Consider the following 257,065-nt stretch of genomic DNA (forward strand, 5'->3'; position numbering starts at 1 on the left):
TGCCCTACGCATCCACATGCCTCTCAAGCTGGGTGGGTACAACCAAGCCTTGCAAACACACAGCCTGTTCTCTGTGCCCCAAAGGGGCTGGGGTTCCAGAGGGTACACACACGCACGCTCGCGCACGCATGCCAGTCTCCCCCAGGGGCTTCTTGGCCAACATTATTCATCTGCAAATCATCTGCACAACTTCTGCTGGATCTGAGATGGAAACGAAGAACGACTGGTCGTGCCAAAACCCTGCCTCTGCCCATGCGCTAGATATCTGCTGCAGATCTGGAATTTTTCCATCGGTGGCTGTAGAGGGCTTTCTATTTAGAAAAGAATTTGCCATAATTGGGTGATTCAGTGCAGGCTCAGTGGGTTGTCTAAAGACAAGAATTCTCGCCCACGGGGTACAGCTAAGGGGCAATCCTCCAGATCCGCTGCAAAGCCTATTTTTTAAGTTTGGGAAAATTATAGACTTCAAGTCCTTTCTTGTTGAAATAGATCATGACTCAAGAACGTGTTAAACTGGGCCCTGGGGCTACAGCTACCTCCCCCAGGGACAGGCCGTGACTCCAAGTAAACGAATTCATCTTGACTTGTCCAGTTATTAAAATAGGGGTGATGAGGATAATCTCTTCAAAGGCACCCAAGGATTAGTTGATTAAACCACCAAGAGGGGCCACAACCCACCCCTCTATTGGGAAATGCCTGTGCACACCCAGCTGGATGCTTACGGCTGCTGGGTATCTGTGCTGTCAGAGCAGAGCTCCGGCAGGGGCAGGGCTGGTTGTGGGCAGGGCTACGTGCAGGGTGAGTGGGTGGGTGGACCTGGGGAACCGCGTGGGCCACAGGAAATGGGAGGGAGCGTAAGTGTGTGAGAGCAGCCAGGTTTAAGAAACTTCCCTGCTACAGAGTTGGCCACTCTCCTTACCTGGGCAGGCCAGGCGCAGGGGGACCGAGGCTGTGGGCCCTGGGTAGGCTGGGCACCAGCCTGAGCGCAGGGGAAGCAAGCTGGGCGGGAGATGCAGCTCACTGGTAAACAGCTTCAGGGAGGGACTGTCAGAAAGCGCACCCTGCCCTGGGCTGGGGTTGAGGGGCAGGCTTCCAGGGGGCTGAAGAAACACAGCAGAAACCGAAACGAAGGGAGACTGGACAGGGACCCCATCGATGAAATTGTGATACAATGTAGGAGTGTAATCACAGAGACGATAAAAAGTCTAGTTCCTGGAACCAGGACAGGAAGTGGGAGTCACATGCACAGGAGGAGGAAGTGAGGCCAAGCTCTCTCTTAAAGGGCCGCCTCTTAGAGGTTTGGGTTCGTTTGAGTCTGTAGGTGGGGGCCAAGTGCACCCAGCTGCAGCAATGAAAGCTAGGTGTGGGTGGCTGGTAGAAAGGTCTGGAATGAACCTCCATGAGTGTGCCTGGCAGGAGGCTCTCTGAGAGAGGCTGCCCCCTCCCCCAAGCAGCAGCTGACACTCACCCTTCCTATGTGGAGGCAGCAATGGAGGAGTACTGGGCTTCTAGGATTCCTGCTGTCAGGCCTGGAGAAGTTCAGGACTCCTCTTCATCCCTCCACATTTACCGAGCACCTGCTTGTACCAGGACAATGCCAGGCTCCTGTCACATATCCCCATACGTGATGTAGTGAGAGGCCTCCAGGCCCAGGTAGCATAGACAATTAGTTGGCATAGACCATTGTGTTGGCCCAGGACCCAAAGGCTTCAAGAATCCCAAGTCAGCTTTCCCTGTGGTAAGGGGAGGGGTTGTCAATGCCAAGCGGCTGGGAGGCAATAAAGGTCAAAGGTGAAGCAGTGCCGAGCCGGCACAGGAGCAGATGGGTCACAGAGGTGGTTTTTTGGCTACCATCCCAACCACCAGACTTCGCCCAAATTATAGGTGAATTAGACATTGTACAAAAGAAATTAAATCTACCACAACAGGCAACTTATGTGGCTTCAGCTCAGTTTCAACCCTCCTCGAGACCGGGCCTTTCCTCAAACCGACATCTACGGTTCTGCCTTAGAAAGCACACTGCTGGGGGCCATGAGGGACAAGCCCAATCCCACAACTTCTCAGATGGGTCACTCTCACCTCCACCCAAGAACCTCGTCCTTGCTGAGCCCAATCCACTTCTTGTCCTCAAAGGAGAAGGGAGAGCAGGGTCTGTTTTGTTTTGTCTCTTTAAAATAATTAAGCCAATAGGGCCACCTGGGTGGCTCAGTCGGTTGAACGTCCAACTTCGGCTCAGGTCGTGATCTCACAGTTCGTGAGTTCGAGCCCCGCGTCGGGCTCTGTGCTGCCAGCTCAGAGCCTGGAGCCTGCTTCGGATTCTGTGTCTCCTTCTCTCTCTGCCCCTCTCCCACTCGCACTCTGTCTGTCTCTACCTCTCAAAAATAAAGAAACGTAATAAAAAAATATATTTTTTAATTAAGCCAATAGACCCAACCATTAAGGACTCATGAGTCTGCACTTTTTCTTCCCAAAGTTAGAAACAAAGAAGAAATTTTGGATATAAAGACAAGAGAGGCTGCCACCAAAGAAGATAACAGTTTAAGAGGCACATATTATACCCGTGTTCTTATTTGGACCAAGTCTTTTCCAGGGGTGTCCAGCCATCCTCAACACTCATGGAGACCCCAGAGCTGCAGAGAGGGAGATGCTTCAGCTCTGTATCTAACATGGTAGTAACATAGCATATGGTTCTGCCCCAGGGAAGAAACACAATTTTCCAGTTCCATCAAAAGGATTCATTGAGAAAAAAAAAAAAAAGGAGATATATACTCTGGCAGAACAGTGATAGCTTCTTGCAAGTATAAATACAATCTTCAAGAGGAAATAGAACTTTTTCTCCACAGCCTCGATCTGTGCAGTTGTTTAAGCAGCATCTATCTCTTTCCTCACATCATACACCCAGTTCAGAACCTGAAATAATCCATGTGGATAGAAAATGCAGGGCAGACAGACCAAAGAGACTTCTCTTGCATTGTGAAAAGCTTCTGTTTGACAAGACTTGTCTCATCAACCCTACACCACAAATGAAAGGATTTTGAGAAATGCATGCTTTCTTCTACAATAAACCAGTGTTTTGCATGTATCAGGAGAGCTGGTGCAGTGACTTATAAGTGTGAACATGTTTGTCAATTGATCATTTGGTTGACAGCTTATAGGCTGCCAAGACCCACTGTATCTTCCAAAGGAAAGCCTTGCAAAGGTAATATATTTTTAAGTAGCCCCACATCAAAGCCTCTGTTGAACTGCCATAAAGTAAATGTGTTCTGGGCCTATATTAACAGAACAAGTTATACTGCACTGTGGTTTACTCCCAGTGCCTACCTGAAGTTTAAAGAAAGTTCCATCAATCCATCCCGACATTTTTATGAAATGTAATTAAAGATGCATTGCACACGCAGTGGAGCAAACGGTTAATTCGCTCAGCCATCTAATTCAATTTTATGGGGGACCCTGGACACTGCTGGCTGGATGACTCTCGTGGGCTTCAGAAAGTAACTTCCCGGATAATCTGTGGGCCCTGTGACCACAGAATTCGAGCCATCTAGGAGCCAGGGTTCTGAATGCTGAATCCCAGATACCCTTGAAGTTTTGCACACAAGCCACCAATCTGTTTTGGCTGGAATGGCAGCACCAGGGAGAGTCAGGTAATGCCCAAGGCAAACCTGGTGGGTCTGAGACCTGAGATGGGATGAATCAAAGAAACAGGTGACCAGAGGAGAAAGGAGGGGTGTGGTGAATGCGACAGTCACCCTGGGGAGCCAGAGTTGGTCCTACTCCTGATGGTTGGAATTGGGACACAGGAGCCTGAGACTCAATGCCTCTATCCCACAGCCCTGGGACCGGGCTTCTAGGGATCCGTTTCTTCATCTGCAAAGCCACCATGACATTGCCAGCCTCCTTACCCTGCCATCGACAAGACTTCTAAACCATCTTTCTGAGCCATCTGGAAGAACTGAGCTGACAGTCCCTCCACCCCAGGTGCTGGTAATGTTCACCTCTGCCACCCCCACACCGGGAGATTCTGATTAAGAAAAGAAAGTACACGCCCGCCCCTTCCAGATCTGCGCTTTGATTCTCGGAGAAAGTTAAAACCGGCCAAGTTAAATGCAGCTAGAACGGACGTTCTTCTCTGTAGCGTTCCATGTCTCTCAAAGTGAAAAGTCTTTAAAACATTTTGCTGGCAAACATGGCTACAAATATAAAATATTCCAAATGGAAAAAAAAAAAAGTTGAGCTTCAGAATCTCCCATTTATTCCCATGCTGAGTGGTGGGTGAGCTGGCAGTGGTGGGTGAGGCTTCCGTGCCTCCTGAACAGCAGGTTTTACTGGGCTGAGGCTACAGTTGATAATAATTATACCTTTTCTTTGTCCGTAACACTCTACATTTTCAAAACACAATTATCTACATTGTTTTACTAGATTTTTCAAAAATCCTGTGAGATGAACAAAGCCAGTCTTTTTTTTCAACACCTTTTACAAATGAAAAAAAAAAAAAAAAAAAGAAAAGGCTGAGGGTTATCAAATATTTGTTCCTAAGACACCCTGCCAGCTAGTGACACATTCCTCAGCCCCTGCTCAGCCTTGGTTCTAATACCTACTGCCAGCAGTATTTAGAATATTCTAAAAGATGCCACAACCTTCTTTGGCAGAAATTCTGTTTTCTCCAGCATTTACAAAGAGGAAATTATTTTTCATATCCAGCCAAAGGCCAGCTGTAATTTTAGCCATACCTCTTAAACTAGCTTGGATAGAAATTCAAAACAAAATTTCCAAGAGAATTTTAGAAAATAATAGTCCCCTCTACGTACCTCAACAGGAACCTGTCCCTCCCCACCACTGCCCCGGCATTAAGAAAAAAAAAAGAGAAGTCATTTTCAAAAAAAAATTTTTTTTAAATCTTCATTCCCTGTTGCTGTGAACCCCCACCCCGCCCCCGTTAGTGGGCTTCCAGGTGAAACCCCCCGAAGGGAACAGAAGGCACTTTAACAGACAGCACTTGTATTTTATTGCCAGTGCCCCAAAGTAGTAAAAACCAATGGATGAGACAGAAAGGAAATACAGACCCTGGGAAACAAATTTCCTCCATGAAAATTATTTATCTAGCTTTTTTTGTTTTCCCTCCTTTGGAAGGGGGACAGGATTGGCTGTGTTTACAAAACCTGGAGACTTTTTTAAGCTATTGTTTAGTTAATGGCTTCTGACACCAGCCTCAGAGGTGTGGATCACTTTCTGGATGTCAAGATTCTCAAGGAGAGCCCAAGGTGACGCTAATAACAGCTGTCAACCCACGGAGAGGTAATTATAAAGCCGTGATTAAAACAACACAAAACCTTCAAATGTTACAGCCTTCTTCACTGAAACACCAGGTGACGAGACACGGAGGAGACATAACACATCCCTGAATAAGCCCCAGTAATGGTAAGGACCAAACTGGAACCCCTACTGGTCCCAGACTCAGAAACACCCACCTGGTGAGCAATGCTGTCCTCACTGGAGGGACTGAGCCAGGCTGGGAGCAGGCACTTAGGCACTGCTTCTCCAGCCCAGCTGCTCTACAGGAGGACGTGGTTGCGGCCTGCGGGGGGGCGGTAATCAAAGCATACAAACTTCTAGTTGTAAGATTAACAAATTCTCCGGACCTAATGAACAGCATGGTGATTATAGCTACTTATTCTGTATCATATACTTGAATGCTGCTAAGAGAACACATCTCAACACAAAAAAGAAACAGTAGTTATGCCATGGGATGGAAGTGTTAGGTAAGGCTATGGTGGTAATCACTTTGCAATGTATAAATGTATCGAATCAACACATTGTACACCTTAAACTCACACAATGTTATATGTCCATTAAATCCTAATAAAGCCGAGGGGGAGAAAAAGAAAGAAAAGACTGTGCCCTGGGCTCCACCCCCATACCAAGTGAATCGAAATCCCTAGTGGTGGGATCCCGACATCAATCAGGGAAGAGAAAACAAGATGAGAAGCAGGGCCTGTAGGCAGCTTTTCCTAAAGTCCCAGAAAGTCCTAAGCAGATACAAGTCAAGTCTAGTCCTTAATTCTTACACTGGAGGGAGACCAGGGGCCCTTGCATAACTAGAAGCTATATTCCCACCCCAAGCACATCTTCCGGAGGTAGGGCTCCTGGCTGCACACACAGCCAAGCAAAGAATGGGGTGGCTCTCAATCTTCATTTCCCACCACTGACCATCCATTAGGGCCTCCTTCCCGCATGCACTCCCGACAGACCGAGGCTAATATGCTGTCTTCCCTGTTTTAAAAGTAATGATGTGGGAGGGGTGCCTGGGTGGCTCAGTTGGTTGAGCATCCAACTTCAGCTCAGGTCATGATCCTGTGGCTGGTGAGTTCAAGCCCCAAGTCAGGCTCTGTGCTGACAGCTCAGAGCCTGGAGCCTGCTTCAGATTCTGTGTCTCCCTCTCTCTCTGCCCCTCCCCACTGCCCCTCTCTCTCTCTCAAAGATAAATAGACATTAAAAAAATTATTTTTTAAATGAAATTTAAAAAATTTTAAGGAGTACTGATGTGGGAAACCTTTGGAGGCTGAAATTTCCTAAGGCCCTGAGAGAACCACCCAGGCCGTCCTCAGTGGGGTTGGGTCAAGGGGCATTGCCCACAGAGCCCAGCTGCCCAGAGACTCGATCTAAAGTTAAAATTGAGTGGAGGAAAGTAGAACCTTGCAGTTATTTGTTGCTTTTCAGCGGTTCTCAGTTATTTTAAACTCTCCACCCAGGAGGGTGGATACAGAGCACAGGGAATGGGAGGCTTCCATTTTGAAGACGTCCTTGGAAAACAGGACCTCGAAGCGGGAAGAGAGGACGATGCCTTTGAGCTTAATTTCCGCCTTCAAAGTCCCTGCCAGACTCTACATCCTTGGGCTCCTACAGGTTCTAGGATCTTGGCAAGCAGAAAATGTCAGTCTCCCGACCAAACCCAAAGAGTCTGCTCAGACTCCAAGCAAACACAATTAATTAAATTGTGTAAAACTTTAAAATGTTTAAAAATCAGCCTCTTGGGCATCTTTCATGACTCCCTGTCCAGCAAGCCTTTAACCTGCTTCAGTCAGAATCAGCCAGGGAAGTGGCTGCTGGGAAGCCCCTGCTGGGGTCACAATTAGCGAGAAGCAGCTCCTGCTGGGGCTAGAATTACTTAAAGTCACACTTAAGCCACATATTAAAAGCGAGTCCCGGGATGATTGTACCATACCCAACCTCACCCTAGAGCATTGGGGGGGGGGGGTAGGAGCTGGCCTTGCTGTATCTGGCCACACAGGCAAGATGAAAAAGGGGCTTTCTCAGGGATACCCATGAACACGGAAATATAAAAGTGAGTTGATTCAGGGCTGCCCAGCCAGCTCTGGGCCATTCCCCTCGGGAGAGGCTTGGAACCGTGATGTAGAACCGATATTATGCCTTGAGGTGGGTGACACTGGACGGGGTCCACCTCTGGGGCCTGCCAGAAAACTTGCAGGCAGGAGGCTGGGGCCTCAGGGCCTCAGCCATCTGGATCTGCCCAGAGTGTTGCTGTGGGTCTGGCTGGGTTCCTTGGCTGGGACGGGACGCTGCCCCTTCAGCTCACACCTTATACGTGTGTTTGAGGTAATGACCTGAGCTCTAATTCCTCCTGGTCACAGTATTGCCAACCTGCCAGTGGCCCCAGGCAAGGCAAAGCCACTCTCACTGCATCCAGGGCCCCAGCCCCAGACGTCCCTCTCTCCCTGCAGGACCCCACTTCCCTGGCTGCTCCCTCAGTGGGCAACACTTTCTCTCAGCTTGTGTTCTGGCGCATCCTGTACCCAACACACCCCTCCAGCTTCCCGATCCAGCCCCCGGTGGAGGAACCCATGTAATTTCAGAGCTCCCACACGACATCTGCACATCATGTAGCTTTATGCTTGGCCAAGTGCTTTCATTTATGGTATTTTGAGTGTGAAACATCATCTGACCCTCTGCAGAACTAGTCAGAATGCCATCTTGCTGAGAAGGCTTTTAGTAATGCAAATGTCAACCTCCCCCTGCCTTTTGAGAAGCTGGACAGATCTATTAGAAGATTCCCACAGAGGGGCACCTGGGTGGCTCAGTCGGTTAAGTGTCCCACTCTTGACGGTATCGGCTCAGGTCATGATCTCACGGTTCATGGGTTCGAGCCCCACATCAGGCTCTGTGCTGACAATGCAGGGCCTGCTTGGGATTCTCTCTTTCCCTCTCTCTCTGCCCCTCCCCTACTTATACCCTTTCTCTCTCTCTCTCTCAAAATAAATAAACTTAAAAAAAGAAAAAAAAAAAAAAAAGGAAGCCTCCCACAGGATCAGGATGACCCTGGAGATGTTTGCCCTACTCACCTCAAATCAGGCTTATAACAAACGGACTGGGTTTAAATGGCCAACTCAGGGTCTCTGGGTTCAGGAGGGCTTGTCCAGTCTGTCACAGATAGGGGGCCGTGGCCAAAAGGGTCTGCAGCACAGGGGTCTGTGCTACCCTTTTTCTCCCCATCTCTTCGTTTCGATGTCATCTGCAGCTGATTTTGCTGTTGTCTTGTTTTCTTTGTCACAAGCCTAGTTATTGAAAAATTCCCTGAGGTTAAAAAAGCACACGATAATAAAGCCTTAGAAAAATATATAATTCCTTTATTCCTACTTCAAAATATACTATGTGCATCTGGAACTCTAAGAGAAAGTCGGCCAGGAGACTGTTCCATCATAAAAATCAAGTAAGATAAAAAATAATGACTGCCCATTTCAGATCCGTCTGTAACCCAGGCGAAAGGGGCACGAGCTGCCAGTTGTCTTGCTGTCAGATGCCACCCCTCTGTCGGTGACGTTGGCTGGGGCTGCCTCACCGGGATTCCGTGTCTAAGAGTTCCTGGAGCATTTTGAGGACTTGCTTTGGCTGGCCAGCAGCCAGGTGCCGCAGCCGGGAGCCCATCTGTTCCTGGAGGCCCCTGGACAGCCGGCACACCGCCACGCGGACGTTCCCGCCATGCCCAGGCAGGACACCGTTCCCCGTCATGTTGTTCAGGAAATACCAGAGGACCGGAAGGACCTGACGCTCCACGGCCTGGGGCTTCTGGGGGTAAACAGAGGCCACCAGCACTGTTGGGCAGAAAAGAGGGAGAGTTACTCAAGGCAGGCTTGCTCTCTCTCTCTCTCTGTTTCCCTGCCCTCTCTTGGGACACCAGTTCTATCCCCCAAAGGGCAGGCAGCCCAGAAGGGCCAACTAGTCCATCAGACACACGACCTAGGGCTCGGGACACGTGGAGGGGCCCTGGAAATGTTCTGATTTCTTTAAAATCCAGAGAAAAAAAAAATGAAGATATCCAGCCTGATTTATATTCATGTTTATACCAATCAGTTGTAATATAAAATTTTTAACTTTTTTTTTTTAATGGAGGAATGAGTACGTAAAAACAAAAGTGCTCAGAGCCCATGACGGTCGTCACTGGTCCCTGCAGCCCAGGGGAGAGGAAAGAGGCAGACAGGACCGGACTGCAAAACTGCCTCTGCTATTTACTAGCTGTATGACTTGAGAAAGCCACCTAACCGTTCTGAGGCTGTTCCCTAATCTAAGGATAATAATCCTGAACCAAACTCTTAGGACTGTTAGAGCTTAGATAATACATGTACGTGAGGTGCCCAGGTAGGTAGGCAGGTGACAAAGAGTAGCTAGGACTAGTGTTACTTTAATCAACATTCCCACCTATGTGACTTCACACGAACAAAAACTTGTACCAGGGAGGAAAACCAACACTCTCTCAAATGAAGCATTCTGAAAAATGAAACAGGCAGCAAGAGATAAGCCCAGTGTGGCCTCCCCAGTGTCTGGACACCAAACCTCACAATAAGACCAGCAGTAATCCGGGAGGCCTGAACGTGCTTTTCAACCATCAAGCTCTGCACAGACCCATGATTCAGTGACGAACCCCTGAAATCGGGTTATCCCAGCCTCTCTACCCTTTTTGATCCCCAGAAATCCAAGAAGCAGGCTACCCCTGCCAGCAAGCCCTCTGTCAGAGTAAATGCCGGGGTCGAGACCACCTCAAGAGCTACCCCAAGTCACTTCAGAGCCACTGCTCCAGCCGTCAGCCACGGCCACCATTACCCTGAGTGCATCGGTGCTAACAATGCTTGCTCTACACAGTGCGGTCCGCCTGTCATCCTGCCGAGGAGAAGGGCTGGTGAGGGCAAACAACGCCGAGAGAAGCACTTTACTTATTTATGGAGCAAAGCAACTGGAAGGTTCCCTGGGCCAACACACACCCAGGAACCTAACACTGCCTGAGTCCTGAGTCTGGGGGTCAGAGCTTTGCAGCATGACTCCATTGTTCTCACAGCACCTCAAGAGGCAGGGCACCAGCCCATCCTGCAGAGGAGGAAGCCAACACTCAGGGGTCAAGGAACCTGCCCAAGGCCACGTGGCTAACAAGGGCGGAGGGCAAAGGCCAAGCCCGCCTCAACTCCACGGCTCATGCTCTTCACCCCCCACTGTCCCCACCCTCCTGGAGTTCTTCAGTTCAGAGGCTGGTGTGTTTTGTTTCATTTTTAGTGAAACCTCAGTTTGTCCTTCCTTCACCAGCTTAACATCATCCGACCCCCCAGGATATTTCCCACGGGGCCCCCTCTGACTCCGGAGCAAGCCTCGAACAACAGGGGACCAGAGAGGATGAGGTGGCCCCCTCAGCTCGGCCTGGCACTTGAGCCATGCCATTTCCCATGGAGCGTGTACGTTGGCTTTCAGGCCACACCCCCAGGACTCCTGCACCCCACACTGTGGGACCTCTCAGGGGCTCCCCAAGGTCACAGAGCCCTCAGAAAGAAAGGCAGTCCTCGTTCCCAGGCAAGGCAGGACGGCACCCAGTGAGTCAAGCCAGCCACGTTGGGGGTGAGCAGCCTCATAAAGTGGGGCAGAGAGGGGGAGCTGGAGACAGCCCTCGAAGCCAGAGACAGACTGAGAAGGAGGCCACAGTTAACAGGAAAGCCACGGGGGCAGCCCTAAGGTAGGGGGAGGCAAGTTATACTGAACAAGTATAACTCAGAGTCTTTTTTAGACCTCCACGGGATCTCACCTGCAAACCGAGGAGACAGCTATCCCCAGAACCAGGTGCAGGTAGGGCTCCCCTGTGCCCACCCAAGGGTGAGGGGCTCACCTGCCCCTAACCTGCCCCGCGTCACTCGGCCGCGGCCCCCGGCAGGCTGCACTCACACCTGACCTCTCTCCCTCCCAGCAGCGAGGCCTTCACAGCTGGGCCCAGGAAGCTCACTTCTGCAGTCAAGCCCACGTTCCCCGGGCACAGAAGGTGGAGGTCACCTGGCTGATGGTGGTGGGCCTCTCAAGCGGGCAGAGGCAGCGATGGCCCTTCTGGGAGTCATCACGGGGAAGAAAACCCCACTAAATTTTGAGCTTAAAAGGCAGCTGAAGTAATTAGCAAAAGATTTACTCCTGTTAAGCTGTGCTATTATTAGTCCACACCTTGTGCCAATTGAAATTTTCTTCTCTGTTCCTGGCTGGGCCCGACTTAATGGGAGAGCTACGTAGAAACTCTTGCTTTTGAGGTCTCTTGGAGACAGATGGAAAATATTTACAGTTAAATGGAGGATCTAAAGTGAGGTAGCCATCCACCTCTGGGGCCCATATATCACTCATACAAGGACAGGTAAGGGTTTCACCCAGAGAATGTTGATGTTGAGCAACAGAAAAGGGTTCCTTGTCTGGCACCCAGGTGGTCTCAGTTAGGGGGCTCCTGGGCACCAGCAACATGACACCGTGGCTGCATTTAGCCCCCGGCCCTACTTTGCTTGGAGAAGGCCTATCACCTGGGTGGAAGCCAAGGGTCCACTCCAGGGACACTAAAAGGGCTGAACCAGGGCACAGAGGCAAGGCCAAGAGCAGGACAGGGCTGTGGAGGAGTTGAATAACATCCTCAGCCAGGCAATGTGTGCTGAGCACCCCCAGTGCAGACTGAGGCTGGCACGGGGGGGGGGGGGGGGGGACATGCTCCTGAGAGGCTCACGAAACTCAAGCAGGGGGGTAGGGAGGAAGGGGACACAGAAGTTGATGTCAGAACCAGGCCAGAACCACCCAGGTGGAGGAAGAAGGGTGGAGAAGGGCTCTCTCTGCAGGACGGGAGCCGCATGTGGGCAGGACAGGGCAGAGGATGGGAGATCAGCCCCAGCAAGGCCGGTGGCATGCTGGTGCCACTCAGGGAGGGCACTCAGGGAGAGACAGCACAGCACGGAGGCTCTGTGGTCAGGCTCCTGGGGACAAAGCCCAGATTGCTCACCAAGGGACCTTGGGCACTTAACCTTTCCGAGCTCCACTTTCCTTACTTCTACAAAAGGGATAATCATGGCACCCACAGCCTCTTTATGAGGTTGTCAGGAGGATTCGATGATCCAGTGCGTGTAACTGGGGGAGGGGGAGGGGAGAGCCTGGAAGGCCACTCCAGGGAGCCTCGACACTGTCCTGAAGACAACCCACACAACGACTCAAGCACGGGGGTAGCACAGCCTGTTTGCATTGTAGAGGTTGGGCGCTCAGAGGTCTGGAGAACAGAGCCCTTCCGCCTCCTTCCCAAGAAGGTAGGGGAGGCTTTTGGTAAGCACGGAAGATTATAAAACCAAGTTAAATAACCTGCCCAAGAGCAGAATCGGCACGTGGCAAACAGGTCGGTACAACCACAAAGGCCTAGGTCCTCCCCGTGCTGACTCCTCCCGCGTCACCGGAGGTTTCAGAACTGGAACGGAATCACTGGAGACGGCAGACTCAAAGAAGACACCGCCTGGGAGCAAAGCTCTCCTCGGCCAAAGCTTGAACACAGCAGAGCAGACGCCCGCCAAGGCCCCAAATCCCACGTAGTGCAGCCCCCGGGCACCTGGCGCAGGCATCAAGGAGGGTTGAAATCCAGCCTGTGCTCTGCTTTCCAGCCTGTGCGTGCCCAAAAAGAGACAATGCTAATTCTCACAACAGTGTTGCCGCTGACCAAGCCATGTAGCTGGGAGGCAAGATCTACCCAGAAGAGGTGGTTTTTTTTGTTTTTTGTTTTTTTCTGATTCACACAAAGGTACCCTATGGCTTAGTGGACGTCCTGTTTGCAAAGAAGAAATGCATAATATTTTCTTTTCTTTTTTAATTTTTTAACGTTTATTTTTGAGAGAGCCACAGTGAGAGTGGGGGAGGGGCAGAGGGAGAGGGAGACAGAATCTGAAGCAGGCTCCAGGCTCCGAGCTGTCAGCACAGACCCCGATGCAGGGCTTGAACCCACAAGCTGTGGGATCATGACCTGAGCCGAAGTCAGATGCTTAACCAACCGAGCCACCCAGGTGCCCCCATAATAGTTTCTTAAAAGCTATTTTGTTTATGTACAAACCTGCCCCATTGTGGTCAAAAATGAAGATTACCTTTGGATAAGGTGGGAATTATTTATAAAAAGCAGATTATCAAGTTTTTTTTAAAGATCTGCGAGGATTATTTGATTATTTGGGGGTCTAAGATAGTGGGTGGTTCTACATGCCGGGAGAGAAGAACAGAGATGGACTGGAAGGCTAGGGTGAGGAGCTTTGGGGACGCTCACCGGACAGACGTTCTGTGACATCAAGCACTGCACGGCCACTCAGGAAGCGCACCTGCCCAGCAAACGCTTGTAGGAGGCAAAGCTTGTCTGAAAGAGAAGGAGAGGGTCAGTGGCCGTGAAGCTGTGGCTGGTTCAGTGCTGTTCAGTTCCAGGTCCCTGCAACACCTACCTAGGGAAAGAGGCCCGTTGGGGAACTGAGTTAAATGTCCAAGTCGCAACGGAGTGTCCGGGGAAGAGTGAACGACCTGGCATAGTTAGTTACGCTGGCTCCCAAAGAGGCTTCATGGACTCCCACAGATACGGTTCCTATTATCTGTGCTTCCTTAAAATTGAGTTTGGGGGCAAAAGAGGGTTGCCCCAGTCCCGGGCAAACCAGGATGTTGGTCACCCCATCAGCAGCAGAAGCATCTGGCTTACTCTGGTTGGGTCAGAGGAGGGAATGTGCGAGGACCGGCAGGGGGCGGGGCATGTATTAGCTCTCAATAGTTTATCTATAACGTCCCTGTGTGAGACCAGGCCCAGATGGCATCCTTGTACAGACAGCAGAGTTTATCCTCCACATGCCCCAACCCACTTTTCAGGAGGTTTAGGGGAAAGAGGGACTTTTTTAACCTTTTTTTTCTTTTTTTTTGAATCATCCCAGCACCCCACACCCAGCCCCCGGAACCAGCTCTCGCTGCTACCCAGCCACACTCATGGTGGGGACTGAGGACTGGGTACTTCCCCGTCTGGCTGTTGAAAGAGTGTTTATTAAAATGAACCACTGCTGGTGAAAGCATAGGCAGCTGCAGGGGGGGCTGCTTTGGGATAAAGAAGCCCTCTGGCATTCTTTGAACGTATTTCTAAAGATCCCACAGGTGCTGAATGTAGACACTGCTCATTCTTCCCCATTCTGGCTGACGTCTCCTGGTTTCTCACACTATTAAAACTTGAAGTCCTGCACTCCTCACAAAGACGCACAGGGTGAGGAAAGTAGCCCTTCAACTGAGAAAGGCGTGCTAACATCGCTCCCATATGCCCAGCTCCCAACAGTGCACAACCACGGCAGTCCCAGGATAACCCCATGGGAGGGAGTGCAAACAACAAAACACGCTCTTCGGGGGTGTGGCTGCAGGGCCTGCCTACACCTGTCACAGAGGTCTGTGTGGGTGTCACCACAGGTGCCCCCAGAAAGTAGGTCCTGGGATCCTAGGGGCTGACCCACTCAAGGTGCCAGATTTCTCTTAGCAGGGGACAGAAATTAGAGACCCACCGCAGGAAGTCTTTCCAGACAAGCTCCACCTTCCCTGAGTTCCTTAAATACCTCAGCATCCCCCTGGATGTGCACAGCTTCGCTTTTCCCATCAGGCGACAATTCTAGCTAAGAGCTCATTCCCATTTCCCAGCTCCCCTCCTGAGAGCTGGAAGGGGTACAGAGGAGGAGATGTACACATGAACATCACGCATATCCCTGCTGCTTGCAAAAGCTCCATCCATAAGGCAAGAGTCTTTAAAATCATTTGTTCTGGGAAATAAAAGAGATGCCAACCTCTAGAACATTGCAGTTAGCGAGAAGCAGTCTCAGGGCCACTTGGTCAATCTGTAGTCGTGTAAGCATAGGTTTTTATATCAATGTCGTCTGCATTGTTTTTTCCAGGTGCTTCTATTTGTCCCACCCCCACCTTTAACCATGAGCTCACCTCCACGGACAAGGACTTCTGCCTCCTTGCTCTCCCCCAACAAAACTCAGTTCAGGACATTTTCTGGACACAGCCAGACCTCCCCGCTCCTGGTGGCTGACATGGCCTCCCAGAGCCAGAGACAGGTAAAGAACTCCGGGGATACTAGAAAATGCACATCCGACAGACATCTGTGACAGATAATGCTCCCATGTGCCTGGCACACAACAGGTGCTCAATAAATGCTCTAGGACCACAGAAAGTGTTCAAGCAGAGACATTAAGCATGCCCGAACTGGTTTATAAACCCCAGAGCACCACACCCCGAGGAGATGGCCTCTCTTCCTCTGTCTGCTTTTGTAGTGATGGCTCACCACCCAGGTTTATTGAGAGGCAGGAAAATATACGGTGAAGGGTGTGAGCTCTGGGTTCAGGTCGCCTGGACCGAATCCTGGCTCTTCCACGTTTCTCTATATTAACACTGACAAAACCTCCTACACTTCAGTTTATTCATCTATAAAAGGAGGATAACATCTTCCTCTTAGAGCCGCTGTCGTGTTATGATACTTAGGATATTGCCCTGGGCAAATGATTACTATGTAAGTATCAGCTATTACTGCTAGTGTTACTCTTATTACCTGAGAATGTTCCAAAAGCCCAGCAATCTGAATGGTGGAGAGACCATTAAGAGGCTGGAATCTAACTTCCAAACCCTTAAAAAAAAAAAATCCATGTTCCATTAGCCGGAGCTCATCACAGGCTCCTGTGCTGCACCACAAGGGAGCCACAGCTGCCACAGCTGGCCTTGGCACTGCCTGGACGAAGAGCAAACAGAGCCATGCAGCGTAGGGAAAACAGCTACAGGCTGGCAGGCCACGTCCCCGTCCTCCCTGGGCCTCGCCTTCCCTCCCTGCAAGGGGGCGGAGGTCTCCGGGGCCACACACCTGTCCCATGCAGCTAAGCCCTAAGCGCACCAGGCCACATCCTCCTCAGGCTACTGGGGAGCCAGAGAACTTTTTTTTAAGCACCAAAAGTATGGTAGCATAGACAGTGACAGCAAAGAAACTGGAGTCAAACTGGACTCCCAACAATAAGCACAGGACTCCATGAATCATGACATGCGACACAGCCACCCAAGCTAGGTGCGTTCATTGCAGCAAAAGTGGGAATGGTCCATTTAAACAGAAAAACACAAGATGTGGTCCAGCATGTGACAGACCTGTTAAAAGTGACTCCAGTGTGTAATCATATGCAAATGCTCACGCTCTGCTTCTTTTTTTTTTTTTTTTAAGCTGGATGCAAATTTAAATGTGTAATATGATCGTGACTCTGCACAAGAGTCATGCACGTGACTCTGCATAGGAAAAAAATCTAAAATGAAAAAAGCCAAATGTTAATAATGGTCTCTTCCAGGGGTGCCTAGGACGGTTCAGTCAATTAAGCATCCGACTCTTGATTTCAGCTCAGGTTAGGATGTCACAAACCATGAGCTTGAGCCCTGCGTCAGGCCCCGTGTCAGGCCTTGTGCTGACAGTGTGGAGCCTGCTTGGGATTCTCTCTCCCTCTCTCTCTGCCCTCCGCCCCCAAAATAAAATTTAAACATTTTTTTTTTTTTAAATAACTGTCTCTTCTGAGAAATTGAGACTAAAGGTGAAGGGTTTTTTCCTTTCAAATGCTTTATATTTTCCATTTTCTCAATAATTAATAAGCATGACTTCTACGTGATGGAAAGTAAACTTCTTATTTTTAAGTAGGAACACTGCATGATAGCATGGAATACTGGATAGTTAAAGAAGCAAAGTCTAAATCGTGTTTACCTTACAATCTCTAACAAGGGAAATCTGTACACAGGCAGACAGGAAATAGAACAGATTTTTAAGCAGTTGGTATATTAGAGGGGCACCATGGATGAGTTTCTAAATTCCTTTAACAATACCATGTTGGTCATATGATTATATAAGGTAAAGAATTCGGAGTCAGAGCAAAATCAAAAAAGTAGATCTGAAGCTGCCCATTCCCAGCTTATCTGCACTCTCCAGCACTGGCCTGGGGCCACGCTAATCAACAGAACTCCTTTTGATGCTCAGTCTGACTGGGAGGGGGGTGGCTGTCAGCAGCCTGATGTTTTAATTAGTGAAGTTTCTTCTGTAGCTAGCCCAGTCACAGGGCCCAGAGACAGAACCAGCCAGCCAGCTCAGGAACTGCCCTGATCCCCAGAATAACTCCCCTGAAATCAGAAGGTCCTGGCACAGAGTAGAAAGGATGCCACCCCAAGCTCCTTCCAGCAGTAACAAAGGGCAGAGGTCAGAAAGCAAGGTGCCCACATGTCTCTTTCCTCACCCCCCCCCCCAAAAAAAAGGGGACATGGGCAGAAATCCCCACCTGCTCTGTGGACCACCACACCACCTGCCCCATACACCCATGGGAAAACCAAGGAACCGGAAGAGATGTGGTGACTGTTGAGTCAACTTATCACTGAATTCCAGAATCAAGAGGGACCTTAAAAGGTTGCCTAAGAAGGCCAACCTCCCAGTTTGGCTGTGTCATCTGGACTTTGTGCCAGAAGGCAGACTACCCGACTGTGTTCTTGTTCTCCTGGCCCCCTGTTGATCGGGGAAACAAACCACAACCTGCTGAGTCATTTCTTTGTGATTCTACACATTGAAGTACTCCACAGCATTTGGCTGTTCCTCTCCAGCCTGGAGCCAAGAATCCCTTGTGGGGGGTGACACCAGTCTTGGGAAAAAAGCTCCCTCTGCTCAAAGGGCTCCAAGCTACTTCCAGAAGGGACCCTGAGATGCTAAGAGTCTATCGGAGCCACCAGGCTCCACCTGGGTGACATGGGAAGAGAAGATTTACACCCCTTCTTTTCTGCCACTCCTGCCCCAGTCTCTATGGCTACCACCCAATCCCCTGGGACAGTGGGAAGTTTAATTATTTGCATCCATTTTTCCCTCTGCAGGCCAGACTCAGCCCATTCTAGACAGATGAGAACCATTCCCAGAGAGAGCTTGATTCTACCCTAGGTACTCCCTGGCAGGGGTGAATTCTTACTGGCAATCTAAACCCATCCACTTCTGCCCTTTCTGGATATAGAAATCAGCTAGTTAAAAACACCTCCAAAACCAAGACTCCTCATTGGGCTGTGAGTATGGCTCACAGCAAAGCCACATGGCCCCGAGAGCCGCTGCTGCACCTGCTCAAACTGACCGGGAGCCAAGACCCTGTGCTTCCCCCTTTGGGCCCCACAGAAGCTTTTTGCCAGGGATTTACTGGACTCCATCCAACTCCCTGAGGCCAACGACATTCCATTCCAGCCTAACACTGACCTAAGGATTAGAGAGGAAAATAGTGCCCTTCATGCCTGCCTCTGTTCTCCTCCCATCAGATCCTTTCACTGATGGGACGGGGCAGGGGTGGGGGGGGGGGCGGTTATCATCAGCCATTTCCAAGGAGACCCTGTCCCAGGAGGAAAGGACAACTATAGGCATCTTTCCTGGAAGCTGCAGCCTGCCTCAGGGTGTGGTCAGATCACAAAAGCAGCCGTCTCCCAGCCCCTTTCCAGGGTGTCCCACCCAAGTGGGTAGAGGAGGGCCTCAGGTAGAGAAGGCCTGAGCCTTGTGACAATGTGAGACACCACATCCTGCAGCCCAGAGTTCCAAAGCTCTAGCGTGCTCCAGGAGGATGGCCCAAGGACAGAAAGTGGAGACAGTAACACCTGGAGAGGAAAGTGTTAAAGCTCCTCTCCGCAGACAAGGGTGCTTAGCCTCTTCAAATAGCTAAAGCCTATTTTGCTTGGTGCAGGTTTTCCCAATAAATCCAGGGCCCGCAGTGATTTACCAAGAGCCGTGGTTATTGGCAACAGCAATCTCACTTACCCAGAGCAGCGCTGTGAACTAGCCGTAATTTAAAGCTGGATTTATATTGTTTGTTCTACAGCAACAAACTCAGCAAATCATAAATTCCCTTTGAGATGAAGAGAGGAAATTGACAGTATTTATGAACTGAAGAGGCAGAGAAGGGCCTGACCAGGCCTTTGATTTGTAACTGAAACTGCTTCTGGAAGCTCCAGCCAAGGACACAGCTGCTGGCCAGCCCCAGGGAGCTGGGCTCCCATAGGGTGTGGGCACCAGGAGGGGAGGGGTGCCTTTCGGTGTTTCCAGCCTCACCACGGGGATGCTCTGCGGGTTCTCAAGGCAGGACATTGCTCTGTGCTCATCGGGACATACAGCAACAAGGCCAAAAAGGTGGTTCTCCGAGCATAAGCTTGGTCACATAGAGTCAAGAGTGGTTTGAAAACCCTTGGTTCCTCTGGTCTGGACATGACTGTACTCATGTGCTACATCACACACACATCTGCACTTCAGTCTGCGTCTTAGATACACCAAATATCACCTTCTAATCATCTACAAAAGGCATGGAGAACAGAAGCGGATGTGCCCCAAATTCCACCCGATGTTGGAGAACCAAGATGTGTTAGTGCGAAGCACATAGGACTTAAGGAGCTCTTGCCTTCCCTGATGTCTCTCCCATTGCCCCCCCCTTTTCCTTTTCATCCCACCCCCCACCTCCACTCCCCCTTCACCCTCCACCCCTCATCCCAAATTCCTCCTTCCCTGAGCCCTGGCCCCGAACAGTCTTTCTCAAAGGCAATGCTTGTCCATCCCATGCTCAAAAGCCAGTGGGATCCCAGCCTGACTCCTGTATCAGACAATCAAGGTGACCTACCTGGGTCCACTCACCCATCTACTTTGTCCTCCCCAGCAGACTTGCTCTGCTCTCTCACCACCATCCGGCCTGGTCCTCGTACAAGCCACACCCACTGTTACCATCTCTACACTGTTTCCAGCTTCTTCCTGGTAACCCTGACCTATTTTTCCTTCCATGCCCTGTTGGCTCAATCACTTCAGTACTGTGTGACCCTGGCTGGTTCATTTCTGTCACATGTACTATGAGGAGGCAAGACTAGATCATCTCCACATCTCTTCCACTCCTACCATCGAGGACCCTCAGGTGGCTGTGACATGGAAAAGCCTGCCAACCATGTCCTGGGCTGTCCACCCCCGTCCTCTATAGCCTCCGGGGAAACATTTGGCCTGAAAGCCCCAGTGTCTGTTAGCACTCTGCTGATTCCCAGCAGGAAGGGTGAGCCCACCCCAGGGAGGGCTCAGGGAGTGAGCCCACTGCATAATGGAGCCAAGCAGGGCTGTGGCAGGAGGCTTACCCAGGTTCTCAATCATGGCGTCCAGCGCAGCCGTGGCGGCGGTATAAATCCCCGAGTTCTTGGAGTTGAGGTTGTCTGCAACAGCGATGATGATGGAGAGCAGCATAGGGTGTAAGCTTGCTTTGAGGAGGGGGATCATCTTGGCAAGGGACTCCAGGGCCCACTGGTTCACTTTCTTGTTGGAGTCCTGAAGCCTTGGGGTGAAAGCATCAAAGACCTATTGAGGAAACAGAAACCAAGAGCCCATGGAACCCAGGCTGGGCAGGAGGCCCACAACCCAACCAACCACCCTTGGCAGGGATTCCTCCTGCTTTCCTGGTCATCCAAACTACACCAGAACATTCTCAGTGACGAGGAGCTTACTTCCTCAAAAGGGAAAGAGGGGAAGAGGGGAAGAACAACTGTATATTGAGCACTCATTGCGTCAAAGCATCTAGAGCATCCCGTTAGGTACCCTGCACTCTCACGGAACGATCCAAACCGATGAGGCATGCGTTCCCATCCTCAGTTTACTATTAAAAACAAAACAAAAACTGAGGCAGAAAAAGGTTCACTGACTTTCCCCAGATCACACAGCGAGGCTGCTGACTTCAAGCCTGTGCCCTAAGTACTCTGCTACATAGCTTGACCATCAGCAGCCTCAGTCCTGGAAGAAGCAAACATCTGCCCCTGTTTCCAGCCTGTGAAAGGCCTGTGCTTGCTCCTAACCCACCTGTCCAGCCATCATGGCCAGTCCCCTGGCCAACACATACTCTGCCCCCAAACATCATGTGCCTGGCTAGACCAGGAGCAGCCTTCAGCCGTGGCATCCTCTACCTCTAGCTTCCCCCCCCCCCCCCCCCCCCCCCCCCCCCCCCCCTCCACCACCCCGCTATAAACCTGCTAGAGGGATGAGAGATGCCAGGACATCTCTGGGTGGTCCCAAGGGGCCTGGCAAGAGGTGATGCCCTTGCCCCCTTGGCTACTTCCAGGCAGTCCCACAGTGTTACCAAGGCAACTGGATAGCAGGTACTTTTCGGGCTCCCTTTACCCTAAGGGGTCTGGCACAATGTCAAACCCTGTCCTGAGTTTTCCAAGTTGAATTTGCACCCACAGGGGACAGCCAGGTGAGACAGCAGGGAAGGGGCAGCGCTCACCTGGACCAGGTTGGCGGTGATAAGCTCTGGCTCAGCCTTGCAGCGCTCCAGGAGCCGCCCCACGCCCTCCATCCGAGACTGGTATTCTCTGGCCTCCAGCAGTCGCGTCAGCTCCCGAAGCCATTCCACCACCTCCGGGCCACTGTGCATGGAGGGCCGTAGCCCTGCCAGCCGAGGGCCATTGGAACTGAGCCTACGCAGAAGGAACTTCTGACCTGGGCAAGCCCCAGAAGACGGATGCACCTCTTGTCCCATGCCCCTTCCAGACAGGTGGAACTGAGACAGGAGTGTCACCTGCAGCTTAGTCCACCCCCAGCTTTCCACCCGCTGCTTGAGGACACTGGCCCCAGAACTCTGGAAATGCCTTTTCCTCAGGGGACAACAATCGGGTTGCCTAGAGCCCCATCCTTTCATCAGGGGACAGGGCTCTCTCTTCCTGCCTTTTTTTCTCTTTTCAGAAAACATGTGAAGAATGGGGGGTGGGTATCAGAGCGAGAAGTGGGAGTCCACGAAAGAATGACTGCACATTTAATGTAGGAGTGAGGAAAGGTCTTGTCAGCTGACTGTTGCCTGGTTGCCAGCCCTGGTTGCCTAGGCCCTGCCCTTCTCCAGGGACCAAGGAAATGTTAAGACTCCCTGTTCTATCATTGTGGGGGCACATAGCTATAGTATCCCCTGATCCAGTGCAGCCAGTATGAGAGCAGTTCCAAACAGGACTCCTATCCCCCACCCCAGCTCAGAACCCGGCTCTCTGAGCTCATGCCCTGCACCCAAGTCCCCTCTGAAAGAGCCCAACACCATCCATTCTGTCATTCAGTCCTACACTCCACACTGTTTGCCCACTGAGTGCCAGGAGCTGTACTGGCCACCGAGAAGAGGGACGTGAAAGACACGCCCTTTGCCTTAAGGAGCTCACAGACCAATGGGAGACAGGTGGGTCAACCGGCTGACAGAGTACTGAAGAACAGAGGGCACAGAGAGAGCCTCGGGGAGACGGTGACAGTGATCCGAATCTTGTGGAGTCTTGCAGAATAAGCGGGCATGTTCTAGATGCAGGTGGATCAGCATAAGCAAAGAAAGGCTCAGTAGGAGATAGGATGGTGGGGAAGGGGGATGGGCAGGGAACATGAGCTGCTCTGGGCTGGCTGAGAGACTGTGTGTGGGAGAGAGCAGGAAGCTAGTCTTAAAGAGGTGACAGAGACTTTCCTGGGCGCCTGCTAAGGAGTTCAGACATGATCCCTCCCCGACACCACAGAAGAAGTTTGAGTTTCAGGCACATCAGCGATCAGGAGGTTTCTGCTTGGTTTCAGCTCCTCCCAGCACCTACCCACACTCCAGCCTCTCCGCCCATACCCTCTCATCTACCTTCCTCCCAGCTCTGCCTCTAAATTTGTCCCAGGCTGGGCACCCTGATGGCAAAAGGGTGTGCTGCTCTAAGCAGGTGGAGAAACGCCGAGTGCCCACAGAGGGCCTGGCCAGCAACATGCCCCGCCTGTACGAGCGGAACTGCACCCCACTCGGCAAGACTGCAGTGGCCAACTTCTACTGGCAAGTGCTTCTGGCCCCATGATGTGGTCTCCCTGAGATTTGGGTGGGGGAACACCTCCTATAAATTCACCCATGAGTGCTGCAGACCCAACTAGGATCCACACAGACTCCCAGAGCCACCCCTGGCCCAGGGCAAGCAGGACGTCTGTGTCGTCAGCCTTCGATGAAAGCTGCAGGGAGACAGGCGCAGCCATACCCATCCTCGCCGGGCAGCCCGTTCTCACACAGCACCAGACTCCTTGACACCTTCCGGCCCTTGGCAGATGGAAGTCCATCACTGTCTTCTATTCCCTTGAAAAATGCACACAGAACATGAACCAAAGGGGTGGCCCTCTGGGGAACTGTCGGCCACTCCAGGCTACACCATAAGGAAAGGAATAACCCCTTCCACCTGGCAGAGCTTCGGAGGGAACAGCTGAGCCTTCCGGAGCGCTGGTAGTCAGGGCAGGGGTCAAGATCCTCACTTAACAGGAGACAGTGTGGACGCCCAGCAACTCAAGGGACACGGGCAGAGAGGAGCACAACCAGGTCCGAGCACAGAGCAAGGAAATCACATTTATCCCACCAAGCAGGGGTTGTGAGTGAAATGGAAGCCTCTGGAGTGCACACTCCCCTGACCGGCCCAGCTCTGATCTCCACCCTGACCTGCTCATGCCCCCGACTCACCCGCTGCTTAATGGCAGCCATGACCTTCCGCAGGTCATGGGACGGGAGGCTCTGCTTTAGAAATGCATCAAACTTCGTGTTCGACATCAAGACATTCACCATCTTCCGGCCATAAAACCTGCCACAGGAGAAAGAAAGGGATGAAAAAATTAGCCATAGAAATGCAGCGTAAATCTGCTTTACAGATTTACGTAAGTTTTCTAATTGTAGTAACAGAGTTTTTAATACTTTTTCTCATGAAGACAGGAATCGCTAATTGAGCAGTTAAAAACTAGATTCATAAAAGAATAAACATCACCCAAAGCCCCATTACCAAGAGAAAACTACTATTAAATTTTTACATATTTCCATGTAGTCTTTTTGACGCGTATACATTTTCTTTGCTATCAGAATGTATATACAACTTGCCTCTGGTTTTTTTCACTTTATCATTAATCATCTTCCCATGTCATCCTTTTTAGTGCATTCATAATATTCCTTTGGATGACTATACTGAAACGTACTTAACTTTTTCTAGTATGGGGCATCTAGAAATCTGAGGAAGGGTGCAGTGGGGCAGTATGGGAGGAAGTGGTCAGCTCTACCTGGTGAACAGTGCTGGGTGGAGGGGGCAGGGAATCAAGGAAGACTTCATAGAAGAGGTGACCCTTAGATTGGGACACAAAAGATGAATAGGAGTTCAAGAGTGAGACGGATTAGGGGGTAAGAGGGTGGTGGAGGGGCGTCATTCTAGGATCCATTATACGGTCTGACATGTCAGCAGGCTTGTGGTTGGAAAACAGCAGGCAAGACCTAGATGCGGGATAGAATACAGAGAAGGTACGACCCAATTTCTCAAAACATGAAGGAGTTGGGCTTTAACCTGCGTGCAGTGGGAAGCTGAAGAATGATCAGAATTGCACTGAAGTCGATATGTCTCTGGCAGCAGTGTGGAGGATGCGTCTCTGTGGACAAGGCAGGGGGGAGGGGGGCAGGGGACCTGCTAAGAGGCCACCATAATAGTCCGGGCGAGAGATGATGAAGTCCTGAAATAAGGCGGTAGAGTGGGAGTAAGGAGGGGTGGTCAGATTCAGGGCGTGCCGAGAAAGTTGAAACTTCAGGGTGTGGGAGCTGATTGGAGGTGGAGCTCAAAGCATCTTCCGTTCTCGTATTTCACTCAACCTAAGACTCCACTGATCATAAAATGCACCATTGACTTATTTTCCACTAAGGAAAAACAGAAACAGAAAACACTGGCAATTTCCACTGCCTTCTATGACACTGCCCCATGTCGGAAGGCAACCCTTCTCTGTATTATCTCAGAAACGGAGTTAATGTTACTTTTAGGTAGTGCCCTTCCCTCCTTAGGTTGGGTAAACTACTTGGTTTGTGGTGGCCTTGTAAGAAAATGTGGAATTTGGTTATTCCTTCCATGACGACTGTTTGCATTAATATCTAATTTATGTCCCATCTCTCTATTTCCATACCTTTTCTCATACACTATAACTTTTCATTTCAATGCCAAATAAGAGTGTAATATTTCCAAGACACTTTAGAGAGCAATTAAACTCAACAAGTCCCCACAGAGCATCCACAGTGACTTCTTAAAATAAATATAAAAGGCTAACAAGCAGAGAAAGCCTCATAGTTTACTTCCTACAATGCAAACTGTAATTCAAGGGTTTATGCTATGAGCAATAACGACCCAAGTTTGCAAATGTGCAGATAGTAAAACCCAAATCAAAATTGCTGCCTGGCCAACAGCAACGGTGAGACGCCTCTGATTGTAAGATACTAAAATGCAGGGGAAACTGTGTGTTTTAGAATCAATAAAGTAGGAAGATCTCCATTTTGCATCTTCAGTGACTCAGTAAATAATAGTGACTTTTAACAATAGAATAGTTACAAACAGAGAGGGAGGGAGGCAAACCATAAGAGATTCTTAAATACAGAGAACCAACTAAGGGTTGATGGGGGGAGGGTGGGGAAGAGGGGAAAATGGGTGGTGGGCATTGAGGAGGGCACTTGTTGGGATGAGCACTGGGTGTCGTATGTAAGTAATGAATCACGGGAATTTACCCCCAAAACCAGGAGCACACTGTATATACTGTATGTTAGCCAATTTGGCAATAAATTATATTTTAAAAAAAAAACAATAGAGGGAACACAGCCAGAGAAAGGCTTGGGGAGAAGGCAATGGGTTCATTGAGGGACATTCTGCCCCAAGGATAACAGTGGGACATCTGGTGACAGGCCCTCTGGAGGTAGAGGTAAAGCACTGATGCTCAGGGAAGGGAGACCCTAGGAAGCATCAGAGTTGCTCGGGCTGGAGCCACGGAAGTGGTGACAGTGGTCGGGGAGAGTTGTAAGTGGGGGACAAGAATGAAGACACTGCTGCGGCAGGCAGGCAGAGAGGGGGCCACAGAGGGAGAGCGGAACCAGGGAGTGCAGGGCCACAGACACCGGGAGGCATAGGAGCCAAGAAGGAAAATGGAGTGTGGTCGATTCCTGCAATGGAAGAGAGGTCAGAAAGGAGAGGGACATTCGAGCTGGAGAGATATTAGATCTTGATTTCCATCCCCCCACCAACAACCAAAAACAAATCTACAAAACCTTCTGGCTCCCCACCAATAATCCTCATTTCAGTGACTGGCACTAACACTTACCCAGCTGTTCAGCTGAAAAACCCAAGCATCATCTTTGATTTCTCTTTGAAAGCCTCACCACCCACATCCTGTTGGCCCTGCCTTCAAAAGACACCCCAATCCAGCTCTCCCCACCCTCTGCTAGCCTCCAGCACCCCTGTCAGGGACTGGGGAGCAGCCCTCTGTCCAGTGCCCCTCGTCCATCCTGCTCCCTCTCTCCTAGCAATCCTCCAATGAGCCGCCAGAAAGACTATTTTTAAAAATCAAAAGGGCAGTGAGCCTATAAAGAAACATAAACCCTAGTAATCGGGGTGGGGCAGGAGCACTCTGACACAATAATGAGCTGTTATTTTTACCCATCAGATCAGTGAAAATTAGAAATCCAGATAATGCAAGGTCGCGAGGACGTGGGCACTGGCACCACGGGTGGGGGGCGGAGGGGCACAGCGTGCTCCCGGGCGCCCTGTAGTGCTCGGGCTGCGCCAGGGGACACATGCCCCTGACCACAGTCCTGCCCCCAGGGCACATTCCCAGCGGCTCTCTGCCCCATCAGGGAGCCATGTGCGCATGTGATGCGGGGCACTGTTGCAGGGGGGAGGGCCCACCCGTGGACTGTTGGTGTGAAGGCACTGGCTGGTGCACACCACAGAACGCGGCTGTGGAGCAGTCCCCAAGCTGGTGTGGTCTCCAGATCTGGTGACCAGACCCAGGAACCAAGGAGTGTGATTAACTGGACCCTAACCCTAGCTCTCCAAGACAGTGAATCAGGTTCTGTCACTCTCCTGTTTAACACCGTCGAATTATCTCCTCACACTCCTACTAAAAATCCTCCGGTGGCTTCCGGTCACACACCAGCCCAAATCCCAGCTCCTGGCCGTGGCGCGTGGGGCGCTGCCAGGCCTGGCCCTGTCGTGTCCGCCTCATCTCCCGCCCACTGCCCCCCCCCCCCACCAGGCACCCTGCAGCCCAGCCTTCTTCTTCCTCCAACACGGGGCCTCTGTACCATTTCCTTTGCCTGGGACACTCGCACCCCAGACCCCCAAAGAGCTAGCTCCTGCTGGCCCATCCGTTCTCAACTCAAATGTCACCCTTCAGAAAGATCTCCCCAGACTTGTAATCAAAGTAGCTGCCACCCCATTCTCCGTTACATCTTGGCGTTTTTCCTCTGTATCCTTTATCCATATCTAGAAGAATCATAATAATTTCTTTATTTTCTGCCTACCCAGACTAGGGGTGAGATCCAGGACAGCAGAGGCCTAATTTTTCTTATTCACTGCCCTATTCCTAATAATGAAAAATGATCTGTTCACTATCCTTGGAAGGAATGAACAGTGGTCTTCGAGAATGGAACTGGGGTGGGTCAGGATGGGGAGGGAGGGCAGCAGGAGAGAGGGAGAACCGGAGGCAGGGAGTGTGGACCCTCCTACAGGCCTGGCTATGCCTGTGCACAGAGACAGACAGCAGCCCTGAGGAAAGCAAACAGCTTCAGTCTATCCGACCCCAGGGAAGCTGAGCTATGGGGGGCTAGGGCCTTCAGGGCTGGCTGGTTGTCTTATCTGCCCTGGGCTGGCCAGGTAAGCAGCCCCCAGGCCCCCGGCCCTGCATCACCTGGTGTCCTGGTTGGAGTCCTGGGCCAGCCTCACCAAGTTGCGCACCAGCATATCTGTGCTGTCCCTGGTGCCTGAGAGAAGCTTCTCGGCGCCTATCTGCTCCAGGACGGCTGAGAGGTGCTCGGCAGTGCATTTCCGGACTAAGGGGTTTCGGTGGCTGAAAGGAAATAAAATCACAGTCAAGGGCTCACACAGGAATGGGGTGTGGGGTCCCTAGAGTGCCACACATGGACCTACACCTGTGCACCCATGCTTCATGCTGTGATGGGCTCTGAAATCTGTCTCCTACGGGCTACAGGGAATCTTCAAGGAAAGAGCAGCCACATCCTGACAATAGAACCCAGGATGACAATGGCAACAACAGAAGGAAGAAGGAGCACCTGAAGCCACCTGATGCTGTTCCACAGTCCCTGCCAAAGGTGCTGGAGGCTGGCAGAGGGGAGGGGAGAGCTGGACTGGTGTGTCTTTTGAAGGCTCACCACCCCTGTGCCTTCCTGAGCCCATGTTTGCCTTCCCCATCTTTTCTTCACCTAGAAAGATCCTACCCAATCAACGTCTCCATCTCTGCCCTCTCCAGCCCCCTAGGCAGAATATCCCCTTGTCCCCTGGGAAGTACAGGTACACCCCTGTGGCTCTCCCACCAGGCTAGGAGCTCCCCGGGAGCTGGCACCAAGCTTCCTCTCAGTGGAATCCTGTGCCCTGCTGGTGCCCGGCACATGCCCACACATGGTGGGAGCTTACTGCACGTTTGTTGAAATGAATTGAGACAGGAGGGAGGGACAGGGGATCAATGGGTGACTTGGTAACCACAACAGGAGGAACCTGAAATCTTACAAGAGAAGCCCATCAGGGTGCCACTTGTTTCTTTCCCACCTTTTCCAACGGGGCCTGTGTGTCCACAGTTCATTAGGCAGCACTGACCCCTATTTCCCCCAGGGTCCCATCCCAGTGTAACACAAAGGGGTCTTCTGGATTCTCCCTACTCATTATGGCCCAAGGACCAGCTCCATTAGCATCTGAATCAGAATCTGCATTTTAGCCAGATCCCTGGGAATTCAAGTGTGCAGCCCCGAGGACACCTGACCCTGGTTCCTGCGACAATGATAGGGTGGTTCAATTTGTAGTTAGTGCATGCACTGAGCCAGGCACCCTGCTGAACACCTTCCATCTATTATCGGTTCAACTCCATAAGCCACTGTTACCATCATTTTGCCTGTGAGGAAGCTGTGGCTAAGGGAAGAATCCAGAAAAAAGTACAATTAATTTCTCCCAAGTTAATAACAGCCCCAGTGGGCACTCAATAAATGTTCTAGTAAAGGCAGGCACTGTTCTAAGTGCTCCTTCATGAATCAATTCATCTACTCCTCCCTGTTTTATGAGGAATATACCATTATTATCCCCAATTTACAGATGAGGAAACCAAGGCACAGAGAAGTTAAGTAACAATCTGGGATGTGAACGCAGGCGACACGGCTCTGGAGCCCCTTACTCTCTGTACTGGGCTTTGGTGCCATTACCAAAGGCAATGACTGCTACAACACAGCCTGGGGTCTATCTGAGAAGTCTCCTGCAGGAGCGTCGCAACCGGCTCTGGGGTTGAGAGAAAGGCTTTGGAAAATGGTTTGGTTTTGCTTTAGTTTTGGTTCCACAAGTGAAAGCAAATCTGACTGCAGAAAGCCTCCGATGGTAGAAAGCACCTTCCTCCGCCCAGGAAAATGCCAAGAGGTGTGAGCCGAAGTAACATTTTGTGTCTTGCTCTCCTCACAGCCCGGATTTCATCAGAAAGAACGCCCCTCCCCTGGGAGAGGTACAGGCTGCAGGCTGCCTCTCAGCCCTGTCTCCAGGATATTACCACGGACACTATGATCTCCCCAGAACACAGCAGCTCTCCCCTTCCAGCTGAGGCCCAGGGCTGTCCTGAGCTGACCTTATTATCCCCAGCCTGGCCCAGGAAGGGCGGGAGAGAAGCCCCCCAGGAAGCAGGGTCTTCCTCCCCCAGCTAAATGTGTGAGGCACCTGCCCCATCTGCCTGCTCCCCTCCCATCCCCAGGCCTCTCCCCTCGCCTTACCTTCCCAACCCACCCCTCCCACAACGAGCCAGCACGTACTAGATGCCCACTGAGGTGAGGGCCCCCAGGGAGCGGGCAGGGGTCACATGCTCCACCATGGCCCCCAGGGACCGGTTGGCCGCTCTCTGGATGAACTCGCTGGTATTCCCCATCTTCTGGAGCAGGCAGCGGGTGATCTCCTCGGCCTCCTGGTCCATGTTCTTCTTCAAGGCCCGGAAGAGGTCTCCCAGGGTGCTGATGGCCAGGCGTGACACTTTGGAGCGGAGGTTGGTGACCTAGGAGAAAGATGGGAGAGGGACCCTCCAGGACCGCTGGACTCTGCCAAGGGCTCCAGAACATACGAAGAACAGGGCACGGCACCACCCTCTCCCACCACCTCCACCCTCATTGCAGGCCTAGGCCTTGCCAGGCTGGAAACGAAAACCTTGCAGCAGCTCTGGACAAAACAGCCCTATTTTCTTAAAAAACACTGTTATTGTTATCACCATAATTATTAATTCCACCTGTAATTTGAAATTTGAACATCTGAAATTTGGGCAACACTTAGCAAAGTACCTTTACAAATAATACTCAATTTGGTCTTCACAAGCTGCCCCGCCCTCACCACTGGAATAGTCTATTCCCAAGAAGGAGCCCCACTGTTCCTCCAGGCCCAGCCTAGGCCCAGGACCAGTACCAGGGGAGAAAGTCCTTGGGAAATGTTACAACTTCCCTGAAGATGGAGATTTAGCCCAGAACACTCCAACCCTGCTCAGGCATCTGAGTACAGAGAACAACACAGGGCTGTGGCAAATGGGCATACAGGATTCCGATTATTACAATACCCAGCGATGAGAACAAAGGAAACCCCAGGCCCCAGTTTTCCATTCTGAGAAATGGGCGGGTACCTCCCGCCTCCATGGCTGAGGGCTAAGAAATAAGCAGGGAGGGAGCCACGGCCCCTCCGTGGCTGCCATGTGACCCTCACTGAACAGGGGCACCGGGGAAGGGGGAGTGGCTGCAGGGTGGGGACAGTGCCCAGCTGTCTAGGTGGCCTCACCTCCCCCGTCACAGCCAAGGACACGTCGTGCAGCCTCCCAGCAAGGACATCTGAATGACAGGCCGCCAGGCGCTGAATGCTCACCAGGCCCTTCTCCTTCATCTGCCTGAGAAGCGAGTTCCAGACCTCGTCACAGGCAGGTAGGGAGGAGCCCTGCAGACCAGGGGCACCCCTGCCACCACCCCTCCCCTTGCAGTAGGGGGAGAAGGCGTCTCCTCACCAGTCGCTGCTCTCGAGGCACTGGAGGGCATCCATCAGCCCCAGCTCAGGGTTCGAGAAAGGCCTCAGCTCCTTAGAGGCTCTGAGAGCCATCTCCTCCTCCTCTTCTTCCCATTCGGGAGACCCCAAGGCAAGCACCGCAGGGAGTGAGTTGGCTGCACTCACAGAAAAGGGAAGGAACAGGGAGCATTTCAGCAGGAGGACCCAGGCCTGGCTGCATCCCAAGCCCCCCTCGCACGAGATGTGCTCAGAGAAGGGACTGGTGGGGGCCGAGAGGGCAGGGCCTGTGCTTCACCGCCGGGGGGCCCACGGACACCACCCAGCACTCTACCTTTTGTCGGCCTTTTCCGTCCCGGCCCTGCCAACCTGATGGTTCTGAACAAGCTGGCCTGTGATATGCTGTTGATGTCATGTGACAAAGCACACCATGCCAGTGACTCACCCCCAATCCTACCCTATCTGTGGTTGGGTGAGGCTCATACATCTGTCAAGGAGGGAGCCCCTACTCACACTGGTCGTGTTCTAACCTCATCCCCACCCAGGAACCTGTGTTATCAGTCTGTCCTCCTCCCCCCCACTCTCCATCCTCTGCGAACTTGCCCACAGGCAGGGAAGTGGTCCAAAGGAGGAAGCAGGGAGACGAGACAACGCAGCTAACTGGGGCCCGCGTGGTCAAGATGTGGCCACACTGGCAGGGACTGCCGAAAAGCAGGGATGTTGTTTAAAAATCGGGTCATGTTTTCTAGGCTCTCCTTCCTTGGGGACGGGGCCAGAATCACACAATCCTAGTGGAACAGGAAGGCAGTTTAGTCATCTATCTGGTCCAATGCCTGAATCACAGCACTGAGGCCTCAGAGGTTGGGCCCCTTCCCCCACAGTCCCCCCACGGAGCCATGACAAGAGGGTCTGCTCTGAACCCAGAGCTGTCACTGCCACACCTCACTTCCTTGCTACTTCTTTTCAGAGACTTTTCAGAGACTGGATTCTCCTCTCAGCTTTGGTGTTGGATAAGAGTCATTAGCCAAAATCTTAGTCCCTATGGGCCACCATCACCTAAAGTCAACTTAGGGGACTTTGGGTCTCTGGGTCTCAGTCCTGTTGTCTGTAAAATGAATGGAGTGGATTATCTAGATCAATATCTCCTGAGTGTCAACCATTCAATTACCACTTTCACGATTATTTGTCATATCTCTTAATTACCTTAATTTTATTCATATGGCATGTTTCTTCAAGCTGACCCACTTTTTGAATCTTAAATAAGTTTATTCTAAAGGGAGATTTATGTCACTGCTGTAATTGGTAAACAAATATTATTTTGTCATAGAATAGGATATTTGCAAGAAAAGTAAAAGGATGATATAAACTCCAGCTATCAAATTATAGCCAGTTTCTGATGCCTCCAGCTGGAAGGAAGATCTCTTTGTTTAAAAAGGAGATTCCAAGTCTGCGAGGCATACTAAAGACCAGCCCCGAATTTAGACTTTCTGCTTGACAGAATCAGAGGGATAGAAAGAGAATGGAAAAGAAGGGTGAGTCAATATTATTTCTGGCACCAAAAAGGTGTTCTATTCTACCACCATGGTCCCACCACACCCCCCACTTAAAGAAACTGTGAACCAGGTTGGTTGTTTTCCAATGTTCTTTAGTAGAAAATCTTTCAAACTTGAACTCTCAAGTGGTTATGCAATAAACAAAAAAGTGAGGCAAAATAGGTATTGCTCGGGTAGAATGGGGTCAGAGCCTCCTTTGTCCCTTGGCACCTTCCTGAGCATCCCACAGAACCTTTGGATCCTGAGATTGCAGGCTTTAACCAGCCCTATCTAACACTGACACTTTATGAGGCAAAGTGTAGGAACCCAAGGTCTTTACAGACCGCTCTCTTCCTCTTCCTGAGGTTTCCAGCTACTCTCATGGGTGCTTTCCACAGGATCTGTGGTCCTGGTGCACTGGTGAGCCCTCCAGGACAAGTCATGTGGGCTGGACACACCTGCCCTTCTCCCAGTAATTCAGCTGCAATTCCCTGGGTCTCCAGGCTGGCTCCCATGCTATTCCTCTCTCTCTGGCAAGGTGATTGCACCTCAGGCCACCCTCTACTCTAACATGGGTAATGAGGAGAAGCAGAGCAGTCCCGGTCACGTTTGTCGTGCCCCCAGAGCATCCCGAGGCAGCACAGTGAGCGGGACGTGTGCCCCCCAGCCAGTCGGTCTGGCCCCTACCTGAAGCATGGCGGGCAAAGCTGGGCTCCTGCTTGCTGACAGGGATGCTGGGTAGTGAGGCCCGGTTGGCCCGCTTCCTGAGGGTGACACCCATGTTTCTGCGTGGGATGCTCAGCCCAGTGGACACAGACAAGGTTCCACTGCCCCGGAGGGGAAGGAGGCCTGTGGAGGCAAAGAAAGTCCTAGGATGGAGCTGGTCCCACCTGTCCTCGGCCCCAGTGTCCTCCTCTGGACACGGGCCCATCCATGGCCCCCTGTCTGGTGTGAGGTTGGGGGACATGGGGAGCTGTGGGTAGTCCCTCTCTTGCCCAGGGCTTGGCCAAGAGGTCTCCCCAGCCTGAGGGAATCCTGCCCTAGGCACCCAGTACCTTCCTTCACCAGGGCTCTCCGGGAGCCCAGGCTTTGGGAAGCAAGCTCCCTCTCCCTCTCCGGCTCCTGTGCCCTCTGGAACTCCAACTCCTTCATCTGCCTCAGCCGCATCTTCTCCTGGGCAGACTTGGAGATGGTGACCTGGATCTGGCACAAGGTCAAGGCAAACTCCATTACCCTGAGGACCCAACTGTGTTTTCTGTACCTTCATTTATTCAATCATTGGGAATGTGAGTGGCTTCTGTGTGCCATCACTGTACCAGGAATGAACACAACCACCAAGACCTTGCTCCCTAAGGGCTGCCATGGAGTGGGGAGACAGCAAACAGACCAATCTCGAACATCAGGCAATATGTACCGGGAGGAGAATAAGGGACAGAGGGTGATAGGGCTTCCATTTTAAGTAGGAAGACCCAGAGGGACTCCCTGAGGAGGTGAAATTTAAGCAGAGACAGGAATGAGATAAGGGAACAGGGGCCATGCAGATTTCTAGGGGAGAAGTATGCTAAGTAGAGGGAATAGAGTGCAAAGGCCCCGAGGCTGGAGTGTGCTGGGTGTGGTTGGGGTGAGGGTACTGGCTGGACCACACCAATCAAAGGATGGTAGGACACAGGGTGGAAGGTGGCAGGCGTGCACCAGTCACCGTGGTCCTTGGTGGGGAGTTGAGCTTGTCCTCTGAAGGACACAGCAAACCGCTGAGGTTCTGAGCACAAAAAATGACATGATCTGACTTCCACTGGGGGGTGAGGGGGTTCCCCTAAGTGTTACTATTTTTTTTTTAACTTTATATTTAGGAACAACTTAAGACTCACAAGAAGTTGCAAAATAGAACCAAGAGTTTACATGTGGTGGGGTTTGCACTACCACAGCAAGAATGAAGATGACAAAGTGGCCTGATTCTGGACATGTCCCAAAAGTAGGGCCCACCACTTTGGCTGATATATGAGGTGTGGGGTGACAGAGAAAGAGCAGAGGCAAGGATGGGCCCAAGATTTTCAGCCATTGTAGCTGGAAGGCTGCCATTCGCTGAGAGGGGACCCTGGGAGAAGAGGAGATTTTGGGAGGGGGGTGGTAAAGATTCAACAGTTGAGTTTTGGATAAGGTAAGTTTGAAATATAATTAGATATCTAAATGGAAATCAGAGTATCAGTGAATACACACTTAGTAATATAATTTAACTGCTACTGGAGGTCAGGGGAAAGTCTGGGCCAGACAGAGAAATTTGGGAGTCCTCAGCATATAGATGCCACTTAATGCCTGGCCTAGATCAGGTCACAGGGGGTCAATATAAATAGACCAGAGGCCAGAGGTCAGGGCTCTGGGGCCTCCAGTGTATAGAGGGCAGGAGGATGAGAAGGAGTCAGCCAAGAAGAACCAGGAAGGAATGAAATCTAATGGAGGCAGAGAATCAAGAAGGAAACCACCCCCTTGCTTCCCCTCCAAGGTGAAGACTTCAAGAAGGACAAGCCATTAAAGCCACTGGTGGGTCAGGTTAGAGGAGGACTGGACTGTGCTGCACGTGGGAGGTGGAGGTCACTGGTGGCCTGGGCATGAGCAGTGTCAGTGGGGCCCAAACCCAACTGCAGTGGACTCAGGAAAGAATGGGTGCAGGCAAGGGAGTAGTCTGGTTTTCCGAAGAATACAGAAATAACAGAGAGCTAAGATGCTGATGGGAGTGGTCCCATTTCAAGGAGGATGTTGTTGACGCAAGAGCAGGGAGCAATGCTGGGGCTGGGTTGTGGATGGACGAAGCCAGAACAACAGGAGATGGGGACACTGGAAAGCGAGGTGCCCATGGGGATGAAGTTATCATGAGACCCAAGGTCTGACCATGGGTGTGAGTGGCCAAGGGTGGGTCGGTGGTGAGGTCATCTCATGGCCCTGAATCATTTTGCCTTCATTTCATTCCTGGCGCCCTGGCTGGTGTGGGAGAGGTGTGGCACCTGGACCTTATCATCATCATCATCACGGGATCCTAACATAGCTCATGCACACAGCAGTCCTTTTGTATTTTATATCTCTGTTTCAAAGACTGAGCACGGATCTCCCATAACAGTGACTCTTCAAGTTTTAGTAAATTCATCCAGACCAGGGAAGAGAATCATCTGGACCAAGGTCACCTTAGAAGTGCAAGGTATTTGTCAGCCTGTCAAGCACAGCCTTTGGCTGATCTGCCTCTGAGTCAGCGGCCTCTCAGTTGCTATATTGGGTGTTGGTTCAAATTACTCAACTTGGTTCACCTAAGCCCCTCTGTACTCTCCACATCCTGCTTCCTTCCGAACCATGTGTGACCTCCTTCTGCCCTCCCTTCCTCCCCCATCTCACCCCTCAGATCCCCACTGTACTCTGCCTTTCACTTAGCCACCCCCCACCCACCCTTCTCTTCCTCTCTCCTGTTTCTCTCCCTTTCTTCGGTCCTGATCCCCAAACCATCTATAGGTTCCAGCCTTAAGTACCAGGGTAGCTGCCTCAGTGCTCTTCCTTGCCCTCCTCAAGCTGGCCCCACTTTTATGTACTTCAGAAGCATGCTTGTGTTCATCCAGTGGTCCACTCTGACCCCAACTTTCTCCTCCCCTCACTTTCCAGATACCTTGGTACTGCTCTCCCTCTGGTCCTCTTCTTTGAGCAAGAGGCGGGCTTCTTTGGCATGGCCGAAGGAGAAGGTTGTCAGAGTAGAAGCAGACTGAGATGAAGGCAGGGCAGCCTTCTCGGGGGCATCAGACCTGTCTCTGGCAGGTGGAGCCGAAGGTTTTGGCTCTGAGGAGTCAAGAACAAGAGTGCAGCTGAGGACACCCAGCACCTTGAGGCAGTATTCATCCCTTTGGGCTGTCCTGGGGCCCTATGACACTGTGGTTGGTGTAACATTTTACTGCCTAAGACTGCCTCTCTCCATTGTTTTGCCCAGTACTTCCTTGTGGCTAAATTTACTCTACAGAACAGCACTGGCAGGCATAGAATGTTCTCCTCCTTTCATTCATCCATCCACCCATCCACCCATCCATCCATCCATCCATCCATCCATCCATCCAATAGTTACTGTATACCTTATTATAAGACAGGGAAGGGAGGGAGGAAGTGTGGGCAGAAAACAGGGGGCAGGTCTGTTGTCTAAGAAGTTTAAGATATTTCCTGAGAATGCACGTCTGTCTTACCTGGGAGGTGTGCAGCTCAGGAAGACAGAAAATAAAATGAGCGCCCTCATCACAAAACGTGAAGAGACCAGAGAACCAACAATACTAGTCCAGTCCTCTCATTTTACAGACAGAAAAGCTGAGACCCAGCAACCTTCAGATGCTCTTGTGATTGATACAATACAAACTGATTTCCAAATGACATCAAATCACTAGTATCTCTTTGTTAATCTAGATTTTCCTAATCAATGAATTTCAAAAGTATGTTGTCTTGTGATGGAGGCAAGACAGGGGTGGATTAGTTTTCTTTTAATGAAAGAAATGTTAACTGGGTTCTCCTGTTCACAAAGGTTGGAGCTCACTGTCCTTGGGTGAACCTGCAAATAAGGGGACCACTATCTGGGGCCACCTGAGGCTGGAAGGGGTGTCTTGAATCTGGGGCCTCCAGGAGGGCTCCCAGGTTACCCTGGACCTCTGCCCAGCCCATGCCTCCTACCAAGGATCCCTCTGCCTGCGTCCCAGGAGAAGGATCAAGGGCCAAGATGGAGGAGGGATGAAGCCTCCATTTGCCCAAAAGTAAAGGGCAGGGCAGAGGACACAGATGTCCAGGTACCAGCTAACCAGGGCAAGGACTGCAGGAATGCCACAAAATTTGGGAAGCCCTCAGCTTCAGACAATACCATGCGAGCTCCTTCTACGTGGTAGACGTGTTACACATATTGGGCAATGTTATCCCCAGCTGACAACTGGAGGGTCAGAGGGCCCTTTAAGGACTTTACTACTTGGCATCCCCTCTCCTCACCTCCACCTCCAAGAGAGGCCTTAAAAAGCCTTGTCTGAGCAGCCTGGACCCTGCCACCAAGCCCCCGGGGACCTGGTTCTCAAGCAGCAAGCTTGTGATGCAGACAAAGGAGTGGTTACAAACTGGGGTCTCCTGGCCCAACCCCCTGACAGCACCCTCAGGGGTAGTTGTTGAGGGACACTGTGGGTGCCAGTGGCTGTCACACCAGACTGCCCAAGGTCACCCCACTTCAGCCCAGCCAGAGAGCAGAAAGGGAAAGAGCCACCACAGAAGTTTCTATGCCAGGACCGCCTCTCGGGCTCAGCTCGAGTCCTGACCCTGGGGTTTCTTGGGCAACAGCCTCCCCCTAGCCAGTGGACCCATCTGCTAAGCTATACAGAGTAGCCTGCCAGAAAGCTGGACCAGGAGTCTGCCCCCTCCTGCCGGTCAGCACAGCAGTGGCCTCCAGCTCTCATCCCCGGGCTTGGGGATCCCCTCCCCCAACCTGCCCAGGGCTCATTCTCCCTCCTCTCCACAGAGTGAGGTCACAGAGTGAGGTCACAGAGTGAGGCTAGAGAGCTTCCTGCTCCCTCTTCTGAAGCCTCTCTGCGCCTTGGCCTCTCACTGGCCACCCAGTTGGCCGTATTCCCCTGATGCTGAAACCTTCTGGGGCCAGCTGACTAAGGGGTTCACGGGATGTGGTTTAATTTCTCAGTCGGTCTGGTGAGGAGTATTCTCCTCCACTTGCTCAAAACCGTGCAGAGGCAGCCCCTCGTGTCAGAAGCTCCGTCTTTGGAGCCATGTAGACCCGCTTGCAGATAAGCCGGGACTGAGACCTCCGTGCTGAGACTGAGGACAAAACCCAGCTTGCAGTCTCGGAGCATGCACTCCTCTGTCACACAGGGTCTGCACCTTCCCTCTCAGCTGGCCCATGAGCTGGCGTGGGTCCACATGCCGGGCATAGCACAGGGCCACTGGTCCCCAAAGCGGCACCACCGGTGACTTCAGCTTCTCCATCCGTGAAATGAGGGGTTCGGGTCCGAGGGTGCTCAGGCCTACTCGAACCCCAGTTCTGCCCCCACACCCGGTCCAGGAGGCAGGGAGTTGAATAGATAGCAAGTGGGAGTGCGCGGGGGGGGGGGGTACATACCCAGAGATTTAGGGGTCTTCTCCCGAGGCCCACTCTCCCGAACCAATCTTAAAAGAACGGGGAAGAAAAAACACTATGAGAGATGGCGAGAAGGAGCCCCTGCTGTGAGGGGTCCGGTAGCCCCGGGATGGGGCAGTGGGCGGGACGGGCCACACAGTGGAGGGGCTGTGGGCGGCTCTGTAAAGAGGCTCTTGGCTAGGAGCTCAAAGCTGCAGGAGACGTAACTCCATCTGCAAAGTCAAGGGCAGGCTGACCGGGAGAACACATCAGGCCAGGCTGGGTCCAGACACCGCAGACCACTGCCTCTGCCCTGCCAGGCGCCCACGGCTTCTCCCCGCACTGCCCGTAGCAGCCTCTGCCTCAGTGTGCACCGCCCTCTGTGGTCGTCAAAGTGGCCTTTCTAACTCAGATCTCATGGCACTTCCACACCGAAAGAGGCACAGCAGCACCTCATTCTCCAGGCTAAAGCTCACCGTCCTCACTTGCGCACACAGGGCCCCGCCACCCTGCTAACCTCACCCACTCGTGTCATACAAACACCGGTGCTGCTGTGCACACCCCTGACAGTTCCGTGAACATCTCCATCTCTCCCTCTTCATCTCCCAAACTCTCCTTCAGCCCTCAAAGCTCAGCTCAGGCCTCACCTCCTCCAAGAAGCCTTCCTAGCCTAATTGAGATCAATTTCCACTGGGCTCCCCAGAACCAAGGGCAGCCTTCTACCTTAGTTCTTACCTCACTAGACCTCGATTCAGTAGGTTACTAGTAAATCTCTCTCGTGAGCTCCTAGAGCACAGAGACTGTCTTGTTTGGCTTTGTTTCCACAGCACATGGCACATAGTAGGTGCTTACTAGCTCTTAGCTAAGTAAACGAATGCATGGATGGATGGATGAAAAAGCAAATGAATGAAAGAAATGGTAATGGAGGCTCCTTCCCACCTATTTGCTAACCTCACAGAGTTAATGGAGAAAAATCCATGCTATAACTGGACAGCAAATGAGCAGATATTTATCGTGTGTGTGTATAATCCATGCCAGGGACCAAGCTGGGCACCATGGAAGCTGCAGAGGTTTCTGGATATGGCCTCTGCCCTGTAGTGCTCCCAGTTAAAGAATAGGTATGAGGTTTAAATAAAAGTTGAACAAATCAGTGGAGGGGATGTGGTCAGGCAGTCCGTGGGCTGGTTGCTGTGTGGACAGAGCAGAGGACGCCCTTCCCCCATCGCCTCCTGGAGGAGGGCAGGGAAGACTAGCACAAGGAGAGGCATGGAACCGGGCATTAAAGGACAGTAGGCTCTGAAAGCAGAGTGAAAGGCTGGTGTTAGGGTTGGGGAGGCGCCGCCCGGGACTCTGGAGGGTCTGGGGGTGGGAAGGTTCCTGCAGAGCAGCACAGGGGGCCTGCTTGAATGTCAGACCAAGGAGAGTCGACTTTAGGCTGCTGGCACCGGAAGTCAAAAAATGTGGATCGTGTGGAAGAAAGGTACAGGGGGCGGTGGATGAGAATAGTTTAGGATGCAGAGCCCAGGGGGCCCAGGAGCCAGGCTAAGAGCTGTCAGGGAGCTCAAGAGGGAGCCAGTGAGTGAAAACTGAGAAGAAAGGCAGAAGCAAGAGAAGGCCTGCACCTCAGTGGACATTGGGAGGTCATGGGAGGGAGGCAGTTTGGGGAAACATGAGGTGCCCCATCTGTGTGGTTGGGACGGAGGCACAGCCTCCCTCTCTCTGACATGACAAGACTGGAGTTGCCCAACAGGAGGATGGAAATCCAGAGCTCGGCTCGAGGGAGACCTCAAGGCCGAGCAGGGCATGAGGAAGACACCCATCCCTGGAAGCTGCCGGCACAGACAGGACTCCCCCAGGGGAGAACGAGGAGATGGGTACAAAGGGCTGGGAACAAGCTTCAGGAATGGCCATGTTTAAGAGACGGACAAAGGAGAGCACAGGGGAGACTGTCTGGAAGGTCTTGTCACAGAAGGTCAAGAAGCGGGTTTCAAAGTCGGGAAGGCAAGGAAGGAGAAGACTCCAAGGACATCAACGCCCCACGTGATGTGAAGTCAAGAGCAATGAGATGGGAGTAAAGGTCACTGGTCTGGGGCTAGAAAGTCCTTCCAGCCACCAGGAACGGCTTTGAGGGAAGGAAGGAGTAGATGTTTGAGCAGAAAGGAGGAGGGGCCTAATGTGAGGAAGTAGAGGTCGATGGAGCTCCAATCCAGGAGCAGGCCCACAATCCTCCAGGGTTGAGAAGGAGGCAGACATGTATACAGACAGAAGGGAAGGCAGCATGGGAGATGGAGAGGTGAGGAGGCATGAGACAAATGGGAAAATTCAGTACATCATGCCCCAAAGCTATGCAGGAAATGAGGCCTTTCTCCCTCTCACTCTTGTCTCTCTGTCTCTGCCACTGTCTCTGTCTCTCTCACGCATGTGCACATGCGCACGCGCGCGCACACACACACACACACACACACACACACATACTTGCTCTGACATTAGTCTGACCTGCCCATGGAGATGTTCTAGGCCATCTGAAGAGATCCGTCTGTCCCACTTATGAGCCATAAATGTGGACTCATTAACAACACAGCAACCCTCTACCCCATCAGTTCCCAAACATTTTCGAGTCTGAAGACCCCTTGTAAGATCTAAAATCTTGTGGACCTCTCCCTCCTGCTTCCATACACACACACATGATAAAGCTTGTAATTTTAGCATCCGTTAATGAAGAAAATATATGCTACCATGAATACAGCTTGTATTTTATTCATCATCGCAGCAGCCACAGATAAGAAACTGGTGGAAGACGGAGGCTGAGACATTGTCTCCTAAGCCCAGACCACCCAGCTCGCCTTGGCCTCCTCAGGTCTGTGGCTCATGGGAGAGCCAGGCCCTTCACACCCTGGGTGCCCCAGACCTGCGCTGGCGTGGAGGTTCAGCGGATCTTGGAGGGATCGGAGAGAGGACTACAAGGCAGTTGTGACTTAGGGCAGCTTACCCTGTGCGGGGGACCCTCAGGCCCGTGAGGACATCCTGGCCTGGAGGCAGGAGGCGGGGAAGGGAGCCAGGTGCACCGGAGGGGGTCCCAGCGGGCACCCCGGCCTTTGGGATGGGCGGGATCACAAGACCCCCCAGTGACTTGTGCATCTTCTCATCCTTGCAGTGCAGGTAGTGCCTGGAGATCTGCACCTGAGAATGGAGGTTGGGGGAAGGGTCTGGATGCTCACATCCCAGGCCCCTCATACAGGGCGGTCCCTTTTGTCAGGAGCCACGTGGGGTGGCAGGCAGTGCTGGGAAGTGTCCTCTGGTTTCTCTCTGCAGCCACACACCCCTAGAATTCCCCAGAAAGCTCAGCGCTTCCTTACCACTCCAAGACAGGAGACTGGCCAGGGGTCCCCCTCATCCCTACTTCCTTTTTGTTATTTATTTTTCTCTTCTTGTCATTTGAGGAAATCCTAGAACATCAATGCTGAAAGCAGTCTTCAAGAACATCTGGTCCAGTACCTCCTTTTTATAGATATGCAAAACAGACCCAGAGAGAAGGGTGACTGGCCCAAGGTCACACAGCCCGTGAGGGGCAGAGTGGAAACCAGAGCCCAAGTCTCCTGAGTTTTAGCCCAGCCTTCTTGCCCCTCAGCCTATAACAGGGAGGGTCAGAAGCATGAGGAATTCTGGAACATATAGACCAGAGAAGGCCTAGGGACCACCAACCGTAGGACTGGTGGTCACACAGCTCTGGGGCAGCCAGCCAAAGCTCACAGGCCGGCCATGAAGGTTTGGGATGCTGCCGGAAAGATGAAATGAGGACCCAGAGCCCCATCCTTGAGGGTAGCCCCTCAGACACTGTCTGAGAAGCTAGAGGCTCAGGGACCAGGGGTAGTAAAGAATGGAAAGAAAGGCAGAAGGACCGAGAGGTAAAACTCAGAGCAGTTGGATCACCTCACCTCCTGGGCTCCGGGTCTCAGCTCCTGGGGACCCTGGCTGCTCCCAGGCAGATCCAGGCCATTCTCCTTGGCTCCGCCAGCCTCAGGGGTGGTGGGGATGCTCTGGATGGGGGGCATCGGCTTGGGCACCCTCAGCAGCCTCTGAGAGGTGGCCCGGGGGATGAAGCTCCTCAGAGGAACTCCTCTGGGGCCTCCCAAAGGATCCAGAGAGACTGCGGGATAAGGATGAGGAATAAGTTAGTCCCGGGAGCACGGGCTGGGGGGCAGTTCAGATACTGGCAACAGGGATGGAAAGCCAGGCCGGGGACAGAAGGAGATCCACCCCGGCCCGCCCCGCCACCAGGCCGAGCAAGCCAACGGTGTGGAGGGCCTGCTCCCCCTCCTATGAAATTTGGTAGAAAGGGCCTAAGTCACCTATTTAAAATTCAGAGACAGGGGTGCCTGGGTGGCTCAGTCAGTTAAGTGTCCAACTCTTGATTTCAGCTCAGGTCATGATCTCACGGTTTGTGAGTTCAAGCCCAACTTTGGGCTCTGTGCTGACAGTGAGGAGCCTGCTTGGGATTCTCTCTCCCCCCCCCCTCTCTCTGCCCCTCCCCAGCTTGCATGTGTTCTCCCTCCCTCTCTCTCTCTCCCTCTCTCTCTCAAAATACATAAATAAACATTTTTTTTAAATAAAACAAAATTCAGAGGCAGGCTAGGCAGGAAGGGAAATCTACCAGTACTAGACTAGGGGTGAGGAGAGTGGGGTCCCGTCCTGGCTAGAAGCTGTGTGACCTTGGGTACATCTCTGACTCCCCATTTGCCCTTCTGTAAGATGAAAGTAGTCACATCACGGGGTTGTCCAAACATTCAGTGACGTAACTTACATAAAATGCCAAGAAAGTACCTGGCCCATAACTTACTTCTGTTTCCCCTTCCTTTTCAGCTAATGATGTGGAAGCGTAGCCTAGTCTACGCTGACCTAGTCTAAAAGCAGACCACCACACTTGCAGCTCTGTTATCAGTACCTCATGCATCCGGCAGACATCTTCACTGCGCTTTGCCCCACCCCCTGCCATCCCTACAGTAAGGAGCTCAAGATGGTCTTTGCAAATTTTCTGGCGGTGGTGAAAATACTTAGCACTGAACTTTCGAGGGCCATCTTGTTCCAGCTCCTTGTTCCAAAGTGGTTGCATCAAAACAACCAAGTCAAAATATCTTCTCCGCAACCCTGCCCAGCCCGGCTCCGCCCTGCCCTATCATCAGTTTGGTGCGGCGAGGGAGGTGAGGAGGGGTCACAACCCAGGTGGGGACGTCACCACCAGCATGCCCACCTTGGGCCCCACCTAGGCAGTGGTGCAGAGAGGCCAATGCAGCCCCAACTCAGAGTGGTGAGGCCAGCCCCAGCCCCACTCAGGGTACCAGAGATCCCTGTCCTGCCACACTTGCCGAGGGACCTGCTCAATCAAGATCACTTCCTATCTGCACATTGCACAGCTCCTGTTCTTTTTCTCCTCCACTAGACCTTTGTGAAAAGACATGACACTTCTAGAAAAAAGACTTCAGGGGCGCCTGGGTGGCGCAGTCGGTTAAGCGTCCGACTTCAGCCAGGTCACGATCTCGCGCTCAGTGAGTTCGAGCCCCGCGTCAGGCTCTGGGCTGATGGCTCGGAGCCTGGAGCCTGCTTCCGATTCTGTGTCTCCCTCTCTCTCTGCCCCTCCCCCATTCATGCTCTGTCTCTCTCTGTCCCAAAAATAAATAAACGTTGAAAAAAAATTTAAAAAAAAAAAGAAAAAAGACTTCAGACCTCTCAGGGAGAGAGTCACTGGTCTGGCAATTCCAGAAGCTGTATGACTTGGAAATTAGTTAATTAATTAATTAAAAGGATGCTTCTGGAGAGAAGACTAGAAGGAGGCAAGGGAGAGAATGGGGAAGTTAGTTGGGAGACCGCTGCAGGGCCCAGGCATTCCCTGGTAGATGGCTGACAGGGCTCTTGGTGGGTTCACCCTGAGCAGTTTGGAGAGAACCCGGCTGCCAGCTAGATACCTACTGATCCTCACGGCCAGGTAGCCTGGTGTCCCTGGCCTCAGGGTGGGTGGGTGGCAGGTGGGCAGGGCCCGGGGCTCACCTTGGGAAGATGATGCCAAGCCCTCTGAGAGCCTCCTTTTCTTGAGCTTGTCCTTGATCTGGGTGGTGTCCCGGGCCACACTGTTGGCCTCAGACTCCAAAAAGGGTGCCGGGTGGTTGGGCCCCAGAGATAAGGCAGCAATGTTCCTGGGGTGGCCATTCCTGGCCTGCCATCCCTTTGGAGGGGCATCCAGCTTGAGGCTGCCGGGGTCCACTTGTCCACTCAAGGGCTGCAACGGCTCCTCTTGCAGGACCCTCGGAGCTGGCTGGAGGGAGGCTGGGGGAGATAGAAGCAGGAGAGACTTGGCACACAGAGCCCAAGGCGGCACCAGGCACCAGCAAAACCTTTGGTGCTGCTTCCTTGGAACAGTCAGGACCTGTCCCGTGCTCCCGATCATTCAATGTTACTGTCACTCCTTGGGTCAGTTCATTCATCCAACAGTACCTGTGAAGACCTGGGTCATGAGCTACTCGAGACAAGAAAAGGGGACTCGCTACACAGCCCTTTCACAGCACAGATGTGAGGCCACAAATACTTAGGGTTGGCCTGCCCAGGGACCACCATCCGGCAATCTCCAGGATCCCAACCAATGCACTCGATATACCTGACGATACCAAATACAGATTGAAAAGAGAAGTTGAGGTGACTCAGGACAGATCGTGCTTCCGTGCAGACTCCAGGTTATCCAACGACTCACCCAACAAACACTCAGCGAGCATCTAGTATTTTGCCAAGCACTGTCCAGGCAGTGGAGGCACAGAGATGTGTGAGGCACAGCTTTATCACTGAAAGACTTGCAATCTATTACAGAAATAAGATTTGTCCCTAAATGGGTTCATTACAAGGTAAAATGTGATATGTACCATAAGGGTGGTATCAATAAAATGCTTTGTGCATGTAGAGGAGGAGGAGAGGGATCTGGAAAACCTTCACGAAGCAGTGATGTCTGAACTGGGCCCTGAAGGAGCTTAGACCGTGGAAGGGACAGGGAGAAAAAACAGAGACCAGCTTTTGGAATCTCTGCCCCACACAGAACAATTTTTTGGAGTGCCTTGACATAAGCCACGAGACCCACAGAAGAAGCCACAGATACTGGACAGCATCAGACCCAGCAAAAGCTGAAGTCGGTGCCAGCCACAGGCGTGCGAGGGGACTAGCCTGAAAGAGGGCAGGTAACCGGAACAAGCTAGCTTTCCATCTAGAACCCTGGGACTGGAGCTCTGCAGAGAAGGGGGGTCTGCAGCTGGAAGTTAGAGCAGAAAGTGGCCAGGAATCTGAATGAGTGTCCTGAAAATCACCGCTCCAGCTTCTGTCCCTCTAGAGGTGTCCACCTCCCCACCACCGCCCTGCATGCTGAATGCCCACCCAGGGGACAGCGGACCCGGTCTTTCCGGGGCACATGGATTCTCCTCGGGTCCTGAGGAGAGTGAGGGACATGCTGAGATCCCCACTTCCTTGTTCCTGTGGACCCCCCTCTGTGCACCTCATCCTCGGAAGCACAGAATTAAAGGATCCACCTAAAGCCAAGGGGCATCTGCAGCAGGGACCACAGTAAAGACAGCCTCTGCCAGTAGCTGGAGGGCACAGCCAGACATCCAAACAAACTCCTGTCCTCTCTCCAGGATGAGGCCCACGCCCTGCTCTCTGGTCACTGGTCCTCAACAGGCAGCTGCTGGTGGAACTCCAGTTCTCTGCCCCAAGTCCCCAGAGAGGCCACACAGGGCACTGGAAGGCCATCTGGTGTGACCGAGTCAGCAGGCCAAGTCCCCCAACCTCACCTTCTCCATAAGTCCGAAGCCTGGAGTCACTGCTTCCGCCCGGAAGTGCGCGGGGCCCGGCACTGGTCCGAGGGACACTCCCACGGTACACGGCCACCGGGGCTAGAACCTTGGCTGGGGACAGAAGCATGGGAAGAGCGTCACCTTAGCGTGCACCGAGTCCAGGACTGGGGAACAGACTGTCGGAGCACTCTGCCCCTGGGGGTCTCTGTGGCCCTTCCCCCAAACCAGAGCCTGGTCCACAAAGGGGGGGCCGCCACCCCACCCCCAGCCGGCCGCGGTACCACGATCCCCACCAAAGCCCACCACCCCACTCTTCCCAGCCCTGGATCCCCACTTCTCACACTCACCTGTCTTCTCCATTCAGCTTTGCTCCAGCTCCCCAGCCCCACCCAACCACTCCATACCTTCTTAACCTTCTTCAGGGCTCCCCTCCTCCACACCTCTGCCCTGCCTCTGTCCACTGCACATCTCACACTAGCTGCTTTCATGAGCCACTCCTCACCGCCACGCCTTTAATTGTCACCCTCATGTGGTAACCCCCTGACCTGTGGCTTTGGCCCTGACCTCTCCCCACAGTGGCAGGGCAGAGCATCCAATTACCTGCTCAACAACGCTCTCCTGGGAGTCCTCCAGCACCTCATCCTGCACTGACCCTGCATCTTCTCCTAAACCTCCCAACTCAGCAAATTGATTTGATTGATCCCTACTGCGGATATTCATCAAACGCTGTCTGTCAGGGACTCTGTCCCCCAGTCCCTGGTGATACAGTCCTGGGCAAGGCCCGAAGGCAGGTGGGGGAGACAATGAGTAACAAGCAGTGACAGTGTGGGATTGGGAGCCCAAGGAGAGGGGCCCTGAGCAGAGACGCAGGAAGCGAGGAGGGGGAGCCTCAACTGAGCACCCAGTACTTTGAGAAGCCTTGCCTCCCCTCTGTGCCCCCACAGTAGCCCAGGCATGCCCCATCTTACCTTCCCCTCTCTTTGCCTCTCCCCTCCCAGCCCTGCCGCACTCAGGCACAGGGATCATGTCCTGTTCATCTTTCGAGGACCTGCACTCAGGAGGAGCTTAAATGTCCGCAAGCTGAATCATTAGTCCTATGCCTCCATGACTCCTCCTAGGCACATCTCAGGACCATCCAGGGGGCCCTAACCCACCACAACCCAGCATACCCACCCCCAGGGTAGAAGGTCACAGGACCGGGAGTCGGGCATCTGTTCCCTTCCTGTTTCTGTCTGCTGTGTGACCTTGAGGAAATAAGTTAGCCTGAGTCTCAGTCCCCAGGTTGGTAAAACAAAGGAGTTGGAAAGGACTATGGGCTCACATAGTCACATCTTCATTCTACTTCTAGATTTCTAGGTTTTTCTTAAGTTTTCAGTACTTCCCACTTCCCCACGAGAATCTAATGTCCGACAGGATCTGAAAGTGGCACTAAATTACGCATTTGTTTTCTCATTAATATAGCAAAGTCCCAGGGTGCTCTGCCCCTAGGTCATGACCTATTTCCTGAACTACTCTGACATTCTGGGGTCCTCTACACTCCTCTCAAGTCATCACAGGGCCCCTGTTCCAACCCCCCCTCCCGAGGGAAAAGCAGCTCTCCACCTCACCAGCACCCCTTCCACCCATGGCAGGACCTATAGATCCCTTCACCCTCCAAAGGAAACTGAGGCTCATTCAGTAGGTCTGGAACCCCATCTCTTGAGGCTGAGCTGGGCACACTGTTCCCATTATCCTGCCCTGTCAGCTGAGGAGACAGAGACACCCTGAGGCCCAGCCACATGTCCTCTGGCCATCCATGTGCTCCCTCCACAAAACAGGTCAGCTCCTCAGGCAGCCCACCAGCACAGAGTGGAGGCAAAGCGCAGACAAGTTTCTAGAATACTCCGAGCCTTTCCCCAGGCTAGGGAGGCCTCAGACAAGAAGCTGAGTATGGAGAGCCAGCACAGCCAGCAGAGAGCCTTGGGCGAGGGCAGGAAGGCATGGCCACCGGCCTGGCTACATCTCCCAGGCAGAGTGCAGCCCCGTACCTGGGGGGACAGCATCACGGGTGCCCATGCCCCTGTCAGTGAAGGTGCCTGGGAGGTTGTCCAGAGGCAGCCACTACTTCCTGGGCCGTGAACGCAGTCCTTGGGGATCCAGAGGTCCACAGCTTGTAACATCGAGAGACCTATGGTAGGGAGCGGCTGAGTGAAGTGAGAACAAATAACAAACATTTTTACAAACATTTTTGTAAATGGTTATTTATTTATTTTGAAAGAGAGAGAGAGAGAGAGAGAGAGAGAGAGAGAGAATTCCAAGTACGCTCCATGGTGTCAGTGCAGAGCCTGATCTGGGGCTCGATCTCACAAACTGTAAGATCATGACCTGAGCTGAAGTCAAGAATCAGACACGTAACCGACTGAGCCACCCAGGTACCCCCAAATAGCACACTTTTTAAACCACTTTGCAGGAAGCCCATCAGGAATTGAAATATTCTTATACTGAAGAAATCTGCTGCTGAACGAAAGGACACCTCTTTTCTGACATTCTGACTCTCTTAGACGCTTGCAACATTCCAACTGCCAAGGCCACAAGACTGTGACCAAAGTTGGCTATGAAGAGTGTCACCAAAACCCACTAACCTGGATTCACTTGTGGCTTTGACAGGGACACCTTAGGGTCTCTGGGGAAGGTAGAATTTATCAAGGCAGAGTCTGATGCTCTCTTTCTCCATTAGTTTCTATTTTCTTCAAAAACTCATTTTCTCCGCCAGCTGCCCTCACGACAAATGTCGAGATTTATGACTCTGCCCGTCCCTCAGACGTCTGGCGGGGTCTCCCAGAACCAGCTCTCTAGTTTTCTCTCAGGATGTGCCAATCTCCATCTGCATGAAGTTCTTGGCCCTCAATCTCACCTCACTGACCAAGCCAAACTTCTGTCAGAGAGTCATTTCATTGTCCTGTGGCCAACTGCTTGACTACTTCAGGCCTCTTCCTGGTCTCCCTCAAACTCTGGGGTGTTGTCAGCTCTTGTCTTGACCAAACTTCATTCTCTTTCCATGGGACAAGGGTCTCACCAGAGACTCTGCCACTTTACACAAGTTTATAGTCTTTGCTGAGCGAAAGGTGACCGACCCATTTCTACCCTGACAGGCAGTGAGGTGGATGGCCAGGGCTGATCAGTGATAAAATCTGGGGTAAAGGCCACATGTCCCAATCTGCACTCTGGAGTAACTCCCTCGAGATATCATCTGGGAACAGGGCAAGATGCAGGGCCAGCTTCCTTTTGCTGAGCAGCAAATCCCAACTCAGGAAGTGAGAAAACCAGCCTCCGTCTGGAAGCCAGCCTGCCACCGTCCCCACTCAGGCCCCAGAGGGCACGGCAGCTCCTAGCAACGCTTCTGGCCCAAACAGAGGTTCCAGCCCAGCCTCTGCCTGGTCTCATTGCTTACGTCCTCAAGCTCTGAGGAGCATTTTCCTCGCAACTCCCTGACCTACTTCTGCTGACTACTAAGATAAGCATCTGGCCACAAGGTAGTGACACACAGCTGAGAATGTACGTGAGGTGCAGCATTTCTCCCAAGCAATGTGGTGGACATTGGTCTCAACACCCTGCCCCTTGCCCCAGTCAGCCGGCAAAGAGGCACACTCAAGAGATTGGCAAGGCGGCTGCTTCCAGCAAAGCCCGGCAGGAATGTTCCAGACGGGGACAGACCATCCACAACTGAATTAAAGCAAATAAGCTAGAGCCCAGGCTTTGGGGACAGTGAGAGCCGCAGGCCCCACAGACTCCTGCTGCCATATCTAACCAGAGCAGAGGCTTTCTTCATGAATTATAAGCAGAAAAGTGGTATTTAGCTGCAGCCCTTGTTCTCGACCTTGGCTGCAAATCAGAATCGCCTGGGAACTGATAAAATGACAGATTCCAAGGCCCCACCTCCGGCTCCTGCTGAATTAGTCTTCTAGGGAGCAGCCCACAGGGATCTGTTTGGTTTCTTTTTCTTAACTCCTGAGTGATTTTGATGTTCAAACAGGATTGAGAACCACTGGGCTGTAGTTCAGATTCACTTTCTTTTTTTTTTTTTTTAAGTTTATTGATTTTGAGAGAGGGAGAGGAGACCACATGCGAACAGGTGAAGGGCAGAGAGAGAGAGAGAGAGAGAGAGAGAAAATCCCAAGCAGGTTCCTCACTGTCAGTGCGTCCTCAAGCTGACTTGAACTCACAATGCAGGGCTTGAACTCACAAACCATGAGATCATGGCCTGAGATGAAATCAAGAGTCAGAAGCTCAACCTACTGAGCCACCCTGGTGCCCCCAGATTCACTGTCTAAGGGGATCTCAGCCCTGTTTCTCACCTTATGCTGTCATAGTGGTTATTGCTGCCTCAGTTTCCCCAAAGGGATCACTCACTAAGAAGCTAAAGAAAAGATTTGGAGCTGCCTGAGACTACAGATGAGAAAAGTTTCAGTGGCCAGCTCTACTGCAAAGGGCCTTCTGAACCAGACAGTCCCCTCCCCACTCGCCACAAGCTCCTCAGCGGGCAGAACGGCCATTGGCCAAGACAGCCGACATTACTCTGTGCCCGGAGGGACACCCGCAGTACAGAAAGGAAACCTGCATCCACGTCATAGCTTGCCAGGGCACCCCAGCAGGCAGACCCCCTCGTAGGCCTGCCCCTGCCTGTATCTACACATATGACCCCTTAGGCTCTCAGGGTCTACATGCAGGATCTCCTGCTCAAGGGGAGGTGGCCACAGCTGCATATGGACAAACAACCATGTCTTATGTCTTATGTGAGAACAATGGGTGGCCCCTCTCTGGGAAAATCATGTAGACCCATGACCTGGTGGGAACTTAAAAATCCATTTGCAAACTGTAAAAACCAAGATCTGAAATTCCAGCTCAAATGTAGACAAAGCTTTGGGGTTTAGCCTGGACCGTACTTAGCCCCTGACCAAGATACAATTCACTGAGCCCACATTTGCACCTTGCACTGTTCTGTTCTGGGCACCAAGGAGTGACTATTCCTTATTGGAACAGCCAACCCCTGACCTAAAGGGCTAATAGCCAATGGGTTCTGGGGACCAGGATTCTGTCCTCACTCCCTGAGGCTCTGGATTGCCCAAGATGGCTGACTCCTCCACCCTCAATCTCAGTTTTCCACCTCATGGAATGGAGTGGCCCAAGGTAACTGACCGTTGTCTGCTCTTTCCACTAAAGCTATGGCTACAGAGGTTCCATGGTGACTGGCACCACAGGAATGAAGAAAGGTGGCAGAAGGGACTCAGGTTTCAAGTGGAAAGGAAACAAAGCAAAGACTGGCCCAGTAAAGAATGTCAGCCCCAGGGACAAAATCCCAATCACCCCTGTGCTTTGCACAGCCTGCAGGGAGCCCGTGCCCCGTTCCACGTCCACTTTGCTCCCAAGGGAGCCAGGCAGAGCCCGGCTAAGTAAGAGCGCTTACTTAGACAGGAGGGCAAGGCAGAGGCTCTGAGGAGGGGTCAGAGCAGAGAGGCCCGGGAGGGGATGGGCCCCCGATCCTAGATGCAGCCCCTCCTGCCCCCTCTTCCAGGGGCTACTGCACGTGCAGCTTCCTTCGTGTGACTGTGACACTACCCATTCCACCTTTTAGAGACCTCTGAGAGACACGGGTTCTGATAAGTCAGAGTTCTCACCTCCTCAGACATGCTGGGTGGGAACAGTGGTGTCAAATGTCATGGTGGGTAGAGAAAGGGAGTAAGGGAAAGACGGCAGAGTGAACAAACCTAGGTTTGGAACCCCAAATTGTCCCCCACCGAAACATTCTCTCTCTGCAGAGAGGCCTCAGACAGGCACCCCTCCCAGCCCACACCCCTACCCAGTATGCTCCTGAAAGCCCACGTTGGGACACCTAGATCTTTGGCCTTGAGGCAAGACACAGCTGGGTTAACTTGGTAACTGACCCTTGCCCCTCTCATATTAACTTGGGAAAGTTCCTTAATTCCTCTGAGCTTTGATTTCTTCATCTGAAAAACCATCCTACCGAAAGGTTCTGTCAGGATTAAGGGAAGTCATGTACAAAAGTAATTCAGCACCATTGCTGGTAGATGGTCAGTAGCATCAGGTGTGACCTCTTCCTTTCCCTTCCCCTGCCCATAAGCTCTCTTTAAAGTTATGACGGGGGTGCCTGGGTGGCTCAGTAGGTTAAGCGTTCAACTTCGGCTCAGGTCATGATCTCACCATTCGTAAGTTCGAGCCCCGTGTCACACTCTGTGCTGACAGCTCAGAGCCTGGAGCGTGCTTCAGATTCTGTCTCCCTCTCTCTCTCTACCCACCCCCCAACTCACATTCTGTCTCTCTCAAAAAAAGAAATAAATATTAAAAAAAATGTTTTAATATATTTATGATGGGTCAGCCCTCTGTCCTTACAAGACAGACCCAGGTGACGCATGTGCCCCTCAGGTGGAGGAGACACACGTGTCTGTAGAGGCAGTGGCTCCAACTAGCCCGGCCGGGCCCTCCCGCCGTTCTCACCTGGGATGCTGTGCTGTGAATTCGCACCCACCACGACGCCAGGGGTGGGTCCCGGGCAGAGATGGGCACATGGGAGACCAGCAGTGCTGTCTGACTAGGCGCCTGGACACCCTCCACAGGAAAGCAGCATCCTTGTCGGGCCTGGAAGGAGGCAGGGTTCAGACGCGGAGGGAAAAGGACTCCCAGGCTGAGAAGACAGTCTGAGCCGAAACATGGAGGAACGGACTGTGAGTGTGGGATTTGGCAGGAGGGCCCGGGGCTGGAAGGCAGATGAGGGCCGATATGTGGGGACCTGCAGCATTCTGTCAGAGTCGGGGCATGCTCTGCCGGTAAAGGGAACTCTAAAGACTTTTAGGAGAGGGGCGCCTGGGTGGCTCAGTCGGTTAAGCGTCCGACTTTGGCTCAGGTCACGATCTCATAGTTCGTGAGTTCGAGCCCCATGTCGGGCTCTGTGCTGACCGCTCAGAGCCTGGAGCCTGCTTCACATTCTGTGTCTCCCTCTCTCTCTGCCCCTTCCCTGCTCATGCTGTGTCTCTCTCTGTCTCAAAAAATAAGATAAACATTTTTTTTTAAAAAAAGACTTTTTGAGGAGAGAAATGACAGTATCTGACTCCTGAGGTTCGTAGCCCCAGGAGCCATCTCCACCAAAACCAGGAGACTGATCCCTGCACCCACCAGACACACCAGGAGTGCCCAAGTGCTCCCACTCAGGCTCCTGCCTCCAGACGTGACTGGCACGTGGGCCAGCAGGAAGGCAGCTCACAGATGACGTGTCCCCCCCAGTCCGCCATAAGTGCCCCCTTCCCCGGGCCCCTTCACCAGCTTTGAAGCTAAACCCACTGATTACAGATGCCACCTCCCTGCCGTAATGGGATCAGGGGGGTCAGTACTCCTGTAACCCTCTGTCTCAAGACAGTAGCAGGTGCATCAGCTAGCAGGCCCACAGGAATGTAAAGAAATGCAGACAAAGTGCCAAACACAGCGCCTGGCACATAATAAGAGCTCCATAACCGTTTGCAGCATGCAAGAATGGAGAAATCAACATGAAAGCACATCTTCACAGACAGTCTCATTGAGAAGAAACAAGGGAAGGAGACTAACATTTCTCAGTTCCATGTTGTTATGCACCAGGCGCTGAGCTAGGTGCTGGCAAATATCACGCCATTTAACTTTTGAAATAGAGCAACAAGGCAGATATTATTGTCCTCGTTTTGTACATAAGAAGACGGAGGCTCAGAAAGGTTAAGTAGTTGCATCGAGGTAAGTGAAGGCCTCAGGGCTGACAATCTCTGCTCCTGGAGACAGAAGAACATGGTATTTCACAGCGCGCACTCAGGAGTCAACAGCCCTGTGTTAGATTCCTTCCCCTGCTAGTTACAAGACTTCACATACAACACATTACTAATCCCTCTGAGCTTCCGTTTCACTGCAAAAGGAAAAAAGTAACACCTGTCTCACAAGGTTACTGAGAGTATTCAATAAAATATGAAAAGCATTTCATGCTGTCCGGCCCCTAAGCAAGTATTCAACAAACAGTGGCTACTGATACTATTGTTTAATAACTATTTTAGTGTGCGTGTTAAGATGCGCAAGAAGAGGGGAAAATGCCCTGTTTGAAAGTTTCTGGGGCACGAAGCTACGGTGGCCTGGCTGAGGCTGGGTGGCAAAATGGAGGTGCCACCTGGTGGATGTCCTTCATCGCATAAGTTTTCTGGGGTAAGCAGGAGGCAGCAGACAGGCTGGGGCAGGACACTTAGAAAAGCAGCTCAAGTATCTATCACCTTGCTGGGAAATGCTCCAAGAGATCCCTTCTCACCAGAACAGAGTCTGTTAAGGAAGCAGCTACTTAGTGCCCGTGTCTTAATGACTTTCCGGGACAGTGTGGATTTCATGGTCAAGAGAACTTCTCAGCCATTTTTATTGCCAATGCAGCTAAGGAAGGTTGCCTTCCAATAGTTTACTGTGTGTGTTGGGGGTGACGGGAAACAGAGGGTGGAAGGGGAGAGCTGCATTTATATCTAGAGCTGTGACATTCAAAACAGCCCCCACCTCCCAGGAATTCTGATATGAATCATTGGTCTAGAAGACATGGGAAAGCCTATGGGTGAGAAAAAGTTTTATTTAAGCTGTGTTTGGAAGACAATGATAGTAGGGGACAAGCAGGGCTGCCCTGTGTGGTTGTTCAGGTTGGGCACTTCACAAGGCATCACAATTAAGGGGACCCCATTCACACTGCAGTCACCACAAACTTGCACATTTATTGCCCTTCTCTGACAAATAGAAGTAAAGTGTCTTGATAAAGAGATGTCTTTTTCTAACTCACACAAAGGCACTGTATGTGCAAGTGGTGGCCCTAGTGGAAAGGGTGTGTAATATATCCATAAATTTACAAAATTCAAAACCTTCTGAGCCTGCCCCACTTTTGTGTATCATCTTGATGCTAATATAAATTAGAGATCAGAATACATGCTAGTAATTCAATGAAGCTTCACCTTGTGTGGACAAGGGGTGCCTTCATCTGCTTCTCCTGTCACTAAACTGTGAGCTGTAAGTGACCTCGAAGGTAATCTAGTCTCCTGGCTGGCAAATAAGGGGTTAATGTGGGGTCTGGCTGTATGACACACCCAGGGCCGGCAAGAGCCTAAGCCTACCCAGGGGTCATATCCCTGCAGGCATCACACTGGCCACAGCTGACAAGGTCCTCAGCTTCCTCCTCCACCCTCCCACCGAGGCCTCCCCAAAATGGTTGGTGCGGTGCCTCGGACTGCGGTGCCTGGTCAGAGCCAGGACAAGGGGTTCCTGAGGAGGACTACGTTTCCTGGTGGGGCCGGGTGCCACCGTGTCAATCGTGCCTGAAGTTACACAGCCACTGGCTGAGACTCGGAACCTTCTGCCCTCCCACCCTGAAACCTCACCCATCAAGGTGTGAGTCGTCCAAGAGCTTGATCCTAGTGCTGAAGTCTTATGCAAAGTGGCCTGGTCCACTGCCCCAGGAAGGCTCTCTGCAAGGTTTCCCGGCTCAGGGACCCCCGCCCAGTAGTTGGAGCTCCAGTCATCAAACCACAGTCTGTGAGCACTTACAGGTACGAGAGGACCAGAAAGGGCTGAGAAGAAATAAACACCTCTTCCACTCAGCATCTCGGCAAGCTTGTGTTGGCCGTGCCCAGTGTCTAAATGTCTGTCACATTCCAGGAAGTGGCTCTTGACAAAGGTCTCCCCGTAAGAAGCTCAGCCGGCTTCAGACCACCAGCTCTGTCCTTTTCCAACGGCCCCGGGAGAAAGTGGACTCTGCTTGACCAAAAGCTCGAATCTTACAGGTGCCTCTCCAGAACGTGTGCCAGGTTTTGCCTGGGAAACTGAGATGGATTCTGTGGAGGGCCCTGTTCTTCTGTCCTTTTTATTGAAAGGAAAGCCAAGGCCCAAGAAGGGATGCAAGTTGGGCCCAAAACCAGAGGTTTTGAAGCACAGACACGGTGGAAATATCAGACTTCCAGATCGCTGCCCTGGAGCCCGGTCTAGTCTAGGGACAGATGGGCCTGGAGAGCAGAGAGAACAACGGAGGAGGCTGGGAAACAGCACGATGCTGAGCAAGGAGACCAGGGGAAAGGGGCCTCCCCCAGAGAGAGGAAAGTGGGGAGTAAGAAAGCGGCAAGGCAAGTCCCAAATCCTGACCAGAGAAGTGCTAGTCAGTCAGAACACTTGTGTCAGTCGGCCAAGATCGCCAACAACTAAGCCTCTGGATGGACGACACCAAGTGTTGGTGAGACCAAGAGTGGCCGGAGCTCCAACGCACAGCTGGCGAGGGGGACACGAGCACGGGCACGGAGAGAAGCAGCCTGGCTTAGGTACTAAAGATGTGCAAGCCCTATATATACCCCGCAAGTCTGCTCCTCGGCACCTGCCCTGGAGAAAACCTCACATGTGTGAACCAAGAAAGAAGTATGAGAACGTCCACAGCAGCTCTGATTTGGCAATGGCCAAAATGTGGAAACAATCCCAATGCCCAACAGGAAACTGGAGAAAAGAGTTATGGGTATTCATGCCGTGGAATATTCCACGGCAATGAAAATGAACAAATTACTACTCCCCTCAACGCCCTGGGTGGCCCCACGGTGTCATGTTTACTGAAAGAAGCCAGCCAGGCACAGAAGATTCCATAGGGTGCCATTCTGTTTCTATGAAGTTCAAAAGAAGACCAAATTAAACACCCTAGACATGCACACAAAGATGGTGAAACTTTATGGAAAAGCCAGGGGAAATGAGAATACAGTTAACCCTAGCAGAAGGGGAAGGGAGGTGGCTTCCATAAGGAAGGGGCCTGTGGGGGAGGCTTCGGGAGGCTGACTAAGGTGGGCATCTATTTCCTGACCTGGGCAGTAGTGGCTACACATTCACAAATTGTACTTAAAAAACATTTTTTTTTTTTTTTTGAGAGAGAGAGAGAGCACGAGTGGGGCAGGAGCAGAGAGCGACAGAGAGAATCCTAAGCAGGATCCACACTCAGCACAGAGCCCAACACGGGGCTCAATCCTACGACCATGAGATCATGACCTGAGTCGTAATCAAGAGTCAGACCCTCAACTGACTGAGCCACGCTGCCTCCCCTATAATTCTACCTTAAACAATTCATGAGTTTTATACATCTTTCTGTTGACAAGAGGTTGAGTATGCAACAAGCAATAAATTTCCAAGCATCCATGCAGGTGAGCAGAGTCAGGTGCCTGTGAGGTGGCCCTGAGGACAACAGGCGACCCTGAGGTAGGTCCTTTTTTATTTTTATTTTTCATTTTAAAGAGAGAGGCAGCACAAGCAGGGGAGAGGGGCAGAGGAAGAGAGAGATTCCCAAGCAGGCTCCACGCTCAGTGTGGAGCCCAAGGAAGGCTTGATCCCACAGTCCTGGGATCATGACCTGAGCTGAAATCAAGAGTCAGATCTCAACCAAGTGAGCCCCCCAGGCACCCCAAGCCTCTGACTCTTCACTTTGGCTCAGGTCATGATCTCAGGGTTCATGAGATCAAGCCCCGCTTTGGGCTCTGCAGTACAGAGCCTGCTTGGGATTCTCTCTCTCTCCCTCTTTCTCGGCCCTTCCCCTGCTTGTGTACTCACACACACAGTCTCTCTCTCTCTCGGAATAAATAAACTTTAAAAAACAAAAAGGACCGGTTTGGTTACAGCCCTACACATCCCTGCTGGTGGGACTGGGTGCCCCTGTGCTCTGTGACCCCCTTAGCACTGCACCCACAGAGCACTGGCCATACAGTCCCTTCTTGTGCTCCTCAAGGTCCCCAGCCAATGTGGGCCTTTGTCCTGGAGAGGTGGCCCCTAACACAGAGCCTTCCTTACCCCTCTGGCACCTTCGCTCTCGGCAGCCCCAGGGAGTGGGGCTTACCCCCAAACGGGGAGCTCTGCCAGCGGCCATGGCCAGCAGGAAAGGGCAGCCTGTTTCTTGGCTCACAGGCTCAGAGAGCAGCAGGCTCCAGAGAGAGGAAGGGACTGCCCCCACAGTGCCACAGCCTCTATCCATCGGTGCCCTTTGTCCTGGCTCCAGGTCGGGTCCTCAACACCCCTCCAAGGACTCCCGGTGGGCTGACCCATCCCCCACCCCCTTCCCCTGCACATCCCCTCCTCACCTTTCCACGCAGAGGCCAACCCCTGTCACTGAAGAAGCCCAGGCTCCGTGGTCTCTCCACGGACGATGTGGCCCAGGAGCCCAGGGGTGCAAGGATGAGGCGGCCCCACGCCTGGCCAGCCCTGGGCTAGAGGACAGGCCCCTGGCCCTGCTGCTGGTGCGCTGCCGGCCTCTACCACGCTCTCCTTGAATAAACAAGGCTGCATAGCAACCGCTGCTCTGAAGGAGCCCGCAGCTCCTGCAAGAGGGAGAGAAGGAGCCAGGAGACATTTCCCCTTGGCCTCATTTCCCCTGGGGCCCAGCCGGGCACTGGGCACTCCCAAGTGGCCAACCTGTCCTGTGGGGGCTGCCGGAGAGAGAGAGCCGGGCCCCGCTGGGTAGTGACCACAGCAGGGGAATGCATGGCAGGCTTGGGGCTGGGACCCCGCTGGCAAGGAACCCCTGGTTTTGCTGTAGTGGCCTGTGGGCCCAATCCGGTTCAGCTCTCAAGCTATTTCTAGGCGCAGAAGGGCAGGTCGTGTGAGCATCCAGGCCTTGGCAAGAGGCAGAACTGGCTGTGAATCCTGATCCTGCTTCTTCCAGCTGTGTGACCTCTGGCCAGTCCGTAACCTCCCTCACCTCCTGTCTCCTCATCTATAAAATGGGGGTAACAATACTGACTTGATAGGGTAGCCACAAGGGGCATGTAACAGACTATGATTATGTCCAGCCCATCATAGGCCCCCCACCTCAGTTAGCGCCCTTCCCCAGAAACACACGCATACCAGGAAGCCTGTGGCCTCCTCTTCAAGCCAGATCTCACTGCCCCAGCTTTCGGAAAATGTGAACTTGAGTAGCCCATGCATGCTTCCTCACTGGGCCCTTGCCCTTGGACGGAAACACCAGGCTCACATTGCCCTACCTTGAATGAAAATTGCTCCCTCCCCTCACCCTACCCACTTCTAACCCTCACCATCCAAGGGGCACAGGGTGGGGGCAGAGGGAGCCAGAGGCTTCATTGACTTCACGCAGCCCCGCAAAGAGCCACTCACCCAAGATGTTTTCTAGGCAGATTCCCGAGGGTCTTTACGGAGAAAACAGGCAGGCGTACGTAACACAGGGCAGGAGAGCTGGCGGGAGGCTGTTCACACATCCGGAGGCCCTGCTGACTGAATCAAACGTGTCCGGGGTTTACTGATTGAAACCTCTCCTGGCCTTTCTAGCACTTTCCTGGGTTCTTTCCTCTTCTCTGAGACACCACTGAGGGCAGGCCCGTGGGGGCCTCTCCTGAGGCCCTGGAAGGAGCAGCTTTCATTAACCACGCTTCACGAGGGGCCCAGGAGGGCCAGCCCATAAGCACTGAGGAGATCCCCCATGGCAGGCACCAGCCCCGTGCCAGAACCCCACAGGCCCACTGGGCTCCACGGGGAGGCTGCTCCCATCCACAGCCCCTCAGGGGGCAAGCTGGCATGGTGAGCTGAGCTCCTGAGCTCCCTTTAGCAGAGGCCCCAGGAAGGAGGTTCTTCCTCCCAACCAGGACCAGTGGCAGCCAGCAGCAGGAAGAGGCTCCTGGGTGCTTTGCAGTGGATTCCCCCTGCGAGGTAGGCGTGAAGAAACCCGAGTTTACAGATGGGAAAACTGAAGCCCAGCAAGGCAAGCCCTGGCCCGTGTTTCATAACGTGTAAGTGAGAGTGAATCATCAGTGGCGATGCCAGACAGGGTGGGGACGGGACGAGCCTGGCCTCCACGTCCCTGAGCTCTGCTGGGAGAGGGCAGGTGGGCGCCTCCCCACAAACCCATCCTCACATCACAGCCTGAGAGTCGGACCTTCCAAAATACAGATCCAATGGTCACCCCATTGGACACCCCAGCTGGACACCCCTCGTGGCTCCCAGTGTCCTTGGGAAAAGGTCACACCTAGCACCGCCTCCGACAAGCTCCTCCAACCTGGCCCCCATCCTGTCTTCCTTCCACCATGTCTCTTCCTGTGCCTCTTGCTCTCCAACCTGACCCCGCTGGACAGTTGAACATAAGTATCTCCTGAGGACTGCTTCGCCCCGCTCTCTGCCAGATGTTGGAAATAGGGGAGACTACTGTTTGCCCTTGGGAGCCGAGTGATGGAGAGAGACCCCCACTGCATGCCTACATTACCCATAATAAGGGAGGTACAGTTGGCTCAGCCCTTGAGAAACAGAGCCCTGGAGGCAGACTGGATCTGACCCCAGCCACCGCGTCACCTTGGACAAGAAACAAGCTCTCAGAGCCCCAGTTTCCCCACGTGCCAAGCAGGGAGGAGCACAGCTCTGCCCTCCTGGTGTGTTTGACCCTCGGAAAGCACTCGCACTGGTTGGCAAGGAACAGGCACTCGGTGAGTCACACGCTCACGGTTACCATGACCACGTGATGAGAGTGAGCCTGGGGGCCATGAGATGTGATGTCAACCTGAAGCCAAAGGGTAAGGAGCTGGCCAGGCGCCAGCAGGGGTGGGAGCTACTGAAGCTGCTGGACTCCCAGCCCGGGGCCCTAGGAGCCAGGAGAGTTGCCCCGATGGGCGAGTGGAGGCATGGTGGCAGGCAGCCCTGTGGAAGCTTTCTGGTCACTCGTCTGAAGAGATCCCAGAAGAAAGGGACTTGAATCCCCTGCCCCAGTACTTTGTTGTGATTTCTTTTATCATCCTTAATAAATACTTTCAGATCTAATTTTGCCTTCTTTCTTAATGAAGCTCCCAAATTGTTTAAGCACCAAGCCCCACAAAGCCTGGATGGACTCCTGATAGAAGAGTCTCCAGGGCACAGGCAGAGGAGTTCCAGGGGTGGGAACCTATGGGGCACAGGTGAAGGGGGTGAGGGAGGAGACCCCAGATCTCCACGTCATCTAAGCCACCTGAAAGATCCCCAAACACATGGCTCTCAGGACTCTTGGTTCTGTTTAATAGCTCCCCCTGCATAGCACACACATGCCCACACAGGCGCCCACACATGTGCACACACACATACACACATGTATGCACACACTCACACACATACACATGTGCATACACACATATACACACGCATACACACGTGCATGCACACGCGTATATATACACACATGCATGCAGGAGCACATACACACATGCACACACATGTATATATACACACATGTTCGCAGGCATGCACGCATGCACACACACACACACACACAGGGAGAATGCCATGGGAAGTTTGGAGTTAGGCTGCCACAACCAACCAACTACCAAAAGCCGGAAGCAAGCCTGGAACATCCTTCCCCAGCACCTTCAGGGGGGACCTGGCCCTGCCAACAGCTTGATTTTGGACTTCTGGGCTCCAGCACGATGAGCCGATAAATTGTCACTCTTCTCAGCTTCCCGGTGTGCAGGACTTTTTACATAAGGACCAGGAAACTGCTAAAGAGTTCCAGCACCCTTCCTGGGAGAAGCTTCCCCTCCTGCAGCAAGTCTGTGTGCAGGATATCTCCCACTCCCCTAGGGTCCTCTCTCCCCCTTCACTCCAGGCTCCCTGCCTTCTGGCTCCCTTGGGTTTGGCCAGTGGGAGACGGGAGGGGGCGCCAGGGTCCTATTCCCCCTGCTTCGGCCCTATGCAGTCGTGCTGGGCTGGCTGTGCCCCTCACTGGAAGGTCACGGCTCCTGACAGGCAGCCGGCTACGTTTCTGCAGTCCTATAACTAATCCTTTCAAGCCCAGGGGTGGTCCAGGTGCCCAGAATGACCAGTCAGCCCCAGAGCTTCCCCCGTTTCTCAGCATCCTGCCCACCCCTGTGTGAACCCCTCCAACCACCCAATTTGAGCAGGAGGCTGTCTCCGGCCGCTCCCTATGTTTCCTGTCATCTCACTGAATCTCTGGTGAGCTTATGACTCCATAGGGGTGTCCCCCACCGTTCTGTGAGTTTCCCGAACACAAGGACCATGAGTGATTGTCTCCCTACACTCGACACAGGGCATGAGGCTCAGCCCACCCTAGAAGGCACTGAATAAATACTTGAAATGAATGAATTAAATGGACTGACGGACTGTGCACAATCACAAGCTGGGAAAAGGGCTCTTGTACAGAGCAGATAAGTAGTCCCCTCCACAGCCACAGAGGACAGCCCTTGTCTACCCAGCAAGCAGCTCAAGATCTCAAAAACTGATATCCTAAAACTTTCAACACATGATTTGGTGAATGGACGATTACATTTTGACCCTATTTCCTCAATGGAAATGTCACTGGGGGTCCTCCTGGCCCTTAATAAATTAAATTGCTTCTATTCCCAGCAATGTAAAAGACCAGATACCCTGAACACACTTCCCATTGCAAAATATCTGGAGGTCTGATTAAAATATGCAAATAAGCATCTAAATACACAACTGAGAAAAAGCCTCTCTCCTACCCCTACACATATACATGTTGCCTCTGGCCGAGTCCCATTTCCCTTCGAGGAGCCCTCCTTGACACCCCCAGGATCTCCCCTGCTTCTCCAGCCCCTGCATGGACCTGTCACGACTCCACTCAGCACACTGAGCTTGGATCGTCCACCTGCCCCTGCCCCCACCCAGCTCCACACGCACCCTAGGCCGTAAGCTCCCTAGACGCTAGCCCCAGCCAGAGTGCCCAGTAGACCCTCAGTCATGTGATGGAAGTGACATGAACCCTGGTGATGTGGAAGACGGGACAGTTAGTGACATGGAGCTCCCTTTCCCTGCAACATTCACTGCTTTTCCCAGGAGCAGACATTGGGAATGTTACCTCCAGGCTATAGACCAGAGTCTGAGCACCATACATTATATGAAAGAGGGGAAGGGGGTCTGGAGCCACCCCTTGACCAGTACTGCCCCATTAAAAACCAGCAATGGGGCATCTGGGTGGCTTGGTTGGTTGAGCATCAACCTCTGCTTAGGTGACAGCACACAGCCTGGAGCCTGCTTTGGATCCTGTGTCTCCCTCTCTCTCTGCCCCTCCCCTGCTTGCACTCCATGTCTGTCTGTCTGTCTGTCTTTCTTTCTTTCTTTCTTTCTCTCTCTCTCTCTCTCTCTCTCTCTCTCAGAAATAAATAAACATTTAAAATTAAAAAAAAAAAAAAAACAGCACTGTCCTAGCCACAAGGAGAGGTTACCTCACAGGCAGCAGGTGGGGCAAGTCCCTCCTGGTGGAGACCCTGTGGGGCTGAAGGCCCAGGCTAGGCCTTGTGTTCCCACCTCTCAGGGTAAAGCAAGTCCAATTTACTGATGATTAGCACATGACCAGACCAAGGGTTCAAGACAAGGAGGCAATGGGGTTGGTCCCAGTCCTGAGCCTGTCATCAACTTTACTGTGTGACTTCTGGCAAGCCCCTGTCTTCCCTGGGCTTCTTTCATTATGAAACAAGGGGATCAGGCACTGGATGACCTCTAGGTCATCCTGGAAGCCAGATGCCCTGTATCCTGTGTCCCACCCCAGGCTGAGGAGAAAGGCTGGAGTTCTCCCTTCCTTCCACGTGCCACACACCCCCACACGGAGAAGTAGAACAGTGGAGCCAAGCTGGCCCATTTCTAGACTGACACTTGGACTGACTCATCCTCCCAAAATATCACTCATGTTCCTTCTTACTCCAGCCCAGACCTCAGAGCCCAGCCTATGAGAGCCGGGGAGGTAATGACTGCAGTACAGGCTGGGTGCAGGTGCTCAGACACTCTCAAAGGCACAGAATAGGCCCCACTCAACTGGCATCCCCCTGTGGCCTGTCTCATTCCTGGGAAGTTCCTGAGAAACTCCAAAATAATATAGGCAACCTGAGCCACAGGGTCAAATAGAGGACCAAGTCAAACCCTTCATATTACAGATGAGGGAAACTGAGGCCCAGAGGGTCTCAAAGGAAATCAGTGATAGTAACAGGGCATGGACTGAGGCTTTCTGATTATGCTGCTTCTGGCCCAGCCCCTCAGGAACTTCTCCCAAGATAAGCCAGCCCCTTACCCCACATGGGGCATGTCCCCTCCAGCCTTTCCCCCCACAGAAAGAGAGAACACAGAATGTTAGGGGAGAGAAGCTCGCTGCTCCACAGTCACAGGAAAGAAGATGAGGGAAGATACTTGTTCCTTCAATAATGGATGGATGGATGGATGGATGGATGGATGGATGGATGGATAGGAGGGAGAAGGGATGGGAGGAAGGAAAATTAATATGGGAATAAATGAAAAAATAAATGAAATGAAAGAACGAATCTAAAGAAAGAGAAATGGGGCACCTGGGTGGCTCAGCCAGTTAAGCATCCAACTTTTCATTTCAGCTTAGGTCATGATCTTGTGGTTAATGGGATCAAGCCCCACATCAGGCTCCACACTGTGTGAAGCCAGCTTGAGATTCTCTTTCTCATTCTGTCTCTGTCTCTCTCAAAATAAATTAAAAAACATTTAAAATTTTTTTAAAAAGAGAGAGAGATAAAGGGTAGAAGGAGAGAAAGAATCAATAAGTGAGCAAATAATTCTGGGAGCTACTAGAGAAAAAGAGTTTGATACATTTTTATAAGAACATGCAAAGAAATAAGAAAATTCTTAAAATGCCCCCACATTTCCGGTTTGTGAAAATTCATCAAGCTTATGATCACATTCTTAGGATATGTGTACATTTCTGTATGTTTGTTTTTCTTTTTAAGGTGCCACACAGCAGGATGCAGTGGGAATGGAACTTCCACCCCCACCCTTTGGCAGTGAGGCAAGGCATGACAGTGGGAGGCAGTGCCCTGCTCTTGCTGGGATGGTGCCAGTGGGGCCCAGTGGGAAACTGAACATCCATCCCTATCCAGATCTATGGGCTACACCTAGATAGCATGACTATCTACAGAAAAGGAGCCTGAATATGATCTCTAGTCTTACCACATAACACTCAAATACTCAAGATACAACTGAAAATTACTCTTCATACCAGGAATAAAGATAATATCAACTTAAATAATAAAAGATAATCAGTGATACAACACCAAAATGATACAGAAAATGAGGATTTTAAAGCAGCCATCATAAAATGTTTTGATGAATATACTCGAAACACATAAAAAAGTAGAAAGTCTCAGCGAGGAAATAGAAGATATAAAGAAGAACCAATTGGAAATTTTAGAACTGAAAAATACAACTGAGATTAAAAAAAACGCAATGTGAATATGACTATGCCATAGGGCAGAATCAATAAACTTGAAGGGAGAACATGGAAGTTACCCAATGTGAATAACAGAGAAAACAGACTGACAAGAAAGGAACAGAGCATCAGGGACTCGTGGGACTATAACCAAAGCTCTAACCTTTGTACTACTAGAGTGAGTATGGGGGCTAAAGAGTGTGAAGCTAAAAAGTATTCAAAGAAATAATGCCTGAAAGTTCCCCAAATATAGTAAAAGACTTTAATCTACAGATTCAAGAATTGAGAAAACTCTAAATAAAGAAATCTACTCCAGGAAATATCACAACCAAAGTTCAGAAAAGTAGACAAAGAGAAAAAAAAAATCTTGAAAGAAAAAAAAAAAAAAACCTGTTAGCTCAGAATTCTATACCCAGCAAAAATATCCTTCAGGAATGAAACTGAAATCAAGACATCCTTACACAAAAGAAACGAAGAGAATCTGTCACCATCAGAACTACCCTAAAAGAATGGCTAAGGGAAGTTCTTCAAACAAAATGGAAACAAAAGAAGGAAATTGGAGACATCAGGAATGAAGAAAGAATAAGGAAAGAGTGAAAATATGGGTAAAGGTAATAGGCCATTCTCCCTGGAGCAGGGCAGGCACGTAGAGTGAAAGAGAATGTTCCAAAGGCTTAAAAACCTTCACACACAGATCACACAATTGGAAACAATAAAGGGACAAAGTGAAGAGGTATGTTTGAGGCACTTTGAGACACTGGGTCAAGCAAGCTGCAAAACTTACTATCAAATGCCAACTAGTGTGTTTGCAAAGTTTCTTTATTATTTAAGACATTTTGAGGAGGGTTTTCTATTACTTAAAGGTGACAGTTTCCTAAATCACAAGGCAATTTGTGTACTGGAACTTTCTATCCAAAGACCCTTGTGCTGAGAACAAAACGACTAAAATGGAAAGTCTTGACAAATCCTCCTCACTAGGGGTGACACCTAATTTAGCCCATGTGAATACAAATCACATCTTTGGTGTGGACCTGTGTGGCATGGACAGTCCAATCAAAGAACCTACACATAAAAGTTGCTGCCCTAGGAGAAAGGCAAGCAGTGAGAGCTTGACCCCTTCTCCACCAGGGACTGGTAGCAGGAGCTGCTCTAGGGACTGAAAGGAAATGTTCAGTCTGCATTCAGATCTGCTTCTACTTACTGCACTGCGGGAAGGATATCAGCAAACCAAAGCCCATCCAGAGGAACGAGAATGTGACTACAAGGCCATAACATCACATAAGGAAGTGTGAAGACATAGAAAAGATGGACTCAGAGGGGAATGTGAGGGCTCCATTGAGCCACTGAAGGGATAATAAGCCACAGTGAAACTGGGCTCGGCTGCACAACTCCACAGGTCAGGGCACCACTTAACATACGTGCAGGACGCTGTGCTTTCTGGCATGCTAACGAATGGCTTCCCCAGGAAGCAGTGAACTCTCTATCCTTAGGGATGTGTGAGGAGATGGCAGCCAGACAGCATCCTTCCAGGATGCTTACTAGGGATCCAGCCTCCCCCCATTCAGCCTTCCATTCCCCAGCCCCCCACTAAGAACATTTATCACTCCACAGCTCTGGAATGTGGGGAAAATGGAGATGCAGTCCCCTGCATTCCAAGTGAATTCTGTTTCATTCCAGCTGCATTCTGGAACATAGAATGAATCTGGACTATATAGGGAATGTCAACCCAACTGGTCTATCCTCCAGTTGTATTTTGTGGAATAAATATGAATACAAAAAAAAATTCCAGTAAAAGTAGTTTGGGAAACATAAACTCAACTAATGTTGAACTAGTTTCTTCACTAGATGATGTCTCAGGACCCTTAATAGGTTCTATGTATTGTAATGCTTTAATAAGGGGTAGAGGATGAAGTGGTTTCCAAATACGTATGACCATAGACCCATATGAAGCAATTTCTGTATCTGTGTGACATAGAAGACCTGTTTGTTCATGAAATATGTCTTAGGACCAGAGTTTTGAGGAACACATGTTACAAATCAATGTTCCAATCTCTCTTAAAGTTTGCAGGGCAACTAGCCCAGAACTTGAGCCCAAGTGAATAACAAATTTGTAATTCAAATTTTTATAAATCATATTTTACCTCTTGGGACCATCAAGAACAAATCAGATCTCAAGAAAGTTGTTCAGATAAGTCAAGGTGTGTATCTCCCTCACCAGCTGGTACCAGGACACCGTTACTTCCCTCCTGAAAAGTCATCAGAAGCAGAAGAGAAGGAAAAGCCCTTCAGAGAAAAAAATACCCCAGAGAAGATATAAAAGAGAGACAGAACATGTCTTCCTACCATCACACAGTCGATTGAGGATCTCCCTGACAACCACCACCACCAATCTTCTCTCTAAAAATTATCAACTACCACAAATGCAAGCTTTTCTGAGTAATTTCGGCCCCCTCCAGACTACAACCGACAAACACTTCCCCAAACCACCCACCCATTACCTGAGGCACCAGGCTTCAAGGGCGTTTTCAAAGGCGAGAAGTCCCAGGCCCAGTTCTATAGTTTCCAGGCCTGCTGTTCTCCAGCAGCCTCAAGTAGTCAGCCAGGACTCCCCGGGGGGAGAGAGAGACAAGCAGGAGGAGACACCCACATCCTCTCCAAAGAGACTAACCAGGCCTGATGGTCTCTGGGTACCCAGCTCTGTCTGATGAGTATGGAAAGAAAAGACTCTTGTTTCTCACTGTCCCTCTGGGTGACAGTTACCATGGATATGAATCAATTTTGGGTGCTTGTCAGTTGCCAATTGAAAATAAAGAGCAAACTCGCCCTGAACCACAGTCATGTAGGGACGCATAGGCAGACAGCCTAACGCCAGCCGGGTCTGCTGATGGAGTGGACGCCAGCTGTGAGCTCACGGTAGGTCCTAATGTGGCACTCACGTGAGCACACGGGGCCCTCACAGTACACACGCTCTCACAGAGAAGCAGTGTGACGTAGATGGATGCTAACTCCCTCTACCCCTAATTAATATGCAGGAAACCAGAATTCTAAAGGACACCCTCCAGGAATACCCAAATATCTGAAAACAAGCCCATGGGGGCAGGCCTGGTAATGGGGCATTTAATAATCAGAGCCACCCTTAGTTGCCAGTCTAAGCACTTTATAGACACTAGCTCATTTATCCCCACAACAATCCTTGGGGGTACATACTCTAACTACCTCCACTTTGCAGATGAAGAAACTGAGGCACAGCGCATCATCCAGACAGCAGCGGTAGGGCCAGGATCAAAAACCAACTTATCTAGTTTCCTAGCAGTTCTCCTGTACTGTCAGGACGTCAGGGACCCAGCTTGTCCCGGTGGCCTTGTGCAGATCAGTAAATGTCTCTGTACCCCATTTTCTCATCTCTAAAACAGGAATAAAAATATTTCCCCTGCTTACGTCCTAGCACCGTTATAAGAATCATGTCAAAGCTAACCCAAATTTAGGGAAGAGAAAAAGAAAGTAAATTAACATTCACTAATCACCTACTATGTGTCAGAGAAGTTACATTGGTTCTTACATAATGGCTTGTCTCTAATTCTGCAAGAGAGATAAGGAAAACCATGTGTCAAAGACCTCATAGTCAGGAAGCTCAAGAGTCTGAATTCAAAAGGGGTCTATCTGGTTCCAAAACTTTTGTTTTTTATGTTTTCCATTGGTTTGTTTTTGAAAAATGTTTTTTAAATTTTGTTAATGTTTATTCTTGAGAGAGCACGAGCCAACATGGGAGGGACAGAGAGGGAGGGAGACACAGAATCCGAAGCAGGCTCCAGGCTCTGAACTGTCAGCACAGAGCCCGATGCGGGGCTCAAACTCATGAACCATGAGATCATGACCTGAGCTGAAGTCGGACACTCAACTGTCCAGGCACCCCTGGTTTTTGTATACCAACATGGTTACAAAAAGAACCCACTAGCATTAATAACCCAAGTGCCTTTAGGACTCTAGTCTTCTAGAATCCTCATTTGCCCCACCAGTGTGAGCATGTCCTGCCTCACTGGACACAGAAAGGCTGTGGCCTCCAACTTCTGCAGGTGGGAAAGGTGGCCACCCTAGCCCAAGACCCCCTGCCTCTGAGTCATCTGTAGCACCCACTACTGTGCCCCACATCCTGCCAGGCAAGTCCAGACCCAACATACTCACCTTTCAATGGGGCGAAAACCAGAATTGAAGGTGGCATGGCAAGTCTCAGCCCCTAGAGGTAGCATGCAGTGCAATGCAAACCTTGCAGAACTCCTAAAGCCCAGCCAGAATCTTCCTGAAACCTCTCCGTGCACAAAGTAGCCTGACGCTTCACCATAAAACACAGATGGACATTTGTCATTGTTGCTGCAAACAGAAATGGCACATCCTCCCGGCGACACCAAAGGGCAAATAGCCTGCATTTCTCTCTTGCTGGTGTTATCAGAGCCCACACGACGGCGGAGAGATAGCCTCCCCTTGCCAGAGGCAGGGTGAGCCTGCTTGGGGGACCCTCTGAAATACCATGACCACGGCAGAAGCAATGACTCTCTAAGGATCCTGTGAGTGACAGGGGAGTGCTTCCCCAGAAACACATCCTTGGGATGTGTGTAGGTTGGAGGAGGAGGGCAAATGTATAAAGAATGAAGATGGCCTCATCTCCTCCAAAGAGACACACTGAGAAAGAGGGCAGACCCAGTGGGGTGGGGCGTGGGGGAGACAGCGTGAGAGAGGACAAACAGAGCCAAAAAGAGAACATCTACGACAGCACAGCACGTCTCTGAATATAGAAGCCAAGGTGGTCACATGGAGAATTTGCAGTGTTATGGGGGGAAAGCAACAATTTAAGCTGTTTAAAAAGAGAGGCCTTAACTGGAAAATAGATGAAGACGGGGGAATGAACACACTTCCGGTTGGGAGCAGTGGTTTTGTACTTGATGTTCTGCTGGCTCTGTGGTCTTCAGCTAGTTTTGTAACATCTCTGAGGCTTTTTACTGAACCTTCGTGTGCTGCTGGCCACTGGATACACTAGAAACCTTATTTTAATGCATCTTTACAGCCACCTTTCAGAGATGTTACGTACTTTGATTTTGTGGATGAGGACGCTGGTACTCAGGGAAGGTAAGGGCTTGCCAAAGTTCACAGAGGAAGTGCTGGGGTCTGGACCCTCAGCACACTCTGCTCCAAAGCTTTTGCCATACTCAATTTCTTCATAGGAAAAGGCACACCAGGCCTGGCCCCCTCTGATAGGGCCCATGAAGGCCCTAAGATAAGACAAGAGTTACAGAGCTTTAATGTGTACAATTTTTAAGCAGAGTGGCCTATTTGGGTTTTTTTCTTTCTTAACTTTAAAAGATCCAAACCAATAAACAGTCCAGACTTGAACAACTTTCTTGAACTCTGACAATCCATAAAAAAAAATATTCTCTGTCTTTGCCCCCTCAAACAATACATTTGAGGACAAGCTCCTTGGGGGGGCCTAAGAATACAATGTCAAACCCACTGCTTCTCTTTCTCTCTCTCTCATTAAATAAAAATCTTTCTCTTATAAAGGTTTTACATTTGCAAACTTGCAGACTTTAAGAAACAAAAAACAAATATGATTTTCCTGTACACATGAAAGTTCTCAAGTCCAGAGTCTTGCAAATGTCTCTGAAATGCAGTAGGCTCTCCTGAGAAACTCATGAGCTGTCATAACACAGAGGAAAAATGGGCACCATTTCTCCTGCGTTCTTGGGGAGTAGGCAGCTGTTATAAACCATCGTCCTGGTGGGAATAGTATGGTCTTACTTTTATATTTATAGATACATATGCTCATAGAAAAGTCTGGAAGGATATATGCTAAAACATTATTTCTGCTTACTTCATGATGGAGGGATTATGGATGATTTTTACTTCAATTGGTATTTCAAGGTTTTCCACTATGAACGTAGATTATTTATATGCATTTTTAAATTACTGTAATAAAGACCATGTAGCCACATAAAAAAGATCAATAATCAAAAGTTAAATGAGACGTCTCCTTCTGACATGATGGAATAACATAGACCGGATTTACCCTCCCACGATAGACAATTAGAAAAACAGACAAAATATATGAAACCATTATTTTCAGACACTGGACAACAGGCAGCACTAGCGATTCCTGAGGGAAAGGAAACGGATGTAGTGAGGCCTGAAGGAATCTGCTTGGAGGCACATTCCAGACCACAGAGCAGGGAAGGGGACCCCCAATCCGGCTGTGTTGAGGAGACAGAGAGGGGGGTTCAGAGGAGCTGATGCAGCTGGAAGTCACAAGACAGAGTTCTGGTGGAGAAGGAGGTGGGTGGAAAAATGGCTCCAAACAACTCTGCCTAGGTGTGCCCTTGAGTCTTTACGAATACCAAGATGCTCGTGTGTAAAGTGAAATTCCAGGAGGTCAGACAAAGAGCTACCAAGAAACAGTGAGCAGAGGAGTTCCCAGAACTCACACAGCATTTAACCAGCATTCCGACTAACCAGAATGGAGAGTCCTTGTTGATAACTCAGGGCATTCACTAGGGACCCATAGGGTCATGCATATTGTGATGCATGTGGAAACCTAGAGCCATCAGTAAAGTAATAAAACAAAGAAGTAGAGCGAATAAGACAATGGTGAAGACAAAGTGGAATTATTTTGAGAGAGAGGGTGTGAGCAGGGGAGTGGCAGAAGGAGAGACAGAAGAGGACAGAGAGAATCTTAAGCAGCCTCCATGCCCAGCACTGAGCCCAAAGTGGGTCTCGATCTCACAACCCACCATGAGACATGACCTGAGCCTAAATCAAGAGACTTGTTTAACCAACTGAGCCACCCAGGTGCCACTAAAGTGGAATTTTTAAAACTATTTATCCGAAAGTCACGAAAAGAAGGGGAAGGGGTGCCCTGGGTGGCTTAGTCGGTTAAGCATTGGACTTTGGCTCAGGTCATGATCTCGTGGTTCATGGGTTCAAGCCCCACATCAGGCTCTGCACTGACAGCTCTGAGCCTGGAACCTACCTTAGATTCTGTGTCTCCCTCTCTCTCTCTGCCCCTCCCCCGCTTGTGTGCTTGTTCTCTCTCTCCCTTTCTCTCTCTCTCTCAAAAATAAATAAATGTTAAAAAAAAAAGAAGCCTCCAAGTGTTTATTTAAACAAAAGAAGAAGACAGAGGGAACAAAGACCAGAAGAGACAAATAGAAAACTAATAGCAAGATGGTACACTTAATCCTAATCATTCTGATAACTACAGTAAATGAACATGGTCTAAACATTCAAGGAAGAAAGAGTCAGACTGGGAAAAAACAAAACCCAACTATATGCTGCTTACAAGACATCACTTTAAAATTTAAAACACAGGGGCACCTGGGTGGCTCAGTCGGTTAAGCATCCAATGATGCTGAGCCTGGAGCTTGCTTCGGATTCTGTGTCTCCCTCTCTCTCTGCCCCTCCCCCACTCGCACTCTGTCTCTCTCTCAAAAATAAATAAACATTAAAAAAATTAAAATAAATAAATGAAATAAAATTTTAAACACAGGCAAAAAGTAAAAGGATGGAAAGAGATTTAATATATTGTGCAAACAATACACATAAGGGAAGTGGCAATGCTGCGTTAATATCAGACAATGCAGACATTAGAACAAGAGCTTCCACCAGGTATAAAGAGGGACATTCCACAATGACAAAGAGGCCAATTCATCAAGAAGACACAACAATCCTAAATGTGGACGTGCCCAATAATGAAGCTTAACATACAGAACCAAAAACTGGCAGAACGCAAGGAAAAACAGACAAACTCATATTTACAGTTGAATACTTCAGTAGACCTCTTTCAATAATGGATAGGATAAGTAGACACAAAAAGTAGAAAACCTGAACAACACCATCCAACAACTTGACTTAATTGATATTTATAGAACCTTCTACTGAACAATAGCAAACACCCATTCTTTTCGAGTGCAAGAGAAACATTCACTGAGGTAGATTATGCACTGGGCCATAAAACAAGCCTCAGTAAGTGTAAAGAATTAAGTCATACAGAGGCTATTCTCTTACCATAACAGAATTAAATTAGAAAGTAATAATAGAGAGATCCTCAGGAAATCCCCAAATATTTGGAAATGAAAAATCACACTTCTAAATAATCCATGAGTCGCAGGAGAACTCACAAGAGAAAAGAGAAATTAGAGAATGTTTTGTGCTGAATGAAAATGAAAATACAGCCTGTCAAAATTTGTGGGTTGTAGCGAAGGGAAAACTTAGCTTTAAATGCTAAAACCAGAGGGGCACATGGGTGGCTCAGTTGGTTGAGCATCTGACTTCAGCTCAGATCATGATCTCACACTTCGATCTCATAAAATTCAGTTTGAGCCCTGTGTCGGGCTCTGTGCTGACAGCTCAAAACCTGGAGCCTGTTTCAGATTCTGTGTCTCCCTCTCTCTCTGCTCCTCCCCCACTTGCACTCTCTCTCTCAAAATAAACGTTAAGAAACAAAAGATTTGTTGAAACCCATTTACCTATATACTTAAAATGTATGCTACTGATTGTAAATTATACCTCAATAAAGCTTGTTTTTAAACTAGCATCACTAATAGTGGGACAATGTATCATTATCTCACCTCCTGAGGTGTTACAATATGAAGTATACAGTGTCATCTTTGAAGTCTTATCGAAACCATTAAACCTAAATCTAATTAAGCCTTAAGATCCGTGCTGCTCCGTACCATAGCCACTAGCCACATGCAGCTATTTCAATGTATATTAATGAATGAAAATTAAATAAAATTTAAAATTCAGTTATGCAGCCATGCTGTCTACATTCTAAGTGCTCAGTGACCACACGTAGCTGTTGACTACCATATTGGACATCTCAGAGAACATTTCCATCATCACAGAAAATATTCTATTGGATAGTACTGAGTTGTAACATCCAGATTATAGAAAACACAGAGGATAGAATAAGTTGTATCCTTGCCAGGGAAACAACCAAATCCGGCATGTGGCTCATTCTATAAGACAACTGTCATGGTCTCTTCAATGTGTTAATGTCATAGAAAAAAACTAAGGAAGGAAAATGGGAGATACTGTTTTAGAGCAAAAGTAGCAAAAGAAGACTTAAGCAGATCCAGTGAGTGAACCTTGACTAGATCCTGGCTTGAAAAATGACAGCTACAAAAAATAAAATACATTTGGGGGACAGTTGGAAAAAATTGAATATGAACTGGACAAACGGGAATTACTATTTGATCTTTTTAGCATAATATTGGCACTGTGATTATGTTGGAGGTCACAATTTTCAGGAACTTCACAATGAAGTATTTAGAAGTAAAGTTTGGTGACATCTCCAGTGCACTTTCTAAAAGATCAGCAAAAATAAACATGCACACAAATATAGATGAAGCAAAATGAAATATTAGCAGTGGATTAATGTAAGTGGTATGCATACAGATAATTACACTATTCTTCTAACTTTTCTGTATATTTGAAATTTTTATAAGTTGGGAAAAGTGGAAAAAAATTCTACGTCCCTCCCATTATTGCCATAGCATAGAATCATGGTCTCCACGGACCAGGCTTTACAGGGGAAACTGATGCAACTGATGTATGGTATGTGTGACCTTTCTCTGATTTTGGCTTTATTATTACGACTTCACTTTTGAAGGAAATGCAGAAAGGGGAGCATCCAATCAAGCTTCCTGTCCTGGGCGACTCACGGACGGCTGCTTCTCCTGTCGGCTGGGCATTTTGTCAGGTAGGTGCTTGGCTTCCAGTGGGGAAGGGGGCTGGTGCTGGCAGTGGGTCCGGGAAGGGTGCAGACAGGCCAGCGGCCCACTCTGTCCAAATGGGCCAACCACCTGAAGACTCAACCTCCTCTAAATAGGGGTTCACTTCTAGGTCCTTCTCACAATGCATGTTGCTGGGCTTGAGACACCCAGGCTCTGTTTTAGGACCTGGACACCAGAAAACAGAACTGGGAGCGCCTCATGGTTTCTCTGGGGCAACCCCAGAAAGTAGGGTGTGCAGAAGGCACAGCCCCACAGAGAGGTCAGAACTAGCAGCTTTTCCTCAAGACTCCCGAAAGCAGAAATTTGCACAAAGCAAGGATGGCACCTAGTGGTTGTTTTATATGGATGCTGTCCTTCCAGCCTGAGAAAGTAACCAGGGCAACCTGGGGAGGATGGGAGAAAATTCAACGCCCTGAGAAAACTCAAGCAAGGGCAGAAAGCAACACACGTGTGCACTCTAGACACTGAATGTCCAGTGAGGGTGAGAGGACCATCTGGGACTACCTGAGAAAATGTTGCCATAGGCTCTCCCCATTCATCAAAACTCATTTTGGTTTCTTGAAGCTAGACAGTCTCCCACACTTCACTGATCAAGGATCTCAGTTCTAAGGTGTTCATGTTATGTTTCTAGAACGCACCTCTTAAGCATCTATTTTGCTCCTCACTTTTGTTCTTCGACATTCTGATCTCTGGTTGGGAGTAGATTGGTCTCCCTTTCTCATGGCTTCCACGGCACCTGTCTTGTAAAAATAAATGACATTTACTTCATTCTACCTTGTTTTCTAAGTACTTGTTCAACTGTATCTCCCCACTCATCCCCACCCCTAAATTGTAAGTGCCATAAGTCACAATCCCAGGGACATTCCAACGCTGTGTGTCAAATGCAATCAACTGTGTGCAAAGCACTGAGCACCCAGCTGTGAAACAAGAAAGGCAGGAAAAACCCTTCTCGATGAAAAGATTCCCACCTATGCAGAACCCCAGTGCCTCCCCTATCCTACTGGAGTCCTAAACAAACACACAAAATCATTCCGTCATGAGGTAAGAGCCTGAGGAATATGATGTGCCAGAACAAGCGAATTATTTACTTTGCCCAAACTGGAATGTTCAGCCACACACACTCCTAAACTACAATTAGATCATTTCTTCCAATGCGATTACCCCAACCTGCAGAGGTAGTAGCAAGAGCCACCATTTCCCAATTAAAAAAAAAGTCATCGGGGCGCCTGGGTGGCGCAGTCGGTTAAGCGTCTGACTTCAGCCAGGTCACGATCTCGCGGTCCGTGAGTTCGAGCCCCGCGTCGGGCTCTGGGCTGATGGCTCGGAGCCTGGAGCCTGTTTCCGATTCTGTGTCTCCCTCTCTCTCTGCCCCTCCCCCGTTCAAGCTCTGTCTCTCTCTGTCCCAAAAATAAATAAAAAACGTTGAAAAAAAATTAAAAAAAAAAAAATCATCATCATATGATATTCCTATCCAACGGGAAAACTAAATTTTAATGTTATAACATTCCATGATGGAATCAATTATTTTACTCTATTGCTCTACCCCAAGCCAGGCCAACTGGTCCTGAGGCAGTTTTAAGGAATGAGGAAGTTCTGTCTTACAAACTTGGAAAGTCTTCCAACATGCGCCAGGTAATAAAAAGTGAGTTCTAGTTGCGGAATGCTACATACAGTATACCATTTATGTGAGAAACGGAGAAATGACTTATTTTCTAAGAGCACATGTATGTAGGCAAAGAAAGGCATAGGAAAAGCTTCAGAAGAACCCAGCCTCTAAAATAACCATGCTCACCTCTGTGTGTGACCATCCTGGGTGGTGAGGAAGGGGATCCGAGGTGGGGGGCAGATTTAGTTCAGCCTTATACATAATGTTTTCATCCTTTCTGACAAGAATGTATTTCTGTATTACTTGTCTAAGATTTATTTTTTCAATGAAGTACCTGGAGTGATCAGATTCAGAGGCAAAAGGGACAACAGTGGTTGCCGGGGGCTATGGTGAAGGGGAGAGGAGTTAGGGTTCAGAGGGTAAAGAGTGTCAATTTGAGAGGATGAAAAGGTTCTGGAGATGGGTGGTGGTGATGGGCGCACAACATGAATGTACTTACTAATGCCACTGAACTGGTTAAAATGGTAAATTTTATATTATGTATATTTTACCACAACTTAAACATTTTTTAATTTGTTAATGCTTTAGCTCTCTGTGAGGTATACAACAGCTCAGTTCACAATGAACCTGACTGCCCCCTTCACTACCGTGATGTGACATACCCAGGCCTGGGTGATTGATGTGGTGATACCTGAACCAAAACGAAGCCACGCTCTCCCAGGAACCGGCAATTTGGACTGGCTCAAGCTCCCAGGGGAAAACAGGTAACACACTTTGATGGTGTTTGAAGAATTTCATAAAGGGGCTACTTGCAAAGGTGTGGGCAGAGTTAGGGGAAATTGGCCGGAGAGGGTAAGGCATTGAGAAAGGCAAGAAAGCAAAGTGAACTTCAAACTGCAGCCACAGAAGAGCAAAGGGGGAATTGTTCCTGGACTCTAGCCAGAGCTAAGTCCCTGCCACCCCAAGGCCAGCTGGCTAGTCGGAGAGCTAGCCCAGGCCAATAAACAAGACCCTCCTGTCCTCCCACCCCTGCCAGTCCCGCCCATTGGCTGATCCCAACCAGCTGCCAGCCCAGAAGCTGGGCTGATGCAGTTTATAAAACCCAGCCTCCTAGCCATGGAGCAGATGGAGAAAGCGGGACAGTGGATCTGGAGACGCAGAGAATATCCAGCTCTCCTGAGAGTCAGCAGTGCCTGGATTATAACATCATAAACTTGGGGACAGAGGCGACAGAGGGCAGAAGATAAGGGACTGCTCGGAGCCCTTGCCGGTTCTTCCCCCTCCCGTCTGTAATCCCTTCCTGAGGGCCAGCTGGTTCTGCCTGTGCACTGAGATTCTCTGAAGTTGTAATACGTTTGTTTTGCTCAAGCTGCCTCCAGTCAAGTTTTTTTCTTACAACCAAAGAATATTTACGTAACAATACGGAAGAATGAAAAAATATTTAGGGAATATTTATAGGTATAGAGATACCAACAACAAAAATGAATTAATTGCAAAGCAACACTGGTTCACACCAATGTAGCAGTGATACAAAGGAGAGAACAGTGAATAAAATGGTTGGCAATGAACCAGACCTGCCATATGAGCATACGTCTACAGGCCAGAAAAAGAGTCTTAGTCTGCTCAGGCCGCTGGACAAATACCACAGACTGGGAGCCTTAGACAGCAAACATTTCTCTCACACAGTTCTGAAGCCTGGGAAGCCCAAGATCAAGGTGCCGGCAGATCTGGTGCCTGGTGAGAACCTGCTTCCTGGTTGGTTGGTGGATGGCCATCCTCTCGTTGGACGCTCACATGGAGAGAGCAGAGACAGGAAGGAAGCTCTCTCGGGTTTTCTATATAAAGGCAAGAACCCCACCATGAGAACTGCACTCTCCTGACTTGATCACCTCCCAAACGTTGCATCTCCAAATACCATCACATCGGGGATTAGGGGATCAACATACGAATTTGGGGAGGACACAAATTCAGTCCAGTGCTAACAGTATTCAACAGTGTGGAGAAAACTGGTGTGTGTGGAGGGAAAACTAAATTAGAGCCTCCCCCATCTCACAGATACACGGAAAAGAATTCAAAATGGATTACAGCAGCAGCTTTCAAGTGCCTTACCCACAGAAACATGTTTTAGATTGCAACCTAACATATATATGCCCCTCTAAAACAATCACTCTCATCTACATGCAACGTATTGATGTTTTATAGCAATTATTTTTTCTACTTGGAAAAATAGTGGTTGCAACCAACTTTATTTCACGTGGATTGATAAATCACAACCAGTTACTAGAAAGGTAAATGTGGGGGGGCAGGGAAGATGAAGAGGACTAAAACAAAATACAAGGAGTATCTTCCTAGGGGAAAGGTTTTTTAAGCTTAAAAATAAGAAAACCATAAAGGAAAATAGTATCATACAAAAAATGAAAAGGCAAGTCGGGGGAAAATATCTGTGGCATGTTTGGCAAGGGATGAATATCTTTAATAAATAAAAAGTCTTTACAGATAAATAAGACAATCCCTTTAAGCAAAGACAAGGACCTGAACTTGCAAGTCTAAAGAAAGAAAGAGTCTTAAAAAAAAAAAAAAATCAATACAACCTTTCTGGAAAAGGATTTAGCAAATTTCATGTCTGAAGAGAATATTCATGTATTTTATTAACTAACGCTATTCCTAAGAATACCTCATAAGGATACATTTAAAAAGAAATACAAAACGTGGGCAAAATGTTCACTGTAGCGTTACTTACAACAAATTTAAAGTAGAACATGATGGAATACTAAAAACCACAGATAGCATCATTTCAAAGGGTAATTAATAATATTAATGTGACAAAGAATAAAATGAACAAATGTTAGGATTCCAATTTCTTAAGAAAAATGTGTGCGCACTCATGCAAACAGAAAAAGATTTATTTTATTTTTATTTTTTTTAAAGAGAAAAAGATTTAAAGGAGATACTCCAAACAGTATAAACGGTTATCTGTTAATATAATTTTATTTTCCTTCCTTATGCATTTTGGTATTTTCCAAAATTTACTCAATGGATGCCATTGTTTTTAAAAACAATAGGGTTTAAAAATACATTAAAGAAAAGGGGGTGGGAGGGGTGCCTGGGTGACTCAGTCTGTTAAGTGACTCTTAATCTCAGCTCAGGTCATGATCTCATGGTTCCTGATCTCATGATCTCACTGTGCACTGACAGTGCAGAGCCTGCTTGGGATTCTCTCTCCCTCTGCCCCGCTCCCCTACTCGTGCGCTCGCTCTTTCTCTCAAAAAACGAACAAAAGGGAAAAGGAAAAACAAATCGGTTAAAATCGTCCACGTATATTTTACCACAATAAAGAAGGGGAGGCAGACTTTGCTAGGTTGAAAATACTTAACAAGGTCAAAGTTTGGCTGAAAATGGCAAGTTTATTTCTTAGGTGTAACTGCATGGTGATGGTGCCCATGGTCAGGAGGAAGCTGTCCACTAAATTATTAGAATGTACCCTAACCAGCCGTCCTAAGTGGGTGGGTGCCTGAGGAGGCCCAGAACACCTGCGTTCCAACCACAGTAACTGTCCCATTAAAAGCAGGATCAGTATGAAGTGAAGGGCCCAGAGCAAGGTGAGGAAAGCCTAGAATTCCAACCCCTTCACAATGTAGACTACACACTGCCCGTTACACCAGCTAGTAAAACCATCCAATTCATTGCTTATTCCAATTTCACACTCTGGTTCAAAGACAATCTTCCCATTATAAAGCCAGTTTACTCTGTGGCTTTCCTGTGCAGAAAGACAGGTCTTCACCAAACTTGAACACGCTACTCCACTTGAGAGATATGCTTCTCACTGTAAATACACCATTTAAATACCAATCTTTCCTAGAAGCCTTGTTAACTCTTTCACTTCACGAAATTGCATCACTTCTAAGGACAAAGGCAATTAGTTTCTGAACCTGCGAAGCTTTGGCCCAGTTTTGCAACATCGTGACCACACAGGGCCAGCTAAGGCAGCTAGCTGCCACATGGCCTCAGTCTTCAGGGATTGCAGAAGGCCAGGCACCACCATGCCCCTTCGCCTCTTTCTAACTGGAACAAAACACGCTACGGTGGGGCCAAGGGTCTAACAAAATGCTTTCATACCTACTTACTTCCATCAGGAAATCCCTTCACTTCAGCGGCCAGTTAAGTATAGTTATTTCCTCCCCCTTTGAGTGATCATTACCTACAAAGAATATGCCAGGCAACTTTTAAAGTGGTGATTTTCAACTTCGGGGTTTTTCATTTGACATTCCTCACGTGCATTTATAATTGCCTTGTTCTTCTCAGAACTACCTTCCATCAAAAACTATCCACAAAGTACTTGCGAAGTATGCTCAATCTGGTTTTCTCACAGCCAGTCAGCCAGCATTGTACAGAAGAGACAGAATACCATCTATCCCGCACTTGTGCCAGACCGTGCCTGCTAATCTGTCTACACGGCTACAGACTCTCATTCTACATTTTCTGATCCGGTATACAAATTGTGGACACAAAATGGGTTAGCACAAAGGACAGTGCTGAGGTGCCGTAAAGGTAAAGAACACATTATATTAAAAAACAAGTTTGCGGGGGGAGGGGGCCGAGGGGGCGCCTGAGTGGCTCAGTCAGTTAAGCATTCGACTTCAGCTCAGGTCATGATCTCACGGTTCATGGATTCAAGCCCCGCGTTGGGCTCTGTGTTAACGATTCAGAGCCTGGAGACTGCTTTGGATTCTGTGTCTCCCTCTGTCTCTGCCCCTCCCCGGCTTGTGCTCGGTCTCTCAAAAATGAATAAATGTAAAAAAAAATTTTTTTTAATAAATAAAGATAAATAAAATCTTAGGGGCACCTGGGTGGCTCAGTTGGTTAAGCGTCCAACTCAATTTTGGCTCAGATCATGATCTCACAGTTTGTGAGTTTGAGCCCCTCCCTGCCTACTGTGGGGCTCTGTCCTGGCAGTGTGGAGCCTGCTTGGGATTTTCTCTCCACCCTGCCCCATTCATGCTCTCTCAAAATAAATCAACAAACTTAAAAACAAAATGTATTTCCTTCATTAAAAAAAATTGTACACCTGAGTTGCCTTCAAAGAAGGGACCAACAAATGGTCATGAAGGGCATCATAAAAAACACCGTGGCCTGGGAGGACACACCAGTAATATCACCTACAGTTGAAAGAATCACAGCTGAAGGTTGTCATGAATTCAGATTTCAAGAGAATGAAGAGTAAATAAACATCAGCCCCTCCTACTCCATGGTCACGCTTTCTTGGATGCGTTCCTTGAAGTTTCTCTTCTCGTACTCGGATGCTGAAGCCCCAGGCCTGGGTGCTCTTCCTATGTACAAGCGCTCTATGGGAAGCTCACGCAGTCTTGTGGCTTAACTGTCACATACATGTCAATACCAAACCTCCACCTCCATCTCACTTTCGCCAAGTCAACTGGGTAGGTATGTGCCTTCCTAATTACACATCTAGAACTCAACGTGTCCAAAACTCAATTCCTGATTTACTTTTCTAAACTTGCTCTGCCCATAGCATCATCCAGGTGCTCCAGCAAAAAAACACTGGGGAGTCTTCCGTGACTCATCCTCTCTCATACCTCACAAGAAATCCAATTAGCTCTGATTTTAAAACAATCCCAGAAGCCAACCAAACCCAGACTACCACAATGGTCTAAGTCACCATCATCTCTCACTTGGATTACTGCCAAAGCATCCTCCTGGTCTCTGCCTATTAGAATACAATTTTTCGATTTCTCAACATAGCACCAGAATGATACAAAATTCTCAACACATAAGCCAGATAGCACTCCTCTGCCCAAACACTGCAACTTTATCAGTGAGAGCACAACCAGTGCCAACAATGGCCTGCAAGGCCCTATGAAACCTGACTGCTCGTTACCTCTGCTAACCTCTTGATGTACTCTCCCTGTTTGTCTCATTGACCATCTTGCTGCAACACAATCACAGGCAGGTGCTGGCCACAGGGCTTTTGCTCAGGCAGTTTCCTCACCTACAACACTCTTCCCCAGATACCCACTTGCTAACTCCCTCACCCCTCCTAGTCTATGTTCAAACCTCACCTTCTCAACAAACCCTACCCTGATCATGTATTTAATTCTGCAGCCTACACTCTCCCACCCCCAACTCCCCCCCATTAAGTCACCATCTAACGTACTACATAGAATTTACTTGCTCTTATACATTGTGTTTGCCTATCTCTCTGGTAGAACGCAGCTTCTCAGGACAGAATTCAGTGATGTATGCCAAGCAACTACATAATCCCTGGCACAGAGTAGGTACAATCAATCAGTATTTGTTGAATGAACGAATGTACAATGCTGAGAGTTAATTTCCATGGGGAACAGCCTTATATCAATATACCCAGTGTTCTCACTACCACGATTCCACTTCTGCGCCCCAAGAGCCCCGCTGCACTAAAACTTCAAAAGTCCCAAACCTAAGTTTGATACCTACTTACATCAAAACATATACTCTGTATATTCATCTACACCCAAAGACTTCTTTACAAATTAATCTGATACCCCTACCTATTTAGTATTCTTGCCAAAAACATTTAAACCAGAATCTAACCACAAGGAAACAATCAGACGAATCCAGATGGTAAAACATTTCTCCAACACAGACTTATTTATGGGAATCATTTAAATATCAAAATCATGACACACACACACAAAGGGGGATATTCTGGATTAACAGAGCAGTAACCACAACCAAATACAATGTGTTAATCCTTGATCATGAATGTAGGGGTTAACTTTTCAAAATAAAAAGTTGGGAGGAAAAATTATTCTCAGAAAAGACAACACCACACACACAAAGCGCGGTTGGCCTGGATTAGGAGTGAAACGACAATGGTGAAAAACACCCTTAAACTAGAAACGTCTTTGAAACAAGCCTAATTAAGCCCCGGATTTGTCTAACCCCAACAATTAGTAAGCAATCACTACACACGCGGTCCTTTACTTCTCCCGGGAGAGTCAGGTGCAGGGAAACCATGACCACCACTGCAGCCTCGGGCTGTGGGAGCACGACTCAGCCAGCGGGGCTGCATCCCAATTCAAAGTTCCTGGTTCTTTCACTTCGTTACAAATTCCAGGTTTTCCAACAAACCCTGAGAGTGTACCTATTAACGCTAGCGGAGTAGGATCACTTTCTTGAAACCTTCACACAAGCCCAAATAGGTGGCTGTGTTCCTCTACATACACCACAAGACAAGACTGGGTAAAGATGAATATTTATTCACTTTACAAAGAGAATGGTATTAAATTGCCATAAACAGTTCCATTTATAGACAAATATAACTGTACATTACACCAGTAGCTGGCTCAAACTTGTTTCCCAAGACGCCTATATGGCTCCGGCTCCATTAGTTGAGCACAGAAATCTCTTGTCCTGCCACTGGTGTTAAAAAGTCCCTCAGAGATCATGGTTTTGTGTTTTACATATTCACAGGTGGTAAAAATAAACCCATCTCCCCAGCCCTCCCTTAGAGTTGAGCTCCCATCTGCATGTTCCCTAGAGAGCACTAAACAAATACTGGCTCATTCTTTAAAATTAAAAAAAAAAAGAAAAAAAAAAAAGTACTGATAATTTGAAAAGGCTTTTGTTGCACACCAAAATACTTATTTATACATACATAAAAAAATCTTGAGTCAGATTTATTATTTTAAAGGTAAACAGATACCCTAACACTGCCAAGAGTGGGTAATGAAAAGGAAGGAAAACATTAAATTACTGAATTATAAAAATATTTTCTTTGGAAAAAAATTCCAACAAGGTTATCATTAATATCTAAAACCAAAGAGAAAAAAATAAACAATTGTTCTTTGATCCATTAGTAATTTAAATAAAAGTGAAAACCTCTTCAAAAGCAGCTATAACTGAATTTTTTAAAAAGTTGCAAGTAATGGATACTTCTAAATCTATACACTGATGATTCTTTACAGGCAACTTGCAGTCAAGAAAAATCCTTAATATGGCTAATTCTTTAGTTTTTTTAATTACCATAATTTTTTGTGTGTTTTAAAAAAATATTCCACATGACAGATTAAAAAATAAATGGCTGTTTAGGGGAAGCACTCCAAATATTCAGCCTGACTCAAATCAGATCACCACCATTCACAGACAAGCTAGGGAAATTGATATTTAATTTTTAAAATCGCAACCGTTTTTACTACGAATCTTTAGTCATCCCTTCATATTTTATGAAAATGTACCAAATTAAAAATTGTTTTCACTAGTGCTGCTTCATATCTGGATTTGACGAGAGATACCGACCTGAGATAAGAGCTGACTCCTTCACAAAGTCCAGTTCTTGAAACCCTACAAGGGAAAGGTCTTCATCTTCACTCCTGTCAATTCTTGGTATAACCAACCATACTAGGATATTATATTATAAAAATATACCATATATTGGACACTCATGTCAGTACATTGCAGAAAATGTGTCTATTTACTGTGTAAAGTTTATTAACATTTGAATGAAACACTCTTATTTACACAGCTAAGTCTGGGGTGCTCAGGACAGCAAGATGGCATGGGAACCACCATGAGGAACTTGGAAATGTGCAACGGTCCTTGGCATCCGTCCCAGAGACAACCCTCCCAGGAGAACTCGGCAGCACTGGGCAAGGTGAGCCAGAGATTACATAGTTCCATTGGCTTCTTTTCCATCTTCATTCTTCTTCACTTTCATTTTCAGGATCTAAGTCAGAATCTCCATTTAGTTCCTTCTCACTTGCCACATCTCTGTCCTCACCATTTTCCTCGTCTTTTTCTTCAGCATCTTCCTCTTCCTCTTCCTCCTCTTCATCAACATCCTCATCTTTTTCACTTTCTTTATCTTCCTCATCTTCATCCCAATTATCCTGGTAGAAATATATTAAAAAAGGAAAGCATTCATTAAGTCCTCATTCTTACAGAACACAAGGATATAAAAGCAGATTTATGTAACAGGAAACAAATCACTCACATCAGAATCCTTCTCTATTTCATCATCTGACTCCTCTTCAGAAGACTCTACAAGGAGAAAACCCAGCCTTAAGTTTGTAATCGACAAGCAGAGGGCAGAGCCCTAAAAACTAAATAGAATCAGATTCCTGAATGTACTTTTAGAAATATATTCAGCTATCATCCACCTAAGAAGTAACATTAAGTTAATACTCTTCTTTGCATAAAAGTACATTTATTGTTTTATTCCACCAAGATCTCACTGAGGAGGACAAAGTACCAAAACCTTAACAAAATCCATCCTTAAAAACGTAAGCCAAGGATGTGGAGAAAAGGAAACCCTCATGCACTATTGGTAGAAATGTAAATTGGTACTGGCATTACTGAAAACAGTATGGAGGCTCTCCAAGAAATTAACAATAAAACTACCAGATGACCCATCAATTATGCGCTGGGTAGATGTCGAAGGAAACAAAGTCAGGATCTCAAAGAGATACCTGCACCCCCATGTTCACTGCAGCATTATTTACAACAGCCAAGACACGGAAACAACCTAAGAGTCCACTGATGGAATGGATGGATGTTTAAAAAAAATGTGGTATACATTCAGCCACTGAACTCAGCTATTAAATATCATTCAGCTTTTTAAAAAAGGAAATCATCCCATTTATGACAACATGGATAGACCTTGAGGGTACTAAGTGCAGTAAGTCTGACAGAGAAAGATAAATACTGTATGATCTCACTTATGTGTGCAATCTAAACAACACAAAACTTACAGAGAAGAGACTGGTGGTTGCCAGACATGGGGAATGGAGGGTAGGGAGAAATGAGTGAAAATTAAAAGATACAAGCTTCCAGTTATAAGATAAAGAAGTCCTGCGGATATAATGTACAGCATGGTGACCACAGTTAACGATACTGTACGGTTTATTTGAAAGCTGCTAAGAGAATAAAAAAAGTTCTCATTGTTAGGGGGGAAAAATGCAACTATGTATGGTGATGGATGTTAACTAAACATATTATGGTGGCCATTTCGCAATACATACATGTATCAAATCATTATGTTGCACGCCTAAAAAAATATAATGTCATGGGTAAATTGTATCTCAATAAAATTTGGAAAAATGTACATGAAGTCTAATTAATTCAGGTATGCTTTTATGTCCTTCAGTTATGTTCTATAATTTTCTCTATATAAAGGTTTGTTTCATTTTTTAGATATATTTCTAGGGACTTCATAGTTTTGATTGCTATGAATGAGATCTTTTTCCTAATAAATTTCCTGACTGGGACACATGTTAGTAGACACACAATATGTTACTAGAACATAATAATGCTACTGATTCCGATTCCTTTTTGCTGATCTTGATATCCAGTAAACTTGCTTCCTTATCTCATTCATGATGGTATAACTGTAGATTCTGCTGCATTTTCTAAGTTGTGATGGTTAACAACTGCCAAGTCCAATGTTCTAGAATTCACTTCTTTCATACAGTACTAGGCAGGATATCCAGAAGCAATAAAAAGTACATTATTGTCTAGTTCCTGACTTTATGGGAATGCTTCCAAACTCTGCCTTGATACAGATTAAGAGAATTCCTTTAAATCTGTAGATTGCTTAGATTATCAGTAATGACATAAAGACTGAATTTTATGGAATTCTTTTTCTAGATCTATTCGTATATAGTGTTCTATTAATCAGTTAATGTAGTAACTACATTAATAAATCCTTGATGCTAAATTGTCTTACAATCTTCAAATAAATTCTACTTGGTATTTTAGTTAAGCACTTCTATAATCTGCTACTCAGGATATTTGAAGATGGTCTAAAATGTTGTTTTCTTAATATCCTTATCTGGTTTTGACTCATAAAATGCCAAAATTGTAACAAAAATGACTTATTCCTTAAAAGACTGATCAAAATTCACCTATAAAAACTCTATGCCTGGCATCTTTGAGCAAATGTTTTGATTAAACCAATTTTAGGGCCATCAGCTTATTCAAGGTTTCTAGTTCTTTTTATTTAGTCAACTTTGGTCATTAATGTTTCCTAAGAAATTACCTATTGTCATCTAGGGTCATAATGTGCTGGCCTAAAGTTTGTTCACAGTGTTCTCCTACTTCTGTTCATCTCTTCCATACCTAATGCCCTTTTTTGTTACTCTATTGTATTTGTGCCTTCTCTTTTCTTATTTGATCGTATTTTGCCACAGAAGGTGTGCCAAGCATGATCTTATTCACATTCATGTTCTTTAAAATAACAGAATTCAAAGTTAAAAGATGAATGTTCCAATTCTAAATTCTACACTGCCCCCAAACCTTACCTTCCTCATATACCAATTTTGCCTTTTGCTCAGGACAAGTCATTCCCTTTGATTTCTCTGAAGCTGTGACCTGAAGGACAATACGGTTTTATCATGAAACAGAGTACACGGTTATTTCAAGTATCGCAACCCCCACCACACTCCACCTTCCTCACAGTAAACTTGCCCTCAACCACTACGGTGGATGGCCTTAATACAATACAGGTCAAATACAGAGCAAAGAGCAAATTTGCCAAATACGATAAAGAATTACTCTGTAGGGGCGCCTGGGTGGCGCAGTCGGTTAAGCGTCCGACTTCAGCCAGGTCACGATCTCGCGGTCCGTGAGTTCGAGCCCCGCGTCAGGCTCTGGGCTGATGATGGCCCAGAGCCTGGAGCCTGCTTCCGATTCTGTGTCTCCCTCTCTCTTTGCCCCTCCCCCGTTCATGCTCTGTCTCTCTCTGTCCCAAAATAAATAAACGTTGAAAAAAAAAATTTTATAAAAAAAAAAAAAAAAAAAAAAGAATTACTCTGTAAAAGTTGATCACCCTGTAAGGTGATCAGAATTTCTTTCTATGCCTGGAACCTGTTGTTCATAGCACAACTGTCCTAAGCATATTAACAACTGAAATAGGATAGTGAGAACCCCTCCGGAAAACAGGCACAATTAGGTTTACTTACGATCGAATACATAACATTTCCGAGTTATTAACATTTATCAATTTCTTGCTGAAACACACGGCTTTCAATTCCTCCCTGTATTCCTATCACATCCAAAGTTTAGCACAAAACAATGTGATTTACTCACTTGAGTAATCAGAAGAATAAGCTTTCCATGAAGGTGGGAGAGTTTCTGAAAAGTTTTTACTCTGCTTTCCATTAACTGGTATAGTGTCCCCAGCTGGGGTACCAGATCAGGCAACTAGGGAGGGAAAAAAGATGATGTCATACCATCATGACAAAGTATAAATAACAAACATACAAATCATGCTCAGACACACCCAAGTATTCAGCCACTGCCCCCCAAGTATCTGCTTGCACATCCAGTGGCAGTGTCTGCTTGGGACACAGCCTAACATCATCTCAGATTTTTGTAGGCCTTCAATGTCCTAATGGCAAAAAAAACAATGGATTTTGTTAAGTAATGATACAGGGTGAGAAGAAACTGCAAGGTAGTTCAAGAAAAAGCAGGGGAGGGTGCTGTTCTTTGTGCTGATCATGAGGTTTTAGAGAAGGTCAATACAAATGAGACACTGAATAAAAAATAGATATATCCCTGGGGTGCCTGGGTGGCTCAGTAGATTGGGCATCAGACTTCAGCTCAGGTCATGATCTCATGGTTCAGGAGTTCGAGCCTCGCATCGGGCTCTGTGCTGATAGCTCAGAGCCTAGACGCCGCTTCAGATTCTGTGTCTCCCTCTCTCTCTGCCCCTCCCCTGCTTGCACTCTGTCTCTCTCAAAAATAAACAAACATTAAAAAATATATACATCCCCACCATATATCTCCGGGATAAAGAGGACTTTCCTCTGAAACTTACTCTGACAGTATCACATTATCTACTTCTACCATAAATCCTCAGAGTAAGTTGAAGGAAGCTCTTCCCAGTTTCCAGAGACCAGAGACCAGCACAACAGAGCAACACAGTACGAAGCTGACCTTATCGTATTTCAAACATACTCCCTATTAATGAATCCTATGAACCATGCTTAAGGAATTAAAGCACGGATTAAATTGTCCCTCCATAGGAACAAAAAAATGGACCCTGCTCTGCCCGTTAATTAGCCTTTACTTGTCCTCCTATCACTGACAATTTAGGATAAATAAGAGTATTTCCTTTACATGTTAAATAGCAAACAGACACAAAAAGAATAAAACAAAGTTTAACATGATCACATTCCAATTACCATCATCTCTTATTTGTCCCTATTCAGAAGGTAAGTTCCAGGAATATGGGTATCTGAGTGTCTTGTCCATTACTTAAGCCCCATGCCTAGCACAGTCCCTCGGCTTAAAGAAGGTAAAGATACCTGATAAGGAAGGAGGAAAGGAAGGAAATGTAGAAGGAAAACCACTGTTTTCTGAGGTGAGAGAACTCTTGGCAGTCGAGTCCTCTCTATACCACGCTTCTTTGGTCTGTTTTGCCATGACTGTGAACATTACACAACTACTACTCCAGCAGTTCAACCTTAGGAGTTGATTCGGGAATGAATTTCACTACAAGGCCTCCTAGGGCTCTTTTCACTTCTAAACAAGTAAATGAGGTCACAAAATAAGTGCTGCCCGGTTTACCAGCCACAGTCCCAAGTCTTGAAGCTTGTGGGACTCTGTGCCTGCCCATCAGATGCCAATCAGCCACTCCACTCACCACTGCCCTCAACTGCCCTCCCAAGATTCTGCAACCTGGGAAACCCAACAGCGTACCTCCCCACATTCTAACATCCTGGCGAATTCTCCCCAGACACAAAGAACAACACACTGCTGATTATCCAATTGTTTCTCCGATTTCAAACTAATGAAGGGGGAAAGGAGCCTGAGACAGAACAAGGGACAAGGGACCAGGCAAAGTTGGATGAAACTGTGTTAAGAAAGTAAGAACAGGGGCGCCTGGGTGGCTCAGCTAAGTGTCCAACTTTGGCTCAGGTCATGATGTCACAGTTCATGAGTTCGAGCCTTGCGCTGGGCTCTGCACTGACAGCTAGGAGCCTGGAGACTGCTTCAGATTCTCTCTCACTCTCTCTGCCCCTCCCCTACTCATTCGTGCTCTCTCACACACAAAAATAAACAAACATTGAAAAAAATTGTTTAAAGGAAGAGTAAAATTAAGAATTTTCTTAAGAAAACCTATTACATGGCACTAAATAATAAAATTAAAGAAAAAAGTAAATTGGATAATTTTATTTCTAGCTTAAAACATAACTGATTTGATGATGTGGCAAAGAACACAATTCATATTATGACATAAAATTGTTTTTTTCTGGTGTTGCTTTAAGATTTTATGTTCCATGCTTCCCATTTGCATAGATAATCAAGAGCTTACAGCAGTCCTACAAAATGACATGTATTAAATATTTAATTTCATTTTTACCACAAGCTATTTGTTATTGTCCTGGGACAAGGTAAGACAGGGGAGAGATACATACAATGTAAAAAATAATTTTGTGAAACAGGTTACATACATAGAAAACTACATCTAAAGGCTAATATAGTAAGTCAGTATGTTACTTTTCTCCTTTCTGTATTTTTTCAAAGTTCTCTACAGAATATATATTACTTTTAAAACCCAGGGCAAAAAAAAGAGGCCAATTTACAAAAGGCAACAATGGACATTACTACACCACACACCTGGGGAAAAATAAAATCTTTAAAAGCAGCAGCTGATGGCTGAAGAGCAGTTGGAGAGAGGATGGTTCTATTAACCCCTCAGTTTATAATCTTTATCAAAGCCAACTATAGCTGACGACTTACTGTGGATAGGTAGGATGCATGGACCGTTAACACACATTTTAGCCACTGAACCATTAAAACAGCACTGAAAAAAAGAAAAAAAAACCCAAGTAAACAAATATTCACAAATTCAAAATTAAATACAACTGAGTTGTAATATTAGAAGAATTTAGGCCAAGTGAAGATCCATAAATTGTGTCCTGTGAAAACAACACTACGAAATAAACCACTGACTTCTCATCCCTTCAGACTCTATCAGAGATCTGAAATATACCCATCTCTGGAGGGATTGTGAGGGGGGAGTTACATGGACTGGAAGAGGACAAAACTCCCTTCCCTCTAAAACAATTCAAGAATAAAGCCCATACTTTACTTCATAATTAACAGACAGTAATTATGGGCTCAGTAAACTGGGCTTAACTGAATTTGCATTTTACCCCGAACATCTACTCACTATCAGGTACAAATAGCAAAAGATTTCCATGCCACATTAACAGACAAATACAGACCAAAAAAAATGTATAAGCTCAGCCTAATCGATGAATTATTTGGCTTTTCTTTGTGAGCTCCAAACACTACTGGAGTCTATGAGGGAGAAGAAAACTAAAAGAAAAACTATATTATATACTATAGCACTGAAAATACTACACTTAAAGCTTAGGATCTTTGACATACCAACTTCCTATTTATATACTTAATCATCAGATTATTAACAAGACCCACAAAATTCAGTCATATAAAATACTTCCTTATAATATCTTAGGTTGGGAGAATTCTACAAATGGCAGTTTTATATATGATTAGGATGAAATCTTAAGAATTCATTAAATGACCTGATAATAAAACAAAACACCAAACACGAGTTTCCTAAAAGAAAGGAGAAAACTATGCTAAAATCTTAGGAATAAGAATCCTTCAAGTAAGTAGGAAGAGCAATGTCTGACCCTTAAAGAGTCTTCCTACTTAGAATTTGGGGCTACCCACTATGTAATTTCATGCTGTCAGAAATTGCTGTTTTTAACAGTCACCTTTAAAATGTTTATAAAATCAAAGCAATTTAAGTCACCTAAGTATCTTACCTATTAGGATGTCCCTGCAATCTTTTTGTAAGCTGAGGGGGAGAAAAACAGTATTAGCAACAGTACGTCAGAGGCAGCAAATCTGCACCAATTCCCACAATACATAACATCCAGAAGAACAAAGAAAATATAAAAAAGACTATTAGGAAATCACTATTCCTAAACAATTCCTAAATTTCCTAATTCTTCAATGTTCAACAAACATAATCTAGGAATACTTCCCACAATAAGAGTAATTACCTGATAAAAAATCTGGCTAGGATTTATATGAATGAATGTTCAGAAATGGCAAATCCAGGGCGAGAAAATAATTTGTGGTTGCCAGAAATTGAGGGTAAGGGAGAATGAGGAGTGGCTAACTGGTACAGGATTTTTTTTTTTTTTTTTTTTGGTAAGAACTACACAATCTGTGAATATGTTAAAAAAAACACTGAATTGTACACGTCAAAGGGGTGAATCTTATGACATGTGAATTATATCTCAATAAAAAAATACACAGAAAAAATATGGATTAGGTCCATCTTATTTAAGTAGATCTATCATCTACTCTAAACACTCTGCTTGCTTATATACTGCAAATCCATTTCTCTATACAGATTCTCTTTAATTCACAGTGTAAGGACCTTAAAATGAAAAGAATATTCAGTTACCTCTTGCAACAATGGAATAACAGCATGCAGGGGCATCCTTAATACAGTCCTCTTAATTAGGTTTAAATTCCTAGTCTGAAGTACTTTCTGTGAGAAAATAAAAATAAAGATAAGCATATTCAGAAGGTAAGGACACTACAGGAGAAACTATCAGTAAAGATGATTTTAAAAACCAAACAAACTACAAACTGAATTTTAGTGAATGACGGCTGCTGGAGGGACTGACTAAAAAATGTTATGTTAATGTCCATGGCTATCAGGCAAGTATAATCTTCAGGAATCAGGGCATTTGATAAACAGATTTCTTCTCTACAAATTTTAAACTTTATGAACAAATTTTTATATAATACAGAACACCTCTATACATTTAAATACAGATATATACCACTTTAGAGAAGCTGCCAAACCATCACTACATAAAATTAGAGTTATAACCACATTAAGAGTGAGCAAAACACACTAAAATCACACTTAGCAACAAAACTTTTACAATTATCAACTTTCTGATAAGATTTTAAGCCAATCAAAAGATAGGTTCTTTCTAGTTTCTGGCTATTAAAATATAAAGTTGCTATGACCATTCATGTACAAGTCTTTATATGAACATATTTTTGATTCTCCAGGTAAATACCTAGCAGTAGAATGACTGGGTCTTAAGGTAAATAAATCCTTAACTTTTAAGAAGTCGCCAAATTGTTTTCCAAAGTAGCTGTACCATTTTATATCCCCACCACCATGACAGGACATTTCAGCTGCACCACATCCTCCCCAACAGAGGAACTGTCTTTTATGGGCCCATAATGGGTGTGCAGCATCACGTCACTGTCACTTCAGTTTGCTCATCTGTGATGACTAATGACACAGAACACATTTACATGCACTGATTGGCCATTTGAATTTTTTTGTGAAGGATCTGTTCACACCTTTACCAATGGTTTTTTGACCTGAGTCTCATTATCCAGATGTTTGTGTATTCTGGATATGAATCCTTTGTCTGATGAAGGAGTTGCAAACATTTTTTCCCAGCCTGCAGCTTGCCTTCCCACACTCTCTTAACAGTGTCATTTCAAGAGCAAAAGATTTCAACTTTCATGAAGTCCAAATGACCATTTTTTCCTGTAGATGGCTTGCTGGGAAGCCATCTAAGACTTCATCCACAAACGTTTGTGTAGATTTTATCCTGTTTTTTTCTAGAAGTTTTGCAGGTTTTGGTTTTACATTTATGTATTTTGGGTCGACTTTCATGAAGTAAGAGTTGAGATGCGTTTCTTCCCATATGGATATCTGGTTGATTCAGGACCAATTGTTGGGAACAGTTTACTTTCTCAATTAACTCAAGTTAGTATGTTTACTGAAAATCAATTGTGTGTAGTCTTTTTCTGGACTATTGTGGTTTCTTAATTTATACTTATTTTTCACCAATACCAAACTATCTTGATTACTGTAACTTTATCTTGAAATCAAGTAGGGTAAGTCCTCCAATTTTACTTGGAGATGTTGAAATTTAATTGGGAATGCACTAAAAACACAAATGTGGGGGAAATTCCTCATTTTAACAATATTAAATCTTTCAACCTACCAACATGGTTTAGATATCTATATATTTGAATCTTTGTTAATTTCTCTCAATTTTTGTAATTTTCAATGTAGAGGAAGAGTCATCTTTTATATATTTAACTTCTTGGTACTACTATAAATGGCACTTTCAAAAATTAAGTAAATTTTTAAAAATCTTAAAATCTCTATCTTTTCTGGGTGCCAATAACTTGGCTTCTCTTCTCTTTTCATAAGCTATAGCCTTTTGAGTCAAATTTCCACCTTCCTAAAGCCACAAGTTTAACGTCAAGTTTTCTATGGCACGGAGACACAGGATTCAAAGCAGGCTCCAGGCTCTGAGCTGTCAGCACAGAGCCCTGACACAGGGCTTGCACTCACGAACTGTGAGATCATGACCTGAGCCGAAGCTGGTGTTTAACCGACTGAGCTACTCAGATACCACTCTAAGGTGGGGATTCTTAACCTCAGTTTTACTCACATGATGTATCCCTGCCATTGCTACCTCCCTTCTTTCATTCTTTAAGTCCTCCTACTATATTTCATGTGTCCTCATAAGGTCACTTTGGGGAATGGGGAAGACTATTTTTAGGAGAAAAAAGTTTTGTTTTTTTTAACTTGTCTCGCTTTTTATTTTAGAGTGAAGTACAGAATATATGAATGCATCTCCCAGGCAATACAGTATGGGAAAATCTCTATACTTTTTTTTTTAAGGGTTATTTTAAGCCCTCACTATAAAATTTACAGGTCTTTTCCAGCACCCAATTTTTCAGGATTCTAGTTTCCAATTACTTCTACTTAAGTAATACAACAATGAGAAAGTCTTATGTGTACAATGCTTTATAATTTAAGAAGTGCTTCCATAAACATCATTTCATTTGTCCCAAAAACTGTGACACCTAATAAAAGGACACACTGTCAACTTTGAAGTACCAAAAGATTCTAACCTGAATCTCTACAAGCTTTGAGATACAACTACCAGTGTATAGAAAATATGACAGAGGAACATGTTAAATGATACCATTTATTGGGGCGCCTGGGTGGCTCAGTCGGTTAAGCATCTGACTTCAGCTCAGGTCATGATCTCGGGGTCCATGAGTTCGAGCCCCAGGTCGGGCTCTATGCTGACATCTCAGAGCCTGGAGTCTGCTTTAGATTCTGTGTGCACCCACCCCGACCCCCCTCCCGCTCTCTGCCCCCCTCCCCCATCCGTGCTCTGTCCCATTCTCTCAAAAATAAACGTTAAAAACAAAATTTAATGACAACATTTATTGGATTAAATGACCCAATAAAATGGAGTTTTGCAGGAGACAAAATACAGACTATGAGGTCTCTATGCAGCTAATTACTCAGCTCCTCTAAAAAAAAAAATTAACTGCAAGAGACAGAAGAGGCATACCCAATACTGTGTGGACTTCACAGGGATCCTGTTTTAAAGGAAGCAAAAATAAAAACTAAAGAAGTTTATGAGAGAATCAGGGATATTTGATGATCTCTGATGGATATTTGATGGTTTTAAGTAATTACTATTTATTAGGTGTGATAATAGTGGGTTTTTTTGTTTTTTTTTTTAGCGTTTATTTATTTTTGAGAGAGACAGAGACAGTATGAGCAGAGGAGGGGCAGAGAGAAAGGGAGACAGAATCCAGAGCAGGCTCCAGGCTCTGAGAAAGCTGCCAGCACAGAGCCCGACGCAGGACTTGAACTCACAAACCGCGAGATCATGACCTGAGCTGAAGTCAGACGCTTAACCAACTGAGCCACCCAGGCAAACTGGATTGTGGTTATTTTTAAAAGGACTTGCTATTGTCAGTGGAACAGGGATTTAGTTATGGATAAAATGATGTCTCTAAAAAATATCTTCACTATAATGTGGGGAGACATGTGGGCAGATAAATGAACCCATCATAGACAGACTGGCTAGATTTGATCACTTCTGAAACTGAGTGATTAGTCCATGGTGGTCCACTGTAATAATTTTTTAAATTTTTTTTTTTCAGTGTTTATTTATTTTTGGGACAGAGAGAGACAGAGCATGAACGGGGGAGGGGCAGAGAGAGAGGGAGACACAGAATCTGAAACAGGCTCCAGGCTCTGAGCCATCAGCCCAGAGCCCGACGCGGGGCTCGAACTCACGGACCACGAGATCGTGACCTGGCTGAAGTCGGACGCTTAACCGACTGCGCCACCCAGGCGTCCCTGTAATAATTTTTTAAATGTTTTGAAATGTTTCTTTAAAAAAAAAAAATTGGGAACTGATTTAGTTATACTACTGAGGAAGGTTTCAAAGCACAATTAAGGAGGCAATAACGACAGGTAAGTTAACAGTGTATTTTAAAAACTGTCAGCTGTTTTCTACAGCTTATTTTTCACCTAGATTTCTATGCCATATTAAACTAAAATCCACCTTCCAAATTACATACACTTACAAACTATTTTACAAGCAATTTTAAGTTTTAGGATGTAGTTTCCCCTTTATGCAAAAGTCACCTTAAACACAAATATAAGATATTCCCATTTAGATCAAAATATAAATCAGAAAGATGCTATTCACAGGTTACATATTAAAAGGCATATCAATACTAAGTGGCACCATAATATTGCTGAGTCACTAAGAATAAATGCACTTACGAAAATGTAAACTGCTTTAATCTAATTAGGCAGTGCTTAAATCCAATTTTTACACTTCAATTTTCTGTACAGATCACTGTTACATTCTGGAATTTAAGAGGACCTAATTAAGTCACTTCATACAAGCAGTCACCAACTTACAAACACACAAATAATAAATGCTTCCCTTATATAAATTTCTAGTATTTTACCTCTAAATACTTCACAAGATAACCCCCAACCCTCTTCAATTTTTCCCCCAAACCTCCTACCCATTGCCAAGGTTCCACCTCACCGCCCCCTCTCACGGCCAGGGGGAAATAAGTTTCTGGAATCCAGAGTAAAAACTCAGGAACGCATTTTCCTACAGAAAAAAATATAAATTGTGATCTAGAATGCTGAGTATTATAATTCAGCTATACTATGTTTATAAAGGCTTTTGTGAACTAAAGCCTAAGACCTAATAACAATTCAGAACAATATTTCTATGAGAAAATGCATTCCAGGTTCAAAATAATTTAATACAATGCCTTTGTAGGTTGGTGACTGTCTGTATAGTGCCACCAAGTGATATGTATTTGACTAAACTCACAAAATATTAAAATCAAAACAGCTTTATCACATGACTCTTCAGTCTGAGTGTGCTATGTCAATCACTTTCTAAGAAAAATTAACTGTCCTAATTCATTTTAAAAACTGCTATAATACTTACATTTAACATTTCGAAATCATTACTTTCTAATCCTTGTGTGAGAAGAACTGGAAAGCTATTTGTCTGTGGAAGGTCATCCTTCTCTTTCTTTGTATCTATATCCAGTGCTCCCAGGCGCTCTTCAATGCTAATCTGCAGAACAGAAATGATCTATTAATGTTAATCTAGACAAGGCCTAAAGTAGTTTGGTCGAATTACTTTGTTCCTTCCTATGTCTCAAAAAACAAAAGCACTGACTGGTTCACAATGAAAAACACAAACAAGCTCTTTCTCATTCCAACAAGATCTTACTACCATAAAGCCAATGATGGAGACCAATGTATTATCTGCAATCCAAGGTTCCAGATCCTAGTGATCTGGAAGTGCATGAGAAGTCATGATTTGAAAATGTAATTCCTAAAAACATCTCTCTAAAGAAGATTCAAAAAATACACAGATCTGGTATCTTATTACTAAAGCACAAGAAAAGACCTATTATCAAAAGAACTTTCCCTTCTAGAACTACCCCTGGTTATCAGCCTCAGATCTGTAAAAAAGGAAAATTATCAAAAGAAAATGAAAAATAAAGACAACTATGTTCCCAAAACAATTTTTAAAATGTCTTTTCCTATTTTTCGTTTTAGTAGTTCCAAATGATGATTTTCTAGAAGATGCTATGCTCTACTAAATCAAGTTCCCTTGATAAAAGAATCTAAAATTTAAGTGTAAATAAACAGGATGCAATTTGCTACACAAAAACTCAATTGTAGAGAACTTATCTCTTATTAAAACAAGTCTAACAACCATGTTCTGCCTGCCTCTTAGTAACTAAATCAAAATACAAATACTCTGTGACTACTATGGCAAATAGGCTCTGGCAAAGCCTCCTATTTAGGTTAACATAAAAATCAAAAAAGGCAGGAGGAAATTAAATAATTGGATCTAGGCCAAGTTAAAGAAAGTTGGCATGTTATTTTTAAATACATATACCATGTTACTAAGGAATAATTTTAATGAACAACTACTCAGCCCCATCCCCCCACACACCCTACAAAGGAAGACATTTAAAATCAGGTAAAGAAACATAATCTTTCTCTAATGATAAAACAATTAAAATTTCACATCATTTAGGGTGACACATAAGAAAAAGGTCTACAGAGACAAGTACAGTAACCACAGGAAGGTCTAGGGAGCTGAGAAAAAATGAAGTTTGTAAGCACTTGAAGAGGTTATAGTGATGACCACTTTTAAAGGCCAACACTCACTAAACTAGCCAGAACTGCTCAGACAGCCAAGAGAAAAGGCATCACTGGAACTCAGCAACATGCGAAACCCAATGGAAATCATCACAGCAAGTCCTGGCTTAAGGTACTGTATTCAATTATGTGACCCAGCTGACTGCTAACAATGGTCAAAACAGCACCCTCTTTAGTTAGTAAGAGTCTGTCTTCTCCATTAACAGTGGCCAAGTAGAAGCCTCGGGTTACAATTTGGAATTTCTGAACCTGTGCTGCTCGGGATGAGAGAGGGAACCAGCAGCAATCTTAGTTAAGTTCCTAAAGTTTCAAGTTTGGCTCTACCCAATAATTTGTTAGTCTCATGAGTAATCTTACATTTCAAACTCAAAAATGGTCAGTGATTTTATTACCTCATTTTCCCCTAATTTCCTCTTGCTCTCTACCTCCTCAGTTTGTGAAGGAAGAGGTTTGATAGCTGCATGATGACCAGGTACCCCAGGCACCAAAACTTTTGCTTCAGAATTCATCACTGGTGTTCTCACCTGTTAAACAGGAATAGCCGGCATGTGACAAAGGGAATTATGCCTTAGTCCTTGTAAGATTTAGCCCCAAAGAAAACTAACAGCTTTTAATTGGCTTTTCTACTGGAAAATCTTAACATAATTAACTTAATAGGATAAGAACTACACACAAATTTTAATTGAATGTTAGTAAATAAGTTTCCAAATTATAATTTGAAAGTTTATAGTTTTAAGGTTTTCAATAGCACATGAGTAAAAACCAGGAAAAACAACATTTAAAGATTACTTAAAAACATTAGAGAGTGAAGTTGTACATTTTACTACCACCTCCAGTAATCCAGCTTTGCCAGAAATGCTCAGACAGCCAAGAGAAAGGTGTCATCTCTGAAACTCAGCCAGAAGCGAAACCATATATGGATGTCATCATAGCAGGTCTTGGCTTTTTTTTATTCCTTATTAAACTGCCAAACATGTATCTACATGTAGATGCCATGTTATATTCAAAATAAAAAATCATGATGATAAGCTTAAATATGGTATTTAATTCCAAACCCATCATTTAGGGCTTTATATCCTTAAATACAGGATTCCTCCTTTAAATGCTGAAATCAGCAAAATAAGTTATTGACAAATGTTGTATTTATTTAATGATCATACACGAGGTAAAGGACTAACTCCCAAGTCTTTAACTTTTAGTTGTCTATTCACTCATTCATTCAACAAATCAAAAGCACAGGAAAGAAGTTGTATAATCTTGTTACCTAAAACTTAATCTCACCAATTTGTTAAGATCATAAGGAGGGTATTAAAGAGTCTAAACATAATATTATATAACAATTCAATTCACCCAAATCTCTTTTTTCTCAACTTCTAATACGAAATGCACTCACCTTTGTAATAGCCGTCTCTACTTTGGGGGCCCAGCAGTTTGAAATGTCTCTTACTAAACACATGTGAGGTTCTTTGGAACTTAAAGCCTGGGAATATAATTTTAAGGAGAGGGGAAGAAAGGGGGCGGAAATGTCAAACAAAGCAATTGGGAATAAGAATAACATGAAAAGCCAATGTGTACTTGTGCATTTTCATAAAAATACAAAAAAGTATAGAAAGCTTCCCCACAAACTCAGCCACTCAGACTGACCACTACTCGGACTGATGGCAGCAGAGAAAAGTGGGTCAACTCTGAAGATATTAAGCATAATGTGTACTTTTTTCGGTTATGAACTGCTCAAATTTTTCACATGTATAGTTTTAAAAGATGAAGAGGTTTTTAAACTATAACAGATTTTTAAAGATTCCTGTTTGTCACCCTTGTAAAAAAATAATCTGGGCTATTTAGGGTCCCCCCACTATACTTTCCACAAGCAAGTCAAAGACAGCACTGCTGAACAAATTGCTGTAAGGTGGATCTCTAAATCCTGATGTGCCATTACAAGGGGGACAATCAGATGCAGCAAAGTACATGTTACCCATAAGCCTGTAAGGTTTTATGTAATTCTCTGTTCTGTGCCCATATAATTAATCAGCATCTGGTAGAACACAAAACAAGCAGGAAACAATGGCAGCATCTTCAGAGGACGGTTAGGGGGTCCAGGTACAGCACGGAGAGTTACGTTTATAGCTTAATACCTTTCTCCCTTTTTCATTAAACCATATCCATGTGTTCAATTCTTAAAAAGTAAAATAAACTCCACAAGAGTTTGCTTGGGCACATAATATTTCACTCATCATCTCCCAGAAGGCCTTACTGAATAAAAGCAGTATAAATGCAAGCTAAAGAAATCACCTATTGGACACGCCCATAACTCACCAAAAGTCTCCAAAGAAACTTTCAAAAAAGTTAAGTAATTGCACCACCCATTACATTTCCACTTAGAAAACTCAATGAGTACTGTTACTAAAGGCTCTTTTATTAAGATGTATCTTTTGGGTACTTGGGTAAAATTCATTCATACCCTGTGCTGACCAAAATGTTAGTAAATGTGGGGGCTATTGAGCACTTGAAATGTGGCTATTCCAAACTGAGGTATGTGCGTAAGTGAAAATATATACCAGATTTCAAAGACAGAATACCAAAAAAAAAGGCGAATAAAATATCTGAAATAATTTTTCATACCGACTAAGGATTAAAATATTTGATATGCTGAACTGAGGGGGTGATGGGGGGTGGGAGGGAGGGAAGGGTGGGTGATGGGTATTGAGGAGGGCACCTTTTGGGATGAGCACTGGGTGTTGTATGGAAACCAATTTGACAATAAATTTCATATATTGAAAAAAAATATTTGATATGCTAGGTGAAGTAAAATTATATACATAGCTCTCACAAACTAAAATAAACTACCCAGTGAAAGATCCTTCAGTTACAGGAAAATACATGACTTCTTTTTAAGTATTCAAATAAGCAGACCAATGAATCACTCCACGGTCATCTTTTTTTTTCATGTCCACGTTGATGCTATTTTGCTTTACTCCAGAGTAGTATCTACGTACCACTCGCTCAATGGTGGGCTGAAACCAATTGCCATATACAAGCAACAATGACATTTTGTCTGAGCAAAACCCAGCTGCTAGAATAGGAATGGGTTTTGGTGTTGATTTCTTGCCTTTCCCAGGTGTCACTATCTGAATTGTGCAATTTGAAGTCAAAGGCTTTTTGCAGTATCTAGAAATGAAAAAAAAAATAGATTAGAAAATTTGAAACGTCTCATATGAATGCTTTGAAGCTGGCATCAAGTCAAGAAATGTAACCTCCTGCGGCCCCCACACTATCACCAGAGTGACCAGGATCCCCACACCACTAGTGTTGCTGTCAAGACCTCATCTAGCAAGACCTCACCACCAAATCTGCCTGGACACCAAGTGCCCTTCCATCCCATTGTCAAGCCCCATAAAGGGCGCCAAGATCCCAGGTACTCTCTCGCTGCCTTGTGCTTCAGTCCCAGAGGACTCTCTGTACATGCCCTGTTCCAATCAGTCCCATTTCCAATTGTTTCCAACCCGCAAAAGCCTCACCATGACCTCCGCAATGCAGTTCCAAGAGCAAAATTATCAGCAAAATATAAACAACAAAATTCCATCGTCTAATATAAAAAATTCCATTGTCTACTGCTTATCCAAGGGCTTTCATCAGCTTCTTGCTCTACGCTGGCACATCAGGGCAGATCTCCCAAGCTGTAGCTGTTTTCTCTCCATAGCCTTTATGTCAGAAGCCTAGGCATGAGATGATTTTAAGAGTGTTCCGTGTTCTTCACAAACATTTCAAGATGAATAGTCTGTCTCTTTCCCTTCTAAAACCTGGGTAAGTGTTGTTACCAGATACCAGCTACCTCCCTCTCCTGCTGTCATCCAATGATTTCTGGGCCACTCCCCCAGATTTCTTGAAGATTCTAGTGGCTGTCATTCTAACACTACTCCTGAGGAATTCCTTTCTTAGCAGTCTGGTCTCTGCATCCACCGTGCAGGCTGATGATGCTTCTGATACACTGTCCTCCCAGCTCCATACCCTCCCGCCTCCAACAGCCCCGCCCTTCACTGTGTCTCAGCCTCTCACTCCTCACACCGCAGACATCTTACTCCCAACAGGTGCACCACACCATCCTTCTAGCTCATGCCTCCTAGTTATCCTGACTCCACAACCATCTCCATCCAGGATTTCTGGTCTTCTACCCCTCTGTAGTCTATTCTCAACACATCCAACAGAATGACTCAAAGGCTTAATAATGTCTTAACACTTAATACCTGATGAGGTCAAACCTTATCAGTCTTCTGCATAAAAGCAACAGCTTACTATTGCCCATGGAGAGGTGCTCAATTCCTCACAGCAGCCCACCATCTCTGGGCCCTTAGTTATATGTTCCACATACGTGTATGACTGTATCAATAAAGGCCTCAAGTGTTACACACCAAAATGTTAAAAGTTACCTCTAGGGAGTAGAACTCAATGCAGGGAGAATTAGGCTTTATAACCTATTGTCTACACATCCTAAATGTTTTTCAATGTTTTATGCCTTCATAACGATTTTATACTTAAATAAATTCCTACATTAGGATTGTAAAAGGAAGAATACCAACTGACAAAAAGTTGAAACCATCTTAAAGTTCACATGATTGAGTCTCAGACCACGTTTACAGAGAATGGCAAAGGTTGCCAAGCTTTCTATAAAGAGCAGATAGTAAATATTTTAGTTTTGGGGGGCCACGTATGGTCATACTGGATTTGACCCACAGGTCATAATTTACTGATCCTAGATCTATGACTACTACACATGCTAACAGCAACACCCCCTTCTGTCCACCAAAACAATAGCATTGCCATGCTTCATTGATCCACATATATATGGCAAGGGAAACTATTATCAAAGTTAGAAATCAAGGCTTTACCAAGTTCACAAGCAAACTTTTCCAACTGAACCACTTTCAGTTAAAATGTATCACTAGAGGGATGCCTGGGTGGTTCAGTCTATTAAGCATCCAACTTCAGCTCAGGTCATGATCTCATCGTTTGTGGGTTCAAGCCCCGCATCGGGCTCTGTGCTGACAGCTCAGAGCCTGGAGTCTGCCCCAGATTCTGTGTCTCCCTCTCTCTCTGCCCCTCCCCTGCTCATTCTGTCTCTGTCTCTCAAAAATAAATCAACGGTAAAAAAAAATTTTTAATGTATCACTAGAGGGGCACCTAGGTGGCTAAGTTGGCTAAGCATCCAACTCTTTTAAATTTTTTTAAACATTTTTTTATTATTGGGAGACAGAGAGACACAGAGCATGAGCAGGGAAGGGGCAGAGAGAGGGGGAGACACAGATTCCAAAGCAGGCTCCAGGCTCTGAGCTGTCAGCACAGAGCCCGACATGGGGCTTGAACTCACAAACCGGGAGATCATGACCTGAGGTGAAGTCGGATGCTTAACCGACTAAGCCACCCAGGCACCCTAAGCATCCAACTCTTGATTTCGGCTCAGGTCATGATCTCACGGTTCATGAAATCAAGCCCCATGTCAGGCTCTAAGCTGACCGGAGCCTGCTTGGGATTCTCTCTCTCCCTCTCTCTCTGCCCCACTACCTCTCATGCATGCATGCATACTCTCTCTCTCTCTCTCTCTCTCTCTCTCTCTCAAAATAAGTATAAACTTTAAGGTAAACCAACAAAATGTATCATTAGAACTGCCAACATTTACTAAGCATATATCATAAAACTACTTTACTACCCACAAATATGAAGAAACGGTCCACAATCCAAAAACTTGAATCCTCACTGGAAATGTATATAGTCATATGGATAATTAATAATTCTTTCAAAACAACCTAACTGAAAAGTAATGTAAGGCAAAGAATACTGAGGTAGGAATAAAAAAGAGTAACAAGTCAGGGAAAGAAAACAAATTTGACTTGAGAAATTTCGTACTTACCCATTTAATATGTGTTCAAAAAGATGAACTTGACCATCTTTGCAAACAACAGCTAACTTGACAGGCTAAAAGAAAAATTAAACTGATTACTCTAATGGAGAATGGCCTTCATAATATACTTATAAAACTTCAACTGTCCTCCCCACCCCTTTAAATAACCAGAGAAAAAGTCAGAACACCAAGGTGGCACAACTCTTGCATTTAAAATTTATTACTGTCATCTAAACAACTGGAGTTGTTGCCAAGCATAGAAATAAAAGTTTAAGCCAAGAAGATAACAAGAAGAATGCAGCCTGGAAGTTATAGGAGCAAAGTCACTACCAAGTGCAAAGTCACTGACAAAAGAAACTGGCAGGCCCCGCATGTCAGAGCAGTCAGATCCTTGAACACGGGGGGTGGCTGGGTGGCTCAGGTGGTTAAGCATCCAACTTCAGCTCAGGTCATGATCTCATCGTTTGTGGGTTCAAGCCCCGCATCGGGCTCTGTGCTGACAGCTCAGAGCCTGGAGCCTGCTTCAGATTCTGTGTCTCCCTCTCTCTCTGCCCCTCCCCCACTCATGCTCTGTCTCTCAAAAATAAATAAACGTTAAAAAATTTTGGAAAAAAAAAAAGATCCCTGAAAACACCATGGACACGGTCCCCCTGCTCGGAAGTGCACACCACAGTCATTTATTTAATGGTTACTCTGGACAGTCCAAGAAGATTTTTGTTACATTTTGTTCTTTCTTCCCTCATGTCCCCTACTTTCCCAAATCATTAAATCATCAAAACACTAACTTTAAAAATATAATTTGTGAAATCCAAAAACAAATTCTCAAAAATTGAGCCATTTACCTCTTCTTTATTTTCTGACAACGTCAAGTCAATATAGACAGGTTCATCTGTAACTGTAAAAGACATCACTGCATTCTTTTCTTTGTTTTCTGACCGGACCTGCCTAGATAACAAAACCCATGATTAGGTAGTAAGAAATTTAACAACAAAAAAAGATGAGCACCTAATGGGAGTAACAGCATTAGATTCCCAATAGTTTTCGCATCTTTTGAAAGCTAAATAAAGAGACTACAGATCAAACTTAGACCCATTTGTGTCACTGCCACTTAACATGGTTGCAGGGAAAAGAGAAAGCACTAATGCCCTTATGCAGATTTAAACAATAAGTAACATTCTCTATTCTTTTCCACTAATCTGTTTGTTTATCTTGATGCCAATACCATACTGTTTTGATTATTGTAGCTTGACAAGTCCAGAAATCAGGCAATGTGAGTCCTCCAACTTTTTTCTGCTTTTTCAACATTGTTTTGGCTATTCTACATCCTTTGCATTTCTCTTTGAATTTTAAAATCAGATGGTCAATTTCTACAAGAGAGTTTGCTGAGATTTTGACTGGGTTTACACTGATTCTATAGATTAATCTGAGAATTCACACAATAGCAATGTAAAGAAAATAGAGTCCAGAAATAGACCCATGCGTATATTTAACCCAAATGACCCTCATTATTTGTGGATTCCTTCTTTGAGAATTTGCTTACTTGCTAAAATTTGTTAGCCTCCGAATCAGAATTTGTGGAACTTCCATAGTCTTGAACAGAGCAATAAAAATGCTCAAAGCAGTGAAAAATAGTAAGAGTTGCCCACAATGTTCAACAAGGCTATGCTCTGACTTCTTCCTTCAGCTCTCATACTACAGAAGTGTTATATTATTTAGTATCATTAGTATTATTTAGAATGCTAAAAAGTATTTTCATTTTGTTTTCATGTTTTTGTTGGTGATTTCACTTTTAAAATGTCCCTTAAGGAGGCGCCTGGATGGCTCAGTAGGTTAAGCACCAGACTTTGGCTCAGGTCATGATCTCACAGTTTGTAGCTTCAAGCCCTCCATCAGGTTAACACGAGCCCCACACCACACTTCAGGTGAGCTCAAGCCCCAATTTGAGTGAGCCCCTCTTCTCTCTCCCTCCCTCTCTCTGCCCCTCGCTCACTTGTGCCCTCTCAAAAAAAATAAAAAAATAAACAGTGCCCTAAGTATAGTGCTCAAGTGCTGTCTCATGTATCTAAGAGCAAAAGAAGCTGTAATATGCCTTAAGGGAAAAAATATTTGTTAGGTAAACTCTGTTCTGACAGGGGTTAATTAACTATATACATGATGTATTTTCAAACAGAAACACACATAAAATGAGACTATATATATTGATTAAATGACAAAAACGTAACCAACAAAACTTGCAGAAACCTAACCTTATATCTCCCGGAGGAATCACAGTTCAGTATCACTAACTCTGCGCTCATGAGGACTTTATACAACATAACAACTGCAAATAAGAACCAACTGTATGTGTATATCCATGTATATATGCAAAAACAGTTCACTGGAAACAGTCTTTTCAACCAATGGTACTGAGACCAATGGATATTCCTAACACAAGAACATAAATTTCCATCCATTTAGGAATGCAAACTGGTGTAGCCACTCTGCAAAACTTATGAAGTTCCCTCAAAAAGTTAAAAATAAGGGGGTGCCTAGATGGTTCAGTCAGTTGAGCTTGGGCTCAGGTCACGATCTCCCAGTTCGTTGAGTGCAAGCCCCAAATCGGGCTCACTGCTGTTAGTGCAGAGCCCGCTTCAGATCCCCCCACTTTCCCCTAAATAGACATTTGCAAAAAAAAAAAAAAAGTTAAAAATAGGGGTGCCTGAGTGGCTCAGTCACTGGGCATCTGACTCTTGATTTTGGCTCAGGTATGATCTTGCAGTCCGTGGCATCAAGCCCCACACATCAAGCTCTTCACTGGCAGCACAGAGCATGCTGGGAATTCTCTCTCTGCCTCTCACTCGCTCGCTCTAAATAAATAAATAAATGTAAAAAACACAACTGTCCTATAACCCAGCAAGAGCAGCACTACTAGGTATTTATTCAAAAAAAAAAAAAATACTAACTCAAAGGGATACGTGCACCTGATATTTCTACAATACCAAATATCTACAATAGCCAAATTATGGAAACAGCCCATTGATGAATGGATAAAGATGTGATATACACCTCTCTTTCTCTCACACACACACACACACTGGCATAAAAAATGAAATCTTGCCATTTGCAGTGACATGGGTGAAACTAGAAAGTATTATGCTTAGTGAAGTAAGTCAGCGAAAGACAAATGCTGTATGAGTTCACGCATATGTGGAATTTAAGAAACCAAACAAAGAGGAGAAAAAGGCAAACCAAGAAACAGACCCTTAACTATACACAACTAGTGGTTGGGGGTGTGGGGGATGGGCTAAATAGGTGATGGAGATTAAGGTGTACACTTGTGATGAGCACTGGGTATTTATGGTAGTGCTAAATCACTATACTGTACACCTGAAATTAATATCACACTGTATGTCGGGGCGCCTGGGTGGCTCAGTCGGTTAAACGGCCGACTTCAGCTCAGGTCACGATCTTGCAGTTTGTGAGTTGAGCCCCGCGTCATGCTCTGTGCTGACAGCTTGGAGCCTGGAGCCTGCTTCAGGTTGTGTCTCCCTCTTTTCTCTGTCCCTCCCCCACTCTAACTCTGTTTCTCAAAAATGAATAAACATTAAAAAAATTTTTTTTTAATATTACACTGTATGTTAACTGGAATTTAAATAAAAATTTTTAAAAAACTGTCAATCATTCCATGTACCATATACACATATTAGCTCAAAATGCAAGCCTTAAAACTAAATCTTTCAGAAGAAAACCTTTGTGACCTTGGATTAAGCAAAGATCCCGAAACATGATCCGGACTACATCAAAATTAAAAACTTCTCTTCGAAAAGACAATGCACAAACTAGGAGAAAATATCTGCAAAGCATATACTTGATAATGGGTTTATATTGAGAATATATATAGAATTCTCAAAACTCAGTAAGAAAACAAACCCACTAAAAAATAGGCCAAACATATGAACAGATACTTCATCAAGAAACATATCCAGATAGCAAACAGGACAAGATTCTCAACGTGAGTGGCATTAGGGAAATGCAAACTAAAACCACAGGGAGGTACCATTACATACCTACTAAAATGGCTAAGGTTAAATGATTATATCAAGCATTGGTGAGGATATGAAAGAATTTGCACTCTTATACATAGCTGGTCAGAATGTAAAATGTAAAAATGGTACTATCACTTTGAAAAAACTTGACAATTTTTTTCAGTAGCCCCAACATGGGCTTGAACTCATGACCCTGACATCAAGAGTCACATGCTCTACTGACTAAGCCAGCCAGGGGCCCAAACTTGGCAATTTCTTAAAAAGTTAAATATATATCATATGATCTACCCATGCACTCAAGGTATTTACACAAAAGAAATGAATCATATGTCCATACAAAGATTTATACACAAATGTCTGTAATAACTTTGTTTTACGTTTGTTTTTTTCTTAATTTTATTTTTTATTTTTTAAAATTTACATCCTGGGGCGCCTGGGTGGCTCAGTTGGTTAAGCATCCGACTTCAGCTCAGGTCATGATCTCGTGGTCCGTGAGTTTGAGCCCCGCGTCAGGCTCTGTGCTGAAGGCTCAGAGCCTGGAGCCTGTTTCAGATTCTGTGTCTCCCTCTCCCTTTGCCCCTCCCCCACTCACATTCTGTCTCTCTCTCTCCTTCAAAAATAAATAAACATTAAAATAAAAGGAAGAACATGTGCAGTTTATTATACATCAATTATACCCAAATAAAGGTATTTTAAAAATTTAAGGCACAAATTAAAAAAAGAAAAAGACTAACAGTAAAAAAACATGATTTGCAAACACAATTCACAATCAGTTTGTTTTTATCAACTAGTGAGACTTTATACATTCACCAGTAAACAAGGGCACCTAGGTGGCTCAGTTGGTTAAGCATCCAACTGACTTTGGCTCAGGTCATAATCTCACGGCTTGTGAGCTCTTTTGAGTTCGAGCCCCATGTCGGGCTCTATGCTGCTTCAGATTCTGGGTCTCCCTCTCTCTCTCTCTGCCCCTCCCCCACTCACTCACGCGCATGCTCTCTCCTTCAAAAATAAACATTAAAAAAATATATATATTCACCAGTAAGCAATCTTTCAATATTTTTGTGTATAGAAGAAAACTAAGAGTTTTATTGGATCACTTCTAAGTATTCCCATTTATGAATTCTTCATAAAACAATACTCATTCTAACTTGAAGCCATTTATACTTCATTGTTCAAAATCACTGCCATAAGACTACTTTATACAAAAGAAACTGGTATCTTAGCTCAACAACAGGATAGTACTGTCCTTACAGTAATATGAAAGTGTTTTTTTGCTTAATTTTCACTCAGCAGCAAGAAGCCTTCAAATGTTATTTCCTAACAGAAATGTGTCTTTCAAAGGTAATCATCAGGGAACCTTAGGCTTCCTCTACCTACAAAACACAAAGTTTTCCATAAATGGTCTTTGGAGGCAGCCTTTTAATTTGGGTTTTTAATTTTTCAAGTTTATTCCTCTGTTAGTAGGAAGCCCACAGGCATACACATACTATTTGGGGGATGTTAAGACAACAAAAATCAATTTCTCTTTTACAGAAGAAATTTTGTAGGGGCATCTGGGTGGCTCAGTCAATTGAGCATCCAACTTTGGCTCAGGTCATGATCTCACGTCTTGTGGGTTCAAGCCCTGCACTGGGCTCTGTGCTGAGAGCTCGGAGCCTGGAGCCTACTTCAGATTCTGTGTGTCTCTCTCCCTCTCTCTCTCTCTCTCTCTCTCTCTCTCTGCCCCTCCCCCGCGTACACTCTGTCTCTCTCAAAAATAAACATTAAAAAAAATTTTTTTTAAAGGAGAAATTTTGTAGCTGGAGACCCCTAGGTCTAGGGAGCCAAACAGGTGAAGCATTTTTAAGACTGGAACATCCAAATAGTGTCAGGAGGATTTGGTGGCAGATTTTAACTTTCTGGCATTACTAATTTCTTATGTAAGTGTTAAACATTATAAAACTAAATTATCCCAGAAGGCATGCCTCAAAAAACAGACACAGGACAGAAAACCAACACAATGTGATTATGAAAGGATAATTAGGACTATGGCTCAGTTGATGGTTTGAAGGTGAACAGAAGTCCACATTAGATCTTATGAACCTTTCCCCACCCAACTACAAGGTTTATGTATTTGATGATTCCCACTTCTGAGTTATTTGGTATAAATTCATAGTAACTTTATATGATCAAGAACATGCTCAACTAACTGATTACTAGGATGAGAAACTACTTGTTTAAATCTCCACTTATTTTATCTGAACAGCAGGTGTTTAAAAAAAGTTAGCTTCACCATCAGTTCTCATAAAATCCAAGAAAACCCTTATTTTCTTAAATTTAAAAACTTTATGATGGCCGTTTAATACCAAATTAATTTTTACTTTTAAAAGTAGTTCCAGGGGTGCTTGGCTGGCTCAATCGGTAGAGCATGAAACTCCTGGTCTTAGGGTTAAGTTCAAGCCCCACATTGGTTGTAGAGACTACTTAAAAATAAAATTTTAAAGGGGCGCCTGGGTGGCTCAGTCAATTAAGCATGCGACTCTTCATTTCAGCTCAGGTCATGATCCCAGGGTTATGAAATCAAACCCCAAGTCAGGCTCTGCATTGAGCATGGAGCCTGCTTAAGATTCTCTTTCCCTCACTTGTGCTCTAAAATAAAAATAAAATAAAATCTCAAAAAAAAAAAAAAAAAAAAAAAGTAGTTCCAAGGAAAAATAGTAACAGCAATTACTACAAAAAAGGGAAGAAGAAAAAAGGGGGGCACTACTGGGCATTCTCAGACATATCCAAGAAATTAAATGTCCTCAGTAAAACATCAGTAAATAGACATTACTGCACTAACCCAATGGTCCTTTTTCAAGAAAATTAGACATTATCCTAAAATTTTTTAAGAATGTTATTTATAACGTGCCCGGTCACAAAAATATTCAGACCCCTCTACCTCTAAGCAAGCAAGGATGTGGTACTATGATACAATGCTCTTAAATTTTTCTCATAAAGTCGGTTTTTTAGGCAGGCTCAATTCTTCATTACAAGTCAAGGTAAATATAACGTTAAATACAATAAAGCAAGTCTCACATTCATCATTTATATTACCCATACAAGCTGTGACAGATTCCTTCAAGGCAACGCTACCTCCCAGGCCCAAGACTACATACCAGACGTTAAGTAGCCGGTCATGCACTGCTCCTGACAGGAAATAAAGGCCTGTGACCCCATCAAAGGGCTGGCTCTCACTAGGAGGTCTGACAGTAGTGAAGACGAGTGAGGAAACAGGCGTTGCATGTCCTGTGAAGTGCTAGAGAGAGTTCAGTCTCGTTTAGGAGAGGACACAGAACAGTGACAAAAGTGAAGAGTCCTTATGGACCATAAACAATACAGATGATCCATATATGAAATCAGAAGTCCAGACTAAAGGTAACAGCTAAATTTAATTCTAAGCAACTGAGATTATTTGTGCTACATTCCATGTACTTTCAAAAACTCCACCTGAGGGGTGCCTGGGTGGCTCAGTCAGTTAAGGCTCTGACTTCAGCTCAGGTCACGATCTTGTGGTTCATGGGTTCGAGCCCCACGTCAGGCTCTGTGCTGACAGCTCAGAGCCTGGAACTTGCTTCAGATTCTGTGTCTCCCTCTCTCTCTCTCTCTGCCCCTGCCCTGCTCATACTCTCTCTCTCAAAAATAAACATTAAAAAATTTTTTAATAAAAAAATAATTAAAACTCCATCTGAAAATCACCATGCCCTAACAACTCCCATGGCCCTACCCATAATCTTTATTTTTTCCATCCTGCATTAAAGACCCGCTTAATTCTATCTGGGTGCTCAGACACAGCCAAGGAATTGTAGGTCTTCATTTTACTCTCAGTGAGTCGAAACCACAATTTTAAGGCATCATCACAGCACCAAATATACACCCCGTAGCACACTCAAAAATATAATACTACATATCCCCATAGTCAAATACTGCAAATGTAGTAAATACAAGATGCAAGGAAGAAATCAAACCTAGTATATCATTATACAGCAGAGTAAAAGATTTTTAATTCAAATTCTACTTATTTGTTCTATTCATTTCTCAAATGCATGTGAAACGGACACATCTAACCTATATCAACACACCGATTTGGAAGCTAACTTTCATCTTCTGATTCTACTATTTGATATGCCTGAAAATAACAAATCTGTACTCTTAAAATGACATTCTATGGCTCAGACTTTCTGCCCTTCTCCATACTTACTCTAGACAAATGTTAGGCTTACAACTAATTTGATTCACTCACTCTGTAGATTTCTTTGGTCTCCAAAACCCATAGTTTGATTGTTCGACCAGCTGAAAGCAACATCTTTCCATCTGGGCTAATACACAGGGAACTGACGCTGCTGTTGTCACCTTTCCATTTGCTGTAAAGTGAAGAGAAACAGAAACATCTCCATGAATGGGGAGAAAACTTTATTCGGAGCAAAAAAGTAACAAAAAACAAATAAGGTATTAAAAATATCACTTAAGGTTCCATGCAATTATTCCCTAAAAGCCTGTGTAAGGTGACTAACCTTGAATCTAACACTAAGGTAAAGCCTACCCAAAGATTTTCAAGAGGTACCAGAAAATGGATGAGTAAGAGATTTAAGAATACAAAAATGGGTAGCTGTGTATCCTGTGTATGAAGTGGATTTTGTTAATGCCCAGGAAACTACCTGGCTGGCTGGACCTCCACAAGTCCATCCTATCCCCACCATGGTTCCCACACTATGTGGAAGCCTGGCCTTTAATTTACTTAGCAGCACAAATTACTTCTCAAGCTACAGTCCAAAAAGGTTATTTCTACCTCAAATCAACATAGGTGCACTCCCATCTGACAGAGTAAAATAAGTCAAGTATAGATGATCCCCTTCTAATACCTGAAATATGATTGGCATGAGTCTTTGTACTTTGTTGCACACATTAATATAAATAAACAAGGAGCTTGGTTATTCACTTATAAAATCAAGAAATAATAGTAGCAATCCTCTTACCAAAGACATGAATTATAAAGTAAAAGAAAACACACTGCTCTGCCAATCACATTGGAGTATGTCAAACTACTCATTTGGAAAAACAAAAGTAGATTCCTCTCTTCTACTACACACACAAAAAACTTGACTAAAGCTAACAGATTAAAAATAAGTATTAAAAAGTGCACAGGAGAGTGTTTTTATAATCCTGTTTTAGGAAAGGCCTTCCAAAGCAATTACAAACCAGAAATCATAATGGTAAAAATAACCTGATTTAAATAAGTAAAACTTCTGTACCACAAAATAAGTCATAAATTTAAAACCAAAAAGCTAGAAAATATCAAAAATATATACTACAGGAAAAAGATTAATACTCAGAATACATAAACAGCTCTTTATATTCAAAAACTAGATCAGATTAAAAAAAAAACTCAAAAATACACAAAAGATATAAACAGGCAATTCATAGAAGAAATACAAATTGTCAATAAACATGAAAACACTCACCCTCACTAGTAATCAAGGAAATGCAGCAATAATACAGGACACTTTTTCCTTCACCCTTTTTTCAGTTGCTAACATTTTTGATAATTTCTCAACAATTCCCACAGCTTCAACATTTTATATTCATTATTCAACCCCTATTCACTTAATATACATATAAAAAAAAGACATGATCACCACCCCGACAAGTGTCCCTGAATCTATCTCCTCACTCAGCACTGAAAATGCTAGCAAAGAGCTAACACCACTGCTGAGCTCCCTCCCCAGCCTCCATTAAGAGCTCTGCAACTCAAAGTGTAACCTCCTACACCAGCATCACCTGGGAACTAAGAATGGACTCCCAAACCCGACCTAGACCTACTAAATCAGTTCTATCTGCGTATGTAACTCACGTGCACATCAGAGCTTGAAAAGCACTAATCAGAAGATTCCTCTCTAGGAAATGTGACCGGTGCCAAGGTAATAACCCACATATACTGACATTCAAAGGCTTCCCCCTCACTCCACAAATGAAGCCCAGCAATTGAGCTGCCACCTACACAAGCCTTCCAATCAGTTTCTTCATGTTTCATTTTCAAATAGCAACAGGCAGCCAAGGATCCCCCGTCATTTCAAGAATGCCTTTAACTAACATAAAAGACAGAAGCTAAAATCAAACAAAAATCAACACATCCTCAAGAGGGAAATGATGTTAGGAACAAAAGAAAAATACTTTAAAATCCCGTAATTATTATCTTCAGAGAGTTAGAAAATATTATATCCATGAAAGAAACATGATGCAACAAAAAGAAACATTGAGAGAACAAAAAACAAATCTCCCAGAAATTAAGAATATGGTTAGAGAAATGTAAAATTTCAACAGAAAATTTGGAAGGTAAAACTGAGGCAATCTCCCTGGTAACAGAAGAAAAAGACAAAAGGGAAACTAAGAGAGAACAAAGAAACCTAAAGGATCAGTCCAGGAGATGCAATATCTAAGTTACAACAGACTGTACTAGAGAAAGATCAAAAAAACAGAGAAGATGAAATTATCAAATACATGCTACAAGAAAAATGAAGGAGTGCCTGAGTAGCTCAGTTGGTTAAGCATCAACTCTTGATTTTGGCTCAGGTCATGATGATCTCACGGTTCATGACAGAGCCCCACTCCCCTCTCCAGCCCAGGGCTTTGCACTGAGGGCAGGGAGGCTGCTTGAGGTTTCTGTCTCTCTCTCTGCCCCTCCCCTGCTCACACTCACTCTCTCAAAATAAATTAACACTAAAAAAAAGAAAGAAAAATGAAGAGCAATTTTCTTCAAAAATGAAGAAAAAATAACCAACGAACCAATGCTTCAAAATCCTGAAGGAGAATTACTTCCAACCTAAAATTCCATATCTTCAAACTAGAATTAACTGTGAGGGTACAATAAAGGCGCTGGTGGACAAGCAAAATCTCAGTAAATTTACCATCAACACACTTTTCTTATGAAGCCACCAATTCATGTGTTTCACAAAAAAGAGAGTAACCCAACAAAGAGAAAAATGGGACCTAGGAAATAGAGGTTCCATTTGACAAGAGAATTTTCAGGATGATAATGTAAGAAAATCCCAGGATCCTCACTGTTTAGCAGACCTTGAAAGGTGACTGAGAAGTCCTCCAAGAAATATAATATAATTAACTGAATAACTGATGTGCTCCAAAATAACATGCAACTGTGAGGGTGAAAACGAGCTAACGACAAGTATATAGAAAACTAAGCAAATGAACAACAAGGAAATTATAAACCCCAAGAAAAGCAGAGTTTTGTGCCAAAAAATATAAACCTAGTAGAGTACAAGGCTTATCTGTAATAATATTTAAGCAGTCATAATGCAAACAAATAGCCCTTCATCAAAAAATTGTGATGGGGCGCCTGGGTAGCTCAGTCAGTTGAGCGTCCAACTTAGGCTTAGGTCATGATCTAACAGTTCGTGAGTTCAAGCCCCACGTCGGGCTCTGTGCTGACAGTTCAGAGCCTGGAGCCTGCTTGGGATTCTGTGTCTCCCTCTCTCTCTGCCCCTCCCTGGTTCATGCTCTCTCAAAAATAAACTTAAAAAAAAAAAAAAAACAAAAAACAAAAAACTGTGATGTTGGGAGAATGGAGAGGGTGAGAACTAAATCCTCATCTTCCATAGAAGTCAATACATAGTACCTAAAATGGTACACAATCCACTGACAGCAGCATAGGAATGCCAAGAATGGAGCTGGGAACACAACACTATGAGATAGTAGTGTGCATGAGAGCTCAGGCTCTGACCCAACCATTTCTCAACTGTAAAACAGGAACAGAGCCCACTCAGAGTGCTATGGTTAAATACAATACTGTGTAGAATGCACTGAACAGAGCCTTAAACATTAGTCCCTATGTGAAGCACCTAACATTGTGAACTTTCACCCATGCAGCATTTTAAAAATACAGTTGTGTGGCCCCCACCCCAGACCCAGTGGTGGGAATCTCCACAGGTGTTTCTGACAGTCATCGGTGTGGAAACTGATGCAACAGATAAATGGAGACAAAAACTTACTGAACCTCTAGGGAGATGACCTATTCATCTGCACCTTCCACCCCAAACCCTCATTCAAATTCTAAGCCTCTATTCACCACCCCATCTGCTGGCTCTTGACTTTCATGTATTATTTCAAATTCAACTTGTTTAAAACTCAACATCCATTTCCCTCTTCTGGCTATAATTTCTATGAACTGTGCCACACCACTTGCCTAGTAAGTTCACAAAACTGAAAATGGTTACATTTAACTTCTTTTGTCATTTAATTCCCCTTTTCAGGCTCCCCAAATGTACTTGTTGCTATCTTCTTCACTCTCACTTTCCACTCTTACCATCCTACATTTAAACTACCACAACCACCTAGAATCTGGCTTCTCTGCCTTTGAACCTGCTCCTTTCCATATACTCTAGACAGTGCTGGCAGATCACCTTTTCCTAAAGCGTTATCTTGGTGACTTTATTCCCAAGACATGACCTTCAGTGGCTCTCTCCTGCTTACGACATAGAATCCAAACCTCTAAGTAGTTTTAATATAGTAGAAAAGCACTGTACCAGAATTCAAGACAGCAGGATATGAACTCCTTCCCTGCCATTTATTAGTGATAAGACCACAGGCACCATTATCCTTCTTAGGGTCCTTATCTACACAAGTTGAACTAATTCAACACTTACTGAACACTTACTATAAAGCCTATCACAGGATTACGTGCTTGAAACTGGAAGAGTTGGTTGAGATTTTTTATCTATGACAGTTAATGCCAGATTCTTAATATACTTTGGCCCACATCCTCTACCAGTCATTATTCCCTAGTACATAAATCTTCCAATCTTTCACTTCCTTTTTCCCCAGACTTTGGTCTTGCCATTTCCCCACATTCCTTCCCCCATCCTCTTCTATCCAAATAATACCTCTCCCAGAACGCCCAACTGAAATCCCTTCTCTTCCACCAGGCCTTGCCAACACTATCCACCTCATTTGACCAGTAATTACTTGCTACCTTATGTTTTCTCTTGTGCAGTTATTTGACTCTTGCATCATTTATTTAATGTTTATGTACTAAAATCTTGCATGCCTGATTTGATTTAAAGTTCCTTGAAAAGTCTATACCCTCATTAGTATCTACATTCCCTGTGTCCAATATCAGACTTTACCTACAGCCAAGAATAGTCTTGATTTATCAAACTCTAATGAATTTCCAACAGTAACCAAGTTACCCAATACCATAGAACCATCAATGTTACTCACCACTTTACTTTGCATGTCTGTGTATTCCATTCCACAATGTGTTTATCATCTGAACAACTATATAAACAGCCATTGTCTTGATGCCACTGTATGCAATTGACCTTGTTGTCATGTCCACCACTCTAAAGGTCAAAAAAAAAAATTAAAAGAAGAAACTCGTCTTATAGAACATAATTACACCCTGGAATCATTACAAAGAGTTAACAAAAAAGACAGGCGTTAACCTAACCAAAAACACCCTACCCTGCATCTATCCATTTCCAACATCAAAAATGAGATAAATCAGCTATAAATACATCAAATGTTAATTTTCCCTTCTCTGCTTCCCTTCTATGTTTTTACACACTTCCACATCATAAGTCAAAGAATGCTAGTCCTAAATGCCACTTGCTTTTCACAAGAATGCCAGCACTAAGGCAAGATAAAATACTTCATGTACAGTGGCAGAAAGTTTGTGACACTTGAGTGAACTAGTAAAGTCAAATCTTGGAGTTTAAAGTCAGTACTTCAGGTAAAAACCACATCTAATCAAAACTATCCTTGAAAATCCCTTTTTTAAAAACTATCAAAACCATCTCAATAAAGAAATCACTGTTTCTTCAAGTAAACACAAAATATCTCCTTGTGTTAAGGAAAATACGATACGAACAAGACTTTAACATACTCAGCATAGCAAGATGCTCATTCACTTAGAGGCACACAGGAATGGAGACATCAACTGGGGAAGAGCAAGTTCAACTCTCCCACCCACCTCACACACATTCTGGGACAAACTTATTCGGCAGAATAAGCTGCGAAATCATCTACACTGTAAGCAATTGTGACTTTCACTCTACTCGAATTCACATCAATTAAACGAATACATGAATCAACATCACGTACATATGTAAGCTAAGGATAAAACTCAAAATCACTACTTCTATTACATAGATTCTTCCTACCTCAAAAGAAAAATAGTTTTAAATGTTAAGTTCAAAGGCATCTGGGTGGCCTAGTCGGTTAAGTGGCTGACTCTTGATTTTGGCTCAGGTCATGATCTCACAGTTTGTGGGATCGAGCCCCACGTCAGGCTCCACAGGCTCTACGCTGACAGCACAGACAGAGCCTGCTTGGGATTCTCTCCTTCTCTTTCTGCCCTTCCCCTGCTCATGCACACAAACCTTCTCTCTCAAAATAAATAAACTTTAAATAAATAAATGTTAAGTTCAGATACTTCCCTTCGCTAATATGAGCTATCCACTCAAAGAACTAAATCCTGTATCATAGGATCCTATATCATAGACACATACACAAAGAACTGAATAAAAAAACATGCACAGATAAATTCCACTGAAAGAATTTAGTAAGAAAATAAAATTTTCAGGGACACCTGGGTGGTGCACTCAGTTAAGTGTCTGACTCTTGATCTCGTCTCAGGTCATGATATCACATTTCATGAGTTCAAGCCCCACTTTGGGCTCTGTGCTGATGAACGGAGCCTGCTTGGGATTGTCTCTCCTTCTCTCTGCCTATCCCCCCGCTTGTTCTCTCTCTCCCTCAAAATAAATAAACATCAAAAAAATTTTTTTAAAGAAAATAAAATTTTCAAAAGTAGTAATCCAAGAGATATAAAGCAAAACAAAGTAACATTTTCAGTCTGTCCATCTAGCAATTTGCTTATTAGCATTGTAATACCCATAGTGGTAGGGTTGCAGAAAAAAATACCACTATCATACATTGATAGGAGCTAGTATGCCCTTTTGAAAAACAATCTAGCAACTGTACATTTGTTCATTCACTTACATATTCAATAAACATTTACACAATACCAATTATATGCCAGGCACTGCACTAGGCCAATACAATATACTATTACATCTAAATCCCAATAAAAGCATGCAAGATAGGTTATAGAATACCCATTTAAGAAATGAGAAGACAAACTACTTATCCATGACCACATAACTAGAAGGATTCAACCTCAGGACAGACTAGGTCCAAAGCCTGATCCCTTTCTATTTCACCATATCATCCCAACACTCTTTACTCTGACCTCCTTGGTTACTATTTAATAAACTCATTCCCTATTAAAGATTTATGTATAGAGACTCCTGGGTGACTCGGTCAGTTTAACTTCTGACTCTTGATTTTGGCTCAGGTCATGATCTCACAGTTCACGGGATCGAGCCCTGCCATCAGGCTCTGCACTGACAGCATGGAGCCTGCCTGGGATTCTCTGTCTCCCTCTCTCTCTGCCCCTCCCTCCACTACACACGCATACACTCTCTCTCTGAAAAATAAAGTTTAAAAAAAAGATTTATGTATAATCCCATGAAATACCAAAATGATCTAAAAAGGAGTTCTAGGCTCCATCAGCATTATGTCCACAACCACAGTAACTGAGTAAAGCAACTATCACACTGCACAGACGGCTAGGTACCTGCTCATCACAAGACTGATAAAATCAAAGGATGGGCTCCCAACTACAGTGGGGTAAAAGCCTACACGAAGATCACACTTGACTTGGAGAGGAGGGAGGAAATAAGGGAGATTCCCTTCTTACTAATTATACCTCTAAATAATTTGTTTTACAGTTGTGTTTTTATAATCTTTAATATGAAAATAAGTAACATACTTTTAAATGCAGACTTAAAATCAGACAAAATGTTTTATCTATCAAATCAGCTAGGTTTCTGTTAATGTTATTGCTGGGTTTTTTTTAATGTTTTAATTATTTATTTTGAGAGAGACAGACAGCACAAGTTGGGGAGGGGTAGAGTGGGTGAGAGAGGATCTCAAGCAGGCTCCATGCTGCCAGTGCAGAGCCCAGATGTGGGGTCTAAACTCACGAAACCATGAGATCATAACCTAAGCTGAAACCACAAGTGAGACACTTAACTGAGCCGCCCCAGGTGGCCCATTGTTATTGCTGTTTTAATGGGAATATTCAATGGTGGAAATAATGCTACTGGAATACAGGTACAGTCTTTTCATTGCTGACATAAGTAAAATTAGAAAAATGCTTCCAGAAGGGGCGCCTGGGTGGCGCAGTCGGTTGAGCGTCCGACTTCAGCCAGGTCACGATCTCGGGGTCCGGGAGTTCGAGCCCCGCGTCAGGCTCTGGGCTGATGGCTCGGAGCCTGGAGCCTGTTTCCGATTCTGTGTCTCCCTCTCTCTCTGCCCCTCCCCCGTTCATGCTCTGTCTCTCTCTGTCCCAAAAATAAATAAACGTTTAAAAAAAAAAAAAAAAAAAAAAAAAAAGAAAAATGCTTCCAGAAAAGTATTTGTATACTATGCCTAAAATGCCTTAACATTAAAACACTCTGACTCATTACTTACAGGTAATTTTGGGAATGGAATCCATGTAAACAGATAAAAAAATGTGTAACAACAACAAAAAATTAGAAGCCACCTTAACAGTAATAGCTAAACTGCCAAGGGACTATCCAATTTAGTGGGATTTTAGGCAGTCACTGAAAATGTTTATAACTAGTTCTTGAAAAATACGAAAATGTTGTAATTGATTTAAAATTTTTTAATGTTCATTAATTTTTTTGAGAGAAGAGAGGACAAGCAGGGGAGGGGCAGAGAGAAAGGGAGACACAGAATCTAAAGCAGGCTCCAGGCTCTGAGCTGTCAGTGAAGAGCCCAATGCAGGGCTGGAACTCAGGAACTGTGAGACCATTAACCTGAGCTGAAGTCAGACACTTAACCGACTAAGCCCTGCTCATGTTGTAATTTAATGGAAAATATCAGGATACGAAATAAGAACTGTATTTCTTAAACATGTACATAAAGAAATGCACAATCTATTAAATCTCTCTCAGTGGTAGATATAAGAGTAATTCTTTTTTCTCTTTTCGACGTAATGTAGTTCCAAATTATCTATGGAGCATGTTACTTAAAAGAGAAAACAGAAGGGGCGCCTGAGTAGCTCAGTTGGTTAAGCATCTGACTTCGGCTCAGGTCATGATCTCACAGTTTGTGGGTTTGAGCCCCACGTCAGGCTCTGTGCTGACAGCTCAAAGCCTGGAGCCTGCCTCAGATTTTGTGTCTCCCTCTCTCTCTGATCGTGTTGTCTCTCTCTCTCTCTCAAAAATAAATAAACATTTAAAAAAATTTTAAAAAGAGAAAACAGGAGGGTGCCTGGGTGGCTCAGTCTGTTAAGCGTCCAACTCTTGATTTCAGCTCAGGTCATGATCATTCATGGTCATGAGTTCAAGCCCCTCGTTGGGCTCCATGCTGAGCATGGAGCCTGGTTAAGAGATTCTCATTCGCTTTCTCTCTCTCTCTCTTAAAAAAAAAAAAAAAAAAAACTAAAATAAAATAAAAGAGAAAACAGGGGTGTCTGGGTGGCTAAGTCCGTTAAGCATCTGACTGTTGATATCAGCTCAGGTTCATGAAGCTCAAGTCAGGTTCTGGACTAACAGGAGGGAGCCTGCTTGGGATTCTCTCTCCCTCGGTCTCTGCCCCTCCCCCACATGCACACACACTCTCATACTCTCTCAAAATAATTAAACTTTAGAAAAAAAAACTTAGATTAAAAAAAGAAAAAACACTGCTTGATTCACATATACAGAAAGCATTCCTAAAGAAAAAGTTCAGCAAACACCAAAAACATAATGTAGTAGATAATGTCTGAAACAAATCATTCTAAGTTAAATCACTGTCCTATAGTATATATTTGCTCTGTGATACTGGGGCTAGGACTCCAAACCACATTCTTGCTTTGCCAGCTGCATGGCCAGTAGGCTCCACCAATAAGGGGTGCTAGAGGGAGACAAGGCTGGAGGAAGAACAAGGGACCTGTTCCTTCCTGTCTTCTAGTGTATATCAGCCCAGACTATCTTTACCCCAACAGGGCAATGCTTCTGGCAGCAGCTGAACCCAATATGCAATTTTTCCAACCCCTGGAATAGTCTCCTCCCCTCCTTTCAGAGACACTAGCAGTCAGCTAGAGCACTGTCCTCAGAGGTCTGGACCTCAAGTCCATGGGGCCACTCCTCCTCAAGAGACAGCAGCATAGAAAGCAATACCTGTTCCTTAAAGGTCTGAGTTGCAGCAATAATCCCACTGCCTCCTTTGTTCTCTGGCCCTGGAAGTGGTGAGCTCTTTCCTGCAGTCACTGTTTGTGATACCTTGAACTTATTACCTCTATTTTAAACCTCATCAAAAGTTCTTCGTATTCTGACATATAATGAAGATTACGTTACCTGTCACAGCTATTAGCAAATATCACTATACACAATTTTAAATGTGGGAGCAGAAATATGTGCCTATAGTACAGATCCTATGGCATTATCCTGAACTGTTGTTTTTAATAAATCTCTAATAGTTTCCCCACCACCTTTTATATACAATATATGTCTGTGCACATACAAATATCTATACTTACTATCAATTTACTGTGTAATTCTCCTTTTACTGTACTGTATAATAAAATACTACCAACTGCTGTACCAAGAGCCAACAAGTCAATCTGGTTACTCGGTCCTATAGCTTCTGATTTCCTTTTTTTCCTCTGGGGACTTTCCTGGGGGGAGGGGGGGAGAAAAAAAGAAAAAACAATTATGTATTTCAATACAAGACATCATTAATGCATAAATGCAAATGCCCACTAGACAACAAATGAAATGACTGCTACCAAAAGACACTTTAAAGACAGGGGTGGGGGAATTCACTCTCAAATGCTTTCTTTCTATTTAGGAAAAAAAAAAAAAAACTACTCCAATGAAAAGAAGAGCTCGTAAGTCTCAGTCCCTGCCTCCTACCTCTCTGGAAGGGAGGGAGCAAAGACAACATGGTATGCTCTTGGTATTCTCTTAAAAAATCCATGCAGCCTCACTGCTGCTTCCACTTCTCAGAAATGAACCACTCCTGATAGGTCCAAGGGAAGCCTCCACTCCCAAGCAGAGATTATAGACCCAAGCAACCAACACTTTCCCTTTTCCTCTCATCTTTCCTTTGAGTTCTACCTTCATTCCCAGGAGGGGACTCTAATGTTTTTATAAACACACATTTATTTCGGTTTCAGTCAAAAAAAAAAAAAAATCATTGTAACTAATAGCTCACACTAGAAGTTGCCCTAGTGTGTGAGAATTAGGGTTAGTCAGAAAAGTGCCATGCAGTCTTGGTGATCCTAATGACTTAAGAGGCACAAATTTCAATCTAATGTCTAATGCCACAAGACTTCTTTGATTTACTTCAAAAATAATACTAACGGCTCCCATATGCCAAAAACAATCAATGAGCACGTCACATCAAAGTATATTTATAATGCTGAAAATTTACCATTTCAGAACTTCTCTTCCATACGTTTTTTTAAATTAAAGCTTGCCAGCCTGTACTTTAGCATAAAGTGCTGAGAAAGCCATTCTTTTAATATAAAACATTGTTTTAATATAAACCACTAACCCTGGAAAAAGAACATATTCTCAATAGTGCAAGATCTTTGCTCTAGAGCAAAAACAACAGAAAATTTGCCCCAAAAGCCACCAACATAAACTATGATGTTACAAATACATAAAAAATATCAAGGAGGAGATTTATACAGCATTTTCCATTTTTTTGAGTTTTCTTATGGGGCTGTTACATTTGAAGAATTTTATTCATTTGAACACTTAGGTCACAAAAAGTAAAAAGATTTAACAAAAAATAAATTTTTATATATAGAAAAAAATACACATTTTGCAAGTCCTGAGGAAATGTATCTACGTTAATAAACCCCAAAGAGAAGTTACAATTAAAAGCCAAACTATAAAAGTCTGATGGTCTTATCAGTAATTTAATTTGCTTAAAACATTGAAACCTTAGCACAAGCAATGTCCTATGTCCCACCTTCAGTTAAACAAATGTCTAAAGCCAAGTCTGAATGATCCCACAAGGCAGATGTGGTTTCTGCACAAGGTTATAAACACAAACACCTATTTCAGGCAAGGGCAGTGGGGGAAAGTATACCAACCTCCTACTACACTTCATCAGAAAACTCTTCTCTGAAAGATTCTAGAACTTATTTCTCCAACTCTTGGTTTTCCCAAATCAAATCAAAATTATCCACACTGAGGTTTCTAATGTGTGAAACATATGCTGGTCCAAATATGTATATGTGTTTTTGGAAATACGAATTTGCACTAAAAAGCACAAAGAAATTTTAGAAATTAAACATTAACATATTCAAAGCCCTAATTTCCCCATCAACAAAATCTGTATTTTGGGGAGAAGCAAGCAGAGACAAGTGGAGGAGCATCCACAGAGCCTATGCCCAATTTTGAGGATTACTGGTCTAAACCTAAATAATAACACAAGTAACACATCTCAAAGAACTACTGACTCATGCATATTTTCTCTGAGTTGGACGATCTTTTTAAAAATCACTTCCAAGTTAGCAGGATGAGCATGTCTGAACAAGTCAACCAGATAAGCTTATGTAAGCAATGTGCATTTTAGTGAAATCTACTATTTTAAATATTACCCCATTACCAAATATTTCTGAAACCAAGAATTTAAAGCTAATATTTATAGATTATGATAGACCTTTGTCAGCATTTTCTTTCTGAACCTGTTGCTCCTGTGATCAAAAACTTCAATGATTCCCCAGAGAACAGTAAATCAATATAAACAACTTGTATTCAAAAGCATCTGCAATTTGCCTCCAACCCACCTTTTCCAACCTTATTTCTAATTCCATCTTTACATTACACCAATCACTAACACTTTCCCATTTTGCTTCTGCTTTTCCCTGAACCTGGAGGGGTCTTTTCCTGCTCACCTCAATTTTTACCTGGTTAAAAATCTATCCATGCTTCAAGGTCCACCTCAACTCTCATCTCTCCACAAAAATCTCTTCTTTCCCTTAAGGCACACATCATACTGTGCTCTGCATTACAGACACCGCACATCTGAATTGTCCATTTCTTCCCTGATGTCTCAGTCATACTCAGTTTTACTTCCTCTAAAGTGCCTAACACAATGTCATGTGCACACTCATTATTTACATATAATTATATAAAGTAATGAAAAGAGTAGGCTACTTTAATTCATATTTGTGATTGGAAAATTGGGAGTTCCTGGGGGACCAGGAGTGAAGCCCAAAAAAAATGTGATTTCTTACAGAGTCTTTTTCAATGTTGAAAGTCTGAGCTAAACAATAAAGAGCAGCACCAATCTGAAAAAGTTTATCAGCATTTGATCCAAAAGGCAATCAAAAGGCTGGGTGAGAGTGTCACCAACATATGTGCAGGATTTACAAAATCAAGACAGGGCAGATGTGAAAAACAGAGGAAAAAAGCACATCCATTGATGAGAAGTCTGAATTTGACCAATTAAGCAATGACTTTTTAGACTGAGATCCCAGAGTAAGAAGAGTTTACATGGACAGCCAGTACACACACTCATAAAAATACATACATATAAGCGAAACAAGTTCCATAAAAACCATATCCTTTCCCAAGCAAAACACACTCTGATGGTCTATTTCATTTAACACTATCACAACCCACTAATCTGTCTCACAATCCACTAATGGATCAAAACTACTTTTGAAAAATTCTGACCTCCAGACACCAAAAATTATGCCGAAGTTTCAAGTTTCATTCTGCAATTAGTCTCCTACGCCTTTTCTTGGCCTATCTTATCATCATTTCTCTGGCAAATGTTTAGGTTTCATAGATAACAGTGAACAAAATGTGTGCATTTTACATATAATTACATACAGTCTTTATATCAAAAACACTTAAATTCTAATACACAGGAACTTCTATTCCTGTCAACAGGATCTAATCTGCAAACTTTACCTTGTTTTCAAGTTCAAATACTGGAAAGACCCTAAGATAGAGCATCATGCAGGAACACAACCAGACTGTACTACATCTCCAAGGGATGAGAATGGGAATACTCAGCTCAGATTCTTGCTAAAAACATTCTTAACGCTACTGTGCTTGCCCTGTCTCATGGCTGAAATCCATGTGTTTCGTTCAACAAGTACTAAGCTGCGTGAGACCATTTTAACTGCAGTGACAGCAAAGGAGCATAAACACATTTCCTGTGGTAGCTAACAGTCGACAAGGTCTGTTTCTTCAGAGCTGTACATCAGCTAGGGAAGGAAAAGTAGATAAGTTTGAGAGATTTAAGGGGGCAATGAAATACCAGGGTCAGTTACTAGGTGGCTCAGCTACTTCCTCCGTGGCTTTGGCATAACATCTCCGCCTCAGTTTACACACATACACCTGAGGAGCTGTAAAAACAGCCATCTGTCGATAGTCCATCAGTCTGTCTTCTTGCACTTTGCTTATCCTCATTAGAGGTCCTCTTCCCCCAGGCCCCATCAACCAAATGAAATGCTCAGCTATATAACATGTACAAAAACCTTCCAAACACTACTGTGGCATGTGAAGTATTAGAATCATTCTGTGACCAAGAACAAGAAACAGCAATCCGATTTTTCTAAACATTTACGAAGTACTGCTTTAATTCTTGTTACCCAAGCAACCCAGCACCAACTCATTTTTCTCCACTCAGTAGTAATGCCACCAAACTTTGTCTTTGGGTGGCAAATTGCCAATCACTGAACCAGATACAAGATACCATTACAAAATGATTTACAGAGGAATGTTAGCAGTAAATAGTAAAATGAGCCCATAGAGAATGCTAACTGAAGCATTCAATAACAATTAACATTTACTGAGCACTTACTACAGCAGTCATATAATTCTCTGAAGACTCTGAAAGGTGTGTGGTATAATCTCCACTTCAGGTTTGAGTGCCAAAAACGTTAACATGCTGGGAACACTGGCTTCAGAATAACATCCATTTCAAGCCTCATACTCTAATCCTCAAAGATGGGAAATGGAAGGGTTTAAGATGAGAACATCTTAAAACTTAAGTGACAAAGATCATAACCCAGGGGCCTGGGAGCAGAGACTGAAGCAGCTGCTATAAATCACTAATCATTTTCTAGCTTTAAAAAATTATGTGACTTTATTTTACCCCAAAGTATGTGTGCGCATTCAAGAAAATTGCTTCTCCCCTCTCGTCTTCAAGTAAAATTGATGTTCTAGAAGGATACATCTCCAATATGACAAAGACTGGATGTCTCTACATTCCTCCAAGTTCTCAATTCTGTGACTCAAGATCTAGGGTTACCGCGTGAGAAAAGTGGACAAGGAGTCAGAGTACCTCAACTCTAGTGGCCACAATCTCTTCTTTGGTTATTAAAGCTTCAGTGAAGTCACTTGAATTTTCTTAGTTCTGATTCTGTTCTTAAAAATCTTATTTCAAAACATTTCACAAAGTTATGTGGCTAAAACAAGAGCATACAGATAAAAGGATACTGAAGCCTACAAAAACTTTTAAGTAGCCAAACTCTCATTTTTCAATTAAGCCTTCCAAACTAGTGACTTGCTCAATGTGACAAAAGCCAAATTTGAGTTGAGTCCTGGGTATGAAACCAAATTCAGATATTTTTCTATATCAGACTGGTATACATAACCTAAAACTATGACTTTCAACAGGAAATTTGTAACTAGGCCAAAGTTTTATTCCTGAGGCACAGAATGTGAGTTAAGTCAACAGAAAATCAAAGGGGGGTGAGGCAAAGAGGGATGGGGGCAGGCAACAAACTTCTGCCAACCTAATATTAACTATTTGTTGTAAATAATGGAGAACTAAGCCCTAAATACCTGAGTTCTACTTCTGTTTTTGGTTTTTTGCCAAGTTGCTTAATTTTCCAGAGCATCAGTTTCTTCTTCACAAGACAAAAAGTTAATCTTTCCCTGCCAGGACTAACCATACAAACATGAGATATCAATAATGACCAGTGGTTGTAGCACTTACATTATTCTAAATACTTATGTGTTATTAAACATGTTCACCTTCACAACCATTCTATGAGGTGGGTATTATCACCCCTGTTTTACCAATGATGAATCAGAGGTATAAAAACTACTGAATTACTATGAAGCCAAACCTAGATTAAATGTAAGCAGTAGAGCTTGGATCCATGCATCCAATCATTGTTCCAGATTTTCCCTCAGCATCAATATTGTCATCTGTTTATAGGACTGTTAAGATAGAAACATAGAAAATAATTTTGAAAAGGAAAATTATGCAGATTGCTCTGACTTTAACAATGACGCCTATGATTTTTTTAAGAGTCTGAGTTCACCTTAAGAGCCCCAAAAAGGTTTCTTTTAATAATCAACTAAAGTCACTTCATCTAGAAACTATAAAAAGCTATCTTAAGATCTGAAAAATACCTAAATATACTCATCCAAAGCATAGTTAGATGTACCCCTACTTTCAACCTAAAAATTTAGCAGAAAGCTCCCCACGGTAGTCAGATGGAGTTAAAACTCTGTCTTAAATACTAGCTTTTGAAGTTTTACCCATAGTGTCAGCTAAACATGATACCTGAGGCTTCCAAATCACGTTAGAATGATTCCGTTTGACTACTCTATACCTGTAGTATCCACGTGCATGTGAGTTAGAGCAGACGTAGTCTAGTGACTAAACAGTGAGTGGCATCTTACCTGAGATGGGGCCCTAACAGTGAAAAGCCTTCCCTAACTCGGCAGTGTCCCATCTAAAAAAACTTCACCTGGATTGACATTCATTAAATTAAACCGGCCACTTCACTTTACCTCCACATCCTATAGCAGACTTCAGACTTGGTTTAAAAAGGGTGTATAAAGGGGAAATTGAGATGTTAAAAAATAAAAAAGCATATAGTTTCAAAATACTGAGAATGGAAACAAACCTGGGAAAGTCAAGAGTTTCAAGAGTGAGAGTCCCACACACTGGACGTGGAAGAGAACACGTGGTGAGCTGCACCCAAGGGTTGGGGCGGGGGGGGGGGGAAGGGGGGGTGTCCGGAAGCAAGGAAACAGACTCACTCATTCCAATCGCCTAAGGCAAAGCCGATGAACTAGAGGAATCGGAAAAGAACAGTACAGTCCCAAGGAGGGACTCTGTCAAAAGCCAAGACGCTGAAGAGCACATGTTGATGCGAGAGGCTTGGCAGAAGCAAGCCGCCCTGGGGGACCGGGGGCCTATGCGAACATGGCGGCCCCGACGACAGCGGGGCGCGGGGCACAGACCGCATGGAGTCAGTCGGTGGGACTCCAGTCAACGGCCCATCGGATCCAGCCGCGCCCTCTTTCGCTACCCTGCGGACAGGCCGCACACGGGACTGGCGAAGTGGATGGAGTCCGCGCCGCCGCCACGCTCTGTGCCTCCTCGCCCCGGGCCTCGCAGGGCCGCGCGAGCTGCCGGGCCACGCGCCGTGGGGCCGAGGGTGCACTGAGGCCGAGCCCGGGCGGACGCCCGCCCCCCGCCGTCCCGCCTGCTTTACCTTGGCCTGCAGCCGCGCTGGCGCCCAGGCCAGGCAGGTGCAGGTACCGCTGAGGTGCGCGGAAGGCACGTACTCTTGGTGCAGCCTATTGTTGGCTGTCTCCCACACTCGCAACTGACCGTCGGCAGACGCCAAAGCGAAGTAGGCCTGGTTCAGCGGGGAGAAGGCGCAAGGAACCCCTGCCGGGGACAGGGGGTCTGCAACACCACGGCCGCCCGCCGCCATTGCTGCCCTGGCTCCGCGGCAGCCACGTGTTCGTCTGTGCGCATGCGCACCGGCGCGGGGCGGGGCCTGGAGGGAGGAAGTCGGGAGGAGGGAGCGTAGACAGCCGAGGGAGCGGCTCCTCGCGTCTTGAGCAAGCGTTGGGCGGACCCAGCCTGTGGACGGTGGCCCAGAGGGCCCAAAGCTAACTTATACTGCGGGGGAGGGGACTGTGGAGGGACGTGACCGCAGACTGGAGAGCGGGACATTTCTTTTCAAAAAAAAAAGAAAGAAAGAAAAAGGTTTGGGTTTGTTGTTTTTTTTAAATTATAACATGATTGAACTCAATGTTTAGAAGAAATAATCACATAACTCCATGATTGTGACACTTGTTTTCATTTTTTCTTATCCACTTCCACGCTATAATCATGTGCACACATAACACACGTAATTTATTCAGACATCATAGTGTAAAAGTAATGGTAGGAGCTGCTTATTTCGTCAGGATTAATCCCATGTTACTACATCAAATAGACAATTTGTAATGACTCCAGAATGTTTCAACAAATCAATGCATTCTAATTCAAGAAATGCCAGATATTATTCAGCCCACACAGCTTATTGCCTAGCGGTAAAGACAAAAAACACCACCTTCAGGGATATAGGGAGACTCTGAAGCTTTACAAACAGGGAGTGCCAAGGTAACATTTGCGTTTTAGATTATTTGGAATAACAAACAGATCTACATTTCTTAAAAGGCCTCCTGGCCTCTGGATGGAGATGTTAGAGGGGCAAGAATGAAAGCAGACACACAATACAGAAGGACACTGGTGGGCTGGACTCAGATGAAAGCAGTAAAGGTGGGGAGAATGACCAAATTCCACATGTAATCTGAAATTAGAGCCAACCACGTTTGCTAAATGATTGCAAAGGGTAAGAAAAAGACAGGTGAAAGATGATTCTAAGGCCTGAACAAACTACTAAATGGTGATTCCATCAGCTGGATTGGGGAAACGGGTTTGGTTGGAGTGGAAATCAAGAGTTCTGTTTTGGACAGTTAAGTATGATATGCCTATTGTACCTCCAAATAGAGTTGTTCAGGAGGAGCTGGCTATAAGAGAAGATCACAGAGATAGAAGTTTGGATGCATTAGCATACAAATGCTTTTTGAAACTGTGGGACTAGTCAGAGCATTTTGGGTATAAGTGCAGATAGAAAAGAAAACTTAGCCCCAAAATGTGCCAACCTTCAGAGGTCAGGAAGAGGAGAAAGATCCAGCAAAGAAGATGAAGAATGGGTAACAGGTAGGATGAAAGCCCAAGAGAATGAAATGCCCTGGAAACCAAATCTTTATAAGGATTTAGGAAGCAAAACTGATCAAAACCATGTCAAAGATTGTAAGATGAAGACTGAAAACGAACCAGGATTTGGCAAGATCAAGGGTGTTGGTGACTTTTCAAAAACAGTTGAGGGGTGCCTGGCCCAGAAGGTAGAGCATGCAACTCTTGATCTCAGGGTTATGAGTGCAAGCCCCACGTTGGGTGTGAAAACTACTTTAAAATAAATCTTAAAAAAAAAAAAATCCAATAGGGGCGCCTGGGTAGCTCAGTCGGTTAAGCATCAGACTTGGGGGCTAGGGTCATGATCTCACGGTTCGTGAGTTAGAGCCCCACTTTAAGTGAGTTTGAGCCCTGCATCTGGTGAGCACAAGTCCCACTTGGGTGAGCCCCACTTCTCTCTCTCTCCCTCTCAGCCCCTTGTGGAATTCTCTCTCTCCCCGTCTCTCTGCCCCTCGCTCACTTGCGCCCTCCCTCCCTCTCTCTCTCTCTCAAAAACAAAACAAAAGCATTTGGGGTGGGAGACTTAGTGTAGAGGGTGAGAAAGAAAAAAGGAGGTGAGAAAGTGCAGAAAAGGGATTTTCAGAAACGTTTTCAAGGACTTTGTTGTAAAGGAGCATATATGAATCTGTATGAAGAAAAGTCTGAGCTAGAGTTATAGATTAGTTAGTCACAAATATACAAGTAAAAATAAAAGCTTGTTGTGCACTCACCATATGTCAGGTACTATGCTAAGTATTTTGTGTGCATTAATCCATTCAGTCCTCACAACAACCCTAGGAAGTAGAAACTATGAATATCTCCATTTTTCAGGTAACAAAACTGAGGTATAGAGCTGAGCAGTAAAGGAGGAGTTGGATTTCTAACTAAGCCATCTTTGAGTATAAACAATTTGACCCAATGAGACTATATAAAACTCAGGTCGATGACCCTTCAATACCCAAAATATCATTCATTGACCTCCTCCTTTTCAATGATCTTGGCCTCTACCTTACTTACTCTCATGGTCACGTCTCAGACCTTATCATTACAATAGCTGCACCCCCTTCCTAATCTCAATTTTCCCACACCACTCTCTAACCATTAACTCCTATCTTTCCGGAAGGCTTGCTCCCTCCAGCTCCTTAATGGCTGCTCCTTCCTCTTAATTTATATTTTTATATATTTTTAATTTTTAAAAAGTTTTTAAATGTTTATTTTTGAGAGAGAGAGAGAGAGAGAGAGAGAGAGAGAGAGAGACAGAGTGCGAGCAGGGTAGGGGCAGAGAGAGGAGACACAGAATCTGAAACAGGCTCCAAGCTCCAAAAGCAGGCTCCAGGCTCCGAGCTGTCAGAACAGAGCCTGACATGGGGCTCAAACCCATGAACCATAAGATCATGACCTGAGCAGAAGGCAGATGCTTAACCAACTGAGCCACCCAGTTGCCCCCTTAATTTATCTTAAAGTCTACGATTACAACCCTCAAATCCCTTGCCTCTTTCCCACATCATAGTCCTTCCGTGGTAAAACTGCAAACCTGGTAAAACCTAACTCTTCCCCCCAAAGCAGCTGAAAGTAACTAGAGAAAAGTCACAGCCACCTATTATGACTCTTATGCACTTTAAATTCATGGTCACAAGCTTCACATGGGAAGTCAATGCTGCCAGGTTATCAATTGTTCCCGAGTCCATTCACACTTCCACTCTCCTAGACACTAATTCTTATCTTCTCCTACCATCTCAAAACTCCAACCTCCTTGCTCTCAGTGGATGACTTTGCTTCTATTTTTTGAGAAAATAGAAGCAATCACAAGAGAACTTCCACAAGCTTCCAGTACCACAAACTCTAACTGACCTGTGCTCTGTCACTCCTGGCACTATGGATGAATTGTCCATGCTCCTAGCAGAGGCTACCCCTCCACATAAGTTATAGATCTCATTATTCCAAAACGTCTTTCCTCTCTCTACCAGCATTAATCTTACTTCTCAACTTAATCCTTCTCATCAACATATAAACATGCTGTTATTTCTTTCTTCCTAAAAAATAAAATTCCCTTTACCTCACTTCCCCCAAAGGCACCGTCCCAATCTTTTCTTTCCTTAAAAAAAAAAAAAAAGTAATCTAATTTTCTTAATCTCTCTCCTCTGATTTCTCTCCTCTAACGGGATTTTCATTCCAACCCATCACTATGCCAAAATTCTCAGTAAGGGCACAGTAACCTCTACATTGCTAAATATGTGTCCATTGTGAGTCTGAATCTCATATGACTTATCAGCATGCTTGTCTTCCGTGGCATCACACCCTCCTGGCTTCCTCTTGCTTCTCTGGCTCCCCTTCTCTGTCTTCTCTCCTGGATCTTCCTTACCTCCCACTCTCTAGCATCAGGGTGCCTTGGGGCACTTCTTTACCTGGGCATGTGACTTTCCAGAATAAAGAGTACATTTCCCAGCTTTCTTTGCAAACTGTGAGACCATGTGACGATAGGCCAGCACAAAATGTCCTTAAAGTGACAGGGGTTGCTATTATTCATTGCTTTTTTCCCTTCTTAATTCCTGGAACTCAAATATGATGGCCAAAAGTTAGAGCACCCATGATGGAGTTTGAGGAGAAAACGACATGCTAAGAATAGCAGAGCAGCAAGATAGAAGGATCTAGAAACCCTGAAGCATGATATACGCTCTGGGCCACCTTGCCTGGACTTCTTTTACACAAGAGAAAATTAAACTACCCTGCTGTTTAAACTACAGTATTTTGGGTTATGTCATATGCAGCTGAACCTAATTGTGCTCATTCTGTTATATCCTTTGCCTCAGCTGATGATACCATCAACTATCCAGTTAGCCACTGGAGAAAGTCAGAAAGCCACCTGTTACCCAATCCCACATCTCACTTCTACCCAAACACATATACATATCTGATCAATCATCAGATTCTATTTTATCTCTTAAATAATTCTCCATTCAATTTCCTCATCTCCATCCAATTCTACCACTTCTGTTCTTATCTTAGCCTTATATCTCCCACTGGAACTGCCACCACTGCTTGTATTAGACTCCCTTTCTCCATGCTGGTCTCAGTGGTACGATTTTTGTAGATTATTAACCTGGCCATTCCACTTCTCCACTTGAAACCCTCCACAAGCTTGCTGGCACCTACAGAAGAAACTCTATGCTGTTTAATATATGTGGATTACAAGACAATCTGTAATCTGGTCCCTGTCACCCTCCCCAATATCATCATTCACTGTGGATGATCTCAAACATCACTAAACCCTGACCTGCTTCCGGTTTCCTGCCCTTATCATTCTTGTTATAGGTCCTGCTCTTTTGCTCTGCCTGTAATTTAAGCTCTTCTAATCCTCTCTCTGCCCCAATTCCAGGCCTTCATTGAACTTACTAACAATTCAACTTTTAACTAATTCTTTTTATCCTACAAAGTGATAGATCCTATCAGTCTCTAATCCTTAACAGAATATTTGCAAATCTAGTCAGAAATATATAAAAAAGATTAAAGACCATGATCAAATGGGATTTATCCCAGGAATGTAAGGTTGGCTTAACATTCAAAAATCAATAACTGTAATATACCATGTTAACAGAATAAAGGATTAAAAATGCATGATAATCTTGAAAGATAAAGAAAAACATTTTTTGATAAAAAAAAGATTTTAACAGGATCCCACACCGATTGATAATTAAAAAAAAAAAAAAAACTTTTAACAAAGTAGGGACAGAAGGGAATATCCTCAATCTGATAAAGGGAATCTACAAAAAACCTACAGCTCACTTCATACTTAATGATGAAAGATTGATGCTTTCCTCCTAAGATTGAAAACAAGTTAATTCTGTCCATTCTGACCAATTCTATTCAATATTTACTGAAGGTTCCACCTATTGCAATAAAGTTACTACTACTACTAATAATACCATCCAAATTGGAGAGGAAAGAATAAAAGTATTTTTATTCACAGATGACTTATAGAAAATTTTGAAGAATCCTCAAAAAATTCTAAAACTAATAAATCAATGTAGCAAGGTCTCAAGGTACAAGATCCATATAAAAATCAATTGTATGTCTACATTCTATCAATAGACAATCAATATTAAATTGAGAATGACTCTATTTGCAATAGCAACAGAAAAAATACCTGGGGGAAAAATGAACAAAAGTTCAAGACTTGTATTCTAAAAAGTATAAAACATTGCTGAGAAAACTTAAAGGAGACCTAAATAAAGGGAAGGACGTTGCATATTCATGAACTGATAAACTCAATATTGTCCAGATAGTAATTGTACTCAATTCGCTCTGTAAATTCAATAATCCCTACAAAAATCTTATCAGGAAAATTTTAATGTTTATTTATTTATTTTGAGAGAGTGTGCATGCAGAAGGAGCAGAGAGAGAGAGAGGGGGAGAGAGAGAGAGAGAGAGAGAGAGAGAGAGAGAGAATCCTAAGCAGGCTCCACACCGTCAGCACAGAGCCTGACACAGGGCTTGAACTCACAACCACTAGATCATGACCTGAGCTGAACCGGAGAGTTGGACACTTAACCGACTGAGCTGCCCAGGTGCTCCTTAGCTGGACTTTTTGTAGAAATTGGTAAATTAATCCTTATATGGAAATGCAAAGTGAAGCAATTATCTAAAAGAAAAACAAATTGGCGTACTCCTACTACCTGATTTCAAAATTTACAATAAAGCTACAATATCGAGACAGTGTAAGAACTTTTAAGATGTACTCTCTTAGCAACTTACAAATATGCAACGTAATATTAACTATTGTCACCATGTTGTACATTACATCCTCAGGATTTATTTATTTTATATCTAGACGTTTGTATCTTTTGACCTCCTTCAATTGACTCCTTCAATTTCTAATACACAACAGTATATCCTAGAGGAGTTTTACAGAATCCAGATTCAAGTTCAGCAGCAACAGGGGGAAACACATGAAAAAGCAAGAGAAAAGCAGTTATATTCTCAGATTTAGATACTTTATGTTTTGCTAAAAATCAGTTTAAAAAAAATCATGAACTTCAGCAGTTCTAGTAAAAGCTAAGTACATGTAAAGATACAGAATAAAACATACAACTATTAAATATATTCGGACCATATTTACATGCTGAATTATTTAGTATAGGCACCTAGGTATCAGGGCTGCTGTTTTTGTCATTTCCTACTTTCTTCAATCATTTATTCAACAAATATTTATTGAGGGCACATTGGGTTCCAGGCACTATGCCAGGCAATGGAATTATAATGATGAGTTAGACACAACCCTCTCCACAATCTTATCCTATAACTTCAGAAATGGTAAATAAACAGTGATTTTATTTAATCTGACATGCACCATGCAGGGTTTGGTCTAAAGACAGGATATATACCAGGAACACATAGGAGAGTCACTTCTCCCAGTGTTTTGGAGTTATTATAAGCCACCATTCTGGTGAGGTTGATACCTGAAGGATGAGGGAAAATCATACAAAAGAGAGGAAAGAAGCACACTCAAAGAGGTAGAGGAGAACATTGGTGGAATTAGAACTGATGGTCTAATTCGACTTGAGATTTTAAGATGTTAGCCATCAGCCACAGTACTTCTTGAAAGCTCTTTGGACTTTAAAGTAATTGCTTGACTAAATGACACTGGCCTTATAAATATGAGTTGATGATGCCTCATATTGTCAGAGAATAGTTTCAGAGTACAGGCTGACAGTTTCCTAGGGAAGACTGAAGGAAAGGGAAAAGGACAGTCAAAAATAGAAAGGCACGCATAGTGACTTTTTGAGAGCTTAAATGCTCTGAAAGATCATCAATTAATAAGGATTAATTGTATTTTTCAACATATGTTAATGTATTTCATTAGATGTGTGTAGGACAAAGATTTATAACATCGTGTCTTATTCAAATAATAAAAAGGGGTGCTATTTGCTCTTTATAGTTTATGTTAGAAATCGAAGATATGTAAACTTATTTCCCATATTCTGTCATTATATCTTCTTCTTTCCAAGCCCTACTCCTTCTGAAATAACAGCCAAATACAATTTAATCATCTTTAAGAGATAATAAAGCAGGAATGATAAATTTTAAAACCATTAGTAGGGCTTAGGATTCAGACACTTCCAACCCAGGCCCTCATTTGGGAGTAATAATAAAAAGATTTCTTAAAATCATAGAAACTTTCTTAAAAAACATAGGTGGGTGCCTGGGCGGCTCAGTCACTTGAGCGTCCAACTCTTGATTTTGGCTCAGGTCATGATCCCAGGGTCATGGGATGGAGAGCGGTAAGTGGGGCTCTGCACTGAGTGTGGGGCCTGCTTGGGATTCTCTCTCTCCCTCTGCCCTTCTCCCTCCCCACCCCCCTACTCTCTCTCTCTCTCTCTCTCTCTCTCTCTCTCTCAACAAACAAAACAAGAAAACTTCCTTAAAACCAAATCAAAACAAACAATCAAAAACAGAAGTGAGATGAACAGTTGGGTGGAGGGTCAGAGCAGTTTCTTTATTCATTTTTAGGACTGAAAGAGAGAAACCTGATAATGGAGTTTGTGGTGGCTGATGTTTTAGAAAGCACAGTTTAGAAAGTTTTGTCTTCAAAAGCAACAAAAAGACTTCTTTTATCAAACTGAAACTGAATTCATAGCCTTTTGAGCATATTTTGACTTGAATTCTAAATTCAAATGTACTGTTGACCAGTTTTTGGGAAGGGGTGTTACAGTACAAAGAACGTGGACTGCTAGAGCAGACTGACCTAGGTCAGAAACCCTGTCATGCCGCTTGTCAGCTTTGGGACCTTGCCCAAATAATTTAACCTCCCTGGGTCAGTTTTCTTATGCATAAAGGAGGAATACTTATTTCTAACACAGTGTTGTTGTAAAGTTAAATCAGTAAAATATCCAACATGCTTGGTATTGTCAAACCCTCAGTAAACTTTTACCAACTGAATTAATAAACAAGTTAGTGACATTTAATGTCAAATTAGACCTTGGACTCCAAAGATAACCTTTTCCTGGTTTTGTTTTGGTTTTAGGATTAAATAAATTTATTTTTATTTCATTCTTTTGGGGTAGGGTGCCAAAACCTGAATAAATGATTTTTAAAGAGATCCAATAAAAAAGAATCCAAAAATCCAGTCGATGCATTTTTTTTTTTTTTTTTTTTGCTTATACAACAGAAATTTATTTCCTCACAGTTCTGGAACACATAGGTCAAATTGTGGGTAGGTTTGGTTTCTTCTGAGGACTCTCTCCTGGGCTTGTAGATGGACCTCTGCTGCCTGTCTAGCTGGTCTTCCCTGAGTTCCGGTGTTCTAATCTCCTTTTCTTGTAAGGACACCACTCATAGTGAATTAGGTCCCACACTAGTGACTTCATTTTAACTTAATTGTTTCTTTAATCTTATCTCCAAATACAGTCACATTCTGAGGTACTGGGGATTAGGACCGAGCTATATGAATCCTGAAGGGATTAAATTCAGCCTGTAATACCCCTGTACCCTACAACCCTATTTTAGCAATGACCTTTTCCACCCTTAAAGATGATTCTACTTAGTTTTAGGGGTGGTAACATAATTAACTGTTATAATTATCAAAAACAATTTTGCTAAATAAGCACACAGTGACAACTATCACTTTAATCGGCCCTTCGGGACTCCCTGGGCCTAGGGCAGGCATGCAGAGGGTCAGAGCCCGGACCAAGGGACTTGCTAGGGTTGGGGGTGAGGGGGTGGGGAAGGACTTCGCGGTCAGGGAAAGAACGCGGGTCAGCGGATGACCCGTCCAAACGCCGCCAGCCAAACGCATCTCTGGGCTTTTTCCTCCGACATCTTGGGGGTGACCAGGTGACGTTACTGTTCCTGAAGGCTAGTGAGCCTACGCTGGTGCAGGACTTCAGTTTACACAGCGCTTTGACAGCTTTTGTCTCTCTTAAGCCTCCTGTCCCCGGGGTGAGGCTGGCGGAATGGGTCAGCGGTCAACTGTTTACTCGGCCCACATTCCGAGGAGGAAAATGGGCCCCCGCGCGGGAGTGCGACTCGCTCCAGAGACAGTTAACTCAGCGACACCCGGGGGCCCGACACCCCCAGTTCGGCCTCCTCGGCCCCTCTGCACGCACGCGCAGTCGCAGAGCTCTTCCTGCGAAGAAGCTGCGGATACTCAGCGGCGGCTGCGTCAGCGCGTGTGGCCGCGAGAGGGCCTCGAACGGCCTCACGTCACTGTGTGCGACGGCGCCTGCGCCGGAGAGCATGCTGCCAGCCGCGCGGCGAGGTCTGGGCCTCGTACGGCTGCGGCTCCTTCGGGGGTGGCCTGGGCTCACGACCTTCTTCCAGCGCGGCCTTGGGCCAGAGCCCTTGGAGACAGCCCGGTCACTGTGTTGCGAATCCTCCCCTAGAGACGCACGGGATGGAGAGGGACGGCGCGAAGCGGCACGGAAGAAAGCCCCCGGCACAGAGTCGCCCCCGTCTCTCCCTCCGCGCGTCCGAGGCACTGGGACCAGACGTCTTTCGTCGCTGGAAAGCCTCAGACTGCCGACGCCACGAGAGGAGTCACCCCCTCAAGAGCGCGAGGACTCGAGCGGAGACCAGGGCCAACCCGGTCCCGCCCACCGGGGAGCTGGGGGTCCCTTGCCGCCCTCCCTGGCCCAGTCCGGGAGCGAGGTAGAAGAGCTTCATGGCTCCTCTTCCCGATCGACTTCCAGAGAGGGGCCCTTTCGCGCTGGGGAGCTGATCTTAGCCGAGACGGGGAAGAGAGAAACACAATTTAAAAAATTATTTAGGTTGAGTAACGCCGGACACTTAAATAGTAGCTGGGGGACAGTCCCGTTCAGCGAGATCGTGGGGAAGTTTCCCGGCCAGATACTGAGGAGTTCCTCTGGGAAGCACTTCATGCTGAGGAGGCCGGCGTTGGAAGACTATGTATTACTGATGAAAAGAGGGCCTGCCATAACATATCCGAAGGTAATGCGGTGGGAATTAAGTGTGTACTGGGTCCAGAAAGAACAAAACGGATGCGGAACTGCAGTCCTGATTCATGTACTTAAAGCACATCTCAGGGGCGCCTGGGTGGCCCAGTCGGTTGAAGCCTCCGACTTTGGCTCAGGTCGTGATCTTAGGGGTAGTGGGTTTGAGCCCCGCGTGGGGCTCTGTGCTCATAGCTCAGAGCCTGGAGCCAGCTTTGGATTCTGTGTCTCCCTCTCTTTGCCCCTTCCCTGCTCATGCTCTCTCTCTCTCAAAAATAAACATTAAAAAAAAAAAAAAAAAAGCACATCTCAGAACATTTAAATTGTTCTCAGACTTAAAAAAATAATAATAAAATAAAACAATGCATATGAACTTTGCATATCTTATGATTGCTAATTTTAGCAGGAAACCGTCACCTTTAATTTTAATTTCGGAGTGTCAGTTCTCTCATCTGCAAAGTGAAAAGAATATTGACTTACTATACAGAGTAATGTGGACTAACGAGGCACTAATAAGTACATACATTTGTTTCCCATAACCATTAAGTTTGCAAATTCAGGACTCGAGAATGTTCAACTCTTTTAGTACCATATGGAGATATTTTAATCATCATTTAATAAGCCATGTTACTAGGGGTAATGCTTTTTCTCTTTAGAGAAAAAAATTTTGTATTAAAACATTTGACACTGAACACTAAACATAAAAGATATTCTTTATAAATAAGTGAACTTCCTAAGGTTCCTTGTTACAGTTTTATCATAATCGTCCATTGCTAGTGGTTTATTTCAGTTTTTAATCATGGTCATACCGGTTCTACTTCATGATTGTTTCCTTAAATTCTCTACGCCTTTTAAGTGAGGGCCTTCTGCTGATTTCTCTGTTCTTTGAACTCCTATTGTTACTTAATGTCTGTAATTTTGGTATTATGCTAAAGTGCTGCTTTATTTACTAACCACTTCTTGAATCTCTTATTTCATCAAGTAAAATATAAGCTCTTGGTAGACTGGACCAGAGTTTAATCCTTTTTTTTCACACCTTTCTTCTCTGAGTCCAACACAGTGTTTGGTAAGAGTGTGTACTTAGTACATATTTATTGATCACTGAGTCACCTATACTGTGTTTCAATCATAGGATATGAATATGATACTGTCGATGATGGATATCCACCCAGGTGATACTGTTTTGGAAGCTGGCTCAGGCTCTGGTGGAATGAGCTTATTTTTATCCAAAGCAGGTAAGAGATTGAGATAAACGAGCAGGGTTTAGATGGGCAAAGAAAATGTTCGATCTTTCCTAATAACAGAAAGTAAAATGAAGATGTTTTAGAAAATATTCACATAACTTTGTGATCAAGAGCATTCTCCTTGAAACTAAATGCAGGCAACTATTTTTCTTTCCATATTGTACGTTCATTCTAGTCATTCTCTTTGTAACCCTCTCTCCATTTTCTGTGTTTTCTCTTGCTCCCTCCATGTATTTTAGGGCTTCTTCCTTTTTTTTTTTTTTAAACTAAACTTTTTTTTTTTCTTTTTTTTTTTTTCAACGTTTATTTATTTTTGGGACAGAGAGAGACAGAGCATGAACGGGGGAGGGGCAGAGAGAGGGAGACACAGAATCGGAAACAGGCTCCAGGCTCTGAGCCATCAGCCCAGAGCCTGACGCGGGGCTCGAATTCACGGACCGCGAGATCGTGACCTGGCTGAAGTCGGACGCTTAACCGACTGCGCCACCCAGGCGCCCCCTAAACTTTTTATTGGGATGTAACGTAGCCATAGTGCACTGATCATAAGTGTGTAGACTTCAAAGAATTTTTAATGTAGTAACCATATCAAGTACTCATCACCCAGATCGAGACAAGGAATGTTGCTGCATCACAGAAACCTCCTCATGTCTCCTCTTGCTCATAATCCTCCTGCATTCTTTTTTAAATAATAAACTTTGTTACAGCTGTTGAAGGTGTATATGGGTAGATTTTATAAAGAGTACAGATAGAAATACACTGAATTAAACCTTTTGTTCTTTGACCTAATGCCATCACATACAAACATAATCCAGTTTATACAAGGTCAGGAAATTCATTCTGGCCTCCTCAAATCTTTTGTTTGATTCTTTTCTGTACATAGTTAAAGGCAGTAATTTCTTCACAGTGACTGATTCCTAAAGGCATTTGATAGAGTGAATTTATAAAAAATTTGTGAGAGGAGTGCCCATGTTTCTAACATCTATAGTATCAGAGGAGTGTCATGGCATGAATAATCCCAAACTGTGAGTGATCAAATTATTGCTATTTACTTTTGGGATGGATTTTTTTCTCCATAATTTTCTTTTCTAATTGTTTAGCTTATGCTATTGTTATCAGTCATTTTTATCTTTTGAGAACATGATGCATTGCAGCTGGAGTTACATTTCAAAAGACATCCTTGAATTTAAACTTTTCATTAGAGAGGTCCCCCGCGTGGCTCAGTCTGTTGAACATACAGCTTCAGCTCAGGTCATGATCTCACAGTTTGTGGGTTCAAGCCCCGTATCAGGCTCTGTGCTGACAGCTCAGAGCCTGGAGCCTGCTTAGGATTCTGTGTCTGCCTCTCTCTCTCTCTGCCCCTCCCCCACTCGCTCGCGCGTGCACGTGCTCTCTCTCTCTCTCTGTCTCTCACATTCTTTCAAAAATAAGTAAACATTAAAAAATTTTTCTTTTTTAAATTTAAAGTTTTCATGGCGCCTGGGTGGCTCAGTTGGTTAAGCGTCCAACTTCAGCTCAGGTCATGATCTCACAGCTTGTGAGTTTGAGCCCCACATTGTCTCTGTGCTGACGCTCAGAGCCTGGAGCCTGCCTCGGATTCTGTGTCTCCCTCTCTCGCTGCACCTCCCCCACTCATACTCTGTCTCTCTCTCAAAAATAAATAAACATTACAAATAAATAAATAAATAAATTTAAACTTTCCATTAGTAAACTACAGACTGATGTGGGACAGCTTCCAAATGATATTCAAATCACCTCAAACAGAGGTGGGTGGAAAATTTTTGCTGTAAATTAAAATACATATTAGTCTTTTGCAGAAACTCCACTATTACCATGGTAAACAGTTTAAAAGTTTTTCAGACACACACAAAAATACAAATCTCTTTTAAATGTATGAATGGCTGGGGTACCTGGGTGGCTCAGTGGGTTAAGCATCCAACTCTTAGTTTTGGTTCAGGGCTTGATCTCAAAGTTTGTGAGTTCGAGCCCTGTGTTGGGCTCTGTGCTGACAGCGTGGTGCCTGCTTGGGATTCTGTCTTGCTCTCTCTTTGCCCCTCCCCTGCTTGCTCTTTAACTCTCACTCTCTAAAAAATAAACGTTAAAAAAAAAAAAGCTTGTACTAAAACAAAAATAAAAGGCCTAACTTCATCCATAACTAAAGAAATGTAAATTATAACTTCAGTGATAAGTTATTCAGTTTTTACTTACTTATATTTTCTTGTTTTCCTTTTTTAAAATTTTGTTAATGTTTATTTTGAGAGAAAGAAACAGAGCATGAGCAGGGAAGGGGCAGAGAGAGAGGGAGACCAGAATCCAAAGCAGCCTCCAGGCTCTGACCTGTCAGAACAGAGCCCCGTGCAGGACTTGACCTTACAGATTGCGAGATCATGACCTGAGCCAAAGTCAGACACTTAATGCACTGAGCCATCCAGACACCCCTATATTCAGTTTTTAGATTGACACAGATAAAAAGTTTGAAAACTCTTTCTTGAAGAAAGTATGGAGAAATAAGCACTCTACTACATTGTTGGTAGAGTGTAAATTGGTATCATTTTTCTGGAGGATAATTTTGTAATGATTTTCAAAATAAAAAATTCACATACCTCTTGAGCTAGCAATTTCATTTTTAGGACTGTCATTTCATGAATACAAAGATTTAGGGAAAATAATTTTCATTGCAGTATTGTTTGTTATAGCGTAAGACTAGAAACAAGCTAAATGTTCATCAGTAGGTGATTGGTTAAATAAACTATGGAATAGCCATACGATGGAACATAGTAGCTCTTAAAAAGAATGTAGTAGATCATTAATCACTGAAATATCACTGGTAAGTAAGAAGGTAAGCATGGGACAGTATATATAATACATGTATGTTTTAATGTGTGTTAAAAACAGGGAGAGACACTTTACATGGTAAAGTAGGTAACCAAAGTAACATGGTTGCCTCTGAAGAAGATTGATTAAGGCTCTGCGATGCGATAGAGTTTTGTATTATTTGTATTACACCATGCACTATTTGTATTATTTTTTCACATCCATATACTACCTTTGCAAAATAATTTTTTATAATCTTTTATGACCTAATAAATACAATGAAATATCATAAGTTGTTTTTTTAATTAAGTGGGATCACAAGGACAAGTCCTCAGTTTTGAAATACGAAAAGACCACCTTGAATTGGCTAAGAAGAATTATAAAAACTGGTGTGATTCATGGAAAATAAGTCATGTAGAAGAGTGGCCAGACAATGTGAATTTTATTCATAAGGATATTTCAGGAGCAACTGAAGATCTAAAATCTTTAACATTTGATGCGGTAAGTTTTCTAAAGTGGGTGCTATGATATTATCTAATACTGACTACAAAGAAAACAGGCATCATACTTTATACGGAAGGCTCTTCCTTCATTATTTGCACCATTTCTATCTGTAGGAGGAATATTTTCCTTTAATATCATGATAGGATTTAGAGTAGAAAGACATACTGAATCAGATGTCAAAGTTGTTAATAAATGTGGAGTAATAACCAAACCAAATACGAAGAGGAGTGACTAACTTCAGCATTTCCAGGATAAAGGAATAATAATTTGGAAGCAGCATTGGAAGCATATTGATCCTAGTGCCTGACTTCACGTTGTAAGATTTGGGGGAATAAATAGCCTCTTCCCCCATTTGTGAGAGAATAGCCAAGAGGAATCTTTGGACAGTTAAGGTCAGGATGTAGATGAGCGCTCATTAAAGATGTTGAGGACAGAGGCATTTGTTATGAACACAGCTCCAGAAAGTGGAGTGGATGGATTTGTAAGGAGGAGGAGCACTGGGAGGTTCAGTTAGGGGAGAAGGATAGTTGATGACAGGATGATATTTTAGGCTGTGACCAGTGATGGTGGAGATGTGGGACGTGGAGGTATTAGGTGGCCTCAGAGTTTCAGAATTCTTTATTTATTAAAAAAAATTTTTTTTAATGTTTATTTTTGTGAGAGAGAAAGCTCTGGGGGGAGCAGAGAGAGAGAGGGACACAGAATCCAAAGCAGGCTCCAGGCTCTGAACTGTCAGCAAAGAGCCCGACATGGGGCTCAAACTCATGAACTATGAGATCATGACCTGAGCCAAAGTCAGATGCTCAACTAGCTGAGCCACCCAGGTGCCCCTCAGAATTCGAATAAGTTACCTTATCCTTGATGATTCCATTATCATTTCATAGCTTGACACTACAGACTGAGGTCTAGGTAAGGAGTCTTCTTTGCTTTTCTTAATTGGCTTTTGGAAAGTTGGATTACTTTAGGACATTTATGAGGGAAACTGGTTGAAAAATGAGATTTTTATCAAGACTGGTTCCTATCTCTAGCGTTCTTAAAGTCTATAGTTTTGGTGACACAGATCCTGGACACAAGGACCACAATTCCGTTTTTTTTTTTCTTCCCCTTAATGTTTTTGAGAGAGACAGAGTGCAAATGGGGGAGGGGCAGAGAGAGAAGGAGACATAGAATCTGCAGCAGGCTCTAGGTCCTGAGCTATCAGCACAGAGCCCAACGCGGGGCTTGAACTCTGAACTATGAGATCATGACCTGAGTCGTAGTCAGACACTTAATCGACTGAGCCACCCAGGTGCCCCATACAGTTTTTTTTCTTTATCCTTGTTTGTTTTGCATATTACAGCTCAGTAAGGGTCCCCCCCCCCCCAAATTTTTTTTTCTCTACCTAGGCTATCCATAAGAATGTCATAGATACCTGAGAGGTTAATTGGTCATCAGAAGTTTGTTTGATGATCATGACACACAAGGATTCTAATGATATCATTGAAGCTTTTTAGAAACCTGCCGAACCATCCTTGATCTAAAAGAATATTCCTTACTAGATTTATTCAGCGGACTCTTGAGCATAGTGCCAGATGTTTATCAGTATGAGAAATATAGGAGGAGTCATACTCCTGCCATCCGAAATGATGCTAAACTGAACAAAAAAGGTGGAAAACCACAAAGAGAACAAAAGGAGAAAAAATGGCTAATAAAATATTTTTGACAAATTTTAAAAAGCCTAACCACCAGAAGGGGAATGCACACAATGGGATACTGAAAATAGTATTATTTAACATAGTGAAATAGTGTATTATATCTACATCAGTAAATCTCAAAGACATGATGTTTAGTGAAAAAAGCATTATAAAAAATGTGTGTATATGTAAAATTTAAAACTACGTAAAACGGTACCATGTATCGTTTGTAGCAATAGACATACGTTGTAAAAGTAGAAAATTATTTGGGAACATTACCAACTTCAGGACAATGATTATCTCTGAGGAGAGAAAGGGAACGGGGAAGAGGGAAATAAGTTTCAGAGTCTACTCAGCCTGGTTCACTCTTGGGCTCCCATAATAGCCAAGATGACGTTGGGTAAGTTACTTCAATCTTTCTGTACCTCAGTCCCTTCACATATTAACAGGAATGATAACAATATTTCCTATTTCATAGAGTTGTTGAGGATTAGATAAGATACTTCATATAAAGTGCATAGAACAGTGCCTCATGTATAGTAAGCATTAAAGAAATATTAGCTATGATTTTCATCTTATTTCTCTCCTTTTCCTCACCTGTTTAAATTCTACTTTTCCTTCAGAGTTTAGATCAAAGGTCACCTTCTTCACTGGAATATACCTTACTCATCTAACTGGGGGATTATCATCATTCTCTGAATTATTGAACCACTGTTTCTTGATACAATAAGCATTTATTAAAGATCTGTTTTGTACTGCAATGTACTACGCTAAGACAGAAATGAAGTATACATTTAAAGGAGCTTTCATTCTAGAAGATAGACATACAATTACTGGAAAGACTCACAAGTGTGGAATACCACGACTGTAGAAATTAGGTGTCATGAGATGAAATTGCAAATGTAGTCATCAGGGGCTAGATAATGAAGAACACTTATGTATATTTCAAGCTAGGGCATATGGACATTATCTTATAGGTAATTTTAAATTTTAAAATTTAAATTTTTAAATTTTATTTTAAATTTATTTTTAAATTTATTTATTTTGGAGAGGGTGGGGGGAGCGCCAGAAAGAGAGGGAAAAGGAGAGAGAATCTCAAGCAGGCTCTGAGGTGTCAGCACAGAGCCTGATGTGGGTCTCAAACTCACGAGCCACGAGATCATGACCTGAACCGAAATCAAATCAGACACTTAATCAACTGAGCCACCCAGGCGCCCCACTACTGATGAGTTCCTAATGGAGAAGCAGAATGTCCAAATTCCCATTTTAGAGTAATTCTTTTTTTTTTTTTTTTTTTTGATTCCAGTGTAGTTAATATACAGTGATCTGTTTCAGGTGTACAATATAGTGGTTCAGCAGTTCCATGTATTAGTACTCATCAAGATAAGTGTACTCTTCTATTTTAGAGTAATTGTGGTGCAGTGACGTAAGCTGTGAGTCTATGTAGAAAGCTGTTGTAATGTTTCAGCAAGATACAATGAGGTCCTGATCTAAGGCATTAGCAGTAGGATGACTTTGAACAATACTTCAGAGGTATATTTGTGGGGCTGGATAATTTTAATCCAAACAGAAGTGTCAAACTCCACAGATCCTCGAAAGAGAGTTCACGGTAAAGAAAATGATGACTCCAACAAGTTTCTGGTTTGAGTGACTAGATGGAAATGTTCACTGAGAAGAAAGTATTCAACAGGATTGGCAGTTTTCTTGGTTGTCTGATTTTTGGTCCCGTCAATAACATAGACAAACTACACCCAAAGAAACCCATTAATGTTCATCGTCTTGACCCTTTGATTCAGTCACTGGGATCTTTCCTTGGAATCTAATAGGCATTTTAAACTCATGTCCAAACCTGAATTCTTGATTATTTCTGCCAAGCCTGCTCCTCCCATAGTCTTCATTTTCCTCATTGGAAAAGGACATCTCTATTCTTGCTGTGGCTTAGGCTGAAAACACTGGATTCATCCTGATTCCTCTTTGTCTCACATCCCACAACCAATCCTAATTGCAACTGGCTCTACCTTTTCAAAATGTATACCGCTCATGGCATACAATGCTGTTTGCTTGTTGCAAGTCCTCATCCTTCCTTGCCCTCTCTCAATCTTCTCTATGTATGGATTTAATAAGTCTGAATGTACTTCATGCCACTGAATTGTGAGTGAATTCATCTCTTACCATTTCCCCCTTTTGTCTCCACTGCAGTGACAGTGGCCTTCTCAGATTCACCAAGTATCCTACAGCCTCAGAACATTTGTATTTGCTGTTCTTTCCATCTGGAGCATACTTACCCCCTAAATTTCCACAGGGTAAGCTTAATGATTTTCTTCAGGTCTCTTTACTGACCAACCTATATATAAAATGGCATTTCCTTTCCTTGTTATTCTGTATCCTTCTTACTTTGCTTTATAATTCTATAGTTCTTCTTGTCACTTATCCTCCTCTGATTTACATATCTATTGGATTTTTGTTTAATGTCTATCCCTTTATTAGGATATATGTTCTCTTGAAACAGAGTTTCTAATTACTACTTAGCAAAATGCTTGGCACATGGAACGTGCTCAGTAAATATTTGGTGAATGAATGATGAACCATTAATGCCATTTAAAAAAGACAAATAATGGAATAATTTCTAATTTAATAAATGTTGTTGTACCAACTACCCTTAGCTTTCAGAGTTATCCATCAATGAAAGCCACTGTATTTTCTATTTTGACCCTATTTTATTTTAAGTGATTTTTAAAAATTTTGTTTATTCATTGAATTCATTTAACAGCTTTTGTGAGTTATAGCCTTATAGTCTGCAGTTGAATAAAGAATAAACAAACAAGGGACATGATTCTTACATTTTAGAATCTCTGAAATTAATATTCATAACTTTCCTGTTGAGCATAAAAATACATATTTGAGATCATGTGAATTCCTATTGCCAAAAGCTGAATTAAAGTATTGAGTGAAACTTTATAAAGTATGTATTTGTATACATATGTGTATATGAAATACAGCTAAATAAAGATTCCTGTATTATCAGTATTGCCAAGCGTAAGACATGCCATTATGATTTTCATATAGTCAAGTACTATGACAAATTGTGTAACAGTAAATATGCTTTTTGGGGGGGGAGCAGCAAAATGATAGTTAATAGTATTATATTTTAAAAAATGAAAACTGTAACTGGGTAATCGCTTTCTAAAGTGTATCATTATACCACAGTAAGGAAAGAAAACTTGTGCTTTGTTTAAAAAAAACTCAGTCTGATTTGCTTTCCTCTCAACAGGTTGCTTTGGATATGTTGAATCCTCAAGTTGCTTTGCCTGTTTTATACCCAAATCTTAAACAGGGTGGTATATGTGCTGTATATCTAGCAAAGTGAGTAGTGTGGCTATTCTTCTTTGTAATGTGATTTTAAAAAATTTTTTTTCATGTTAGAGAGAGAGAGAGAGACAGAGCCTGAGTAGGGGAGGGCAGAGAGAGGGATACACAGAATCTGAAGCAGGCTGCAGACTCCATGTTGTCAGCACAGAGCCCAACATGGGGGTCAAACTTGAGAACCACGAGATCATGACCTGAGCTGAAGTCGGACACTTAACCGACTGAGCCACCCAGGTGCCCCTGTAATGTGATTTTAAATACACTTTTATTTTGTCTTAAGTATTTGGTTAAAGTGTTCATTTTGTAACTGAATTAGAATTAGGTATATAGGTCATCTCATAAAACTTACGAAATGACATATGTCCCAATTAATTTATATTGCTGTTTAAATCATCCTTTACCTAAATGGTAATATAAGATGTGTATTTCTTCTGACAATTTAGAAGAAAATTTTTAAAAGTGTATTGTGAACAATAATGTTAAATTATGGTCTCTGTATTTTTTTACTTTCTATGAAAGTGCTTATTGTGTGCTCTAATTTGTGTATTTGTTTTTCCCCCTTCATTTAACTATAGCCTTTGAATTTGGGTCAAGAGATATAGTGAACTTAAGTATAAAGTTACTATTTTTGTAGAAATTTAAAGTACATTTTTTCCACTTTTCTAAAAGCATCACACAGGTTATTGAACTTTTAGATGGAATTCGCATCTGTGAACTTGCTCTCACATGTGAAAAGATAAGTGAAGTTATTGTCAGAGATTGGTTGGTTTGCCTTGCAAAACAGAAAAATGGAACTTTACCTCAAAAAGTAGAACCTAAAATCAATACAGATTTACAATTACATTCTCAAAAGAAAGTTAGTATTGAAGATGAGGTGTTTCAAGAGGATGACCATGGTAAGCTTCAATTTTATTTCATATGTGTTTGCAATAATAAATCGAGAATAGGCTCCTGAGTGTATTGACCAATAATCAGAGCTGTTTCTCAGGGATTTGGGTTTTTTTTCCCCTAGAGAAGATGAAATGTACTATTTCTTTGTTAAATTAAAATCTCTTAAGGGACAGAGTAATGTTTTTTTGCCTTTTATGTAAAACTCTGATACCTTTGAAGAATTGAACTTCTTATAATATTTGTATTTTACTTGTATCAAGGAGGTTGGCTTATGAAATACTTTAAATATACTAAAGGATGTTTTTAATTTAGATCAGTGATTATTACTGAAGGCAAAGAATAGGACCTAATATGCAAATGGCTAATATTCCAAAAAGCAACTTCTGGACACTGCTAGAATTTGTCAAAGAACTAAATTTAAGTCCTTGTTGTATGTACACATTATTTAGGTCTTGAACAAGTTTTCAAATATCCATTGATTTATGATATATAAGCTTACCCATTTGGTTATAAAACCATATACAAGTTTATCATTTAATCCTTTTCAAATTGTTTTGTAAGATAACTGGCAGAGTAGCTCCAAAACAAATGCTGAAAAAAATGTCTGAGAGAAAAAACTTAAAGAAACAGTAATTTGTATTTTAACAGTTTTGTGAGCAAATTATAACATATTTTATGTAGCTTATAATATATATTTTGTTCTACAACAGAAGAATCACATTCGGATTTTCCATATGGATCATTTCCCTATATTGCTAGACCTATACACTGGCAAACTGGTCATACAGGTGAGTGATGTTTTCAGGTCATATTAAATGGTGTTTTCTTCTAATTATTGTAATGACCTTACTTTTTTTCTCTCTCCTTAAATTAGCATTTCTTGTCAAGCTGAGGAAGTTTAAACCACAACTTAACTGAGTACCTCAGAGGGTAGCAACTGATGTGAAGAAGGAAAGGTATCAAAATAGAACTTTATATTGCAAAACACTACTTTCATAGATTGAAATTTTTTGCTATATGATTTGTATAACTTTTACATATAATTTCAAAAAATAACAAAAGCTGAAGGAAGATGTGTAACATTTCAAAACAATTTAAATGTCCCATTTTGACACTTGTCTTGTAGTTTGACATTTTGTAGTTAATGATTCCAGGTTGGTTTAGTTGAGCCATTTCATTCTTCACTTCCTGTAAACCACTCCATAGATTTGTCTTTCTTCATAAAATTAGTTTTCTTTTCTTTGTCTGATTGATGGTCGTTGGCTACCAAAATAAAATACGCATTTTAAGATAAATTTTAATGTATTTGTGTATTTTAAGTACATTTTTTTTTTTTAATTTTTTTTTTCAACGTTTATTTATTTTTGGGACAGAGAGAGACAGAGCATGAACGGGGGAGGAGCAGAGAGAGAGGGAGACACAGAATCAGAAACAGGCTCCAGGCTCTGAGCCATCAGCCCAGAGCCTGACGCGGGGCTCGAACTCACGGACCGCGAGATCGTGACCTGGCTGAAGTCGGACGCTTAACCGACTGCGCCACCCAGGCGCCCCTTAAGTACATATTTTAATGGCTTGTCTGTATCTTAAAAAGTAGCGAAATCTGGGTTATAGTAAATAATAGGAAAACTGATAAGAATCATATAACCATCTTAAAAACTGTAATAGAAGATGTAACAATTGACTCTTTTATCAGAATCATTTTAACTTGTTTGAAAGAACATCAGAATTAATTAGGGGTTTATTATTCATAGGCATCAGTTATTTAGCATTTACCAGGTACCCTACATTGTTTTAAACTTTATATAATGTTTTTTCATTTAATAGAGGTAGCTTATCTTTAAGGTTATCTATATTCTACAGGTAAACAAAAACGTAGAGTGGCTAGGTTATTGTTTAGATACGGGTTTTTATAGTTTTTATGTTTGTTTATTTTTTGAGAGACAGAGCACGAGTTGGGGAGGGGCAGAGAGAGAAGGAGACACAGAATCCGAAGCGGACTCCAGGCTCTGAGCTGTCAGCACAGAGCCTGATGCGGGCTCAAACTCACAAACTGTGAGATCATGACCTGAGCCGAAGTCGGACGCTTAACCAATTGAGCTACCCAGGTGCCCCAATGTTTTATAGTTTTTAAAGGGTAGTACCTGGGAGGATAAATGCTGCTATTCCTGGATTTATCCCTTAGGCTATTTAAAATAATAAATATTCTAAATAACATTTTACATATTTTTCATTTTTTGGAAAATTTTAACATCTCTGCTTTTTTAGACCATAAAGTTTAACTAGGCATTAAATAGTCACACAAATAGAAAATTGTTATATGCTCCAAAGAAGTACAGAGTACTATAATAGAGGTTTTGCTCTGGCCAAGTAATTACCTATGCAAGTGACAAGTGAGCTGAGACCTGAATGGTAAGTACAAGTTAACTATAGCAGGGAAAATGAGAACAAAAAAGGCCAGTGATGCTGGGGTTGAGTGAAAGAGACCCGAAAAATAAGTAGGGGTTAGGTCATGCAGGATCTTCTAGACCTCTTAAGCTTGTCTATCCTAAGAAAAATAGGGTCTCATTGAAGGATTTAGTGAAGTGAGGGGTAACATGCTTAGATCTGTGTTTTGGAAAAAAATCACTCGTTGTATTTGGGGAACAGACTGAATCATATAAGCAGATTAGTCTTCTGATGTCATATTTCTTTATGGTAACTATCTAAACACTCATACAGTAATAATGGCTTTATAGTTTTCATAACACTTCAGATACATAGAAGCTCTGAAGTATTTTTTTTTTTTTTTGGAAGTTTATTTATTATTGAGAGACAGAGAGAGACACAGTGTGAGCAGGGGAGGGGCAGAGAGAGAGGGAGACATAGAATCTGAAGCAGGTCCCAGGCTCTGAGCTGGCAGCACAGAGCCCAACGTGGGGCTCGAACTCACAAACCACGAGATCATGACCTGAGCCGAAGTCACTTAACTGACTGAACCACCCAGGCACCCCTGAAGTACAATTTTAAGTTCTGTCATGGAACATGCCTTTTTCTTCTGTCCTGTGTTTAACCAGTAGTGAAATTCTTCATGTATTATTTTAAATGCAAGTTCTAATTGTACTACATGGAGAAGGGGCTGGCTTAACAGCAAAGAAAAGTTGTGCCTCTACTCCTATTTCACGTAGAATAATTAGTTTCTGTTCAGTACACTGCACTCAATTCAACTATTGACGTTGAATTGAACAAGATGTCTTTAACGGTGTCCATTCTAATAAATATTGATGAATTGAAAACCAAACTACATAAGCAAATAAGCATTTATTTATATGGTTAAAGTCCAGCTTAAGCCCTTTCTCCATGTCTCCATTGAACATTAAGCATGTTAACAATCTTGCTTATGGGACAGATGTGTTCTTTTTTATTTTTTTTATATTTAAAGTAAGCTCTTTACCCATTGTGGGGCTTGAACTCACAACTCCGAGATCAAGAGTCGCATGTTCCACTGACTGACCCAGCCACACGCACCGCCTACAGATGTGTTCTTTTAAAGTTAACCTTTCTTAAATTCGTGTCTGGCTGTCATCTCTCATACTGTAAACTCCTACAGATTTGTGACTGATTCCGTTGTCTTCCTAGTACCTTCCAGAGATCCCACCTTTTCCACCCACTAATGGTCAATAAAAATGTGCTGATGGCTGTAAACCTACATTTGATCATGTATTGTTTTTATCTGTTGACTTGGTTGTTCTGGGGGGAAATTTAGGCATACAGCTCTTGGACTGTGGGGGACTTGGGAGTTTGAACTCTACTTCAGAGGCAGTAGGGAACTCCTGAGGGTTCTCTGGTCATGTAAAAGGAGATTTTTCTGTTTTAAGTTAGTCTGTTAGTAGTGTCTATGAGTATTTGAAGGAAGGAAAAAACAATTGAATCAGCAATTTCACAGTACCACGTGGTATACATTATGTGATTGGTTGTAGTATATAACCATGAGGTAAGGAAAAGGGGTAGATTTAAAAAACATTGTGAAGGAATAACTAGATAAGCTATTCATTGGCTATAGAGACAGTGAGAGTATATGCTTTCAAACTTTTATCTGCTATTCAGAAGCCCTTCCCCTTACTTTGCTGGGCAAAACACGACTTAGTCGGTGTTCAGTTCACATATTACTTCCTCTAAAAAGCCTTCAACAGCCTCTAAAAAGTCTCTCACCCTAGAGTCTTTTGTACTCTTAAATGTTATATAATTAGCATTGCCCTATTACATCATTAATTTACAAACACTGATTATGCCTTTATTAGGTATTAGGATTTTAAACCAGTATGACTAGAACAGTTGTAGTGACTCAACTAAATAAGGATTTGTTTTTTGAGGAAAAATTACTCGATTTTAGATTATATAACAGTTGTACTGTTCCATGCGTGCCTCTGTGATCCAGGAATAAGGTTTGATATATTGCTTTTTTCCTCTGGCTTCACTCTAAAATCTGAGGAGTCCTCTGCGTATTCATGTTTCAGAGGGATTAACTTAGGTGTCACAAGGCTTAAAAATGCCTAAGGTAAACAGTGTCATTTAGTATTAAAATAGGCCATATTCAGATAGAATTGGGTCCCATCTTGCTGCTTTTGTTGTTTTACCCTACAATTGTGACTTTTCTGAGTTTGTTTTTTCATCACTAAAAATCAGCTGCTGAGGCAGTAAGACACTGACCACTGCTCCTGATAACATTGTGTTACCCTTGAATGCCCCCACACCCCTACTGAGCTCACTCCCAGTTAAGCCTATTGAGGGAAAATGAATGTATATGTTTCCTGGTCAAGTGTATGATTAATAATTTTTCTTTACATCGAAAATTTACATTGAAAATGCCATCCTGAAACAAAAGCTTTTACATTTAACTTTAATATTCTGAATAAAACAGTAATGAGTAAATACTTGTTCTTTCCTGTATAGGATCTGTATATATCCTAAACCAGGGCTTCAGGACTTTCCTCCAGGGACAGAATGAAAGCACAGTTCCACTTACAACTCCCTTAAGTCAAGTGCTCCACTTTTCACCCACCATCTGTCAAAGTTGTGCTTTTGCTTCAAAGCAAGCCAACTGGCAGAGCCCCTTCCTCCCTGGGTGCACTGTGGTTTCTACTCTTTTTTTTTTTTTTGTTTAATGTTTATTTATTTTTGAGAGAGACAGACTGCGAGCAGGGGAGGGGCACAGAGAGGGAGACACAGAATCCGAAGCAGGCTCCGGGCTCTCAGCTATCAGCACAGAGCCTAACATGTGGCATGGACCCACAAACTGCGAGATCATGACCTGAGCTGAAGTTGGACGCCCAACCGAGCCACCCAGGCGCCCCAGAGAGTGTTACTATTCTTTGATATCTACAGGGATTAGCTTGAGTAAACCATAACTGCTTGTGTTCTGCTTTCTATAAATATTTGTTCAAATTGTGGTTGGAATTCTCTCCCAATTCACTCCATACAACCTTTCATTAGGGCTGGTTCTTAACGCTTTCACCACTTCCTTAGTCCTTAGTTTGCTAAAAGACTTCTGTGGCAGCTTATTTTCATCACCAAAGGTAAGATTTCATCAAAGGGGGCAGCAGAGCATAATAGTTACAAATTCAGGCTGTAGTCTAGAGTCAGACCTGGGTTCAAATGTCGCTCCACTTTGGGCAAATGATTTAACCTCTCTAAGTCTCAGTTTCCTTATCTGCAAAGTAGAGATAATAGTATTTATCATAGGGTTGGCTGTGAACATTGCAATTATCAATGTACAATGTTTAACATATTGCCTGGAACATTTTAAACATCTAGTAAATCTTACCTGTTATAAGAACCAAAAAGTGTAGGTAAAAGTTGCTGGTATAGAAGGGAAAGATGTTAAAAGGCAATTTTTATTTTATACTTTAGCCTATGGTAGATCCAACTTACCTTAAGATACAAGTGAACAAATGAAAATTATGCTTGGAGGTGTTGCAAGGGAAGAGACTATACTGTCAAATTTGTTTAGTGATTTACTATGGCCAGAGAATGAAACAATGATTGAGGTGTGATCCCTACCCTGAAGAGTCTTAAGAGTTTGGTTTCTCTTTTACTAAAACTTCAGTAGCCACTATTAATCTCATAAGGATATAGCAAAAATAAATACGTGATATTCTGAAATAATGGAGGTTCATTATAGAATTTAGGCAGAACTATAAGAAATCTGTCAGTCCTATCTTGGATGAAAATCTAGAAAAAGGCTTTATAAGAAGTAAAAAGGATCACTGCTGGTAGAATATTATTCTGGCTTGGTTTCAAATGTCAGAAATACTCTGTAAACATAATTTGAATGAAAATTACGGTGTGGTCGACTAAAAGTATTTCCAGTTCATATGATTATTTTCTAATTAATATATCATTGTGCAAAGCCATTTAAATACCAACAAAAATGAAATGTCAAATAAATTATGATACTTATACCATGTCATGATTAAAAATCAGGTTTTCAAAGACTAATGACATGGGGAAATGCTTTATGGTAAGTGAAAAAAAGCAGGCCTAGATATAGTATGTTTCTAATTTTTTTTAAATAGTAGAAAAGTGTATAATATTACACTATAGTAATCAAAACTATGATTTTCACATAAAACTGACAAATAGAGAAATGGAATGGCATAGAGAGCCCAGAAATAAACCCACACATATGGTCAATTAATTTATGACAAGACGTGCCAAGAAGTGGAAACAGTCTCTCCAATAAATGGTGTTGGAAAAACTGGACAGTCACATGCAAAAGAAATGAAGACCACTATTTTATGCCATGCACAAAAATCAACTCAAAATAGGTTAAAGACTTGAATGTAAGACCTGAAACGATAAAACTGGAACAAAATGGAAGGATACTCATCTTGCCAATGGTTTTTGGATTTGACACCAAAAGCAAAGGTAACAAAGCAAAAATAAACAGTGGGATTACATCAAATTAAAAAGTTTCTGCGCAGCAAAGAAAGCCAAGAAAATGAAAAGGCAACCTTATGGAATGGGAGAAAATATCTGCAAAATATCTGCAAACCATTCTGTTCTGATAAAGGGTTCAAATCCAAAAAAATATAAAGAACTCTTACAACTCAATAGAAAAGTATCCAAATAAAATGGACAGAGAAAATGAATAGACATTTTTCCAAAGAAGTCATACAAATAGCCAACAGGTACGTAAGAAGGTGTTCAGCATCACCAATTGTCAGGGAAATGCAAATCAAAACCACAATGAGATTTGTGATTATTAATAAAGCATTTATGCTGTATGTAAAAAAAATCACAAGGATACACACACTCACATGCACATATATGCAATGGAATATCATTCAGCCATAAAAAGTAAGGAAATCCTACCATCTGTGACAACATGGATGACTTTGAGGGCATTATGCTAAGTGAAATACTTCAGAAAAAGAAAATAACATGTGATCTCACATGTGGAATCTAAAAACAAAACTAAACCAAAAAATGAACTAGATACAGAGAACAGATTGGTGTTTGCCAGAAGCAGGGATGCAGGGTGGGCAAAATTGGTGAAGGTGGTCAAAAGATACAAACTTCCAGTTACAAGATAAATAAATCCTGGAATGCAATGAACAGGGTGACTATAGTTCACAATATGTGTTGTGTATTTGAAAGTTGCTAAGAGAGTATATCTTAAAAGTTCCCATCACACACACAAAAAAAACTATATGTGGTGATGAATGTTAACCTATTGTGGTAATCATTTTGCAATATATCAAATCATTATATTGTACACCTAAAGTTAATACAATATTTTGTGTCAATTATATCTCAATTTTAAAAAGTATATAAAAGAAAACCAGTAGTTAATCACTGATAAATCTGGTGAGATTTCAAGTAAATTTATTTTCTTCTTGAAACTTCTTTTGAATAAAACATTTCATAGAAAATGCTTCAGGCTCTTCAAATACTTAATACTTTAAAATACTTGAGACCCATGGTGTGTTAGGTTTCAGTGTAACATAAGTCACATTAAAAATCTTTTAGCTTAGGTACACTACCACAAAAACAGATACTGACACAAGACAAATAGTAACTGAAAAGGAGAAAACTTTCAATACTAATTCACTCATAATGTTGTGATATATAAATTACTATGTACCCCTGCCTGTAAGAACTGACTACAGGTCAATAAACGAGGTTTGTTAATAACTTGCATAAATCTAATTCTGACATATTACTAAATCATACCTTGAGAATAGCTATAAGCTTGAGAAGGATTGACTACTATGTCCATTGACTTGTGTGATTCCTGAGAATGTTTCTCCATCACCTCTACTGTATCACTGGATGAAGATGATGAAGACAATCCCAGTCTAACATATCTTCCTTTTTTACCACAGAGTGAACAATCTACTGGGGTGGCACTAGGTCCTCGGGGCAGTTGAACTTCATCTCTGTTGTAGTTTCTAACAGCTCCACTGTGATGCACAGAGCGTTCCCGCTGCCATATATAATGGGTTGGGGCAATAGCCATAACCTACGGTGGAAAGCTTCCTTTTAGAATTTTAATAAGATTTGAAAATTTGGTAAAATTAAATACAAAAATTAAAACTCATAGCTAGCTCTATAACTAGATCTAAAAATCTAAGTTACTGATGTTAAGAAAAAAAAAAAAAAAAAGGCATCTCCAGATAAGACAGCACTACCTATAAAGTGATTCACTGCTTAGATCCTAAAGACAATAACTGACAAAGTACTTATTTCAAATATGAAATAAGACTGAAGCAACCTTCCAGGTTTTTCAATTCTGAGTATTCTAAGTTTGGGATAGATAATACAGTTAGTCCAAAATGACACATAATTTTTAACTGGAATATACTGGGTCAAAAATAACATTGTTGAGGTTTCTAACTATACGTTAGGCTAATCTTAACATGTTTGCAATTGTGGCAAGGGAAATGGTAAATAACACAGGTAATTTACATAACCTCTCTGTTCCTCAGTTTCCTTATCCATAATATGGAGAGAATAATATTGTCTACGTTAGAGGATTGTTGCAAGGATTAGATGAACAATTAATTATAAAACTCTTATAATTCTTCACTACATGTTGGGCGTTGTTCTCTAAGGTTAAATAAAATCCTGCCTTTGGAGTCTGGATAGACCTATTTCCTTATCCTGACTCTGCCAATTGCTAGCTGTATGATACTGAGCAAGTTACTTAAACTTTCTGAGGCTCAGTTTCTATATATTTAAAATGAGGATACTATCTGCCTCACAGGACTTTTCGGCGGGTTAGATATGTGTAAAATCCTTATCACATAGTAAGAAGCTGGCAAATGATAGTCATATATAGGTACTTTCCCAACATATGAAGGGAATTGTGGGGACTCTTGAAAATTTTGCTTGGAAAGAAAGAAAGGCTTCTGCTGTTAAAAATGAAAACCTTAGGTTTTGTTTTAGTGGGTCAGTTGGTTAAGTGTCCAACTCTTGACCTTGGCTTGGGTCATGATCTTGTAGTTTGTGAGACTGAGCTCCATGTCAGGCTCTGCACTGATAATTTTGCACTTGGAATTCTTTTTCCCTCTCTCTCTGCCTCTGCCCCACTTGCGCACTCTCTCTCTCTCTCAAAATAAATAAACTTAGAAATGAAAAGAAAACCTTAAAACCCCCTGATTAAAACCAGTCTGCTTATTAAACAGGGTACCGGTGGCCTCCTCCAAAATAATTGCTAAAGAATGCTAGCTAGGCTAATTTCTTTAGTGAATTATTTTATAATCTACTTAAATCCTTCAAAGAAGTTTTCAACAAACATGTAACAGTTACATATCTTTTATTTTTAAAAATGTTTACCAAGTTCAAAAATTTTTTAAGTTTATTTTGAGAGAGAGAGAGAGAGAGAGTGAGAGAAGGGGAGGGGCAGAGAGAGAGGGAAAGAGAGAGAATCCCAAGGAGTCTCTGCATCATCAGCACAGTGCCCAATGTGGGGCTCGAACCCATGAACCATGAGATCATGACCTGAGCCAAAGTCAGAAGCTTAACTGACTGAGCCACCCAGGTTCCCCCCCACTCAAGTTTTTATTTAAATTCTAGTTGGTTAACATATAGTGTAATATTGGTATCAGGAGTAGAATTTAGTGATTCATCACTTACATATAACACCCAGTGCTCATCACAAGTGCCCTCCTTAATATCCATCACCCATTTAGCCCATCCCCTACCTACTTCCCCTACATCAACCCTCAATTTGTTCTCTGTTTGCCTTCCTCTCTTTTTTTTTCCATCCCCTATGTTACATTTGTTTTGTTTCTTATATTCCACATATAAGTGAAATAATATGGTATTTGTCTTTTCCTGACTGACTTATTTCACTTAGCATAATACACTGTAGCTCCATCCATATCATTGCAAATGGTAAGATTTCATTCTTTTTAATAGCTGAGTAATATTCCACTGTATATCTTTATCTATTCATCACTTGATGGACTGATTTGGGCTCTTTCCATAATTTGGCTATTGTTGATAATGTTGCTATTAACATTGGGGTGCATGTGCCCCTTCAAATCAATATTTTTGTATCCTCTGGGTAAATACCTCGTAGTGCAACTGCTAGATCTTAGGGTAGTTCTATTTCTAGCTTTTTAAAGCACCTCCATACTGTTTTCCAGAGTGGCTGCCTCAATTTGCATTCCTACAAACAGTGTAATAGGGTTCCTTTTTCTCTGCATCCTCGCCAACATCTGTTGTTTCCTGTGTTGTTGATTTTAGCCATTCTGACAGGTGTGAGGTGGTATCTCATTGTGTGTGTGTGTGTGCGCACATGCGCACTTTATTTCCCTTATGAGTGACGTTGAACATCTTTTCATGTGTCTATTAGCCATCTGGATGTCTTCTTTGGAAAAATGTCTATTCATGTCTTCTGCCCATTTCTTAACTGGATTATTTGTTTTTGGGGCATTGGGTTTGATAAGTATAGATTTTGGATGCCAACCCTTTATCTGCTACGTCATTTGCAAATATCTTCTCCCATTCCATAGGTTGCCTTTTAGTTTTGATGATTGTTTCCTTTGCTTTGTAGAAGATCTTTATCTTATGAAGTCCAAACAATTCATTTTTGCTTTTGTTTCCCTAGCCTCCAGAGACATGTCTAGTAAGAAGTGGCTACAACTGATGTCAGAGGTCGCTGCCTGTGTTCTCTTCTAGGATTTTGATAGTTTCCTGTCTCACATCCATTTCATATTTTTATGTATGGTGAAAGAAAGTGGTCCAGTTTCATTCTTCTGCATGTCACCATCCAGTTTTTCCAACACCATTTGTTGAAGAGACTTTTTTCAATGGATATTCTTTTCTACTTTGTCTAAGATCAGTTGACTATATAGTTGTGGGTCCATTTCTGAGTTTTCTATTCTGTTCCACTGATCTATATCTATTTTTGTGCCAGTACCATATTGTCTTAATGACTAAAGCTTTGTAACATAACTTGAAGTTGGGAATCATGATGCTTCCAGTTTTGCTTTTCAAGATTGCTTTGGCTATTCATGGTCTTTTGTGGTTCCATACAAATTTTAGGATCGTTTGTTCTAGCTCTGTGAAACATACTCATAGTATTTTTTTTTTTTTGAGAGAGAGAGAGAGAGAGAGAGAGAGAGGGAGAGATAGGGGGAGAGAGATAAAATGAGCCAGGGAGAGGCAGAGAGAGCAGGACACAGGATCTGAAGCAGGCTCTATGCTAACAGCAGAGAGTGTAATGTGGGGCTCAAACTCATGAACTGCAAAATCATGACCTGAGCTTAAGTCGAACACTTAACCTATTGAGCCACCCAGGTGCTCCTGTTGGCAGTATTTTGATAGGAATTGCATTAAATGTGTAGACTGCTTTGGGTAGTATAGACATTTTAACAATATTTGTTCTTCCAATCCATGAGCATGGAATGTTTTTCCATTTCATTGTGTTATCTTCAATTTCTTTCATCAGTGTTGTATAGTTTTCAAAGTACAGATATTTTACCTCTATGGTTAGGTTTATTCCTAGGTATCTTATGGTTTTTGGTGCAATTGTAAATGGGATTGACTCTTTGATTTCTCTTTCTGCTGCTTCATTATTAGCGTATAGAAATGCAACAGATTTCTGTACATTGATTTTTGTATCTTGCAATTTTGCTGAATTTGTGTATCAGCTCTAACAATTTTTTTTTGGTGGAGTCTTTCAGGTTTTCTATATAGAGTATCATGTTGTTTGCAAATAGTGAAAGTTTGACTTCTGCCAATTTGGATGCCTTTTATTTCTTTTTGTTGTCTGATTGCTTAGGCTAAGACTTCTAGTACTATGTTAAATAACAATGGTGAGAGTGGACATCCCATCTTGTCCCTGACTGTATAGGAAAAGCTCTCGTTTTCCCCATTGAGGATATTAGCTGTGGGTCTTTCATATTTGGCCTTTATGATGTTGAGGTATGATCCTTCTATCCCTAATTTGTTGAGGGTTTTCATCAAGAATGGATGCTATACTTTATCAAATGCTTTTCTGCATCTATTGAGAAGATCAAATGGTTTTTATCTTTTCTTCTATAAATGTGGTGTATCACATTGACTGCTTTATGAATATTGAACCACCTTGCAGCCCAAGAATAAATCCCACTTGATCACAGTGAATAATTCTTTTAATATACTGTTGGATTCAACTCGCTAGAATCTTGAGAACTTTTGCATTATGTTCATCAGGGATATTGGCCTGTAATTCTCCTTTTTGGTGGGGTCTTTGTCTGGTTTTGTCTGGTTTTGGAATCAAAGTAATGCTGGCCTTATAGAAGTATTCCTTTTCTTTCTTTCTTTCTTTCTTTCTTTCTTTCTTTCTTTCTTTCTTTCTTTCAATAGTTTGGGAAGAATAGGTATTAACTCTTCTTAAATGTTTGGTAGAATTCCCCTGGGAAGCCATCTGGTCCTGGACTTTTATTAGAAGATTTTTGCTTACTGACTCAATTTCTTTGCTGGTTATAGGTCTGCTCAAATTTCTTCCTGTTGAAGTTTTGGTAGTTTATATGTTTCTAGGAATTTATCCATTTCTTCCAAATTGCCCAATTTATTGGCATATAATTTTTCATAATATTCTTTCATAATTGTATTTCTGTGGTGTTGGTGGTGATCTCTCCTCTTTCATTCATGATTTTATCTATTTGGGTCCTTTCTTTTTTCTTTTTGATAAGTCTGGCTAGGAAGTTAGCCAGCTCCTAATTTTATTGATCTGTTCTGGGTTTTTGTTTCTATATCATTTATTTCTGCTCTAATGTTTATTATTTACCTCCTCCTGATGGCTTTAGGCTTTATTTGCAGTTCCTTTTCTAGTTCCTTTAGGTGTAGGTTAGGTTGTGTATTTGAGACTTTTCTTGCTTCTTGATGTAGACCTGTATTTCTACATACCTCCCTCTTATCACTGTTTTTGCTGCATCTCAAAGGTTTTGGACTGTCATGTTTTCATTTTCATTACATTAGCTTTTAAAAAGTAGAGGTAAATAGGGCTGCCTGGGTGGCTTAGTCGCTTAAGCATCTGACTTCAGCATAGATCATGACCTCATGGTTCATGGGGTCAAGCCCTACCTCTGAGCTGTCAGCACAGAGCCTGGAGGCTGCTTTGGATTCTGTGTCTCCCTCTTTTTATGCCCCTACCCTGCTTTGTCTCTCTCTCTCTCTCTCGAAAATAACCATTAAAAAAGTTTTTTAAAGTAGAAGTAAATAAAGATGTTGATTCTAACTATAAACGTTTCCATAACAATGTAAAATTAGGTTCAGAGCTACCTAAAGCGAGGAAGTAGAATATCAGAATTTCTTATTCCTTCCATATTTAGTATTTCTTCCTTAACACTTGTACATCTTTATTTCCTATTTCTGGAATGTCCTCTCCCTTTATTTGTCTTCGTATCGCTTTTCCTTCAATGCTGAGCATAAGTCCCACATTTTAAATACTCCAGCTTTTAGATTGTATTGTTTCATTGTTAATCTGACATTAGGACTTTTAACGTGTCTAGTACTCAGATATCTATCTGTCTATCTATCTATCTATCTATCTTTTTATGAATGTAACCAATCTACGGAAGAACTCTGGGCAGGAAGAGTCTCTCATACACCTATCAAAGGCCCTCCACACAATATTATTTAGTCATGTATTTTTTATTGATAGATGAAAATAGGAATTAGAGGCCACTGACATTATAAACTTTCAACAGCATGATTTTTATAAGAATTCTGTCACAAACTCTAGTGAGAAGAGCAGAGAAACATAGGAAGCAAAGGGCACACAGTAAGTTTGGTAAACCATTCTTTCTACAACAAGCTAGGCATCAGTCTCTCCACATGCTAAACCAGCTAGAAAAATGCATGCACACATATTTGTGTGCTTTTCTAAATACATTTTTTTAAAATGTTTTTTAATGTTTATTTATTTCTGAGACAGAGAGAGACAGAGCATGAGTGGCGGAGGGGCAGAGAGAGAGGGAGACACAGAATCAGAAGCAGGCTCCAGGCTCTGAGCCGTCAGCACAGAGCCTGACATGGGGCTTGAACTCACAAACCGTGAGATCATGACCTGAGCCGAAATCGGTCATTCAACTGACCGAGCCACCCAGGTGCCCCACATTTTTTAATATCTATTTTATTTTTGAGAGAGAGAGAGAGAGAGAGGCAGAGAGAGAGAGAGGGAGACATAGAATCTGAAGCAGGTTCCAGGCTCTGAGCTGTCCACACGGAGCTCGACACGGGGCTCAAACTCACCAACCATGGGATCGTGACCTGAGCCGAAGTCAGTTGCTTAACTGACTGAGCACCCAGGTGCCCCATTTGTGTGCTTTTAAATATGTTTGCACATATTTTATACACACAAATATAATTAGAATATTATTGTGATAACAGTTAATTAAAAAGAAAATTGTAAGAGGGTCAGGAAAGCAGGATTTAGTTCTATGACCTTAGGCAAATTACGTAATTTTCTGGGCTACAGGGTGACTTTTGTATATGAGCAAACAGGTCACTTACAGGCCTCAAATTCTATGATTTATGAAAGTAACTTCTTTAAAGCATTGGTAGCACTTGATCTACTGGGAATGTTATCCTAGTTTTTACTTTATCTTACTCTTCTGTCATTTTTAGTGATTTTGTTGTTGTTGTTCCTTTGGTGGGTGTTACAAAATTTAATACCTGGACCTCTGTTTTTCTCTATATATTTTACTGGTTATGATATCAAGAGATAGTATAGTATAGGTGTTAAAAAAAAAAACAACAACCCAACTCTGCGTGTGCCTGGGTGGCTCAATTGGTCAAGTGTCTGGCTCTCGATTTCAGCGCAGGTCATGATCTCATGGTTCGTGGGATCAAGCCCCGCCTTGGGCTCCATGCTGACAGCACAGAGCCTACATGGGATTCTCTCTCTCTCTCTCTCTCTCTCTCTCTCTCTCTCCTCCTCCTCCTCTTTTTCTGCCTCTCCTCTGCTCTTTCTCAAAATAAACAAACAAACACCAACTCTGGAATCAGACTGCCTAGGTTTGAATACTGGTATGCTGCTTGACTAACTGTGTGACCTTAGAGAAATCATTTATTCTCTCTGTGCCTCAATTTCCTCTTCTGGGATTATCTAGCTAGCTGTAAGAACAGTTATGAGAGTTAACACATATGCAGTACTTAGAACAGGGCCTGACAAGTACCCAAAAAGTACTAACATCACTTTCACCATGGATCTCTTATCTACTCTACCAAGCTTTCAACATCACTTATATGTGTTGACTCATACTTTATTCATACCTGTTGACCATGCACTTAATTATCCAAGTATCACCTTAAATTCATATGTGTGATATAAAATTCCTTATTTTCTCAATAAACCAGTTTGTTTCTTTAGCATTCCCTATTTTCATTATGGAACCCATTACTCCTTCTGTTCTACAGATTTGAAACCCTGAAAGTGGACTTTCCCATATAATCTATATCCAAATGGTCAGCAAGTTATGACAATTGTAATTTCATAACATTGATTTTTCTTTGGCATCATTATATTCAGCACTAGGTTGATACCTTCCTTTCTGACCTATACCAAGTTTAGCAGTTTTCAGTACCCTCCCTATATTGGGTCTCTGCTGCATATGGTCATTGGATTATTTTGTTTAAAACTCTGTTTATATCACATCTCTGATTTCTAAATTCTAATCTGGAATCAAGTAGTAGCTGATAGACAAATCAGCTATGATGATACTGTGCCATCTAGGCCAGAGTACATAACAAGATCAGAGAAAAGATTCCTTTAGATAAAATTGCTACCCTCCATGATGCATAAAGGGACTGGAATTGGAGTCTAACTCTCATCAGACTGGCATATTCCATAATTTGTGAGCCAATCTAGAAATCAAGCTATCATCAACCTAAATAAATTCCACCTCAGAGGAGCTGCTATCCAAAAAAGTAAACTAACTGTAACTAAGAAGATAATATCAGAATGAGTAGGGAAATAGTCTTTACTCTTTTCTGGAAAGGCCTACATATATTTTTCAATTAAATCATACCTCATCTCTTTCCAAAAAAGGATTATTGGCAGCTGACAAAAACAGCAAATAAATTTTTCATTAAACTAGCACCCAAAAGGGAAAAATTTGGCTACAGGAAGAAAATAGAGGGGCGCCTGGGTGGCTCAGTCGGTTAGGCGTCCGACTTCAGCTCAGGTCACAATCTCGTGGTCCGTGAGTTTGAGCCCTGCGTCGGGCTCTGGGCTGATGGCTCAGAGCCTGGAGCCTGCTTCCGATTCTGTGTCTTCCTCTCTTTCTGCCCCTCCCCCGCTCATGCTCTGTCTCTCTGTCTCAAAAATAAATAAACGTTAAAAAAAATAAAAAAAAAAAAAAAGAAGAAAATAGATTTGCCAGTAGTAATGAGTAATAGAATTGAGGTAGGTAGAGAGAAAACTTGGCTCTTAGCTTCTTTGCAGCAACTAAGGTTAAAAAAAGAGACAAATTACAAAATTCATATAACCTGGAAGGAGAGAATTAAGTTGACAGTGGTATATATACATAAAGAGTGCCAAGTTTAAGTACTAGCTGGCCCTACCACTTATTAAATAAATGACCATGGACAAGTTACAACCTTTCTAAGCTCCAGTTTCTTCATCAGAAAAATGGACAGAATATACTATTTAGTTCCTGAGATAAAATAACATAATAGATATATGTGTGCCTTTCAAATTAACCAGTATGAGCAGTAGAAGCTAGATGTCAGAGAAAACAGAGCACTGAGAAGTCATTAGATATGAAATCACATCCTGAGTTTACCATTTAATTGATGTATGATCTTGAGTAAACCTCAAACTCCTTGGTCCTCAATTTCATCAGATGTAAAATAAGAATGCTGCAACTCTCACAGGCATTTTTGTGAGGATAAGAAGATAATCTACATATGAAAATATTTATGAATTTATGAAGCACAATGCAAATGTAAAGTATTATCATTGTAAGCCAGTTTATAAGTACTATCATAACTTGGGTATACTTTAGGGTGAGACTCAAGAAATGAGTTGGCAGTATGTCAATACCAGGCTCTCAATAACAAATGTATAGAATACTTAGCTAAATTTCTAACGCCATGTTTTGTACTTTAATGCATCAAACTTCAGGGCAAAGATGATGTAACACTTTTTTACAACAAACCCCCATAATACTGAACTTAAGTGTCTTACTCATTAGGTAGCTATTGAATGAATAGTTAAGAGAACAGGATAAAGTCTACGTAATTTCTTTTCCTATGTACTACAATGATTCAAATGTACCTGGTCGGAACAGCCATAAAAAAGCTTATCTATGTGCCCCTGTTGTAAGAGGCAGTGCTAAGTCAGCAAGTTTTATAGTTTATTGTTTTTCTACTACATGGATAAGAAGGTATGAAAAAGAATCAGAAGCTTTAAATCCCATTCACTCTGTCAGCCAGTACTATTTACTGAGTACCTACTATGTGACATGCACTGTTCTAGGCACTGGAGGTACAATAAGAAAATAAAGACCATACCCTCTTGGAATTTATATTCTAGTAGGGGGAAATCGTATTTGTAAGATAATTAAAACAGAGTATGTTATATGATGGTTAAGTGCTATGGAGGAAACTACGAAAAGAAATACAGAGGGACAGTGGGAAGTAGTACTTGTTATTTCAGCAGCTTTATTGAGCTATATCTCAAAATACCATACAATTTACCCACTTAAAGTGTAGAATGGCTTTCAGTATGTTCAGAGTTGCACAACCATTATTATAGTCAATTTTAGAACATTTTCATCACTCCATAAAAAAAGTAATCACATCCCATTTCTCCTTCCCCTTGGCCTCTGGCAACGACTAAGCTACTTTCTATCTCTTTGGATTTGTCTATTTTGGACAGTTCACTTAATGGAATCATACAATATGTGGTCCTTTGTGACTGGCTTCTTTCGCTTAGCATAATGTTTTCAGGGTTCATCCCTGTTGCAGCCTGTATCAGTACTTGATTCCTCTTAATTGCCAAGTAATATATCACTGTATAAATATACTATATGGTTTATCCATCCATTCACTGAAGGACATTTGCGTTTTCATTTTTTGACTATTACAAATAATGCTGCTATGAATACTCATGTACAAGTTATTGTGTGGACATACCTTTCCTTTCTTTTGTATATACAACTAGAACTGGAACTTCTGGGTTGTATGGTAACCCTGTTTAGTCCTTTGAGGAACTGCTACAGTTTTCCAAAACAACTACACTATTTTACATTCCCAACCAAAGTGTATGAGGGTTCCATTTTCTCCATATCTTTATCAACACTTGTTATATTTGTCTTTTTCACAATAGCTATTCTCGTGGGTGTGAAGTAATATCTACTCGTGGTTTTGATTTTTCATTTCTCTGATGGCTAATGATGTTGAGCATCTTTCCATGTGGTTTTTGCCCATTTGTAGATCTTCTTTGGAAAAGCCTTTTCAGATCCTTGCCCTTTTAAAAGTTGTCTTTTTATTGTTGAGTTGTAAGAACTCTTTATATATTCTAGACACAACTCCCTTATTGGACAGAAAATTGGCCAAAATTTTCATCCACTTTGTGGGCTTCTCACTTTCTTCATGGTGTCTTTTGAAGGACAAAAGTTTTCAATGTCAATGATAATCTCTATTTTCTTTTGTTGCTTGTGCTTTTGAGTTCAAGCTTGTGCTCGTATGATCTCTGAGAATCCTAATCCAAGGTAATGAAGATTTACACCTGTGTTTCCTTTTAAGAATTTTGTAGTTTTTAGCTCTTACATTTCAGTCTTTGATCCATTTTGAATTAGTTTTTATATCTGATATGAAAGTTGGGGTCCAAATGCATTCATTTGCATGTAGATATCCACTTGTCCCAGCATCATTTGTTGAAAAGACTATTCTTTCCCCATTGAATTTTCTTGGTACTTTTGTCAAAATTCAATTGAACATAAATATGAAGGTTTATTTCTGGACTCTTCAATTTTATTCCATTCAGGGAGATACTACTTGATGCAGTGCTAAGGAAAGGTTTCTCTGAGGTGCTATTTAAGTAGAATCCTAAATGAAGTGAGGAAGTGAAGCACACGGATATCTGGGGGAAAAACATTCCAGGCCAAAAAAAAAAAAAAAAAATCCTGAGGTGGGAATGTCCTTGGTGTGTTTGAAGACGAGCAAGGAGGCCAGTGTAGTTGGAGGGAAGAGAGATGAAGAGATGAGAAGAGAGTTGGCAGACCAGGTAGAGCCATGATAAGGGTTTTGCCTTTTACTCTATGTAAGATGGGAAGCCTCTGGAGGCTTTTGAGTAGAGGACCAATGATTTGACTTACTTTCTAAAAGATTTACTCTGGCTGGTGTATGAAAATATACTACAGGAGAGAAAGATTATAAGAGAGACTACTTGGAAGATTATGGCAATGACTGAGACATGAGGAGACAATCACAGTAGGATTTAGTGGTAGAGGTCATGAGAAATGGTAGAATGCTGGACATTTTTTTAAGGTATGGATGTGAGAAAAGTGTAGGGCAACAGTTTTTTGGTCTGAACAACTAGAATGATGAAGTTACCATTTATTAAGATGTGGAAGACTATATATAGAAGGAGAAGTTTTGGAGGTCTGTGTAGGGGAATCAGAAACTGGATTGTCAGCATGTTAAGTATGAGGTATTTACTAGATAATGAAATATGAATAGGAAATTTAATATGCACATCTAGAATTAGGGGAGAGATCTATTGTCAATGTCAAAGACTTGAGATACTAAACTTTTCTGTAAATCCCATTACACAACTGAGTTTACAGTTATCTAAAACTTTTTAGTCTTTTACACATACACCATTAAGGTACATCATACTCTGGCTCTTTAATAGTCTTATGCCAGCAACTGAAGTAATTCCATCTCCAATTGTGTAAATTAAGTTGTTGCAGTTATAATGCTAGTTGTTCTATCTTAGGAGTGGGTGGGCAATCTGCCATGAGGTGAGCATTGCCTATCCCAGCCTCTTGCCTCTGGTGCCCATTCCATGCTCTTAGCTGAGTGTACCATGGGGCTTAAAGTGTTTACTTTGAAAAAAATCAGAGTGTTCAAGTAAGATCTACTATCATGTCCAAGGATGGCACAGGGGCACCAATTATCCACTCCTGACCTGGGGACATAGAGATAAAACATAGCAATACATGACTCTTTCAATGTCCTCTAATTGGAATGAGTTGTTTAAATCCTTTAATGAGGATCTATTAATTTGAGGGAGGGGAGATATACACTCAATTTTCCATATTTTTCTGTTGAATTTCATCTTTTTTTTTTTTTTTTGAGAAAGAGTGAGCGAGTGAGCAAGGGGCAGAGAGAGAGGAGAGAGAGAGAGAATCCCATGAAATGCAGAGAAAGAGGGAGAGAGAGTATGGAGCCCAGAGTAGGGCTCGAGTTCACAAACTGTGAGATCATCACCTGAGCTGAAGTTGGATGCTTAACCAACTGAGCCACCCAGGCACCCCCACTGAATTTAACCTTGAAAAAACTTGGCCTTGCTATTTCAATCTTCTAAGTTATTTCTGAATCCTTTAATTTCCCCCAACATTCAACAATCCTCTTAATTTAATACACAATTATCCATACTTGCTAATACTTTCATCTCATTAATAAATATAATTAACAAGGTTAATTCCAGGCAGAGTTCTGTGACACACCTCCAAAGTCTTGCCTGAAGTTTGACACTAATCCATTAATTGGTTCTTTTGCCTATCATCATTTAACTGGATATAACTTCATTTCATTACAGCATTAACTAATTCACATTTACCAAACTTTACTAGTACTGGCCTACAATGATCACTGCCCACCATTAATTTTCTATTTTAGAATATTTCTTTAGTTTGAAACATTAACTTTTTTCTTTATTGAAAACCTAGAACATTAGGTAAAATAACCCATTTTCTAATTTTTAGTGTTTTTCTGTTTGACTTAATAGAATCTGGCATCAAGGAAACTTACTTTATGTATTATTCTATGTGAAAAGAGGTATGATTTTTAACATATTTAAATTTATTTAAATTTTACACCATGTAGTTTGCATTTTAATCTTGGGAACTTGAAATTTCACATACTTTATTTGATGGAAGTTTTCACCTCCAAATGTTATTAACATATTTTGCAATCTGCACACTGTCCTTTCCCAATATACTGGTCATCTTTTAGACTAAAGAAACACACTAAAACAAAAATACTTACTACAGAAGTAGGCTGTTCTGAAAAACAGAAATGACAATTTTTAATTATTGTGGTAAAAAATTAAAGTATCAACATTGTAATATACAAGATGTATTCATGGTAACCATCAAGGTTAATAGCCTACCCTTACATATACAAAAAATGTATTAGAGGCACATTTAAAAACAAGACAAGGGAAATTACATAAAGAGAAAACAGATTACATATATAAAGTTTTTTAAAAACCTTACCTCCTCACAGCATCGCCTGCTTACAATAGCCCTATAGTCAATTCTATCCCAGAGTTGGTCCCTTAATTTTAAGAAATTAGGGAACAATTTTCTCCAGTTTTTCCCTAAAGCCCATGGAAAAATTTCATATTTGGATTCTTCTTCATCTTCTTCAACTGTATTAGCCAGATACCTAACAAAAAAAACCAACAACTCAAAAAAGAAATGGGAAAAGGACAAGAACAGGCAGTTCACAAAAAAATATATAAATTACTTACAAACACATAAAGATGTTCAACCTCACTCATAATTAAAAAATGTAGACCAAAAATAGAAATACAGTGAATTTTACCTTGTTGAGTTCTGGATATTTTGTTTGTTTTTTAATGTTTATTTATTTTGAGAGACAGAAGGGGCAGAGAGAGAGGGAGAGAGAGAATCCCAATCAGGCTCAACACTTAGCATGGAGCCCAACATGGGGCTTGATTCCACAACCATGAGATCATGACCTGAGCTGAAATAGGAGTCAGAGCTTAACCAACTGAACCACCCACCCAGGCGACCCAAGTTCTGGATATTTTTGTATTCCTATAAAATTTGAACTTTGTTCCAGGATGCAGTTAAGTTACTTAGAAACAGTCTGATCCTTTCAGGCCTTGCTTTAATGATTTGTTAGGTGGATCTAGAGCAATGTTCAGTCTGGGGTAATTATTCCCCACTACTGAAGCAAGACATTCTTGAGTACTCTACTCAATATTCTGTTAATTATGAGTTTTTTCAGTCTGGCTGGTGGGAACAGGCAAAATTCCCAGCTCTGGGTGAATGTTAGGCACTGTTCCCTCTAATCTTTCCCCACACCCAAGTAGTTTCCTTATATACATATGGAAATCAGAATCCTCCTAAATACATGAGGGGGATCAGGCATGCACAGAAACAGGTACACATGACTCATAATAAAAAGAATCATCAACCAAAATTGACACGTTAGAAGTAACAGACATTAAACAGACAAGGACATTAAAACTGTTATATTTACTCCAGATGTTCAAAAAGAACAGGAGACACAAAGTGTACTTCTAGAGATGAAAACTATCTGTACAATGAAAAATACGTGGAGTAGGATTAATATACTAAATACTGCAGAAGAAAAGATTTGTGCACTGAAGACAGCAATATAAACTATCTAAACTGAAACATATAGAAAAAAAGAAACAAAAATAATAGAGCCATCAATGAGCTGTGAGACAACTTCAAGTGGTCTAATGAAGGCGAAACTGGAGTCCCTAACAAGAGTTGGGTGGACAGAAAAAATATTTGAAGAAATAATCGCTGAAAGTTTTTGAAATTTTATGAAAACTATAAACATACAAAGAAGCTGGATGAACTCCAAAGCACAAAATATGAAGAAAATTACATCAACATACAACATAATCAAATTATTCAGAACAGGTGATAAAGAGAAAATCATAAAGGCAGTCCAGACAAAAAACGAGACGTTAGATAACACAGAAACAGAGGTAATGACAGAGATTTCCCACTGGAAACAATGAAAGCACCATAGATGATTTTCTAAGAAAAACAAGCAACTTCCAATAAAAAAAGTGTAAAACATGTAAGGGAACAGTGTACCATAAACATAAACAGACCCTGAGGTCTGAAGATACTGAAATTAATAGTCCAACACGAAAGAAATAAATCCTAAAAGCAATAAGACAGGAAGGCAAATGATCCCAAGTGGAAGGTTTGAGATGCAAGAAGGAATAGTAAGCAAAGATATAAATATGTGAGTAAGTCCTTAAACAAATGTTCAGTGTAAAAACAACAATAATAATGTCTCAAAGTTTTTGGAGGGCTTCATGTAGAACCACAGAATTGCAAAACAAGAGAATATAAGTTGAGAAAGGGGTGACTGGAGTTAAAATGTTTACGGCTCTTGATTAAAAATAACTGGGATAGAGCTTCCTGGTTGGTGAACATGCAGAGATCAAGGGGTGCTGAAGGGTTATGGAAGCTCCATGCCTTTTCCTCATACCTTGCCCTATGCAAATCTTCCATCTGGCTGTTCCTGAGTTATATCCTTTTATAAGAAACCAGTAATCTAGTAAGTTAAAAAAATAGGTAACTAGGATAACTGCTGAAAGGATATAGACTGCATAATTTCCTAAAAAGCAGAGGAATAAAAGGTATCAAAAAATAAAAATTAAAAAGATCTCACAGAAAAAGTGGGACGTAAAGACAACAAGATAGTAAAAAATTCAAATATATAAGCAATAATATAGAATATTATTATTCTGCAGTGAAAATGAATGAACTAGAGCTACACATATCAATATAAGTGAATCTCAAATCATATTATAAAGAAACAGAAGGAAGTTACAGAAGAACAGTGCACATTATTCTTTTACATATAGCTTAAAAACAGGAAAAACCAAACGATATATTATTTAGAGGGTTATATACAGAATAAATAAAATCAAGAAAATTACTATCTGTGGAAGGGAGGGGGCTCTAACTGGGAAATTGTGCACTGTGAGCCTCTAAGATTCTGGCAATGTTCTATTCTAAAGTTGAGTCATGGGTATATGAGTATTTGTTTTGCTTTTTCTTTAACATAAACATATACACATTCCATATACTCCTTTTATAGATATGTCACATTAGAAAAATTCAAAAGGCACAGAAATGTATAGTATACTTCTATTCATATAATATATACACTGGTTCATGTATAGAAAATTATTTCTAGACAGATACACATGAAATGGTCATTGTTCTTGAGGAAGGATGCCAACGTCTTGAGACACGAATACTTACTTTTAATTGTATACCTACTTATGTCCTTTTAAAAAACTACATGCATATTCAATTTAGTTACATTAATATAAAAATAGCACCTACCTATTACTTTACCTTCCCTTAAAATAACTGTACATATTTTTAAATTACCATAATATAAAAGCATCTTATTATGAAACCCATTCAGTTATATGAATCCAATCATGTCCTCTGTGAAATTACATAATTTCTTACTTTAGTATCCTTGATAGTTCTTAGTAAAGGGTAGACAGAAGCCAGAGGTTGGCTCCTTTCACGCTTGTTAACCAAATAAAACAAAATCTATAACATACTGCGGTACTATGCTATCAGAACTACATTGTAATTCTACTCTAGATTAACAATTTTTCAGGCTCAATGTTATAAAAATATTTGTATTGTATGCATGTAAGTTGTCTTCTAATTTGAAATAGATTTTCTTGGAGCAGAGTTCATTTCTTTTGTATAATAGCTAATTATGCTTATCCAAATAAAGAATTAAGAACAATCACACGTTAAAGGATGCAAAAAAAAACCAATTTAGATACATGTTCCTTCCCTTTAAGCAGCCTATAGTCAAGTAGAAGAAGTAACTAAGTATGAAACAAATAACTGTACAAGAGAATATGGAATAATGACAATAAAAGTCCTGAGTGTTGTAAGAACATATAGGAAGGAAAAGAACTTGAGTTAGAACTGTGGCTAACTGGGACATTTGGGTGACTCAGTCAGTTTACACATATGACTCTTGATTTCAGCTCAGGTCAAGATCTCAGGAACTGTGAGACCGAGCCCTGCGTCAGGTCCTGTGCTGCACTTCATGCTGTAAGTGTGGAGCCTGCTTGGGAATCTCCCTCTACCTCTCAAAATAAATAAATAAACTTAAAAAAAAAAAAAGAACTGTTGCTAAGAAAATATTTACTGAGAATTATTGAGTCAGGATATATAAAAAAGTATGATTAGATATAAAATGGAAATTATAATCCATGTTATACAGACTACTACACGGTAAACTCGTGCTGCTTTACTTTACTGGTAATAACATTACCAAAATGTCAAACAAATCCAATTTCAGGCATTTGTAAGAATTAAAAAGAAAGCTTCTTTTGGTTTGTTTTTAATTTGCAGGTAGAAAAAACTACAAAATAGATATTGTATCAACATAGAGGTATAATATAATACTAAGGAGACATGTTAACAGCAATGTAGCTTAGTGTTAATCACTAAATTTGGCCACGGGCAAGTCACACCTGACTGTGCACCCCAGCCCTGCCACTTACTAACTTTTGTGAGACTTGGAAGTACTTCCCTTCCTAAGTCTCAATTTCCCCATATGTAGAATGAAGAGAATTTAATAATGTATCTCACAGAGAAGATTCAAGGAGCTTATAAAAAAACAATTTTTGTGGTGTCCTGCACATAATACTCAGTATTAGTTAGTACTATTATATTCCCACAGTTTATCAATCATCACTAAATTTTATAAGGTTCATTATCCCTTATGCATGGGGAAATATGTCTTCTAAATACAAGGAGAGATCAGTTTCTTCTAGTCCTATTTCTTGAATCACACTTTGAGTCTGAATTAAATAGACTTTGAGTAAAAACTCACTCATCAGTGCAAACAGTTGTTGAGGTATTCAACTTAAGTATTTTTTATATGTAGTTCCCTAGTTAAGTACTTAAAATTATATTCATACATTCCCAACTGTAGTATTATATCCAGGTACTGGGTATAAAAAGTTTCGAGATTGAGATACATTTTCTTAAACATTGCTTCTAGTATAATTCTGACCTATAGGCTGGAAAGCCATGTTATTAAAGCCATTTAACAGAAATGGTTAGTATCAAAGCTAGTATGAACAATCCAATATAAAGTCAATAGAAGAATAGAAGAATTGGAAAAAACAGCTATATTCCTTGGTCAAAGTTCAGTGTGTTAAGTAAAAGAGTCAGTGGTTACTAAAGAAAGGTGTCAGATATGAATAACTTCTTTTTTTAAAATGTTTTTTGATGTTTACTTTTGAAAGAGAGAGAGAGGCAGACAGAGCACGAGTGGGGGAGGGGCAGAGAGAGAGGGAGACAAAGAATCCGAAGCAGGCTTCAGGCTCCAAGCTGTCAACACAGAGGCACCCAGGCACCCCAGATATGAATAACTTTCAGGTTACAGACAAAAATCTATAATTAGTATGTTTGTAGCATTTTCCACAAGTTGTTTCATGTAAAAGGAAAATGATGATGACTTTAAGTTTATTTTGAGAGAGAGAGCATGCACATGTGCATGAGTGGGGTAGGGGCAGAGAGAGAGAGGAAGAGAGAATCCCAAGCAGGCTCCACACTGTGTGGTGGATCCCAACAGGGTGCTCGATCCCACAAACCATAAGATCATCTGCAAGATCATGATCTGAACCGAAAACAAGAGTCAGACGCTTAACTGACTGAACCACACAGGTGCCCCAATGACGATGATTTTTGCTGTAAATTTACTGGAAATTTCAAACCAAATATTCTGGATTTTAAAACATATCTGAGTCCAAAAGAGGAGAATTTGGGATAATTTATATGGAGCACTCTGAAATATGTAAAAGATACAATACAAACCCAAGTGGAATACTGAAAAATAAATCTTACGCATATGGCAGGATAAGATCAGTAAAAAGAACATAAAAATATTCTATTAGTAAAAAAATATATAACTTCTATATATAAAGCCTATTCAAGGATATACATCAGGTTTTTAAAAGCCTCTGTTTTATTTTTTTATGGGTTGCAATGTTAACTTCATTTACTTATTTTTTTAAGTAAGCTCATACCCAATGTGAGGCCAGAACTTACAACACAGAGATCAAGAGTCGCAAGTTCTACCTAATGAGCCAGCCAAGAGTCCCAAAACAGACTGTTAAATAATTTATCATATATATTATAAATAAGGACCACAAAAATCACTTAGTAGAAAGCATACTTACAGAGCAATAAAGAAATTTATCCTGGTATGCTCATTTATGGTAAATTTAGCTCTCTTGAAATAAACAAAGGTCATAGCCAAAAGATACTATAGGGAAAAAAGTAAAAGTTAATATTAATGTTTTACGTTCATACGTAAAACTGCTTTAAGATAGTTATCTTTAAGATGAATAATAAGCTAAAAACAATAAAGCATTATCTATCTTTATTACAGAATTACCTATTTATTTGGGTCCTTATTTGCTGGCTTCCTGTAATCCATGTGAATGGTAAGAAATAGTTCTGAACCATTTATCATGATTAAGATTAGGAAGAACTCCTAAATTTTATTATTGCCAATATTTTTTGAATCAAAACCCTAATTTTTTTCTATCTTAAATTTCAAATACATAGAGAAGTTGAAATAATAATAAAACAAATAACCATACATCCTTCACCTAGATTCATCAATTGTTAGTGTGTTGCCACATTGGCTTGACATACGTATCTATACAAAAATTTTTTCCTGACTCCTTCCAGTTAATTGCAGACACCTATACTCATTTTTCATTCATTCATTCATTCATTCATTCATTCATTCATTGTGGGGGGGATTTTTAAATTGAGGTATAATTGACACAGATGTATATATTTAAAGTTTACGATGTGATGATTTGTTATATACATTGTGAAGTGAATAGCAAAAACAGGTTAATCAACATATCCTTCACCTCACATAATTATCTTTTTTCCCTTTTTGTTAAGAACACCTAGGGTCTACTCTCTTAGCAATTTCACATACTCACTTTTAAAAATAACTTCAAATCAGAAATTAGAATAATTTATTCTAATGGCTCTATTTTCTTCAGAAAAAAAGTGTTTTAAATGTGTTATTAGAAAGACATATCTTTCCTGGTATTAGGGCACTGTCCAGGTTCTATATGTTAAAACTAAAAACAATTAAAGTACTGATGTATTAGATTCTCTCTCATAAAATGCCTTTTTATCCTACCTTCACAGGATTCACTACAAAGGTGACTCCAAGATTTCAAGATAACTTTCAGTAGAGAACTCTTAAATACGGTATGCATGGTTAGTTACTTTAAAAGCACTGCCCCCTGCTGTCCAGCAACTTTAATTACTGTAATGCATTTAAAACTGTAAAGTAGGAAACTTACAACTCCACATGCACATTATTACACAGCTATTTTATATGAAGGCATTAATATTAATTTTTAGAAGTGTTAGAAAAATTGTTATGTTTAAAAAGATCTCATCTTATAGAAATACATCTTGAAATATTCATGGATAAAATAGTCTAGTTTTGGGAAGAAGGATTAGAAGAAACAAGCAGAGCCATGAGCTGATGATTACTGTAGCTCCATGATAGGCACATAGAGGTTTTTTAATTCTATTTTCTCTACCTCAAGGTATACATGTTTGAAATTTTCTAAAATAAAGTTTCCAAAATTAGAGATTAAAAAGACCAAACTTCGATTTTATCTGTGTTATCTTAAGCTTGAAATAAAAAAGTTCACATCAATATTAACTTAATGTATATTTAATCATAAGCCAGGCTTCCATTCATACCTTTCCCACATTAAATGGGACATTGAATTTAAGTGTGAAATGAAGTCATGCTGAATTTTCTGATATGACTACCTGGTCTAAGATACCATTTATAAAGCTGAGATCATAACTGTTCTGCTAAATCTAAAAAGTACAGAAATATGGTCCCTAGTATGTAAGTCAGCATCATGACGATCTTTTAGAAACACAGATTCTGAAATAAAAAACACAAGGACCTAATTTTATCTATAAAATTATTGGGATTTGTTTTACCTATAAAATATTAACTGTATAACAGACCGCCTTAGTGAAATTAATCTCAGAATATTCAGTAATTCAGAATTACTCCATAGCCTGATAAAAGGTGATAATTCTGATCAAAACATGTTAAGTCTATACTGATTCTTGTTTTCAATCAGATAACAGACTTAAGGTCACTTAAATATAATTAATAATATTCTGCAATTCCTCAAGTATAAAATGAGTCTATGATGTATGCTAATTTCAAAAATTAATGCATAAGGATTACCCTTAGAAGGAGCAATGCAGGCTAGTCCTTTTCCTAACAATAATTAATAGGATAGAAAATTCTTATAAGGTTTTGTTAAAGTTCTGACGGTTTAGTAACATAATAATTACATCTTTACCAAATTTACCTTGTCTGCAATTTTACAGCAGCAGTCCATCCACAAGAAATCTTGAATTAAATCGTCATCTAGAACAAAAGATAGCTATGACTTGTCTTTTAAAAACAGAATGTTTCCTTTTGAAGAATTAATTTCAAGATAGGGGATTATAAATGATGCTTAGAAATCAAACAAAAATGCCTGGACAAGTACTGTCTAAAATGTAATTTTCACTTCTTTGGTGCATTTACCATTGCAAGCACTGTACAAAAAGTTACGGCTTTTACTCTTGGGTTTCCCATCTGATTTGCTCGGGCCAGAGAGGGTATGGTAGAAGTGTTTGGTTTCCTGACTATCCCAATAGCTCTTTGAGAAAGATGTCTTGGGTAACTGTAGATTAGCTCTTTATTACTTTCAAAAATCAATCTTTACTGGTAGAAATGGAGTCTGATAAAAGATAACTCAGTCTTTAAGAAATAATGACTAAATGAATATTACTGATTTTCAAACTGTTTTTACTCTTTCTACTACTTTCCCCTGTTAGGTCTCAGGGTATTTTCAGTTTTGAATTCTTCTTTTCACCTATTTATCTCTGTCCAACTATCTATTATACAAATAATAATGAAAATGTCTATATAAAGATTCATAGTTTATTAGCTATTTACAATTAATACTTAATTCTGGAAAAACTGAGTATTATGACAAAAGATTAACAAAAATACTTTTAAAATATGCAAAAAGTAGGTCAAAAGTACTTACTTCAATTTTAAAAGGTCAAAATATATAATCCCCAAATATATGAGTAGTTGTCTGAATACAATCTGAGAAAATCTGCTTTTTCTATTCCCCCCTTCATTTTAAGTTAAATAACAAACAAAACATACTTCTTTACACTAATTTTCTTTTTTTCTTTCTTTTTCTTTTTTTTCTTTCTTTCTTTCTTTCTTTCTTTCTTTCTTTCTTTCTTAAGGTTTATTTATTTTGTGTGAGAGAGAAAGTGCGAGTGGGAGAGGAGCAGAGAGAGGGAGAGAGAGAGAATCCTAAGCAGGCTCTACACTGTCAGTGCAGAACCTGATACGGGGCTCGAACTCACAAACCATGAGATCTTGACCTGAGCTGAAGTTGGACCCTTACCAACTTAGCCACCCAGGCACCTGCCTGCCTCTCTTTCTCTTCCTTCCTTTTCTCCTCCTTCTCCTCCTCCCTTCCTTCCTTTCCTCCTCCTCCGCCTCCTTCTTCTCCTCTCCTCCTCCTTCTTATCCTCCTTCTCCTACTCCTTCTTCTTCTCCTTCTCCTCCTCCTCTTCTTTTTTCAATATATATTTTTTTAAGATTTTTGTCTTCTGAGCAGGGCGAACACTCCTTGTCCCCAACTGACTTCTGCGTGTTACCTGGATCTAAGAGACTGTGGTACCTACATGACTTGATTCACTCCTACAGATATTTACCAGAATCCATCTATCCTACCCTTTAGTCTAATCTGTCTACCTTACTACCTTACCTTAAAAAAAAAATTTGTCCCTTCCTTGGCTACTAGAATATAAAAAAGTTTCTTGTTTTAAGAAATTTGTCAGCAAAGTAGCATTGTCTCATGATCTGAACAGATAAATTTAAACTCATTTCATGAGCATGATGATAAAGCATAATTTTTAAAAATATTCCCCTGGGATCCCTGGGTGGCTCAGTTGGTTAAGTGTCCAACTCAATTTTGGCTCAGGTCATGATCTCATGGTTCCTGAGTTTGAGCCCTGCATCAGGCTCTGTGCTGACAGTGCAGAACCTGCTTGGGATTCTCTCTCTCCCTGGCTGGCTCAGTAGGAAGAGCATGGGACTCTTGATCTGGGGGTCATGAGCTGGAGCCCCACACTTGGTGTAGAGATTACTTAAATAAAAATAAAATATTAAAAAATAATTCCTGGGGCGCCTGGGTAGCTCAGTCAGTTAAGCATCCAACTCTTGATTTTGCCTCAGGTCATGATCTCAGAGTCATGGAATCAAGCTCCACTAAGCAAGGAGCACGGAGCCTGCTTAAGATTCTCTCTCTCCCTCTCCCTCTGCCACTTCCCCATGTGCACATGTGCTCTTTCTCTCTCTTTCTCTCTCTCAAAGAAAAAAAAAATCCCTACATATAATACTGAAACTCCTTGAGGTTGGCCAACCTTCCCAGTTTGCTCAGTTTCAGCACTGAAAATCCTGGGAAACACCTCAGGCCCAGTCAAACTGGGCTGGTTGGCTCACCTGAGACTTTATGTAGTATTTTACTTAGGTCACACAAAACTCATGCTATGAATGTGAATTGCTCAGAATTCACATTTGACACTTGGATTTAAGTAGTCTAGAAGCAAGATGAATCTGAACTTCAAATCCAAAAGCAATCCAAAACAACAAAAATCCAACATTAAAAAAAAAAAGAGAGACAAACCCTAAGTAAAACAAAAACAAATTGATTGGAGACAGAAAATCTGACATAGAAAATAACAACATCTTCTTTGATTATTATGAAAATAATAAAGTAGATCTTTAGATTCTCTCATTTTTAATCACCTACAATTACTGCTATACAACATTTTTAAACGTACCAAATAATTTAAAGAAAGCAGTCATTCCTGTCGCTGTATAACTAGACAGGGTCCTTTGGGGCGTTTAGACTTGTTGCTATTATGTGCATTTTTTCAGATGCTGGCCAACTATCTTTAAAAATAGGACGCTCAGATTAATGGGTTTTTTTAGGCTGATGTGATCTATTTGACCCTGATTTTACATGAACAGTGACAGTAGGCGGTGTCTCACAACACAGCTGATTATGTCTCATTTTGGTTTCCCAAGATTCCTGTAAAAATAAAACATAATAATTTACCACACTCTTGTTCATTTCTATATAAAAACAACTAATCAGATGACATTACCAGATGCAGTCATATAAAATGTTATTGAACTTGCTACTAAAATACTATTTGTGATAGTAACTCACATAAGAAATTGTTTTTATCATTCATTGCTAAGAAATGCTATGTTTCCTTTGGGTAACTGATAACACCTTCTCTTCTCAGTAAGATCCTGTATACCATTTTGCTTTGACTACTAGGGAACCCAAAACCAAATTTGAAAGTTAATTAGAGAAACTATGCTGCACTTATAATCTATTTGTGGTATTCTTTTTTCCTAAAGTTTTAAATTCTGCTTCTACTGACATACTTTTATCATATAGTTGTTATATGACACTTCAAACTTTTTATAGAACAAGGCAAGCTATTTCCAGAAATAAATTATTATCATATCAAATCTTACATTGAAAGTAATCCACTTCCCCACACAAATATTTTCTTACTGGTAATTCTTTGATATGCTACAAAAATCACTTATTCAACAAGCATTTACTGGTATTTATTAAAAAGTTAAAAACAATTCTAGCAAAGAAATGTAGGGTATACGTGAGGGATTCTCATAAATTGATCACTCTAATTTTTAAATTTGTGAGTGTATGACTTAGTGGTTAAATGAGCCATTGCTTTAGGGAAGAAAGATGGGCTTATCACTGTTTCGCTAAATAAAATAACTCTTAAAAACAGTATCCTTATTGAAATGACTACAGCATTTTTCTCTATCATAACCACAAACTGTTAATTTGAGTGATTGATTTTAAGTGTATATGAATGTACAGTGTTGTAATAAAATTAGAAACAAAGTTAATTCATCAATATTTAACAATATGCATAATCACTACCATGTTTGGTGGTAATTAGTTCACATAATTATTACTACAGTTTGTATTACTTTTGTAATACCTTTTTTATACGGTGGTAGGAAATGGACATATGCATAGGCAAAGCAGGAAACTACTCTGAGATCCTAATGAGAACTTCTGAACCCATAACTCACAGTGACCCAAGCATGGCAATCCATAACTCACAGTGACCCAGGCAGCCATGCCTCCCTTGGTGTTCAAGGAGTTAGGTACAGATTCTCCTTCCTGACCCTCAGAAACTTCCCTGCTGAAGGAAGGAATGGAAAATAAGATTGGATATAGTAGGGCTAGATCAGCAATGTCCACTGTAATGTGAGCCACATTTGTAATTTTATATTTTTAAAGCCACATTAAAGAAGTACTAACAAGCAAATGAATCTTCGTAATATGTTTTATGTAATCTGGTATACCCAAAATATCATTTTAGTGTATAATCAACATAAAAATAATGAGATATTTTACATACTTTATTTTTCATACTGAGTCTTTGAAATCTGGTGTGTATTTTACACTTATAGTAGGTCTCAATTCAGATGCTAAATTTCCAATAGTGAGAGTGAAAAGTAGTCCTACCAATACAGTAAAGTAGTGTGTAAGGGACAAATATTTTACACTCCTTCAGTACTTAATTTTAAATTAAAATAAAAAATTTTCAGTGCACCATCCACATTTCAGGTGCCCAACAGCCACATGTAGCTAGCAGCTATCATATTAGATAGCAGAGGGCTAGATTATGAAAAACTAAGCAGAGGAAATTATATTCAATTGATTCTATAATTGCTCTCCTCCCTCTGTTTCACTTCCCTCCCATCCGCTCATCTTTCTTCTTATATCTAAGGTCCAACCAAATTTAAGGCAATTATGGAGTTGGGGATGGGTGCTACAAACTCCATAGAAAAAGGAAGGGGTGATAAATTGAACCTTGAGACTTCAGAACTTTCTGCTCTTTCCTACCCACCTCGTCTGGGAGACAGCTGGAGGTCTCATCTGCATCTTTTTTTTTTTCCCCCTGAAGTAAGAGCAGCCTTACAATCTAGATGGAAAAAATTAAAGTCAGGCTTCCCAAACTGGGAGCTAGGCTTGGGGGTGGAATGTGCCAGAATATAGAATAACTATGGCATATCTCCCAGAAGGTAAGTTTTACTCAATGTTAGGTAACTTTAAAAGTGTTGTCATACTAAGATAACCACGGACATATCACGAAACCAGAAGGCAAATTTTGTCAATCAAATAGATAAATATGTTCATAGTATAGCTTTACACTATTCCGTTAAATTCTATATATGCGTTGGGATACTTCATATGAAATTTGAGGAAACAGAGAAAGAACTGTGAAATTCCCCAAACAGAGATTCATTGAAGTTAATCAGCAAACACTGGCAGAAAAGTTATGGAGACACTAAGGAGAGAAGCGATCAATGCTACATTCTTACTCGTATTCCACTTTGAGGTAGTTTTAAATTATGCTCTTCATTTAGATATACTGAAAATAGAGTTCTCATGGAAGCAAGAGGAAAAGAATGCAAGGCAACTAAAAATATGAGAAAGGGTAAGAGACAGGGAAGAAGGAAGGAACCAGAAGAAACTACACTCCAAATGGCAAAAACCCTGTAGTGGGTTTTTATTGTGGACTCCACCAATCTGGAAAAAAAATTGTACCAGAATTCACACTGAATAGGATGTCTGGGGTTTTTTTTCCCCCCTTTGGTAAATATACCACAGCTAATTTATAGGTATCTAAAATAATTTGTTTTCTCTGTGGGTAATATAAAGAGTGTTAGGGTGTGGCGCACAGAATCATACGACAGAATCAGTATTGGGAGACTCAGCTGCCTATATGAAAAATCTAATAGCAACATCTGGTGGCGATTCAGGGCAGGCAGGGAAACCTTAACTTCCTTATAATTGCAGCCTTACACTGAACACTTAATATGTGCCAGGCACTGTGTGAAAAGTTTCACATGCATTATCTCATTTAATCCTCAGAACATTTCTATAAAATGGGTTATTATTTTATCCTTATTTTCTAGATGAGAAATTTGAGGCTTGGGGAAGAAGAAATTTGCCCATGGTCACATAATTAACGAGTGATAAACCTAGGATTTGAATCCAGGAATGTCTGACACCAAAGGCCCATATCCTTTAACCACCAAAGAAGTGTTTTCAAAATTAAATGAAATCATGTGTAAAACATCATGGTATGCAGCCCGATATTACTTACTGTCACCCTGCCAGGAAAACAAACCCAGCTTATAAGCTTACACTTTATAAAAATTTAAGTCAAGCATTTGCATTGTCAATACGCAAAATAAATTGTGACTTAGTGGTCAAATATTAGCCATTGCTTTAGGGAAGAAAGATGGGCTTACCACCGTTTTGCTAAAATAAAATAACTCTTAAAAAACAGAATCCTTATGGAAATGACCACAGCATTTTTTCTCCATCATAACCACACACTGTAAACTGTTTAAAAAAAACAACACAGCAAATTTAAGAAAAAATATTCTTGGCAAAACTGCTGGAAGCTTTGCTGGGGCTATTATCACAACTCCACAATTTTGATTTTTAAATATGGGTTTTTTTTTTCTAATTTAACATCTAAATGGCTATTGAATACTTTTGGGCCTCAGCCAAGTGCTAGGTGCTACAGCACTTGTAAAATTGCATGGCAGAGCTGTTTCAATAAGAAGTTCAAGCTTATTAGAAATCCAGGCAATTAGGTGGAGAAAACCAGGACACTTTGATGATGAGGTGGTCGGAATACATGGAAGCTGGGCTGGACGAACCGTAGGAGGTGAGTTGTGACAGCACTCCTGGGACCACCACTCCTGGGAGCACCAATCCTGGGAGCACCCATTTCCTCATTCCGGGATGTTAAGACACGAGACACACCTAGGTGCTCTTAGATCCTGGTACACAGATGCATTCAGTAAAAATTACGTATTCTATTCTAGACGTTTGTTCATAGTACGTATTTAGGACGGTTCATGAGCGAAGGAAGTATACGGATCTGCCGAGCGTAGTGCTGAATCCGTGGCCCAAACTCACTACGTGGCAGCAGCGTTACTGTGTCTTTTTTGCAGGGAGGCGTGTCTTTCGAGGGAAGAAGAGTCAGACGGTGCCCGGAGAGCCACATTTCACCTCCGGCGATATAACTGAAATGTTAAGATGGTACTGGTAACAGAGACCAGAGGTATTTTTAAACATGCTTGTGTTCGAGAACAAAATTTGTTAAACAAGCGGGACCTCGATTTTCACATAGCATGGGGTTTATCCGTGTCGAAGTGTTCAATTCCTTCAAAAGGTTCTTTAAAAAAAAAAAAAATAAAAAATCGAAGCCCGCTGGCCCCCAGCCGTGCCGACGGGTAAGAAACCTGCGGCTGGAAACTGTGGGAGGTGGCTCGGGGCCAGGGCACGGACGGACAGCGGCTGTGACCCCACGGCTCCTGGAAGAGGACGCGCTGACGGGGACCCAAGCGGACCGGGGCGGGCTCCTCCCAGAGGATCAGGACCGGCGGCGGGCGGCGTCCCCCGGGGCTCTCCTCCCCGCGAGCGCGCCAGGGAAGGGCCCGCCGGCGACCCGGGGGGAGCGCGACGCCGCTCCGCGGTCCCCACAGAGCGACACGAGGAAGGGTGCAGCCTCGCGGACTCCGACCCTCGTTACGCCCCCCGCCCGAGCCCAGGCCCGAGGCGCCGGGAGGGTGTCTCCCGTCGCGGCGAGGACACCTGAGGAGACTCGCGGGCCCGAAGCGTGTGGGGGAAGGGGGCCGGGACGCCATCCCATCCTCACACCCGGTGGGCGGCGGGGCCGGGGGACGAGAGGATGGAAAGACCAGGCGCAGCCGAAACTGGAGGGTGGCCGGCGAGGCCCGAAGCCGGAGCGCGGAGCGGAAGGATACCTGCCAAAACCTGGGGCCGGGCGCCGGACAGCCTCCCACGGCACGCCTCGAGGCCTCAGGCGGTTGCTCGCCACTCGCTCCGCAGCGGCACTACCCGCTCAGAGACCTCCCGCCAACCGCGAGCGCGGGCCGGCGCGGGCCAATCAGCGCACAGAGCCGCCGCCGGGGGCGGGGCCAAGTTGCGCGCGCCGCGCCCCCGACTCTAGCTGGAGCGTTCCAGCTCGAGCTCCCGCTGCACCTGCCAGCCGCCCTGCCAGCCTCTACTGGCCTTGCTAACCCCTCGGAGCCGGACCCTGGCAGAAGCCACACCCTCCCAGATCTCTTCTGGCCTCCGATTGATCCCCTTTCCCTTGGACGCTCATTGAAGTCTGGCTTGTATCCGAGCCCTGTACCTCGTCTCCAGTTAGATGGAGAAGCCCTGGGGGGCTGGGACTACAGGCCTTCCTTAACTCACTTCCACTTCACAGCACCAAGCGCGATGGCCTGCACACAAACACCAGCAGTACTCGACAAAGAGAGATGTCAATAGTAGGAAGAGAAAGAATCAGAGGTGAACTTTGCAGCAGCAATTATTATGCCCATACAGTGACTGCTAGGCTAAAATAACTAACAGAGGGACACCCCTTAAACTAAAAAAGAAAGGTGTGAATACCGTGTGGCTCTTTGTGACAAGGGTCATATTGCACTCTTCCAGTTTAATCTACCGTTTAAGCTGTAAGTTCTACAGGAACCTTTTGATTTTGGCCTCCTCCTAGCCCTTGGCCATGTGCCTGAGATGTAGTAGGTGATTAGTAAATGTGAATTGAGTAAATAAAAGGATTCATCATAGCTTTAAAATGTGTTCCCTGATATCCTTTCCTCTTCACTTCCTTCTACCTAGTGTATAACCGCTTTTCTTCCCCCGTTAACATCTCATGGCCTTTTTTTTTTCATGTTGCTACAATCTTTCTAAATTTTATTGAATGCATATAATCCAGGGTGGATGGACCCTTCTTCCTGGACGGTTCCATTCTTTCCTCCTTCATTTGACCTGGCACTCTGATATTTGGGTTGCTTCCAGATTTTTCAGCAACCACAATTATACACCTAAAAAGAATGTGGCCTGCCTGTTTGTGGAACTTCCCAGCAATTAATTACGCAGCACCCTGAAGAATGAGTAAGCTAGTTTCCTTCTTTCTTGGGCTATCACCACAGCAAGATAGGGCAAAATCACCTTCAGGTAGGAAGACGGTGCAGTCCTGGGAACTCATTTTTCCTTACAAATGCCTTCACCTTTCCCCCTTGGCCTTTAATGGGGGAATGGACCAAGAAAGCATCAACTAGTGTGTGAAAACCTGTAATATTGCCTCCTCCTAGGAAAATGACTGCTTTAAACCTCATTCCTCTGGTTTCCTGGTTGTTCTTTTTTTCCCCCAAATAGCAGAGTTTACTGTGATTAACTAGTTTCCAGCCTTGCATAATGTTTACAAAGCCCACGTATGTCCACTATATGGAAATCACTGTTACAAATGTGAAGCAAGGAAAGTAGCACAATAATGAATAGCGGCGCTATCCTTCTAGAACTTTCTAGACAGATAACAGACACGAATAACTAAAACAACGAGTTGTGGCACCAGAGATGCATATATAACGCAAAGGCAAAGTACAGTTAGGAGAGGGTACTCTTGGATCCCAAGTCTCCACACAGAATTTGTTTTCACTTAAGTAAAATTTGTACACAAAAGTCAGCAAATATACATAGATGTTAACAAAGCAAGCTATTGGGGAAGAAGCTTACCACTTAAGTTCTGGCTTCAAGTTAAGGGTTATGACCAGCAAGGTCTTCATGAGCCTTCTCATTCTTGGGTTTTTAACTATGTTGGGCCCACGACACAGAGGAAAGAAAATGTACTTTAGAGTCACAGGCCTGGTTTGAATTGAAGCTCTTTCACTTTACTGGCTATATGAACGTGGGCAAATTATTTAACTCTGTATGCCTCAGGTAAGTGTAAAGGTGGGATGATACCCTCTGCTTTGTAAGCGTATGGGACAAATTTGATATTGTGGTAAGTTGTTCAGCAGTGGACTGGCACACAGGAGGTGTGTTACCTTCTTGCCTCCTTCATTTGATCTGGCAACTGGCTGATAAGAACTGAATACACATTATCTAAAGAGCCTTTGCATATTGCCGACAGTCCTTTTCCTCTTTTCATCCATCCTAATGCATGGCTTTGCTATCTCCTCACTAAAATATTACTGATTGCCCACAGCCTGACCATTCCCTGTACCGCGTGCATCACCTCTAGTTTGTCCGCATTCTACCTTGTATCTCCCCACTATTATCTAGTGATTCTTTACTCCATTCTTAGTGACATACTTTTTTTCTGAGTATGTCTTAAACTTTCTTTTTTGAGGGGCACCTGCGTGGCTCAGTCGGTTAAGTGTCGACTTTGGCTCAGGTCATGATCTCGTGGTTCGGGAGTTCAAGCCCCACGTCAGGCTCTGTGCTGACAGCTTAGAGCCTGGAGCCCAATTTGGATTCTGTCTCTCTCTGTCCCTCACACACACTCTCTCAAAATAAATACATAAATGTTTTTAAAAAGTAAAAATAAATAAAGACCCTTTTTAAAAAAACAAAAACTTTCTTCTTTGAGCTGGCATATAATGTGCTCTTTTTAAACTTCATTAAATTTTCTACATGATATCCATCCTTTAAGACCCAGCTCAAGGCATCAGTCCATCATCTGAGTACTTAATAAGTGCAGGACTCTGCCATTCTTGAATTCCTGCAGCATTTTCTTTTTTAAAGGTTTAAAAAAATGTTTACTTTGGAGAGAGAGAGAGAGAGAGCAAGCAAGCAGGGGAGGGGACAGAGAGAGAGAGAGAGAGAATCCAAAGTGAAGCAGGCTCCAGGCTCTGAGCTGTCAGCACGGAGTCGAACTCGGGGCTCGCTCACGAACCCTGAAATCATGACCTGAGCCGAAGTAGGACACTTAACCGACTGAGCCACCCAGGTGCCCCCTGCAGCACTTTCTGAAGTTCTAATTTTTGCAATCTTATTAACCAGCTATTTTTTTATACAATATTTTTTATTATGTGTACATATAGATACAATTTTACATAAATGGGGTTGCATACATGGTTTAAAAAATGGAATATTTGATATGTACAAAAGAATATATCGTAACATATATGCAGGCAGAGCATAATAAAGCAAAAACTTCAAGAAGCCACTACTAACCAAAAAAGCATGAACCCACCATCCAAGAAATAGAACATAAACAATACTGTTGAGATCCTGTATGCTCTTCGGTGGAAGAGCATACTTTCCTGAAGAGGTGACTTTTGTCTTTCCCATTCCCTTAAGATTCACTGTATCCTTAAATACAGATTGTTTGTAAACTTAGTACTTTGTATTATTTATAGTTTAAGATTTTAACATGCAAATGCAGGACACTGTACAGCATTTTCATTGTTGTATGGAATTCTGTTCTATGAATATACTGTAACATATCACCATGCTCCTCTCACTGGTCATTTTTCACTATGAATGCCATGAGTCTTCTTGTACACAGACTTGGTTGGTTATCAGCTGCTGTGCCTCTGTAAAACCGTGTTAGTTATAGTGGGCATAGGTTCTGATTAGTTGGTGTTGGATTGGTCAGTGACCATGTTTCAAATATTCAAATACTACTTCTGCTTGTATATGCCCCATGGTGCACACTTTTTTATATGTACTTTTCTTATAAAGGCTTTAAAGTGAAAATGATGGATTTTAGGATATGCATTTTACAAAATTATGAATGCTAAATTTATTTCACAAGTACTTGTACAGATTAATTATCTATATGCCCAAAGTGGAGCTCAAACTCATGACCCTGTGGTCAAAAGTGAATGTTCCTCCGACTGAGCCAGCAAAGTGCCCCTAGTTGTACCAATTTTAAGTAAGAGTCCCATTAGTCTACATCTTGCCAAGTTTGTATTTTCGGACTTTTGTGACTAGATTATCATCTTTTAAAGTATGTCATAGAGAATACCTGGGATTTTCTTTTAGCATCCCTTTTCTGGTAAATTTCTACTCAACCTCCCAAACCAGTTGGGTGCAGGGATAGCAGCTATATCATAACATTATCAATCTCTCTTCTTCACCTGCTGGGAGTCCTAAGGGCACTTGACCCAAGTTGAGCCAAATTCTCTTCCTGGAATGTTGCACTAAGACCCAGAATTCAGCGTGGCTGACTGCTCTTTTATATGGAGGCAATAAAAACTGAGAAGTATGAGGATAGAACATAATCAATCTAACAAGGTATAAGCACTGTATTAGTTTTCTTCACTGTACTTTTTTGTTCCTTACTGAAATAACCTAAAAAAATTTTTTTTAATGTTTATTTTTGAGAGTGAGACAGAGCGTGAGCGGGGGAAGGGGAGGAGAGAGAGGGAGACAGAATCCAAAGCAGGCTCCAGGCTCCAAGCCTCAGCATACAGCTGGATGTGGGGCTCGAACCCACGAACCATGAAATCATGACCTGAAGCTGAAGTTGGATGCTTAACCCACTGAGCCACCCAGGAGCCCCTGAAAATAACTTTCTTGATCTTTCCCCATACTTGCTTCTGCCTATGACATAATCCTTATTGTTAAATTGAGGGCAACAGCTCACCACTTCAAGTTTTGATTCCTAGTTTTAAGTATTCACAAATACTAGGTGACTTTTGCAAGACAAAATGTTACACTACACCACTTTTCTAAAAATGTTTGAAGTGGCTCACAACAAAGGTGACTTGAAGGTCAATTACACAGAGAACCTAGAGGATAGAAAGGGGGAGGGGCAAGAAAATAACCATAAGATCTTGGAAAGTTTGATTACGAACAAGAGGCAACTTTCTCTACGTGCCTGTCAGGTGCTAGCTGCGTTTCTTCAAGTAACTAGACACAACTTCTAGCACTTACCAATATATTACCAAATGAAGATTAGTTTTGACCATAAACTATTTTGGTCCCACAGACCCAGATCAATTTTCTCCTGAAATTACTCCAGCATTCTTGTGGAAGACAAAAGCAGTTCAAGGAGGATAAATGAAAACTGGAACTTTTTTTTTTTTTTTTTTTTTTTGCTAATTTCTCCAAAAGGCAAGGTGTTTAAACAGTAAGTTTGAAACTCACTTGCATTCATTAAAAAAAACATTTGAGTGCTTACTACGTGCCAGGCTCCACTCTAGAAGCTGGAGACACATCCACAGAAAAAAAAGGGACAAAAAATTTCTGCCTGTATGAGCTTACATTCTAGTCACATACAATTAAACGATTGAAACCCAAAGGCTTCTAAGGGGCCAAATACAACAGTCTTGAAGGAATGCCCACTGTACTAAATGGATCTGTACAATTACAGAAGAATTGATTTTCTTCAAAAAATAGAATAGACCACAATTCGTTTCAATATGTCAGTGAGCATACGGAGTTTAGGGAACTCAGTTTGATTAAGATTAAGGTACCACACTCAAAACAGGTGTTACTGTACAATTCTCTTCAGTGGAGTTACCAGTCTCCACCCAGGCATGAGCTACAAAACCTGAGGCCATTATCCTGGAAGGTAGGGACCTGTTTTTAAAACTTCTCACTTTAGTTGTACACTACATAACAGTTCCATGTTGAGAGTTGGTTCTTGGGCTTCTCACGTTTTCTAAGGTAAGAAAGTAGGTTATTATTTTCAAATTTCATAAATTTCAGTAGTTTTACAAGATCTACCAGAAATGATTTCTAAAGTGATTCTACCCTCACCCCTGCCTTCTTAGGAATCCTTACCACACTTGAGAGAGCTAAAGCAACAAGCTCACAGTGTCTGTCAATAACCTGTCGGGAAGTGGCAGCATTTCAGAAACTGTGCCAACACCAGCTTGAAAATGATATAGGTGAGGTAGCCGGATATAAAAAGTCGCAACACTTTGCTTTTGTTTCCGAGCTCTTTTTTCCGATAAATATACTAGAAGGCTTAAGACTTACTTTGAAGTTAGTTGAAGTAAACACAGGATTCCTCTGGACTACTCCTTTCCTGTTGTACTGTATTTGTCTTTGTGACTCTGTCAATAATCAGTGTTTATATATGAGTAATCTATGATAGTTTCACATGTTGAGTTGTGGTGTCACTGCTTTCTGAGGAAGAATTTTGGCCTGTAAATCTGCTGCATTGCTCAAATTAGGCAGCTGCAAACTGAGCACACCCTCTTACTTGGTGATCCCAGGCCTGTCTCCAGAAATAGACCAAGGCTCCCAACTTTTTGCATGTCGTATCAAAGAAATGCTGAATCTGTAAGCCTCAGGCAGTTAGCTTATTCTCCTCCCCCATTCCACTTGTTATCTTCCACCCTACTGACATTCAAAACATGGGTAACAAGATTTTATAACCGCATTAGCTGGCAAAGTCCCTAAGAGGAGAAAAGCAAAGGTTTATGGCCACTTTTATAAAAATACGGTTTAATAAAACTTGCAACCTGAACAGGAAAGTAAATCACAGTGAGAAATTAAAGAAGTTTATAAGTCAACCAATATAGGAGGTGGTGGCTGAGTAACTAATTTTGACTTTTTAATTTTCCTAATTAGGGAATTTATTTAGAAATTCTGGAATTCGGGGCCCCTGGGTGGCTCAGTCGGTTGAGCATCTGGTTTCAGCTCAGGTCATGATCTCACGGTTCGTGGGTTCAAGCCCCACATTGGGCTCTGTGCTGACAGCTCAGAGCCTGGAGCCTGCTTTGGATTCTGTGTCTCTCTCTGGCTCTGTCCCTCCCCGACTCAACGCTCTGTCTCTCTCCCCTCTCAAAATAAACATTAAAAAAAAAATTCTGGAATTCAAATATACAGGTAAAATCCAATCTCAACAAATCAAAATTGTTAAACTATATCTAAACTTCACTTTGTTGAAGTAAATTTAAAGAGACTATAGATAAAACTCTACATGTATACTTGCATGGAATCAGTTTATGTCTTATTTAACTACTGTTCATTTTGCAAGGTATGCTGTCACTTTAAAATATTTTAACTGCTTTTTAGCTGTTTAAGGAAATTATGAAACACTGAAAACTACCAGCAAAGAATACAGTATTTCTAAGTGGATGCCCCTGGTCTAGTCAGGTAGGGTTCTTCTCAGGCACAGCTCTGATTCAGGGCTGGATTCATAAGGAAATGAGGTTAATGAGGTTAATGCACCAGGAGCAGAGTAAACTTGACCATTTCCTTCTCTGAACACATTTTCAGCGTAAAGATGTGACAGAAAATAATGGTTCTTTTGGTTCAAGAGTTATGGTTGCCAAGGAGACAAAGGAATAGAACTGCACTTATAAATTAAGATGTTACTTCAGTTCCTTGGCTCAATATAATGCACTTTTTATATTCCTTAGGGACACATCTCAAGATGTTCCTGGCTTTCCCCCTATGAAGTTTTCTTTTTGAATGACATATATATCCTCTGAACACTGCTAACACTTCCAATTACCAACCACCTTTTAAGCTTAAAATTCTTCTTGCTGGCATTTGACTCAAACACTTTGTACAAACCAGTCTGGATGATCATGATTAAAATTTGTCCACAAACAAAATTAAAACAATGAATTTGTTAAAACTTCAAACACAAGGGGTAGTACATTGCAAATGATTCTTTCCATTCAAGAACTAGCAAAAATTTAACCTAATCCATGTGATCCATCACATAGCATGTTTGATTTTAAATGTCATGACATTTGGATTAAAGATAAATTTGAATATGGAAATCATTAAAAATCTGAGAGGAAGAATGCTATAAATCAGTGACACTAGAATCCGGGTATTTTTCCTCCTAAGAAATGAAGTTTTATTTATTTGAAGTGGCACTGTTACCAAGTAAGTAATCTTTGTAACACATTATATGACAGAAACTTGTAATGTGGTTTTAAGACTCCTCAAATAACCTGAATTTATTTTTTTGAGTAATCTCTATACTCATGTGGGGCTTGAATGCATGACCCTGAGATCAAGAGTCATATGCTCCTCTGACTGAGCCAGCCAGGCATCCTACTGCTCGAGTAATTTTTAAAACATGATAAATTTCCATCCTTCATTCAGTGACCAATATTACTTTCCTTAATTTACTATTTTTTCATATTCAATACTGACCAGGATGAATTATTATTTTAAAAACATAGTAAGTCAAATTCAAATTTATGTGTTTTGACTAATACAGAGATTAATAAAGACTGCCTTGTCTCCTGCCAAAGGTTATTTTTCTAGACTTCCTTCACTATGATTACTTTAAAATTCTATTAGAAACTGCTCACCTTACATTTCAATTAGGATATTTAAATCACATTACATAAAAGCCCATGTGATCTAACCTAATAGAACAATGCAATACAAGAACACTTCAGAAAAGAAATCAACTCAGTATATGCGAAAGATATTGAAATCTGTTTGAATAGAATGTGTGTTTAAATGTCTCATTGTAAAGGGAAAAAAAAAAAAAAAAAAGGAATAAAATGACCAGTCAGGCTTCATATCAATTAGAACAACTTTTACTAAATGAGAAAACTACATTTAAAATGTGCTTTAAAACAAATGGAATTAGAAAAAAGACATACGCATTTGAAAGAACTTTGCACTGTGCTGAAAATCAAATCTCTTGCAGAAATACAATACGCCAATTCATAAAATGTAAGTTAACAGAATTCTCAATTTAACATTTTCAAAGACAATATTAAGGTCAGAATTTCACATCAATGTAGCACATATAGAAGAAGGGCATTATAAATAGATGTCCATCCCTATGAAGCTTACAATTTGACAATACTCAATAAAAGCTTTTAGAATCACATCCAAAAGGGTCGCATCCAAAGTATCTCAAATCTGTGTCCTGTAAGTTCTCCTTCTAAAATCCTTATGTTGACTTTTCTACTCCTTGTTAATACTAACCCTTTAAAAAAAGAGAACAGGAAAAGAAATGCTGCAATAAACCCTTGATCATGTACAGAAATTATTGCTACTATAGCTCACTACAAAGCATGTCTATACAATATTGGATGAATTTTGATCATGAAAAATCAGAATAAAAATCTTTAGTGACATAAGCCTTACAATCGTATACAACATTCACATGGCAATATTAGACAGTTAAGCACCCAATAACCATCGTTGACAAAATGTCCCACTGACCAGCATTCATTTAAATACATCCTTCGTACAGAGGGAGGAAAAAAGAGATAGTGTCAGCTTTCCAAGGCTTGTCAAAAAAGGATTCTCATGTTCTGTGGATCTAAAAACAAATAGCAACAACAACAACAACAACAACAACAACAGCAACAACAAAAAACCCAAAAAAAAAAAAAACAAAACCAATGCAGGTGAGGGTGTTACCAGAAAGTTAAGCATGCCAAAAGGTGTTTCGTGCGAATTAAAACCTAAAACCAAGGTACCACATAATCACATTACCAACTAGTTGGGTAATACTATATGAGCCTTATCTTAAAGTTAAATGAAATGCTACTGCACAATAGAGCATCAATAAGTTAAAAATTAGAGTGCACAAATCCAAATCAGTGGCAATTTCTGTATAAAGCAAAATATTCACTATCAGCTGTGAAGTTTGCCCAGTCAAACTGTTTGATTCAATCACTGGATTGGATAGTTGGTCTATTTTTTTTGAAAAATATCAATCTTTAAAATTCCTTTTTACTGTAATGAGGCATAAGTTTTCTTAGTAAGATTAAACAGGTACATAAGTAAATAAGCAGGGAAAATAATAGTTGGTGAATGTCTTTAAAGCTCTTCCCACATTTCACTTGTAAAAATGTTCAGGGAAAAAAAAAAATTAATATTTGCCATTATTCTAGCAAAAACAAAACAAAACAAACAAAACAAGCCCAAAATAATTAACGACCAAGCAACACTAAAACCACATTACACAGATGGATCATCATGCTTTCATCTGGTTTAAACTATCACATCTAGTTTAACTGGGATGCTTTTCAACTTTAAAACTGTGATACGTGAAGATGTAACTTTAATGGGTAATTTTGAATTTGAATTTAACTTTGCTGAATATTATAACAGAGTATACTTATTACAATACAGTGTAGCACATCTTTCTATTAGAAAAAAATTTAAGATCCTTTACCCGTCTCCTTAAGTTAAAGGTGTGGACATCATAAAGGGTGTCAAATGGCTGGATGGTTTTACAGTGCACACTTATATATTATGAAGTATGTCCTTAACAAATCTGATGGTTTCTTTAGAGAGTTCCTTTCTTCACCTTTTCTTCGGTGGATTAGCTGTTCGAGGTGGAGTGACAGGACGTCCTGAATTCAGTCCACCATACTGGTACTTAGCTTTCTTTTCAGATGGTTTCAATATCTTAAAATAAATAATTTATTAACAGTGTTACTCTTTAAAGTGCAATAAGTTTAAGAAAATTATTGTTATAATAGCGGGCTTTTCAAAAAATGACATAAATTTTAAAGGTTCAATGAAAGTATGGAAAACAAGAAAGTTCCATGGACAGCTCTCACATTTAAAGTGTGCAGATGACTAAATATTTGAATATTCTTATCATCTGTCAAGCCACTGGTAATTCAAAACCTTAAACACACAAATCCTATCAACTACCCAATCCTTAGATTTAAGTAAAAAAATTTTTTAAATTAATATATCTCTGTGGTGAGGAAAGAACATTTAGTTTATGAGTCAAAAGACCAAGGTTGACTAACAGACACAAGAAAATATACTCAATGTCACTCACTGGGGAAATACAAATCAAAACTATGATGAGATACCACCTCACACCTGTCAGAATGGCTAAATTTAACAACACAGGAAACAACAGGTGTTGGCGAAGATGTGGAGAAAGGGGATCCCTCTTACACTGTGGATGGGAATGCAAACTGGTGCAGTCACTCTGGAAAACAGTACGAAGGTTCCTCACAAAGGTAAAAATAGAACTACCCTATGATCCAGCAATTGCACTACTAGGTATTTACCGAAAGGAACAAATGGAGTACACGTGCACCCTAATGTTTATAGCAGTGCTATCAATAATAGCCAATTTATGCAAAGAGCCCAAATGTCCACTGACTGATGAATGGAACATACAATGGAATATGACTCAGCCAATCCAAAGAATGAAATCCTGCCATTTGCAATGATGTGGATGGAGCTATAGTGTATTATGCTAAGCGAAATACGTCAGAGGAAGACAAATACCACGTGATTTCACTTGTGTGGAATTTAAGAAACAAAACAGATGAACACAGGGGAAAGAAAAAAAAAAGGGAGGCAAACCATAAAACAGACTCTTAGCTATAGAGAACAAACTGAGGGTTGCCGGACAGGAGGTGGGCAGGGGGATGAGTTAAACGGGTGATGGATCAGTCACAATGTTTATTCCATAGTATATTTGCTCATCTAGTATCAGTTGTAAACAGAATTGTATTTTCCATTATATCTTCTAACTGCTTGTGGTTTTCATATTTTAAAGCTATTGACATTTGGTTATTAGTATTAAATGCTAATATTTTATTACATTATAAAATATTAGGAGCAAAAAAATAAATGGGTGATGGGTATTAAGGAGGACACTTGTACAAGCACTGGGTGTTATATGTAAGTGATGGATCACTAAATTCTACTCCTGAAACTAAGAATACATTATATGTTAACTAACTAGAATTTAACGTTTTTATTTATTTTTTTGGGGACAGAGAGAGACAGAGCATGAACGGGGGAGGGGCAGAGAGAGGGGGAGACACAGAATCGAAACAGGCTCCAGGCTCCGAGCCATCAGCCCAGAGCCCGACGCGGGGCTCGAACTCCCGGACCGCGAGATCGTGACCTGGCTGAAGTCGGACGCTTAACCGACTGCGCCACCCAGGCGCCCCTAACTAACTAGAATTTAAATAAAAACTTGAAACAATAAATAATAATAATTCTGCCACTATTTACAGGATAGTCACAAACCCTTTAATTTTATGTGTAGATCTTAAAATTATTTACATATTTTATGTATCATATCAGTTAAAATGTACATGTCGATGATTTAAAAGTATTTACAGTTGTACAACCATTGCTGTAATCTAATTTTAGAGTTTTTGTCAGTCCAAAAAGAAATCTTGCTCCCATAAGCAATCATTCTCCACTACTCTAACTCCCTTCAATTCTGAGGAAAAACTAATTCTTCTCTGACCTGTCTTTTCTGGCTATTTCACATAAATGAAATCATACAATATGTGGTCTTCTGTGACTGGCTCCTTTCACTGAAATCATGTTTTTGAGGTTCATTTATGCTGTAGCATGTATCAGTACTTCACTACTTTTAATTGTCAAACAATATGCCATTTTATGGATAGTCCACATTGTGTTTTCGTTCTTTACTTGATGGACATCTGGGTTGTTTCCATTTTTTGGCAATTATAAAGAATGCTCCTATGAATATGCATATACCTGTATTTGAGTACCTGCCTTCAGTTCTTTTCGGTATACCTATGAGTGGAATTGCTGGGCCACAAAGAAACTCTATGTTTCACTTTTTAGGGAGATGCCACACTGTTTCCAAAAGCAGCTGCATCATTTTCCATTCCCACCATCGCTATATGAAGTTTCCAACTTTTCTGCATCCTCATTAATTCTTGTTATTATCTGATTTTTTAATTGTATTTATTCTGGTGGATGTAAACAGAGCTTTAACCTACATTATAGATAGAAATTTCAGTATTTACATACAAGTGTGTAGAAATGATTTAAGAAGCATTTCTTAGAACTATTCAGAGCATCACAGTGTCTCACTGAAGAAATCCAATTCCACTACGGCAAATGCTGAAAGATAAGGTCTAGTTCCTATCCTTAAATTATAAATGAGAAGTCACGTGTTTATATTCAGGTGGACTAGCTGACAGAAATAGTAATAAAATAAAGGGAAAGAGGAATAGAAAAGCCCGTCCACATTTAAAGAAAGAGACATATAGTATATGCAGGAGAGGCACATAAAATACCCTTTGCAAAAATAAAGCACTGAAGTTGTTTTAGTCTGTGAACAAGAATGATTTATAAGTAGCACACTATGAAGCCAGAGTTGGTCTATTTCTAGCAAAAGGAAACAAAATCTAAGTTATTAATTGAATTCACATTCTTTTAGTAGGTTAAGCCCCTATTCACGAAGTCATACAGGAATTTAACAACTTAAACATTTGCATCAAGAATGACTGACATAACTTAGGGTCTCTAAAACTCTAATACTTGATATACACCAAAAAGTCCAGAGCATTTGCGAATGAAAACAGAAATCTCTAACAAGTCTATGAGTGATAATCACTTCTGAATAAAACTGATTTATATGTATTTATACTATACCTGAAATGAACACATCAAAGTTTCATCCACACTCATCATTCCACCAGCATTATCAAACTCGCCACAGTAATTTGGGGCTGAAAATAGGGTTACCAATTGTCGTTTAGCAAAAAATTCATATCCATCTTCCACCACCTGTGAAAGGAAAGGTCAAAAGAAAAACCACATTTATTTATAGCTGATTCTCAACTGTCTATATTACTGAGATTAATGTGACAAAGACCTAAAAATAAACACTGTTTTGTTTTGGAAGCTTGATTTTTATTTCTAAACTTGTCTTAGAATATTAAAATATTTAGTATGCCTTTCCTATAATGGCAAGGATTTAGCTTAAATGAAATAGTACACTTATGATAATAAAATGTTTAAAAATCATACCATTTCTAAGGCTCTCCGTATGCTGATAGTATAGTGTCTACAGGAACCTTACAAAGCTAGTACTTCTTTGTTGATGACATTATATCACAACTACAGAATCCTTAATCTTTAATGATTTAACATGATTTCTAGAATCTGTTGTCAATTTGAACGATTTAAACAATTTATATTTCTCAGCTCTACAATTATGAGAAGTCAAGTCAATAACACAAATATTTTATATTTATTTACAGTAGGCAAGAATAATTTTTGAAGTCTTTTAGGCAACCTTTGATTAAGCAAAATTATCCTACAATACTTGCTCATAAGAAGTACCTCCAAAACAATTTACATTTTAAAAGAATTCCTACTATATAGTATCAGGTACATGTTCCTATTGTAATTACCTCATGGTAGAATTTAGATATTAACCTTTTCTGTTAAGATCTTGGTCACCTTATCTATTCCAGCTCGGCCACAGTGTTTGGAACTCAGTGTATCCTTTTAGTTCCTAGTCTTATTCACTTGTTCATTCATACATTTACTAAATAAACAGGTTTATTGTAAAAGGACATATGTGTAGTTTGTGGTGTTTCCCATCAGAAGTCTCTAATTTTAGAGATAGGTTTGAAAATAAGCAGAACAGGATTTTGGAAGTGTCCTGGAAAAAGACTGTCCAAACCAAGGTAGTTCAATAATCTGACTTCTTTAAAAAATCATTTAAAAGTTTTATTCATTTATTGAGAGAGAGAGAGAGAGAGAGAGAGAGAGAGAGAGAGAGAGAGAGAATATCCCATGTAGGCTCTCCACCACCAAGCACAGAGCCTGATATGAGGCTCAGACTCATGAACCGTGAGATCATGACCTGAGCTGACGTTGGGTGCTTAAGTGACTGAGCCACCAGGTGCCCCCATCATCTATTTTTGAAAGATCTATGAAGGGAAATATATTGCTAAAAAAATTGATTATTAGTGGGTATCTTATTAGGAAACTTAGCAACTCTGCACTGTTATCTAGTAGAAAACTTCTATTAATTAGCTAAATCATAAACACAGTATTTACCAAATCTTTGCAAAAGCAAAGGATTTGGGGACTTGACTTCATTTCAACTGAGTTAGGAAATTCTGGTAGGAAGAAGACCTGTCATATACAACATATGCAGAAAATGAGAAACCAATCATCTTTGTTTATCCACAGATCACATAGAAAAGTAGTCAAGTGTCATAGGGAGCAAAGCCCTCCCAAAAAGGGAAGTACTGTGGCACTGCATCTACTTAACAAACTTTCTTTTAACAGACAAAGAAAAAAGGAATCTTTAAAAGTATTACACTTAGAAATTTCAAATACTTTTAGTACTTTCAAAAGTAAACAGAAAAGATTTATAAAAATGTCTTTCACTGAATGTATTTACCAGTCATATTTTAAAGAGCATGAGGACTTGACATATCAAATCATTAAAATAAGCTTTTGCTAATTAATTCATTTATTCAAACACTAAGTGCACACTGCAGTATGTAAGTTTATAAGGCAATGGATATTTGGGGCTCCTGGGTGGCTTAGTCAATTAAGGGTCTCACTCTAGACTTTGGCTCAGGTCATGATCTCATGGTTCGTGAGTTTGAGCCCTGTGTCAGGCTCTGTGCTTGGGATATTCTTTCTTTCTCTCTCTTTCTCTCTCTCTCTCTCTCTCTCTCCCCCCACCCCACCTGTGCCTCCCCTGCATGCGTGCGCACGCACTCTCAAAATAAACATTAAAACAACAACAACAACAAAGCAATGGGTATTTAAAAGTCAACAAATCACAATCCCCTCCTTGAAGAGTACAGAATATAGTAGTGGTGGTGGACATTAAAAAAAAAAAAAAAAAGTAAACCTAAATAAACTTTATATTTTAAAAATAAGTATGTATTTTTATAATGAAAGCTCAAAGACACACAAAAGGAGATAGAGTTCAATAAACTCTCATTCTCACCATCCTTATTCAATAATTACCAGGATTCTGCTACATTTGTTTCATTTACTCTCCCTTTTTTCTCTGATGTATTTTACTTTTTTTTAGTAATCTCTACACCCAACGTGGGGCTTGAACTCACAACCAAGATAGAGGTGCACGCTCCTTTGACCGAGCCAGCCAGGCACCCCAATGCTGATGTATTTTCAAGCCAATCCTAGACATGTCATCTTGCTTCTATATAGTTGGGTATGTATTTCTAAAAAATGGACATCCTTCTTACATAGTAACGTTATTATCCTAAGATTTAAACAATGAACAATGACTCCTTGATATCTAACACCCAGTCTATAACTGAATTTTTCCAAGTGTCTCAAAAGTATCCTTTAATACTATGGTCATTTGATTGTTATCTAAAATACATATAAACATATTAAAATGGGATCAAGTATTTCTAGAAAGCTTCAGACAAGTGCCAAAAATTCTGCCAGCATTGTAGTATACTGCAAAATATAAATTAGTTTGAAACACCCTCCTAGAGGGTGAGAAAGGGTTAACAAATCATTAGATTGTTAATTGTGAGATCAAGGTATATAGGCTTCATCTCTCCTACACTACTTTCCTTATATAATTAGTTTTAGATCTTCGTTTCCTCAAAAACAAAAAAAGCAGACCTGTGTAAATAAATATTAAAATGTTCAAAAGTTTTAGATTTCATACCTGATGAGCTCGACAAATCAAATCTAAATCATGACGATTCAGAAATTTACTGACTACATCAGCTCCAAAAGTGAAGGAAACACCACGATCATTTTCTCCCCAGCCTTGCACATCCTTATCTGGGTCAGACCACAGCAAATCACAGAGCAAACCTTTAAAGAATAAAAACACAACAATGAAAAAAATAAAACAAAGTTTATAAAGTATATCTGTATCACATTTCTTCTCATGCCCTCTTACCCTCTAATAAAGAGTAACAATCACTTGCTTCCTAGTACCCCAACCTATTGAATTTAGCCACTCTTTGCTATCCCACCCATATAATTTTGCCTGGCTGAAAGTAGCACTTCCCAACTCTTCCCACATACAAGAAATATGTGCATGGCACACTCTAAGCACACAATATATGGAAAAGGCCGTTCCTTCTATAGTTACTCCATATGAACAAGCAATTGACCCAGCAGCATTTCCTGACTAGAGAGGCTACTTATACTATTTTTGGGGGCCAATCTATTAAATTAATCCATTTTATTTATCCCTAAGCCTAAACACACTAAAGCTTTCAAAAAAATCTTTATATTTGGTAGGGGTAGTATCCCCACTTAATGCTTTTCTCCAGGATTAACTTGGTTACTTTCACATATATATTTCTGAATCAGTTAGTATAATTCTATGAACCCAACTGAGATTTCACTGGAATTGTACCTGATCTAATGATCAATTTGAGGGAAGAAAACATTTTCTATAAAAGCCTGGAGGATTTAAATGAAATATGGATGAACAAAATGAAAACGGATCCTTGGCTTCAGTGTCAGGCATAAGAAAAGAAGTCAGAGCTAAAAATATTTGAGTATCTTCATCATACTCATAGTAGTATAAATCTTAGGAGGGACTCAAACCACCTTGGGAATGTCAAGTGAGAAGACCAGTAAATGAACTCTGAGGAAGCAAACATTTAATATGCAGGCAGAGAAAGGAGAAAGGGGAATGAGCAAAAAGTACTGAGAAGGAATAGTCAAAATAAAAGGAAGAGATTAGAACAGTAGAGATCTCCTGAAAGGGGTAAGAATTATCTAGAAGTAGGAAATGGTTAAGATTCAAGTACAATGAACAAGTAGAGCAGGATAAAAACCAAAAAATGCCTACCTTTTTATAGACTCTTTGGATCTTAAGAGTAGGAAATGTACTTAGTAACCATCTTGTCCAACCCTACTTGATGAATAAACAACTCCCCTTTACAAAATTACCAATATGGAAAAAGACAGTCTCTTCAACAGTGTTCGGAAAACTGGAAAACAGTATGCAGAAGAATGAAACTGGACCACTTTCTTTTACCATACACAAAAATAAATTCAAAATGGATGAAAGACCTAAATGTGAGACAGGAAACCACCAAAATCCTAGAGAACACAGGCAAGCAACCTCTCTGACCTCAGCTGCAGCAACTTCTTACTAAACACGTCACCAGAGGCAAAGGGAACAAAAGCAAAAATGAACCACTGGACTTCATCAACATAAAAAGCACAGCAAATAAACAATCAACGAAACTAAAAGGCAACCTTCAGAATGGGAGAAGATACATGAAAATGACGTATCAGATAAAGGGCCAGTATCCAAAACCTATAAAGAACTTATCAAACACCAAAACAACAATCCAGTTAAGAAATGGGCAGAAGACATGAATCGACATTTTTCCAAAGACATACAGATGGCGGACACATGAAAAGATGTTCAACATCACTTATCATGAGGGAAATACAAATTAAAACCACAATGAGATACCACCTCACACCTGTCAGAATGGCTAACATTAACAATACTGGAAACAACAGGTGTTGGCGAAGATGTGGAGAAAGAGGATCTCTTTTGCACTGCTGGTGGGAATGCAAACTGGTGGAACCACTCTGGAAAACAGTATGAAGGTTCCTCAGAAAGTCAGAAATAGAACTACCCTAAGATCCAGCAGTTGCACTACCATTTACCCAAAGGACACAAAAATACAGATTCAAAAGGATACATGCATCCCAGTGTTTAAAGCAGCATTATCAATAATAGCCAAAGTATGGAAAGAGCCCAAATATCCATCAATTGATGAATGGATAAAGATGTGGTGTGTATACACATACACACACACGAATATTACTCAACCACAGAAAAAACCAGAACCTTGCCATTTGCAATGACATGGATTGAGTTAGAGTATACATGCTAAGGTGAAGTAAGTCAGAGAAAGACAAATACCATATGATTCCACTCATATGTGGAATTCAGAGACAAGTGGATAGGTGATGGGCTAGATGGGTGATGGGTATTAAGGAGGGCACTTGCTGTGATGAGCACTGGATGCTGTATGTAAGTGATGAATCACTGAATTCTAATTCTGAAACCAATACTGTACTGTAACTGGAATTTAAATAAAAATTTGAGAAGAAAAAAATTACCAATAAACAATCCTCTCATCAGTAAGCTAAAACATCTTTTTTTATTTACATGACATACTTAATATATCAAGATTTTCTAGACCCCTGTGGCACTCTAGGCAATCCTCATTTCGAAAATATTCAAGTTGTTGAGAACTGATGAATACAACATATAAAGGGTGGGTCTGATTACACAAATGATGGGACAACGAATCCAACAACATAAATTCGTTAAAAAAAAAAAAAGTCTGGTAGAAACTGAGAAAGGACAGTTTTGCTTATGTTAATGCTTTTAATGGTAAGACAGTGTGATATCATAAAAATACATTTAGTTTTTGTTCCTATTCCCAGCATACAGCTCCTAAAACCTTTGGAATTTCCTGAGTGACAGAGGTATCTTTTTATTTTTTAATGTTTAGTTATTTTTGAGAGAGAGAGAGACCACAGGCATGCACGCGTGGAGAAGAGGCAGAGAGAGGGAGACAGAATGTGAAGCAGGCTCTGAGTTGTCAGCGCACAGCCTGAAGCAGGACTTGAACTCACAAACCATGAGATCGTGACCTGAGCCAGTCGGATGCTTAACCAACAGAGCCACCCAGACGACCGGACAGGAGTATCTTTTATTATTCATAAGGAGCCCCTTTCCATCACACCTGAGTGTATGCTAATGAAGTGATCCAGATCCCCTAAAGCACTTCACAATGAGGCAAGTCAACAGCAAGACTAAACATATGATTAGACGACTGGAACTTTCAGCTGTCCCCTCTCTCTGGAGAGGTGGGCTGGAAATTGAGCTCTATAAAAACTCTTGAACAACTGGACTTGGGAAGCTTACAGTTGTTGAACACACTGATGACAAAGGGTGTGGAAGTTGTTCCCCAACCGGTATCTCCTAGTTCCTGAGTTGTATCCCTTTATGATAAGCTGATAAATACAAGTAAAGCATCTGAGGAAGTGGTTGTGGGAATCCCAGAATTGTGGCTGGGCAGTAGTGTGGGGGCAGTCTTGTGAAATGAAGCCCTTAACCTGTGGAGTCATGGCTAACTTCAGGAATTAGTGTAATTAAATGTTAGACACGTAAGTGTTGGAGAATGGGTTGTGATGTGGAAAAACCATGAACACTGTGTCAGAAAATGCCACCAAAAAAGGTATTGATGTTTTAAGCAAACAGTGAACAGAAAAGGAGAATTTTACTGCATTCAATTCACAGATTATCACAGCATTTTATTTTTTTGTTAAAAAAATTTTTTTAATGTTTGTTTATTTTTGAGAGAGAGGGAGGGAGACAGAGTGTGAGTGGGGGTAGTGGCAAAGACAGGGGGAGACACAGAATCTGAAGCAGGTTCCAGGCTCTGAGCTGTCAGCACAGAGCCCAACATGGAGCTCAAAGTCACAAACTGCAAGATCATGACTCGAGCTGAAGTCGGACACTTAACCGAGTGAGGCACCCAGGTGCCCCATCATAGCATTTTAAGAATATAAATGCCATGATTGGTACACATCTTAGTACATACACTGGCACTCAACTATGAATAATTACCACTAAAAGCCAACAGAAAAGTTAGGCCACTGTGTCCAGAATTTATTTATAAAATTACATGAGGCTCACTTGTTAATCAACAGAGCAATTTATCCTCAAGTGGAACTTAATTTGCTTTTGTTTTGACTTGCTTCACTTACCTAAGAGTTATTCTGAACATCTGAACAGTTAACTTTCATTATTCTTTCACAAATTTTTCACAAACTCACCATGTATCTCTACAGCTTTCTAAGCTCTACAAATGTGAAATATAGAAGATGCAAAAAAATACCAGAAAACTAAATGGTAATTTTTAAAAGGCAACTGTATCCTTAGCTAAGAAAAATTATTATTTTTTAAAGATTTTATTTAAGCAATCTCTATGCCCAAAGTGGGGTTCAAACTCACAACCCAAGACCAAGCGTCACATACTCCATGGACTGAGCCAGCTAGGCACCCCAAGAAAAACTATTTTAATTAAAAAACTTTTGGAGCACTTGGGTGGCTCAGTCAGTTTAAGCTTCTGACTTCGGCTCAGATCATGATCTCACAGTTTGTGAGTTCGAGCTCCACGTCAAGCTCTGTGCTGACAGCCCTGAATCTGGAGCCTGCACTGGATTCTGTGTCTCCCTCTCTCTCTGCCCCTCCCCAGCTTGTGTTGTTTCTTTCAAAAAATAAATATTAAAAAATTTTTTATAACTTTTGATTAATTTTTTAAAAATCCTAAAAAAACTTTTTTTTTTTTTTTAACAAAAATAAATGTTTATTCATTCTTGAGAGAGGGAACAAGACTGGGGGAGGAGCAGAGAGAGAGGGGGACAGAGGATCTGAAATGGGCTCTGCGCTGACAGCAGGGTGCATGATGTGGAGCTTGAACTCAGGAACCGTGAGATCATGACCTCAGCAGAAGTCAGACACTCAACGAATGAGCTACTCAGGCATGCCCCCCTCCCCCCCATCCCCCCCCCCCGGCCAATTTATTTATTTATTTTTAACTAGGCTCCACTCCCAACATTGGACTTGAACTCATGACTCTAACATCAAGAGTCGCATGCCCTAACAACTGAGCCAGCTAGACACCTCTGTTTGACTAATTTTTAACAAGTCCTTGAAGGACATAATCAATGTTGATATGAATGAAGGAATTTAGAATGACAGGAAGATAAAGGGAATCAGTTAACAAGATCTTCTGTGATAAATAAGTTTGAAAGAACCATACTACAGTTAAATATGAAACTTAAAAGTATTGCACCTTGGGAAGTAAGTAGTGGGAAATAAAATATATTACTGCAAGTAATCTGTAGTTAGCTTACTATTGAAAAAGCTTTATTATTTATTACATAAACCAATCTTCAACTAAATATATAGTTAAGTTCAAATATGTCAACATTTTACATAAAACAACTAATTAAACTTCTCTATATACTCAACCTGTATCAGGGACATCAGTGGGTCTCATAATTCTCCGAATCTGCTCCATAGACTGCAGGTCTGGTGACAGTCCTATAAATAAAAGATGGTCAGAGTAATGACATCTAAACAATTTTCACTTAAATAAAGCAACATTTAATCAAAGTAGATTCACTATCTGAAATTAAAAATATGTAATGTGTTCCTTTTAATGTTATCTTCAATATACAGAGTTAGAAATCTTACCATTCTTTCTTTCCAACCATTCTCTGCCTTTCTCCAGGAATATACCCAATTCCAATCCTTCTGACCACTTTTGTCACTTCTCACCACCTAATCTTAAAGATGTTTACTTCCAAGTTTAAGTGCCTCACTGTCCTGTAAGACCTTCCTACATCTCTCTGCAACATGCTCATTATCTTCGTAAAGTGTAATTGTTGATCACAAGGATAAGAAAAAGCACATGAAAACACTTCACAATCTTTAGTACATAAACTATTATTTTTCTTTTATGGATAATCCAAGTACCAACACATAACTTCTTAATTTCTACTTTTAAGTATACTAATGTGCAAGAACTACAATTTCCTAAATGTTTAGGATCTACTATAAAATACTTCAATTAATATAGTAACATGTTCTATCAGAGAATAAATCCTTTTTTAATGTTTATTTATTTTGAGAGAGAGAGAGGGAGCCCATGTGTTCCCACATGTTGGGGAGGGACAGAGAGAGAGAATTCCAAGCAAGCTTCACACTGTCGTCATGGAGCCTGATGCAGGGCTCAAAGTCACAGACCATGAGATCATTACCTGAGCCGAAATCAAGAATCGGGATGCTTAACTGACTGAGCCACCCAGGCGCTCCAAGAATAAATCGCTTTTTACCTCAGGCCTAGACAAGTACATCTATCTTTTCAGCATTTTTCACTTTAATTCTTCCTGCATATTAATAAATAATAATTATAAATAATATTTATATAACTATATAAAACACTAATTTTCTTACAGTATTTTTACTATATTATTTCCATGTACAAAAACCCAATATGGTTATTAAACCATTCAACAAACTACTTTGCTCAGTATTCAAATCTCTATAATCTGATACTCATTATTCCCTATGTGCTTGACATTCTAGTTAGGCTAGTGCTCACACATTCCTTTAACTAGACAAATAAAAAAGACCATCTCAAATTCTTTACACCTCTTCAAAGTCTACTCCATCCTTCTAACTCAGGCTTCCATAAACATGTGTCCAACAATTCTCTCCCTTTCCAGACTGCATAAAAACTATTGCTTCTACAAGTGCTTTGACATAATTAAATCCTTTTCATTAGTCAGTATCTGTTTTGAAATATACTTTATTTTATCTTAACTTTTTGGAAACATGTATTTTATCAATAGGTTTTTAATTTCTTAAGACAGCCAGATAATATACAATCTATATATTTTCATGGCACCTATTCCTGCTTATTTTAAAAGTTATACAGAATAAATTATTCTATCAAAAATTATCTTTAGGATGAAAATGGACATATTACATACAGCCTAGAACTCCTGATATGTGGGACTAATAAACCCAATTTCATTTGGATTCTAATGAAAGGTATTTAATATTGGCAGGAAAGTAATCATGATCCTCTCATTTTGACTGACAGTAGTGGTATCTTTCTATCAAAAATGAAGCAAAGGGAATACGTTATTTCAAATAAAACTCTGGTTATCCTCCTCACATGTGAAATTCTTTAAAGATAAGTACTCAACTAAACATTCATTTTGTATAAACCTTCATAAATTTCTAGTTATTAAAAGAGATTTTAGCCATGTTCAGAACAGTTTTAATAATTTGACCTTTTACACAAGCACAGCTATATTTTTCCACAGTGTTCATCCTAGTTACTGTAGGTCTTTTCCAAACAATGGAATGACAGTGAGAAAAACCCATAAAGCAAATTTACTAGTCTACCTCCATGACAACAGAAGATCTTCTCATCCACAATGGCAGCTATAGGCAGACAGTTAAAACAATCGGTGAAGGTCTTCCACAATTTAATATTAAACCTTCGTTTGCCTATAAAAAGAACAAGCAAATAGAAGAAATAAATCTAAAACTGTTTTCATTTGTTATCTCATAGCCACAGGATTATAATTTCAACTTTATTCTTTATACCACACTTTGTTTTTTCTGTAATGAGTGCTTCTTGTATATTTTTAAAAAGGTAATAAATTTAATGAACATTCAACACCTTCCATAAAGTTAAAAAAACTTGAAAGATTGTGCTAGGTATTTTACGGAACACATATATCAAATCCTTTTGTCTTTTAAGATCACTATAATATAGTCACTTTGAAATAGTCTAACAGACTACTAGTTTATCTGTTCCATTCAATGTGTACATTAGTTGAATACCTAGCCAAATAAGTAAGCAAAAGTGAAAGGGGTACCTCTGGAGATTGTCCATTTTAACTCTAATGCATTGAGTAACACAGCATAAATTTACTGCCAAGAAAGGACAATTTCCAAATGCTTCAATGGTATTCACTTTTGAGTGAATTACAACTTGGCACTACATAAAGTATAAATAGAGACACGAAGGCTATAATTTTCCTATAGTCTAGCATAAAGAGCTACGACAAGAGAAATCTCAAGTGTATGTTCACCTTTTTAGAGTTACTTGATCTTCCTGAATTTGGCAAGAAGTTGCAAGAACTAACGCTGGGGAGCGATGAAAGACACAGCACTAATTTCCTATGCTTTTATGCCATAACCTGCCTCTCTGTTTAAAAGTATAACTCAAAGCAGTTTTTACAAGCTGCTCTCATGTACATTAGCTCAACTGATGTCATTTCTATAAACCTTGAGGATACTCAAGCCCATATTTTATTCTTTAAAAACACACCTCTATTCCTCATATAGCTTTAGAAAAGTGGTTATAGTTAGACATACTACAATCTGCTTCCTGTCTACTGGTCTGATTTGAACAGTTGAAACCATACATTACACCTTAGAAGTAAAAATGCCACGTAAAATCAGATGTAGAATCATTCCTAGTAGAACGCAGCTCCACGAGACTAGAGATGATCTGTCTTGTGCGCTGCTGCATTCCTAGTGTGTAGAGTAGTGCCTGGTATACACACTTCCTCTTGTCAAATTATACAAACCAAGAAGATAGGAGTTTGAATAGGAGTCTACCATATTTAAGGAAGGAAAAAACCAAAAATAGATTCCAATGGAGAATTCACCACCAAAAAACAATAAATTCAATTTGAAAATCGTTGTATTTGGTTCTAAATTGTAATTAACCAAACGTGTTCTTTCCCATACTCTAACAAAAGCAAAAGACCAATTCAAATGTAGTAATTTAGTAATTACACTTGGAAACATTACTACAAAACAGGAAATCAGTGATTTCTTACCAAAGAAAAAGAGTACAGTAAAATATACCTGAGTAGTTGCTATCCTCATCTTTCATTTTATAGGCACAAATTAAAATTCTAATAATAAACTTAGAAAAAATTTCATAGAACTTCTCAATATTTTTCCTTCTTTATCTCAAAGTTTATTTATTTTGAGGAAGAGAGAGAGGGAGAAAGAGAGCACTGCACGTGTGCCGGGGAGGGACAGAATCCCAAGTGGGTTCTGCACTAACAGCATGGATGTGGGGCTCAAATTCCCGAAAGGTGAGATCATGATCTGAGCAGACACTGAGTTGGCAGCTTAACCAACTGAGCCACCCAGGCGCCCTACTACTTGTGAATATTTCTTGTGACACAGGGCCAATGAAAATTTCCATCTTATCGCAAGAATGCTGAGAGCTAAAATCTTAATAGATACTAGAAAAACAGAGGCTATTATCTATAGTGACCTCTGTTTCACGTGGATATTTTGCCAAATGAACTGATTAATTACAAGAGGCCCTTTCAGCTGAGTAAGGTGCAGTCAACCTGAAATACCATGATCTTAAGAGATCCCAAAGAACTAGTTTAATTGGTAACATGTTTCCTGGTTTCAGGTTTTTCTTCCATGAAAGATTATTCTTGGTCCTATGCCTGATAAATTATATTAAAAAAAAAATGAATCAAAAGAAATCTTTTGAACAGGAAAATTATATTAGGGAGTATTAGGGAATTTTCCCATTAATAAAAGGTAAATTTTTATTTTTACTTACATTCATCATAGAATCCATAAATGCGATTGATGCTAGCACACTCATGGTTTCCTCTTAAGAGAAAGAAGTTCTCTGGATATTTTATTTTATAAGCCAATAGCAAACAAATGGTTTCCAAAGACTGCTTTCCTCTATCCACATAATCTCCTAAGAAAAGATAGTTGGCTTCTGGTGGGAAACCTCCATATTCAAATAATCGCAGTAAATCTGTATACTGTCCATGAATATCTCCTGAAAATAGAAAAAGACAATTTTAGAGCATTTGGTTACTGTGGGAAGCAGCTTCAAATGATTCCCAATGTTTACACCCGTGTGTAATCCTCTCCCCTTGAATGTGGGCTGGAGCTGGTGACTCGCTTCTAACAAACAGGAGACAGAAAAAGTGGGATGGACTGTCACTTCTGAAATTAGGTTACAAAAGATCACGAGTTCCAATCTGCTTGTACTCTCTTGCCATCTCTCATTCTTGATGCTGAAGCCAGCTGCCTTATGGAGAAGCACACATGGCAAAGAACTGAAGGAGGCCTCTGGCCAAACACTTATTAGGAACCGAGCTCTCAGTCCATTGGCCCTTAAGGAACTGAATCCTTTCATCATTGAGCCTTGAGATGAATGTAGTCCCAGATCACACCTAGATCGCAACCTTGTGAGAGACCCAAAACCAGAGGATCCAGCTAAGCTGTGCCTGGATTCCTGACTCATAGAAACAGTGCAGTGATAAATTCATACTGTTTTAAGCCATAAAGTTTTGGAGTAATCTGTTATATAACAGATAACTACTACAGTTACTCTTATTATCTGGTAGTTTAACATTACTTTGTTATACCCAAGAGTGAGACAGCCAGAATTTAGAAATATTTAGTATAATTAATTTCTATTACCCTCCAATTATTTCTGTATCAAAGCATTTTAAAGAGTATCTTGCAGAGAATTGGAATCATTTTAAAATGTTACAAGTAACTACATTTGCTTCATTTAAATTCATAGAAGAGACTGATCATTTCCACAAAATTCTTCTTTTTCAGATTTTAAGTCCTCTCTACACCCAACTTGGGACTCGAACTCACAACTCTGAGATTAAGAGTTGCATGCTCTACCAACTGAGCCAGCCAGGCTCTACTCCACAAAATATCATATTACCTCTTACTGAAAGGTGATATTCTAAGCAAATTAATTTATTCAACAAACATTTACTTAGCTAATATCTTTTATTTGCTAGATACTGTACCAAGAAGCACCAAGCACACGACTTAATAAACACAAGAAAGAGGAAAAAAAAGTAAAGAACACACTAAGCATCTGCAGATTACAAGGTATGAATGTGGATCACTAAGAAACATACAGGACAGTGAAAATTTTTACATATAAAAATAGTCCTTGACTGAGCAAAAGATGATGATTAAGTCCATCATCAAAGTCCATGTAAAGCTATGTCATAGACACAAACAGCCACTACCAGTTATCAAACCAAAAGCCAATGATAATTATACCACTTCCCACTGTTACGTGAACTATAAAAAACGCTTTTTGTACAACAATTTTTCTGGCTAAAACAATGTGATCACTCAACCTAAGGTTGTAAATTTTTGTTTTTGGCCAGAAGCCACTATAACACCATGGATATTGCCATATTGCCACCCAAACTTTAGTTTGTAACTGGTACACCAAAATACCCATTTCTCTACATCCTTGACAACACTGGATTATCAGTTTTTGACTTTTTTTCCGACATGTCTAGAGTTTAGGATTTGTTTTTAAATTGTATTTCACTGATTACTAGTGAGGCTGAGGATCTTACATTTATTGACCCTTTGAATTTCTTCTAAAATCTGCCTTAAAAAAAAAGATCTTTCTATTGTATTGTCTGTCTTGTTTCTAAGAACTAAAAACTGTGAATAGCAATCTTATTATCTGATGTATATTAAAAATATTGTCTGTAACTTACTATTTTATGAAAGTTTTAATTTTTATATTTTGTTATCAAACCTATCAATCTCTCTTATACAAAAATTTTTAAATGTTTTCTCTAGATCACCTTCAATTTAATTAGGGGAGGAAAACTGGTATTCAAAATAGACTATTTCCAACTTTACCCGATTACATACCACAAATTTTCAGCGGTGCTTCCAATTCCAAAAGAATAGGCTGGCTGAGAAAGATCTCCCGAGACTTAATACATAAGCCTCGAACTTCTGCTTCAGTCATCTGCACAATCTTTCCTGGACGACATCCTCGTACTGTTAGACAATGAATAAAATGGTCAGTTTTTAAAAATGTATCTATAAAATAAATAATCCTTAAAAAAAAAAAAGTCATGCCCATATTTTGAAGGTCCAGAAAGTCACACAGACAGCAAACTACCAGATACCCTGTAGTGTTCTATGGCTAACAGTAAGGTTATTCCAGTGATCTTTGCCTTTCTATCTTAATGTTGCTGGTTTCTAATGATGCTCCTCAAGGCTGCTGCCACAGAAATGCAGTCCCTTGTGCTTTCCAGTGGCCAACCTTGCAGCCCAAGAGACCTGAACGATTTTAGGAACAGCACCTTTGAGGATAGCCTACTCTCTCAGTAAAGTCTTGCGTTTAGGAAAAGGCCAAAATAGCATCATTAAGAACCAGTGGCTATGAAGAAAGGGAAATGAAACAAAAAATGGCTGTCAGTAGGTGATTTAGTTTCACACACGTCCTTGGAAAATTATGAACAGTCTTAAGAATTTTAACAATCCCCACCCTCCAACGTCTAATCAAAACAAAATTTAAAAGGTTCCAGATAGCTATTAAATTTTAATGTGTTATTATGTCACACAAGGGCACTATATGAAAAACTCTAAAAGCTATTTATATGGAGGAAAGCATTTTTCCTATGAATGAACAATAAAATCTATCAACTAATAAGTAACTTCTGGAACAGAGTAGGGAGGAATGGTACATGAGGAGTTCTTATTTGCCCTATTGAACTGAACTTGAAATCATTTCCTCTCATTACCTTCTCCATTGGCTCTTTCTCTCTAAATATACTGCTTGCTCCCATTTAATCTTAACTGAAAAAACATTTATTTTTTAAAAAATATTATTTATTGTCAAGTTAGCTAACATACAGCATATATAGTATACTCTTGGTTTCGGGGGGTAGATTCCTGTGATTCATCACTTACATACAGCACCCAGTGCTCATCCCAACAAGTGCCCTCCTCAATGCCTGTCACCCATTTTCTCCTCTCTCCTGCCCCCTCCCCTATCAACCCTCAGTTTGTTCTCTGTATTTAAGAGTCTCTTATGGGTTTGCCTCCCTCTCTGCTTAAAACTAATTTTCCCCCTCCCTTCCCCTTATGGTCTTCTATTAAGTTTCTCAAATTCCACCTATGAGTGAAAACATCGTATGTGTCTTTCTCTGACTGACTTATTTCACTTAGCAGAATACCCTCCAATTCCATCCACGTTGTTGCAAATGGCAGGATTTCATTCCCTTTTTTTTTTTTTTTTTGCCAAGTATTCATTCTGTATATACAAACCACATCTTCTTTATCCATTCATCAGTTGATGTACATTTGGGCTCTTTCCATGATTTGTCTACTGTTGAAAGAGCTGCTATAAAAATTGGGGTACAAGTGCCCTTATGAATCAGCACTCCTCTGGCCTTCGGATAAATTGCTAGTAGTCTTATTGCTGGGTTGTAGGGAAGTTCTATTTTTAATTTTTTGAGGAATCTCCACACTGTTTTCCAGAGTGGCTGCACCAGTTTGCATTCCCATCAACAGAGCAAAGGCTGAGAAGGTATTTAAAAAAAGAAAGCAGACTGTATCTCTACATATCCCTACTATTTCCCATTTACAATTAAGTCCACACATTTCTTGTTAAAGACTATGTTTCTTTTGTCAGGTTCAGAGGTTAAAAAAAAAAAAAAGGCCCCCACATGCAAAAGTCAATCCATGTATACATAACATTAATATAGTAATATCTAAGTAACAGAAAAGACAGACTCTGTTGAAATGTGCTTTAGTAAATATGACTGTTAATAAGATCACCCCTGAAATTCAAAACATCATCAGAACTGCTTTTATTATAGGAACTTTATCATAGCTTCTACATTAGTACTAGCTCAGAATCATCAATTACCTACTTCCCATGGATATGTGGATTTTTCTAAGACCAAAAAGGGCATCTTACTTGTACTTTCCAGTAAGTATCTACAATACTAGTTTAGATGCAATTCTCTGTAAAATTCTTAATCTTGGCATTAAGTCTTAACTGTATGGGAAATGATATTTGCAAAATACAGTTTTACCATCAGTGCATCAAGTACCTGTCTACTTTCTTGAAGGGAAAAAGTTATTTTTCTTGAAGGATTAAAGATCTCTTGTTGCTTTCAGATGACAAATACTCACCTAAAAATAATTATTTAAAGATAACAGCAATGGACAACACAAACAAAAGTTGGCTCTTAGAAAAGTTCTACAATTTTTTGTTATGATTCTGTAGTAATAAAACACTTTAAGTTACCAACACTTGGTTGTAACTTGATGACAATCATTAAAACTAGTGTGTGTCACTCTGACATGTCAATTTAAAGCGTCTAAATTACAGTGGTGAATATTTTATCTCATATTTGTTTTATTTTCTCTGTAAATTATGTTTAATTTTGACCTCCCAAGTAATTTAGGTTACACTACGGTGTACTTTGACTAATATTTTTACAAAGCTAAAAACGCTTCAATTTATAAGTCATGCTAATCCATAAAACTAAAAATTTACCAAAACAAAAACACACATGAAATTTCGTTGATTTTTAAGGTGCATGGTTTTCCCCAATTAATTTTTAAGTTCAGAAATACTTTGCAATCAATAATTTCTTACAATTTTAATTGGCAGTTGCTTTTTGCCTCTTACTGGCATATAAAACAATGGAGCATTGCGTAATCAAATCACTTCTAAAAGTTGATGAAATGCAGTTAGAGAAACTAAACGTTCTTCTAAAGGTTAAGCATTTGACAAATGACCAAATCTTAGGAATAAATTATCCAAATATTTGGAAAAAAATGATAGGTGGCTCAGGGCAATTCCAGCTGTCTTGTCAATTCAAAAGTCCTGCTCCCTCATGTACTCCCGCAAGTATGTACACCCAAATATCCAAGAGCATTTCAAACTTCTCAGTCATCTGAAAACAGGGAGTAAAACAAGGCAACCTGTTAACAAAGAGGAACTAGTTCACTGCCACAATATCCATGAGGGGTTCCAGAATTTGGGTATATGAGCTTAGATACAAGCACCTAGCTAGATTATGAAGATACTAAAAATCTGCACAATTTATAACTCATTAGGTGCAAAGCAATTTCACATCAATCATCTCATTTAATCCTTTTGATGTCCCAAGAATTAGAAAGGGAAGCTATTATCCACACTATACAACAGAAAAATTTAAAAACTTGAAAATCAGGGAGCCCAGGTTTATAAAACTAGAATGAGTAAAAAGCAGCAGAGAAGAATTTAGAACCAGTCTTCTAACTCAACACACTCCCCCCTCTACTACCACAAAAAAATTCTTAGTCAAAAGTTTCCCAGAAAAAAATTTAGCAGCCAATAATTGTAAACCAGGTAAATATGCCATTATAGGAAATATCTACCATGCTGTTGCTGTTTAGAAAATATTTTGAGGTATCATACATATAAAGTACACTAACATTATGGGCATTTACTCAATAAATTTAAAAATTTTAATGTTTATTTCTTATTGAGGTTGGGGGGAGGGGCAGAGAGAGGGAGTCACAGAATCCAAAGCAGACTCTAGGCTCTGAGGTGTCAGCACAGAGACCAGATGCAGGGCTTGAACTCACCAGCTGTGAGATCATGACCTGAGCCGAAGTGAGAGGCTTAACCAACTGAGCCACCCAGGTGCCCCAAATTTTAACTATGTATACACCTAAGTAATCACATTCACATCAAGATACAGAATACTTCCAGCAATCCTGAAGGCTCCCTTATACCCTTAACCATTCAATAATAATGCCGAAGGTTACTATTTTTATTTCTTTCAGTATGATTAATCTGACTCGTTATTGAATTCTGGATAAATAGAAATATACAGTATACATACTCTTTTGCTCATTCTTCTGTGAAATCTATCCATGTTACTGTGTTCAGCAATGTTTATCTCCTCTAAACATATTTCCTTATGTTTCCTTCTAGACGCTTTACTATTTTAGCCTATCTCATTCAATAATCCATTGATTTAGCACTATTTATTGTAAAGACCATCCTTTCTCCACAGAACTGCAGGGGGAGATGTGTAGAAAAATCAGGTTGACCATACATGAGTGGATCCATTTATGGACACTCCATATAGTCCATTAATCTGTTTATTTTTACAGCAGTACTACATTGTCTTAATTACCGTAGCTTTTTTTTTTTTTAATTTTTTTTTCAACGTTTATTTATTTTTTTGGGGACAGAGAGAGACAGAGCATGAACGGGGGAGGGGCAGAGAGAGAGGGAGACACAGAATTGGAAACAGGCTCCAGGCTCTGAGCCATCAGCCCAGGGCCCGACGCGGGGCTCGAACTCACGGACCGCGAGATCGTGACCTGGCTGAAGTCGGATGCTTAACCGACTGCGCCACCCAGGCGCCCCAATTACTGTAGCTTTTTAAAAGAAACTTTATTTTGAGAGAGACAGAGCGTGCGCGCACCATATGTGTGCGTGTGAACAACTGGGAGAGGGTGAAGAGAGAGAGAATCCCAAGCAGGCTCCACGCTCAGCATGGTGATGGTGGTGGTGGGGGCTCAACTTCACCACCATGAGATCACCTGAGTTGACCTGAACCCATATCAAGATTTGGATGTTTAACGGACTGAGTCACCCAGACGCCCCTACCGTTGTTTTTTTTTATAAAGTTATCTCATAATATAAGCATTCCAACTTTGTTAAGATTGCCTTTGCTAACCTAGGTCTTTTTGCATTTTCAAATATGTTTTAAAATTGGCTTGTCTATTTCTCCTCACCCTCAGCTTGTGGGAGTTTTAACTGGGAATTAATATATCCAGGGAGAATTTACCTTAGTAATTTTGAGTCTTCCATAAACATTGGTATCTCTTTCAGTTGTCATGTGTTTCTTTCACCAATGTTTTGTAGTGTTTAAGGGGCAGTCCTGCACATTTTCATTAAACTGAATTGAAGGGGTGCTGCTTTGTAAATGTGTTTTATTTCATTTTCTAATTATTTGATGTTAAGCGTAATTGATTTATGAATAGTGACTTTGATTCCTAGTCTAACAGTTTGAAGATCCCTTCGGATTTACCAAGTATACAACCATATCATCTGTGAAGACTTTTACTACTTCTTTCCCAATCGTTGTATCTTTTATTTTTCTTCTTCATTGAATTGACTAGGACCTCCAAGACAATGCTGAAGAAAAGTGTGCTAAAGGTTTTCCTTGTCCTGTTCCTGAACTAAGAGAAAAAAAAGCATTCAATATTTCTCACCATTATGATAGCTATAGTTTTGTACATACTCAGTTTGCTAAGAATTTTTATCATGAAGGATGTTAAAATTAATCAAATACTGTATCTCATCCATTGAGATAATAATCCCCCTCCACCTTATTCTGTTAATATGATTTATATCGATTGAGTGTTCCTTGGATTCCTAGAATAAACCCCACCACATTATGACATTTATCTTTCTTATTCAATTTGCTAATAATTTGCTCATGATTTCTGTGGCTATATTCATGAGCGATACTGGTCGGTAATTGCCTTTCTTTGATAGTTGTCAGATTTAAGTATTAGGGTTGTGCTGGCTTCAAAGAACAAGTTGGGAAGTGTTCTCTCTTTTTCTGCTTTCAACAAAATTGGCCTAATTTCTTCTTTTTTAAATATTTAAGTCACCAGCAAAACCAAATGGGCTTGGAATTTTTTTTGAGAAGTATTCCAACTACAAATTCATTTTCTTTAACATATATAAAACTATTCAGATTTTCTATTCCTTTTTATCAGTATTGTCAAGATTAGTTTTTCATCTAAATTATAAAAGTTATTAGCACTAAGTTATTTATAAAATCTTAACTTCCTTTAAAATACATATACATAACTTTTCTCTGACCCATTTAAGAACAGACTGTATTCTGGGTGGCTTAGTTGGTTAAGTGTTCAACTCTTCATTTCAGCTCAGGTCACGATTTCGTAGTTGTGAGACAGAGCTCCGCATCGGGTTCTGTGTTGACAGCATGGAGCCTGCTTGGGATTCTCTCTCTCTCTCTTTCTCTCTGCCCTTCCCCACCCTCAAAATAAATAAACTTAAAAAAAAAAAAGATAGCACAGTATAAATTATCAGATCCAGGGAATTTAACAGATATAAATCTTTAATGTGAAGAATATACTACAATTTTAATAATTGTCTCAATCATGTCCTTTATAGCACATTCTTCTCCTCTAGTACAGAATCCCAGCCAGGATTACATTATTGCTTTTGTTTGTTCCATCTTATTAGTCTCCATTACTAGTCACATCTCCTGTATCTTTTTTGATGATCTGTTTTCTATTTCTTACATTATCAGTCTTTCTTGGGATTATCAATTTTATTAATCTTACCAACAATTTCTTTTTTAAACAATTTTAATTCACTTTATTTTTCTTGTATAAAACTATATTGTGGCCGTAGCTGGAGCCTGAGCCCTCTGCATGGAAACTGTGGTGTGGGTCTTTACGAAATGGTCAGTGAATTCTTGATAGGAGATTTGGTGAACACAGTCTCTTTCCAAAGGTCAGGGATGAGATAACTGTTAAATCTTGGAAATGGCATCAGAAGTGGCCTTGGCGAAGTTGCCCAGGGTGGCAGTGCAGCCCCTGGCCAAGGTGTAGCAATCATCAATACCAGCCATCACCAGTAGCTTCTTGGGCACGGGCTGAGACAATGCCAGTGCCTCTGGAAGCAGGGATGAGGAGCACCAGCACAAAGCCACAACAGCCAGTCACCTTGCATGGGACAGTATGGGCTTGCCAATCTTGTTTCCCCAGTAGACTCACTGCCTGGGGACGAGAAACTTGGCCAGAATGATGGCTCCATGGATGGCAGTGGCTACCTCCTTGGAGCACTTAACACCCAGACCGATGTGCCCACTGTAATCTCTGATGGCAACAAATGCTTTGAACCTGGTCCACTGGCCAGCATGAATCTGCTTCTTGCACAGGTATAATCTTCAAAACCTCATTCTTGAAGGATGACCCAGGAAGAAGTCAATGATCTCAGATTCTTTTTATGGGCAGGGAGGAGACAGGTGTCCTCTAGACTTGATCTTCATGTCGCTGACCACCAGGCAGCCCAGCCTAGTGGCAGCCTTGTCCTTGGCTTTGCCTCCGTGAGCTCCACAGCTCCTGTCCTGACCCCGGCTATGGCCCTGGCCCCAGATGCTGCTGCTGAAACCTCTGTGGAAGCCGCCATGGCCTCCCATTCCAGGGCCCCTGGGCCCTCCCACAGCACTGGTGTCATCTGTTATTTGGAGTCTTCCCAGAGAAGAAGCTTCAACATTTTCATTTTAAAAAATCATACATTTGATTTCTATTTGATTTTGGCTCTCATCTTTATTATATCTTTCCTTATTCTTCTACTGTCCTGAAATAAAAATTTAATGTTCAGCCTTCCCCCTCCCCACCAATATATATTATTATATGTATTTTTAAAGCTATACATATCCCTGTAAGCATTGCTTCTTGCTGCAATTGCACAAGTTTGACATGTATTTTTATTATTATTCAGGTCAACACATTTTATAATTTTCACTGCTATTTCTTCAGTAGCAGTAAAATATGTAAAAGTACACTGCTTATTTCTAAGTATTTGAGAATTTTCTATTTACATGCTATTGATTTCTAGTTTATCATTACTGAAATCAGAGAACCTGAGATCTCATTTCTTTTAAATTTACTGAGAATTGCTTTTTGGTACTGCATATTGCATACTTTAGTAAATGTTCCATACATATTTGAAAAGTGTGTATATCCTGTAGTTGTTGAGTAAAGTGTTGTGTGTGTCACTTAGGTCAAATTTACTGTGTTGTTTAAATCTTCTAGATCCTTGATTTTTTCTTTGTTCTATTAGTTACTGAGAAAGGTACGTTAATCTATATAGTGTGGTTTTGTCTATTTTAACCTTTTGGTTCTATCAAGTTTTCCTTTTTGTGTTTTAGACCTATAATATTAGATACCTAAAAATTTTAAGATTATTGTCTCTTCCTGTGGCATTCATCCTTTTAACATTATGCAATGCCCTTCTTTACCTCTAGTGATATTTCCTGCCTTATATACTATTTCTGATGTATACAGCCAACCAGGTTTCTTCTGGTTAATGTGTATATGATGCAGTTCTCCCATTCTGGTGCTTACTCCTCTATCTTTGCCCTTAAATTTAAAATATGTTCCCTGTATACAGTATAGTTAGGTCTTCTGAACTTTGTCTTGAGTGTTTACTCCTTTCACATTTACTATAATTATGGACAAATCCTGTCATTTGCTTTGTTTGTATCACATGTTCCTCATTCCTTTATTTCTCTTTTCTTGCGTTTCTTTGGAACAATTATCTTTTATTACTCCATTTTCTCCTCTGTTATCTTTTTAGTTATATATTCTTTTTCTTTTGGTAGTTACTCTAGAAATAACAAATGCACTTTTTAGCCTTTTGTTCTACAGTTGTCATATACTGCTTCCACATAGTTTAAACCCTACAAACCATAATTGTTTTAAAAAGCATTAATTTATAATTACACACATTTATCCTTATTGTTGTTCATTTACTTCTGCAGTTCTGTGCTTTTATCTGGAATCATTTTCTTTCAATACGAACTTTACTAGAAAATTCCAGTACCAGTCTGTATCAGTAAATTTTCTCAGCTTGTTTGTGTTTTTGTTTCACTTAAATGTTTTTTAATGTTTATTTTATTTTTTTTCAACGTTTATTTATTTTTTGGGACAGAGAGAGACAGAGCATGAACGGGGGAGGGGCAGAGAGAGAGGGAGACACAGAATCGGAAACATGCTCCAGGCTCTGAGCCATCAGCCCAGAGCCCGACGCGGGGCTCGAACTCACGGACCGCGAGATCGTGACCTGGCTGAAGTCGGATGCTTAACCGACTGCGCCACCCAGGCGCCCCTTTAATGTTTATTTTTGAGAGAGAGAGAGAGAGAGAGAGAGAGAGAGAGAGAGAGAGAGAAAGAAAGACACGGACAAGAGCGTGAGTGGGGGAGGGGCAGAGAGAGAGAGACAGACAGACAGACAGAGACAAGTTAGGGGGACTGTATTATAGTCTAAATTGGAGCCTGGAGCCTCAGGCACGCTCCAGGCTCCAAGCTGTCAGCACTGAGCCCGACATGTGGCTCGAACTCAGGAACCTCAAGATCATGAAGGCATCCGTTGCCTTCTCTTCTGAAGGATATGCTCACTGGATTTAGAATTCTAGATTAGCATTCTTCCTTTTCTTTCAGCACCTTAAAAGGACAGTCTATTGTTTTCTGGCATCTGTAGTTTCAGGTGATATATCAACCATCAATGTTCTCTTGAAGGTCATGTAGTGACTTGTTTCCTCTGGTAGCTTTTAAGATTTTCTCTTTTGGGGTGCCTGGTTGGCTAAGTCAGTTAAGAGGCCAACTTCAACTCAGGTCATCATCTCATGGTTCATGAGTTTGAGCCCTACATCGGGCTCTGCGCTGACAGCTCAATTCCATGCCCCCCCCTTCTCTGTCCCTCCCCAACTCGCGTGCTATCTCTCTCTCAAAAATAAACAAACATTAAAAAGATTAAAACATAAAGATTTTCTTTTTCTTCATTTTTAGCAGTTAAGTCTACGATGGGTTTCAATATAGTTTTATTTGTATTTTTCCTTCCTGGAATCCATGGAGCTTCTTTAATCTTTTGGTATCTTTCTCCCTTTGGAGAAGTCTTGGTCAGTATTTCCTCTATCCTGTATCTCCTCTCTTTCTGGGACTCCCATTATGTATGTTAAACCTTTCCACTGTCTCCTGCTTTCTTTATTTCCCCTGTTTTTTTCTCAGCACTGCGTAATTTCTACACAACACTTTTTTCCTAGCTTTTACTACGCCGCTGTTTCTACTTGCTAGTAAGCCCAACTCTCAAATTCTCATTGTTAGTGAATGTACTTTTTTAGTTGTAAAGTTTCCAGGACTCTGATAAAATTTCCCATCATTTCTTATTTATCCTGCGCACATTAAATCAGTTATTTTAAAGTCTCTCAGTGATAACTCTAATATCTGAATAATCTGGGGATTTGTTCCCTTTTTTCCTCTGATTTCTGGTCAGTTAAGTCTATTAGCATGTCCTGTGGTCATTTCACTGAATGAAATATCTGATTATGGATGGAAATTGTATGAGCTCTAGACGACATCTTCCAGACAGCATTGTTTCCTTTCAGTGGTAAGAGTAATAATGACTTACATTTTCTTGAGGGCTGGTCTACTTCAGTTTTGCCCTCACTCTTAGGGAGTGGTCATGATGGAGTATCAATGGAAAATTTAGACTATAATACAGTCCCCCTAATTTGGCAGTCTGAACTTCAACTTTTGCCTCTCTGGCACTAGGGTGATACTGGAATCTCTGCTCAGATCTTTAGCTTTCCAGATACTGTTTTCTTCTGAGTTTCTTAGAATCTTCTCTTGTATATGTATACCTTAGAAGTCAATGACTTAAGGGTGACGTGACTGCAGATTTTGGGGTTAGAATCTATGTGGTTCTCTCCTCTTTTGGATTTAAGTTTCAACGCTTTAATGGCCTCAGACTTCCATCTCTCCTCTTGAGTCCAGGAAGACTGCCACTTTTTGTTTGGGATCTATTCCCCTATACCTCCAGGAAAAAAGCCAGAGTGATTGGTGAGCTCACTGCTGCTTCCTTTTCCTCAAGGATCAAAACCCTCAAAAATTTCCTGTGTTCATTGCTCAAGTACATACAGAAAAGGACACAAAATATGATTATTGGTCACAGAGGAGAAAACTGGATGATTACATACAGAAACTAGAGGAATACCTTGCAAGGACTAAACACTATGGGCCCTAACCCCATATTTTTTTACCAGTCCTGACTGGTAAAGGTCTTCTACTCCTGATAAGAGAATCTTTCTGTGCAAGCATGTCCACATCAGAAAAGGGGGAAAACATGAATCAAATTTGGCCCAATGCCTGGTTTTGTGAGTTTTTACTTTTTAAAAAATGATGGGGGGGGGGAAGAAGAGACACATAAAAATTATATAAATTTTCAGCATCCATAAATAAAATGTTTTACGGAAACACAACTACTCTTACTTGTTATGTTTTTCTTTTCTTCTCCCACCCCCAACCCCCATTAAGTATCATCTATGGGCACTTTCACCATACAATGGCAGAGCAGATTCATTGTGACAGAGACACAGGGCACTCTATCATTTCACACTGCTTCTCATGGTACTACGAATTACAGAAATACAGTTATAACTCAACAGTGTCTTGAGTTCCTGCTTGTTGCTGTTCTGCAACATTTAAAAACATTTTTTTTTACTTTTATTACAGTGCATACTCATCACGCAGGAAAAATGGAATGCAATGTTGCACTTTTAAAGCACAGTGGAGTGTGGATTATTCTGTTACTGAACTAGACAGCTAAGGATTGTATTTATAACATTATAGCTATGCTTAAAAAAATACAATATATGTTCACATTACCAGGCTAAGCACTATCATCACAACATTCCTATTTCACTCAAAAGCAAAGACAATTTAAACATTTTAAATGGAATCTCATCACAGCAGAATTTCTTCACACAAATAAAAATGAGACTGCAACCAAAATTAAATTTCCAACTGGCTACTGTGTTAGCAAGCAAGGAAAGCCATGTACTAATGGTGAGTTCCTGAAATCATGTTTGATTGGAAAAGCCAAAGAAATAGGTCCTGAAACAATATTCTTGTTTAAGACTATTACCCTTTCTGTAAAAACAGTTCTTGAAGCATCGAAGACAACGGGAGCAGTATTAACCAATCATCAGTTAAAAAAACAAATGAGGGGGGCGCCTGGGTGGCGCAGTCGGTTAAGCATCCGACTTCAGCCAGGTCATGATCTCGCGGTCCATGAGTTCGAGCCCCGCGTCGGGCTCTGGGCTGATGGCTCAGAGCCTGGAGCCTGTTTCCGATTCTGTGTCTCCCTCTCTCTCTGCCCCTCCCCCGTTCATGCTCTGTCTCTCTCTGTCCCAAAAATAAATAAACGTTGAAAAAAAAAAATTAAAAAAAAAAAAAAAAAAACAAATGAGGAACACCTAGGTGGCTCAGCTGTTTAAGTATCCAGCTTCTGCTCAGGTCATGATCTCACTCAGTTTGCGAGTGAGAGCCCCACACTGGGCTCTGTGAACTGACAGTGTGGAGCCCGCCTGAGATTCTCTCTCTCCCTCTCTCTCTCTGCCCCTCCCAGCTTGCACTCGTGCACGAGTGCTCTCGCTCTCTCAAAATAAATAAATAAGCATTAAAACAACAACAATAAAAAAAAAAAACAATAAAAAATGAGGGCATCTGGATGGCTCTGTCAGTTAAGCTTCCGACTTCAGCTCAGGTCATTATCTAGTGGCCTGTGAGTTTGAGCCCTGTATCAGGGCTCACAGCCTGGAGCCTGCTTCAGATTCTATGTCTCCCTCTCGCTCAGCCCCTCCCCCATTCATGCTATCTCTCTCAAAAATGAATAAATGTTTTAAAAAATAAAAACAAAAACAAATGATTTCAAGTGGTTTTCCTTGGCTCTTCATGACTTCACAGATACTACCAATACCTAACTGTTGCCTTATTTAAGGAGCCAATACTAAATTGAGTGACTGAAGAGTGAGCCTTGAATTAGCTATCAAAAATATTTTCAAGAAGCTGAGAAAAACAAAAAAAATGGTGGTAAAAATATACATGGAGCACAAAAAAACCCTAGTTGGACAATTTTACAAACTTGTGAACATTTAAGGTGTTTATAGTGTATGGTGCAATTACTCAGTAGAAAGATACTTTACCATGTATTGTTGGCTCAGCGGTAATCAATAGTGCACATCATTAGCACTCGTGAACTATTGTTAGTTCCGTGAGTATTTGTCAGAAATAAAAGCTGAATATCTCAAATTGCTCTACTACACAGCAGTTCAATGGCCTAGTAGTGATAGTTTTATTGTGATTTTTTTGAGCTCAGGGCCAATACTGCAATTTTTCTGAATGACAACAATCACTATCACTATTATGGGTAGTTTGATAAACTAGATTTTGTTGCAAACCTGATAATGTTTCTTAATGATTGAATCTAAAATTGTAAGGCAAAAAAACATTTATTTGTGAAACGTATACTGTGGTAAGTCATTATGACAACTAATGATGCTTGAATTCACAAGCAAATGTCAAAGCTGCTTTACACACTCCCAGTGCTGTCAAAGTTAAAACAAGATCTTCATTTCCTCACAGATTTGCATTAAATATATTTTCTAAGCTCAAATCACAGTTCCAACAGAACTCTTCAGACGTCAGTGCTAGTGCACACTATACCAAAATCTACTTAACTGTGTAGGTGAAGAGCTTCCACTTTGCCCTTGATTGGAATTGATTTGTGTGCTGTGATAACATAATAAAAGGCAAATATTAGGAGAGGACTAGAAGAAGTCTATAAATACCTTCCAAATGATAACTAAAATCATTAACTAAAATCACATTCTCGTGGACTGGTATCAGTATTTGGCAATACCTATCCATGTTAAAAGATACCTTCCAAGATGAAATACAGATCTCATTACAGATCAGCATTAACAGATGAACACTTGCAATCAATTTTGATGACACGGAACACTAACTCTGAACCTCAATTAAACAAAATGTTATCTGATGCCAAAAGAAGATACACAAATTGCACTTAATCATTATATTTCAAATTTCATATTCATGTAAAAAACCTTTTCAATGCAGGTTTGTCTTTTAAATCACAAATGGTGTTGGGCGCCAGGGTGCCTCAGTCAATGAAGCAGCCAACTCTTGACTTTGGCGTGGATCATGATCTCATGGTTCGTGGGTTCAAGCCCCATGTTGGGCTCTGCACTGACAGTGCGGAGCCTGCTTGGGATTCTCTCTCTCTCCCTCTCTCTCTGCCCCTCCTCTGCTTGTGCTCTCTCTCAAAATAAATACACTTAAAAAAAATACAAATGGTGTGTAATATATGTGTTTTATGTGTATTGTGTGTATATTAAATTTTATCTTTCAATAACCATCTGCTATTTTCTCCGGCAAGTTCTCACAATAACTGCCTTCTCTAAAACAGAAAGGATGTCAAGAAAAAAGAACCAACCCCATTACTATCTATCATATCTGCCCCATGAAATCTTAGGAATCTTCCATAACCTTTATTATCTTAATTCACTCTACACCCCCCCAAAATTCACTCATGGTTACACATTAATCAATAGCAAAGTTAACTTCAATCCAGACTTGCTAAATTTCCTGGTTTTTTCTGTAGGATGAAGTGGCTATTTCTCCCTATTTAGCATGTAAGTCTCCCTTTAAGCCACAAAAAGTAAAAACGGTAAAATTTTTACAAGTGGTTAAAATGTGGAATTTTGGTTTCAAGTGAAAGAATTAGGCAGCTGTCACAATTTCAATTTATCTTAAGTCTGCCTGATAGGAATGATTAATGTGGCCTTCAGAAGCTCTGTATAATACCTCAAACTGTAATACTGTGTATATATATGAACATACATATTTTTCTGAAAAGGCCTATGGCTTTCATGAATTCTCAAAGGGGCCTGTGAAGAGTCATAAATTAAAAAGTGATTCCAGATATACCAGTAAACAAATGATAAGCAAAGAATAAAGAAGTAGCAGATATAGCTGAGAGCCAGATGTTTCAGAACAGAGGAAGAGTGCCCTAGCTCTATGGTTCTCCAAGTGGGATCCCCTTTTTCACTATGTTGACATCTGCATGACACAGAAGCCAATGGTGGGCAAAATGCTAGCACCTTAGCACAAAACAAAATCAGTGGTGCCAAAATGTACTGGTGGTATTCACTGCCATGCATTTATAGTGAAACACAAAGAAGTCCAGTTTCACTTAAGAATGCCCTCAAGTAGTAAAAATTATCAATTTTATTATATCTCCACCATTGAATATACATCTTTTTAATATTCTGTATAATGAAATGAAAAGTATCCATTAGGCATTTCTGCTACATACCAAAGCACAATGGCTGTGTTCAAGAAAAGCACTCGTGTGACAGTTTTAGCTTCAAGCGATCTAGCCACATTTTTCACAGAACATCTTTTTTACTGGAAAGCGTAGCTGACAAACTATAGCTATCTACACTTAGATTTAACAGATACTCTTGAAAATGAACAAAGTGAGGCTGTGTTGTTTCAAAGAAAACAACTGACAGCATTTGTTGCTAATGATAAAAATCAACCTTTCAAGTGAAAATTAAAATTTTGGAAACTTTGTATCCAGCACCACGAATCTGACAGCTTCTTCCATACTTAAAGACTCTTCTGATACCTTGTTATATCAACAAATATTATTTTTTGATATTGTGTAAGATGTATGAACATTAGAACATCTGCATAACTTGATGTAACTGATATTTTCCATATGACCAATGCATGTTATAAAGAACGTATAAGAACCATTTAAGTGTAAGACAGGGGCGCCTGGGTGGCTCAGTCAGTTAAGCGTCCGACTTCGGCTCAGGTCATGACCTCACAGCTCGTGAGTTCAAGCCCCCCATCGGGCTCTGTGCTGACAGCTCAGAGCCGGGAGACTGCTACAGATTCTGTCTCTCTCTCTCTCTCTCTCTCTGTTCTCCCCTGCTTGCACTCTGTCTCTGTCTCTCAAAAATGAGTAAGTGTTAAAATAAATTTTTTTTTTAAGTGTAAGACGGATCAATGGATTTTAATGTAAAGGAACAAAAAAACTCAGATATTTCTGATTCCACATTACAACTAACCTTTAAGAAATTACCACTTGTTGATTAGTACAACATTAAAGAATATCATTAAAGAATAAACACAACATTAAAGAATATCCACAATTATCTAAAAAGACTAATAAAATACTCCTTCACTTTCTAGCTATATGTTACATGGTTAACTTCTACAAAACCAGACATTAAAGAGGTTTACTTATCACTATATTTCTTGTTTTAGAAAACATTATTTATGCTGGCATGCAATGGACCATTATTTTAAATGAATTAAAAAAGATATTTTAAAATTCTGTTTTAATCTCTAACACAGTACTAATAAATCACATAAATAAAAGCTCTTGTCCTCTGTTCTTTTTAGGAGTATATAAAGTGGTCCCAAGAGTCAAAAGTTTGAAATCCACTGCTCTAGTCCCCAGCCAAAAGAAGGCATACAACAAATTTCTTTAACTTACTTTTCACCATCTTATTCTGCTTAAAATTGTCTCTGCCCTTCAGCACCAACACTATTTCAAACCAGATTACAAACTCCGGATGATGGAAATAGGAACAAAATGTTTTACACATATATACACATATATGAAAAGAGTGGTTGCATGCAATAACACAATGTGGAGGACACAATACATGTTAGATCCTCATAAGGAATGGCCTTCTCAATAATTACTACAGGAAGGGTTCAGAGCTCAGCAGCATAAAAAGTCTTCTATTGCCTATTTCTCAGTTCAGGTTTATACCAAACAGAAAGAGTAACAACAGCTAACATTTTCTGAGCTTTTGTTATGTATCAAAGGGTTTTATCTGTTTAGTCTTTACAGATACATTATGAAATAGACACTATCATCCCCAATATGCAGAAGAGAGGCAGAGCTGAAATTAAAATACATGCAGAACCTGTATCCTAAACCAGCATAAACATGGCCTCCCACTGTAACAATACTTACAGATATATCTTGAGTAAATACACAACTGAGTAAACATCTGATTAGCATAACTACTGCAGTTAAGTTCAAAAAACACATTCCTTTCTATCACTGTGTAAACTTAGATCTCCTCAGAAGGCTGGTCATTTTCTCTCACTACTTTGGTTCAATTATTTGACAAATATTCAAACAACAGAGATAACCTACGAACAAACACCTATGAAGATTCCTTCCCAATTTATAGAAGTCATTATAACCATGAATTATAATATTAAAGAAAGCTACATAATAGATGTCCTTATTAAACTCCTTTTATTATGAAAAGTAACTTTTGGTTTCTCTAAATCTTAAAAATAGAGGAGGTAAAATTAGAGGAAAAGTTAAAATGGTGTTATTAAACAAATACTCAAAGCAAGAAAATGCTTCTCTGAATCTGTAATTGACTAGACTGGAACTTAGTGATATTCTGATGAAGATTCTGGGGATAAAATTCTTTTATGGTGAAATAAACTGTGTCACCTCCAAATTACACAGTGTGGGCACATTATCAGGACCCAAAGGCCATGTTTCCACTATTACATAAGTAACTCTTACTTGTTCTTGCAGGTAAATTTGGGAAGGGAGAGAGAGGCCAGGAATTTTCAGGAAAGTTATGTATATACACCCTCATAAATCACTCTGCTACATGAGTAGAGCAGAAGCAGGATAAAGGACAACTGCCACTGTCCTTCTACTACTTTTTCTACTGTATTACAAGAACCCACCTAGACCAGGGACTGAATTCCTCCAACACTAGGAAAAGACTGGCTAGTGGTTTTTTATACTTGCTAAACTTCAGAATGAGTTTCTGCATTTTTAGTCCTTTACCTCTAACTATGTAATGAAGACTATTTCCATTAAGGCATTTTCAATTTTATCTAACAGATGTCGTATGGTGTATTTCAGAGAATAGAGTGTAAAAAACTGCATTTCACCTACCAGTAACCAAGACTTCGAAGGTAATCCAATTCAATCTTGGGGAGACATAGAGGGTGTACAAGAAAGAGATGTGTCCCTGATCACTTTCTCCTTCCTATATTCACTGACCCTCTATCTTTCCAGGAAAAATAAGCCTTGGAATGGCTATATACAGCTGCTAGAAGGGCAGGGATTGCTGCTTGAGGGTATAAATTTGCATCCACTAAAAATTAAATCCTAGAAAACTCAACTGGGAATTCCCATCCTCCACCACATCACTCCTAAACCTACCTCATTTACAAACCATTTCTTCTCTTTGCATCCCCATATCCCAACTCTTCCAGAATAACTTTTGTTTCAGAAATACTTAATGAGATTTCAATTATTATTTCTAAATATTTTGACATTCTTATATACTTATATTATTTTACCTCTGTTAGAACTGAGAATACGTGCCATTGGAATGAATACTGTTAAAATGGTAAATATGGAAAGCAATAGAGAAAAAAGCCTGCTAGATATAATTTGTTATCTTCCTGTTAACCCTAAATCTTAAAATATAATCCTGTCTCTAGACTCAAATGTAAATAGATTTCTAAATCCCAATGAATTTTAATCTTGGATTTAGATATTTACCAGAAAAGCTTCAGCTTTGCATTTAAATAACAAAATAAAACCACTTCTGCACTACTTTAAACTTTCAATGTTTCCCTCACTTGTTGGAACAACGAATTAACGGGAAAACAAACCTAATCTCTGAATCAGTTAAAAAATGTACCACCTTTATGCATCCTCTGGCTTCTCATCTAGGAAGCAGCAAGGGAAGAGCAAAAGTATCCCTCAGATGATCTTTCCTACTCCTCAACCTGCTCATTTCTAACAAACCTGGCCTTGGATCTATATATAAACAACACTTTCCTACAGAAGTTGGGGTTGCCAGGAACAAGCAGACTAGCACTTCCTTCAAACTGCCTAACCTTTAGACTTCTGGATCACAACTAAACAATTTAAATCAGAGAAAAAAAGGCTTTAAACAGTCTGGCAGTTCCTCAAAAGGTCAAACATATATAGACTTACCATATGACCCAACAATTCCATTCCTAGCTGTAGACTCAAGAGAAGTAAAAACATGCCCACACAAAAACTTGTACACCAATGTTTATAGCAGTATTATTCTCAACAGCCAAAAAGGGGAAACAACTCTAATGCCCAACAAGTAATGAATAATAAAATGTGGTCTACTCATACAATGGAATATTATTCACCTATAAAAGGAATGAAATACTAAGACATGACACAATATAGATGAATTTTTAAACATTAGAAGAAGCCAATCACAAGAGGCCATATATTACGTTTCCATTTACATGAAATGTCCAGCACAGGCAAAATCCATAGAGATACACAGATTAGTCGTTGCCTAATGCTGGGGGAGGGCTGAAAGGAAAAAGGGAGTGTGTTGGCTAATGGGAACAGGGCTGTGTTGGTGAAAATGTTCTAAAATTGTGGTGATGCGTGGGCAACTCTGTAAATATACTAAAAATCATCTAATTATACACTTGAAGTAAGTGAAATACATAGTATGTGAATTATATCTCAATAAAACTTTTATTTAAAGAAGATTTTAATGTGCTTTTATTAATCTATTTAATTTTTCAAGTCCGTTCATTTTTTTAACTTTCAAAAGGACACAAACAAAGCTTCCTATTTGCTTAGTCTGTCTCAGCCTGACTAAATCTTTAGAATACATAACCCACAAGAACGGAAATGATCACAGAAGTTCCACAAATTCAGAGATATATACATACACACAGATATATATGATAAACATAACAAAATATAGGATCTACATAATAGGCATGTGTTAATTATCATCCGGTACAGCCCAGTTTTTAGACACTTGGATAAAGTCTGGTTGGGAACAGCTAGTGGGAAGCAGTTTTTCACCCTATCCTCTTTCCAAACAGATCCATCTACTCATTCTATTTCACCTCCTCCCAAAATAAACTCAACATTTATAATTTGAACAACGTTTGCAAGGTGATTATGCTATATTCCTACGGCCACCCTAACTCCTTTTGGAACTAATGATCAAAGTAAAAAGCTTTCACTGGGTTTTCCAGGACACCCACAGGAACTAGATTTAAACAATCAGTCAAGAGCATTATTATAAGCCACGAGAATGTGATAACAGGGCTCACTACAGGGGATAGAATCACAGGCGTCCTTGGCTTTTAGTTCTAAGTAAAACTTAACCCAATATACTGGAGGAATATGCACTATTCAAATAAGAAATTAGTATATGGTTTGCATTAAATAACAGAAAATTTTAAATTGTTCTGAAGGCACTTTGAAAATATTACATCAATGATATGCCCACTCAAAAAAGAAAAAAAAACACAAAAGCAACTTATAAAATATGGTTACCAAACGTGTTACAGCCCACTGGCAATTTGATATAATAAAAAAGAAATCAAGAGCATGCCTTGGAATTACAATCAACGTTTTATTTTTTTTTTAATTTTTTTTTTTTAACGTTTATTTATTTTTGAGACAGAGAGAGACAGAGCATGAACAGGGAAGGGACAGAGAGAGAGGGAGACACAGAATCTGAAACAGGCTCCAGGCTCTGAGCGGTCAGCACAGAGCCCGACGCGGGGCTCGAACTCACGGACCCTGAGATCATGACCTGAGCCGAAGTCGGACGCCCAACCGACCAAGCCACCCGGGCGCCCCAACAATCAACGTTTTAAAATAAGATGAAGTTCTGCTGATTTTTCCCATGTGGAGACATTCTAAGTTTTATCTTATATATTCATTTATTTTTTTAAATTTTTTTAAATGTTTATTTATTTTTGAGAGAGAGAGACAGAGTACAAGTGGGGGAGGGGCAGAGAGAGAGAGAGGTAGACACAGAATCTTAAACAGACTCCAGGCTCCAAGCTGTCAGCACAGAGCCTGACGTGGGGCTCGAACTCACCAACCGCAAGATCATGACCTGATCCAAAGTTGGACGCCCAAGTGACTGAGCCACCCGGGCGTCCCACTTACATGTTCTTTTAATACTAAAAAAACCCAAAACCACCTACTGCAGCTATTTTGCTAGGCAGCTTTACAAAACACCATCACTTGAATCTAAATGAACTTTAATGAGCAAGTAACATCACTGAAAACAAAGGCAGACAAGAAAAAAAATACGTCTGTGCTGGATGTCTTTGAACAGGTATAGATTTTGGAAGAGGAAAAGAGAAGGAGCCTGCAGAATTTAAGAATTCCAAGGAGGGACTGTCAAACTAAATATACTTCCCAGGATTGAGAAGCAAGTAATGAAACTCTTTTACTGATGGTAGTGTGTTGAATATAGACAGAGGTCGCAAAAGCCCAGAAATCACTTTAGCCTGGAAGCTCCCTGGGTGAAGAGATTATGTTTTATCTTTGGATTCCTGGTGATTGGCATAAAGGAGATCAATATTAAAAGGGGAAAATGTCTAGACTATTTCTCTCTCTCTCTCTCTCTCTCTCTCACACACACACACACACACACACACACGCGCGCGCGCGCACACACACACACACACACAGGCGGGGGGAGGGGGAGGTTGTTCAAAGCCAGCACCAAATATTAAATCTGAATTCACAAAACTAATGGAATCCCTCAGCCTATTTTTCCCTCCAAATCTTTTTTCCAATAAACTCGAACAATCCACTAGTGAAGTTTCTTAAGTATCCTAAAAAAGTGCATCTGATTTAAAAGGTCCCAGATCAAACGTTTTAAAACACAAAATCTACTGTTTTATGCCTACAAAGTATACAAATATGTAAGTACATGAAAAATAGAAGTGAAGAAGTTGAAATACAAACATCAGATTTTTAAAATACTTACATGTACAAACTCAAGTTTAAAATGTGTAAGAAAGCAGGGCCCAGATTCCCCCAAAAGTTATCAAGACATTAAAATGTTTAAGTAGCTATACTTCCCTCTTAGAACAATGCACAATCACAAAACAAAATTTTTTCCAAAGCAAGTATCTCGTAGACCCAGCAAGATGTCCACATCTGTTAAAAGTCCACCAAGACTTAAGCAGTGAACACGGACTACAGGCACCAGGGGGCCTCCCAAGAATAACTCGATAGTAAAAGAAAAGGTAAGTAAGAGTTCCTGGTAAAACTTTCCTATCCAGTCTTAAGACTGCTGGAAGGCTTTCACATCTGGAGCAAATAAACTGTAGTTTGTTACACAACGGGCACATACAGAACTGACGAGAAACCAACACACAGACTGAAAAAAGGAACTAGCCGGCCCCTCACCCCCAGGAATACAATTTTCTTTGATGATTTTCCAAATGTAAGAATGTACTGCGCTTCGCTGTTGTCAAGTTACCTTCAGGTAACCTGAAAGCAAGTAAGTTAGTGCATATGCACTCTAACGATTTCCAACAGAAAAGGCTAAATTTTTTTGAAGGCTTAGTATCTTTTCTACACACTCACAAAGCAATTAGTGGTGAGGCAAATTTTAGGGTAAAGGGATTCACTGGCACAAGACTGCGATTAAGTGTGAATAATACCCTGGTCTCTCCATCTCTTCCCATTCCCTCTATCCCCCACCCCAACATAAAACTGTTCAGTAAAAACAGAAGGACCAGGAAACTTCAAAAGCAGCGAAGACTTGTAAATACCTTTCACACACGAGAGGCTTTTACAATAAAGTAGACCTTTCTAAGTTTGTGCAGAAATTAAATCCTGCTCAAGCCTGTTAAATTCTCAAACCCGAAAGCCGATCCCGGCAGCAAACGAGTCTACATATTCTTGAGTGCATCTTCAGCTCGAGTCAAAGACTTCTGTTTTACTATTTTTTTTAACTTAAATAATAAATAGGAGGTACTCAACTCCCGCTAATGTTATCCCCTCCTTAAACAGAGTTCGTCCTACAGCATCATGCAAAAATGCAGAAGAGGTCCAACAACTGTCTCAATGAGAAGATTTTTATAAAATTCACTCCCGGAACAAGAATCGGAGGCAGCCAAGGGCAATGCACAAAGAGAACAGAGAAGAAATACACGTTCCACGGACATACAATGCACAGAAACTCGCATCCTCGCACCCTCCTTGGGAAGGGTCACCCAGCACCCTTGGGCTCCTCGTAGCCCTCGGCCAGCGCGATGCCATGACGGTCCCCGAGGGTTCGCGGGGACATTGCCCGCCGGGCCGCCCGCGGGGACAGCCCCTCTCGAATTGCCTCCTGCCGACCGTGTTCCTGGAGGCCGCTCCCCCCCCGGCCAAGCAGCCTCTTCGCCCCCCTCCTCCGCAGCCGCCGCGGGGCGGAAACGGGGGTCCCCTCGGGTTCGGCGGCGAGGGGGAATGAGGGCTGAAGGGGGCGCCCCCTCCTTGCGGCAGGCCGGGCCCCGCACTCACCCTCCAGCAGTCGGGTGATGAGACTGTCCACGTTCAGCTCCCCGTCCGCCATCTTGTCGGCACCAGACGCTTCTTCCCAGCAGCGGGAACAAGGGCTTCACGGCGGCGGAGGCTGCGGCGACGGCTCGGCGCTCCCTCACCTACAAGTCACGCGGCGTTTCGACCCCGGTTCCAACTCCCTCTTTTCCCCGGGCCCTCCCCCCACCCCCTCCCCACCAAGTAGTGGAGCGCGCGTACACTCGGAGGCCCACACGATAAATAAATAAATAAACAAGTGGAGCCCCCAAGAACCGGGCCGCGTCAGACCCAGCCGCCACCTCCTCCTCCTCGGCACCGCCCAACTCCGCAAAGCTCACCAGCGCCGCCGACGGCCCCACCCGCAGCTCCACTTACAGCACACCACCCTTCCCCGCCACCGCGCCACGCAACCCTCCGCGCAGGCGCACGGCGCACGCCTCCGCGGCCCCCACCACAGCCGTGGCTTTTGCGCAATCGCACTGGACTCCGTTCTCCCGCCGCTGCCGCCGCTGCTGCTTTCGCGCAGGTGCGTCGCCCTCACTCGCCACCTCCACTGCGCCGAATCGCCACGGCGGCGCAGGCGCCCCGAGGCTCGCGGGGCTCGCCGCGCTGGGGAAGCTCCCATTAGGCAGAACGAGCGTGGGCAGTGGCTGACCTTCCCGCTGTTCAGCTGCCCTGGCAGGGGCCCTGTGCACACCGCGTTGTTGTGCCCTTCCCGCCTCTTTTTTTCTTTTCTTGTCTTCCTTCCCTAGTTTTGCAAGCAATTCCTCATGTTTCCATTAATCGGGAAACGTGGACTACATTATCCACGTTTGAAAACCGGGTTTGCGCGTTTGGGAAGCAGGAAGGGGTTGAGTTACTTTGATGGAAAAGTTTGACATTGCAGACGAGGGATTTTCTACCCCATCATTCCACAAGGCTAGTTGCCCAAGTGTCCCTGGATGAAATACGTTAAAGTGGGCTCTGGAAAGGTCAGCAATAATATTTCAACGTGGGTACCGCTCTCTGCCTTCTGTGTAGTACATCCACACATCTTACATCTTTATTCACTCTGTGCATACTATTTTATCCCAGTGCTTTTTTTTTGTCCAGACCTCCGTTATATTAATCATCCTGCCTTGTGATTGTTCATTCTTTTGTCTCCTACACTCGACTGTAAGCTTCTACAGGGTGGACCCACCCAGTGTCTGGCACCTAGAAGAGACAGAGAAAGACGGAAGTTCAGAAAGGTTGGTTGCCCAGCTGTTCTTTCCACATAATTTCACCTCTAGAAAGGCAGGAGGGAGAGTAGCCACGAAAAAGATACTCTGGCAAGCCAGAGTTTTTGGCCTGTTCTAAGAAAGTGGTCAGACCAAAGGTCTCTACTCATTCCTCAGGTGTTAGTCCAGAAACCCAGGCAAGGTGCTGTCCTGAGGTCAAGGCAGTGCTTCTTCCACTGACCTATCACTAATACTAGCCAACATTGAGATTTCTGGATGTACTCTGGCACTGTTGTAAGATTTCTACATTATCTTATTTAATCCTTGAGCCAGCCCTATGAGGTAAGAACTATTATTACCTCTACTTTGCAGATGGCATTAACTGAGGTACAGAATGATTAATTATGTTGGCCCAAATCACACAAGTAACTAGCATATCTGGGATTCAAACCCAGGAATCTAGTGCCAGTGTCTGCATTCTTAGCAATTGTGAAATGTTATCACAGTACATGTTACGCTGAGACTTAAATATGCATGTGCTATCTCACAAACTTGGAAAGTAGAAACCAATCGAGTAGAAACTCGATTGTCCAATCGAGTGCTCTATAATGGCCCAGATGACTGACAGAGCTAGGATTTCCTAGTGCCTTTTCCCCCCCCCCCTAGCTTTTTCTCCATTTCAGGATTTAGCTTATATATCGACAGTGGGCATAGAACAGGTGACAAGCAATAATGGTGATCCTGAATAGTTTTCACAGGCTCATTGCCAGTTCATGTTGGGGCTTTTAGGGTGAAGAAATGGCTCTTCATCACACTCTTGTTCTGTTAAAGAACATTTATTTATACCCTGTTTTATTCCAAAAGAAGGGATTTAAGGTAGCTTATGAAAATGCATGCAGTAGGATAAATTAAAAGTAAGTAAAGAGAAAAATAGGACCAAAAAAAAAAAAAAAAGTGGGAAAGATAAGATAAAGCCAGCAGTTTGGTATGCAAAATGCATGGTGCAAGATACTATTGGTTTGCTAGGGATAGGCCACAAATATGATTCTCAGCTTTTTAGCAACCAGGGAAAAGATCAGTTGCAAGTGGAGTAGGTGTTCTAGCTGAGCTGGAACTAGGACTCAAATACACCAGCTGTGGTTTTGGATGCCACTTCCCCACATCTCTCCCATGAAACTCTTTGAGAATAACAGAATGCTTGGGAACAATTAAGTAAGTGACTGCTTATCTTCCAACTTTCATGGGACCCGTGAATCCCATGAAGCTTTGAACCCTGTCCACAATTAGGGTTTAAATACATGCAGACATGTTTAATAGACAAGGGACACCCAAAGGAAACTGTATTGCACAGGGAGAAAGTAAGCTTCTATAGAGAAATCACCACAAGTGGGGCAGCGAGAGGCCAGTCTCAACAGAGTTGTGGGAGGCAGAAGGGATTGGAAAGTGATCCTGAGTACTGCCTGCAGATATCCCCTTCTCTAGGTTTTCTAGTGCTTTGGAATCCTGGGAAAGAAAAGGCCATTATAAAAATGAAAGAGCTATATATCACTAGGGGCCCAGTCAACTTTTCTGTGGAATCTCCTTCCAAAAAAATTACATAAGAATTCAGATTCAGAATTCCTCAGATTTTGAAGTTTAACCGGTACCTATACTACATATTATTTAGCACCCCAGAAGCTCACTCACAGGCAGCTCACTATAATCTGAAACATTGTATTTTTTTAAAAGAAAATCATATGAATATTCACATCACATAAGATAAATAAGATGACATTATGCTTCATATCAGTACAGGTTAGATTTGCCATTAAAGTAGTCCCCTCTTTTGTCCCCGGAATAAAATGTATTTATTGAAGGAAATTTTGAAAACAAAGATAAAATATAAAAATCATCTATGATTTCACCAGCTATAGATAACATCTTTCCTATCATATACCTGACTATATCCTATTTTATGAAATTGGGATCATGCTTCACTTCCATTATATCCTACTTTGTTAAATGAGTTTCATATTTACATGAAACTCTGCTTGCAAAGTTTATTTGAACTTTAAAATGTGTATAAGAGATTGAGGACAGAAGAAGAGGTAGGAGGGGGAGACCTGGAGGCTGCTGGAGACAATCCTACAGGCAGTAACAGCAGAGGCAGTTGGAACCACCATGAGGTTCAGAGGTAGGTGAGGACCAAATAGAGAGAAGCCCCACTTGGCAGATATGGGCACTGAGGAGACTCGAGGTCTGTCCTGTTGGTGGAGTAGGGGTCATCAGTTAGGGAAGTCAGCAGCTCAGAAGCAAGACACGAGGACGCTGCCAAGGGTGTAACAGACGTTCGTTGGGCCAGGCACTGTGGGGGGATAGCAGCCCTGTAGAGAACCCACACCTGGAGACCAGAAAACTTCAGAGCAGAGGACTGGCCGATAGTGGTCCTGGCTGCCTATAGGGAATTGCCTCTCAGTCTTTCTGAACATGTGGCAAGACTCAGGAAAGGGACCATGGTGAGGTCCTGCTTCTTGTTAGACCAGGATTGTTAATCTCACAGACCAAAGGGCAAACTATTAGCTGGGATTCCTAACCCAGTGGGGGCTTTAGATAATGGTGTGCTGTAGCCATCTTATACTGGCTCATGAGAGTCAGTTGTTAAACTTTCAGGAATTCTGCAAGCCAGTTGTTAAACAGAGCCATGATTTAAAAATTAAATTATATAGACTTACAAATGAATAAATTATACTAGAAACAAAGGTAACTATTACTCAAAACTCATCATGTCCTGTTTATTTCGCTGCATTTTACTATTATGTATATTCTAGAGGTTGTTTACATCTACTGTATCTATATGATGGAAACACCATACAATGATAAGCTACTATGCATCTCTTTTCCAACTCCATGTTCAGTGACATCACACTGGCCATCACAGAAATATTTACAGCAAGGAAATTAGCAAATGCTATGAATCTGTAGGGTTTTTTTTCCCCCTGCCATATTGCTGGTTGTTAAACCTTTACCAGTACACCACTGGGCTTAGGGAGACGTTTGGGTTACACGTGCCAATATCCTTGGGTAATTCCAGAAATGTCTGTGGAGGGGACTTGGACTTCCTAATATCAAGGGACGTGGGGAATCATAGTTTGGGGTATTAATAACATCATGATACATGTATTATCTGTTTCTTCCAAACAGAAAATGCCTGGTGTCCATCAGTGCCCATTAGATAAAGACAGACCAGTGCTCAGAGGACCCCAACCATCACTATGCTGAGATGTCCCTGTGGCTTGTTCTCAAACAAGGCACTTTGGAACATAGTGAACAGAAGCCTCATTACTCCTTTTAGTAAACACAGCATCTTTTAAAAAAAGATGTTCTATATACTATTCAATATTGGCCAATAGCCAATAAGATGTGAAATTAAGTAGGTTTAGGTGGCAAAATGTGGAGGCTATGGTAGTGATGTACAACTCTTTGTGCCCTGACTAATCCAAAATAGCTTCTACATGAATGAATCGGCATTCATTGGTCTGTCCTTCCATAAATGTAATTCCTCTTAATCAAGTCTTTAATAAGTCTACAGTGGCAAGTTCTAAATTTTACTAGATACAGCTTGAGGGCAGCCATCTGTATATCAAATGCTATAGGCTTTTGTGGTCAGCTCAATTCAAGGATATTGAGAAACCACACAAGGACACAGAAGCTGCCCCTTGCAATCCACGGCCAGGCTGAAGTGGTACACCAGGTCAGAGCCAAGACTGTTTTTTGAGATTTAGTTTTGGTTTCATTTCAATACACATATGAGAGAATAACCAAGAGCCAAAGTTACCAGCTAAGTCATAAGGCATGTCCTCAGGAATTTTAGCCCCCCAAATTATAAAGCCAGATATAACCAAATGCCTCTTCCCCTGCCCTTGGCCAGTAACTGCCCCACCTCCCAATTCTGACCACCTAACACACACATACAAACTCTCAGTGGAGCATTGTCTTTTAGAAGAAATTTCTGGTAGAATCTTCGTGGTAAAATAATTAAAAATAAATGCCTAGTAATTTATTGCTATTATTAGTATTAGTATTAGTATTAATAATAATAAAGGCTATATAGAACTGTTAACTATAAGGCAGTGACAGTTGGATGGGCAGATACCACAAAGGATGATGATTTAATTTTTTAAGGGTTGATCCTGTGGTCCTTATTTTTCTCGTAATTAGATTACAGGGCCAGCTGTCTATTTAGGTCACTCCTAGTTTGTTACAATAAAACCATGTCATCTGCATATATGAAATTGTTTCTCTTTAGGTGCTCTCCCGTCCTGCTCATTGAAACAATATATGAGGAAATAACTAAATGTGTCTGTCGGTGAAGGAGAGTATACAACATGTGAAAATTTGTTTCCAAATAAAACAATTTAAATGTTTTATTTCTAATGATGGCTGCTCTCCTCATACAGCAAATCCAAATTATGTATGAGTCACCTTTTCAGTTGGAGAAGGTTTACTTCTGAATGATTTCACAAGTCTGTGTCAGTTGGTTTTGGTAAATAAAACAAAGCATTATTAAGCTTTCTACTGTAGTTACAAAATGAGTAGCTCTCTCCTAAGACTGTTAAAATTAATGGCATGTGTCTCCTAAAACTAAACCCAAATGTGTCTCTGAGCTGTGAAAAATATTTATTGATGCAGCACTGATAGGTCCTTTTATGCAGGAAACACTGGTTAAATAGAATATTTATGAATTCTTATTCAAATCTTGATTGAAACCAAATCCGGTCTATTACAAATACTGTAAATACTTAATTAAAATGTCAAAATGGTACTTGTTATTTAAGGAAATCTTACAGTGAATGGACCCCGAAAGCAAAGTGAATAATGAACGAATTAAGTATTTATGAAACATTTAGTATATTTGATTTTGTGCTGAAGACGTGATCTTCCCAACTTTGAAATGGTTTACTGACAAGTGGGGGGAATGACCACCAAATGATTTGGACGTTGGCTTGGAGGTGGAGACCAAAGTAGCTGAATAACCTGGGACAAATCTCTCTCTCGCTGAACCGTGGCTTTATTACCTACAAAATTAGTTCATTAATAAATGATCTGCAAAACTTTCTTCCAGTTCTAACAAGTCTTTGATTCTAGGACACAAAAACGAAACCCAAAATGTAACACAATATTGTACAGGCCGTCCCCAACGTAGAAACTGGATCAACTCCAAAAGGTCAATTGTTTGGAACACAGAATATATTTTCCCACAGAGACTGTGGTACAAATGGTGGTTAAATTCCCAGATCAGTCTGCAAAATCAATTTAATCCTTAATGTAACCGTAGGAAAGTATCCATGGTAATACGGACTCTAACCACCAATTATAACAAAGTTTATGGGGAAGAGCCATTGAGGATTCTAATTTGGCATGGCAGAAAACATCTATCTGTGTTTTCCACTCCCCTGTGCAATAGGCATGAAGACAGTTTGAGTTGTAATTCACAGGCAGACCTGGGCCCTAAATGTGGGACTGGCAGTATGGAGAGTGAAGGAGGCTGGGACACCTCTGATCCCATAAGCAGGGGGGACACTGAGGACTGTTCATGGAGTCTGGGGGTTTGGTTGCCAGGAAGGAGTTGGCTCCAAACAAAAGGATAGGGAATGAAAGGGCAGAAGGGAAAAAGGGAGTGAACATACGTGCTGGGAACTTTTAAAAAAAGATACTATTACTTTTGATCTCGCTCACTTTGTGGTTGAGGAAGTTGAGATCTGGGAAGGTTAGATTGCATTGCCTTAATAACAAAACTAAAACTTGAATCTGGAACTTACAGTTCTTAGCCTGGTGAGCTACCTATCTCTCCCTGCCTCCCTTCCTTTCTTTCTTTCCCTCCCTCCTTTCTCTCTCGCTCTTATTTTCACTTGGAAGCAGTTGCATTGTGCAGGGACCTACTCTTTTCATCCCTGCTTTCCTGTGCATGGATCACCTAGAACCCTGTACCTCCACACCAATTCTCATTTTAGTTTTCATTCTCTCATCTTCCAGGGCAGCCTGGTCAAGAATAAGTACAGCAGTTTTCTGTTTTCTGCCCCAATGTGTTTTAAACAGCGCCACCAGCTCAAAGAATGACTTTCTAGTTGCTAAAAAGAAAAAGGGTTGCTCTGACCCCTTATATTCCAGTCCAGAGAATGTGACTGAGTAAGCCTAAATCCTAAATTCTGGTAACATTAGGATACTTCTAATAGTGATGCTTCTGTTAAGACAGAACCCATACTGGCTGGGAGAGCCAGGGTCCCAATGCCCAGGAGACAGGCATGGCTCCTTTGTCAGAAAGAAGGCTTTTGGATGCAGTGTCTAAGTGTACCTAGTGCTGGGAATTTTTACTGGCATTATATTTGAGCCCCCTGAAAATCCTGTGAAGTAAGTATTTTCTGTGACAGATGTGGGGATGAAGATTCAGAGGCTTGGAATACCCAGCTGGTGAGATGTAAAGGTCAGAGCTAGTTACCGACCAGCTCTGGGACACTGTTGTGGGAGAAGTAGGAAGACATGAATGAAGGGATGGGCTGGGTCAGTGACCTAGATCCGCTGTGATGGCAGGGCCCATTAGCTCGCAGCAGGCTAGGAGTGAGCAGAAGGTGGGTGATTTCACTGTGGGTGGGAGTCTTCAGGGACGAAAAGGAAGGAGGGGTCATTCACAGCCAGAGCCAGGGGAAGGTTGGAACGCCTGCCTCACACACCTGAGAGGGCTCCCATGAGCAACACTGACATGTCCATATTCTTCTGCCAGGCCTGCAGGCTAGGGCTCAGGAGTGTGGTCCAGATCCCAAGCCTTTTAGAATTCCAAAGAGGGAGAGGGCAATGAGGTCAGGGAAGGCCTTTACAGAGGTGATGCAATTGAGGGACGTTAACAGACGGGAAGCATTATGGGGTTTGGTTCAGCCCCCTTCCAATAAAGTGGGTGTGTTCTTGGTGTCAGGATCATCTGGGCAGCTTTTTCAAAACACCACTGTGTGATTCCTCTCCTCCGACCAAGGAAGTCCAATTTAATCCTCAGGATTGGGAGTGGAGGGGTACATATTTTGAAACAATGCCCTGGGGAATTCTGATAGGGTCCCATGCATCCCTCATCCACTTTTCATTGGTATGGAGTCAAAAACTAAAACATAACCCAAGAGACTGCCTCAGGTAGAAGAGCCAGTGGAGGGCTCATTTCTGGTGAAGTTTGCAAAAGTGTGGGGAGACTGGTGGCAAGGGTTGCAGCAAGGTGGCAGTCGGAAACAGCATGGGGTAATTAAAATGGGCCATCAAGAAGGAGCTGGAATGCTGGGCTGGAGACTTTAAACCTGAAGCTGTTTGAAAAAGGAAACTATTTATGTATTCACCTGTTCAATAAATATCTATTGAGCACCTACCATGTGCCAGGCACTGTGTTATGTGCTGGCTGTAGAGCAGAGAACAAAAAGTCCTTTCCTTATCAAGCTTAGATTCTGGTAGGGGTAGTATAGAGTGATCAGTCAATCCTAGTTTGCCTGGGACTTTCTGGATTTCAGCACCGAAAGTCCCTCGGCCCAGGAATCCCCTAGGCAAACCAAGATAGTTGGTTCCTTAGGAGATGGAGTGTGTGTGTGTTGGGGCGGGGGGTGGGGGTGGGCGTTGCTAAGGGTCATGATTAAAAATAAAGCAGGGTAAGAGGGATAAAGAAGAATGTTACTTTAGAGAGGGCAGTCAGGGAGGATTTCTCTGCAGCAATCTGAATAAAATGAGAGAGAGAACCGTGTACATATCTCATGGTGGGTTGCAGAGGGGTGACTATTTCTAGCCGATGGAAGCACCACCTAAGGGCCCTGTGGTGGAAACATGATGGGCATACATGGGGAACAGCAAGTTGGTGGAGAGGTTGAGAAGAGGGGACAGAAGCAGAGAAGGGCCAGATAGAGCGAGCCACATTGAGGACCCAGGATCATATTCCAAATGTGATGGGAGCCACTGGAGGGTTGAGAACAGAGGCATGACCTAATTAGTCAGAAGGTGGGGGAATAAGAGTGGAAGCAGGAGGAGCATTTAGGAAGCAATTTCATTCAGAAGTCTTGAGGAGTTTCCTCTCAAAATGTTTGGTCAGAGAAAGAGCAGGATACAGTGCCATTCAAGTAAATTAGCCTGCTATCAGACCGGGCTGGGCAGGATTGGGCTGACCCAGGCTACCCTGCAGTGATGGCACCAGGTATGAAGAGGAGGAAGCATCTAGAGTTGTTTTGGAGATGGACTTGGCAGAAGTTGGTGGGGCAAGATTTACAAGGGAGATTAAGGAGATTCCTTTGAAGGAATCAAAGATGATTCCTAGCTAATCTTTCCCAGGCTAGTGTTCCAGGTTTGAATTTCTCCCTCGGGTTGTCCAGATCTAAACTTCATGGAAAAGAATGTGGTATACTCTTTTCTACTAGAACGAGGAAGGTTCCGTGATACTGTAGCAAGAGCAGGAACTTGGGATCATACAGACCAAGGCTCACACCCCAGCTCCACCACAGACAAGCCACATCTAAGGCAGCTCATCGAAGTTCTGGGGACCTCAGTGTACCTGCTGGTAAAATGGGAATAATGATGCCTGCTGGCAGGGTTGGAAGCACTGAATGAGGTCACACCCATGAAGAACCTAGTTCAGGACATGGCGAGCCCTCAATCTGGGTTCATCCTCTCCCCCTGGTTGCACCCTTGGAGTTCAGTATGTATGGCTACACACTTTCAGAAGAGATCAGTATCTTCTATGCCATTCCATGCTCTTTGCTCCCTTCCCTCTCCCCAGCCCACTTATTCCATAAACACATTTCTGTGTAGTGGCAGGGCCCGGCCGGTCATCACTTGGTCCCTCTTCTTCATCCTCACTGATACTGCCTCTGTGCAAATCTGCCTTTCCTTTCCCTTGGGCGGCTGCAGAAACCTCCCTGGTCTCACCCTCCCACTCCCACTCTCTCATCCTTCAGGCCCTGCATATCACTTGCAGGGTAAAATCTAAACAGCGAGCAGCCCCTTGCACAGTCCACCTGCCTCTGCCCACTTTCCCATATTCTGACCTCCCTGATCTCCCCCCCACCACCTTTGGTCTGCCCTCCATCCTCCACCCCCGCCAAGTGCACAGCTTCATTCTTAGTGCTCTTGTGGTACTTTGCACCTACTGCCACTTATCTCTCCGTTATTTCTGTACAAAAGGGCTATGGTCTTTTGTGCGGGGGTTCAGAGTTCTTTCTCTGCAGCTACCCACTCTCCATTTCAACCCCAGCCCTGTTACTTACCAGCTGAGCCTAATGAGTAGGGATTAATTTAAAAGACAATGATATTTCTCTATACTGGAATAGTTGAGCAAGTTATTTCATCATTGTGCTTCAAGGATAATAACAATACCCACCTCACAGGTTGTTGTGAATAGTAAGAGTTAATACAGCTAAAGCACTTAAATAGTACCTCCTACATTGTAAGCCCTTAAGACACATTGCCTGTAATTATTACATCTATCTTCCTGAGCTTGAGTTCCATGAAGGATGACACTAGATGTAATTCTCTTCTTAAAAATTCTTCTATCTCCTCCTAATAGTCACTCAGATGTTTGTTGAACAAAGACATAAGCAAATCTTCTTTGAAAGACTTTGTTCCCCCTCTTTACTGAGCTCTTTTTTGACTGCAACATTTGGGCTATGTCCAAACCTTTGTTAATAAAAAATGCTGTTATTAATATTTCTGTAAACCTTTTATCTTCATTTCTGTTACTTCCTTGTAATATATTTCCCAAAGTGGAATTATCTGTTAACGAAAGGAACAATTCCATAGCTTGTATACATATTTACAGAATGTTCTTCAGGAAGACTTGTGCATTAACAACTTAAACAGGCAACTGGTGAGATTATGGTTTTATTTTTGTGCAGCAGAACATTATGCAGTCACTAAATACCATATTTCTCCACAACAGCCTTGCTGGGCTTTTATCGTGTCCATTTGGTTTTGCTAGTTGAATAGGTGGGTAGTGATAAATTAATGTCATTTTAATTTGCATTTTTAATGAGCCTCGCCACTTTTGCAGATGGCGATTTACTACATTTATTATAAAATGTGCAAACGTTTGACTCATTCCCCTAGATTGCTTATGGCATATAATTAGATACTGGTCATACATATATATTTGTATCAGTTACTATCAATATATTTTGGATGGGAAGATCCTATTGTTTATATTTAGCATAGGTATTAAATATATATTTTATGGGGCGCCTGGGTGGCTCAGTCGGTTAGACATCTGACTTTGGCTCAGGTCATGATCTCCCAGTTTCAGGTCATGATCTTCCGGTTTGTGAGTTCAAGCCCCGAGCTGGGCTCTGTGCTGACAGCTCAGAGCCTGGAGCCTGCTTCGGATTCTGTGTCTCCCTCTCTTTCTTTGTCCTTCCCCATTCTCTCTCTCTCCTTTAAAAGTAAATAAATAACCTTAAAAAATAACTATATATTTTATGTTCTGCTGTATTTTGTTTGTTTAACTTCATCTATTTTGTCGCTATCAATGGCATCCATTAAGTAAAACAGTAGAATGTTAGGGCTTGGAGGACCTTTACTGTTATGATTCTTTTGATGTCATGAATCTTTTGATGGATGAGGATTTGGAGGGTCCCAGAATCTGACTTAATTAATGCCACAAAATTGTCATTTTTTAGTAGCTGAAACCAAATTTTCTCCTGTAGTTGGGGTGAATAGAATGTTTTCTGTTTTTTTTTTTTTTTTTTTTTTTAAATCCCAGATACTCCTGTATAGGATGGGATTTGTTTGGGCCATGAGACATGTATATGTAATGTTAAACTGCTCAGAGCATGAGCACTGTTTGTTTAACACCTTCTGTCATCTATGTATTATACTCTGAATGTGATGGGTGACTGGTACGAAGAAAAGCAAAAGACAGACAGAGAAAGAGAGAGAACCTTTCACTCCTCTCCTCAAAAGTCCTTCTTTTTTTTTTTTTAAATGTTGATTTATCTATTTTGAGAGAGAAAGAGAGAGAGGGAGAGCATGAGCAGGGGAGGGTTAGAGAGAGAGAGAAGGAGAGACAGAATCCCAAGCAGGCTTCACACTGTCAGCACAGAGCCAGATGCGGGGCTCCAACACATGAACCATGAGATCGTGACCTGCGCCGAAACCAAGAGTAGGATACTTAACCAACTGAGCCACCCAGGCGCCCCTCAAAAGTCCTTCTAAATAGCAGCCCATTTGCTCTGCTATGTATCTACAATGATAATTATCACAAGGCTTCTCATACAGTGAAAAATTAGAAATAACTTAAATGCCTAATGATTAGGAGTTAGTTTTATGGTGCTTCCATAGAGTGGAACACTACAAAGCATTATAAATCACACTGTAAAAGAATATTTAATGACATACTTAGATATACATAATCTATTGGTAAAATTTTGAAAAGTGAACAATAATTTTAAAAGGTCTAAATAGAGTTTTATAGAATGCTCATGAATTGGAAAACTCAGTATTAAAATATCAGTCTTTTCCAAATTAACCTATAGATCTAATGGATTCCTAACAAAAATCTCAACTACTTTTTTCTTGGGAGTGGGGAGGTGGTGGTCAAAGTTGACAAGCTGTCCCTAAAATGTATATGGAAATGAAAAGAATTTAAAATAGATAAGAAAATCTTGAAGAGAAAGAACAAATTTGGTGGGTTTTACTATCAGATTGAAAGATGCAATATGAAATTACAGTCATTAAGATAATGTGGTATTGGTGTGAGAATAGACAAACTAGTAGAAGAGAGTACAGAGCCCAGGAACAGACTTACATGTATATGGTGGGGGGAGAATGGTCTTTTCAATAAATGATTCTGGAGCAATTGGATATTTTAATTGGAAAAAAATGAGCTTTGACTTCTACTTCACACTATACACAAAGAGTTAACTGGAGATGGATCAGAGACCTAAATGCTAAAACAACAAAGCTTCTGAAGAAAGCATAGGGGACTTTCTTCAAGACCTTGGGGCAGTCAAAGACTTCTTAAACAGGATACAGAAAACATTAACCATAAAATGAAAGATTGATTAAGTAGGACATCATTAAAATTAAAAATTTCTGTGAAAGGGCAAGTCATAGACTGAGAGAAGATATATATATATCTTATGTGTATATGTGTATATATGTATACATATATATGTGTGTATATATATAGAGAGAGAGAATATACATATATAGAGAGAATATATAAAGAGAAATGATAAATTATATATACATATGAACATATATAGTATACATAAATCCAACAAAGAACTTGAATTCTATAAACCAATAAGAAAAAGGCAAACAAGGGGCACCTTGGTGGCTCAGTCAGTTGAGCATCTGACTCTTGATTTCAGCTCAGGTCATGATCCCAGGGTTGTCGGATCAAGTCCTGTGTTGGACTCTGTACTGAACATGGAGACTGCTTAAGATTCTCTCTCCCGCTGCCTCTCTTTGCCACTTGCACTCTCTCTCTCTGAATAAAAGAAGAAGAAGAAGAGGAGGAGGAGGAGGAGGAGGAGGAGGAGGAGGAGGAGGAGGAAAAGAAGAAAAAGGCAAACAACCCAATTTAAAAATGGGCAAAAGATTTGAACAAGCATTTCACAAAAGAGGATGTCACATAACTTTCTGAGAAAGTGCTCAACTTCATCAGTCATTGGAGAAATGCAAATGAAAACCATAATAAGGTATCAAGTCACACTCTTCAGAATGGCTAAAATTAAAAAAAACTAAGACTATCAAGTGCTGGTGAGGGTATATATTGGAACTCTCACACGTTGCTGATGGGACCATAAAATGGTACAATCAGTTTAGAAAACTGGCACATCTACAAAAGCCAGATCTGGCTATCCAATGACTTAGTAATTCCATTCCTGGATTATACCCAACAGAAGTGAGTATGTGTGATTTCTAAAATATATGGACAAAGTGTCCACAGCAGTTTTATTTTTAATAATAAAAATTTGGAAACAAGCTAAATAACTTTCAACAAGGGAACTGATAAATTATAGTATACTAACATGGTGGAATTTTATACAGTAAAAACAAACAAAAAGTCAATCCACTGCTATATGTAGTAATACAGATGCACCTCAAAGATATTATAATGAATGAAAAAAGGAAGACAAAAAGTATTTACTGTATGATTCCATTTATATGGAATTCAAAAACAGGTAAAGCTAATCAAAAGTAATACAAGTCAATATAGTTTACCTATGGGGTTCAGGGACACTGACTGGTAAGTGGCAAGTTAAGAATTTTCTGGAGTGCTGGAGTGTCCTTTATGATGCCGAGGTGGTGATGAAACAAGTATGAACTTACGTAAAAACGTACCAGGGCATCTGGGTGGCTCAGTCGGTTAAGCGGTTAAGCAACCGATTCTTGTTTTCTGCTCAGGTCATGATCTCTCAGTTGGTGAGTTGGAGCTCTGAGTTGGGCTCTGCTTTGGCAGCTTGGAGCCTGCTTGGGATCCTCTCTCTCCCTCTCTCTCTGCCCTTTCCCTGCTTGCGTGCTTTCTCTCTCTCAAAATAAATAAACTTTAAAAAAGAGAGAAAAATGTATCAGTATGCATATGAAAGATCAGTATGCCTTACTCTTTATGTATATATTACACTTCAATAAAGAGTATTACAGGACATTTTAATTTTCTTCTTTTTGCTATGTGTTCTAAATGTTCTCACCTTTTTGTCGGCTATATTTTCCAAAAAGTCTAAAGTGAAGTCATGATACATTGTAAGGAGAGGAAAAATAGAAGTTATTTTTAAAAAGCTAGAGCTGAATCTCAGCTACCTATCCAGATTTAGTGCCTTGAGCCCTGGACCCAGCTAAAAATAGCTCAGGGTCTTGCCAGCCTGTGACCCGGGAGCTGGACAATGTTTAGCAGACCCAGCACTCGAGTGAAATGGGGTGGAGTCAAGTGGAGCCTCCAGGGTGTGGTAGGCGTGGCTCTCCTAGCAGGCTGTTTAGGCCTTATTTGTCATCAGCAACTGGCTGTTTCTTCCGCTGCAGACCAACAGCAGAGTGTAGGCTCAGTTTACTGCGGAGTGGAAATGAAAGGGAGGAACAAGAACCCATCCTGATTAGAAGGGGGAGAGGTCCAGCGCTGTAAGCAGATTGCACATAAAGGAAGTCAGAGTAGCTAAACCAGGGTATGCCTTCCTTTGCTCTTCACCAGGTTAGACTTTTAATTTTTGTTTTGGAAAAGATGTATTCATCTGCCTACAACTCAGTTTTTTAAAACAATTTTTTTAATGTTTATTTTTGAGAGAGAGAGAGAGAGAGCTAGGGAGGGGCAGAGAAAGAGAGAGACACAATCCAAAGCAGGCTCCAGGCTCTGAGCTGTCAGCACAGAACCCAACACAGGGCTCGAACCCATGAACCCACCAACCCACGAACGGAACCGTGAGATCATGACCTGAGCAGAAGTAGGACGCTTAACCAACTGAGCCACCCACGCGCCCTGCGTACAGCTCAGTGTTAAATGTTAGGCTTAAGTTTGAGGAAATCAGTTGCAGAGCTATTGAGATTGTAATGATGAGAAGCTCCCTGAATGGTTTTGCTGCTGAATCAGCTTAACCTGAAGAATTGACTTCGTTTAACCTCTTCCTTTAATGTGCCCATCTCAAATGCGGGAACAACTAGTAATTATCCGTGTCACAGGGATGTTTTGCAGCTTAATTAATGTTTATAACCAGCTCTGAAGTATTCAGATGAAGAGAGAGTTGATAGGAATGGTGCCATGCTAGGTTTCATTTACAAACTATGACAAGTTGCAAAAGTAGTACGTGGTACTGGGCTT

At 42.0% G+C, this 257,065-nt stretch overlaps 5 protein-coding genes, 1 long non-coding RNA gene, 3 other non-coding genes and 1 pseudogene across 11 annotated transcripts; 1 reads left to right on the plus strand and 9 right to left on the minus strand.

Annotated features, from left to right (window-relative positions):
• Positions 1-8,621: 8,621 nt before the first annotated feature.
• Positions 8,622-47,121, minus strand: TOGARAM2 (TOG array regulator of axonemal microtubules 2). 2 transcript variants are annotated; one of them, XM_032592703.1, is made up of 18 exons: positions 46,839-47,121; positions 45,061-45,336; positions 42,954-43,165; positions 42,008-42,198; positions 39,022-39,068; positions 36,550-36,716; positions 33,959-34,106; positions 33,591-33,752; positions 31,376-31,529; positions 31,156-31,261; positions 30,156-30,391; positions 28,046-28,204; positions 23,814-23,931; positions 23,344-23,438; positions 21,600-21,792; positions 20,464-20,680; positions 13,583-13,669; positions 8,622-9,107 (listed from the first exon to the last, which is right to left on the minus strand). In XM_032592703.1, the coding sequence occupies exons 1-18, from the start codon at positions 46,966-46,968 to the stop codon at positions 8,851-8,853; spliced, it is 2,955 nt and encodes a 984-aa protein (XP_032448594.1). In that variant the 5' UTR covers positions 46,969-47,121; the 3' UTR covers positions 8,622-8,850. The 2 variants fall into 2 exon arrangements, with proteins under 2 accessions (XP_032448594.1, XP_032448595.1); XM_032592704.1 differs by lacking the exon at positions 8,622-9,107 and having other exon boundaries at positions 20,464-20,657.
• A 1,662-nt stretch (positions 47,122-48,783) lies between these two features.
• LOC116737992 lies at positions 48,784-59,121 on the minus strand. Of its 2 annotated transcripts, none has more exons than XR_004343442.1 (3): positions 58,964-59,121; positions 53,334-53,474; positions 48,784-49,008 (listed from the first exon to the last, which is right to left on the minus strand). It is a non-coding gene; the product is annotated as an uncharacterized LOC116737992 (long non-coding RNA). The 2 variants fall into 2 exon arrangements; XR_004343441.1 differs by having other exon boundaries at positions 48,784-49,024.
• Positions 59,122-84,670: 25,549 nt separating this feature from the next.
• On the minus strand, positions 84,671-131,737 carry WDR43 (WD repeat domain 43). The gene is made up of 18 exons (XM_030311384.2): positions 131,481-131,737; positions 124,530-124,667; positions 119,156-119,277; positions 114,168-114,288; positions 113,044-113,183; positions 106,724-106,826; positions 105,891-105,955; positions 102,982-103,153; positions 101,382-101,468; positions 100,381-100,512; positions 98,754-98,885; positions 93,878-93,964; positions 93,228-93,259; positions 92,170-92,233; positions 89,512-89,625; positions 88,725-88,794; positions 86,420-86,466; positions 84,671-86,315 (listed from the first exon to the last, which is right to left on the minus strand). The coding sequence occupies exons 1-18, from the start codon at positions 131,703-131,705 to the stop codon at positions 86,124-86,126; spliced, it is 2,043 nt and encodes a 680-aa protein (XP_030167244.1). The 5' UTR covers positions 131,706-131,737; the 3' UTR covers positions 84,671-86,123.
• Positions 100,012-100,087, minus strand: LOC115511360. The gene has a single exon (XR_003968022.1). It is a non-coding gene; the product is annotated as a small nucleolar RNA SNORD53/SNORD92 (small nucleolar RNA).
• LOC115511359 lies at positions 100,844-100,923 on the minus strand. The gene has a single exon (XR_003968021.1). It is a non-coding gene; the product is annotated as a small nucleolar RNA SNORD53/SNORD92 (small nucleolar RNA).
• Positions 113,706-113,790, minus strand: LOC115511361. The gene has a single exon (XR_003968023.1). It is a non-coding gene; the product is annotated as a small nucleolar RNA SNORD53/SNORD92 (small nucleolar RNA).
• Positions 131,738-140,949: 9,212 nt separating the features above from the next.
• On the plus strand, positions 140,950-156,119 carry TRMT61B (tRNA methyltransferase 61B). Its single transcript, XM_030311385.2, is given in 8 exon segments — positions 140,950-141,065; positions 141,067-141,943; positions 143,078-143,180; positions 146,311-146,501; positions 151,449-151,540; positions 152,213-152,439; positions 153,145-153,222; positions 153,309-156,119. Coding segments are annotated over 8 exon segments (1,728 nt in total). The 3' UTR covers positions 153,353-156,119.
• SPDYA (speedy/RINGO cell cycle regulator family member A) lies at positions 153,584-186,127 on the minus strand. Its single transcript, XM_032592705.1, is given in 8 exon segments — positions 153,584-153,697; positions 160,646-160,934; positions 174,361-174,532; positions 180,120-180,205; positions 182,322-182,380; positions 184,870-184,896; positions 184,899-184,964; positions 184,967-186,127. Coding segments are annotated over 8 exon segments (984 nt in total). The 5' UTR covers positions 185,163-186,127; the 3' UTR covers positions 153,584-153,608.
• Positions 186,128-198,426: 12,299 nt separating this feature from the next.
• PPP1CB (protein phosphatase 1 catalytic subunit beta) lies at positions 198,427-241,490 on the minus strand. Its single transcript, XM_030311386.2, has 9 exons — positions 241,408-241,490; positions 241,052-241,191; positions 217,924-218,055; positions 215,819-216,049; positions 213,616-213,720; positions 211,669-211,740; positions 206,299-206,450; positions 203,271-203,405; positions 198,427-200,282 (listed from the first exon to the last, which is right to left on the minus strand). Exons 2-9 carry the CDS (start codon positions 241,101-241,103, stop codon positions 200,178-200,180), a joined length of 984 nt encoding a protein of 327 aa, XP_030167246.1. The 5' UTR covers positions 241,104-241,191; positions 241,408-241,490; the 3' UTR covers positions 198,427-200,177.
• On the minus strand, positions 224,053-225,344 carry LOC115509814 (annotated as a pseudogene).
• Positions 241,491-257,065: the final 15,575 nt, after the last annotated feature.

Source organism: Lynx canadensis, chromosome A3 (assembly GCF_007474595.2).
Source record: "Lynx canadensis isolate LIC74 chromosome A3, mLynCan4.pri.v2, whole genome shotgun sequence".
Taxonomy (NCBI): Eukaryota; Metazoa; Chordata; class Mammalia; order Carnivora; family Felidae; genus Lynx; species Lynx canadensis.

What these genes read in the sequence shown, in the direction of transcription:
- PPP1CB (XM_030311386.2), bottom strand. Translation starts at nt 241,103, where the DNA reads ATGGCGGACGGGGAGCTGAACGTGGACAGTCTCATCACCCGACTGCTG. An exon ending in CACTGATGTCCCTGATACAG is followed by an intron (nt 206,451 to 211,668) that starts GTTGAGTATATA and finishes TATTCTTTAAAG; the next exon opens with GTTTGCTCTGTGATTTGCTG. An exon ending in CTTTGATGTGTTCATTTCAG is followed by an intron (nt 200,283 to 203,270) that starts GTATAGTATAAA and finishes ATTTATTTTAAG; the next exon opens with ATATTGAAACCATCTGAAAA.
- TOGARAM2 (XM_032592703.1), bottom strand. Translation starts at nt 46,968, where the DNA reads ATGCTTCTGTCCCCAGCCAAGGTTCTAGCCCCGGTGGCCGTGTACCGT. An exon ending in TCACCGCCAACCTGGTCCAG is followed by an intron (nt 20,681 to 21,599) that starts GTGAGCGCTGCC and finishes TTTCCTCAATAG; the next exon opens with GTCTTTGATGCTTTCACCCC. An exon ending in CGCCATGATTGAGAACCTGG is followed by an intron (nt 13,670 to 20,463) that starts GTAAGCCTCCTG and finishes CTTCTCTTTCAG; the next exon opens with ACAAGCTTTGCCTCCTACAA.
- WDR43 (XM_030311384.2), bottom strand. Translation starts at nt 131,705, where the DNA reads ATGGCGGCGGGCGGCCGTGGTGTTGCAGACCCCCTGTCCCCGGCAGGG. An exon ending in GACCGGCTACTTAACGTCTG is followed by an intron (nt 106,827 to 113,043) that starts GTATGTAGTCTT and finishes TTTGTTATCTAG; the next exon opens with GCAGGTCCGGTCAGAAAACA. An exon ending in TTGCAGGGACATCCTAATAG is followed by an intron (nt 92,234 to 93,227) that starts GTAAGATACTTA and finishes TCTTTTTTTCAG; the next exon opens with TGCTGTTTTAATGGTTCAGT.